At 45.7% G+C, this 288358-nt stretch overlaps 4 protein-coding genes and 1 pseudogene across 15 annotated transcripts; 3 read left to right on the top strand and 2 right to left on the bottom strand.

The window, feature by feature from the left end:
- Positions 1-46930: 46930 nt before the first annotated feature.
- On the top strand, positions 46931-47294 carry LOC115861019 (mitochondrial intermembrane space import and assembly protein 40 pseudogene; annotated as a pseudogene).
- An 18038-nt stretch (positions 47295-65332) lies between these two features.
- Positions 65333-147811, top strand: LANCL2 (LanC like glutathione S-transferase 2). Its single transcript, XM_030871300.3, has 11 exons — positions 65333-65796; positions 83504-83621; positions 101367-101574; positions 102453-102600; positions 103945-104091; positions 107052-107234; positions 117559-117735; positions 120712-120784; positions 123139-133963; positions 146483-146666; positions 147593-147811. The coding sequence occupies exons 1-9, from the start codon at positions 65608-65610 to the stop codon at positions 123252-123254; spliced, it is 1359 nt and encodes a 452-aa protein (XP_030727160.1). The 5' UTR covers positions 65333-65607; the 3' UTR covers positions 123255-133963; positions 146483-146666; positions 147593-147811.
- VOPP1 (VOPP1 WW domain binding protein) lies at positions 131044-223575 on the bottom strand. Of its 4 annotated transcripts, none has more exons than XR_009565176.1 (6): positions 223373-223575; positions 177879-177937; positions 152787-152864; positions 147674-147810; positions 137637-139075; positions 131044-131409 (listed from the first exon to the last, which is right to left on the bottom strand). XR_009565176.1 is itself a non-coding variant. In XM_030871305.2 (5 exons), the coding sequence occupies exons 1-5, from the start codon at positions 223424-223426 to the stop codon at positions 138885-138887; spliced, it is 519 nt and encodes a 172-aa protein (XP_030727165.1). In that variant the 5' UTR covers positions 223427-223575; the 3' UTR covers positions 136252-138884. The 4 variants fall into 4 exon arrangements, 2 of the variants coding, with proteins under 2 accessions (XP_030727165.1, XP_060160898.1); XR_009565175.1 differs by lacking the exon at positions 131044-131409 and adding an exon at positions 131969-132046; XM_030871305.2 differs by lacking the exon at positions 131044-131409 and having other exon boundaries at positions 136252-139075.
- Positions 223576-252482: 28907 nt separating this feature from the next.
- Positions 252483-254950, top strand: PGAM2 (phosphoglycerate mutase 2). Its single transcript, XM_030871299.2, has 3 exons — positions 252483-253019; positions 253125-253305; positions 254763-254950. Exons 1-3 carry the CDS (start codon positions 252606-252608, stop codon positions 254927-254929), a joined length of 762 nt encoding a protein of 253 aa, XP_030727159.1. The 5' UTR covers positions 252483-252605; the 3' UTR covers positions 254930-254950.
- An 836-nt stretch (positions 254951-255786) lies between these two features.
- Positions 255787-268127, bottom strand: DBNL (drebrin like). 9 transcript variants are annotated; one of them, XM_030871291.2, is made up of 13 exons: positions 267970-268127; positions 264384-264439; positions 262366-262478; positions 261680-261754; positions 260530-260676; positions 259659-259736; positions 259197-259348; positions 259041-259089; positions 258541-258634; positions 257845-257940; positions 257630-257766; positions 257300-257396; positions 255787-256818 (listed from the first exon to the last, which is right to left on the bottom strand). In XM_030871291.2, the coding sequence occupies exons 1-13, from the start codon at positions 268050-268052 to the stop codon at positions 256679-256681; spliced, it is 1317 nt and encodes a 438-aa protein (XP_030727151.1). In that variant the 5' UTR covers positions 268053-268127; the 3' UTR covers positions 255787-256678. The 9 variants fall into 9 exon arrangements, with proteins under 9 accessions (XP_030727151.1, XP_030727155.1, XP_060160894.1 ...); XM_030871295.2 differs by having other exon boundaries at positions 257630-257742; XM_060304911.1 differs by having other exon boundaries at positions 258541-258616.
- Positions 268128-288358: the final 20231 nt, after the last annotated feature.

The following is a 288358-nucleotide window of genomic DNA, read 5'->3' as shown; positions in this document are numbered from 1 at the left end:
CGCAACGAAGAGTAGCCCCCGCTCGCCGCAACTAGAGAAAGCCCGTGCGCAGCAACAAAGACCCAATGCAGCCAAAAATAAATAAATAAAATAAATTAATTTAAAAAATAATAACCACACAAATATTTTTGTGATCCTGTAACACAACCTCTTTTCTTCCATGTTCTTGCTTCCCAATCAGCTCTGACACCATGTGATCATCTCCACGGTGGTCCCACCCACGCCCCCCAGCAGGGGGCAGGAGCCCTATCTCTGACATCGTGTAGAATCTCCAGCCCAAGGTGATTATAAAAAGCATGCGGACTTCAGTCCTTTGCATTACTGTCTGTAGACTCTCTGAGGCAGTACACCCCATACAGTGTGTGCCGGGTGGGCTGTGTCCCTACCGCGTCCCCGTGCAACTACCTCTCTACCACCACCTCCAGCTGGGTCCGCAGTTTCTTTGCTGTGGACAAACTACCAGTGCTCAGAACCCCTAACTCAGCCCTGGTCCTGTTCACCAAACATTCCTGCTGACTCAGCTGTCTTTGAAAGTGCCCAGGGCAGATTCTGAACTCAGAGCCTCTCAGTTATGGAGAGAGGCGTACCACCTTGGCTCATTCAAGCGTTCAGTGCAGGTAGGCCTCTGGTTTCTTATGTGTCTCAAGTAAAATGAGAAATATTACTGCTCCCAACATAGACTAAACTTAGGCAAAATTTAGACTAAACCTCTGGCCGACAGAATAATAGCACCCCAAAGATGCTGCCCTAGTTTGCTAAGGCTGCCATACCACAGACTGGCACACGGAAATTATCTTGGATTGGGTGATTACACAACAGAATTTATTTTCTCACAGTTCCGGAGGCTGGAGGTCGAGATCAAGGTGTCAGCAGAGCAGGTTTCTCCTGAGGGCCCTCCCCCTGACTGCAGAGGCCATCTTTCCCCCTCTCTCCGCCCCAGATCTTTGCATCAGCTTCCCTCTGTGTGTATCTGTGTCCTGATCTCTTCCTCTTATGAGGGCATCAGTCAGATTGCATTAGGGCCACCCTAAAACCTTCATGTTAGCTTAATTAACAGTCACAGTCTGCGGTACTGTGGGTTAGGGCTTCAACATATGTGATTTGGAGGACACAGTTCGGCCTGTTACAGACATCCATGTCCAAATCCCCAGAAGCAGTGAGTGTCACCTTACATGGCAAAACGACTTTGCAGGTGTGGTTAAGTTAATTTAAGGATCTGGGGAGGAGGAGTGGTTCACTCTGAATCATGCAGGTGGCCTCACTGTACTCACAGGGTCCTTAGAAGGAGGCAGAAGGGTCAGGGTCAGAGAAGGGGATGTGACAACAGAAGCAAAATTCAAAGGGAGACAAGACAGACGTGCAGGGGTAGGCTCCACGGGCTCTGAAGACAGGAAGGGGCCGCGGGGATACAGGTGCCTCCAGAAACCAGAAAAATAGAGGACACGGATTCTCCCCCAGAGCCTCCAAAGGAGCACAGCCCTGCTGACACGTGGCTTTAGCTCAGGGAGACGTCCCACCTCCAGAACTGTGAGATAATAAGTCTGTGTTGTTTTGAGCCACTAAGTTTATAGGAATTTGTTACAGCAGCAAGAGGAAAACTAATATAACTTCCCAGTCTGGAAATATTTTGGAAACTGTGAAAATGAGGAAACAATCAGAAGGATTGTTGCAAAAAATAATGAAAAACTAGAGTTCAAGGGAAAATACCAAAGGAAATGAGGGAGGGGGAGAAAGGAGGAAAGAGAAATCAAGGAATGCGACAGCAGAGAGCATAGGATGCCTACAGTGGCAGCCCTGCAGAGGACACGTGCTGGCCTGGAGAAGATTATAATATGAAAGAATTTAAAACACAAAGCCCATAAAACCAGTTGTGGAACCTGAGCCTCTAGGGAAAGCAGCCAGCAGTGTATTCAGCAACTCTTTGCATCCATGACTCTGACCACGCCCCCACGGCCAACGCCCCCGGCTGAGCTGCCTTAGAAAGACCAGACCACGAAGCCCGTCAGCCCGACGTGGAAACGGCCCAGGGCGGGCACGCTTCAGAGAAGCCACAGACATAACAGGACCGGTTCTGAGACCACCCAGGTGAACAATCTGGGCACCCTCCGTGGAGGCGACAATAATAATAACAGCTACTTCTTAGAAGCCTATTACCATGTCCAAGCACTTGAGAGGCAGAATATACAAAGAGACAATGACCAGACCATGTATAAGCATAGAGCTCTGCCCCCCACCCGCTGCAGCCCGCACAGGGAACCGACCTCTCATCCACAGTCCTCCACGGGAACCAGCCCAGGAATCAGCCTGCTGTCTCCAGTGACAATGCAGAAAGTCAAACAGTAACCCCTGCAACATTCAGCCCCAAATGCCCAGGACCTGATGAACGAGCGACAGCACACTTTTGTCCCTACTTCCAACTTAGGACCAACCAGAGGAAGCCAAATATGTCCCTCTGACAAATCGCATAGGATGCCCCTGTCTAGTAGCCACCTCCAGCCAGGGCACGCCTGAAACCTTCTACTTCTTCCACTATAGAGCTTTCCCCTTCCTCTGCCTGCCTTTGAGTCTCTGACAAAATGTAAGGGAAGATGGTTCACTCTTTTGCTGCAGCCAGCTCTGCGTAAATAGCCTTTGCCTGTTTTCACGTGGATGGTCTTCATGTACACGCTTAGGAAACACTCACAGCCGCCCATGCAGCGATAACTTCCATGACGCTATGCAGCAGAAGCTAGACGTCACTCTCTGATTGGCACCTGAGGCTACATGCTCATCATCGGACACTTGGAGCCCAGAGAAGTTTGGCTTCTTTCCCCAAAGCCTACCACTAACCATGTTTGGGAAAGACTGAACTAGAGTTTCAGAAGCAAAGCCGTAATTTGGAAGCCAGAAAGATAAATAGTTGAATGCCAGAGAAGAAGGATTACACAGGGAAAACCAGAGAATGACCAACATGATGGTCAGACGTGTCTGGCCCTCATCGCAGGGGCACTTCCGTTTAGAAATTAACACGCTTCAAAATGTGCCCAAGCACTCCTGGAGGTTCCTCCAGGGTCTGTCGCGTGCTGTCCAGTGCAGTCCAGGCCACCATGTGCCCATGTTGCCCTGGGTCTCACGGACTCTGGAACCTGAGCGCTAACGCGGGGGCCTGCCTTCAGAATCCTGCGCTCTTGCGCCAGAGCTGAGACCACTGCCCCCGCAGGCCGGCCTGCCCACCAGACATCCGAGCCTGAGCCACACACCCGCCCGGGGAGACCAGCACGGCCCCTCGCTCCTGTCTCAGCGCACCTCCTCGAGCGTGTTTTGTCGCGGCATCACTGCCACCTCAGATGATTGACAGGAGAACATTTACTCCTTCCCCCCATGATTCTTAAAGATGATCACTCATTGCTACATTTCCATAATCACCTTGTTGAACTTGCAACAGTCTTAAAGTTATTTTCACAAACGCTATTCATGCATTACACGATTCCTCTTTTTTTTCTAACATCTGTATTGGAGTATAATTGCTTTACAATGGTGTGTTAGTTTCTGCTGTATAACAAAGTGAGTCAACTACACATAAACATATATCCCCATATCTCCTCCCTCTTGCGTCTCCCTCCCACCCTCCCTATCCCACCCCTCTAGGTGGTCACAAAGCACCGAGCTGATCTCCCTGTGCTATGCGGCTGCTTCCCACTAGCTATCTATTTTACATTTGGCAGTGTATATATGTCCATGCCTCTCTCTCACTTCGCCCCAGCTTACCTTTCTCCCTCCCCATGTCCTCAGGTCCATTCTCTATATCTGTGTCTTTATTCCTGTCCTGCCCCTAGGTTCATTTTGTTTTGCACAGCAAAGGAAACCATAAACAAAACAAAAAGACAACCCTCAGAATGGGAGAACATATTTGCAAATGAAGCAACTGACAAAGGATTCATCTCCAAAATTTACAAGCAGCTCATGCAGCTCAATATCAAAAAAGCAAACAACCCAATCCAAAAATGGGCAGAAGACCTAAATAGACATTTCTCCAAAGAAGATATACACTATCCCTCTTTTGGGGGGATGATGGACACTCAGGGGACCCTGGGTTTTCATCCAAAGAGCAAAAAATATTTAAAATCCAAAAATCCTCTCCTCGAGCTCCATGAAGCCAAGGACGAGATTTCAAACAAACCAAGTCACCCCAGCTGCCATCCACCTGGGCTCCCTTTGCTGGGTGGGCTGGAATCTGGGCAGGGGCTGGGGGACACGATGGGGGACATGTGAAAAGAAAAGGGTAAGTCGAGGAAGACTACCAGGAAATGCACTGGCAGAAGGCCAGCTCGGGGTAAGCACTCCAGGGTCACAGCCCACAAGCGCGGCCCTCTGGCGTGCGGGAGATGGGGTGTCCCTGAGCCTCGTCCTGTACGGCCCGTCGTTCAGGACGGAGCTGACCCATCCCCAAAGGCGGTGCGGACGCCAGGAGAAATACGATGAACGAAGGATGAGAAACAAAGCTGAGCTGTTTTCTGAATGGAGACCCTATGAGAACCAGGCGGAGGGGAGCAGAGCGGCCCCCTCCACCCCTGCCATCCTGAGTGCAACGGGGGTGACCCTGGCCCTCCTGTGTGGGTCAACGCACCCCGCCGTGCCTTTACCTCGGGGTGTGCAGTGGAGGTGTACTGACGCTGCCACACATGCTTTCTTACAGAAACTTCTGCACTCGATATACGTAATGCTGTCGGAGCCAAGAACAGAAGGTTGTAGCCTCACCCGTGACCAGGCTGGCCTATCACTGCCCCATCCCTCCAGATACTGCGAGGGGTTAAGGGGGAGATACGAGCCCAGCAAAACCAATCAGAATATTCAGGGAGATGGAAGAGGTCACTGAGAGACGAGAGCTGTTCTTTATCAAATTCGGAGCTGCAGGAATACTGTAACCGGGAGCCCCTGGAAGGCATCGTCCCTGCCACCTCACAGGTGCAACGCAGACCTGCAGACGAGAGGAAGTGGCCCCTGACAGCAGGGGCCAAGGACCAGCAGCCTGCCGTTGCTGTACTTGGGCTTCTGCCTCTCTTCTCAGCTAGAACAAAGGGAAACTGGCTGAGCCTATACCTGAAACTAGGACAGATACTGAGTGGCAGAGCCCCTGCCCCTCCCCAGTGCCCGCTGAACAGTGCGACCCGGGAGGGATCAGGGAGACAGACCCTTCAAGAAGCGCGGCTCCCACCAGAGCCGAGCCCAAGATGAGGCAGTGACCTTACAGTGTGTGAGGACAGCCAGGAGAGCAGAAATAAAGCCTGTTCTCCTCCAAAGGGGCCGCGGCCTCGGGCCCAGGCACGTCGCTCTGAGTAGCAGAACACACCCACTCTGGTGCAAAATCCCTGACCCTAGGGCGAGGCTGGTCCAGATGCCACTGAGTCAGAAACTCCTCCTCCAGGATGCAAACCACCAGGGACCACCTTCACTGGCTCTTTTTGTTTCCAGAGCTGGGACTGGGCAATCCCGGTAGAGCCACACTGAACGTGCCTGGCTGCAGCCTGGTTTGGGACCCTGGAAGGGACTCGCCAGGTCCAGGTGGGGCCCTTGGATTGCTCTGGACGGCACTGTGCCCCCTCAAGATTCATATGGTGAAGCCCTAATCCCTCATGTGGCTGTAGTCGAAATAGAGCCTTTCAGGAGGTGATGAAGGTTATATGAGGTCATAAGGGTGGAGCCCTAAGCCCATGGAACCAATGTCCTCGGCAAAGAGGAAGAGGCACCAGAGATCTCTGGGGAGCACACAGTGGGAAGGCAGCCGTCTGCGAGCCCGGAAAAGAGTCCTCGTCAGAAACCACATCCGCCAGCACCTAAATCTGGACCCTGCAGCCTCCGGAACTGGGGAGAGAGAACTTTCTGTTGTTAAGCCCCCAGCCTGTGGCATTTGCTTCGTTGCCCTGAGGCGACTTAGATGAGGACTGCAAAGATCTCTGGGTAGATACGCACCCACCCGACCCTGTGGTTTCCTGGACAAAACCTCAGTAATGCTGAGCTCCACGTACTGAAGGACAGGGCTGCTGCCTGGAGCTCCCCTGCCCCGATGACCAGCACGGCTGGGCCGTGGAGCCTACAGACCTGAAGGGTGGACTCTGGCCAGGAGCTCCGTTTCCTCACTGAGGAGGTCAGGGCTGCTGCATAACCTTGAAGAAAATGAGGGGTCAGGCAAAGTCCTGGCTCAGGGCTCAGTCAACTGGCCCCACGGTCTGGACGCTGAGCGGGCACAGAATGAAGCGGGCCTTCCAATTCCAGATGCTTCAGCTGCGTCCGAGGCCAGGTGGCAGGCGCCCCTACTGACGACTGGTCAGCAGAGCAGCCACCCTGCACAGTGTGCAAAACGGTCTCCCTGGGCTCCGAAGCCCTGTGGTGGCTGTGCCCACCTTCGCCCTGTGCTGAGCATGGACGAAGGCACCCGGCGGGCCAGCTCTCCCCCAGACGAGGGGAAGTGCTGGGGCCCGCGGACAGTGCCCAGCCGCTCCCCTCTCCTTGCCATCACAGCGGCTGCTTCTGAGCACCACGGGGCCGTCTGCCTTGGATACTCAGCACAGTTTTCCCACCCTGCAGCTCTCTCCCCAGGCCTTTAGAGCGGAGGAAATCCCCTGACTCAGCTCCACCCTCGCTGCACAGCACGGCCGTCCATCAGGGAGAGGGGCTGAGCGGCAGGTGAGATGCATCGCGCGGCCGGGCGTCTGCTGGCTCTTCCCCTTCACGATGTTACCCAAGATGGGGTCCGGCTGCTCGTCCCTCGAAAGCCAGTACTCAGGAGGCAAGGTTGGTGGAAACAAAGATTGCTTCGTTCCAGAGCCCCGCAGCTGGCGGGGAGGGCGGACTCGTGTCCAAAGGCCAACTCCCCCCACCAACTAACAGGAGAGTTTCAGGGGTGCACAGGCGGAGGGAGGGGGCTACACATGGAAACAGCACAGTCAGCTCTGACGGTCATCCTGAAACTGGTCCTGCGGTGCTCTGACCAGCGTCATCGTGACCGCTTTAAGTACATTTAGTCTTCAGTTCCAGGCTTGGTTTGCTCCCATTTCCTTGAGGCCGATTCTCAGAATTGCAGCAGCTTATGTCAGGGCTACAGCCTGGTCATCATGTAGTTCACTCCTTCCACCTGGTGGCGGTTTCAGTGTCTACGAGACAGCTCACAGCATATGGCTCAGAATATTTATCTGTAGCCCTTGAGGAGGAACTAAAGGTCTCTGACTTTGCTTAACAATTACACTATTATTATTTGGTCTCATTTGACTGTTTTCCTTTGTTTTTGCATGTTCCCACTTCTCTGATTAAACTTATTCTTTGACTAAAGCTTTTATACAGACAAAAGGCAGGCAGAGGACATGGTGGGGAAGGACCACAGGGTCCTTCAATTTCAATTTCAATTTCAATTCAATTTCAATTTCAATAACCATCCCGGGCAGGAGACCGGGGGCCTGCCTCGCCCAGTGATCCCAGCACATTTCTGGAATCCTTTTGCTCTCTCACTTCCCCGGGAGGTTATTTCACCATTTCTCCTGGCTGGAACACCCCACACCCCTCCCCGCCTCACTCTCCACCCACAGCATCCCCTTCTGCTTCCCTAAGGACGCAGAGGCAACGATCTCCCACAGCCTGTCTGCAAAACTGCCCGCACCGAGAACCACCAGCTCCCTGTGTCCTCCCCGTGGCAGCTGGTGAACTGACCTCGCTCCTTCTAAAGCAGCCCCTGTCCTCCGTTTGTGCTCAGGACCTCACCCCCTCATGTCAACTCAAGGACTTTTCTCCTATAGTTCTCTCCTCTCCCTCTGTCATCAGCAGTTTACCCTTGGCTCCTGGATGATCACCATAAACGTGCAACATGTTCTAGGATCTCCCACCTTTTAAAAACTTCTCTGTCTAGAACGCATGTTCCCCCTTGAGCTGCTGCTTCCCTCGGTGCCGGCCCCTTGCCCTCTACACGGAGCCTCTTCTCTCTTGCGTGTGCAGCTGCTCGCCCATCCCATGGCTTTAATGACACCAAGATGCTCATGATTATTAAATGTCTATTTCCGGCCCCAACATGTTCCCTGAGATCCAAACTCAAATATCTCAGCGCTTACTCAGATGTCTAGTAGGTGTCTCAAAATTAATACAATCAAAACAAAACTCTTCCCAACGCCCCTCAAAGCGCCCCTCAAACTTGCAGATGCCCATTTCAGCAAACGGCACGCACACTGCTCCCATTTTCAAATCAAAACCCCAGGAATCCTCACTAATTCCTCTTTCCCACATACTCTGGGATTCATCAGCGGGTCATACCCACTCCTTCATGAATCCCAAATCCAACCCCTCCCTACCAGGGCCTGCCAGCCCCAGGGGCCCAGCTTGGGGCCCCTCTCTAAGCTCTTGTGCTGACAGCCACCAGGCCATGGGCGCTGCAGCCCCTGGGGCAGGACAGGTGGTGAAAGATAAGCAGGGACAAGGGACATCCCCACCAGCTACCACACTCAGGACCAGGGCCACAGAAACGGTCATTACTTGCCCTAAATCACAAGACAGTAAGTAGAAGAGGCAGGATTTGAACCTAGGAAATCTGGCTCCAAAGTCTGGGCTCTAAAATACAGGCGAGGACTGGACATGCAGAGTGTCCGGCTCACCTAAAGAACTGCCCAGCTGGAGAGAGTTGGACATATTCAAACCCCACCCACGCATTCCCACGGATACAGGCCATCCATGGAGTGGGCGGTCACGAGGCCATTTTTTCGGTCTTCAAAAACACTCTCCTCCAGGGATGAGGGTCTAGTTAAAGGTCTGGGTCCATGAAAGTGGCCAGTTGGAGAAGTGGTGCAGCAGGGGTGAGGATAACGGGAGCATCCAGGGAAGGAGCGACGTACAAAGAGGCGGTTCCTGAACTAACACGGGGCTCCTTTCCTGGATTGCAGGGTCCTCCTTGTGGCCTGGCTTGGGGAACAAAATCTAACAGGGGCCCGCCTCTACCGGAAAAACTAAGTGCCGACACCGAACGGGCCATAGGTTCCCAGCGTGATCACAGGAATTGCTTCGGAAGACTGAAAATACAGATTTCTCGGCCTGAATGAAGCAAAACATCTCGGGTGGCATCTGAGAATCTTTACTTTTAGAAGCTTCTCAGATGAGCTCATCCAGGTTTGAGAACCACTGGTGCAGAGTGGAAGAAGGAAGAGGGGTTTGGGGCCTGGTGTGATGGCGAGCTTCCAGGCTGACCCCCAGCCACCCCCAATGTCTGGCGGGAGCTCCTCCCTGGGGCATCTCCTGCCATGCATAGGCCTAACCGGGGACAAGTGTCCTGCAACAGGGCAGTGCAAATGGTGCTGTGAGGTTTGAGGCCAGGTCATAGAAGACATCACGGCTTTTCCCCTCACCCTCTCAGGATTATTGATGTGACACATGATGTCACAGGGACACTCCAGCAACCCTACAGAGGAGCCCCCGTGGAGAGGAACCCAGGCCTCCTGACAACAGCAAGCACAGCCACGTGGGTGCACCGTCTTGGATGTGGATCCCCAGTGCCAGTCAAGGCTTCCTGACACAATGACTCTTCATGAGACAGGCTCCGAGTCAGAACCACCCAGCTAAGCTACTCCTGAACTCCTGATCCACAAAATAGTATGAAATAATACACGTTTATTGTTGTTTTAACCTGCTGAGTTTTAGAGTGACTTGTTAAGCAGAAAGAGAAAATTAATAAGCCTGGAATGATCAGGACATTTTGTGAAGGAAACTGGACTCTGGGGTCTGATAAGAGAAGAAGGGAAGGGCATTAGATTAAAGAGTAATCTAGGTCTGGAGTGATCTATTTCACTGGAAGTCAAATGGAGAAGAATAAACTTATCCCTTACCCCCGGGCCCAAATCATCGTGCTTTCCCATTGACAGTAACAGTACTCCTCCGGGATCTGGGGCGGGGCCTGGGGGGTGAGCTGGCATCACGATGCTCTGTGAGGAGCTGGCCTGGATCCTCACTGACGCCGTCCATGGGTCTCAAGCCGGGTTGCATGTTAAGATCACCTGAGGAGCTTTAAAAAATATTGACTCCTGGGCCATCTTCCCAAAGATTCTGATTTAACTGGTCTGGACTGTAGCCTGGGCATGGGTAACGTTAAAATCTTTCCAGGTGACTGATATGCAGCTCTGGCTGAGGACCACGGCTGTAGATAAAGAGCTTCAGCATCTTCCTAGAGCTGGACTAAATATACGTGCAGCAAGGGTGGGCAGGAAACTGTGCACCTTTGTTCTGATGCAGCCCAGTACACAGGGGCACTGGGACCATGCACACTAAAGTCAGGGTCTTCTGAAGGGCAATAATTATTTTTTAGTATGTTTGGGGGGGTTTTCTGTTTGGTTTTTTTTTGTGTTTTTGTTTGGTTGGTTTTTTGGTTTTGTTTTTTGTTCGTCTGCTGTTTTTACAAGCCGCTCAGCTTGCAGGATCTTAGTTCCCCGACCAGGGATTGAAGACGGGTCCTCGGCAGTGAAAGCGCAGAGTCCTAACCACTGAACCGCCCCGGAATTCCCATTAAGGGTAATAACTGAACAGCCAGTGAGGATTGCTGCTCTGGTTATCTATAGCTGTGCGGCATAAACCACAACAACCGCTGATTGTAATCATTGTGCTTGGTCTGGGATCGATGGAATTCATCTAGATGGTCCTTACTGAGCTCTCATGCAGTTACAGTCAGACAGTGGCTGGGCTGGGGTCCTCTCTAAGACTGCTTCACACCATGGTTGACACTGGCTATCAGCTGAGTCTCGTATAGGGCTGTTGGTAGAACAGCTACATGCAGGCTTCCCATGTGGCCTGGACCTCCTCACAGCATGGTGGCCAGTTCCAAAAGTAAGCTTCACAAAAGAAACCATCAGAAGCTACTGGACCTTTTCTAAGCCAGCCTTGGAAGTCATGCAGCATCACCACATCTTTTTTTCTTTTTTTTTTATTGAAGTGTATAGTTGATTGACAACGCTGTGCCAATCTCTGCCGTGCAGCAAAGTGACTCAGTTATACACATAGAGACACTGGTTTTTTTAATATTCTTTTCCACGTGGCTTATCACACGATATTGAATACAGTTCCCTGTGCTACACATTAGGACCCTGTTGTTTATCCATTCTAAACGTAATAGTTTGCATCTACCAACCCCAAACTCCCAGTCCATTCCTCTCCCTCCCCCCGCTCCCCCTTGGCAACCACCAGTCTGTTCTCTATGTCCATGATTCTGTTTCTGTTTTGTAGATAGGTTCATTTGTGCCGTATTTTAGATTCCACATGTAAGTGATATCATATGGTATTTGTCTTTTTCTTCCTGACTTACATCACTCAGTATGATAATCTCTAGTTTCATCCATGTTGCTGCAAATGGCATTATTTTGTTCCTTTTTATAGCTGAGTAGTATTCCATTGTATATATGTACCACATCTTCTTTATCCATTCATCTTTCAATGGACATTTAGGTTGTTTCCATGTCTTGGCTATTGTGAGTAATGCTGCTATGAATATAGGAGTGCATGTATCTTTTTGAATTATAGTTTTGTCTGGGTATATTCCCAGGAGTGGGATTGCTGGATCATATGGTAGTTCTATTTTTAGTTTTCTGAGGAACCTCCGTATTGTTTTCCATAGCGTCTGCACCAACTAACATTCCCACCAACAGTGTAGGAGGGTTCCCTTTTCTCCACACCCTCTCCAGCATTTGTTATCTGTAGACTTTTTAATGATGGCCATTCTGACCAGTGTGAGGTGATACCTCGTTGTAGTTTTGATTTGCATTTCTCTAATAATTAGTGATGTTGAGCACCTTTTCATGTGCCTACTGGCCATCTGTATGTCGGAAATGCCTATTAAGGTCTTCTGCCCATTTTTTGATTGGGTCGTTTGTTTTTTTGTTGCTGAATGGTATGAGCTGTTTATGTATTTTGGAGATTAAACCCTTGTCTATCTCATCGTTTGCAAATATTTTCTCCCATTCCATAGGTTGCTATTTTGTGGATTTTTTTTTTAATGATTTCCTTTGCTGCACAAAAGCTTGTAAGTTTGATTAGGTCCCATTCATTTATTTTTGTTTTTATTTCTATTGCCTTGGGAGACTGGCCTAAGAAAACATTGGTACAATTTATGTCAGAGAATGTTTTGCCTATGCTCTCCTATAGAAGTTTTATAGTGTCATGTCTTATGTTTAAGTTTTTAAGCCATTTTTAGTTTATTTTTGTGCACAGTGTGAGGGTGTGCTCTGACTTCACTGATTTACATGTAGCTGTCCAACTTTCCCAGCACCACTTGCTGAAGAGACCATCTTTTACCCATTTTACATTCTTGCCTCCTTTGTCAAAGATTAATTGACTGTAGGTGTGTGGGTTTATTTCTAGGCTCTCTATTCTGTTCCAGTGACTCATATGCCTGCTTTTGTACCAATACCACACTGTTTTGATTACTGTAGCTTTGTAGTATTGCGTGAAGTCTGGGAGAGTTATGCCTCCTGCTTTGTTTTTTTTCCTCAGGACTGCTCTAAAAATTCTGGGTCTTTTATAAGTTTTTGGATTATTTGTTCTGGTTCTGTAAAAAATGTCATGAGTAACTTGATAGGGATCACATTAAATCTGTAGATTGCTTTGGGTAATATTGCCATTTTAACAATATTAATTCTTCCAATCCAAGAGCATGGGATAGCTTTCCTTTTCTTTGAATCCTCTTTAATTTCCTTTAGAAATGTTTTACAGTTCTCAGTGTATAAGTCTTTCACCTCCTTGGTCAGGTTTATTCCTAGGTATTATTTTTGGGTGAGATTTTAAAAGGTTTTGTTTTTTTACATTCTTTTTCTGATATTTCATTGTTAAGTATAAAGGAATGCAACCAACTTCTGAATGTTAATCTTGTATCCTGATACTTTGCTGAATTCATTTACTTGGTCTAGTAGTTTTTGTGTGGAGTACTTAGGGTTTTCTATATATAGTATCATGTCATCTGCATATGGTGACAATTTTACCTCTTCCCTTCTGAATACCTCTTATTTCTTTTTCTTGTCTGATTGTTGTGGCTAGGACTTCCAATACTATGTTGAAGAGAAGTGAGAGTGGGGCAGCATCACCACATTTTATCATCAAGGTAGTCACAAAGGCACAAGATAAAGGTGCTACAGACTGAACTGTGTCCCTCCCAAAATCCATATGTTGAAGCCCTAACCCCCAATGATATTTGGAGATGGGGTCTTTGGGAGGTGATTTGGTTTATATGAGGTCATGAAGGTGGAGCCCCCATGGTGGGATTAGTGCCCTTGTAAGAGACGCCAGAGAGCTTGTCCCCTCTCTCTCTCTCTGGTTCTGCCATGTGAAGATACAGCAAGAAGAGGGCATCTGCAAGCCAGGAAGAAGACCCTAACCAGAACCAAACACACTGGCACCTCGACCTCAGACTTCCAGTCTCCAGAACTGTGAAAATAAATGCTGTTTAAGCTCCTGGTCTATGGTATTTTGTTATAGCAGCCTGAGCAGACTAAGACAAAAGACTCCACCTCTCGTCAGGAAGAGTGTTAAAGGACTTGCAAGCATATTTTAAAAGCACCTAAAATAGAATGGACATAAACAACACCTCTACGATACATCAAGCCTCATGCCGGTGAGTCTAAAGCTGAGAAGTTTCTGGGATTTTATAGATGATCAGCGGTAGAACTATTTTGTAATCCATAGATTTCCTGGAATTGCAGCTCCCAGACCCTTTCTAGCCGAAATGGGAGGAATGGAGGTTGACTTGGTGGTCTCACCAGGAAAGCAACACAGGAGATTCTCACTTATTTTAAAAATTCCAACACATGTGCTCTGCCTAGCACATGGGAGGTGAAGAATAAACACTTGATGAACGGATGAATTCGGTTCTCAATTATCACCTCAGTCACAGCCTTGAGAGCCCAACTGAAAGGCCCTGGGCTTGAATCATCTCCATCCTATGTCTGGCATTGGTCTGCCTGTTGGGAAACAGAAGACATTAAGTGGGGCTTCCCTGATGGCACAGTGGTTAAGAATCCGCCTGCCAATACAGGGGACGTGGGTTCAAGCCCTGGTCCGGGAAGATCCCACATGCCGCAGAGCAACTAAGCCAGCGCACCACAACTACTGAGCCTGCGCTCTAGAGCCCGCGAGCCACAACGACTGAAGCCCGTGTGCCACAACTACTGAAGCCCACAGGCCTAGAGCCCGTGCTCCACAACAAGAGTAGCCCCCGCTCTCTGCGACTAGAGAAAGCCTGCACACAACAACAAAGACCCAGCACAGCCAAAAATTAATTAATTAATTTTTTAAAAAAAGAGAACAGAAAACATTAAGTGTATGAGGTGTCCACCTGCCGCCCAGTGACAGAGATGGGAGCCAGCAGCAGAGGGCTGAGGCTGTTTATAAGTAGTTATTGGTATAGATTTCTGCTCCGAGGAGACAGCGTGGGAATCTGTGAGGGGGATTAGGCTGGGGCTGAGATGCTGGAATTCGTTTCAGATGTGGATGACAAGACACAGTGGGACTGGAACGCAGGCAAACTTTTCAAGGCTGCTACAGCCCTTCAGCTGCTGTGCCCTGGCTCTGTGACCAGACGTCAGATACTCGCTAGAGGTGCCGGCCCTGGGGACTCCTCCCCGGAGCTCCTCCAGCCCTCACAACAAGAGTACAATGTACGTGGAATTTCCACAGGCCACCCTGTTCTTGCGTCCATTAAACTGGTGTCACTTGGGAGGGCAGATGGGAGGACGTCCACGGGGTGGAGGGTGCAACCTCAGCTGTGGCTAGGGCAGCAGGACACAGCGCCCTAATGCTGCCATCAAGGTGTCAGCCAGAGGGATTTGCTAACTGGGTGAAGCATGACAAGGCCACAGGGAAGGTGACCTGAGATGAGGTGAGAGGGGATTCCCAAAGATCAGGAGGATGTCCCCACGAGGACCCTCAAGAGCAAAGAAGCAGCCCAAGTGATGACTGTTTCAAGGGGTTACTATATGCCTGGCAAGAAGCCAAAGCATGGGCCTGTCCAGGGCTGTGGCTTGGCTGTCAGATGTGCCCACACAGCCATTCATTAGACATCATATCCGTCAATCTCCCGGCAGCCTCTGAAGTGATGTCATCCCCACTCTGCATCTGAAGAAACTAAGTGTATTCCTCTCCTGTGCTGCTGTAAGAAACGACCACAAACTGAGCAAGGTGTTCTCTGCCAGCGTGGGCAGGGCCTGCTCCAGCTGAAGGCTTCAAGGAGGACCCTTCCAAGCCTCCGCCTGGCTCTTGGTGGCGCCTATGGTCCTTGGCATTCCCAGGCTGGTGGACGCACCTCGCCAGGCCCTGCCTGTCTCCCCTAACCCACCCCGCCCCACGCCCCGCCTCCTGCCGTGTCTCCTCTGGCTGCATCTCTCCTGACCCCCCTCCTCTTCTCAGAACACCTGCCATTGGGTTAGGGCCCATCTCATCCAGGAGGACCTCACCTTAGCTAACGACATCTGCAAAGACTTAATTTCCAAATAAGAACACATTCTCAGGCTCCGTTGAACATGGATTTCAACCCAGTGCACTGGGTTTTAAAGAGGTTTAAGGAATTGCCAAGTTTCCACAACCCATAAGAAGGCAGTTGGAACAAGGTTTGAACCCACAGAGCAAAGCCGCTTGCAGGCATCCCAGACGTGCCTTTGCAACAGAGGGGTTTCACCCTGTGAAGCCCCCGAGAAACACTCCCACCGCTGCCCTCACTTTTGGGCCATGAGGTGGAACTGAAAGACAAGTACTGTGCTGTCACTGTGAACCCCTGTGCCCGCACCCCTCAGGGAGCTGAGGGAAATTCTGCCCAGATGCCTGACCTCCCGACAATGTTCCCAGATGGCTGAGGGAGACCATACAACCTGACAGCCCTCACCCCACCCTCACCGGATCACTGGGTGTGGATCAGATCCCAAACTCTGCAGGAGGCCACAACCTCAAGAGTCCCACGCAGACTGCCGTGACCCCTGGTGGCCTGGAGGAGGGGCGCTGGAGGGAGAGTCAAAGCCTGGACCGGGGGGAGGAGGATGCTTACAACTCAGGGAGGGACCCCGGAATCCCAGAATCCCAGGGGAGGGCCTGGGTGTTCTTGAGCTGGGTGGGGGACTCTTAGCGATGGGTGGGCCCAGGATAAGAAACAATCCTTTCCTGGTCCAAAGACTCTGCACTGCACCGCAGTACGTCATCAGAAAACAGGAACTCAAAGCAGCACAGGGCTCAAGGGACACCTGCTCGTGCACTGGACACCATGGACCTTCCTTCCCGTGTGAGGGTGGGTTTGAGGGAAGGAATGACAGAGGCCCTCTCGATGACCAAAGCCCCCCTCCATCCCCCGCCAGGCCTCAGGCCACTCCCGGCCCATGCCTTACTGGTGCCACCGTGTGCCTGGTACCTCCACCAAGGCGCCAACCTGCACTGGGCTTCAGTCCCTTCAGTTCCAACAGGGAACAAGGACGACCTGACAGAATCGTAGCCAGGACAACGGGACAGCAACTGACAGTGTCGCCTGCAGCTCCCTTTCCGAAGAAAAGGAGTATTATTGACTTTTTTAATGTTCTAGATAGCCACCAAGCAGGTCAGAAGGGCTGGAGCTGGTTCCGCATGGCAGGACCCAGGGACCGGGCTTGGCTGAGCCAAGTGGGTGTCAGGAGCAGTGACTAGGGCCTCAGAGCCAGCTCAGGGCCCTGCCCGGTCCCCCAGCAGCACTGTGGCCTCAGCAGGATGCGTCCATCCACCGAGCGCTGGGCTGTGGTGGGACCCGGAGGAGAGCACGCCCAGCACCCAGGCAACCCTGACGTTCCCGGAGTCTCCACGGCCTCCCCAGAATCTGCCTCTCTCCTGGCCCTAGACTGTGCCACCACCTCCCATTTACTATGATCCGTGAAGTGCCGCAACTAAGACCTGACGCAGCCAAATAAATAAATAAATATATATTTTTAAAAAGCTGAAAGATTTTCCTCTGAATTCAGGAACAAGACAAGGATGCCCACTCTCACTACTTATATTTAACACAGCATTGGAGATCCTAGCCAGAGCAATAAGACAAGAAAAAGAAATAAAAGGCATCCAAATTGGAAGAGTAGAGGTAAAACTGTCATTATTTGCAGATGACATGATACTTTATATAAAAACCCTAAAGTTTCCACCCAAAAACAATTAGAATTAATAAACGAAATCAGCAAAGTTGCAGGGTACAAGATTAATATGCAGAAATTTGCTGCGTTTCTATACAATAACAATGAACTACCAAAAAGAGAAAGTAAAAAAAAAAAAAAAAAACCAGAAAGAATAAAATACCTAGGAATAAACTTAACCAAGGAGGTGAAAGACCTATACTCTGTAAACTGTCAAACACTGAGGAAGGAAACTGAACGTGATACAAAGAAATGGAAAGATATCCTGTGCTCTTGGAATGGAAAAATTAATATTGTTAAAATTACTACTGTGTACTACACAAAGCTATCTACAGATTTAACTCAGTCCCTACCAAAATATGACATTTTTCACAGAACTAAAATAAATAATCCTAAAATTTATATGAAACCATAAAAGACCCTGAATTTCCAAAGCAATCCTGAGGAAAAAAGAACAAATGATATGACCAATAAGGAGTTAATATCCAACATATAAAAATAGCTCTTACAACTCAACATCAAAAGAAAAAAAACTCAATTAAAAAATGGGGGGCTTCCCTGATGGCGCAGTGGTTGAGAGTCCGCCTGCCGATGCAGGGGACACGGGTTCATGCCCTGGTCTGGGAAAATCCAATGTGCCACGGAGCGGCTGGGCCCGTGAGCCATGGCCTCTGAGCCTGCACGTCCGGAGCCTGTGCTCCGCAACGGGAGAGGCCACAACAGTGAGAAGCCCGCGTACCGCAAAAAAAAAGGGCAAAAGAACTGAATAGGCATTTTTCCAAAGAGGGAAGGCTAATGGCCAACAGGCACATGAAAAGATATTCAACATTGCTAACCAACTGCAAATCAAATCCAGCAACATTTAAAAGGGATTATATACAATGATCCAGTGGAATTTGTCACAGCAATGCAAGGTTAGTTTAACATATGAAAATCATTCAATATAACAGATCATATTAATAGAAGGACAAAGTCCACATGATCATCTCAATCAATTCAGAAAAAGCATTAGACAAAATATAACACCCTTTCATGATAAAAAATATCCAACAAACTAGGAATAGATGGTACTTCTTCAACCTGATAACGACCATCTATGAAAAAAACAGTTAATATCACACTTAATGATGAAAGACCAGATGGTTTTCCCCTAAGATCAGGAACAAGACAAAGATGTCTGCTCTCACCACTTCCACTCAACATTGTGTTGGAGGTGCTAGGAGGGCAATTAGGAAAGAAAAAGAAATAAAAGTCATAGAGACTGGAAAGGGTAAAATCCCTATTTATAGATAACATAATCTTGTATATAGAAAACCCTAATAAATCCACTAAGAAACTATTAATAAATGAGTTCAACACATGTATTAGTCAGAGTTCTCAAGAGAAACAAGACCAGCTTGGGGGGGAGGGTGCAGAAGAGAGGAGAGGAGGAAGAGAGAGGACAGAACAAAGAGGAGAAAGATTGAGATTTATAAGAAACTGACTCACACGATTGTGGGGACTGGCAAGTCCAAAATCTGCAAGACAGGCCAGCAGGGAAGACTTAATGTTTCAGTTTTGAGCCAAGGCAATCTGGAAGCAGAATTCCTCCCCCCTTGAGAAACCTCAGTCTTTTTCTTTCAGGTGTTCAACTGACTCGATGAGGCAGTCCACATGATGGAGGGTAATACACTTTACTAAAAGTCTACTGATTTAAATATTAATAACATCTTAAAAATATCTTCACAGCAACATCCAGACTGGTGTTCGACCAAACAACTGAGTACCAAAACCTAGCCAAGTTGACACAAAAATTTAACCATCACAGCAAGGTTAATATACAAAAGCCCATTTCCATACACTGGCAATGGACATTCCAAAAATGAAATTCAGAAAACAATTCCATTTATAGTAGTACCAAAAAGAATAAAATATTTAAGAATAAATTTTTAAAAGTAGTACAAGAATCATACACTAAAAATTGTAAAACATTTTTAAAAGATATTAAAGATCTAAATAAGTAGAAAAATCCCCATGTACATGATTAGAAGACTCTAAGATGGCCACACTCCCCAAACTGATCTGCAGATTCAATGTCAACCCTATCAAATTCCTAGCTGGAAATTTTGATAAGCTGATTCTAAATTTATATGAAAACTCAAGGGATCAAAAATTATCCAAAATAAATCTTGAAAAAGAAAAACAAAGTTGGAATAGTTACATTTCCCAATTTCAAAACTTATACTATAAGTTTACAGAAATCAAGAGAGTGTGATACCAGCATAAGGATAGAAATATAAATCAATGGAATAGAATTAAGAGTCAGAAATGAACCTTTACATTTATGGCTGATTTTCAATAAGGGTGCCAAGATAAAATGGGAAACAATAGTCTTTCCAATAAATATTGCTGGGACAACTGGATATTCACATACAAAAGAATGAATTTGGACCCCCTATCTTACACCATACACAAAAATTAACTCTAAATGGATCATAAACATATATGTAAGAACAAAACTATAAAACTCTTAGAAGAAAATGACCCCGGGTTAGGCAACGGTTTCCTAGGTATGCCACCAAAAACGTGTGATGAAAAAAATATATAAATTACACTTCATCAAAATTAAACCTTTTGTGCCACAAATGATACCATCAAGAAAGTAAAAAGACAGCTCACAAAAAAAGGAGAAAATATCTGTAAATCGTGTTATCTAAGAAGGGACTCTGATTCAGAATATATGAAGAACTCTTACAACTCAAGTAAGAGTTGTAAGTAACCCAACCGAAAATGGACAAAGGGTTTGAACAGACAATTCTCCAAAGAATATATACAAGGCCACATGAAATGATGTTTAATATCATTTAGTCTTTAAGGAAATGCAAAACAAAACCACTTCACGCCTCCTAGGACAGCTGGAATCAAAAAAGATAGATAATAACAAATGTAGATGAAGATGTGGAGAAACTGAAACCCCCATACACTGCTACTGAGAAGACAAAATTGAGCAGCCACTTTGGAAAATGGCGTAACAGTTTCTCAAAGGCTAAACATAAAGTTACCATACAATCCAGCAATTCCACTCCTGTTATATACCCCAAAGAAATGAAAAGCATGTGTCCACACAAAGGCTTGCAGGTGAACGTTCACAGCTGCATTACTGATAACAGAGAAAAGGCAGAAACAACCCAAATTGTCTATAAACTGATGAATGTATGAATCATGTGTGTTAGATCCATACAGGGGAATATTATTTGTCAATGAAAAGGAATAAAAGTATTTATGTGCTACAACGCGGATAAATAAAAAGGAATAGTGTACTGACGTGCTACAACATGGATAAATCTTGAACACATAAAAGAAGGCAGGTGCAAACAACTACCTTATGCATAAGCCCATTTACACTGAATCTACAGAATAGGCAAATCTTCAGAGCCAGAAGAGAGATTAGTGAGTGGGGGGGGTGGAATTAGGAGTGACTACTAACGGGTAAAAGGTTTCTTTCGGGAGTGACAAAAATGCTCTATAATTAAACTGTGGTAATGGTTGCACAACTCTGTAAATAAACTAAAAACCACTGGATTGTACACTTTACAGGGAGGAATTTATGGTAAGGGAATAATATTTCAATAAAGCTGTTAAAAATTTAAGAGAAAAAAGATTCAGACAAGAAGGAGGAAAGAGAAAAAAAAGTAAAGAGAAGGAAGAAGTTATCTGTGTTGTCTTTCCAAAGTCATAAGGAAAGCTCTAAACACATCCTTGGAATGAGAGAGACCAACCTAAAATCGCAAGAGGGGTCACAAGTCCAAATGCCTTAGACATGTGTATCACGACTGCGGAACACCAAGCTTAGGAAACCAGAATATTTCATTAATCTTTTATTTGTTTATCTTTTATTTATTATACAGGCTGCTAGCAAACCTGTCTGACTTTTACCTTGAAGGGAGACGTTATTATACTAGACAGCAAACAAACCCTACTCTCTGCTCCACAAGGACACGAGTTCTCTATTTTCCAAGGCTATTCGCCATACAAGTGTTACCGAGCAAAGGCTCTCCGCCTGACACGCACAGGAGCCAATATCCTGGTACTGGCTTTTGAGAAAAGAAAGAGCTTTATTGCAAGGTCGACCAGCAAGGAGACAGGAGGCAAGGCTCAAATCTCTCTCCCAATCCAGGGTTGGGACAAAGGAGTTAGGGACAAAGGAGTTAGGGGAATTTCAAACTTGGAAGCTGATTGGCTAGTCTTGAATCTGGCCATATAAGCTACTCATGCTGCTGGAAGCCAGATTCTCCCCCCATTGAAGGACTTCTCACTTCATAAAAGGCTCTGGTGGCAGCATTTTTTTTTTTTTCGGTTCGCGGGCCTCTCACTGCTGTGGCCTCTCCCGTTGCGGAGCACTGGCTCCGGATGCGCAGGCTCAGTGGCCATGGCTCACGGGCCCAGCCGCTCTGCGGCACGTGGGATCTTCCCGGACCGGGGCACGAACCCGTGTCCCCTGCATCGGCAGGCGGACTCTCAACCACTGTGCCACCAGGGAAGCCCGTGGCAGCATTTTTATTCTTTGAGTTCCGTAGACTGAAGGTTCTTGGTTCCAGGATCATGCTGGAGACACGGGTTCCCATCTTGCATATGCACAAGGCTGTCATTCTCTAGTCCCTGGATAAATTCTCATTTGGGTACGTTTTCAGTCATCATCCCGACTCTTGCGTCTATGTTCCAGATTACTTACAGTTTTCCAAACACGTGGCTTTCGGAAATGAACACACTACTCCAGGTGTGGCTGACCAGCACAGAGTGAAACGGCCTATCACTTTCCTCTTCCCAACTTCTGGACTTCTATTAATGCAGTCTGAGCTCATTCCAGGGCTTCTGCTTTTTGTGGATTTTTTTGGCAGTCACTTCACAAACTGATGACTCACACTGAGATAACTTTTTAAGAAAGGCACGAAAAATCCAAAAGTCTATTTAATAGGAGATGCTGCAAAACTACATGGTCCACATTCTGCACTTGAGCAAGTGGGTATATGGATCAAGACCAGGACTTTTCCTAACTGCTACTTGTCACGATTCTTCTGAGTCCCGATTTCTGTTCCACAGCTCAGTGTAACATACAAGTGTGAGAACTGTGCCTTCTTTGAGTCATACTGCAGGATTGGCATGAGACATGATGCTTCCTTACAGCACCCTGGAGCAGGTGAGATCAAAGAGGAGCCAGGACCTGAGACAACCTTTATCGAGACAGTTAGAGGAGTAGACGGAGCCTCTGCAGAGAATGCTGTGCCTGGAGGGGCAAGCGAGGTATGGCCAGCCAAAGGATACGACCAACGTGGTCTTCAATCTGGCCACTGGTGCTAAGGTAGTGAAGACAGTGAAATCCTTTTCTGGGGGGTTACAATGGAAGGGGCTGAGAATCTGATGGGCAAAAAGCCATGGTCCAGGGCAGCTCTCCAAAGGGCTACAATTATTTGGAATGTGCAAAGAAAAGGCTTGGTCCCTGGAAGTAGATCTAGCAAGAACAGGACAAGAAGCACAATGGAAACCCAGTCCTAGCAAACAGGGCCTAAGGAGAGCTTCTGCTGGGCAAGGGCATGGGGGCAGGAATAGCACTTCCTGACCTGAGTCCAGGAGTGACAACCTGCTGATGGACCTGCCTGGACAGGACTGGTTTGGAGGCTGGGATGAAAGGGGGTGGTGCTGGGGATGAATCCAGCAGGAGACAGTTGCAAGTAACGGAAGAGGCAGAAACTGGGAAATGAGATATCTGTGCCATCGCTGAAGCCCCCAGTGAAAGCGCAGAAGAGGACTGGGCTAGATAGGGTCCTAACACCCACTTGCAGCCACACCACTCTCATCCTCTTCACTGTGAATTCCCCTTCTATGTAGTTTTCTCCACTTCTTTCTAAAATCTCACTTCATTGAGAGCAATTTCCCCTGTACTTTTTCCTGATGTTACTTGGCCCTTAAATAGGAAGATATGTCTTTAAATAATCAGGCATCAGGTATCAGTACTCAGCACTTACACCTAATTGCATTAGCATTTAACCTGCATTTTCCTCTTAACCAAAGGGATAATGTTTTTTAAAAAAAATTAGGGGCTTCCCTGGTGGCGCAGTGGTTGAGAATCTACCTGCCAATTCAGGGGTCACGGGTTCGAGCCCTGGTCTGGGAAGATCCCACATGCCACGGAGCAACTAGGCCCGTGAGCCACAACTACTGAGCCTGCGCGTCTGGAGCCTGTGCTCCGCAACAAGAGAGGCCGCGACAGTGAAAGGCCCGCGCACCGCAATGAAGAGTGGCCCCCGCTCACCGCAACTAGAGAAAGCCCTCGCGCAGAAACGAAGACCCAACACAGCCAAAAACAAATAAATAAATAAATAAATTTATATTAAAAAAAATTCTCTTCACAAGGAAAAAATCTTTAAAAACAAAAATTATATGCCTTGCTAAATTTCAGTAGCAACGTCGACCACTTTGCCAATCTCTCAATTTTATAACTGGATCAAAAAAGGAAATGAAGCTACTTCAGTATAGTTTTTAATTGAACCTACTGCCAAATTCTAGTCACCTCTTGCTTGTGCAAGTATAGACAAGCAATTCATTTGCTAACCTATTCTACAAGACTATAGTCTATAGAATGTAGGATGTACCTTCTTTCCCTTGGAGAAAATGGAAGCACCTCTTCATCTTTGTTCTTCTTACATACTCCAAATACCTGTGATGTGAGTTCAGCTGCTCTGAAGTTCCTTTGGCTCAGACCTATAGAACAAGCAGATAATCTCTCAGTAGAGCTCACCAACCAGCAGACCTTGGACATATCCAGACCACAGCTGTATTTGATTCACTCAAACAGGTTTTAAAAACTATGAATTAGTTGCCAATGTTGAACATTGAAGACATCACATAAAATCAGGATTCCTGACCTCTCTTGAAAATTTGGAAGCTATGACACCCCTGGGCCCTCATTTCCACATGGTACATCAGGTGTCTTGGGGTAGCACGTGTTTCTAGTTTGCCTCTCCACCTGGCCCACCTGCTCCTCCATATTGGCTTGCTGGCCCCTTCTGGTGTGGCGTTTGTGATCCCTGATTTAGAGTTTCAACATTCACCCTGGACTCGGTTTCCCCCTTCCAGTTACAACCTTCCTATCTGAGGTTAACACTCCCCAGATGAATACTAAGATGCAAAATTTGAGTTGAGAGCAACGGCAAATACCAACATAGCACCTGCCAGGCACCACAGACACTGCACTATTAGTTCATGTCACACTCAAAACAACCCTGTGTGAAAAGTGCTATCATCCCCACCCGCCCTTACAGGTGGAGACACTGAGGCTCAGAGCTCTTAGTCAACGGCCATGTATACATCTTCTGCTCAACTAACCCTTACACTCCGGATGTTTTCTGCTCTGAACCTAATATTCAGACTGGTTTTTTTTCTTGACCTCAACGTTTTGGGCTTAGCCTCAGCGTATCTGGGGGTTAGGGTGCTAGCCCTCCAGACACTATTCGTCCAGCTCTGTGATACTTCAGTCTCCCTTCTCTCATGTTCTGTGTTTGCCCACTTCTAAACTGGAGCTCATCTGAGTATGACTCCCGCCATGTCTTCTTGGCTCAGGAAACAGGAATCTGTTAAACAAATGAAGTCATTGTTTTGGATACACCACTAAGAATGCTTAACAATAAAACTGTCTGATAGAACTGTGTGTAAATGGCCTGGGAAAATGAAGCGTGGATGAGCATGGTAATTATTCCTTATGAGTCAGGGAAGTTTTAAATTTACTTTCTGAAGTCAGAAGGTCAGAGGGTTAGAGGATTGCAGTCACCACTGCAATCTGGTGAGTAAGTGGTTTCAGCACTTTTCACTTGTCATTGTAAATAAACCTGAAACTGAAGGGAAGTGAAGAAACACGTTTCAGAAGAGCATGGTGTCTTTGACCTGAATTACTAGGGCAGGAACTGCACACAGACGCCTAAAACCTCACCCAGTAAAGCAGGAGAGCATTTAGATTCAAGGACATTCACGCAGTCAGTAATTCATCAGGTATGTATTAAGTGCCTACTGTGTGCCGGAAACTGTGCTAGGTGGGCACCAACAGTTTCATCCAATCGTTAATATTCTTTTGTGGGCCTACTACGTGCAAGCACCACATTAGGCTCTGGGATGTAGCCCAAACTTTGGAGCTTATGTATTAGCAGAAGAGCCAGACTTTCAACAACCAATTACACAAAGTAGTTAATTATAAGTGCTGCAAAAAGAAAACGCAGTATGCTCCCCAACTTAGGTGTTCCCGAACATCTAGTTCCCGACAACTAGTCTGGGAAGTAAGGAAAACCCCCCTGGTGAGGTAAGGTTTGAGCTGAAACCTGCAGGAGTTGGAAGAATAGTGAAGTGAAGTGAGAGAAAAGGGAATAGAAAGTGCGAAGGACCTAAGGAGCGAAGGAGCCCTTGACTTCAAGGGACTGAAAAAGGCCAGTAGCAGCACACGTGGAGCACAAGAAGTGAGAGGAGAGGCACGGAGTGGGACCAGTGACCTGGGCAAAGATCACACCAGCTACAGCTGGTGGACCATGTTAAGAATTTTGAGATTTATCCTAAAAGCACTGGAAAACCAGTAGAATTTTAAGCAGGATGGTGATAGGATCAAATTAGCATTCCTAAAGTTCAGCATGCCATTATGTGAGGGAAGGTCAGAGGCGGGGAAGAGCAGGTGCCGTGGGTCAGTGATCAGGCTAACTCAGTGGGCAGGCAAGGAGTGCAGGGTTAGGGACTTCCCTGGTGGCTCAGTGGTTAAGCATCCGCCTGCCAATGCAGGAGACACGGGTTTGATCCATGGTCCAGGAAGATCCCACATGCCATGGAGCAACTAAGCCCACGCGCCACAACTACTGAGCCTGCACTCTAGAGCCCATGAGCCACAACTACTGAGCCCGTGCACCACAACTACTGAGCTTGCGCTCTAGAGCCCAGGAGCCACAACTACTGAGCTCATGCGCCACAATGACTGAGCCTGTGCTCTAGAGCCTGAGCTCGGCGACAAGAGAAGCCACCTTAATGAGAAGCCCACACACCGCAATGAAGAGTAGCCCCCGCTCACTGCAACTAGAGAAAGCCTGCGTACCACAACAAAGACCCAACGCAGCCAAAAATAAATAAATAAATTAATTAATTAAAAAAAAAAAGAAGTGCAGGGTTCGTGCTGAGTTTCTCAGCAGCAGCACCACTGGCATTCTACACTAGATGCTTCTTTGCTGTGGGGCTGTCCTGTGCATTGCAGGATGTTTAGCAGCAACCCCGGCCTCCATCCACTAGATGCCAGTAGCACCCTCCCTTAGTCATGACAATCAAAAATGTCCCAACATTGTCAAATGTCCCTTGGGGAGGAAAGTCACACACAGTTGAGAACCACTGGTTTAGACTAAAGTGGTGACAAGGGAGGTGAAGAAATGTGGAGAGATTCAAGATGTACCTTGAAGCTGAATCAAAAGTAATTATTGATGGATGCATTAAAAAGAATAAAATACCTGGGAATAAACCTACCCAAGGGGGTAAAAGACCTGTACTCGGAAAACTACAAGACACTGATGAAAGAAATTAAAGATGACACAAACAGATGGAAAGATATACTGTGCTCCTGGATTGGAAGAATCAGTGTTGTTAAAATGACCATACTACTCAATGCAATCTATGGATTAAATGCGATCCCTATCAAATTACCAATGACATTTTTCACAGAACTAGAAAAAATCATTCTAAAATTTGTATGGAACCACAAAGGACCCCGAAGAGCCAAAACAATCTTGAGAAAGAAGAACAGAGCTGAAGGAATCACGCGTCCTGACTTCAGACTATACTATAAAGCTAAAGTAAACAAAACAGTATGGTACTGGCACCAAAAAAAGACACATAGATCAATGGAACAGAATAGAGAGCCCAGAAATAAACCCACACACCTATGGTCAATTAATCTATAACAAAGGCAAGAATATACAATGGAAAAAAGTCTTCAACAAGTAGTGCTGGGAAAACTGGACAGCTACATTAAAAAAAAAATGAGATTAGAACATTCCCTCACACCATATACAAAAATAAGCTCAAAATGTATTAAAGACCTAAATGTAAGACCTGAAACCATAGAACACCTAGAACAGAACGTGAGCAGAAAACTCTTTGACATAAATCGTAGCAATATTTTTTGCATCTGTATCCAAAGGCAAAAGAAATAAAAGCAAAAATAAACAAATGGGACCTAATTAAACTTAAAAGCTTCTGCCCAGCAAAGGAAACCATCAACAAAATGAAAAGACAACGTATGAAATAGGAGAAAATGTTTGCAAATGATATGACCAACAAGAGGTTAATATCCAACATATATAAACAGTTCATACAATTCAGTATCAATAAAAAAAAAACAAACAATTAAAAGATGGCAGAAGACCTAAACACATTTTTCCAAAGAAGACATACAGATGGCTAACAGGAACATGGAAAGATGCTCAACATCCCTAATTATTAGAGAAATGTAAATCAAAACCTCAATGAGATATCACCTCACACCCATCAGAGTGGCTATCATCGAAAAGAACACAAATAAAAAATATTGGTGAGGATGTGGAGAAAAGGGAATCCTCATTCATTGTTGGTGGAAAAGTAAATTCCAGCCACTGGGGAAAAAAGTATGGAGGTCTCTCAAAAAACTTAAAATAGAACTACCATATGACCCAGAAACCCAGAAATTCCACTAGGGTATATATCCAAAAAACCCAAACTACTAATTAGAAATGATATACGCACCCCAATGTTCATAGCAGCATTATTTACAATTGCCAAGATATGAAAGCAACCTAAGTGTCTATCAACAAATGAATGGATGTGGTATATATACCACATCACATATATATATATATATATACACACACACATACACACACACACACATACACAACGTACATGTTGCCATCTGCAGCAACTTGGATGGAACTGGAGGGCATTATGCTAAGTGAAATAAGTCAGAGAAAGACAAATACTGTATGATATCATGTATACTGGAATCTAAAAAGTACAAAAAGCTAGTGAATATAACAAAAAGGAAGCAGTCACAGATATAGAGAACAAACTAGTGGTTAACAGTAGGGGGAGGGAAGGGGGAAGGGGCAATATAGGAGTAGAGGATTAAGAGATACAGATTATTATGTATAAAATAAGCTACAAGGATATACTGAACCACATGGGCAATACAGCCAATATTTTATAACTATAGAGTGTAACCTTTAAAAATTGTACACCTGGGGCTTCCCTGGTGGCACAGTGGTTGAGAGTCCGCCTGTCGATGCAGGGAACACGGGTTCGTGCCCCAGTCCGGGAAGATCCCGCATGCCGCGGAGCAGCTGGGCCCCTGAGCCATGGCCGCTGAGCCTGCACGTCCGGAGCCTGTGCTCCGCAACGGGAGAGGCCACAACAGTGAGAGGCCCGTGTACCGCAAAAAAAACAAACAAACAAAAAAATTGTACACCTGTAACTTACATAATATTGTACATCAACTATACTTCAATAAAAATAATAAGTAATAATTAAAAAGTAAGAACTAGAAAAAAAGAAATTAATGATGGGTTTGAAAATGGACAGAGCACGGGGTCAGGGATGACTCTAACTTAAGCTACCAGTCGACGGCATGGCACCCACTGATAGAAAATATGCAGACCAGGTTTGAAGGAAAAGAGAAAGGGTTCCATTTGGGGTATGTGGAATGTACAGTGCCTCTTAAGACCTGCAAGGAATGCAAAGAAAAACAAACAAACAAAAAGTGCCTGTCTTCCAGGAGTTTAGAATCTAGAGAGACTGACAAATACGTTAATGAGTGTGGTGCACCGGGTCAAACACTGTTAGCTGTGCTCACGTGAGTGGCCGGTAGTGAGGCACACACAGACGCAACCAGATGTAACTGGAGAGGGAGGCCAAGGGTGGCTTCTTAAAGAAAAGAACCTCAGGGTGGCTCTTTTTATTTATTTATTTTTTTTTTTTGGCGGTATGCAGGCCTCTTACCGTTGTGGCCTCTCCCGCTGCGGAGCACAGGCTCCAGACGCGCAGGCGGAGCGGCATACGGGATCCTCCCAAACCGGGGCACGAACCCGTGACCTCTGCATCAGCAGGCGGACTCTCAACCACTGCGCCACCAGGGAAGCCCCAGGGAAGCCCCTCAGGGTGGCTTTTAAAGGCTGGGTTTAAAGAAACTGTTTAGAGACAGAGAAGGGAAGAGGAAAGCAAATGTGAACAATCTGTGCAGCAGCGAGCAGCCTAATGAACTCAGACAAGGTGCAGAGCAGCTGAAATGAGGGCCTCTGCTAAGACAGTGAAACTTATACGGGGTGAGTCTGAGGGGTCTCCTGAGGTCCATTCCTCAAGACTTCAGACCGACTGGCCGTAGGGGCGAGAGGATGGGCTGCTCGAGCATGACCTCCAGCTGGCGCAGCAGGTACCACCACCAGGACATGTGCAATATGGGACCAACTCCCCTTGACAGAGACTTCAGGGTGAGAACTAGATTTCGTGGGAGATATTTGTGTGAGTTTAGGAAAGGCGAGTTTGAGGTGTGGGAGGGAGACAGGCAAGCGGCAGCAGCCTCTAGCGCACTGACCCCAGGCTCCTAGACCCCTGGCCTGTTTCAGAGCGAAGTCGGGCCCCAGCAGTGGTCCTTCCAACAATCGTCCTCCCCCACCACTCCCCACGCCTCCCCCCGGGTTCTGAGCCGGGTGCTGCCTACATCTCACCATGTCCACCGCTGCCCTGGTACACCTCGGACTTCCAGTCTCCATGTGTAAGCAGCCAGGGTCCGGGCGGGGAGGCGGAGGGTCTGCGCGACGCCGAAACTGGGAGCGGGTGCGCTTCGGACGCCAGCGCCGGGGCTTCCCCTGGAGCCGCTTCCGGCCGGCGCCGCGGGGCGGGGCTGCACCCGGAAGGATGCTGAGCCTCTACCTTGCCGCTCACGCAGCCCGCCCGGGCCTCGTCTTCCGTGAACATTTAGTGCAGGTTTCCGGCACTTCCGCTGAGCTGAACTGCAAGCTCCATGGCGCCGACCCCGTTCCGTGAGGCCCTGGGAACTCCTTACGCTGCAGACATTGCTCGGGGCGTTTCAAGGGATGAAATAAATTGGTAAAATGCGGCAAGCTGGCAACGTGTATGAAATGGGGATGAAAATAGGTCAATTTGAAAACTTATTTTAAAAATTTCTAAGAAGAAAAATGCTTCCCCCATTATGAACCAAGACTGTACCTCATCCCTTTTCATCAATCCAAAAAATACCGCTATGGCTCGTCCACTGTCTCTTCTGTCACTTGGTCACAACTGAATTGAAAAGTGAAAAAGCTAAAACGTTGTGCATGGAGTAGGGTTGCCAGGTAAGATACAGAACATTCAGTTAAATTTAAATATCAGATAAACAGCCAAGTTTTTAGTATACTTATGTCCCAAATATTGCATAAGACACACACTAAAAAAAAACAAAAATAGGCATCGTCTATATAAAATTGAAATTCAGCTGGGCACCCTGTATTTTTATTACTAAATCTGACAGCTGTACTGTGGAGCGGTCTGAAATTGGACCTTCAGCCTCCTAAAAGAGGTATTTAAATGTGTTTATTCACTTGTCAGTAGGTCCCTCCTTGTTCCAGAAAGGATGGGACGTGCCTGAATAAAGTTGTGTCCTTCTAGGTGACTCTGTTGCCAGCTGTGGTCACTTACTCTTTATACTGAAGAGAAGGTCCTCCTCAGACGGCAGAGCAGGTCCCCCCCGGAGCAGTCAGAGACCCAGGCAGGTTCTGAGAGACCCTGACACCCTCCCTCGGCGCCTCCTGACTATCCTCTCGGCTCAGGGCATCTATTTTCCCATCGTAAAGCCGGCATTGAACCTACAGCAAACGTGATGAGAATCAAGGAGGTCTGTGTGCTGGTGCCACCTTCCTCCTCACCCCCTACTCTTTCATCCTGGGGGGAAGCAGAGCCTCTCACTCCCCCCACAGTGCTCCGGTTCATTCTGTTCCCTAAGGATGGGTTCCCAGCGAGTCAAGAGGAGTGTCCTTCAAGTGCCAGGGGTCCTTTCAGACCTGCTAGGTGTGCCATGGAACCAGCATTCTGAGCTGATTCTGTTTGGGTCAGAAGCGAAACCAGAGAGAGGGACACTCAGGCAGTGGCATCTTCTTAAGAGTTATGTGTCATGGTGACAGACACAAAGACCGTGAGGAAGACTGGAGAAGTCCGAAAACACCTGAGAGAGAGAGAGAGAGAGAGAGACCAGGAGTGGTGCTGTTTTAATGTCCTCGCTCTCCCAACCGGGCTGACCCTACCCCCAGGCTTAGCCTTTTCAAAACTAAGAGACTGGTTGAAACTCTGTGGTCAGAAGTGCCTTAGAAAAGCTACCTTTTCAGGCCTCAACTCTGTCTGGTTTTGCTGGGAAGGGAGAAAAGGCAGGGATGTGGACAGCAAGGCTGGCTGTCCCAAGGAAGAACAGGCACGGGCTGGTCTTCAGAGGCACACACCCACAGGGCCTGGTCTGAACTCCAGCCTAGAGCTCCATGGCAAGTCGCAGCTCTTAGGATGTCATCTTTAGTCACTCATTAGAAAAGTCTGAACAAATACACAAGTCACATGCCTGGCCTCCTCCAGATGATGGCTCAGAGCTCTTCAAGGCCATTATCACATGAATACTTTTTAAGATTCACAACAGTCATATTTGATAAGTGGGTGTAAATATTCCTTTTTATAAGAGAGACATGGGGGCACTAAGTTTACTTAAGATCAGACCAGAGAATAGTAATAAGACTGCTACATAAAAATGATTTTTTCTTTTTTAAAAATATTATTTAAAAGGTTAAACATATACAAAGTAGAGAGAATAATATAGTGAACACCCATGGACCCATTGCTCAACTACAACAATTATCAATTCATGGCCCATCTTATTTCAACATCCACTTTCCCCTCTCTCATATTATTTTAAAGCAAATCCTAATTATTTCATCTAGAAATGTTTAGTATGACTCTCTGAATGATCAGAACTCTTTTTTAAACATAGCCACATTACCAATCTCATACCTAAGAAAGAGTTAATTTTCCAGTAGCATCAAATATCCAGTCAACGTTTAAATGTCCATTGATCTCATAAAGGTCATAAATCTGTTTTTGGTTTATTTGAATTAATAGGATCCAAATAAGGTCTACACACTCGGATTGGTTGACATATCTCTTAAATCTGTAACTTCCCCTTCTACATTATTTTTTTCCCTGCAATTTGCTTGTTGAAGAAACCAAGTCATTTGTCCCGTGGAGTTTACCATAGTATGGATTTTTCTGATTGAATCCTGAGCTGTCGTTGAACCTATTTCTCTGCCTCTGTGTTTCCTACAAACTGGTAATGGGGGCTTGATCCACCTTTTTTTGGAAAACTTCTTCACAGGTGGTGCTGTCTACTTCCAGGAGGTTATCTCTCTTTCTCCATCTCTTTTTCTGTCTCTCTCTCTCTCTCTCTCTGAAGTTATCTGCCATTTACTATTTAAATATTCAGAGCCTAGTTCTTTTCATTCATCACTGGTTGTGAAAAGGTGACATTCTGATTCAGTCTTTCCTTCTTTTATCTGTTAGCTAAACTACATCCACAGAAAGAAACCACCCTCTTCTACTATCTGGTTACCCACGGGTATAGTTCATAGAGGAAAAGTAGGTCAACTGTTTGATTTCTTCCCTTATGTATCATTTTCAATGTACCACTTTTCAAAATAATGAGGTGATTCACTAGCGTTCTGCAGCTATAATCAGCGAAGTTTCTTTTGTGTTTGTGTCATGATGATCACAAATTAAGATATTGATAAATCATGAAATCAGAAGGTAATAGAAGATTTGAAAAATAATTAACAAGCTTACATCCATAATTGCAGAAAATATATTTTTAATCGAAATGTAATTCAGACATAAAATCCACCCTTATAAAGCATACATTTAGTAGCTTTTAGTATATTCGCAAAATCGTGCAAACATCACCATTATTTAATTCCAGAGCATTTTTATAACCTCTCCCAAAACACCCTATAATGACTAGTGGTCATTATCTACTCCTCCTTCCACCCAGCCCCTGGCAACTCCTAATCTACTTTCTGTCTCTATGTATCTGCCTGAAGATATATTCTTTACAATCACATTTGTAACGTTTAAGAAAAATTACTGTATGAAAAGTCAGAAAGCAAGTCTCAAGGAATGTCAAAGGACTGATAATATTCTTTGACTACTGTGCAAATAAATTAGAAATAAATAATGAAAAGATACCACATAACTGGAAGATCAACAACACACTTATTTGACTCAGGGGCCAAAGAGTCAATAAATCATGTCAATATTTACAGTACCTAGGAAATTACTTCCTCTGCAACTATTTAAACCTAAATTGAAAAGTATTAGATATCAACTTAAAGGTATGGAGAATTTTTCAAAATCCTTTTATGGAAGCGTGAAAGAAAGAAGGAGGTTAGAAAGGCAGGAAGTTCGCTGGTTTAGAGACCACTTAAGGTGCCTGCCAGCGGGGGTGGAGCCCTGCTGAGTGAGGTGGTGCTGACCTGGTGGGCGGGGTCATCAGCGAGAGGTGATGGGCCATTCCTGGCAGTTCAGAACAGACAACAGATGTGCTCTGACTACAGGAAACATCCCTTTAAGCCAGGCACTGCTCTGCCGGGAGTGAGAGTGCTTACTAAATTGGTCACTGGAGCATAGGTGCTTCCCCAGTATCTCCTTCACTTGAAATCCCCCGCAGTAAGGACATACATCCCCATAGCTTCTTCCGGTTACCACCCAGACAATTGCCAGTCACTTCTTCACAGGTTGTACGATGAATGAGAATCCCTCTCAAAAGTGAAACTACTTCCACTTTGCTGCACACCTGAAACTAACACAACATTGTTAATCAACTATACTCCAATAGAAAATAAAATTTATTAAAAGTCCAACTTCCAACAATCCTATATTTCTAATTTTATGCTAACTCATCACTCCAGTAGCTCCATAAGTGTGCCATGAAACTTACATTTTCACTTGCATTTCAAGTGGCCCTGGCATGCACCTGGTGGGCACATACAGCAACATGACTTGAGTGCCTTTTGTCAACCACCATGGATCAAAGCCACTCAGATGAACACACAGCAGTGGCGGGAAGCAGGACCACAGCAGGGGAATAAACAGATTGGTCAGCACTTGGGAAGATGAGGAAACAACACAGGGACCCGCACTGGCCACAGGGGCACATCTGACTCCGTGCCATCACATAGCGGCTAATGTGATATGAGGATTGTGTTAACTGTACTCTTCAGAATTCTAAAATAAAAAATACTTCTGAGGGAAACCGAGCCATGGTGCCTCAGCCTGCACGCGGTCGCTGAGTGGGCATGATGAGACGGCGCGGCCTGGAGACTCAGCTGCAGTGCTCAGGCATCAGGGTTTCACCGAGCCCAGCAGTGGTATGGGACTAGAGGGAGGCCTGGGGTTCCAGTAGTTACTGGTTTTGTTACCAAGAAGAGAAAGGTCCATTCCTCTTTGCTCTGTTGTCCTTTCTTAGACCTGCGGCCAAAGGAAAAAATGTAACTTGTGGAACTTGAAAGTTGCTTGAAAATTCAATATAAAATAGTAGTTAGTGGGGTTTCCTTCATCCAAAACCATCTTGCTAAAGCACATATCAGGGGACGGTCAGTGACTGAAGCCAGGGTATAAGGGTTCACAGATGGACAGCTAGGAAGCGGTTGGCTAAGGGCCCAACAGGACATCTGTTAGCCAGGAAAGTCAGACCTGAGAATAAAATATTTTAGAATATTATTTTCCTCTGGACTAGACTTACAAAGCATAACACAAGATGAAGAGGAAATGTTTCCAAGAGAAACAACCTGGAGTAGAGGGAGGCCTCGTTATCTTTGTACTCTTAGTAAGTCACCAAGCATGGAGTTCATAGAGGAGAATTCCCGATCCCCCCAGATCACAGAGAATGTCGCGTGATGTTAATTTTCATTATTTTATGCTAACTGTGCTACATAACGTTTCAATGTAAGTCTCAAAGTGCTGGCTAGAGTAGGCCGAGCCAGCAAGCAGATGCCCTCTGGGAGGACTCGTGCAAGAAGTCCGCTCCTGGCCGCTACCCTCTCCTCCGTTACTGCTCTCCTGCGGTTCCCTCCAGGGTAACGTGCATATGGGCATTTACGAAGGAAAGCTGTCATGTGGCATTGCACACAGACTTCAGGGTAAAATCATAGCTGTTTTAAATAAATTACAGCTACACATTTTCTTAATCAACCCAGGTTCTAAGCATTAATCATATAGATTAAGGCCCAATTAAGGCCCATCTACTTTCTTTCTTGAATAAGATAGCTGTTGTTTTAAAAATACATATAATAATAAATGCTAATCATCAGAAGTTTAAAAAATTAAGAATTCTAGTGTATCAAGATCCTACCACCAGTGATTACTGTAATATAACAATACATATACACATACGTGCGCACACACACATATACACACGTGCTGAAATCTTGGCATTCACGAGTTAATCATTTGCAGTTTTAGTGATTCACGAGTAACTCCAAGTTCAACAATGTACGAAAGTCACTTCGGTGTGTGAGAGCATGTCACTTTGGTGTTATCACTAAGCTAACGAGCTATCTTGCTGAAGTTCCTGCCTCGACTACCTGGATCTCTGGATGTCATAAATTAATGCATAAAAGAACCCGAATTCAATCCATTCAATAAATACATTTATTTGAAAGCCCTACTGATATCAATAGAGACGCATTCACACTAAGTGTATAAAGGAAGAGGGTGGGATTAATAAGCAGCAGCCTCATTGACATACGTGGAAAGAAAGGGACACACGTGTGGAACTCACAGGGAGTAGAGAAGAAAATTGGGAAACCAGAAACCATGGCTACTCTCTCTGCCCTGTCTTAGGGATTTACTTGCTTCTAGTTGGTTCTTTCTGTGCCTCTGTGTTCCCCTCCCCAGTTTTCTCTGCTTCCTCCTCTTGCAAATGCCTAAAAATGGCCACCTCACCCTCCAAGGATAAATGAATCTGTCTTATGATGCAGAGAAACTGTCACATTTTCAGTGTCTCAATTTCAGCATCCCTGGAGTGGAATCAGAATGGCACAGTTCATCTTTAACTGTCAGGCCAAGGCCTGCTAGTCCTTTGGAAGGACTGTCTTTTTTTTTTTTTTGCTTTGAAACCATATTTATATAATTCAGTAAAAGATAAAAAGCGGATGCATTCACCCATCAGTGTACTTATTTAACTGAGTGATTTCAATCTAGTGTGAATATGCTAAACTATTACTTCTCTTGGACATTTACAGTTTAACCCATTTATTCAGTATAAGTATAGATTGAAAAGTTTTATGTAAAGACATCTCAAGCATCAGTAACTTTTCCTGCAGATTGGGGGGAAGTGGTGGGTTGAGTAAGATAAAATTCAAACTCTGGCCTTAGAAGTGATCTGACATTGTCCTTGTACATGGCTGGATCCAGAGAGTCTATTTCAAATCTCTCTTGTGGGAGATGGAGCTGGTCTAGTCAGATGCTGGAGGCTTATTCCCACAGGTATTTAGAGGCTCAGGGGAACCAGGACTCTTCCCTGTCTTCCAGGCAGAGGGCAATTCAGCAAGTTTACATCTTCTATAGAAGGATGGTCTCCTTGAGTCCAATATCTATCCTGATCTCGTCAGCTGTCCTCCCTCTTATGAAGGGCAGCCTCCCTTGGAAGGGGCCATGGACATCTTTGGCGTACAGATGCTCAGACCACCAGAACTTAGCACGTAGTCTTTAATGTGACAGTGTGATCTCCTTCCTTCGTAGCTGTAAAACAGATGAAACTTTATTTGGGTCTTTGCTGTTGATTTTGTATTCAGGGAATGATTTATCTTCCCGAATATGAATTCTGACAATAATCTCTGAAAAATTAATGTTTGGCCTTGGGAGATTGGGTATATGGTGTGTGTGTATATGGGGTGTGTGTGTGTGTGTGTGTGTGTGTGTGTGTGTGTGTGTGTGTTTAAGCAAATCATCTTCTGTTGGAAGACTGGGAATAATGGAAAGGGTTTTACTCTAATGGGAAAACCTTCAAGGTCTTTGACTAAAGTGCTGAAGCCCAGGTGCTTTAGCAATGTTTTACTGACAGCTCCTCCTCTGCAACTTGATATTGGTATAGTTTGATTAAATCAGACTTTAGGAAGCATGCTAAAGTGGTTATTATACAATAAGAACGTACCAGTGGGATAGGAATGTACCGGTGGGTGAGGAAATAAATCCAACACCCAGAGCAGGTCACTTGGTCTGGGTTCCCCAAAATGCAGTTTCATAGGTGCAGCTAGTTTATTTGGAAAGAGGATCTCAGGAAGCAGATGCAAGAGAGTGGGCAGAGGCAGGGAAGGGAGAGAAGTCAGCAGAGGCTGTATTTTGAGCTGTACTTGTTGTAGGCGAGTAGAGCTTCATCCACCTGGGAGCCTCTGAAGAGCCTGGGGGAAAATGCCTCAGAAAGGCCTCACAGGAAGATGGGAACATCTGTCCATGGGTTTCCACCTTCCTGAGGCTTGGGTTGCCCCCAGGGGCATTAGCTCCACTGCTCCTGGGCAGGGGCTGAGTGTCCTCCTAGGCCTTCACAGCAAGCCCTGAGGCAGGGCGACTGAGAGCCACTGCTGGTTGTAACCTGGAGAGCCCAAGGCCTGCGGTGAGGGCTCCAAAAGCAATGGCTGGAGCTGGGGATGGAATTTCTCTAGAAGGTGGTGGAAGTTCCCACTGTAGAGGCGCCTGCAGGGAAGCTGAGTTCTCAGGACAGGGAGCTAGTCTGGGACCTGGGAAGTATCCTGAGAGCATCTCCCATGGAAAGTTTACCTATTACTTTGTTTTCTTTGTTTTCCCAAGAACTGTGGGACTAGTTGTATTTCCCAGAAGTGCTCAACCTTTCAATATTCTCTAGCTAGCATCAAACATCTGCATACAGTTGCCTAACTCCATCTGCGGTTAGTGTTTTCCCAGGTTTTCATTAACCATATGTATATATCTATCTGTATGTGTATATAAGTATGTAAATAAAACTTCTGGATGATTTGAAAGTAAGTTGCAGATGTTACGTCACTTCACTCCTAAATACTTCAACATTCTTAAGAGCGGCATTCTCCTGCATGACCACAATACCATTCTCATAGCTACAGAGATAATTCAATAATGTCATCTAAGAGAGAACTCATTTTCAGATTCCCCAACTGTCTCCAAGATGTCATCTAAAGTACTGACCCACCCCAGATCCAATCTGGTTCACACACCGAAGCCGTTAAATGTTAGTTTCTTTTAGTCTAAAACTTACCCCTTGTCTTTTCTTCCTTTTCATGATAATTGACTGTTTTTTTAAGAATCTGGGCCAGATTCTTAAATTAACCACATTCTGCATTTGTCTGATGGTTTCCTTGTGATGAGATTCAAGCCAAATTCTTTTGGTAAGAGTATAAATAGAAGATATTGAATATTTCTTATTGTATGTACCACGTCAGGAATTCCAAAATGTCAGGTTTTCTCACTGTCGGTGCTGTTAAATTAGATCACTTCGATAAGGAACCAACCAGTCTCTCAATTCTAAAACCACATCTTCCCCCATCTAATTAGTAATTAACCTATGTAATCTGTAAGTAATCTGTGGGATGAGGGTTTTTGTGTATAACATCCCGTTCCCACAACATTTTATCTCATCGTTTTATCATCTATCTAATGATCACTGATGAATCAGCAATTAATGATCACTCAGGGGTGCTGTTTAAAATTCTATCATTATTTCTAAATTTATTCGCCGGCAGTTGTAAATAAGAACTTGCCTTCTTCTGCCTTTTCTTTCTTTTTGCTTTTGAATTTTATATGGACTCATGCAATTTTTTACTGTTATGACTTATTATTGTCATTATTCTTTTTGACGAACTGACCCATTTTGGGGCAGTGGGAGCCTCTTCCAGACCGTGTGTTTGTTGGTTTTTTGGTTTTTTTGGTAAGTGTTGTTGAGGTATACAATAAATATAGGAAAGCAAATCCTGTGTCCTTTGACCCTGTTTATCCTTCACTGAATTCTTCCTTGATTTCTGGTAAAACAAGATGATATCCCAGGCTCACCTCAGACTCCCCCGGTCCCAGGCCTAGCTTCAGATATTTCTTCAAGTGTTCCTGGTTCCTTTTTGTAAGAAATGGGATTTAGAAAACAAGCTCTTGCAACTAGAGATTATCAGACTAAGTGAAGTAAGTCAGAAAGAGAAAGACAAATACCATACTATATCACTTAATGTGAAATCTAAAATATAACTCAAATGAACCTATCTATGAAACAGAAACAGAATCATGGATATAGAGAACAGACTGGCGGTTGCCAAGGGGGAGGGATGGCGTGGGAGGTTGGGATTAGCAGATGCAAGCTTTTATATACAGAATGGATAAACAACAAGGTCCTACTCTACAGCACAGAGAACTATATTCAATGTCCTATGATAAACCATAATGGAAAAAACTGTTTTAAAAATAATGTATATATTGTATAACTGAATCACTTTGCTGTACAGCAGTACTTAACACAATATTGTAAATTAACTATACTTCAATAAAAAAAAAAAACAAGATCTGATGTTTGTTGCTTTAGATCATTTTGGTATACAGACCCCCCAAAAAAAGGTAGTATTTTTAAATGTTGATAAGGGCTATAGAGAAAAAAATAAACAGGGAGGAGAAGGCAAAGATAGCAATTTCAAAAGGGAACAAAGGAATTAGGACATTAAGAAAAAATGGAAGAGTAGAGCATAAAGGGAGGTGCGCTCCCTCCCACACCCACCCTCCAGCCATTGAAGGCGACCAGCAGATGGGCAGGAAGAGGCTGGAGAAGTGAGGACAGCTGAGAGGATGGCTCAGGCGCAGACTCAAGACTGAGCACCCCACCCCACCCCCGCTTCTCGGCACGCCAGCCACGCCAGGACGTCAGGAGGAGTGATGAGTAGTGGTTGGGGGGCAAGCTGGCGGTTGGGTTACAGAATCATGGCCATTTTTTTAAGTAATTAATTTTTTATTGGGGTATAGTTGATTTACAGTGTTGTGGTAGTTTCTGCTGTACAGCAAAGCGAGTCAGTTATACAAACACCAATCTCCACTCTTGTTTAGATTCTATTCCCATATACGCCATCACAGAGTATTGAGTAGAGTTCCCTGTGCTATATGGTAGGTTCTTATTAGTTATCTATTTTATATATAGTAGTGTGTACAAGTCAGTCCCAATCTCCCAATTTATCCCTCACCCCCTGGTAACCATGAGTTTGTTTTCTACATCTGTAACTCTATTTCTGGTTTGTAGCTAAGTTCACTTGTACCTTTTTTTTTTTTTTTTTGCGGTACGCGGACCTGTCACTGCTGTGGCCTCTCCTGTTGCGGAGCACAGGCTCCGGACGCGCAGGCTCAGCGGCCATGGCTCACGGGTGCAGCCGCTCTGCGGCATGTGGGATCTTCCCAGACCGTGGCACGAACCCGTGTCCCCTGCATCAGCAGGAGGACTCTCAACCACTGTGCCACCAGGGAAGCCCCTGTACCCTTTTTATAGATTCCACATATAAGCGGTAACATATGGTATTTGTCTTTCTCTGTCTGACTTACTTCACTTAGTATGATAATGTGTAGGTCCATCGATGTTACTGCAAATGGCACTATTTCATTCTTCTTTATGGCTGAGTAATGTTCCGTTGTATATGTGTACCACATCTTTTTTATCCATTACTCTGTCGATGGACATTTAGGTTGCTTCCATATCCTGGCTATTGTAAATGGTGCTTCAGTGAACACTGTGGTGAATGTATCCTTTCAAATTATGGTTTTCTCAGGATATAAGCCCAGGGGTGCAATTGCTGGATCATATGATAGCTCTATTTTTAGTTTTCTAAGGAATCTCCATACTGTTCTCCATAGTTGCTGCACCAATTTACATTCCCACCAACAGTGGAGGAGGGTTCCCTTTTCTCCACACCCTCTTCAGCATTTATTGTTTGTAGACTTCTCCGATGGTGGCCATTCTAACTGGTATAAGGTGATACCTCACTGTAGTTTTGATTTGCATTTCTCTAATAATTAGTGATGCTGAGCATCTTTTCATATGCCTCTTGACCATCTCCATGGCTTCTTTGGAGAAATGTCTATTTAGGTCTTCCACCCTTTTTTTGTTTGGGTTGTTTGTTTTTTTTTGAAATTGAGCTGCATGAGCTGTTTGTATATTTGGGGGATTAATCCCTTGTCGGTCACTTCATTTGCAAATATTTTCTCCCATTCTGTGGGTTTTCTTTTTGTTTTGTTGATGGTTTCCTTGCTGTGCAAAAGCTTTTAAGTTTAATTAGGTCCCATTTGTTTATTTTTGTTTCTATTTTCATTACTCTAGGAGGTGGATTGAAAAAGATCTTGCTGTGGGCTTCCCTGGTGGCACAGTGGTTAAGAATCCGCCCGCCAATGCAGGGGACACGGGTTCAAGCCCTGGTCCGGGAAGATCCCACATGCCGCGGAGCAGCTAAGCCCGTGAGCCACAACTACTGAGCCTGTGCTCTAGAGCCCGCAAGCCACAACTACTGAGTCTGCGTGCCACAACTACTGAAGCCCGCACACCTAGAGCCCATGCTCCAAAACAAAAGAAGCCACCGCAGTGAGAAGTGTGTGCACCACAACAGAGAGTAGCCCCTGCTCGTTGCAACTGGAGAAAACCCAACACAACCAAAATAAATAAAATAAATAAAAATAAATAAGTTTTTTAAAAGCCTTATTAAAAAATAAAAATTTTTTTAAAAAAGCAAGGACTCTTTAAAAAAAAAAGAAAAGAAAAGATCTTGCTGCAATTTATGTCAAAAAATGTTCTATGTTTTCCTCTAGGAGTTTTATATTATCTGGCCTTACATTTAGGTCTTTAATCCATTTTGAGTTTATTTTTGTGTATGGTGTTAGAGAATGTTCTAATTTCATTCTTTTAGGTGTAGCTCTCCAGTTTTCCCAGCACCACTTGTTGAAGAAACTGTCTTTTCTCCATTGTATATCCTTGCCTCCTTTATCATAGATTAGGTGACCATAGGTATGTGGGTTTATCTCTGGATATTCTATCCTGTTCCATTGATCTATATTTCTGTTTTTGTGTCAGTAACATACTGGTTTGATGACTAGCTTTGTAGTATAGTCTGAAGTCAGGGAGCCTGATCCCTCCAGCTCCGTTTTTCTTTCTCAAGGCTGCTTTGGCTATTGGGGGTCTTTTGTGTCTCCATACAAATTGTAAAATTTTTGTTCTAATTCTGTGGAAAATGCTATTGGTAACTTGATAGGAACTGCACTGAATCTGTAGATTACTTTGGATTGTATAGTCATTTTGACAATATTGATTCTTCTGACCCAAGAACATGGTATATCTCTCCATCTGTTTGCGTCATCTTTGATTTCTTTCATCAGTATCTTATAATTTTCTGAGTATAGGTCTTTTGCCTCCTTAGGTAGGTTTATTCTTAGGTATTTTATTCTTTTCGATATGATGGTAAATGGGATTGTTTCCTTAATTTTTTTTTTGGTGGTACGCGGGCCTCTCACTGTTGTGGCCTCTCCCGTTGCGGAGCACAGGCTCCAGACGCGCAGGCTCAGCGGCCATGGCTCACGGGCCCAGACGCTCCGCGACATGTGGGATCTTCCCGGTCCGGGAAGTAACATTTTGAAGACAGACAATCATTTTGCATTCAGTCATTCATCCAGAATGTAGACCAATTGTTCACCAATATTTTATACCAAGTGGAGAAGGCTTTTGGCATAGCTATTTATTTCACTTTGAAAATGTTACACTCTTTAACCATTTTTTGAGGAAAAGTTTTAGGAATAAAGCTAATTTCAGATTTTCTTGAAATTTCCTGGGTCATTGCTTCTGTGAACAGGAGTCAGTTGTGGACTAAGTCACCCCATTTCAAATCCTCATAAGGAATCTACCCATTAATTTGACTGAGAAATCCAAGACCTAGAGCAATGGTCTCCTGATAGATCATATAATTTCCTCTGATGAAAACTAGGATGGTTTTACATTTAATTCACACCACAATGATTTTATTCAGTTGTTTACCTGCCCCCTTGAATGCCTAACTCATTAAGTTTGAGCTTTTCCTTGTTTTAAATGTGTTTAATTTTCCTCCTAATATTGCTTTAGCTACATTTCACAACTTTTTATGTGTGGTATTTTCATTACCATTCAATTCAAACTATTTTCTAATTTTCATTATGAATCTAGACCTATGAGATTTGGAGGCTATCTTTCCATTATTGATTTTTTTATTCTTTTCATTCTTTTTTTATTCTATTCATTTCATTTCATTTTATTCTTTTCATTTTCATATTCATTTCAGGTAATGAAATCTGTTTTATTCCAATTCTTTGAATCTCTTTAGCCTTGTTTTTGGAGATATATATACATACATATGTACGTACATATATATATGGAGAGAGAGAGAGTGAATAAACATAGAATATATATATATCTCTTCTATGTCAGTTTACTTCCTGGTCGCTTTACACTAAGAGTGGAGGACTGGAAGTCCAGCTTTGTGGGAAAGAATCTGACTCCTGGTCAGGCTCTGGGCTCATTTTTCTCTATCTTTTCCATGATGTGACCGAGGTTGTTTGGTGTGTGGCTCTGCTCATGTCCCTTTCTTTCGCTGTGAAAATGGAGGGCATGTTCTCCGTGTTCGCAAAGGCTCTTGCCCATGGACTGGGTGCAGTGCTGCTTGCCTTTCCAGCTCCTGTCTTCATACAACACCAGCCTGAGGATGCCTAACTGTCCTGTCATCTCAAAGAAGCCTCTAAGTCCTGTAGACACAAGTTTATCCAGGAGTCTTTGTTGTTTTCAAGCAAATGGGTAGATGTGGGCATATAGCTTGTTTTTACTGAAAGTGGATACCCTTGAGGCTGTGTTTTGCACAGTGAGCTTAGAGGTTCTCGATTACATGTGAGTTAACAGAAAAGTCACAACCTGCTGGAGACTTCACCTGGAGACAGGGGAGAACAGGGCCTAGAAAGGGGTTTAAAGGGGCAGAGGCACTCTAAACTAAAGCCACTTTATGAGAATTGTGCTGTTGAATGTAATGTTTGCACTGAATTTTATTTTTATGATTAAGTGAGCATTTTCTAATATCAACTTTAAACATTTTTCAGGGAAAAATAATACAGTAATGCGCTATGATGTATAACACTGGGTGTTTTTCTCCCCTTTTCTCTGTGTTTGAGCAAAACCAAAATTATTTCCCAAAGAAAATCTTTTGGAAAAATGAGTCAAGAAGCTTTAAAATTTCACATCGTTTGATCCACTGATTATACTTCTAGGAATAGTTATAGTGGAACAATCAGACATGCAGAGTTACAGATAGGAATATTTTCCAAGTGTTATTAATAATATGGAGAAATTGGATATAACTCAGAGTCCAAAAATAGGGGCCTCCTGAAGAAGTTAGGGTGTTTCCTTTAGGTGGAATATTACACAGCCACTAAGATCACATTTTGGCAGACTATAGCATAGTTTGAGGAAATGCTCATGATAAAATGTTTATGGGTAAAAGTCAGGGTCTATATCTATCTATCTATACATATATATATATAGGCATGTTTTTTAATAGATAATTAGAACATTGCCAGAAAAGGGAAGATAAGAATAGGCAGAAACCGAATTAGTAAAATGTTAGACCAATCATCAGGAATATTGCAGCCCTGAAATTCCTGGGCAAAACTGTACACACTTTCTCAAAGATTATTAAAGAAATAAATACAAAGTATCAGTTTTTCATCCAAATTATAATATCACCATCAGAAACAATCAGCACAAAATACCGGCAACAATTAATTCTACACACAGAAGAAACGTTTGTTAGAGACTTTGTAAAACTGACAGAAGAATCTTGTAAAATCCGCAAGTTTTGACTTAGTAGATATAAGCGACAGTAGGTAAACGCTAAATTTCTAGATTTTTGTCATGAGGAATCAATTCCTTTTAAAATGTGGTAAATAAACTTTACCATGACCAATTTTACTAAAAGTTTATTCCCAAACTGACTGAAAAGGGTTAGCTAGTTTTATTTTATTTTATTTGTAGACCCTAGAATGGCAGGACCCGTCCTCCACACCTTTGCTTTCCCTGGAGAGCTGGCAGGAGCTCAGAGAGGAACATTCACAGGGCAAACCTGAGGAGAATGGAGCTGGGGGAGCGGTCAGGGTGCCCCGCCTAGGCAGGAGCCCCATAGCACAGGATGAAGCCGAGGAAGCCCCACCTCCAAGGAACCACAAGGGCTTGGACAAGGGGCAAATGACGGTGACTAGTGTGACCTACAAACCAATGGGCTCTTCCTTAATGGTCTGGAAGGACCTGGATTCTTTGTGCTTCTCTAGTAGAAGGGACATCTGTGCTGGTTACACTCTATTCCTCCCCAGCTCTAACCCCTCAATCCATCCCCCCCGGCCTTCTGCTCTGGGCCTCAGGAGGCTGACCCTTATGGGCATGATTCCTTGTGCTCTCTCACCTTCTGGCTTCCTGAAGCATTTGGCCGGTGGAAGGGCACTGACTAAAGGTCAAAAACGGGGAGGAGAGAGAAGTCAGAATATGCTTTCCTGAGAACGCAACAGAAGTTGAGAGAACTAATCCAAGTATCTTCTGCAATGATTTTATGTACCTTGGGCCAAATCAGAGTGTTGAGTCAAGTGAGTCCTTCCAGGAAACCATGGAACTAGTGGATGATGACGGGGCATCACCCACTTGATTAGAGAGAAAGAACAGTCTTGGCATGAAAGAAGAATTGCAAATGACAAAAAAGCAAGTTTTGGGCTTCCCTGGTGGCGCGGTGGTTGAGAGTCCGCCTGCCGATGCAGGGGACACGGGTTCGTGCCCCAGTCTGGGAAGATCCCACATGCCGCGGAGCGGCTGGGCCCGTGAGCCATGGCCGCTGAGCCTGCGCATCCGGAGCCTGTGCTCTGCAACGGGAGACGCCACAACAGTGAGAGGCCCGCGTACCACAAAAAAAAAAAAAAAAAAAAAAAAGCAAGTTTTACCTGCCCAGTGTAACAACATAGATGAATGCAGGTAGAATGAGGGTTTATTATTCTCAATTACAAGTAAACTTTCAGGGATCAAGGAATATGAAGATAATTTGTTCCTCCAGTTACAACTATAGTTGGGGGTCCAACGAGACAAAAATATACAAGCTTATAAAAATATGGAAGTTACCAAAGATTGGAGCCAATCTTCTAGTATTCTTAGATACTTCTGGGTGGAAGAATATTGCCTGCACACTTTGCTTGGACCCATCTTTTGAGTATTCTTTTATCTGCGAAGATTGGGGCAGTGGTCCTTGAGACAACAGATCAAGTGGGATTTTTCCAGTTGCCCCAGAATTAGTGACTAAAGTCCAATTCCTAGGACAGAAATGTGCTGAGTATCCCCACTATAGTCAAGGTCATCTATAGCCTCCCCCCGTCCCGAACTAAAAAGGAGACCTGTAGCTTCCACCTGCCTCACCAGAGGAGGAGTGGGTGTGGGCAGGTCCCTGAGTTACCTTGTGATCCGGCCCAGCATTCATGATGAGAGGCTTCTCTCTTCTGCTTCTACAGAGAAGCAGGAAGTTCTTCTCCCCTACCTATCCCCACCCAGAGCCCAGAGAGGAAGGAGGTGCTAGAAGAATTATTTAGGGGAATTAGGAGTGCCTGAATAATAGATTGGCCTCTCTGGAGCAGAGAGGTCACGGCGTGAGGTCGGAGCGCCCAGCTGCACCATGGCCTACTGCCAGCAGGAAGGGAAGGATTGAATCATAGTTGTGACCAAAGAAGACCATGAATCTCGGAGCTGGTGGCCGATGACCCCAAAGATCCGTACGAGGAGCACGGACTGATCCTGCCCCACGGAGACATCAGCTGGAACTGCCCGTGCCTTGGGGGCGGCCTTTTTCCTGCTTCCACCGCCGCACAGAGGATGTCAAGGGGTCGGACTGCGTAGACCAGGTCCGGGCCATGCAGGAGTGCATGCAGAAGTACCCGGACCCCTATCCCCAGGAGAAGGAGGAGAAGCCAGCGGGTCGATTAAAGGAATCGGCTGCCTCTGAGGCCATGGCAACCAAAGAAGAGGAGGGGTCCAGCTGAGGAAGGCGCGGGGCGCTGGGCGCATGAATCTCTCCAAGAAATTGTCTTTCCCTCTGTTGTTCTGAGCGCTGTAATGTACAAACTACCTTACTGAACTGATCGGGGTCTTGGCCCCTTGACATATACACTGAAAAATGGGTTGCATGTATGTGTGTCTCACATAACCTATCAGCGAATGTAGCTGCCCCTTTGGAATTCTCTTTGAAATGATGTGCTGAATAATCTCAGCAAGCAAAAATCTTTATCTGGGGGTGTCTCTTGTGAGCGAGCTGATCTATTCTGATCCATTGTATCCCTTTTAGTAGATTTTATACCTACTTGGAAAGCGAAATAGAAACAAACATCTTCCTTTAAAAATGTTGGAGTAGGGCCATTCCTTGTAGAAGAGACGGGATGATCGGACCTTGAGGATATGATGAAGCACTCTGCTTCTTTGCTTTTTTTTTTTTTTTTTTTTTTTTGCGGTATGCGGACCTCTCACTGTCGCGGCCTCTCCCGTTGCGGAGCACAGGTTCCGGACGCGCAGGCTCAGCGGCCATGGCTCACGGGCCCAGCCGCTCCGCGGCATGCGGGATCCTCCCAGACCAGGGCACGAACCCGTGCCCCCTGCATCGGCAGGCGGACTCTCAACCACTTGCCACCAGGGAAGCCCTCTGCTTCTTTTCTGATATATTTTGGTTTCCAGTTTGCATTGAGCTCCAGGTTTTCTACGTTTGGAAAACAGAGCTTTGGACCCTCTGAGGGACTCCCTTTGTAAGTGAAGAGAAAGGCTGTTTTTTCCTGTTCTTTTTATTCCAAAAGCCCTGGTTTGGGGTCTCTGTTCACACTGGCTCTGTCTCAGCCTGTTCAGATGCAACGTTCTTGAGAGGTGGGGACCTAATCATTACCAAAGTAGCACCCGAGAGAGGAAACGGTGTCAATTAAAAGGAAAACCTGGGCTTCCCTGGTGGTGCAGAGGTTGAGAGTCCGCCTGCCGATGCAGGGGACACGGGTTCGAGCCCCGGTCTGGGAGGATCCCACATGCCACGGAGCAACTAGGGCCCGTGCGCCACAACTACTGAGCCTGCGCGTCTGGAGCCTGTGCTGCGCAACAAGAGAGGCCGCGATAGTGAGAGGCCCGCGCACCACGATGAAGAGTGGCCCCCGCTCACCACAACTAGAGAAAGCCCTCGCACAGAAACGAAGACCCAACACAGCCAAAAATAAATTAATTAATTCATCAATTAAAATAAAAAAAGAAAAACCTGATTTAAAAAAAGAAAAAAAAGATTGGCCTCTCTCTCCCCCGTAGATGCCCCCCATGCCAGCAAGATGAGAGGGACCCACTGCGGGATGTGCCAGAGAAGCAAAGGGAGTTACTCCTCCACCCAGCCCAGATCTCTGAAGCTCTTGGAGACATGAAGGGGGGATAAGGCATTCCAGTGTGGAGCTTAGATGCTGGGGGAGACAGGAGCCCTCGGGTCACCCAGGCACAGGACAAGAGATAGCAAGCCCTGCCCTGAACAGATGCTATAGACCTGGACTGTTGGTGCGGCTAACGGGACACACGGTTGCCCCCTTTTGAGGGAATACTCTGTGATAAAGGGTAGATCAGGGTGAAGCTGAACGCTGCCCCCTCCCAAATCAAACACACACACCATCTACACAGAGAAAGGCATAGCAGAGAAGCCACCAGCGTCAGATTGAAACAATCCAAGTCAAGGTAGGTCCAGAAGGGAAAGGGGATTAAGGAGCAGGTGCAGCCACACTCCCATCCCAGCCCTTGACCCACAGTCTCTATAGAGACGATGGTGGGGATGCACATCAGATGCCACTGGACCAGATTTCATTTAGCTTTTTAAAATAAATTTTTAAGTGAAATGCGCATATAGAAAGTGCTTTAATTATAATTAAATTATAATCAATTATTAAAATTAAATTATAAGATTACAGCTCAATGAACCATCACAAAGTTGAACGCAACCCTAGATGTAAAGACTGAACATCACTGAAGCCACAGGCACCCCTCATGCCCCTCGCTGTCAATGTCCCCTCCACACAGGCAACCACTGTCCTGACTTCTAACAACAGAGACGAGTTCTGACTGTTTTTAAACTTTACCTAAATGGAACTTATACAGTGGGTTGCCTTTTGACTCTGGCTCCCTTGGTTCAGTGTTATGTTTCTGAGATGCATCCAAGTTGTGTGTGAAGCCATTCATTTATTTTTATTGCTATATAGCATTCCATTGCATGGCGTATTCCTTTCCTGAGCTGCTGTAACAAATTACCACAAACACAGTGGCTTACAATAGAAATTCATTCTCTCATGTTTCTGGAGCCAGAAGTCCAAAGATAGTATCACTGAGCCTTAGTCAAGGTGTCAGCAGAGCTGCACTTTTTCTGTCTTATAAGAAAGATCCATCCCTTGCCTTTCCCAGCTTCTGGTGGCGGCCGGCATTCCTGGACTAGGGGCCACATCACTCAGTCTCTGCTTCCTGGGTCACACTACCTTCTCTTCTGTGTATGTGAAATCTCCTTCTGTTTCCCTCTTAATAAGGTTACATCTGATTGTATTGGTGGTGGTAACAATAAACTTTACATTAGTGAGATCCATGATAGCCAAACTATAACTTTTCTTTTGCATCTTTCCTTATTGATCTGGATGGGTTCTATTGGACTTTCTCACTATCTTTATCAACCTGGTGCTAGGAGGAGGGTGAATGTTATATTCAACAGGACCAAGTACAGATGGAACCAATCTTAGTTAATCAATTCTTTTTAAGAACTGAAGCCTCCACTGGTGATATGAATTCTGGGTAGATATAATTTACTAAAAATAATAAGAAAAGAACATAGAGAGATTTTTTGCCCAATCAGATAGAATTCCATGATATTCATATTGCCAGAGAAATAATACAGGACTAGAAGAAATAACCAAGATGAGTCACCCCTACCCTTGCCAATTCTTTCCCTGACAGATGGAGAGATAAAAGATCTAAAACTGTGTATATAGTAAGAATTAACAGTCTAAAATGTAGTCACTTGTAGGAATATTATATCAATGATCATTTGAAAAGAACACATCAAGCATTTTGCTTATGGGACCCCAACTGGCTTCCCCCAGAAGGAGCTTGGATTTGAGAAGCCACGCAAAGTATTTCCTCCCCCTCACTCCACCCTCCACCCTTCTTTTCTCTTTTTTTCCTTCTTGCTCTTTCCCCTTGCTCCCTCCTTCCTTCTCCTTCCTTCCTTCCTTCCTTTCTTCTTTCTTTCTCTTTCCCTTTCCTCCTTCCTTTCTTATTTCTTTCTTTTTCTTTCTTTCTTTCCAATAGAAAGTATTCTATTGTTCTATTTTATAGCCCTATATTTAAATTTCAGTCAAGATGTTACCCTAACCCTAGAAAGGAATATAAAGAAAAGTAAATGTGGGACCTCCCTGGTGGCGCAGTGGTTAAGAATCCACCTGCCAATGCAGGAGACACAGGTTCGAGCCCTAGTCCGGGAAGATCCCGCATGCTGCGGAGCAACTAAGCCTGTGTGCCACAACTACTGAGCCTGCGCTCTAGAGCCCACGTGCCACAACTACTGAAGGCCGTGCACCTAGAGCCTGTGCTCCGCAACAAAGAGAAACCACTGCAATGAGAAGCCTGTGCCCCTGCTCACTGCAACTAGAGAAAGCCCGCACGTAGAAAGGAAGACCCAACACAGCCAAAAGTAAAGGTAATTCTTAAGTCTCGTTATTTCCAAAGGTGTATTAGAATAAGAACCTTTAACATACCCATGTCAGTAAAGAAACTATAATCATGTCATTTTTTGTAAAGATGCTCTCTCTTCTAACCCAAGTTCTTCTCAGCAGGAGAGTTCCTCAATATAATCAGCAATAAAGAACGCTCTCTTCTTCCCTGGTCAAGTCTTCACAAGCACCCTGTGGTCAAGGTGCCACTCTCTGGACCGAGACCTACACAGATCCATGCTGATTCCCGGAGCTGAGCATGGAGAGCAATGGAGAAGGAGGGGACTGGAAGGGTCAGACAAAGTAAGAGATTCAGAGACAAAGCAGGGATGCGTGAAAGTAGAAAGAAGCCGGTGACTTTGGTACAGTGTGTAGTCCACACTTTCTCAGCAGCACCACAGGCAGACACATAAAGGCATGACTAGTAATTTCAGGGTTAGCAGAAAAGATATCATTTAGTTCCAAGACTTCAACTCATAGTTTCTTTGGGATTCTCTAGCGCTTCATATCCTCCTTTTCCCTGACAGTGTCCCTGGGCTCCTAGACATGGCCCCAGCACAGCACAGCTCTACAGAACTATGTGTATTCTAAGATGTGCTCCTACGGATGTCTCAGGCACAATACAGTGTGAGTGGCGCCGCCCAAAGCTGGGCAGTGCCGTGTACTGTCACATGATCACCTTGTTACTGAACTCAAGTTCAGCTGCTTGCCACTCAAAAGCCAATAGTCGAGAGGCATGTGTCAATAGGAAGGAAAGGTGCTTTAATCAGAAAAGCTGGCAATCTGGGGAGAAGGTGGACTCACGTCCCAAGGCCAACTCCAAAGATTCTGCTCAGCCATTATAATGTTTGAAGGGACAGAATGAGGGGAAGAATCTCAGTGAATCATCGAGGCAGGAGGTTGGGTTCTGCATCCTTCTCCATTGTGTGCAGACTGGCTGACTCTCTCTTCATATGTTATCTTGTCTGCGTGATCTGCCTGCAGGATTACTAAGAGGGTCTCTTGAGGGTAGAGAGCTAGTCATTCTTTACTTAACTCTTCATTCTTACTTCTTATCTAGGAAAAGAATCAACAGGTTAATTAGGTTCTTTCAAGGTTAGAAGGGAACAGAAATGGGAAAACAGGAAAGGGGCAAAAGAGCTGCTTTCAACTTTGGTGAATAGCCAGTGGCCGTTAATATCTTATTATTTGTTACTCATAAAAACAAACAGAAACAACTAAACCTCTCATAATGATGTGATAAAATAAGTTCTGATAGTTCATACAGTGGGATACTATGCAGCCAATAAAATCATGTTATAGGAGATATTTAAGGACAGAGGTAAACATTCATGATTTATTGCTAAAGAAAAACATAAAATATATACAGGAGTTCTGGCTTCTATAATGGGGGAACGATTTCACCAAACTATCTGCAGGAGGTCAAATCCTCCCGCAGATAACACTGATAAAACCTGAAAAAAAAAAAAAAAGAGTTAGGGGCTTCCCTGGTGGCGCAGTGGTTGAGAGTCCGCCTGCTGATGCAGGGGACGCGGGTTCGTGCCCCAGTCCAGGAAGATCCCACTTGCTGCGGAGTGGCTGGGCCCGTGAGCCATGGCCGCTGAGCCTGCACGTCCGGAACCTGTGCTCCGCAACGGGAGAGGCCACAACGGTGAGAGGCCTGCATACCGCAAAAAATAATAATAATAATAATAAAGAGTTAAAAAGACAACAGTGTGGTCCATCAACAGAGGAATGGATAAAGAGGATATGGAACATATATACAATGGAATATTACTCAGCCATAAAAAAAGAACAAAATAATGCCATTTGCAGCAATATGGATGGACCTAGAGATTGTCATACTGAGTGAAGTAAGTCAGACACAGAAAGACAAATATCATGTGGTATCACTTATATATGGAATCTAAAAAAAAGGGGGAAAATGAACTTATTTACAAAACAGAAGTAGAGTCACGGATGTAGAAAACAAACTATGGTTACCAGGGGATAAGGGTGGGGAGGGATGAACTGGGAGACTGGGATTGATATATACACACTACTATATATAAAATAGATAACTAATCAGAACCTGCTGTATAGCATGGGAACGCTACTCGATACTCTGTAATGGCTTATATGGGGAAAGAATCTAAAAAAAAATAAAGAGTGGATACATGTATATGTATAACTGATCCACTTTGCTATACACCTGAAACGAACGCACATTGTAAATCAACTATACTCCAATAAAAATTTTAAAAAAGGCCACAGTGTGTATATACTTGAGCATGACCAAAAGCAGGCAGAAACTGGAGTGGAGTCAGTCCTTGAAAGTCAGGGAGCCTAGTGCGCAAGATTTGTGATTATGCAGCTGTTGGCCTGAAGCAACCTGGAGAGCTCCCCAGGCCATAGGCTGCTCAAGGCGGCTTGAAGTGTCAGGTGACAAAATTTGGGGCCGGCAGAGCAGATGGAAAGTTTGGGAAGAAATCTTGGAAGGGAAGGAGACACAGAGTGGCTAAACCCCAAAATCTGACTATAAACTCTGCCCAGATTCTTGGCTGACCTGCTAAACTACACATGCATGGGGATGTTACCAAACCAAACTTGGGTCTGCTCAGCCTTGCCCAGTAAAGCCAGTCTCCTGACACGGGGTTATGGTGAAGGAAAGTGCAGCCTTTATTGTAAGGTGCCACACACGTAGTAGTCCGGGACAGCTAGAGCTCAAAAACCCCGAGCTCCCCAATGGGTTTCAGTAAAGCACTTTTAAAAGCCAGGTGAGGAAGGGGTCACAGGGTAAGTGATCAGCTCGTGCACAATTCTCTGATTGGTTCATGGTGAGGTAACAGGGTGGTGTCACAGGGGTTCACATTATCAATCCTCAGGCTCTAGGAGACCTGGGGGCTATGTGCTCATGGTCATCTAATAATTAACGTCTTCCATTTGGTGGGTTTTTTCCACATCTGTAAAGCAACTCAGGAAATGTGCATCAGATACTATTATCTAGGTACTTCAGAGAGGAGCTAAAGCAGAGCATATGGGGGAGGGGTCTGTCCCGGGAAGGCCCCATAGGGTCGTGCTCCATCACAGGGAGACTTCAATGGTCCCAGCAAAAAGGAACAGCTGAAAACTAAAAGAACGGTTAGCTATTTCAGCTGCTGTCCACTGCAGGGGAAACAGTTTGAAGTTCTTTTTTATTCTATTAATTTCTTTAAAAGAAAGATGAACACTGTGTTTGGATGTTTATGACGTATATACATGACATATATCTATAATAACACAAATGATAGGACATGTAACTGAACTATATATCTTTTTTTGTTTGTTTGCTGTTGTTTTTATTTTATTGTGGACAAAACACTTAACATGAGATCTACCCTCTTAACAAATTTTAAAGTGCACCATAGATTACTGTAGAGTATCAGTACAATGTGGTACAACAGAGCTTATTCATCTTGGGTCACTGAAACTTTATACCCGTTTCTCTCTCCCCCCAGTCTCTGGTAGCCACCATTCTTCTTTTCAATTCTCTGTATTTGACTATTTTATTCAAGCTCCACTTTTAAATTGAGTTGGTTTTTTTTGTTTGGCTGGTTTTTGTTTGTTTGTTTGTTTTACTGTTGTGCTGTAGGAGTTCCTTGTACATTTTGTAGATTAACTCCTTATCAGATATATGGTTTGCAAATATTTTCTCCCAACCCTTAGGTTGCCTTTTCACTCTAGTGATTTTTTCCTTTGCTGTGCAGAAGCTTTTTAGTTCAATGTAGCCCTGTTTCTTTATTTTTGTTTTTGTTGTTTGTGCTTTTGGTGTCATATTTGTGAAATCACTGTCAAGATCAATGTCATGAAGCTTTTTCCCTATGTGTTCTCTGAGGAGTTTTACAGTTTGGGCTCTTATGTTTAAGTCTTAAATCCATTTTGAGTAGATTTTTGTGTATGGTATATCAATGAAAAAAAAGTTCCCTCCCGTATCAGTAAACAAAGGATCAAATCAAGCCATCACATTACAGCCCGCCCTGTGGTGAGCCCTAAGGGAACTCAGGGTAGAAACAGGATGCCCACCATCAAGTAGTCAGTCACTGCAGCCACCCCCTGAATTGCACCCTGAAGAGACTCAGGATGAGAAAGCACACGACACTGGCCCCAGATAGCTGAGGTGCAGAACAAAGGGATGATTTCAGTGAGCCCAGACTCTTGCATCTTCCCACACATAGAAAAGCACTAAATTCCTTAACTTGAGATGTCTGGTTTTCTTTCATTAACAGTAATCTTTTGATGTCCTGACTACCTGGTCTTTGTTGCAAAAACTCCTCTGTATCCCGGTTTTCCCCTTACCTCTTCGGAGCAGTCCCTCAGAACGATCTGAGAGGCTGTGTCCCGAGCTTAAATCCTCAGTTTTGTCCACCAAATAAAACATAATTCTCAACTTTTAGCTTGTGCATTTTTTTCAGTCAACAGGTTTATAAGGGTCCAATTTCATTCTTTTGGTTATAGATACCCAGTCTTCCCATCACCATTTCTGGAAGAGAAATTGTATATCCCTGTGTATTCTTTTTGTTTCTCATATTTTATTTTCTTTCTTTTTTCATTGAAGTATAGTTGATGTACAATATTTTATGAGTTGCAGGTGCACAATATAGTGATTCACAATTTTTAAAGGTTATACTCCATTTACGTTATTTAAAAATATTGGCTGTAGGGCTTCCCTGGTGGCGCAGTGGTTGAGAGTCCGCCTGCCGATGCAGGGGACATGGGTTTGTGCCCCGGTTCGGGAGGATCCCACGTGCCGTGGAGCGGCTGGGCCCGTGAGCCATGGCCGCTGAGCCTGCGCGTCCGCAGCCTGTGCTCCGCAATGGGAGAGGCCACAACAGTGAGAGGCCCGCGTACCGCAAAAAAAAAAAAAAAAAAAAAAAAAAAACTATTGGCTTTATTCCCCATGTTGTACTCTTGTGTATTTTTGACCCCCTTTTGAAGAAGAGTTGACCATGCAATTGACTGTGACAGTCACAGGGGTGAACATGGTGTTCCTTCTTCTCTACTAACATTATTTCTGAAGTTGGGGGAGGTGATGAAATAAAATTTACATTTTAAGGCAAGACAAGAAAATTTAAGCACACAATTCTCTCTGTTTGGGCCTCCTCCTTCCCCCTTTAAGGTGCAGTGTGTATCTGCGTTATACATTAACCAGACCTCCTCAAAAGTGGGAGCGCCTGCTCGATGGTAAAGATCAATTGTTTTCCTTTCTTCTGATGCTAGCAATGGAACGTCTTAAAAGGTTAGTGTTCTTTCCCAGGTCTGTAGGGGGTCATGGTGACCTGCTGCTCACTTTGACCATGATTACCTGGACTAGTGTGTCTTTGGTGAATTTTATGTAAAATATAAGTATGTCATTTTTATGTACGATCCTTTGTCTTGAAAATGTGTTTGACTGGGCCCTCAACTTCTAACAGGCGGAACAGTTCCCAGGTTATAATCCTCAATTTCAAAATTCTCAATTTTTCCTTCTTAGCTTGATGATGAATTGAGTTTTCATTGACAAATACATACAGGAGGGTGTATAAGTCCCAAGGCAAATAATGTTCTGCAGGACCATTATTTACACAATTTGAATCACCCCAAGTCAGTGTATCAGCCCCATTCTGAGGCCTAATCATTCTCCAGACCACTCTCCTAGAACCTGGGTCCAGCCAGGGGGACCCCAGGGGATCTCCCGAGGCACAAGTCCCAGAGCTTCTGGGGCATCTGGTTTGTACCCTGCAGGGATCGAGTGCTCTGAAGAAAAGAAATGGGAACGGACCCTTGTATGTCCTGCCAGGGCCTGGGGCACCCCACCCAGAAGGCATAGCCAGTCTTCAAGAATCCTGGGCAGAGGAAAGGAACTTGGAAGATTCCAAGGAAGGGCCTAGGGTGTATTATGCCATCTCTCTCCTCTTCTCTTTATCCTTCTCTTTCTTCCTCTGGTCACCGTACTAAGTCTTATGGGGACCATATCAGAGCACATTTGAGGGATGCCGTGTAATGTCACTCCCAAAGCCTTTTTTTGGCCAATAATCAATAATTAATCTGTGTCCCAGCATACAGCCTAGGTGTCTTGAGTTTCTCCACCTCACCTGGTGCAGGTGAGCACAGTCTTGCCACCCACCTGTGTTGGTGGAGAGTTGGATCATGGCACTCTTCTGCCTGGGTATCAGCTATCAGTGCCTCAACTGTTTTTTGTGTATAACAGCTTTATTGAGATATAATTCATACAGCATATAATTCACTCATTGGAAGTGTATGATTCAATGGTTTTAGTATATCACAGAGTTGTGCAATTGATTGTATCACCACAATCAATTTTAGACCGTTTTCATCACCACAAAAAAAAACCCTCCATATCTCCTAACCATCACTTCCTAATCCCCTCTCCCCTCAGCCCCAGGAAACCACTCATCTATTTTCTGTCTTTATAGATTAGCCTATTCTGGACAGTTTATATAGCACAAGATGTAGAGTGGGAGGGGGATCCTTCCATGCCATTATCTGCTAAGGAGATCGGGTAGCTAGCTAGTAAGCCAGCTCTTTCCTTATGAATGGGAGGGCTGTCCCAAATGAAGTCCAGTTTGCATTAAGAGAGGCCTATTTCTTTGCATGGAGAAGAGCTAAGGATATAATTAGCTAGATGGAGGCAGAGCAGCCACCTGAGTAGAAAAGATATCTTGTAGTACTCGTTACTGAAAAATCCTGTATTTTTTCCTGGAAAGAACTTATCTCTGCAACTGCTCTATGCACCAGGTAGGCCAGGTTCCCCTAGCTTATGAAGAACTTCTCATGAACAGTTGGAAGTCACAGTTCACTGGCTCATTACCTGCAAACACCCCGCCACCAAATATTTATGGGAATCTTTATAGTGCGTCTCCTCTGTTCTAGGGGGAGTCTGCTCCTCTGGCACTGCAACTGCTTCGCAGGGCACCATGCTGCCTTTGCCTCCCTCATGGGCTGTGCCTGGTCTGGAGGAAGGAAGGGGAAGTGCACAGTTATCCATGAAGCCCATTCTTCCTTCCAGTGTTTTGTAAAGCACTGTTATTAATCCAAATGCAGAGGCATAGCCACATAGCACAGGGATATCAGCTCGGTGCTTTGCGACCGCCTGGAGGGGTGGGATAGGGAGGGTGGGAGGGAGGGAGACGCAAGAGGGAAGAGATATGGGAACATATGTATATGTATAACTGATTCACTTTGTTATAAAGCAGAAACTAACACACCATTGTAAAGCAATTATACCCCAATAAAGATGTTAAAAAAATAATAAAAAAGATGCAGAGGCATGGGTCCTCCCAGTTTTGCTCAGAGAGCAATTCAAAGATATAGATATATAGATAGATTTGATTTGAAAACTCTTGTGGGAATAGAGATTATCCTTGTACTTGAGTGCCAGGAAGAAAAATTTAATCATTACAGCATAAGAAAAACTTGAAATCAGTTCTGTCAGTAGAGAATTCTATAGATCGTGATATAGAAGTATGTCTAATTCTTATTTTTAAAAAGTCAAATAACTGCATGTTTAGTAAACTGTTATATATGCAGGGTGCAGTTAGTAAGAACCATGTCTCAAATGCAGTCTAAATTACTTATAGTTTACCTGTTTTCAGTTTCAGTTAAATTATTAACGTGTCCCTTCATTTCATTTTTTACTTGAACCCCTGCAATGTAACATCTAGGCAATAAATTTTGGAACAGACGTACAGTTTGTATTTACAGGAAACGTAAAATTCTGTAGAACTGACGTAATATAAAACTACGTTGTATTGCTAAATTAGAAGTTCATTCCTCAGTATTGCTCATTTAAATGTACAAATAACATCCGTATGTAATAAATTCATCATTTCCTGTGGGAGGGCGGGAAATGATCACATTCTCTTTTCTGAGAACCAATCCGGGTTGAGCTGGGGATGAGCCCCTGCCCCGCATTGTTCTAAGAATCCCACCACATCTGCAACTGAGGCTTTGTTCCTGGGCCCTATGGTTGCACCTGGCCCTCAGAGGGTAAAGGAAGACACATTCCTTGCAAATAGACTGTGCGGGGGCTGACTGCATGCATGTCCCCAGACCTTCTCAGAGACGGCTGAGCTGAGTCAACCTTTCTGTCTCATACTTTGGGGCATTCCAGATGAGCTCCTGCTGAGAGCCTGTGGCCACTTCAGTGCTGTCTGCTCCTTCTTAGCCTTTTCTGCGATCTAACCAACTGCTGGGTTCACCCTTGCCTTCTTATCTATCTGTTAGTCTAGAACAACTTAAATCGTCCCACAGATTCCTGCAGAGATCTAGAAATCAAATTCGATATTTTGAGCAGTCATGATAGATTTTGATCTGATGTAGAAAGAGAGCATGAAATTGCCCATTTTGACTCAAAGATTTTCAAAGTTCGCCACGCCCTCCTCTGGTGAGAGCCGCTGAAGCATCCCCACGAGAGCACCCACGGGCACTGCCACAGAGGACCGGTGCTGAGAGCTGCCACAGGGACAGGAGCAGAGAAAGATGCCCTCCAATCCACCACCACTTCTTCCTGCAAATGCTTGCAAAACCCAACATTGGTTACAATCTAAATTGTTTCTGGTTTCTACAACTATCATGGACGCACTAACATCCAGCTTACTTTTTTTTTTTTTTCAGCTTACGTTTTAGATTTTGGCACAAGCTTTAAATCTATCGATACATCCGTGACTACACACGCAATTTGGGACAGGATCTCCTAACTCTCCTTTTACGTGTTGGATGATACCTAGCCTTTCTTTGATCATAATTTTCCAATCACAAATTGAGCTCCACAAAGCAAGAAATTATACAAATGACATCAAAATACATTAGTGTCGTGGGGAGACCTAGTAAAAAAGACTACAGGAAGTGGCAAACACGAGCAGGTGAGGGTGCAGCTCTTTGCAGTGCTTACCTGCACATTGTACGGCTTTGAATCATGTCCCCGAAGTGAAATGTGCCTGATGCAACGGCTGGCTGAAGGCAGTGGTTCTCAAATGTCCGGCCTCAGAATCCCTTTACATTTTACAATTTATTGAGGACCCAAAATAATTTCTGTATGGGCAATATCTATCAATACGTACCAAATTAGAAATTCAGACTGAAAACATTTTAATATTTATTCATTTGTCAATATATTAACGTAAACTACATGCTACAGATTAAATAAACATATTTTTATGAAAGATAACTATTTTCAAAACCAAAATAACAGATATGGGGATATATGTATAGCTGATTCACTGTTAAAAAGCAGAAACTAACACACCATGGTAAAGCAATTGTACTCCAATAAAGATGTTAAAAAAAATAACATGCATGAGAAAAGGGGCATTGTTTTATATTTTTGCGAATCTTTTCACCTGGCTGCTTCTCTACTTAATCCGCTATGACATCACGTATCATGTTGCCTCTGGAAAACCCCACGGTACACTCATGAGAGATGGTAGTTCACGAGTACTCCTCTCGCACATGACTCCAGCTGTCTGCACAGGCCCACTCGTGCTCTGTGTCCCGTGCACGTGTATGAGTGACATGTCTGACTACCAGAGCACCAGTTACCATTGCTGCTGGGACAGCTGCAGTTGGTTATCTAGTTTACAAAAGATTTTATGTTAAAGATCATTGCAGCCTTTCATATCCAGAAAAACAACCCTGATCTGTACTCCTGCTATTGTTGGAGGTCCAAAAGGTTTCCACTCTGTAACGGATTTCACACAAAACACAACAAAAATGAGACAGGCTGGGACCTGGGACCCTCTGCTGCAGGGCTGCCGTGCTTGCACCTGGACAATCGGCTCCTAGAGCAACAAGATACAAAGAAACTATATGGGACTAAAAATAACTGTGTGCACGTGCAGTTGGGGCAAATTCTGGACAAAAGATACAAAAGACCAAAAAAAGCCCAACTGCCACTTCTGAAGAGCTGGCAGCAAAAGCAGGGTGTCAGGAGCAAAAGCAGGGCACTGCACGTGCCCCCGCACTCAACACCACCTAAGGGGTGAGCAAACAACCTAAGCCGCCCCTCTGGCCCGACCCCTCCCTGGATACACCCCTGCCCTCACCCCATATAAGGAAACAGCTTGCACCTCAGAGCCCCCCACTTCCCAACCCCTCAGGAAGCAAGCAGGGAAACCTGTTACTTGTTCTCCCTCCTGCTGCAGCAGGGGCCCCGATAAAGCCTTGACCGGCCTCTAGTCAATTTCTATTGTCTGGGGAAGGCCACGAACCTTGGTCGGTATCAAAAAGACTGGAGACAACGTGGGACCTCTGATCACTAAGAGATAAGAAATCTAAATGAAGAGTTTTGATGCGCAAATCCATTTGTCATGATGTTACTTGATTGTCTAATTAGAATGACTACCCCTTCTGTCTAACGCACCTCCCTAGGTTCTAGATGTGGTATACTGTGAACTGCAGCGTTCATATCCACATTACTTACTTGTTGAACTGGCCTGGTGAACATTTGTTTAAATTTTAAAAAAAAGGAAAAGGGAGAAACCCACCTTATGGCCTGTGTGTTATTTTGGTCTTGTAAGGATCTGTTTCTTCACATTTAAAATAATGACATTAAGATATAATAGTTTATGTTAAAGTTAACATATCAAATTATTCTCAAAATCAAAACACCAAAAACTAGTGTTGGCTTCAGAGCCACCCTAAAGGGTCTCTGATCACACTTTGAGAACTGCCAGCTTAAGGGATCAAATTGGTCTTAAATCAGGGCTGTAGAGCATACACAGGTCCTGTATATGGACTGCAGCTGGAAGGAACCGTCTTATGTATCAACAGAGAAAGGGGGTAAAGCAAACCCCTCCCCTATACCCCTGGGCTTGTTTCTTTCCCCAACTAGCTAACAACTTGGACCCTGACGGATGGACAAAGTGTGGGGAAATCTCAGAGGGGAATGCAGTGAAAGACAAAGGGAGTTTGCTGGTCTGCCTGCTGGGACTTCCCCTTGTACCATCCAAAGGAAAAGCCTTCTTAATGAAAGCCTGGGCAGCTCTGGCAATGGGACCAGAGGACTCACTGGTAGCTGAGGAACATGGGCAAATCTAAAGCCTGTCAGATGACAAACGGAAGGATAAATATAATCAAAAGAAAAACACTTAATAAATCAAAAACAAACAAAGCCTCAGGCCTGCATGTGTCATCAACAAATGTTCCTTCCCCTGACCCCCTGCCAACAGGCATGCCATCTGGAAGTTTCTCAGCCATGCAGCCCTCTGCACTCCCTCAGGAAAACCTGCCGTGACAGGGAGAAGTCTCACTCCCTGGGCCCTTTCAGAGTTCCCAACCTTGAGTGGTGCCCTAGGTTTCAGCCAGGGAACACAGAGGCGCCCCTCTCCCAGTTAGATTCCTTTGAGAGAAAGCACAGGTCAATTGCAAATTGTCCTTACCACTCCTGGGATTTGTTTTGGATGGGCATTTAGCTAATCCTTGTACTGTCCATCTCACTTACATAGAAGGGTTGGGGAGGATGCCCTCCCTGTCTAAGAATTTGGTTTGGCCTAAAATAATTAAAATGTTGTAATTCAAGGCACTGGCCGAGTCTTTGTACTACTAAAGAGTGTACACCAGAGGAGGATGGTCCTGAGGTTTGAAAGGGAGAACGGATCCCCATACCTCCTGCATTAAGATGCTTCTTGGAGACAAGAAGGTGAGGAAAGGAGACAGTCACTTCTTGAAAAATAGTGTAATCAGTAAGTGAAATCTCCACTGAGGACAGGAACCTGCAGATCGGACAGCGTTTAGGAAAATTTGCCAATTCCTTAAACTGGGTTTAGCTATTTCGGTCTTTGAACATACCGGTTGTCCTTAGGACAAGTTTGTGTACTTGCCAACAGTTGTCCATGGTTATGCCCAAGATTTTAAGAAGAATGAGAAAACCTGCCTTTACCTGGCACCAGGTTGTGGACGCAATGTTGCCCTGCCATTTCAGTAAATGAGGAATGTTCTGACCATCAAGCCCTCAGCCAGTGCGGCCGTTCCCAATGGTGCACCCTGAGGGGATTCAGGATGAAGAAAAGCAGGATACTGGCCCCAGAGAGTTAAGATGCCAACCAATGGAATACCGTCAATGAGCCTAAAATCATTAATCTGCGATGTCTGGGGTTTGTGTGTGTGTGTGTGATTAGCAGTAATCTTTTCATATTCAACAACAGGGTTTGTTTTGTTTTGTTTTTTTCAGCAAACTCCTATATATGCTAGCTCCTCGGTTACCTCTTTGGAACAGTTCCTCAGAGCTATCTGAGGGGCTGCCATCCCAGGCTATAGCCCCCAGTAAGGCCACCGAATAAAACATAATTCTCAACTTTTAGGTTGTGCTTTTTTTTTTCAGTCAACAGGGGTAGAGAGAGATCAAAGGTCACCAGGCTTAACATAAAGCCAGCAGTGGAGGCTTCTGCTGCACCTACCTGCGGTGTTAGGGTCTACATAACGCAGGCTTTGGGAAACGTCCGCTGTGGGTTATTCTGTGTAGTAAAGTCCCTGAGGTGGGAGAAGGGTGGCTCCTAAGACAGGTCAGCCTCAGTGGTTAGGGTGTCACCGTGTGGACTTGGTTGTAACAAAGTAGCTTCAACCGAGGAGGTCAACGGAAGGCCCGGAGCAGCAATCTCGGTTCACGATAGTAAACAAAGAATTGCAAACTACGACGTTAAGCTTAAGCACAAAGCAAAGTTTATTTAAGCATAGGTACACTCTCAGAGAGGGAGAGAGAGAAAGAGAGAGAGAGCGGGCTGTTTCAGAGAAGTGAAGGAAGCCCAAAGCAAAGTTCATCGAAGCAAAGGTAGAGACAGAGAGAGAGAGAGAGAGAGAGAGAGAGAGAGAGAGAGGGAGGGAGGGAGGGAGGGAGGGAGGGAGGGAGGGAAGGAGAGAGAGAGAGAGCTGTTTCTGCGAATTGAAAGCAGCATTCCTGTACAGGCTTAAGAGTGCTTTTTTTTTTTTTTAATTTTTAAAATTTATTTATTTATTTAAGAGCGCTTTTAAGGAGCATTTTGCAGGGAGGCGGGGGTGAGCGACAGGGGATCATTATTTGATTGACAGTCCCGAGCTATGGAACAAGTTTACTGCTGTGCATGCTCTCACCCTTGAATCGCTAAGAAATGCCCACTGGGGGGGCAGGGGGGCAAAACCACCTGTAGATTTTATTATAATTATGGTATAATGAGTTCGGGTTCACTATAGGTTATATGCCTGTGTGGTCTGGGCATGGGCAGCCCAGGGAAGTCCCCCTCGTATCATTGTGCCTCTCTTTACCAGGATAAGTTGCTCACCACACGACCATAGTTTCGCCCGTTCTGGGGGGGTCAGGGGAGAGTCCCCAGAAGGCTGGGTGTTTGACTCGATTTTTCCTTGTCTTTCTCGCCACTGTCACCTCCTTGCTGCTAATGTCTGACTAACTACCTAACAAGGGGACTGAATTTCCTATATGGTAAAAGTATCAGAATTCAGGAGCAGTTAGAAAATGTCCTTGACTGAGGGTGGGAGAAAGATGGACCCCGGGACAAACGAATGAAGCAGAAGAGTGGAGCGGGCCCCTCAAGGCATCCCGTTATAGCAGTTCTGTTTCCTCTAAGGATATATATTTATGCTAACCCCTTTATAATGATTTTTTCCAACAGTGGAATTTCCCATGGTCATCCTATAGGTAGGGGTTGTTTCACATGTGCATCCTTGTACAGTTGGGGGAGACAACAGGACAGACAGGAGTGGGAAGCCAGGCCACAGAGGCAGGAGGATGGAGCCTTTCCAGTGCTTGGTATTGTTTTCCTCTATCATGTCACTTTTTGATATATTAATGTATACCTTGCTTGGTTTCAGAAAAGTACCCACATCATGCTAAGCTATGCTTACTTTTCTCACCCACTAACTTGGAATCCCGAGGGTAGAAACTATCTTTTGTCATCACCTAGTACCATCTGGCATTCAACGTTTAAATGGAAAAAAAAAAAAAGGAATAATATATTTCCCTCAAGGAGGAGAAATCATTACATTTATTTAGTTTCAAATAATTAAAGAAACAAGAAGAACAAAGAGAACCAATAAAGGCTGCTAACTATGTTGTGATTACATAAATGCAGATGTACTTGCTTGTGTCCTTTTATTATTATCCATGTTATGCTCCTGGGCAATTAAACTAATATTGGACGAGCCTGGGGGGGGTCGGTCAATGAAATATTTAGGTGATTAAGGATGCTTTCACATTACATGCTGCTGCCAAAGATACCCGTTTATTCAAAACAAAGGGACTTAAAACCTAAAAAGAAAAAAAAAGGCGGTGGCTCCTCCTCCAGACCCCCCTCCCCCCCGACGGCGGGATGACTGGGAGGGACAGCGCCCTCCCCGGAGACGCTGCCCTTGCGGCGCCGCTGGCCGGAGCCTACTCCTCGGAGGAGACCCCGCTACCGCGGCGCCCCGGTGACTGCGAACCGCCGCAGCCTCCCCGAGGGCACGTCTAGAGCCGGCCCGGGGCGGGGCGCCCGCCGCCTTCCTTAGGGCTTGCCTGAGACCCGCCCGCGGCCGGGCCCAAGCGCCTCGGAGGAGGCTTGTCCCCGCTCGCTCGCCGTACCGCGCGGCCCCGCGGAGGGCAGGGCGCGCGGCCGACATGGGCGAGACCATGTCCCGGAGGCTTAAGTTGCAGTTGGGCGGGGACGCGGATATGGAAGAGCGGGCGTTCCCCAACCCCTTCCCGGACTACGAGATCGCCGCCGCTGTGCCGGCCGAGGAGCCGCCACGTGCTCGCTCCCAGCTCACTCCCGACGAGCTCGGCCTCCCCTTCCACAGCGATGGGAAGGTGAGTCGGCGACCGGCGGCCGGATTCGGGCCGCGCCAGGCGTTGGGGGAGGGGAGCGCCGGCGGTGGTAGCGTCCACCCGCTGCCCCCTCGCCGCACGGAAGTCACCCACCCGCGCCGCGCGCTGCTCCTGGGTTAAGGCCCTGGGTTCCGCCGCTGGGCGGTCCGGGGCCGGCGAGCTCCCAGCGCGCGGGCGCTGAGCTGCGGTCCTTCCCGGGCGATGTGGCCCTGGAAGGCTGTGGAGCTCTGCGTTGTTAGCCGCTTTCCTCCTGGTAGTGCCTCCTGGCCCCTCGTGCCTTTGAAATACGCTCTTTCGGGGCTCTCGGAAGTGCGGGCCAGGTCTTCGGGGTCTGTTGAGGTGCAGATGTGTTTACCATCGAGGGCCCGCCCCCAGAGCTGTAAAGCGTACCCGCTGACCGCCTGTTGGCACTTTCCCTGGGGCCGAGGTTATCGTCAGCCCTGGCCTCCGGTCCCCTGCTCTTGGAATGTAGGGCTTGGGAACAGCAACCAAAAGGCCTTGTTTCTACACAGTAGTGTTACTGTAATGGGTCTGCTATGTGCGCCCAGGAGTCGGAAATGGAATACGTGTGAACAAGCTAACTCGGTAGGGGGAAGGTGGGCAGAAAGGAATACGTGAATATCGGCACAGCTGTTCTCGTTTTGGTAAAGCCGCGCGTTCACCGGTTAGGTTCCTGTGTTTCCACTGATCTCTGTTCCAACTCCCACTTTACCTCCCTGGCTCCCCATGTATTTTGTGTTTGAAAAGGCATTAGTTCGCCCCAATGAAGGCAATTTTGAAAGAGCTATTATTGGTCTGAACATGGAATCTTAGGCAAGTGACTTCTCTAAACTCGCTCTTCTTGTATGTAATTCAAATCTGGAGAACAATTCCTAACTCACAGGGATGTTAGTGATTGAATTAAAGTATATCAAATGGTCTGTCAAACTGCCTTACGTGGTACCTGGTAAGCCCCCCAATAAATGCATCCTCATTCTTCCCCTGGAAAAGTCAGTGCTCGTGGTTTAGAATTCATATGTCAGCACTGATTTTTTCTCTGGATTTCTTCTGTTTTCACATATATTTCTGTTTTGTTTGTGACTTGGTGTTTAAATCCTTTGTAGTAAAAATAAGTCTCTGGCAAACATTTGAAAAATCTGTCACTCATACATATTATCAGTTGCTGTCTCAATATTATCCTTAGAGTAAGGAGGCTACTGCAGTTTAAAGATAAGTGAAAGGAACCACTATTTGAGTCTCCCTGAGAACAGTAAAGAGGTGAGAACAGATGAGTTTCATTTTCTACCTCAGAGAAGGAGATAAACGCTGGTTCTGAAATTACATGTTTTTCTTTTTAACCTTTTATATCCAGTAAACGTAATGTTGACGTCAACTACACACCAAACGGGCTTATGTAAAAGAAAATTAAGCCACAAATAACTAATGGGGCTTGTGATATCTCCATGCAATTAAACAATTAAAATAAGTCAGGGTGGGGGACCCATGCCAGTGGTCGTTGTTATATGCTAAAGGAAAGGGGAAGAGTTTTTTCATGTTCTTGAACATGAAAATGAGAGCACATTAAAGGGAGAGAGGGATTTCTGATTTTGAAAGGTGGATATGAAATGGAGCAGGACCCTGTGGTCCGCACTGCGGCCCCCCGCCCATGTCCTCCGCCCACCTTTCGTCTGTAGAAAAACTGCAGGCAAAGAATAAGTTGAATTAGAGAAGTGAGAAAATGCAGAAGCAAAGGAAAGCAATCAAACAGGACAAAATAATAGTAGTTTAGTCATGAAGCAAAGTGAAGGACCTTTAGTTCCTCCTCAGGGGCTGTAGATAGTATTCTGGGCCGCGTCCTTTGAGCTGTTTTGTAGAGATGGAAAGCCCCCCCAGGTGGAAGAAGTGAACTACATGATGACCAGACTGTAGCCATGACATCACCTGCCACAATTCTGAGAACTGGCCTCAAAGAAATCGGAGCAAACCGACCCTGGAACTGAAAACTAAGTGTTCTTAACACAAGATGATGTTGATCAGACCACCACACGACCAATTTCAGGATGCCTGTCAGAGCTGCCTGTGCTGTTCTGCACGTAGCCCCCTGCTTCCACTTACACACCCCAGAAACTCGCCTTTAAAAGCTCCTACCCACTGGTCATCCTTGGGGGCGGGGGTTGTCAGCCTTTGGACACGAGTACCCCCTCCCCCCTCCCTTGGTTTGCCAGCCTCCAAAATAAAGCAAACTTTCATTTCCACCAGCCTTGCCTCTAGAGTATTGGTTTTAGAGCAGCAAGCAGCCAGACCCCACTTAAGGTAAGAGAATGCTTAGATTTAGGGAAGTCGTAAAATAAAATGAACATGAATTAAGTTCCCCTGCCTTCTGTATTGATAGATTGTGATTATTACGTCTTTAATTCTTAGAATATTAAGAATGTAATTAAAATAGAAGTTGTCAAACTATGCATTTGTTTTGATAGACATGAAGTTTCATGAAAATGAGGGTGTTATGAGTTGAATTGTGTCTCCCCAAAAGATGAAGTCCTGACCTGTGGAATGTCAGAATGTGACTCTTGCGAATAAGGTTATGTTAGATGTAATTAAAGTAAGGTCATGCTGGAGTAAGGTAGGCTCTTAATCCAATATAAACTAGTGTCCTTAGAAGAGAGGCAGAGACACACAGGGAGAGAGAAAATGGCCATGGAAAGATGGAGGCAGAGATTAGAGTGATGCATTTGTAAGCCAAGGAATGTCAGAGATTGCTAGCAAACACCAGAAACTAGAAGAGGCAAGGAAGGATTCTGCCCGGAGTCTCAGAGGGAACATGGCCCTGCCAACCCTTGATTTTGGACTTATGGCCTTGAGAACTGTGAGACTATAAACTTCTGTTGTTTTAAGCCACTCAATTTGTTTCGGCACCCTAGGAAATTAATACAGAGTGTAATTTGTAAATTAGGCATTGAGGAATAATTTTATCATGATGGTGTGTGCTGTTAGTGAGAAAAGATTACGTAAAGTCTACCAACACAGTAACTTTATTGCCAAGTATTCTTTAAGTCACTTATTTGATCCCGTTTAGGTTAGCTGTGTATATGTTGTGGTGTAATCGATCAGTAAAATTCACCTCCACTTCTAAAACCAGATCAAGTCTACTTCACTGAATTATGTTTCTGTAAGTAGGCTTTTGTAACATTTTGACGACATCGGTCCAGATACTATGAAAAGCAGTGAACCAGTGTAATAGCAGCTTTTTTTGTTTTTGTTTTTTAAATTTGGAAGGTATCTAAAGTCAGCACTGTTGGCTACTTCTCTAATAGCCTTTTCTTCCCTTCTTTTTGCTTGATTTCGTTGTGGCCGTGAACTTCAGGCGCTGAATCATGGTTGACGTACACCAGTGTTTCTCAGAGTGCTTCTCCGATCAGCAGCGCCAGGTTTATCTGCTGTATCGTCAAGGATACACTCAGGAGACAGAAACCACACAGTGATTTGGTAGGGAAAGTTTCATATAAAGAATTATTCCTAAGCATAAAGAGATTGGAGTAACGAGCGGTTGCCTCATAAGAAGTAAAGAGAACTCTAAAGGATAGAGGAATAGCCGACATAAGGAGCAGCCCCATTCCTGGGGCTAACAGGGCACTCAAGGGAGAAGCCACTGTTACTATCCATCTATTGCTATGTAAGAAATGATCCCCAAACTTAATAGTTTAATAAACATTTATTATCTCACATAGTTTCTGAGGGTCAGGAATCCAGTTGCTATAGCTTAAAGCCCAGTTGGCTCTTTGTGATTGGTTGTCCTTAGGTTTTGCTTTTGTAACCTTGAGGCATTTACAGGCTTAGGTTTTAGTTTGCTTGCAGAGGCTGCCAAGGCAGTAGAGCCACCTCAGCCTAATGGTCTTCTTGTTTAATTAATCTAACAATACCCCTTTTGGTCACGCTGTTATACGTGAGAGATTGGTCTCGAATGGTGTATAAGCGCCACCCTCGGTCACCATCAGAGTTAAGTTGCCCTTGTCTCATTGTGAAACTCACAGGTTGTGGTGTCAGGTCCATGGAAGAATTGTTTTTGCTGTTCATCTCTTTGTTCACTTGTTTCTGTTTCTCCAAGAGCAGTGAGACCACCTGATGTACTGCTGATGGCTGTGAACATGCGTTTAAGACGGTTGAGAGAATGTAGCCCACCAGGGAGACTGATGGCGACTATGAGGACGATAACACAGAGACTGAAGGCTAATCCTAAGCCAGGGCCCCCATGAACCAAACCAGTTGGTATCAAATAAATCAAAGAATATACCTGAAGGGATAGCATCCTGTTTCAGCCAAGTAGCTTATTTGCTAATTTCTTACGTTTGCTAAAATATCAGAGGGGTTGATCCAGGTACAGCAGGAAGTATTTGCTTTGGTGCACACTCCTTGTTTAGCCAGTAAGTGATCTAAGCAATTCTATTATCTAGAACCACCTTAGCAAGAAAGCCTAGTGACTCTTGTTGCGCAGCTGTGGCCTTGGCAGTAGATTCAGTGATAGTTGCCAGAGCTAAGGAGCATTATCTTCTTGTGCATTAGCAGAGAGAAAAAGCAAGTAGTGAAGTGGCAAAAGGAATGAAGGTTTTTATATTGGAGATGAAAATCTTGTTCTGGGATCTTGGGAGATGCCATCTGCTTCTGGGGAGGAACCTCCCTGGTCAGTTTCACTTCAGATCTGCACCTGGTGTGCAGTTCCAAGAGTCCGGAGGAGCCCTTTTTAGTTGAGGGATGTGGATCTAAGGTTCAGGGTCCTGAAATTTGGCTTCCATCTGGGTTTGAGGAGGGGCCTTTCAAGGAAGTTCAAGGGCAATCTTTGTTCTTAGTGATTCCAGATCAGAAAGGTGGGAGAAAACTGGAAATATTATAGACAGTTTGGAGAGTCATAGCCAGGTATTTGAAGAAGCTAGAAGAATTCAGGATCCAGTCCAGTTTACAGGTATATAGCAAACCTCAAAGACAACGAACAGGACTAAAATCTGATATGCACATGGTTGTGTTACAATTTTCTACTGAAACATAATTTTTTTTCTCTACAGTCACCCTCATTTCTATTAAAGATAATCAAAGTAAGGCTAATTTGTTTGCAAAATAAGTCGTCTCATTAAACTTGGCCTGTTTTAATGAGGGGACCTCCTGGGGGCTGTCAAGGGTCTCCTTCAATGTCCTCTTCTGACAGCGGAACTGTCAAAAGATAAACTGAGGCATATTACAAGTGTTAAGAGCTTAGTGAGCACAAACAGATTTGAATCAGGCAGCGCCAAGCTGGAAGTGGTTAGGAGCATTTTTCCGACGAGCCAGGGGAACAGTGAGGGGGTTGGGGCACGGAGCCTCCGAACAGTCGAATGTCCCCATAACTTAATTCTGCATAGGTCTTTCCTCTGTACTGAATTTCTTCCATATCTGTAGTTCCTTATCCGTGGATTCAACCAACTAGGGATTGTGTGGTACTGTAGTATTCACTGTTGAAAAAAATCCCCATGCGGGTGGACGCAGGCAGTTCAACAAACCTGTCTTCTTTAAGGGTCAGCTCTGTAGAAGAAGCGTGGAAGCAAAGCAAGGACATTCTTGATTGGCTGTAGCTTAAAGCCTAGCTGTCTGTGGTTGGTTGTCCTTGGTGTTTTGATTTCATAACCTTGAGGCATCTACGGGCTCAGGTTTTGGTTTGCTTACTACACTTCCAGGGCTTTGGAGCCACCTCGGTCCAGTGGCTTCTGCTAATGAATCCAACAGTGGGGCTTTGCCAGGCTAAGGGGGAGCGCTGTGTGAAGGGAAAGGCAGGGAGTGGAATCTGACTGCAGAGGAGGGAGCGTGAAGAACATTGGGTGGTAACGGGGCTGAAAAGGTAGATTGGAGCCAGTTCTAAAGGACTTGATGGGTCCTAAGGATTTTAAAACTTTTTCCATACAAAAATGAAGATAAAGAGAATTTTTACTTGGAATCTATAACTTGACATTATCTTGAGCTGTTGGAAATTCTTCATTTTATACTTTTTCACTTAATTTTCTGTATTTTTGCTTTTCACTTCAAAATTTGTTGAATGTCATAATATATCATGGAAGCATAAGGAAATAGCACTTTTCAGTTGCCCAGAAAATACATGGGGTTGGCCAAAAAGTTTGTTTGGGTTTTTTGGTAACATCTTACGGAAAAACCCAAACGCACTTTTTGGCCGACCCAATAATTTTTCTTTCGTTCAGATGAGCTAAAATGGGGGTGAGGGAGGGAATATACTCTACAGCCTTTCTCCTCAAAGTGAGATTTGTGGACCCAAAACATCAGCCTTTCCTGAATGCTTGTTAGAAGATGCGGCTTCACCCTACACCTAAAGAACCAGAACCTGCATTTAACCAAATTCCCAGGTCAGACAGTCCATATGCCCATTATATTGGAGGAGCACTGCTCTACATACAGCTTGTTGAATTTTCTTTTAATTTTAACCTCCAGCCAGTTTTCAGTTCCTGATATGGAAAGATATTGACATAAAAGCATAAGGGGAAGATTATGTAGGGGAGACTACAAAAATATTGCAAATCAGCATTTCCCATCTGTTGGGAATAACGTGGAGTATAGAGCAGGTGAGAACTTGGATAGACCTGGGTTTGACTCCTACTTTTCTGCCACTTATTAGCTATAGCCTTTGGGCAAGTAATGTGGGCAATGATAGTACCTTCCTAATAGATTATGACTATTTAATTAATGCATTTAAACACTTAGAACAATGCCCATTAACATAGGATAATAGCATTTATCTCATCAGCTTGTAGTAAACGGTTAAGTTGAAAAGGTAATTGAAGTTCTTAATATAATATATTGGTTGAAAGTTGATAATAATATAGTTGTAGAGTAACCCATTCCTCATTAGGTTGTTATGGTGTTTAAGTTAATACATGTAGAGCACTCAAAAGGGTGCCTAATACTGATACAATTAGTACCTTGTTACACATAATTACTAATATATAGGTAAGTAGTTTAAGAGTTCAGTTAATGATAGCTATATTAGCATTATTATGTATCCTGTTTTCTGTCACTATAGCATACAATGTGATAATGAAAAATTGCTTAAAGGTTTATATCTTTAGTGGATTATAAAAAAATATTGCATATCCTTTACTTTTTCCTTCTTAGAGAAATGCTTATTCTTGTGCCTTTTCCTTCTGAGGAAAATATAGGCAAACATGCAGTATTCATGTGGGTATGTTCTCAGATTTCTAAATTCCGTACCATACTTTCCTCACTCACATCTCTGCAGTGGGGACACTAACACGCCTGCTGATGGTGGGGAAGGTGAAAAAGGATTATTGGATGTTGGGAAGTCAGCTAAACTCTCTGCCCACAGTTCTGTCAACTCGTGCTCTTTTTATTGGGGCCTCAGCAAAATTGAAAATTGTTGTATATCATGACATGGACCTTCAGATTCGCATGCTTATGCTTGAACCCCCAGACAGGAGCTCTGAAGGTTTAATCCATGGTTAGTGAGGGCTGACTGATTCATTTTTGTTTCTCTTCCCCACTTGACTCTTAGAGACAGGAATTTTTTCTTACCTATGCTTGAATTATTATTATTATTTTAAAAACTATCTCCACACTTGATACTGAGCTAGGACAGAATAGATACTCAGTGAATGTTGAGTGAATAAGTGTACTGAAATAAAAAACTTTTTTTATTAGAATCATTTTTATATATTATTTAATAGCATCATTTTATCTTTAAAATCTCTTCTGTATCTAGAATGTTATATGAGTCATGACCTAGGTCCTCTAGACAATCTTCTAACCTAATATAAGACTATAATATACTTCATGGGTGTCCCAGGGGAGGCCTATATTCTGTAGGGTGGCCACCTAGGAGTCTGCTAGGGCCAGAATAGGTTTGAGCCAATTTTACTTGAATAGAATTGAATATAACAAACTGAGTTTCCTTTTCGGAAAATGTTTCTCTTCCCTAGATTTTAGCTAATACCGTGCAACAATTGTTTAATCAAAAATGAAACCTAGTTTTTCACCGAGAGCTTTCCAAAAATAAATATAATTTGACCACAAAGTCCTATTAACCTTATAATTGTGTATGCTTTGAGCCCTTATAATCAGTTTATTAATATACCATTACTAAGCAGCTGTCCTTGGTTCTTTATGGCAATTCCAAACTTCTTTTGTGGTTATGATATATATATCCCCTACAGAGTATACACAGCAGATTATCAGTTAATTTTTATGACACAAAATAAGTATATCAGAATTGGACAGATGTGTGTGTTTAGGATATGTAGTCTAGAATATTTTCTATTAATAGTGTTACTGAGTTTGAAACAAGAAAAACAGAAACAGACCTGATTATGTAAATATACACCTATTTTTAAAAGAATGAACTATTTTCAAACATCTAATCAAACAGCATTTCCTTGACACACATTCAGTATAGGTAATGATCCTTCTTCTGTTTATTGAAAATACTGCTAGTGAGGGTAGATGTTCCCCCACCATCTAATTCTTTTTTTTTTTTTTTTTTTTGCCTTACGCGGGCCTCTCACTGCTGTGTCCTCTCCCGTTGCGGAGCACAGGCTCCGGATGCTCAGGCTCAGCGGCCATGGCTCACGGGCCTAGCCGCTCCGCGGCATGTGGGATCTTCCCGGAGCAGGGCACGAACCCATGTCCCCTGCATCAGCAGGCGGACTCTCAACCACTGCGCCACCAGGGAAGCCCCACCATCTAATTCTTTACTGTCAAAACATACAACTTTTTTCCCCTTTTCTCCTTTAGTAATTCACTTTGAGGTAATGATTGGGGTACTTTTGCTTATGCATTTTTGTTTGAAAATAAAGTGTTAGAAAACCAAGCCCACCTACTTCATATGTGTAAACTGTCACAGAGCATCTTCCCCTGGGAGATCTGAGATTACAAAATATACTTTCCTCAACCTGTGCCCTGGATTAAAAAGATTTGTTAAAACCTTTCCTATGAAAGAATTACTTGCTGATGTATATATATGTGCCTGTGTATACATATACTTGTCATTACTGGTATCTATATATTTGCACATATTCTGGAGTGTATAATCTGTGTATCGCACATACACAAAATGTGGGTTAAAAAGCTATTTTTATTATCTTTAAAAATGTAGACAAGTCATTGTTAGCTTTAATTTCTTTGTCTATAACACGGGGATGATAATGTTGTTATAGGGTTATCAGGATTGAATTAGAGTGTCACAAGTGCCCACCTATGTGAGGAGTATAATAAATGATTTTATTCACAAGCTCTCCTGGTGCATTATTCAAACTCAGAAGTTTGGTTCACAAATACCTGTTCCAAGCATTACCTTTTGCTTTAGGAGTTATTTATTTGTGCATGTTAAACACCTATTTTGAGAGTTTCCACTCTCTATTTGAAGTTAAGATCATGAATTTTAAAGTTAATGATCAATCTCTTTTATGATTTCTGTATTTTTGTATTTTAGGGTTGTATTTCCTCAAACACAGCTTTCATTTAAAAAAATACAGAAAAACATGTAAGTATTAGAAATACCAACATCGTTTTGCTTTATAGCACTTTGGGGCATCCTTGTTTGGGAAAATTGCCTAGTATGTAGGAAAAGAATATTTTCTTTCTAATTGCAGTGCAATTACTAAAAATTAATCTTTGAGTCAGAGAAAAACCTCCCAAGTTCTTTAGCTACTCGTTCTGTTTCTGTGCTTTGTGGAAGATGTGTATTGTATTCATATGGTGTGATTGAGTGAAAGCTGTAGTAAGCCTTTAAAAATTTAAAGGTAAACTGTAAATAGAGAATCAAGCAAAAATTTTCACAACAAGGGCTCAGCATAGGGAGGCCCAGGAACTTTCGAATTAGACAGTCTAGCTACAGCCCCAAAAGCTCAGTCTCTTGTTGTCTCATGTGACCTTGGGCTGGCCTCAGGTTTCTCACCTAAAAAACAGAATCATTCAGTAATGTGAAGATGAATTGAAATGTCACATAGAGCACTTAGTGCTAGGCATATGGTAAAGTGCTCAGTAATTATTAATTATCTTTATAATAATACCATTATTAAATGAGATTAACCAGTTAAAATTTCTCCAAATAGAATTATAGCATAGTAAATTTTTTTCTTTGTTCTTGAGACTTTTGTTCCAACATCAACAAATTAGAAATCTCTTTGATGACAGAGAGTTAGAAAATTAGGAACTAGAAAAGATACCTTAAAGCGAAGGCAGAGAAATCACTTTCACAATGGAATTTTGTCAAGTATTAAAAGGAATTAGAGTGAGTAATCGTAAGCCTTAGAACTATACTCCAGTATCATTTATGAGGAATAAAGCATATGCTTTGGAATAAAGTTATCATGCCAGAGCTAAAACTGTACATGAATGTGTTAGGCCTGCATTCAGCTACAATAAACAGAAGACTCAACTTGGAAGTATCTTAGATTATTTTTCCTGTATAACAGGAAGTCTAGAAGTAGGCAACTCTTGGTGTTGATTCACTTCAGGATTTCTGCAGTTATGTTGGTCTTTCTCTCATTTTTTTGTGCTATAGTATAAGATGGCTGCTCTAGTCCCAGATTTCTTGTACAATTTTACAGTAGGACGAAGGGAGTTAAAAGAAGGGAGTACCAGCTATATCTTTCTCTTTTATCAAGAAAAATGAGAACCTTCCAAGAGCCCTTAGAAGACTTGCACTTACATCTCACTGGTTAGAACGGTGTCATATGGCTGCCCCTGGTCATAAGGCAGTCTGGGAAAGCAAGTAGCTCTTCTGGGGTTGGATGCATTGCTGCTGTGAATCTAATCAGGATTCTGATAAGGAAGGAGGGTGTCCTGCAATAAGTGTGGGCTAGGTACTACCTTATGGGTTCTGCCACACCAGGTAATGAAGTGGTAGTACTCTAGTTTTTTTCCTTCTCATGAAAACTATTCTGTATCTCTTTGATTAATGGTGGAAACCAAAGGTCAAGACACAGGAGGCTTACATTACTAACTTGGAGTCAAAAAGTTATTAAACAGTTGGATGGAGAATCAGACATCTATCCTCTTTGACACATAACAGCAGTACATGTTAATTTTTCTGATCCATGAAAACAGGATATCTTTCTATTTGTTTATCTCTTCACTTTCTTTCATCGGAGTCTTACAGTTTTCAGAGTACAGCTCTTTCACCTCTTTGGTAAAATGTATTCCTAAGTATTTTGTTGTTTTTGATGCTATTGTGATGAGACTGTTTTATTTCTTTTTCTGGATAGTTTGTTGTTAGTGTATAGAAACAACTGATTTCTATATTTATTGGTTAGTTCTATCAGTTTTTTGGTTGAGTCTTTAGGGTTTTCTGTATATAAGATCATATCGGTAAATATAAACGGTTTTACTTTTTCCTTTCCGATTTGGATGCCTTTTATTTCTTTTTCTTGCCTGATTGCTCTAGCCAGGATTTCCAGTACTGTGTTGAACAAGAGTGCTTACAGTGGCACCCTTGTCTTGGTCCTGATCGTAGGGGAGAAGCTTTCAGCCTTTCACCATTGAGTATGAAGTTAGCTATAGCCATATAGTAAGTATATGGCCTTTGTTATGTTAAGGTGTTCTCCTTCTATTCCCAATTTGCTGAGAGTTTTATCGTGAAAGGATGTTGTATTTTGTCAAATGCTTTTTCTGCATCTATTGAGGGGATCATATGATTTTTATCTCTTGTTCTATTAGTGTGATGTGTCACACTTATTGATTTGCATGTATTGAACCATCTTTGTATCCCAGGGAAAACTCCCACTTGATCATGGTGTAAGATCCTTTTAGTGTATTTTTGAATTCATTTTGCTAATATCTCGTTGAGAATTTTTGCATCCGTGTTCATCAGGGATATTGGTGTGTAGTTTTTGTTTCACATAGTGTCCTTATCTGGCTTTGGTATCAGGGTAATGCTGGTCTTGTATTTGGGAGTGTTCCCTCTTCAATTTTTTGAAAAAGTTTGAAAAAGGTTGGTGCTAATTATTCTTTAAATGTTTCATAGAATTCACCAGTGAAACCATCTTGTCTGGGGTTTTCTTTTTTGGGAGGTTTTGTATTATTGATTCACTCTCCTTATACATTATTAGTTTACTCATACTTTCTATTTATTCCTTTTTAAAGATATTTATTTATTTATTTGGCTGAGCTGGGTCTTAGTTGTGGCACGTGGGACCTTTAGTTGCAGCATGTGAACTCCTAGTTGCAGCATGAATGTGGGATCTAGTTCCTCGACCAGGGATCGAACCTGGGCCCCCTGCATTGGGAGCACAGAGTCTTAGCCACTGGACCACCAGGGACCACCACTGGACCACTATTTCTGATTTGGCCTTGGTTAGTTGTATGTTTCTAGGAAATTATCCATGTTTTCTAGGTTATCTGTTTTGTTCGCATATGGGTTAATCTGCATATAACTTACAGTCAGCCCTTCATATTCTCGAGTCTTCCACATCCCTGAATTCAACCAACCATGGACCATGTAGCACTGTAGTATTTACTACTGAAAAGTATCTGCATATAAGTGGACCTGTGCATTTCAGACCCGTGCTGTTCAAGGGTCAGCTGTATTTCTGTGGTATCACTTGTAATATCTCTTCTTCAGTTTCTGTTTTTATTTATTGAGTCTTCTCTTTTTCTTAGTTTAGCTAAAGGATTTGTCAGTTTTTTAAAAAAATCTTTTAAAGAAACAGCTCTTAGGGACTTCCCTGGTGTCTCAGTGGTTAAGACTCCATGCTCCCAATGCAGGGGCCCAGGTTCAATTCCTGGTTGGGGAACTAGATCCTGCATGCTGCAACTAAAAGAGCCCGCATGCCGCAACTAAAGATCCTGCATGCTGCAATGAAGATCCTGCATGCCACAACTAAGACCTGGTGCAGCCAAATAAATAAATGAATATTAAAAATAAATTAACTAATTAAAAACAGCTCTTAGTTTTGTTAATCTTTTCTATTATTTCTCTGGTTTCTATTTCATGTATTTTTGCTGTGATCTTTGTTATTTCCTTTTTTCTGCTAACTTTGAGCTTGGTTTATTCTTTTTCTAGTTCCTTGAGGTATAAAGCTAGATTATTTATTTATTTAAGATCTTTCTTTTTCCTTACTGTAGGTGTTTGTCACTATAAACTTCCCTCTTAGAACTGCTTTTGCAGCATCCTATAGTTTTGGTAATGTTGTGTTTCTATTTTCATTTGTTTCAAGATATTGTTTGATTTCCCTTTTGATTTCTTTGACTCATTGGTTGTCCGGGAGTATGGTGTTCAATTTCCTCATATATGTGGATTTTCCAGTTTCCTCGTTGTTGATTTCCATTTTTATACCAGTGTCAGTAAAGATACTTGGTATGATTTGAGTCTTCTGAATTTGGTTAAGACCTGTTCTGTGCCCTGTCATATGATCTATCCTTAAGAATATTCTGTGTGTACTTGAGAAGAATGTATATTCTGTTGTTGGATTGAACGTCTTATATATGTCCATTGGGTTCATTTGGTCTAACATATGGTTCAAGTCCAGTGTTTCCTTAGTGATTTTCTGACTGGATGACCTACCCATTGCTGACAGTGTGGTATCGAAGTCCTCTATTATTGTTGTATTGTTGTCTGTTTCTCCCTTTAGCTCTGGTATTATTTGCTTAATATATTTAGTTGCTCTGGTGTTGAGTGCATATGTATTTCCAATTGTTAATGTCTTCTTCAGAGGAGTTGACCCCTTTATCTTTATATAATGACCTTTGTTTCACGTGACTGTTTTTTACTTAAGGTCATTTTGTCTGGTATAAATACAGCTACCCCTGCTTTCTTTTGGTTTCCACTTTGTGGAATGTCTTTTTCCATCCTTTCACTTTGAGCTATGTGTGTTCTTAAAGCTGAAGTGAGTCTTTTGTAGGCAGCATACAGTTGGCTCTTGTTTTTTATTCATCCAGTCATTCTTTGCCTTTTGATTAGAAGTTCAATCTACTTATATTTAGAGTGATTATGGATATGTAAGGACTTACTAGTGCCATCTTTTTAATTGCTTTCTGGCTGTTCTGTAGTTTTCTTGTTCCTCTTTGACTCTTGCTGGATTCCTTTGTGAATTGGTGATTTCCCACCATTGTATGCTTCTGACTCCCTCGTCTTTATCTTTTGGGAGTCCACTCAAATTTTTTGCTTTGTGATTTTCATGAGATACATAAAACATTTTATAGCTATAACAGTCTATTTTACTCTGATAACAACTTAATTTTAATCTCATACGAAACATCTACCCTTTTACTCTTCCACCATTTATGGGTTTTTATGTCACAGTTTGCCTCTTTCCATATTGTATGTTCATCAGCAAATTATAGTAGCTGTAGTTACTTTTGATACTCTAGTTCTAATCTTTATACTAGTGTTAAGTGTTAACACACCATCATATTGCAGTGTTCTGAATTTGATTTTATATTTATCTTGATCAGTGTATTTTTTATGTTTCACATTACTAGTTAGCCTCCTCTCATTTCAGCTTGAAGAACTTCCTTCAGCATTCCTTGTTAGACAGATCTAGTGGTGATGAATTACCTCAGCCTTTGTCTGGGGAAGTCTTTATTTCTCCTTCATTCTGGAAGGGTAACTTTGCCACAGGGAGTTTTTTGGTTTTGTTTCTGTTTTTTTTAAATTTTTGGCCACGCCGCACGGCATGCAGGATCTTAGTTCCGCGATCAAGGATCGAACCCGTGCCCCCTGCAGTGGAAGCGCAGAGTCTTAACCACTGGACCGCCAGGGAAGTCCCCACATGCAGTCCCCAAATGGAGTATTTTTTATTTTTTTATTTTTTGTTTCATCACTTTGAGTATATCATCCCACGTTCTCCTGGCCTGTAAGATTTCTGCTGAGAAATTCACTGATGTCCCATTGGAGGTTCCTTTGTAGGTTACAGTCTTCTTTTTCGCTTGCTGTCTTTAGGTTTCTCTTTTTGTGTTTGATTTTTGATAGCTTTATTACATTGTGTTTTGGAGAAGGACAACTTGGGTTGAAGTAATGGCGTAATCTGTTTATTAACTTCATGAACTTGATGTGCATATCTCTTCCCAGGTTTGGAAAGTTCTCAGCCATTATTTCTTTAAATAAGTTTTCTGCCCCCTTTCTCCCTCACTTTTCCTTCTGGAACTCTAATGATTTGGCTGTTGGTTTTTTCAGGATGTCTCATAGATCATGTAGGCTTTCTTCACTCTTTTTTATTCTTTTTTCTCTTCAGACTGGGTTCTAAGTTCCTATCTATATTGTTGATTCTGTCTTCTATTTGATCTGCCTGCTTTTGATGCTCTCTATTGCATTTTTCATTTCATTCATTAAATTCTTAAGCTCCACAATTCTATTTGTTTATTTTTCAGTGATTTCTATTTCTTTGTTAAATTTCTCATTTTCGTCACATACTGTTTTTTTTATGTCATTGAATTGTTTTTCTGTGTTTTATAGCTCATTGAGTTTCCTTAAAACAGCTATTTTGAATTCTTCCTTGTGTGAATATTAGATTTTCACGTCTTTACGTTTGGTCACTGGAAGATTATTGTGATCTTTTGGTGACGTCATGTCTTCTTGATTTTTCATGTTCCTGGTAGAGTCCAAAATGGACCAGCGGGAGCTACATTCCTTTAATGCCCTGGGAATCTTATATGCTGCTATCTGACTTGCGCCCTCTCCCCAGGCCTGGACTCCCTCTGTAATGCTCTGGATGCATTATGAGAAGTGAGAGAAATAGGTCTCTTCATCGGAGTCCTGCACAGAGTTAGAAACCAGGCAGTCACTCAGCGGCTCTCCCTTTCCCCAGATGGAGAAATAACGGGCCATCTATTGAGCCATATGCTATACCTGAACATTAGGTGATGCCAGCAGAGACAAGCTGTTACTCTTACCCACTTGAGTGGACCCAAACTCCTTTTTTTCTTTTTCCTCCAATGGAGTGTTGGTACTTCTCCTCGGGAAATCTGGACTTCCACAAAGGCTATCTCATCCAAAGGCGACTGCCTATGTCACTGTTCTGCCTGCACTCCCAGACTGTAGCTGAGGGGCTGCAACCGATTCAGTCTCCTGTAGGTTTCACAGCCGGTACTGAAGTCTCTCTGCTTATTACCTAGTTCGCTAGTGGGCTAGCTTTGCCGTGGGTCCCTTGGTGTATGGTGCTGCATTCCACAACTCACACGAAGGCACTTCCGTTGGTGGATGGATGCCTAATTTTTGTTGTTAAAGGGGAAAACAAAAACAAGGGATGTGTTGTACTGCCATGATGTTGATATTACCCTGGTTTAGGTTTTCAATATTTATACTTATTAATTTTTTCCTGAATGTACACAAGAAGTTTCTGGATCAGAGATTTCTTATTTACTAGACAGAAAATAACCAGTGAGTGGTTCCCTCAGTCTCACGTCTTACCTCTTTGGCAGTGAAAGCCAGGTCAAATGTCCTACCTACACAAAGTCTGTATTGTAGGCAAAGAATGAAGAAAAACAAGTTTTCTGTGTTTTTATATAAGGGAAGGAGACAACTGTCTCTCCTTCCCTTTCTGAGAGAGTTTCATTGGAAATATCAAAGTCTTTGGAATATAAATAACTCTCTCTGTGAAAAGACAGGCCCGTTTGTCTTCAGTTCTATGACTGGGAAGGGTTTCCCTGCTGTAGCTTCTCATCCCCTTTGAAATGTAGACACAGCCCTCCGGGGTTAAGTAAAACCTCCCCGGGGCTTTTACAATGTATACTATTGTAACTTAGTTCCTAAGGTTGCTTTTAGTCCAGAATCCCAGATTTCAGTAAAATTTGGCCTGAAAACTCTAACTGTCCAGTAACATGAAAATATTTTCCCTGCAGTCCCACAGAGGGATGTTTCTTTATGATAAAATCTGTCAGGAAGATCTAGCATTCCTAGATTTGTCTATGCCAAATAACAGAACTACAAGTACACTAAAGAAAAAAAAAGAATTAAAGGGAGAAACAGACAATTTCACAGTCACAACTGGAGATTTTAATACACCTCAGCAATTGATGTAACAACTGGAGTCTTCAAAAATCATCAAAGGCAGAAAAATCTGGACAGCACTGTCAACTACATGTTTAAGAATACTGATAAATTTCCCTTGAGAAAGATCACCAGCAGTGAATAAGAATACCTGTTATCTTAGCTCCTGGCAGCCTTGGGAGTTAACATTTTTTAATTTTTTTATTATTTGTTAATCTGATAGGCAAACGACAGTATTTGTACTTACTTGCATTTCATTAATCGCTAAGTGATTGAACATTTTTGCGTATGCCTGTCATTTGATTTTTTTTCTTCTTATAAGGTACGTTGATAATTTTAAGTGTATTTCTATATTGTTATATAGTTTTATTTATAATATTTTATATTGCACATATTTCCCCTTGTCATTTTTTAAACCATCTCATGTTTTTTAACTTAAAGAAGTTAAAATGTTTGTGTAGTCAGATACATCTCTTTCCTCTTTTTTTGTTTTTTCCTTTGATTTCTTCAACTTATTTTTTGTGATTCTACAATACTTATGACTTAGAGTCCATATAGGGCATTCTCTTATTTTAAAACTTACCTTGTAAAACCAAGGTAGACTCCCTCCAACCAATGAAACATTGAAATGAGCCAGGTAATATAATTTCTGTCTGTTTTTACAACTTAGGCTGTTAGTTACTACAACATTGTCCTATTCTTGTGCAATTTAATTTTATGTCTTCTTTTGGTTCTCAGATTATTAATAATTTCACAAGGCGGATCCAGACCAAAATCAAAGACCTTCTACAGCAAATGGAAGAAGGGCTGAAGACAGCGGATCCACATGATTGCTCTGCGTATACTGGTTGGACAGGTAAGCCTCTGGGATGTAAGTAATTGATATGTTTTATTTTTGGATTATGATATGTAAGCCTTGGATCTGAATTCTTCTTCTTTTAAAAGTCAAAGGTTTATACCTTTTAAAAGAAGTCTTGAGCTATCTTCATTGATGAGATGCTTTGTAATTTTATTTCTAAAGAAATTCTTTCTGCCTGAAGTTTGAATGGCATATGAGTTTGTATGTCATATTTTTGTAACATTAATTATCTGACCTAATTTATGGCTGTTTTTGAAAATGCGTTAAGATCAGCTTTTTCGTCTGCTTTTGGGTCTTTGATCTTTGCAACAAGATATATTTGTGTGATTTCTCTGGCCCGATACGTATGAACGATTTAACCTACTTTTTGTACTCATTTACATCATTTGTACACATAAAGATTTTGATTTTGATTCTGATAATAATAATTAAACAAGCAACCAGTAATACATTTCACATCAAAAAACTTAATTTCAAAATGAATTTGCCTTAACTAATCTTTACATTCTTTTTGTTATTTTACCATGTAGCCATAATACTGTCGTAGCAATTTAGGGAATATAAAAGAAATGAGACAGACCTTGTTCTGAGAGATTAGACTGCAGTATGAGCATTGCTATCGTTACAGCCTTTTCTTGCTAAGTTTTTATAGTTTAGTCAGTGAACAGTATGGGCACAAGTGTACATGTTGGAGTCACCAAGAGCTGGCACTTGTCTTTGCAGTGCACGCTCAAACTTGATGGCCCTGATCTTTTTTATTATTTGTGTTTATATTTGTACTCATTTATGCGATGCTTTATTTATTATTTGCCTGTTATCAATACAGTAGTACATAGTAGCATTAGAATTGAATTTTTCAAACTTTTATACCCAGACAGACAACGAGCTAGTTCTCTTACAGAGCCAAAGAAACTTATCCTAAATGTAATTTTTAAAAAATATTTATTTATTTATTTGGCTGTGTTGGGTGTTAGTTGCAGCACGCGGGATCTTTGTTGCAGCATGCGGGATCTTTAGTTGCAGCATGTGAACTCTTAGTTGTGGCATGTGGGATCTAGTTCCCTGACCAGGGGTCGAACCTGGACTCCCTGCATTGGGAGCGCAGAGTCTTAGCCACCAGACCACCAGGGAAGTCCCCTAAATGTAAAAGTAAATAGTTTTGGCTAACTTGAAGTAAAATACAGAGAATAAGGTTATCTTGAAAGAAAAAACAGTTATTAGTAGCACAGTTTTCCTCCTATAAAGTCTTTTACTTAAAGCATTTCTTCTTGTTGAAAAGGGGTTTTAACTCCATGATTGTTAGGTCCCAAATTGGCTGTGCATCAGAATTATCCAGAGAGCTTTATAATAAACAAAGACTGTCAGCCTCCACCCCAGGACAGTTACATCAGGAACTCTGGGGGGAGGATTCTAAGAATCACTGTTTCTTAAAAATCCCCGGTTGTTGTCATTTTTTGGAATCACTGAGAGTCATCATGGAAATATTTGGTTTGAATGATTTCAAATAATATTTAGGACTTTGGGGTTCATGTAACTGTGTGGAATCCACTTACACCCCTACCTCCCTGTCTTTTCTCCTTAAACTGTACAATATAAGAACAAATGAAGCACCCCAAATTTATCCCTTTAGCAAAAAGTGAGAATGAGAATATACACAGATAATAAGGGGTGAAAAACAAATAGCATCCAGAATAACTATGGAAAGTCACAGTGGCAGAGCCGGCGAAGAAAGACAAAGGATCCAGGGCTGGCAAAATCTGTCCCACCATTCCCCACTTTCCCAGTTAACGAGTAGTTATTCCCAGAAGGAGTGAGACACACCCTGAGGGGGATCTTTTGAGGGCGTATCTAAGTGCAAAGTGGGCAAGTAATGCTGGACAAAGCAGAGAAAAAAGGTGTTTAGGGTATACAGGGAACAGGTTTTATTTTAGACTTTCTATAAAAGCGCTGTTCTGAAAAAGAGGGGATTAACTTACAAAGCAGAAGCTGCATTCCTGGTGGCACTGGCTAATGGTGTAGGTAAGGAGAGAAACAACAATGATAGGGGCCCTCCTCAAACAAGAAAGAATATGAGACTTAAAGGAAATCTGGCTACCAAAAGTCGTCATTTATTAACTAAACTGTTCATCACTTACTAAGAAGAGGATGCCTTTCAGATTACAACTACCCTAACCATTTTCCTCTTCCTGTTAATAGTTGATCCAGAAAAATTTATCTGTTTTGAATTTAAGAAAAAAAATCTACAATTATTTACATAATATTAGGAAAAAGAAAATCAGATTTTGTCAGCAGAAGAAAACACACCAGGAAAATTCTACTACAAGATGGAGAAAAAGGGCAGTACTTTCAACATTAATTTTGTAAGTTAATTATGCAATATAGTCACAATGCAGAAGTAAAGTAACTCAGAGAAGAGATGGCAAGACAGAAAGGTGATGTGAAATAAGAATTGACAGAACTAAGAAAAGAAATGAAAGGAAAAGGCAAAATCACTTCAGAAATGAGGACTAAATTGCAAGGAGTTGAAGAAAGAACTGGCACCGCAGAAAACACAGCAATACCATAAAAGGAAAAAAATCAAACTGGAGAAAAACTTCCAGTTTCTGGTCTGATGTGTAGGGAGTTTAGAAGTTACCACTTTGTCCTAAAAAGTTAAAAGCTGAACTAACTGAAAAATCAATAACTTTTCTAAGATTCGTCAGAGAAGTGGGGTTACATGACAAACAGCTGCACCAAAAATAGCAATAGACAAGGAGATTCAGAAAATCACAATTTACTGGAGCAGAGACCTACAAGGAGAGATCTCCACAGGAGCCAAAACTGTAATTGATTAATTGCTAGAAGCTCAGTGTGGGCCAATATGAGAGTTAAAAAAACTCTAGGAGGACCCAATCATAGGGAGGCACCCACACTTTTGTGAGGTTAACTTTGGAGTTATCCCAGGTCCTCAGTGTGAATATTGGAGAAAAATCCTCTCATGCCTCTGGTTGGGGGAGGGGAAAAGGAACCATTCTGAAATATGCTAGAGCATTCTGTTCTTAACAAGGCCAGCCTTCAGGAGAAACTGCTTTACCAGAGCCTCGCCTCCTGGAGTTTTATCAGAAACTAACCTACCTGTAGGAAGGGTAGTAGCCAACTCCAGCTCCCTCTAGCCATTCTGTCCAACCTAAGGGGAAGAAGACACAGAAGCGCTGGTGGAGTTCATGGTCCAGAGGCACATGTTCAACAAAACACTGAGACCTGGTCATAGGACCATAGAATGCTTCCACTGCCCCACTCCTTACTACTCCATTACTAGAGGACTATTTGTTGCAGTTTCTTTTACCCAGTACATTATGTCCGCCTTTCAATAAAAAAATTACAAGACATACTGAAAGGCAAAAACAAACCAGTTTGAGGAGACTAAACAAACATCGGAACCAGAATGAGATATGGCGGGAATGTTGGAATTGTCAAACCAGGAATTTTTAAATACTATGATGATATGCTAAGGATTTAATGAAAAAAGTAGACAACACGCAAGAACCCATGGATGATGAAAGCAGAGAGATGTAAATCCTAAGAAGGAATTGAACATAAATGCTAGAAATCAAATAAGCTATAACAAATGAAGAATTCCTTTGATGGGCTCATTTAGTAGATGAGACACAGCTAGGGAAAGAATCACTGAGCTTGAGGATATGGCAGTAGAAACTTCTAAAACTGAAAAAAAGCTGGAAAAAAACCCCCCAAAACCAGTATCCAAGAACTAGGGAACAATGACAAAAGGGTCAACACTTGTGAAATGGTAATACCAGAAGGAAAAGAAACAGAAAGAATCAGAAACAATATTTGAAGCAATAATGACCAGGAATTTTTCCAAATTAGTATACACTAAACCACAGGTCCAGGAAGCTCAGAGAATACCAAAGAGGATAAATGCCAAAAACAACAAAAAAACAAAAAACCTGCATCTAGGCATATAGTATCCAAACTTCATAAAACCAAAGATAAAAAATCTTGTGAGAGATACATGCTCCCCAGTGTTCATTGCAGCACTATTTACAATAGACAGGACATGGAAGCAACCTAAGTGTCCATTGACAGAGGAATGGATGAAGAGGATGTGGTGCATATATATGATGGAATATTACTCAGCCATAAAAAAGAATGAAATAATGCCTTTTGCAGCAACATGGATGGACCTAGAGATTGTCATACTGAGTGAAGTAATTCAGACAGAGAAAGACAAATATCTTATTGCTTATATGCGGAATCTAAAAAGAACGGGTACAAATGAACTTACTTAGAAAACAAATAGAATCATAGATGTAGAAAACAAATTTATGGTTACCAGAGGGGAAAGGGGGGAGGGAGGGATAAATTGGGAGATTGGGGTTGACATATACACACTACTATGTATAAAACAGATAACTAATAAGGATGTATTGTATAGCACAGGGAACTCTACTTAATACTTTGTAATGGCCTATATGGGAGAAGAATCTAAAAAAGAGTGGATATATGTATAACTGATTCACTTTGCTGTACAACTGAAACTAGCACAACGTTGTGAATCACCTATATTATAATAAAAATTTTTTTTAAATCTTGAAAGAACACAAAAAAACTGCCCTATTATAGAAAAGCAAGGATCAAAATTACACCAGACTTCTGTTCAGCAACAGTGTAAGCAAGATAAGAATGGAGTGAAATACTTAAAGTATTGAGAGTTTAAAAAAAAATTAAAAATCCTAGAATTTTGTACCCTGCAAAATTATCCTTAAAAGTGAAGGAGAAATAAAAGCTTTCTCAAACAAAAATTAAGGGAATTTGTTGCCATTAGACTTGATTTTCAAGAAATGGTAAGCCAAATCCTTCTGAGAAGGAAAATGGTATTGGTTAGATATTTGGATCTATGTTAAAAAAGGGAAGAACTTCAGAGTATGAATAAATGAAGGCGAAATAAAAACTTTTATTTTTCTTATTCTCAGATGATATAATGGATCAAAATGTGTGTTCAAAATAAAAGCAATAATGTGTTCAATTACATATGCTTAAGTATATGTTTATATGTATGCATATATATATATGTTTATATGTACATGTTATGTATAAGTAAAATGAATGACAGCAAGATATAAGAGGTAGGAGGAAGGAATTAGGAATATTTTATTATTATAAGATACTTGCTCTACCCATGAAATGGTACAGTAATATTTGAAAGTGGAGTGGGATTAAACAAGAAAAAAGTCACATCATATAAATATATGCAGAAAAAGCATTTGACAAAATCCAGTGGCTATTCATGATTAAAAATTCTCAGCAAACTGTGAATAGATGGGAACATCTTCAACTTGGTTAAGAACATCCACAAAAAAAGTACGTTGTATTTAATGGTAAAACACTCAGAGCTTTCCTGCTAAGATCAGCAACAAGGTAAGGATGTTCCCTCTCACCACTGCTCTCAGCATCATATTTGAAGTCCTAGCTAATGTAATGAGACAAGAAAAGGAAATAAAAAGTGTATAGATGGGGAAGGAAGAAATAAAACTACCTTTGCAGATCACATGCTGTTCTATGTAGAAAATCAGAAAGAATCAACAAAAAATAATCTCCTGGAACTAATAAACAGTGATAGCAGGGTTGCAGGTTATGAGGTAGATATACAAAAGTCAGTTGCTTCATTATATACCAGCAATAAATAAGTGAAATTTGAAGTAGAAAACACAATACTGTTTACATTAGCATCCCCCCAAAATACTTAGGTATAAGTCTAACAAAATATATGCAAAATCTATGTGAGGTAAACTACAAAACTCTTATGAAAGATATCAAAGGGGAACTAAAGAGAGATATTCCATATTCTTGGATAGGAAGACTCAATATTGTCAAGATGTCAATTCTTCCCAACTTGGATCTATAGATTCAATGCAGTGCCAATCAATATTCCAGCAGGTTATTTTGTGGATATCAGTAAACTGATTCTAAAGTTTGTATGGAGAAGAAAGAGACCCAGAATATCCCAATACTCAATATTGAAGGAAAAGAACAAAGTTGGAGACATGATGCTATCTGACTTTATAAGACTATAAGACTTATAAGCTACAATAACCAAACCAGTGTAGTACTGGTGAAAGAATAGAACAGAATAGAGAGCCCAGATATAGACCCACATAAATATAGCTACTGATATTTGACAAAGGAGCAAAGGCAATGCAGTGTAGTGAAGATGGTCATTTCAACAAATGGTCCTAGAGCAACTGGGCATCCACATGCAGCAAGTGAATCTAGATACCTTTCAAAAGAATTAGCTCAAAATGGACCATAGACCGAAACATAAAATTCAAGACTGTAAAAGTCCTAGAAGATAACACAGGAAAAAACATAGGTGGCCTTTGGTATGGCACTGACTTTTTAGATACACCACCAAAGATGTGATCTGTGAAAGAAATACAGGCGTACCTTGGGGATATTGTGCGTTCAGTTCCAGACTACCACAATAAAGCGAGTATCGCAGTAAAGTGAGTCATATGAATTTTCTGGTTTCTCAGTGCATATAAAAGTCATGTTTACAGTACATTGTGCAATAGTATCATGTCCAAAAAGAACAATGTACATATGTTAATTTAAAAATATTGCTAAAAAATGCTAACCATCATCTAAGCATTCAGTGAGTCAGTCTTTTTTGCTGGTTGAGGGTTTGAAATATTGTGAGAATTGCCAAAATGTGACACAGAGACACAAAGTGAGCAAATCCTATTGGAAAAATGACTCTGACAGACTTGCTCAATTCATAGTTGCCACAAAACTACAATCTGCCAAAAACACAACATCTGGGAAGTGCAGTAAAGTGAAGCACAGTGAAATGAGGTATCCCTGTAAATGATAATCTGGGCTTCTTTAAAATTAAAAACTACCTGCAAAAGAGAATGAGACAAGCCACTGACAAGGAAAAAATAATTGCAAAAGACATATCTGATAATGGATTTTAGCCAGCGTAAACAAAGAACTCTTAAAGCTCAACAATAAGAAATGAACAACCTTATTACAGAATAGGCAGAATGCATGAGCAGACACCTCACCAGAAAAGATATACAGATGGCAAGTAAGTGTATAAGAATATGTTCAACGTCTTATGTCATTACAGAATCGCCAAAATTCAAAACACTGACAGTACCAAATGCGGGTGACAACGTGGAACAACCAGAACTCTCATTTACCGCTGGTGGAAATGCAAGATAGACACACTGGAAGACAGTTCAGAAGTTTTTAACACAGCTAAACATACACTTACCATATGTGCCAGCAATTGTGCTCTTTTTTACCCAAATGAACTGAAAATTTAGGCCCACCAAAAAACCTGCACTTGAATGTTTATAGCAACTGTATTCATAATTGCCAAAAGTTTGAAGTAACCAAGATGTCCATCAGTGGGTGCATGAGTAAATAAATGGTGCATCCAAACAAGGAAACACTATACAGGCTTAAAAGGAAGTGTGCCACAAAAAGGCATGGAGCAACGTTAATGTATATTTCTGAGCTTCCCTGGTGGCGCAGTGGTTAAGAACCCGCCTGCCAGTGCAGGGGACACAGGTGCGAGCCCTGGTCCGGGAAGATCCCACATGCTGCGGAGCAACTAAGCCCATGTGCCACAACTACTGACCCTGTGCTCTAGAGCCCACGGTCCACAGCTGCTGAGCCTGCGTGCCACAACTACTGAAGCCTGCGTGCCTAGAGCCCATGCTCCACAACAAGAGAAGCTACCACAATGAGAAGCCCGTGCACTGCAACGAAGAGTAGCCTCCACTCACGGCAACTAGAGAAAGCCCACGCACAGCAACGAAGACCCAATGCAGCCAAAAAATTAATTAATTAAAATTTTAAATTGTATATTTCTAATTGAAAGAAGACATTCTGTAAAGGCTACATACTGTGTGATTCCAACTATATGATATTCTGGAGAATGTATAACTGTGAAGACAATAAAAATGGTTAGTGTTTTCAGTGAGCTAGAGGGTGAAGGACAGATGAATAGGTAGAGCACAGAGGATATTCAGGACAGTGAAACTGCTCTGGATCATTGTACAGTAGTGGATACATCTCATTATACATTTGTCCAGACCCACAGAATGTACAGCACCACGAGTGTACCGTAATAAAAACTATGGGCTTTTGGTGAAAATGATGTGTCAGTGTCAATTCATCGATTGTAATAAATGTACCACTGTGGTGTGGGATGTCAGTAGTTGAGGAGGAGGTATATGACGGAAATATCAACAGGGAGAAAATCACATTGGTATCAAACCTCTAAGTGGCCACATTCAGAAGTTCACCAGCAGGGGCTTCCCTGGTGGTCCAGTGGTTAAGTATCCATGCTCCCAATACAGGGGGCCTGGGTTCGATCCCTGGTCAGGGAACTAGATCCTGCATGCCGCAACTAAAATCCCATGTGCTGCAGCTAAGACCCGGCACAGCCAAATAAATAAATAAATATTTTTTAAAAAAGAAGTTAACTGGCATCCTACAAGATATTCAGGGAATGAAAATATGAAGATAAGATGTTAAATCCAGCTAGGTTACTGCCCTCCAGGCATATGAAATATAACAAAAAGTATAACAGTAACCTAGGAAATATTTTTATCAAGAGCATTCCAGAGGACTCTACTAATGTAGTAATTGACAAACAGTGGCTCGTGGGCCAAATCTGGGATACAGCCTGTTTGTTCACAGGCCTTGAACCCAGAAGCATTTTTATTTACATTCTTAAGAATTTTGAAATAAAAGAAAACCCAACAGAGACTAAATGTGGCCCTTGAAGCCTAACCTAAAGATGATTATCTGGCCTTTATGGAAAAAAAATTGCTGATTCCTGTATTAGAGGACTAGCCAAGATATGATTGAGAAAATGGGCATAATTTTATAGTGACATTAATTAGGAACAGAAGTTTGCAGATAGGGGATGAAGGGCACAAAAACATAAATGAAATCGGGAAGCCTTAAAACAGAGGAAATTTTAGGGACTTCCATGGTGGTCCAGTGGTTAAGAATCCTCCTTCCAATGCAGGGGACACAGGTTCAATCCCAGGTTGGGGAACTAAGATCCCACGTGTTGCAGGGTAACTAAGCCCATGTGCTGCAACTCCTGAGCCCGTGTGCTCTAGAGCTCGCACACCACAGCTAGAGAGCCCACACACAACGACTGCTGAGCCTGCGCACTCTGGAGCCCTCATGCCTCAAGTAGAGAGCCCGCGTGCTCTAGAGCCCTAGCGTCACAACTTAGAAGCCCGCGCACCACAACGAAAGTTTCCGCATGCCACAGTGAAGATCCCACATGCTGCAACTAAGACCCGACGCAGCCAAATAAATAAATAAATAGAGGAAATTTTAGAAATCACATGACTACTCTTCACTTTACAAAAATTTATTTCACAAGGTAACTTGAAATGGATAATTCTCTGTGAATACATAATCTACCAAACCTGACCCTAGAAGAGATAGGACATGTAAACAGACAAAATTCCAAATAAAATTTTGAGAATGTTGTCAAATATTTACCCAAAAATTTCACTGGGAAATTATAACAAACCTTTACTAAAGGACGGGAAATCCTTAGGAGTGACAACAGTAAAATGGTGGAATAGGAGTTTTCTACTGTCTTCCTCCCCAAAGAACACTGACTTCGATAATTATACACAGATGAGAGTACCTTTCTGGGATCCAAGAGTCCAGTGGAGGATTTACACAATACCATTGGGTGGGGGCGGGGGGGGGGGGACACAAAACAAAAACTGAGATTGGACACATTGAAAAGGGTAAGAGGAAAATTTTCACTTCACCTGTGTCACCCCATCCCCAAGGTGGCACAGCTTAGTGCCAAGAGACACATTCAGCCTGTGATTTCTCCTACAGGGGAAAGTGAGAACATGTGAATGAGTGCCCGGCTTCCCCAGCTATGTGGGAAGCTACATAGGATACCCACTTCTTTCCCATCCCTTTCAGAATACAGAGGAGATGTTCATGACCAAGGGGCAAGGAAGGGCTGAGAGCATAGCAACCAGGGCTCAGAATTCAACAAGGGATGCAGGTCCACTAGCCACTTTGAGGACTCCATCAGGAAGCCTGCCTGTGAGCCACTGGGGACACCTCACCAGTGGATCCCCCAGTTAGCCCATGGTTACCTCCAACGTTCTGCATTCCTCACCCACACACTGATCCACCCCATAACTGTGTGTGCCCTTGAGGGCAGTGTGTGCAAACCTTAGTGGACAGTGAGCATGGGCAGAAAGCTGGCCCAGCCCTGCAGAACTGGGAGAAGGCAGACACTTGAGCATCCCTCGCTGCCCTAGGGAAGCAGACGAGACCGGCAGCACTCAGCCTGGCTTTGTGGAATCAGGAGAAGGCATACAGTCTTAAGAATTCTCCCCTAACAGGGAACAAAAAGTGTGGAGCAGGCATATCCATAGAGAAGGCCTGAGAATGCCTGAGAATCTGTAGTAAGGCTGACAGAAGACATTTCATTCCTGAAGGCTGTCAGTAAAGACTGGAGGAGGCGACTGTGTCTTCAAATGCTAAGACAGCAACACAAGACTTCAAGGAAAATGAAAGATCAAGGAAATATAACAGCACTAATAATTTATAATTTTATAATAAAATAATTTGCCAGTAACCACCCCCAAAGAAATGGAGGTTTATGGTGTGCCTGATAAAGAATTCAAATTAGAGGACTTCCCTGGTGGTCCATTCGTTAAGAATCCGCCTTCCAATGCAGGGGACATATCAATGAAATTAGGAAAACCATACATAAACAAAACAAGCTTAAGAGAGAGAACCAAAAACGAAGTGTAGAGCTGAAGAATATAAATGAATGACATGAAAAGTGCAGTAGAGAGCAGCAGCAGAATGGATCAACAAGAAAAAAAATCTGTGAACTTGAAGGCAGGTCATTTGTAATTAACCATTCAGAGCAGAAAAAAGTAAAAAGAATGAATAAAAGTAAAGAAAGCCTACGTGAATTCAGGGACATAATCAAGTAAAGCAATTAATGCATTATAGGTGCCACAGAAGGAAAAACAGGGAGAAAGGGGCAGAAAGTTTATTTAAAGAAATAATGGCTGACGATTTTCCAAATCTGGGGAGAGAGTTAATGATGTTCATAATTTCCCATACAGACTCATCCCAAAGAGGACTTTACTGAGACACGTTATAATAAAACTGTCTAAAACCAAAGACAGAGAATTTGCAAAGCAGGAAACAAAAATCTACTTACATACAAGGGAACCCCAAGAAAGCTATCAGAAGAGTTCTCAGCAGAAACTACAGGCGAGGAGAAAGTGGGTTGATGTATTCTAGGTACTTAAAAAAAAGTGCCAACCAAAAATACTATATACCTGGCACGCTGTCCTTCAGAAATGAAGGAGAAATACTTTCACAAGCAAACAAAAGCTGAGGGAGTTCATCACAAGTAACCTGCCTCACAAGAAATGTTGAAATGAGTTCTTCAAGCTGAAACAAAAGGATGCTAATCAGTAACATGAAAATATAAAACATACTGTTACAAGCAAGTGTGTAGTCAAATCCAAATACTATAGTAATGTAATATGGTCATGTAGTGCTTAATTTTACTACAAAAGTTTTAGCAGAAGTATTAAAATTAACTATAGCTACAATAATAATTTTTTACTGGGTATACAACATAAAATATGTAAATTTGTGATGTCAGAAACATAAGATGTTGGGAGAGGGGAGGAGAGTTTTTGTACTAGCTTAAAATAGAACATTGTAAGATGTTTTATGTAAATCTCATAGTAACTACAAAGCAAAAACCTGTAGTAGATACACAAGCAGTTAAAAGAAAAAAAAAAAAGGAATTGAAGCATACCAATAGAGAAGATCATCAAATTGCAAGGGAAGACAGCTAGAGAGCAAGAAAGGAACTATGGAACAGCCAGAAAAATAATAAGACAGCATTAGTAAGTCCTTACATTATCAGTAAGTACTTTAAATCTAAATGGCTTAAATTCTCAAATCAAAGACAGAGTGGTTAAATGGATAAGAAAAACTATATGCTGCTTACAAGAGACTCATATCAGCTTTATGAACATAGGCTGAAAGTGAAGAGATGGGAAATTATATTCTATGCAACTCGAAACCAAAATAGAGCAGGAGTAGGTATACTTATGTCAGAACAAATAGACTTTAACTTCAAAAACTTTAACAAGAAGCAAAGAAGGTCATTATATAATGATAAAGGAGTCAGTTTATCAAGAGAATATAATTGTTGTAAATATATATGCACCTAAAAATATAGCGAATACTAACAGTTCTGAAGGGGAAAATATACAGCAATGCAACAGTAATAGGGGACTTCAAGATCCCTCTTCCAACATTGGACAGATCATCTGCATTATCAATAGGAAACATTAGAATTGAACTATGCGTTAGACCAAGTGGATCTAACAGACATAAACAGAATATTGCATTCAGTAGCAGCAGAACACATACTTCTCAAGTGCATACAGAACGTTCCTCAAGATGATCATGTGTTACAACTCAGAACAAGTCTCAATGAATTTAAGAAGATAGAAGTTATATCAGGTATCTTTTCCAGCCACAGTGGTAAGAAACTAGAAATCAGTAATAGTAGAAAAACTGGAAAAATCATAACTATGTGGATATTAAAACAGAAAGCTCCTGAACAACCAGTGGGTCAAAGAATAATCAAAGGAATAGCAAAAAATATCTTGAAACAAATGAAGATGAGAGCACAACATATTAAAACTTAACAGGATGTAGCAGAAGTAGTTCTAAGAGGGAAGTACCTTGCAGTAAGCAACTACATTAAGAGAAAAGAAAGGTCTCAAATAAAGAACCTAACTTTACACCTCAGGGAACTAGAAAAACAAGAACAAACTAAACCCAAAGATAGCAGAAAGGAGATAAGAAAGATCAGAGCAGAAATAAGTGAAATAGAAACCAGAAAGCAGTGGAAAAGATCAGTGAAACTAAGAGTTGGGTTTTCAGTAAATAAACAAAATAGGCAATTTACCAAGCCTAGCTGAGAAGACAAGAGAGAAGATCCAAGTAAATAAAATCTGAAGTAAAAGAGAAGACATTATACTTGATACCACAGAAATAGGAAGGATCATAAAACACTACAATGAACAATTATAAGCCAGCAAATTGGATAACCCAGAAGAAATGGATCAGCTCCTAGAAACATACAGCCTACCAAAACCGAATCATAAAGAATCAGAAAATGTAAACAGACCAATAATGAGTAAAGAGATGGAATCAGTAATCAAAAACCTCCCAACAAAAGCCTAGGACCTGATGATTTTACTGGTGAATTCTGTCAGACATTTAAAGAATTAATACCAGTCCCTCTCACACTGTTGCAAAAAAGCTGAAGGAAAGAAGAAAACTAAAGGTCAGTATCTCTGATGAACCACAGATACAGAAATCCTCAACAAAATACTAACAAACACAATTCAAGAGCACATTAAAAGAATATGCGTGATCAATGGGTTTTATCCCAGGGATGCTAGGATGTTTCAACATACACAAGTCAATAAATATGATACACAACATTTACAGAATGGAGGATAAACATCATGATCATCTCAGTAGATGCAGAAAAAGCATTTGATAATACTCAACATACTTTCATAATAAAAACTCTCAAATTTGGTACAGAAAGAATGTACCTCAACATCACAAAAGCAATATATGATAAGCCCACAGCTATCATCATACTCAAGGATACTCGTACTCAGCTAACAATACTCAGCGTTTCCTCTAAGATCTAGAACAAGACGAGGACACTCAGTCTTGCCACTTCCATTTAACATAGTACTGAAAATTCTAGGGGGGAGCAATTAAGGCCTGCCCCAAAATAAATAAATAAATAAAAGGCATCCAAATCAGAAGAAGTAAAGTTGCTTCTGCTTGCAGATGACATAATCTTATATGTAAAGAACCCTGAAGATCCACCAAAAAAATTTGTTAGAACTGATCAGTTCAGCAGAGTTGCAGTATATAAAATCAGTATGCAAAAATCAGTTTCTTCTGTACATTAACAACAAACTATTGAAGAAAGAAACTAAGAAAACAATTCTGTTTACAACAGCGTGAAAGAACAATACTTAGGAATAAATTTAATCAAAGAGGTAAAAGACCTGTATACTGAAAATTATAAGACATTGATGAAAGGAATTGAAGCAGCTGCAAATAAATGGAAAAATATTCTTTGTTCATGGATTGGAAACATTAATGTTGTTAAGATATCCATACTACCCAAAGTGATCTATATATTTAATACGGTCTTTATCAAAATTCTAATGGTATTTTTCAGAGGAATTGAAATCAGTCCTACAATTCATATAGAATTACAAAAGACCGAGAATAGCCAAAGCAATCTTGAGAAAGAAGAATAAAGCTGGTGGCATTACACTTCCTGATTTTAAAGTGTATTATAAAGGTATAGTAATCAAAGCAATATGTCACTGGCATAAAAACAGACACAGAGACCAATGGAACAGAATAGAGAGCCCAGGAGGAAATCCATGCATAAATGGTTCATTAATTCTTGACAAAGAAACCAAGAACACACAGTGGGGAAAATTGCCTCTTCAATAAATGCTGAAAACTGGATTGCCACGTGCAAAAGAATCAAACTGGATCCCTATCTTACACCGCTCTCAAAAATTAACTCAAAATGGATTAAAGACTTAAATATGTAAGGCCTGAAACCGTGAAACTCCTAGAAGAAAACAAAGGAAAAGCTCCTTGGGTCTTCGCAATGACTTTTTGGATATGACACCAACAGCACAGGCAATAAAATAAAAAAATAAGCAAGCGGGAGTAGGTCAAGCTAAAAAGTTCCTGCACTGCAAGGGAAACAGTTGAAATGAAAAGGCAGCTTTATAGAACAGGAGAAAATATTTGCAAGCCATATGTCTGCTAAGAGGTTAGTATCCAGAGTATATTGGGAACTTATATAACTCAATAGCAAAAAATAAATAATTAATTAAAATATGGGCAAAGGACCTGAGTGGACATTTTTCCAAAGAAGACATACATATGGCTGGCACATATATGAAAAAGTGTTCAACGTCACTAGTTATCAGCAAAGTGCAAATCAAAAACTGCAGATATCACGTCACACCTATTAGGAAGGCTTTTGTCAAAAAGACAAGAGAGAACAAGTGTTGGTGAGGGTGTGGAGAAGAGGGGACCCTAGTATATGGTGGGAACATAAATTGGTGCAGCCACTATGGAAAACAGTATGGAGGTTCCTCAAAAAACTAAAAATAGAACCATATGATCCAGCAGTCTCACTTCTGGGGAAGTCAGTATCTCAGAGAGACATCTGCACCCCCATGTTTATAGCAGCATTATTAACAATAGCCAAGATATGGGAACAACTAATATCCATCCATCCTTGAATGGATAAAGAAGTTGTGATCGATTGATCCATCTCTCTAACTATATCTAATGGAATGTTATGCTGTCTATGAATGGAATGTTCAGCCACAAGAAAAAGTGAAATCCTGTCATTTTTGACAATATGGATGGTCCTAGGGGGTATTATGCTAAGTGAAAAGCCTGACAGAGAAGGGCACAAACTGTATGATCTCACATACATATTAATTCTAAAACAAACAAACAAAATGTCAAACTCATGGAAACAATATAATGGTGATTACCAGGGGTTGTGTAGTAGAGGAAATGGGGAAATGGTGGTCAAAGGGCATAAGCCTTCACTTATAAGATATACCAGTTCTATAGATCTAATGTACAACCTGGGACTATATTGTATACTTGTAATTTGTATACTTGTAATCTGCTAAGAGAGTAGATTTTAAGCATTTTTATACATACACACAGTGTATTGTATACTTGTTATCTGCTAAGAGAGTAGATTTGAAGCATTCTCATACACACACACACACACACAAAATGATAACTGTGTGTGATGATGGATGTGTTAACCTGATTGTGGTAATATTTCCACATTGTATGTCAAATCATCCTGTTGTACACTTTAATATATACAGTTTTATTTGTCAATTATACCTCAATAAAACGGGAAAAAGAAACAATAAACTAATAAAAAGAGACAATTTTTTTTAAAGAACAGGAAATCTCAGTGCTCCTCTTACAGTGTTTTAGAGAATAGGAAAATAAGGAATACGTCCCATTGTTTTATGAAGCAAGGTTAATACTGGTACCAAAACTGATATAAAGATCTACAAAAAAAAAAAAAACACAGCTCAGTCTCACTAAGTATTAATTTTGATAGTTATGGTGCTGTTTTGGCTTATAAGAAAAGGTTCATATATTTTAGATTTTCATACTGAAGTATTCAGGGGCAGAATGTCATGATGACTTTTTTTTTTTTTGATACTTTACCCATCATCATTTACTTTAAAATACTTAAGCTTTGAATGTATACAACCATAGGTTTTTAGGTTCACAGGTTGACCAGATCATCATCCTATTTTTAGGGGTTTCTGAGTCAATCATGAAGTACTTGTAAACATTTTATAGTGATTATTATGTTTGAAATTTGTAGGTATTTAACTGCTAACTTGTTTTCTGTATGTTTATCATTTCAATTTGTTGAATACAGAAGACACTCGAGGTCATAAGCAATTCATATGGAGGGATTTTTTTCAGGGCTTACAAATATGCTTTTATATCTGTTTGACTTAATGTCTTTAAAAGAAAAAATGGATAATGACAAAAGAAGGACTTCTCAAAAAATATATGTAGGTGTTAAGAATTAATTTGAAAGGCAAGTAGGATACCCTGAATAGGAGAATTAAAGAAGAAGCTACCTGTTTAGAGAAATTTGAAAAGCAAAATGAAAAATATTAAAAGTGAGAGTAGGATATCAGACAAAGAACAGAATATTAGAGAACCTCAGTTCAAACATTAATAGATTTTTTTGCCTTTTCGCCATCATATCATTTCTTTAAGTATTTTTTCCTACGGTATACTTTATTAGGTATATATTTATACAGATTCCTTTATTACTTATCTGTCACATTGACTTCTTGAGCCCAGGAATAATAGCATGCTCCTTTTAGAAGTCATATAGGTCATCCTCCATAGATTTTCGGAAAAAGACCCCTCTCTGGTTCCCTTGAGTAAGCAGATCTGTTCTTTAATCTAAAATAGGAAGTTTGGATAGGTGATAAGCTATGTCTTCTGAATTCACTACCTTACTCTGCATCATGTAGCTGTTCTGTAAACGGTGAGTTGACTCACTGGTTGGTTGGTCACTAAAGAAAATTGAAAAATTGTGAGAAATAGATAAATTAGAAAGAAGATGGTATAAAACTCAGAAAAGCAATCATGTAATTTGGCATAAGATAGGAGGACATTATGATATGAGAAGTAAGAAGAAAAGGATCCAGATTAGCTTATAATACAAAGGAGAATAAGTACAACCTGGAAACGAATGAAAATTAAAGGGGAATGAGTGGGAAGTCTTGTATTTCCCTTATCTAGGAGGTAGTGAATCATTGTGTCAGAACAGTTAGCAACATTTTAACTTGTTTGCAATTTTTTCTACACTGGGTTCTTTTTTTTCCCCATTTTTAAGAAACATATCATATGTAATTTGTTTGAAGTTACTCCTTCAGAAACGTAGGCTTTATGTAGGTTTTTCACGTAATCATGAAATAATGTCCTGACAGTAAAAAGGAAAGACAATAATGCTTTTCTTTTGCGGGGGGGTGGTGGTGATTATTCCAGGCATAGCCCTTTTGTACCTGCAGTTGTATCGGGTCACATGTGACCAGACCTATCTGCTCAGATCCCTGGATTACGTAAAGAGAACACTTCGGAATCTGAATGGCCGGAGGGTCACTTTCCTCTGTGGAGATGCTGGGCCCTTGGCCGTTGGAGCTGTGGTATATCATAAACTCAGAAGTGATTACGAGTCCCAGGAATGCATCACAAAGTGAGTTTTTACAACTGGAAGTATTTTCTCCAAATTCTCAGTCTTGATGTAGAAACAAACTCAAAAAACGAAAAAGAATTTATCTTTTAATTCACCTGCTCTTGCAGACAGTTCTCTCCAATAAGCGAAGAGTTTGTAGTTTAATCTTGAGCGTAATGGTGGGATTGTATGCTACCTTTCTATCCAAGCATGCGTTTGCCTTAATTTGAGGGAAGAATAAACGTGTTCTTTCCTAAATAATTTTTGGTTGCCTTCAATGCATGAAAATTACCTTATATGCCTTAGATTCTCTATAATAACTCAGTTATTTTTAGGTTCAATTGTTAGGAAACAATTAGAGAATGTAAGCTTTTATGGTACCTTTTGGTTTATATTCTCTTTTGAAGCAGCAGAAATCAGAGCTCACGGCCATGGTCTGGTGGAGTGTCTGGCAGGTGCTGGTCGGTTAATGTTTGTTAAAGATGGGGTGACTCAAGCTAATTTTCAAGCATTGGCTACATTTTAGTAACATTTTTGTTAAAATTTGAAATCACTTTCTTGTAATTCTGGATTACAAAATTGAGTATCTTCTCGTATATGGTTTAGAGTATCTTCTCTTATATGCATAGATCCTGTACATTTTAGATATAAATGTAGAACTTTTGAACAGCAAGATGTTTTATCATTCGTGTTGATGATATCTGAGAGAGAAGTTTTTGTTTGGTTTTGTAGTGGGGAAGTTTTCGTTGTTTTCCCTCTTTTTTGGTATTTTTAAAAATTAGTTTTAAATTAAAAATAGCAACAGATGGTTCCTAAAGTGACAGGGTTCCTTGCAGTTTCAGGAAGAGGTATGCTAGACATTTTCTCTCTGGGAAAGCAGGATGTTTCTTGTTGGGTAGACTTTTGCAGCTCCAGAGAGCCATCGTCTGCCGAGATTCAGACCTTCCCGACGAGCTGCTTCAGGGCCGGGCAGGCTATCTGTACGCCTTACTCTACGTGAGCACGGAGATGGGGCCGGGCGCCGTGTGTGGGTCAGCTGTCAAAGAGGTACTGTGGGGTCCCGCCCCGGGGCGTCCTCTCCTATCTGCCACGCAGCCTGTCTGCTAGCAGAAACTTGCAGTAGTGGCTGGACTCTGCTTCTAGGTAGGAGTAACTTCCCAAGGCCACTCATAAAATTAATAAATTGCTCCTTTTTTCTCTTCCAGGGATGTTTTTAAAAAAACTTTAGGTCTGTATTAATTTAGCTGTCTTTACTAGAATCAAGCAGCAGCGTCAGGAAGATAGAATGTTTATTTCTCTTTCAAGAGGTATCAGAACTGGTAGGCAAACCAGGCGAATATGGCTAGGCACCAGCTTCTGTCTTGTTCTGCCTTATCCTAGGACCGTGCCCCTATGTGCACGACCACAGCTCGCTGAGCACCCCCAGCCCAGGGGGCGGTGAGGAAGTGGGAGATGAGCAGCTTCCTTTTTAAGCCTGAGAACTAGAAGTTGCCCACCTCACTTCTGCTCCCATCCCACTTCCAGAACTCAGTCAGATGACCGTGTCCAGCTGTTTGTATCTCTGAGGCCAGATGCCTTGCTAAAACTTGGGGCACTGTTACCAAAAGTGTGAGGGGAGAGAGGATATGAGGAAACAATACTGTCTTTGCTGCATAGTCATTCTAAAATCCTGCAACAGACCCCACTTCCTTAGCCTTTCATAAATAAAGCCAGTTCCTCCAGCCTTGGAAGATGTACAGTTATCCTTTAGTACCTGTTAGGGATTGGTTCCAGGACCCCCCTTGGATACTAGAACGCCGGGATGCTGAAGTCCCTTCTATAAAGTGGTATGTATTTGCATATAAACTGTGCACATCGTCTCATGTACTTTAAATCATCTCTAGATTACTTATAATACCTAACACCACGAAAATGCTATGTAAAAAGTTGCGCACGTGCAGCAAATTCAAGTTTTGCTTCTTGGAACTTTCTGGAATGTTTTTTTACCAGTATTTTTGATCTGAGGTTGGTGAATCCATGGGTGTGAAACCTGCAGCAAATATGGAGGGCCGACTGTACTTGCCAGTGTTTGGGGGAAAACATGAAGCTACAAAGCAACTAAGTCTAGGATAGTTTTTATTGGAAGTTTTTCCAGGTTCTAGTAAACTGTTCATGGAAAGACCTTTTGATCTCTTGGTTCTACTTCTTAATATCTTTTTCTACTCTGAGATTGTCTTCTGGTTTCTCTCTGCCTGTATTTATTTATAAAATAAAGATAACAGTGTTGGCTACTAACTGCTTAAAGATTTTTAGAATAAGTAATCTATATAAAGACATGTTGTTATTGTTAATTAGACTGAAACAGATTACATGTAAGTTTTTTAGACTCACGCTATCTCATTATGTCTGTAGGTAGTCGACGCTATTATTGAATCGGGCAAGGCTTTGTCAAGGGAAGAAAAGAAGGCTGAGCGCTGTCCCCTGTTGTATCAGTGGCACAGGAAGCAGTATGTTGGAGCCGCCCATGGCATGGCCGGAATCTACTACATGTTAATGCAGGTGAGTGATACTCTGAAATACTAGTGCAGTGACCGTATTATAAAATATTAGATCAAATCGGAAACGTGTACTGAAATTTTGCTACAAACCAAGCAGGCTGAAATGAAATAAGGATCCTGCTTTGAACCATGGATCCCCAAGCAGTGGCCTCCTGAGAGCACATTCCTTGTGCAGTTACGTGTTGGATTAGTTGTCTGTGGCCCACACTTTCTTTCTGTCCATGTCCTCCTGCTCTTTTAATAGGGGAAAACCTTCGGGGAGCAGAGAGGGCTTCCAGAATGCAGACTAGGGCAGAGACTTCATATTCAGATACCCCCAGCTTCCTATCAGTTGTGTTCAAATTTTAACTAGTTTATTGCTGTGGTTATGATTTTGTCTCTGAATCATCCCTGACATCTACTGAATTAAATACTGACTCTTGCGTCAGGCAGTCAAAGACCTCACCCCAAATATTGTTTCAACCTGCTTCCAGCCTTATGGCCTGTGGGTCCCTCTTCCGCTCTGTATGCAGCCTGCAGGCAGACCTCGGCGACGTTGCGGGTTCAGTTCCAGACTGCTGCAATAAAGCAAAACGTCGCAGTGAAGCAAGACTATGCTGTAGTCTGTTAAGCGTGCAATAGCATTGCCTTAAAAAAAAAAGTGTACTTACCTGAAATTAAAAATACTTTGTTGCTAAAAAATGCTTAACCATCATCTGAGCCTTCAGTGAGTTGTAATCTTTTTGCAATAGTAAGATCAAAGATCACAGATCACCATAACAAACATAACAGTGAAAAAGTTTGAAATATTGTGAGAATTACCAAAATGTTTCAGAGATACAAAATGAGCGAATGCTATTGGGAAAATGGTGCTGCAAGCCTTCAATTTTTAAAAACCGCAAGTGCAGCACAGTAAAGCAAAGAACAGTAAAACAAGGTCTGGCTGTGCCTCTTGTTTGTTTGTTTTTTCCCCCAATTAAGGCTTTATTTATTCTACTACACCCATAACAGAGTACTTTATAAATTTATTCAAAATTACAACGCTAGTAAGTCAAGGAGCATGGATTAGAATTTAGATCTTTTTAACTAAAAGCCCATGTATTCCTTTTTTAAATTTTCACTTACAAATTCCTGTTTTATTTTTACATTTTGCATCATGCTGCCCCTCAAGGGAAAACAGGAGATTCCTGTCTGCACAGGACTAGAACTTCCTTCTCTGGTGATTAGTAGGTGTCTTTGGTTGTCACTGTAGAAAGTAAAACACGTATGTATTCCAATTTGTGAATCTAGGTGCAGACATGTTTCCAAAATAATCAATTCCATGTCTCATTTTAAAATGGCAGTGTTGTTCTAGACAGTTGGTAGATTGTCCGTTTTTCTCTATTTTCCCAGAAAAAGGTTTAACAGTGGCTTTTGAACCCTGTTTTAAAAGTGATCATACCCTTAAGGGAAACATAATCATATGAGAATCACACCAATAAAAAATAATTTAGATTTAGGTGTTTAGTTTAATTTTGCTAGATACTGGGGGGTTCCTTGAGAGAATCACGAATCATAAAATTTATAGCTCATCTGCTTTTAAAGTGAAGAACGTGGAAACACTCTTTCATGAGGATCCTATTTAGAAACTGGTGTCAGCGTTCTCCTGGTGGATAGCAGCGGTGTGCCAGAGCTGGGCTCACGAGGCCAGCCGCACACGCCGCTCCCCAGCGATGCCAGCCTAGCTGTGCGGGGGCTCCATGTGTGGTTTCATCTGGACAGCTGTCAGAACGACATACACAAGAACTTTCAAAATATCACTTAAAGGGAACTCCGCTCTCACGATGAAGAATAAAAGCACAGTTCTCCTCTGGAAAATCAATTCAAAACCTCAAGGAAAACAGAAAACAGACACCCAGCTTCTCTGATGAGACTCGGAGACTTCTGGAGCCCTGTGCGACAAGTGGACTGAGAACGGACGAAGGAACGAAGGAACAGCAGGGGACCTGACGGGACAGGGCTGCCCACACAAGGTGCCTGAGGAGGAGGATGCCAGCAAGAAGCCAGCCAGGTGTCCTGCAGGCCCCTGCACTCGGGAGCTTACGGCGCCCTCGGTGTCGGCGCCACGCGTGTGTTCAGGTGGGAGTGAGGTCCGGGCTGTGGGGGAGCTTCTCTGGAAATCCTTGTGCGGCCCAGCTGGACCTGTGCAGTGAGATCACTGTGCAGGGTGAGGTGACTGCAGGAAACAGTACGTGGTCTGGAGCAGTCAGACCAGTTCTTCTGACTCCAGAAAAGCAGGTGGAGAGGAGAGTGGAAGTGGAGCACAGACCTGAAAGCGGGGCTTGGTGACTGTCCACACGGTCAGCGGGAGACCTCCCTGCTGCCACAGCCAGCCTTGCGCCAGCACCTTTCCCCGCCCCAGCCGGCAACACGGCCACCACCTCACCTGGGGGAGTGAAGTCTCTCTTCTGGAGAAACAGCTCAGATAAAAGATGTGTAGGTATAGGTATATGGAAGTCCCCATTAAAAAAGCTGGCTCGCTGTCTGTGGTGGTTACTTGTATGTGTTCACTTGGCTGGGCTGCCATTGCCCAGCTGTTTGGTCAAACATTATTCTGGGTGTGTCTGTGAGGGAGTTTGGGTGATACTTACATTTAAACAGGTGGACTTGTAGTAAAGCAGTTTGCTCTCCGCTTGTGGGTGGGCCTCATCCAGTCAGTTGCATTGTGGGTGGGCCTCATCCAGTCACTTGCCTCCCCCGAGCAAGAGGGAATTCCCCAGCCGATGGCCATCAGTTTCATGCACAGCATTGGAAAGGGTTGATGCAAAGGTCTGCCCAGGCCTTAAGTAACCAGAGAAGTGGATTAATTCTAATTTTGTGTTCCTCAGTATTCTGGGTAATTGATGCTTAACTATATTAGCCACAATGCAGAGGTTTAAAAAAAAAGAAAAAAAAAGCTTATGGAAACATAAATTAAATGTTTTATTTTTGTTTGTTTAAAAGCCAGCAGCAAAAGTGGACCAAGAAACCTTGACAGAAATGGTGAAACCTAGTATTGACTATATGCGCCACAAAAGATTCCGATCTGGGAATTATCCGTCATCCCTAAGCAATGAGACAGACCGACTGGTGCACTGGTGTCACGGGGCCCCCGGTGTCATCCACATGCTCATGCAGGCGTACAAGGTCAGTGCTGCAGGGCGTGTCCTTAGCACCCGATGTGCACAGACACAGTTTTCACCACCAAGTTTTCAGTTTGGTTTTGGTAGGCACATTTGCTTGCAAACTAAAAACACTTTAGAGTTAATGTTTTTACTAGTAAACAGAAAGTCTTTTTATTTCACTGTTCATCACCACTATAATCAGAGTTGTAAGTATATGTGTGTGTGTTTTAACAGGGATTATATTCATGTGTAAAAGAAAACCTAGATGACATAAGTGTGAATATCCAATAAGGCAGGAGGCAGTATGATAACCAAAATGCTTTTTATTTGCCTTCACATCATTTGATTTCCTTGCTTGAATAAGCCTTTATTGCCGGATGATGATGATTCAGGAGCTGTTAAATTTGAGTTTTAAATTATTATAAAATTATTTACAAAAGATCGATGTGGCATTCAAATTTTTACACGTATGAGGTATTATTGGAAATTAGGCAGTACCTTTACTGATGAATTGTAGTAGACTCTGTAGATCTATCTGGGCACAGTATTAAGAATACTGTTGATTTCTCCCCTGGACTTAGAATTATCATGTAAGTTGAAAGCAAACAATTCTTCTTTTGCAATTTTCTTTTTCTTTTAATGCGTCTTTGTTGGAGATTGTTGCTTATATACCAGCGTATACAAATGTAACCGCTGTGACTGATTAGTGTTTTGGCAAGGTCTCTTAGTTTTGCAGAAATAGGCTTACTGGAGCAGAATTCGTATGTCTACCTGAAAATTACAGAAGAACTGGTCCCTGAATCAATTTTATTTTCCTTTTGTCATTAACTATAATTATTTAGAAAAATTGTGGGGAATTAACCTTTCATGATTTAGGCTGATTTCTCAGAATTTTTTAGTCCTACAACAATAACACCAAAAATACTCACATAATATAGAAGTCAGGTACGAGCATTCAAGAAAATAACTCAGAAAGTTATGATGTTTGATGAGAGGAAAGCACAACAAAGTATACTTTTTGGAGATCTGAAGAACTTAATGGTTCATCTTCTTAACAATACCTCAGCTTTTAAATTAGAACAGACTTCTGTTCCAGTCATTGCCTCCCCTTTTCTAGAGCTTTAGAGGAAATGTAACTTCAGTGACATAGAGATAAGTCTGTGATATTATAAATATCCAACCATAGTATCTGAGCACAGTACTGACAGCATAAACAGGAATCCTTTGGTATTCAAAACAGACGTTTGACTGTTAAAAGCTGAAAGCTTCTATTTGTCAAACTCCTTTTCCCTTTTGCTTTAAAGAGGATCAGCTATAGGGTGGGCACTCCTGGTGGCTGGTAGGCTTGGCTTCTGGGGGTCTCCCCACTCCTGCTTTAGGAGCTGAGCTGTGGCCAGTCAGAAGTGGTCAGGAGCCAGGCCTCTCAGTGGGCCCTTGTCCTGGGCAGTTCCATTTCCATTAGCCATGCTGACCGTGGCCACCATCTGCTGCTTCCACCACTGCTGGTACCAAGGGAGCAGGCGCCACAGACCCCTGCCAGCAGCAGGGCCACCGCGTCCCAGCCCGGCTCCTGCCTGCAGGGCTTCCGCTCCAGAGACCACTGGGTGCCTGTCCCCGCCCCCACCCCCCACACACACTGATTCCAAAACAGAAGTTCCTCTTTTCTAGAAGCATGGACAATGTCAATAAGATCCCATACTTAGTCACTAAAACTTAATTTTGTCCATGTACTTCAGAATTCCCAAACACGAGGAAGGGGAGGAATAGCGGAATCTTCTGGGGCAGAAGGTGTCACTGGTAGTTTGAAGAAGCATAGATCATGTAGTTTTACAGTTGGGGGTGAAAATACGTCTTCAGGGTATAAGTTAGTGGAGTATGAAATTTGTACTTGGCCAGGACAGGGGGTGCCACAAAGCTAGAGAAACACAGCTCTAGACTCTATTTTCTCTCAAGTTATTGTTAACTCAGATTAAGAGGGTCATTGTCCATTGAAGCCATCTCTCAAAATGCGGAAATGTTTAAATTTTGTGTAATAACAAGCTTTCAGCAGTTTCTTACGCTGGCACATAAAGTTGTAAGTCCTCCAGGAGCACTTAGGAAGGCATAAGGTGTTCAAGTATTTTAAAAAAATATTAATATCTTTCACAAATAAAACTATAATTTGAGTCCAGATTCACACTAAATTTGTCTTCCCTTCCTATAGATGCTGATCACATTTCACGTAGGGTATACTCTTCTTGGTATGAACATGTATTTGCAGTTATGTAATATTGTAGATGGTCTTGGAAAAAATGTCAAGATTTTAAACAATATTTCTATGCTGTATTAGGAATTTTGTTACTTGCAAATGATTTCCTAACAATTACATTTGTGGACCTCGTAGCTGGACTCCATTTTGATGAATAGTTACGATCAGTTCTTAATTATCTGACAGTAAATTACAGGTTACGGTAACAAATCCTACCACCTTCTAACCACACATTTAGGCCCTGGGGCATTAGCAGTTTGTGTGGACTCAGCCACTAATAAACAAATGCTAGCATTGGTCAAATATAATTACATTTGGAAAAGTAAATATGTTGCCCAGGAAAACCAGGTAAGTCATACCAAAGTGATATCAAAGTAATCCTTTGATTCTGGGCCAGATGTGTGAAACAACCATACCTTCGCCTCCTGCACCCACAAGCCTGCTCTGAAATTCCCACAGTAGACCTGGGTTAGAATGCGTCCTCATGGTCGACTCTTCACTGTCCATCAGAAAATGTTTTCATATGAATTATTTTCCAAAAGCTCATTTGTAAGTTGATTATTTCTAACGTGGAATGTCTTTCTAGGTAGTGTATATCAGGATCACCTGGAGAGGTTATTTTCAAACTATATTTTCTTTCCTTCTTCCTCAAGATTCTGGTATCTTCCTAATATTAAGCATCATTTATAAACGTACCACAGTTTATGCCTTTGTTTTTCAGTTGTTTCTGGTTTTTTGCTATTGTGAATAAGCTATAGTGAACATTCTTGTACAGACCTTTTCGTAGGCATATGTTTGCATTTCTTTGGGGCTAATAACTAGGAGTAGAACTGCTTGATCAGAAGGTAGCTTTTTTAGTTTCATAAGACACTGCCAGGCCTTTTCTCAAAGGGCTGTACCGGTGTACATTCCATCTGCAGTGTAAACAGAGTTCCAGTCGCTCCGCATCTCCGCTAACACCTGGTGTTGAAAGTCATCTTGATTTTATTCCGGTGGGTGTTTCATTGTGGCTTTAATTTGTGCCTTCCTGATGGTTAATGATGTCGAGCAATTTTGCTTGTGCTCATGGGTTGTTTGTACAGTTGACCCTTGAACAACATGGGTTTGAACTGCGTGGGGCCACTTATACATGGATTTTTTCAGTAAATACAGTACTGTGGTACCACACGGTATGCACTGTGGTGAATACGGGGACGCAGAATGGCATACAGAGAGAGCCCATTGTAAAGTTACGCGAGGGTTTTCAACAAGGTGGGGGCCGGCACTCCAACCCCCATGTTGTTCAAGGGTCAACTGTGTATCTTTGTTGAGTGTCTGTTCATATCTTTTACCCACACTGTTTTATGTATTTATTGTTTTCCTTTTATTATGGAGTCATAAAAATTCTTACTATGTTCTGGTTGTAAGTCCTTTTGTCAGATACGTTTTGGAAATAATTTCTCCCAGTCTGTAGTTGGCCCGATCATGTTCTTTATGGCGTCTTCTAATGAATAGAGTTTTAAATTCTGGTGAAATCTGCCTTATCAGTGTGTTTTTTGTAATGGTAACTACTTTCTGTGTCTTGTCTGAGAAATTTTACTCACTCCCAGGTTATACAGATAGTATTCTCCTACATGCTTCATGGATTTAGATTTTACGTTGAGAACTGTCTCAAATTAAGTTTTGTATATTATGTGAAGTAAGGAGTGAAGAACTTTTTTTAACCATAGGAGTATCTGATTGTTCCCACATCATTTGATTTCCCCATTGATTGATTTGGTACCTGTAGAGGCACTAGTTCAAAAGTCAAATGACCTAGTAAGTGTAGGTTTATTTCTGGGCTCTCTGTTCTGTTTCTTTGGCTTCTTTATCTGTCACTGTGATACCATGCTGTTTGGATTACTTTAGCTTTACTCTAAGTTTTGACATCAGGTAATTTAAGACTTCAGCTTTGTTCTTCTTTTTCAAAATTGCTTTAAATATTCTAGATCCTTTGCATTCCTGTATAAGTTTTAGAAATCAGTTTGTCAGCAAAAGAGGCCTAGTGGGATTATGACTGAGATTGCATTCAGTCTGTAGAACAGTTTTGGTAGAATTGATACCAGTATTGAGTGTTCTTACGCACAAATATGGTATATCTCTCCACTTTTTACGTTTTCTTTCATTTATGTCAGCAGTGTTTTATAGTTTTTGATGTCTTTATATTTAAAGTGTGTGTCTTCATAGTTGGGCGTTGTCTAGCAATGCAGTCTAACAACCTCAGCCTTTAATTTGGAATGTTAAGTTCATATATAGTTAATGTAATTATTTATGTGGTTGGATTTAGCTCTGCCATTTTTCCATATGGTTTCTATTGGCTACATCTTGGAACTCTTTTTTCCTCCTGTGTTTTTTCTTTCTTGCCTTTTTAGGGAGGTAGGAGAGAGTAACTGAATATTTTCTGGAATTCCATTTTAATTTCTCTGTTGACTCTTTTAACTATATCTATTTGAACATTTTTTCAGTGGTTGCTCAATATACATCTTTAACATTGCAATATACATCCTTAACTTTTCACAGTCTGCTTAGAATTAACATTGTACATGCACTTCATATAAAATGTAAGGAGATAGTAAGTGCCTAGTTCTCTTGACAGCAGTTCTGTACATCTTTATTACATCTGTCAAGATGTATCAACAAATGTTATAAACCGCCAGTATAGTTTTATAATTTTTGCTTTTTAAATAGTCCTATATATTTTAAAGAAATTAAGACAAGCAAAGAAGATGGTCTTTGATATGTATTTGTATATTTCCTCTTTTCAGTGCTCTTCATTCCTTCTTGAAGGTCCCGATTTCTATCAAGTATCATTTCCTTCAGCCCAGAGAGCTTCCTTTAGCATTTCTTATAGTCCAGGTTTGGTGACAGCAGATTTATCACTTATCTTAAATTTGTCTTTATTTCACTTTCATTCATTCTTTTTTTTTTTTTTTTCTTAATGGAAAATAAAGGACAGTATATTTTAGTTGTAGTGTATGCATTTGGATCCCAACTCATTGCTAAACAGTCCCGTGCCTCCAGCCCTGCCTCGGGTGGTGAGCGCCATATGGGCACCATGTTCTGCCTGGAGCCACCCACTTGAATGCGCCAGTAGGAACTCCTTTGTCCTGGCTTTCATTGATTCAGCAGATTACTTAAAGGATGATCCATTGTCAAAGAGATGATTCTTGCAAGGAATGCATGTCTGCAAACAGCCTCTAGTTTGTAGATCGTTGTGGAATCTGTGATAACGAGGATTCTGTATCTTCCTCTAACTGAAGAGAATTTCTTGCAGTTCTGTGTGATGATGATGTGTGGTTCTTGACATCCGAATGAACTGATACAATTCTAACAGTAGAATTCCTACTGTTACATATTCCTGTGGCACTGGTGCAGTTTGTACCGAATTGCTTTGTAGTTTCCAAGGTGAGCTTGACATTTTGGGATTACTAGTACATCTGCTTTACATGTCAGGGAACTTTTCCTAATATAGGTGAAAATTTTGGTTACTTCCTGATTGTTCCTACAATGGTGATTTCCGTGGGCAAAATCTGAAACAGTCCCTCTGGGGTGGTGCTTCAATCTTCCTTCCACATCCTGTGGTGGTTAGTGAAGAATGCTATCCTTACTGTGACCATCTTGATCAATTCTGTGGACATTTCTTTATTATCCCAAAAACTGCAGAGAACAGGGGTTTTGTAATAACTGATCCAGAAATTCCCTTGCACTTTAGGAATGCCTAATAATAAGCAAAAGCAATGAAAGAGGTGAATATTACCCTGTACTTAAGAAAACTCAGTTCTGCTGCCCCATCAGATTGGCTACTAAGTCTAAATGGAAGATGTAAAAAAAAATTGAAGTGGAAAATTGTGAAGGATTCCTTCTCTCCAAGACCTACAGTGGAAATGCCTCTTAGGAATTAGTTTTTTAATTAACTACTAAAATATTGTAAGGTTAATCTCCTAATAAATTGAGTATTGTTACTGGAAGACGTCTTATAAATGAATCAGCTGAAACGTCACTTCTACTTATGAGAATAAAAAAAAAATGTTAAGTAGTGTTATTAACTTCCTGTCATGTTTGTTTCTTGGCAAGTCCAGACCCTCTTACCAATCCAGTTTCACTGAATATGAGCTCATTTTTCCTGTTTTGATATTTTCCTTGAAGGCTTTAATTTTAGTAGTTGAAATCTTTATCTTAAGATAAAGGAAATATTGGATAAAAAGATGAAAGCATTAAGAAGGAAGGGGAAAAAAACCTTCATTTCCTTGGAGCAGACATTGTTATTCACAGTGTTTATGAAGAAATGGTAAACACCATGGCAGTAAGACATAATGATTTGCATCCCAAAGGCTGTTGCATGTAGTCATGTATTAAGCCATAAAAGAAAAAAATCAACCCAGTTTTCCCTTGGAAAAGCTTAAGAGGCAGAGGGAGTAAGGTCAGAATCTTATAGCTCAATGGAAAATTACACCAGGTATTAAAAAATTCTGAATTCTGCTTCATACCATGCAATCCACAACAGGGTTATACCGAGGAGAGGTCTCGGTGACCAGGTCTGAGGAAGGGACAGGGTGTGTTCTAGTCCACCGTGGTGCAGAAGAGCTAGGTTCACTCTACAAAGGGTTAGGTGTGAAACAGTGTGTGGTCTCAGAGGGCTGTGGTACCACTGGCTCCTACTCTTCACTCTCTTATTTTATGTTTTTTATTGAAGTATAGTTGATTTACAGTGTTGCGTTGGTTTCAGGTGTACAGCAAAGTGATTCAGAGATATTATATATATCCTTTTTCAGATTCTTTTCCCTTATAGATTATTACAAGATATTGACTGTAGTTCCCTGTGCTATACAGCAGGACCTTGTTGTTTATCTATTTTATATATAGTAGTGTGTGTATGTTAATCCTAAACTCCTAATTTATCTCTCCCCACTTTCCCCTTTGGTAACCATAAGTTTGTTTTCTATGTCTGTGAGTCTGTGTCTGTTTCATAGGTAAGTTCATTTGTGTCATATTTTAGGTTCCACATATAAGTGATATCATGTGGCATTCGTCTTTCTCTTTCTAACTTACTTCACTTAGTGTGATAATCTCTAGGTCCATCCATGTTGCTGCAAGTGGCATTATTTTCTTATTTTTTACGGCTGAGTAGTATTCCATTGTATATATGTACCACATCTTCATCCATTCATCTGTCTATGGACATTTAGGTTACTTCTATGTCTTGGCTATTGTAAATTTCACCTTCATTCTTTGAAGATATTTTTGCCGAATATCTAGGCTGACAGTTTTTTTTTTTCCTTTCAGTTCTTTAAAGATACTGCTCCACTGTCTTCTGGCCTTCACTGTTTTTAGGATGTTAGTCATTCTTTATATTGTTCTCTTATAAGTAGTCTGTGTTTTCTCTGGAAGCTTTCGGGATTTCCTCTTTTTGGTTTTCAATATTTTTATCATGTACCCATGTGTATCTGTTTGTGTTTATCCTGCTTGAGAGCCTTTAAGCTTCTTGAACTTGTATGTCTTCCACTACATTTGGTAAACGTTAGGCCTTTACTTTCCAACAGGTCTCTGAGGCTTTTGTTTTTAATTTCTTTTCTTTTCTGTAATTCAGATTGTATAATTGCTATTTATTTAGCTTCATATTCACTAATGAGTTCTTCTCTAGTAAGCCTTACTCAGTAAGTTTTTAATTTCATCTATTGGTGTTTTTTCAGTTCCTGAATATCTATTTCTTTTTATAGTAATGTTTCTCTGAGATTTCCAAACCATTCATTGATGATGTATTTAGTTTCTTTTTCATCCTTAAAGATTTTTAATAACTGCCCCAAATGCTTGTCTCTGTTTTCAACATTTGGTCGTCTCAGCATCAGTTCATTTTCTAATGCGATCAGACAGACTCAGAGAAGTTAAGATGACTCACCCAAAGTTACTTGGTCAGTTGTCATGGAAGAGGGAGTCCAGCCATATCTTCCGACTCCAGATGTCTTACTTCTTCCTCTGCATCGCACTGTCTCTTCAAACTTTCTGTCATGACATTTCCCAGGGAAATTTATGATTTGAGAGAGGTAATGTGGATCAGTAGATAGATTTTCTGGCCAAGTTATAATGGCTACAATGTAGAGAAGATAAATCTGGGAGCTTCAGTGTTCATTAAATTTTTAAATGTCCTACTATTTATTTTTTTTAAAAGGAATATTTATTTATTTGTTTTTTTGTTTATTTATGGCTGCGTTGGGTCTTCGTTGCTGCACGTGGGCTTTCTCTAGTTGAAGCGAGCGGGGGCTACTCTTCGTTGTGGTGTGTGGGCTTCTCATTGCGGTGGCTTCTCATTGCAGAGCACGGGCTCTAGAGCGCAGGCTCAGTAGTTGTGGCACGTGGGCTCAGTAGTTGCGGCTCGTGGGCTCTAGAGCACAGGCTCAGTAGTTGTGGCTCGTGGGCTCTAGAGCGCAGGCTCAGTAGTTGTGGCTTGTGGGCTCAGTAGTTGCAGCTCATGGGCTCTAGAGTACAGGCTTAGTAGTTGTGGCACTCGGGCTTAGCTGCTCTGCGGCATGTGGGATCTTCCTGGGCCAGGGCTCGAACCCATGTCTCCTGCATTGGCAGGCGGATTGTTAACCACTGCGCCACCAGGGAAGCCCCTCAAGTGTCCCGCTATTCAGAGTAGCTCCTCACGTGGAGTATGAGTGTGTAACGGTAGTGGGCGTGGTGGGCGTGCTGCGGGCATGCGCCAGGGAAGGAAGGTAAAGCTCGCTGCGTGGGGTGCCTCTAGCAGCTTCAGTCTCAGCAGGGGGACAGGGACGACGGGAAAGAAGTCCGATTGATTTCACGTACCCCTGGGTGACCATCAGAAAGGAGCCAGTCAGGTTTTCTTTAGGACTGGCCTTACTCAGTGTGATTTTATGACAGAGCCTCCAAAACAGTCTCCTTTCACCTGTCAGCTTTGACCTAGTCTTTTTCAGGATGGGAGCAAGGTTCCTTTTAGAATTCATTTCAAGAGGCTTAAGATGCAAATGCGAGGATGACATGTTTGTGCCGGCATCATAACACAGAAAGGATGGTGGTCAGTGACAGCTCGGAAGTAGCACTCACCATGCGCCAGGCAGTGTTCTGAGAGCTTCTTGTGTGTTATTTCATTTTAATACAACAAGCCGCTGAGATGAAGAAAGGGTATCTTTATAGTACATTAAGACGTAAGAGGTGCCTTGTCCTCGGTCACAGTTAAAAGGTGACAGAGCTGAGGTTGACACTCAGGGGCCCCAGAGTCCACGTCTCAGCTGCGTTTATGACCGAGAGGCCTGCCCCTGCCCCTGGCGAGGCCCTGTGCCCGGAGCGGTGACTGCGGTGCGGATCTGCCTCCGTCCCCTGCTGGCCATGGCAGGCGCTGGTCGCAGTTCAGGCACTTGGGTTTTCCTGCACCTCAGAGCCTCCTCGGCGGGTGCCCAGGAGTCACCGCTCAGCAGTCACAAGGAGGGTTCCCTTTGCCGCCCCAAGGAGCTCTTCTCCAGTGACCTTTTGCCTCTAATCCGTGGTCCAAAACGCATTTGCACTAGAATGGAATGAGCTAATAAGCAGGGGAGACTGCTAATAACAGATTCAGAGGAGAGGACCAGGGAAAGAAAATAAATGAAATGAGAGGCGACAGAGGAGTGTCCAGGGGAATCTGGGGGAGCGAAAGCTTCCTCATGCTGGCGCACTTGCCTCCACTGAGCACGTTTGTCCCTCCGTCCCCATAAACCATTGCGTGGAGCTGGTGCCGCCTGGCGCTGGGGCTGAGGACGCTCTTTGCGGGGTTCCTTGTGACGGTTTATGACAGCTCGTCGGGTGCGTTGGATGTGTGGCTAACCTAGGATGTGGAATGTTCCTGACCTGCATGACGGGACAGTGCGGAATCCTCGACTGCCCTCTGCACGAGTAGGAGTGTCACAGCTGCAGCCTACAGGTCCCAGGAGGCACGGTACCTGGTGCAGTGCTGCTGCCTCTGGGCTTGGTTTACCCGTCATTTCAGGTTTCTGAACACCGTGCAGTTTCCTAAACAGAAAGGGGAACTATGTCGCTAACTCGTTGCATAAGACATCTGTTTAACACAGCTTTGTTTCTCATCGCCCAGGTGTTTAAGGAGGAGAAGTACTTGAAGGAGGCCATGGAGTGCAGCGATGTGATTTGGCAGCGAGGTCTGCTGCGGAAGGGCTATGGGATCTGCCATGGGACCGCTGGCAACGGCTACTCTTTCCTTTCCCTTTACCACCTCACGCGGGACAAGAAGTACCTCTACCGCGCTTGCAAGGTAAGGGCATCTCTATCCAAACTGCTTCTGAACCCTCCAGGGCACACACAGAGCCCAAATACAGCTCTCTCCTCCTTCAGACATGTTTTTCCCAACTCTGCGGTTTCTTCTGCAGAGCCTTGTCCCTGGCGGCCGTGTGCCTTGGCCGTACCATCTGTACAATTGCACTAAGGGGTGGAAATGCATTCTGGAGTCCCATGACCTGTTAGGATGCCCTCCTGTGCATTTATTTGCTTCATGACTTTGGGGCGCCCCTTCTTCAAGCCTCAGTTTCCTCATCTGTAAAAATACTACCCGCCTCCTAAATTTGTTCCAGGAAGAATCAGTTGAGGTAATGGGCAGGTCGTCGGTAGTTGCCCCTGCTTAAAATCCTCCAGTGGTTTCCCACTGCCCGTGAGCGGCACCCACAGCCCCGAAGTGGAGAGCCCCGTGCGCCTCGGCCCCTGCCTGCCTCTCCCCTGCCTTGCCCCCCGCTCTCCACGGGGCGCAGCGTTCCTGGGGCTTCCCCAAAATCTGCCTGGTGGAGGCGACCTGTGAGGTCTCCCCAGTGACAGAGCCACCAGGGCACTCACCGTGCGCTTCTGCTTGTTCCTGAGTGTGCCGCACCCTAGACCACGAGCTGCGTGATCTTCCTAGTCAACATCCCGACCCTACCCAGTACCTAGGGCAGTGCCGGCACCAAGGGCAGGCCTAATAAATACGCATCGGATGTGCGAAAATGGACGCACAAAACAAGACTCAGTAAATGTTTGCTGGCGTTTTCATTGCTGTGCACATTTCACAAAATAAAGTTACAGGAGCACAGAAGAAAGATTGGAAGAAAATGCACCAAAATGGCCAATGACCCTTGACAGATGGAGGCATTCGGGTGGCTTATTCTGTATATTTATTACTGTTCTGAAGCCTTTTCTCACACCAGATGGAACAGAGCCTTCCGACCTGGTGCCCCGAGACACGCACACGGTCGTAGTGCCCACACTCAGCAGAGGCCGCGCGGGGTATTGTGGGGATGCAGAGGCAGGTGCCTGACCTGGGCGTCGGGGGTGCCATGTAGGCTGAGACCCAGAGCAGAGCTGGAGCTTGAGCAGGCGGGTGGGAGCGGTGCCGCCAGCCGAGGAAGCTGGCGGGGTGAGCACCCTGGGGCCCGCAGCGTTCCCTTGGCCAGAGCAGAGCAGGGCAGGAGCTGGGGTCAGCGAGGCGAGGGGCAGTTCGGGTGGACGGCAGTCACAGTAGCAGATGGGTAAGAAAATATGGGGATTCGGGAAGGCTTCATGGGGGCTGAGGCACAGCTAGTTTTCTAAAGATGTGGAGCTTTTCAGGTGGGCCAGGAAGGCAGGGCATGGGGAGGCGAAGTGCACCCCAGTAGGAGAAGAGCCCCTGCAGAGCCACGGAGGCAGGCACGGCACAGTGCAGCCTGACCCCGAGCGCTCAGCACGGGAGGGTGCAAGGGCGAGGGGTGAAGTCAGAGGGGCCGAGGCCAAAGAAAGCTGGTCCTTCCCCTTAGTCAGTAGATCTGAGCCTTGGTTACACCTTAGAATCACTGGAGCTTTAAAAGAGTGCCTGGGGCTTCCCTGGTGGCACAGTGGTTGAGAGTCCGCCTGCTGATGTGGGGGACACGGGTTCGGGCCCCGGTCCGGGAAGATCCCACATGCCGCAGAGCGGCTGGGCCTGTGAGCCATGGCCGCTGAGCCTGCGCATCCGGAGCCTGTGCTCCGCAACGGGAGAGGCCACAACAGTGAGAGGCCCGCGTACTGCAAAAAAAAAAAAGAGTGCCTGGACCACACCCTGGGCCCGGTTCTGCGGGAGCCCAGGCCCCCGGGTACCAGCTCCTGGGTGGTTCTCATCTGCAGGCGGGGCTTCCCAAAGGTTTGTGATTCATGTCCAGACTCCTCTCAGAAGGATTGCCGTGGCCACGGTGGAATGGATGAGGTAGAGGTAAACAATTTGGGTTTCTCCAAATTGTTGTTTAATAATTAATGCAAGAAATGTTGAGTTATAAACCCAAGGGCATTGGCTGTGATACTGAAGAGGAGAGATTCAGAAACACTTAAGCTATTGACACAGCCGACTCACTTTGTTCTAAAGTAGAAAGTAACACACCAGCGTAAAGCAAGTATACTCCAATAAAGACGTTAAAAACTAAATAAGTTCCTCATGATAGACACTAAAAACAGATATGGAGCTGAGCCCACAGAATTCAGTGGGTTTTCTTAATGTGGAGAAGACAGAAATGTGTGAATGTCTCTCTGGTCTCTGACTAGGTGGTGGAGCATCAGACAAGCTAGAAGAGTGAGCAGATCTGGAGGGTAGAAGGTTTATTGTATATGTGCTGAATTTATGATTCTTTATGTACACATGACAAAAATAAGTTACCTTAAGCCAAAAAGGGAAATTTATTATAATGTTATAAAAATCCATTGAAGAGGTTTAAGAAGAAAGGGTCGGGGAGCTCAGAGGAAATTGCTGATAAAGCTAAGGGATGAGTTTTCAAGATGAGCAGGGTGGGCAGTGGGCAGTGGGTGGGCCGGCCGGGGAGCAGTGGGGAGAGGAGGGAGGGAGGGAGGGCTGCGTGTTCAGCAGAGGGGCTGGCGGTGAGCCCAGAGAGCGCAGCCAGGCGAGCGGTTTCAGAGCCAGTGTTTTAATCTGGACGGAGTGCCTGCAAGGGCAGGAGGCGGTGCTTAGAAAAGACCGGAGGTCGTTGGGCTGTGAGATTCCTTACTTCAGCCTTCCCAACAACCTTCCTAGGTAAATTCCCCCTACGGAGGAGGAAGCAGGCCTAGGCAGGTGACAGAGCTTGCCAGGTCTCACCTGCTCAGAAGAGGTGGTGCCGAGTCGCTCCGAGCTCACGCTCCTGACCACTCTGTTGCCTGGGAGTCTGCTTACTTTGATTCTGGGTGAATTCACTGCAGTGTCTTAGGCGTTCCATTTTCACCAAGTGAAATCCCCACTCTTAAAAAGAAATGTCTTTCTCCCTAGTTTGCAGAATGGTGCCTAGAATATGGAACACATGGTTGCCGCATTCCTGACAGACCCTATTCTCTCTTTGAAGGTAAGAGTGAGGGAAAGCTCCAGGTTTAAGTATCTGGGTGTGTGCATTTGGTTCTCCTGACTGTGCACACTCACAGTTGATCTTAATTAGTAATCGCTGCACAGCTGGTAAATACCGTGAGCAAAGTCGTTCATTGCTGAAAATTATATTGAGTCTCTTTACCTTGCCTGTTTTGTGTGTGCTCCTGTGAACTTCCTCCAAGTATTTTTAGATCTTTTGTGACCTGTATAGGCATAGACTGTCTGCTGCTCAGTAATGGAAGAAAATAACGTTTACTCCTGTGCATTTCATCGGTAATATTGTGCGTGTAGTATTGATCTATTCACAGCAAACTTGGTTAGTTACTTAAATGTATTTAATTAAGTCATGTAAAGAAGTGTAAATAATTAATATTAGTAATTTAAAAGTATTAGTAAATACAAGTATTAGTAGTTGGAAAAAATAATGAAAATATTGAAGACAGTTCTGAAAAACAAGAGCAATGAAAGAAACCAGCAAACACATTGCGAGTCTGCTCCAGGCACACACAGTACATAGAATATAATTCAGGAAAACAAAATGGAAGTCCTACAGAGACTCAGATATTCTTTGTTTAGTGTGTGTGTGTGTGTGTAATGGTAATTTGGAACATAAGCCACAGAAACCAGAGGGCAAACGTTAATGGTGTTACGATAAATGGATGGTGACTTTTTAATTACTTTAGAGCCACCTTTTATAGTAATTCCAAAATAAATTTCAGAAGGAATAAATGAATACTTTTTAAAAACTCAAAAATTAGATGGGTGTTGAATTTTGTCAGGTGCTTTTCTTGCATCAGTTGGTAAGATCATGTGGCTTTTCTTCTTCAGGCCCCTAGCACTGTGGATCACACTGGTTGATTTTCAAATATTAAGCCAACCTTGCATCTCTGGAATAAACCTTACTTGGCCATGGTGTACAGTTCTTTTTATGTATTGCAGAATTATATTTGCTAATATGTTGATGATTTTTGTGTCTATATTCATGAGGAATATTGGCCTGTAGTTTTCCTTTGTTATACTGTGTTTGTCTGGTTTTGCTATCTGGGTAATGCTGGCCTAATAAACTGTACTGAGGAGTACCTTCTCCTCTGTTTTCTGTAATAGATTGTATATTAATTGGTGGAAGAATTCTCATTTAAATGTTTGGTAGCATTCTTCAGCGAAACCTTCCTAGCCGAGAGATTTCTTTTCTGGGAGTTTGAAATTTACAAATTCAGTTTGTTTAATAGGTTACAAGGCTGTTCAAGTTATCTGTTTCATATTCAGTGAGTTTTAGTAGTTTGTATTTTCAAGATATTGCTCCAGTTCACCTGAGGGGTTAAATTTTTGTGCATAAAAAGCTCTGGTGGCAGTCCTTCGTTATCTTCTTGATGTCTGAACTGTCTGTCGTGCTAATGCCGTGTTCTATTTCAGCTACTGAGATTTTAATCATATAATAGATAAACGAGCAAAAATTAGAGCGTCTGTCATTATCTTTTGCAGAATAAGATCTTTTTAATATTCAAAGAAACCGTAATGAAAAAAATGTTTCTCAGAATAAAAATGTCGTCTTTTGGGTCATAAAAATGAGGTGTATTTGTATCAGATATAACACAGTTAATACCTGAACTCTAAATGGAGTTCATTCAGGTTCATAAATTCAAGTTGATAATGGCAAATTCAAAGCCCCAGCGGGTGAAAATCTTCGAATGTACCCTCCCGAGAGGCTGGGAAGCTCTTGCATTCTTCTGGGCCCCTGTGCCTCACAAGTGCCTGGCAGGAGGCGCTGACTAGGTTCTCGTTGGATGGGTGAGTGCCGGTGTGGAGGCCACTAGGCTGGAAGGGCCCACAGCGCCCAGGACCCTTTGTGGAGGAGCTCCCTCCCTCCAAGGGATCCTTCGGGTAGGCTGCTGAGTTACTGCAGTGATTGGCGGTGGGGACTTTGACCAAGCAAGTAAAGTTCATTTTAAAATAACATTTTTGAAACCCAAAGTGCAACCTTCCGTTTGGAATAAAAATGTAAAGGCTCTGAGAGGACGTTTATATGTTGGAATATCACAGTAGCAGCGCCCTTAACTTCTGTGTTAGCACTTCTGTGAAATCATCTTAAAGTGTCAAGATACAAGATTAAAGCTCAGAAACCAATTTTTAAAATTAAGATAATGAAGAAAACTGGTATTACCTGCTGGGTGCTGATGTGAAGACTTCCTTTTTGTGCGTGTGAAGTTATTTTCAAAGTCCTCCCCACCTTTTCCCACATCCTTACAGCCCCAGTAAAGGCAGCGATCAGAGGTCACTTGGTTCTGGACCCCACCACGCACCCTTTCTCACGAAGGACCGCGTTTTGCGTTGCAGGTATGGCTGGCACTGTTCACTTCCTCTCCGACATCCTGGCCCCAGAGGCATCACGGTTTCCAGCATTTGAACTCGGCTCTCCACAGAGGGATACAAAGGTGCAAAAAGACGACTGAGAGATCCAACTGGACCAGAAGCCACCGGGTTGCTTAATGCCTGACACGGAACCAAGTGTGAATCCTGAAAGAGGGAGAAAAAGGAGAAGCAGGCACCCTCCCAGACCCCCTGTGTCCGAGTGTGATGACAGACCATCCCGTCAGCGTTCTGTAACAGTGTCCCCTCACTGGTGTAAAATATGAATTCCTCGTGTCCAGTTCTCTGTAGTGTGTGCATGTCTCTTGGTGTTCGCTGTCTGTAGGTGTAGGTTCTAAACGGAAGCCCTTCTCTGTCCATGAGCCCGAGCTGGCTGTGCATGAGGGCACGCGGCAGCCTCTTCTCTGTACATAATATTTAAAGTGGGGTGTTTTCTGTACTGACAAACAGGAAATAGGCAGGTGGTGTCCGTCCTATGTAACAGAATATTCTCCGCAGTGATGTCCCAGTCGTAAGACTTTCCAGCATTTTCTGTGGGTACCTTTCAGATCAGCATGAGAGAAAGACCACTCCAGAAATGAAAAGAAATAGAACAGGTAGAGGGGGTTTGCTGGAGTAGGGGGTGGTGAGCCTTTCCACCAGGTAGTCGAATGCTCCCTCTTTGTGTTTTGTGCTCACCTCAGTGTTTTTAAGAAGCCAAAGGGGGTGCATTGCAGCTCTGCTGGGGCTCCCATTCTCAGGCTCTTCGTGTGAAGTTCCGGACCCTCCTCGCAATCCAAGGCAGCCCGTGCCCTGGGGGGTGGACTCATGACACCAGGGCCACTCGAGGGAACCGTGTTCGTGGCCACATTGTAAATCATGTAGCAGCGACTGAGGGCTGGCAAGTCTAGATTCAGTGTGTATTATTAAAGCAGGCTGCACCTCGGTTCTATCAACGTTATAACTTAGTGTTATAAGTGCAGTGGATACAATTCCAGATGCATAATAAGCAGAAAGATATTCATCTCTTCCATGTCCCTCCAATTAAACTTACTCCCAAACTTGGTAAGTTATCCAAGTACAAATTGGAATGAATTTAGTCCTTATTTTTGTCTACTGTTTGGTTGATAAAAGTCTCACCTTTGATGAAATGTATTAAGCATAAAGTACTAGTCTGCATTTATGCATATGGAAAGCAGTCTTCTAACCAAGAAAATTACGATTCTGTCTGACAACTTTTATTTTAAAACTGGGCATTACTTTGGGTTAGCATACTCTCAGTAATTATACCCTGTACATCTGTTTCTAGGAGAGTTTTGCTGTCATGGTGTGAGTGGTCTAGGACTGTACAGACTTCTCATGAGCTAAGCCAGTTCATAAAAGACTAGATAGGTCTCTCTGATGGTCTGGTCCTTATCTACAAGGGATTGTCAGATGTTTATCAGCCTCGTTTCCACTCCTTTCATAAAGGTGAAAGAGTGTCCATGTAGAAGACAGATCCTTCACACGTGTGTGATTCTGTGCAGTCCTCAGGGTCCCGCTGAGCCTTGGCGGTGGGGCTGACTCCCGAACACGTGCCCTTCGGTTTCTAAATGATGCCTCATGAGTCTCCGTCACGACTGTTCAGGTTAGGCTGATGACTTCCATGGGTATAAATCCTCACGGTTGTGTTTTAACCGTCTTCCCGGGCCTGCTCATGTGCGTCTCAGGCAGCCCGGTTCCCCGGGACCTGCAGGCGGGGACGTGAGTGAGCTGAGGGGCTGTTTGTCCGAAGAGCTCCCCTGGTGTCACAGCTCAACCCAGCTGCACTGCTGCCACCTCGGCCAAAGCTCAGGGCAGCCCCCGGGGCTTCGGCACAGAGTGTTACCCAAGCCGTCTCATTTCTCAGGGGAGGCCAGTGGGGCTGCACAGGATTCACCCCCCTCAGCAAGAGGGGGCAGCTCATGGAGGCCCTGGTCCTGGCCACGTGTCTCCTGACCGGAAGCAGTGAGGGTGACCCTTCGTGACACCTGGGCATCACGATGCCTTGTACGTTTGGCTTGTTTCTGCCTCACACACTGAGGGAAGATGGCGCGCTTGTGAGGTAAACGGAGGAGATTGTATTTGCAGGGTGTTTTTAGAAGCCAGCTGGATTGACCCCTCCCGCTTACCCACCAGATGTCAACAGAGACGCAGTCTGTGACTCCACAGTAACCCGCTTCCTGGGGCGCGACGCGGGCGGCTGCATGGTGCCGGGTCCAGCTCTCAGTCCCCAGAGGCAGCGGGACAGAGGAGTCCCAGAGCTGGTTTAGTGGTTCTGATGAGTGCGATTTCGGATCTCAGAGCAGCTCACGGCGATTTCTTACATTTCTGTATCCAAGATGTGTCTAAGTGTTTAAAATAATGTGTATGCACAATGCCATTTTAAAATATGAAAGAGAAAACGATGTCCACAGAAAGTGTGTGGGGTTCCCTGGTTCGGTACTTAGTAAAAACATGGTTTTGTTGTGACACTTGCGGGGTCTTCGTCTCTTCTCACCACTGCCTTTGAGAGCGACGGTTGGAAGCCTCGGCCACCGTTCTGGAGATGGCCTTCCTCACGGAAAATGTGGCCGTTGCTCACGTTATGGCGTGCTAGGTGCTTCACTAGAATGACGGCTTTCTCTCTCTATCCCAAGGGCCTCCGAGCCCTGGGCAGCACCAAGAGAAGCCTGTCTTGAGCCTGCCCGTGTGACAGGCCTTTACACTCACAGTCACCGTGAATGGCCCCAGCACGGCTGGGGTCACAGCGTGCATGGTGGTGGGCACTCTTCTCATCACTGTCTTACACATGAGAAAGCTGATGGCCTTGCCCAGGGTCACAGCTGGAATGAGGGACAGTCAGGCTTCCGACCCGACGGTTCTTGCCAGTGGCCATACTTCTGACTTGTACTCAGTACCTCTTCTCCTACGTGCCCAACGTGGAAGGTGAGAAATTGAAACCCCGGAGAGGCCCTGTCATCTGTGCCCCTGTCCTCCTGGGTCCCTTGAACCATTCCGTGCAATTCCATACTCTTAACTTCGTGAGGCAGTTCTCAACCGCTATCACTTCATTTGCTAAATTCACAAGAGCAGGACCCAGGCGTGAGGCCCAGGTCCCCCAAACGTGTTTACAGACTGTCTTTACTCCTTCCCAGTCTCTTTGCTAAGCTTCAAGGGCCCCTTCCTCTCAGGTCTCTGTTTTTCCACATCCTGTGTTCTGGAGGAGAGCCAGGTGTCCATTCCAACCAGACGGTCACCCCCAGCGCCTGTCAGCCTTCTGTCAAACTGGCCGGTGACCCGGAAGGCCGTGCTGCGTCATCGCTTCTCCTGATCAGAGGAAGGCCGCAGGCTCCTCCACGGCCCCTGCTCCCTGGGGTTGGGTCGCTGGGTGACGGAGGCTATGACGCGTCCAGTCGGCCTCACAACGCGCCCCTGCCCCCATTTCCGTCTCCAGTTTGCTCAAGTGCTCCACCCAGCATGCCAGGCCTTGTGCTCGGTGCTGAGAGGGACGGCGACAGCCACCCTCCTGCAGCTCGCCCGGCCCCGCGACGGACGCCTGCGGAAGGGCACAGCCCCGCTCAGGCTCAGGGCCGGCCCGCCTGTGTCAGGACCTCGGACAGCTCCTCCGCAGCGCGGGCGGGGCGGCGGGCCTCCGGGCGTGCACTTCTGCTAATGGCAGGAGGGCACCGCGGCGAAGTGTGACCGGTTCAGCCTTGTGGCGCCGTGACCTCTGGCGTGAGGCTGCGGCTGGCCCCAGTCGTCAGGGAGCCTGTGGAGTGGGCATCCAGCGCAGAGGCTGGAGCAGCCTGTGTGAATTTGGATCAGCTGTTTCCTACAGAGTCTCTCTCTGTAATCAGGGCCTTATTTGGACTAACCAACCTTATTTGGTTAGTGGGAGAATTAAAACGGAATAACAAACGGAGAAAGCATCTAGCATGCGGAAGTGCTCTGTGATGGGGGACTTGAAGGTGTGCATGTAGTGCTTGTGTGTGAAGAAACGGGCTCACTCTCCTGAGTAATGAAATGAAAACCCAGGTCTGTCCAGCTCCAAGATCCCAAGCCACGCCACCATCGCGCACCACTGCTCTGCCTAGCATCCCCGAGCTTTCGGCCATCGTGGGCGTGGGCGTGTGTGTGCCCAGCCGCACCAGGGTCCTTCAAGGGGAAGAGTCTGCCATAGGGGCAAGGAGGAACCAAGCCACAGTTTCAGGCTTACACAAAATCTAGAAGTTCAGAGAGGCTGGGTTCTCCGTCCTCCAGCCTGTTCTTTGTTTAATGCCCCTGGAGGTCTTCCCGCTTCTGTACCAGGTAGATCCTTGTGGCTTTCATAAGATCATCATCAGATGCAGTGCTGGTCACATGTTAACAGGGACCTTACGCCCTCTTTAAAGTATTGTTCATGAGAGAATAAAGCATGTAGCAAGCAGCATAATCACATACCCACCCACAATCATACAAATGTCTCCCACGGTCCCAAGAACTGAGGAAGCCAGCTTTTCAACCATTTCGTCAGAGAGGCCACAGGGAAGTTATCCAGCGCTTTATGCTTGGCTGCTGGGAACTAAAAGGGGGGTAATGAACAGGACGGTGCTGCCTCCAGAGGCTCTCCGGTAGCAAGAAGGACCATGCTCCCTGCAGCTGAACTGAAAGTCCTGAGAACTTGCCTGCCTGAAGGGTGTCATTGTTCTGCCCTGACACTTGAATCAGAGATTGTTTAGAGAATTCTGCACTGGAAGCCACTTTCCTCCTGAAATTTCGAGGCAGCATACTGACATCTAGCTTCCAGTGTTACCTCCGAGAACCTCAGAGCCACAGTGATTCTTGTTTCCTTGTGCTCAGATGTTGTGTTTTGATTGTGAGCACTTTGCAAATTGTACAGTTTTTTCTCTGTCACGATGATGAGCCTAGTCCTGGTTTTTTTTTTTAACATCTTTATTGGAGTATATTGCTTTACAATGGTGTGTTAGTTTCTGCTTTATAACAAAGTGAATCAGCTGTACGTATACATATATCCCCATATCTCCTCCCTCTCTCGTCTCCCTCCCACCCTCCCTATCCCACCCCTCTAGGTGGTCACAAAGCACCGAGCTGATCTCCCTGTGCTATGCGGCTGCTTCCCACTAGCTATCTATTTTACATTTGATAGTGTATATATGTCCATGCCACTCTCTGGCTTCGTCCCAGCTTACCCTTCCCCCTCCCCGTGTCCTCAAGTCCATTCTCTATGTCTGCATCTTTATTCCTGTCCTGCCCCTAGGTTCTTCAGAACTTTTTGGTTTTTTCTTAGATTCCATATATATATGTTAGTATACGGTATTTGTTTTTCTCTTTCTGACTTACTTCACTCTGTATGACAGGCTCTAGGTCCATCCACCTCACCACCAATAACTCAATTTCGTTTCTTTTTATGGCTGAGTAAGATTCCACTGTATATATGTGCCACATCTTCTTTATCCATTCATCTGTCGACGTAGTCCTGGGTCCTTGGTAGGCCCTTCCAATCTGGGAACTTGTGTGTTTCAATTGTAGGAAATTTTCTTGAATTATTTCTTAATGTTTTTTTCCCTTCCACCTTTTTGCTTTCCTTTCCAAGAGATTTCAACTTTATTTTCGAATCCTTCCATTGTGTGTTTAGTTCCAGGAGTTTTTCTTGTTCTCAGGGTCTCTTTTGTGTATATCCTCTTCTTGTTGCAATATTTTATCTCTTTGAGGATGTTAATTTATTCAACACATAGTCATGAAGGGCTTATTCAATGCCACACATTATTCTGGGCACTTGGAATCCATCAGTGATCAAAACAGTCAAAAAGTTTTATCTTGTAGAGTTTGTGTAGCAGCGAGAGACAAGCAATAAGGCTAAATAGACAAATGTTCTCCTATGTTATAAGGTAATAAATAATATGGAAAAAAGATAGAATAAAACAAAATAAGAGGGACTGATGGTGGAGAGAACACAAATTACTGTTTTAAACAGGATGGTCAGAGTAAGACTAGAGACGGTGACATTTGAGCCAAGACTTGAAGAAATTGAAGGAGTTGGCCAGATGAGTATCTGTGGAAAGAGCACCTGACAAAGGCCGTGCCCTGTTCAAGAGTGGAGTGAATGACCACACGGGGGAGGGGGCGGGGAGGAAGGAAGGCCCGGGCCTGGAAGGCCATTCGGAGGAGTTTGGCTTTTGCTCTGGGTGAAGTACAGAGCCACTGGAGGGTTTGAGCAAAGGAAGGACGTTATCTGATTTATGCGTCGAAGGGGACATCCTGAGAGAATGCCTGGTGGACGTAGGGAAACCAGAAGGCTGGTCCAGGAGAGAAATGATGTGGGCTTGGCGAGAATGGTCGGCCTCTTGCTGTGTCCTAGAGCCAGTAGGATTCCTGACGGCCAGTGCAGAGCACGAGAGAGCAGAGTTAGCCTTGGAAGGGGCGTCGCCAGCAGCTGAGATGTGGAAGAGGCCACTCGGGGCTCAGGGCATGTGGAGTCTGAGGTGACCGGGACGGCTGGAGTTTGGAGAGAAATCTGGGAGGGAACTGACACTTTGGAGTCATTTGCATGTTGATTATTTACAGCTATGAGCTGAGAGAGCTCACCCAGAAAGTGAGGGGAAAGGGAATAGGGAAGGAAGGAGCTAAGGCAGAGCCTTGGCCACGTAACACCAAGAATCGGGAGGAGTTTGCTCCAGCAAAGGAGGATGAGAAGAAGACCTCTACCTCATTGGGTAGAGGTCTGTTTTCCTGGAGGCCAGTGAGGAAATTTTACGTGTGCAGAGGAGTGACCAGCTGTTTCAGCCGATCCTGATAAGTGAGAGAAATGCTAGGAGTTGGCCATTGCATCCAGCAGCCTGGAGGTCCTTGGTGAATTGGTGAGCAGAACAGACAACGCTAAAAGGAGTTTGGTTGCAAAAGAGAGGAAAGAAATGGGGCCATAGTTGGTAAGAGAAATAAGATCAAGAAAAAACTTTTTTTTTTTTTTAAATAGCATGTTTGTAAACCAATGTGATCCAATGGGAGCTTTTAAAAAACATGATGTAGGGACTTCCCTGGTGGCTCAGTGGTTAAGAATCTGCCAGCCAATGCAGGGGACACAGGTTCAATCCCTGGTCCGGGAAGATCCCACATGCTGCAGTGCAACTAAGCCCGTGTGCCACAACTACTTAGCCTGCACTCTACAGCCCGTGAGCCACAACTACTGAGCCCGCATGCTGCAACCACTGAAACCTCTGTGCTCTAGGGCCTGTGCTCTGCAACAAGAGAGGCCACCGCAATGAGAAGCCCGCGCCCTGCAACAATGAGCAGCCCCCGCTCGCTGCAATCAGAGAAAAGCCCGCACGCAGCAATGAAGACCCAACGCAGCCAAAAATAAATTACTATTATAATAATGTGCTGCATAATCACAATACCAGTGTCACACCTGAGAAAACTAACAATGATTCTGTAATATTACGCTGCATCCAGGCCATGTCCGGTGCCCCGACCGAGTCAGGAGTGCTTTAAGTCTGTATTGTTGTTTTCCGTCGGGATCCAATCTAGGTTCCTGCTTTATATTTTGTTAATCTTTTCATAACCTAGGACACTCGCCTGCTTTTTTGTTTTGTTTTTAACGACATCAACTTTCTGAAGACACCAGGACTGTTGTCTCATAAATCTCCCCCGTGAGTTTGTCTGATTCTTTCCCCACGGAAACTGGTCCTGCCGTCTCCCACTTCCTGCAACTCGGAGGTTCAGTTTGGACTCTGGAGCTACACTGTCCAATATGGTAACCACTAGCCACCGGTGAGTATCTGAATGTAAATTAGTTTCATGAAGATTAAGTTAAATTTTAAAATCCAGTTCCTGCATCTCCCTAGCCTCATTTCTTTTTTTTTTTTTTAACATCTTTGTTGGACTATAATTGCTTTACAATGTTGTGTTAGTTTTCTGCTGTATAACAAGGTGAATCAACTATATGTATCCTAGCCTCATTTCAACTGCCCAATATCCACATTTAGCCCGTGGCTACTGTACTGGGCAGTGCAAGTATTTCCATCATCATAAAAATTTCTGTCGGATAACGCTGCTCCAGATGTGGTTATATCCTGGTTGGACATTTTTGGCAAGACTTTCTTAGGTGGTATTTTGTACTCAGTACTGCATCACATGCAGAGGCCTGGTTAGGAGTCCCAGGGTGTCCTGAGGGACTTGTAAACTGCACTAGGAATATCACACGCCCGCCACATCCTTCTCTGGTCGTCGGTCGGGATGCTACATCCTGTGATGGAAAGATTTCTAGGGAAAAGAAAATAAAATCAAAGAATATTAGAGCTGAGAGGGAAGTTTGATTATTTTATAAGCAGCTGAGGAAACTGAGGCCCATAGAGGTTCAAGACTTGCCCAAGGTCACTGATACTAGTTGGAAGCAGAGAATCACCTTCGACAAGCATCTTCGTACTCCTGGCCATGCATATATCAGAGTCGAAAATACCCTGTGGCAACTGAGATCACACTACTAAAAATAATCATAAAATATTTATCAGTGTCAGGTACTGTATTTAGTCCTTAAAAAAATTACTTCACATGATTCTCACAACCACCCCACAAGGAAGGTTACTACAGAAAATCTCTGATTAACAGGAATTTATTTTTTCAGGTAATAAGAAACCTAGAATTGGTTCAACCCTATGAAAGCTGGTATCTCTGTGATCATCTTGGCCTTTCCGTCATGGTCACAAGGTAGCTGCTGCAGCTCCAGATATCACATCAGTGTTGAAAGCAGGGTGAACCTGCATGTGGCAGTGCCAGCAACTCCAGTCTCATTTATGACAAAAGTGAAATCTTTCCCAGAGGCCCAGAGGAGACTTCTGTAGTATCTATCATTGGCCAAGACTGTGCCCGTTGCAAAGAAAATGTGTGGCTCTTCTGGCTTCTACAGAAGAAACAGGGAAGGGAATGGGGGTTGGATTAAACCAAACAACATGGAGGTGTTCCTGTCCTCACGGTTCAGTTGAGGAAGCTGATGCTCAGAGTGCAGAATCCCTCACCGGGGGCTAACCAGTGAGTTTCAGCGGCAGAGATGCTTTGACTCCAGAGCCCATGATGAGTACAGTGTGCTCACTGAAGAATGAAAATGAGGACTCAGGTTGCCAGGTCTGGGCTGGTTCAAACACTTCAAGAGGTAGGATGTGTGTGTCCTCAAAGAACAGGGGAGAGGCTGCCCCAGACCGTGACTCTGCCACCCGAATAATAAACTGAGGAAGGACATTCAGGAGAAGAGTGCCAGAGGTATTTGGGGGTGGACGGCTTAGAGAAGTTTTCCTTACTCCACTCGTAATATATATTTAAAGCTACATTTCATGTATCTATATACTTAATGCTATATATATTCAGTGCTACGTTTCTATATCATAAATATTTCATAAATATAGTTATTTAATATATGCTATATTTCATGTCTTCTCCCCAACCTTCTCTTTTCCATGAGAGCTTAGTCTTGCCAGCCTTGGTCTTGCCAACCACACACCTTTCGAGAAGGTGCTTCTCACAGTTGGTAAGAGATTCATGTAGTAAATGATACAAATTGAACAAAAATGGGGCTTCCGGCCCCTCCTCAAGTCGGTAGCTATGCATGGACCGTGGCTCATACGCAGTGCCTGCCAAGCCTGGTGGGACACGTCAGTACAATCTTCCTAATGGGAATATTTGCCGAAAGCCGGAAGAAAGGTACAGATGCTTCGAGCCAGCAATTTAAGTCTAAGGTTTTTTTTTTGTTGTTTTTTTTTTGTGGTACGCGGGCCTCTCACTGTTGTGGCCTCTCCCTTTGCGGAGCACAGGCTCCGGACGCGCAGGCTCAGCCGCTCCGTGGCATATGGGATCTTCCCAGACCGGGGCACGAACCCGTGTCCCCTGCATCGGCAGGCGGACTCTCAACCACTGCACCACCAGGGAAACCCAAGTCTAAGGTTTTATTCTGAGGAAATAAATGTGGATGAACCTTTAAAATGGTCACAAGCTCGCTCAGCACAGCATTGTCCATAATAGGGAAAAATTAGCAACAATTTTTGCAAAAAAAGCAAGTTGGAGAAATACATTAATACCGAAAAGTGAAACAAAACATATATGTGGTAAAATTAGGAAGAAAAGCAGGGGGTGGTAAACGTAAAGTGCAGGCGGTGGTAGGCGGCGCAGTGGAGCAGCTGCGCGGGGCGCCTCCGTCCTGTGTCCTGAGTGGCTTGCGTGTTCACGTGAGTACATCTGCTCTGCAGCATCCGCGGTTATGCCAGCAAACTGAGAGGCGTCCCAAGAAAGCCTGGTTTTCCACGGCAGCCACCGTCCTGGGGGTTTGTAGGCGATCTCGGCCCGCACAGTCATCCGGGACTAGGCGTCCACGGCCCGGGGGGTCCGGGCTGGCGCGGGAGGGAGCGCCTCGGGGCCCGGCGGGAGTTCAGGGCGACTCGGGTCCCCTGCGTCCTCACCCACCACCGGCCCGGCCCCTCGCCGCTCGCTCCCGAGCATCCGGCCGGCATCCACCATACGCCTTAGGCAAAAGTTACGCTCATTATTCTGGGTGTGTAGAATACTTTGCTGTTTAAAAATGAAAAACAAAATGGAGCGACCCCAAAATTAGATCGGAGTGTGTGGGTTAAATCACCTGCGGCGCAGCCGTGTGGTGGGGCGCTGTTTAATCGTTGCAGGGAAGAAGCAGGAGACTATTTAAATGCCAGGAAAAATGCTAGCGGAAAGCGGGCTGCGAAGGATCCCGCGGTGCACCTGTGTCGTCAGAACGAGGGACCTAGAAAGCGACGGAAACACGCCCAGCTGCAGTCTCGGGATGCTGGGGTCGCAGGTGATTTCTGTTTACCTTTTGCTTTGTGCTTTCCTGTACGGTCTTCATTTTAGATTAAAAATAAAGGCATGGGTTTGGTTTTGAGTAAAAAAATATCAGCAGGGACTCTGCCACGAAGGGCTAAGCAGGGTCTCCTCCTGGAGCCTCCCCGGGGCCGCCCCACCCGCTTCGCGCAGGTGCCGCGCCCCAACCTGGCTCGGGGCAGGGCGGGGCTGGGGCGGGGCCCGGGGCCCAGTCTCCGGTCCCCTCTCTGGGCGGGCGATCTGGGCGCAGAAGCCGCGGTCCCCGGTCCCGGGCTCATCGCGGGGTGTCGCGTGCGTCGCTGGCTGTCCAACTCGCACCACACCCTGGGCGCCTCCGTAGCCCCACTTTCCAGATGGGGAAACGGGGACACCAGGACGTCCCGTGCCCCCAGTCGTCAGGGCGACTCCGAGGCAGGGCGTCCGGAACGCCCGTCCATGTGCGCGTATGGTCCCTCGCGCGGCTCCACCGCGAGTTTTAAGCCAGGGCCCTCACCACAACACAGGGCGACGAGGACGGCATGGCGAGAGCAAGCGCAGAAGGTGGGCAGAGGGAGCCGGTCTCCAAGGTCAGTGCGCCCAGAGCGTCCTCCCCAGGCTCTGGGGGACTCGGCTGGCCGGGCACCGGCCTGAGCTAGGCGCGGACGTGCCTTCCCAGGTCTCCCCAGAACCGAACTACACGTGCCGGGCACTGGGGCCTTTGGGTACTTGAGGACGAGACAAACGTACCTTCCCCGCTCCGCCGCCTGGAGGGAGGGACCGGGCTTCGCATCTCCCCAGGGGAGCGCAGAGAAGGGGCGTGGAGAGCGGGACTGCCTGCCCGGGGACCTGGAGACAGGAGGCCTCCTGCCCACCAGACTCTGCCCTCGGTGGATCCTGTCACCTTCTTTCTGCCCCCCTCACCCCTCCACCCATCCAACTCCTGTACCTGCATCCTAGGGCCCAGTCCTAGACTCCAGTGAGAAAGGTCCTAGCTGCCTGTGAGTACACCTTGTCACCTCTGAGGGGAGAAACTCATTCAAGGGCACGAGTGGTTAGCAGGTTTTGGGGGATGAGGGCTCTGGCGAGAGGACACGACTTCTGCAATCCGTACCCGCATCTCTTCTGCACCCACACGGGGGCACGCTGCTGACTTCCTCCTGACCATGACAGGCGTGACGAAGCCAACTACTGCCTTTCCCTCCCTACCCTTGCTTGACAGCAACTCACCTTCTATTTCAGAAATTACAGTTTCTGATCTTGCACTCTTTTGCCTTGATAACTATTATGGACTTTTTGGAGTTCCGTGAAATTTGGGAGGGACAGACAAGAGTGAGTACTGTTTGCCATCTCCAGTCATGACCTTTGATGTGTAAATGACCTGCTCCCGTTTCACTGGGGGAAGCTGAGGACCAGCGGGTTGTCCAGTGAAGCATGTAAATCAGCTCTGCGTTCCCCACCAGCAGGCAGGCTGGCCTCTTCTACCTTGTTTCCTGTCCTGTTTTAATGTAGTAAATTATAAGACACTTCTTGATAAACATTATCTCAGTTGGTGATTCATCTAAAATACAGCCTAACTGTAGCAGCTATAGATCTGTGAGAGAAATAGTTTCTGACCAAATAGAGTTGGATTCTTTCTTTTTTTTAATAAATTTATTTATTTATTTTTGGCTGCACTGGGTCTTCGTTGTTGCGCGAGGGCTTTCTCTAGTTGCGGCGAGCGGGGGCTACTCTTCTTTGTGGTGCGCGGGCTTCTCATTGCAGTGGCTTCTCTTTATTGTGAAGCATGGGCTCTAGGTGCACAGGCTTCAGTAGTTGCAGCACGTGGGCTCAGTAGTTGTGGCACACGGGCTTAGTAGCTCCGCGGCATGTGGGATCTTCCCGGACCAGGGCTCGAACCCATGTACCCTGCATTGGCAGGCGGATTCTTAACCACTGAGCCACCAGGGAAGCCCTAGAGTTGGATTTTAAAATCAAGGCTCCCCTACCTATGCAAAGCACACTCAGGCCCCCAGATACTTAATATCAGTATTAGCTGTAAGTCCACATAATTAATGCTTCTGTCTTCCTATTCCGATAATTTTTTCCTTAGCTAGATATTTTAAATGTGTTGGTGAAACAAAAGTTCCTTATCTTCTTGGATAGCATCTAATTTCCAGTTCTCCTGAGACTGGGTGCGTTCCTCACGCACTCCACCCCACCCAGCTGAACTGAGAGCCCACTGTGCATCCTTCTTCAGAAACTTCGTCGCTCCCCTCTTTCCCACTCCCCAGCAAAAGAGTCAAAGCACACACCCAAATTTATTTTTATTTTGCATACATAGGAAACATGACCCTATCAAAAGAACAGAAAAGAGAAATAAGCCAAGTGTTACAAGAGGAAAAGCACGCACGGACCTGCTCCCAGCTCCTCCTGGCCACACCTGCTACGGAACTCTGTGGAACTTCACACACCAGTAGCTGGACCGGCTCCAGGCAGTGGGCACTGTCCACCGACAGCACGGGGGGAAACAGAATGGGCAGGAAATGTCACTGCGAGTGGAATTTCCACACACAGTGTCAGTGCCCACAGTAGTGGGTTCTCACCCCGGTTCAAGGGAAAACAAAATTTATCTCACACAAACATGAATATAAAATTGTTGAGTGCTACGTAAATCATTGTCTCAAGATCATTTGCTATCAAAAAGATAAACAAAATTTCGTCACGGACATTTGGGTGGCTACTCAGCTGCGCCCAGTCCAACGCCAGGGGCAGCTCTCGGCGCGCTTCCTCCTCAGAACAGTAAAGGGAGAAACTGGGCCTGAAAATGCAGAACGAATGACCTGGAGGAAGAGGACCTTCTGGACCCATGTAGTTGTCCTGGGTTGTAAACAGCAAATGTTGCGCTTTGTTGTCTCGTTCGAATCAAGGACTTGAGTGCGGGGAGGTACTGAAGTTGGGCCCAGGGGTTCGGAGGTCACACTCGGTGGTCAAAGACACCGGCAGCAGCATCCGTGTTCACAGACTGTTTCCAAGGGGTTCATCTGGCTCCAGGAGTGTCCTGTGGGATTCCCGGGGAGGCTCCCAGGTTCCCCACCCTTAGAAAAGGTAAGTCACTGTGGCCCCATCCTGATTCCTCACTCCTACACCACAGACGTGTCCCAGTAGAGCAGGGACACGGCAAGTAGGGCTAGGGAATGAAAACCCTCAGTATCTACTCGGTGAGATGTCCTGACGCTCAGGTTCAATGAGTGACAACTCCTCAAGAGGCTCTGTTGAGTTCATTTCAAAAATAAGCACTCTGGGCTTCCCTGGTGGCGCAGCGGTTGAGAGTCCGCCTGCCGATGCAGGGGACGGGGGCTCGTGCCCTGGTCCGGGAAGATCCCACATGCTGCGGAGCGGCTGGGCCCGTGAGCCGTGGCCGCTGAACCTGCGTGTCCGGAGCCTGTGCTCCGCAACGGGAGAGGCCGCAACAGTGAGAGGCCCGCGTACCGCAAAAAAAAAAAAAAAAAAAAAAAAAAAAAGCACTTCACCCCACCACTACATATACAGGGATCTACATGTCTCGGCTACGCGGCTTTGCCCTTCCTGTACGTGACCTGTCAGGGCTCACTCTGGGTTTAAATACGCGATCGTGGGCAGTACTCGCTACGCAGAGGAACAGGACCCCGGCCCCCTGACAACCCCAGGACTACCTGTGATCCCAGGGCCAGAGAGGTTTCTGAGCCAGGCTTTGCGTTTCCAACCAGATCTTCTTTATTCTAATTTTGATGAACTCATCATCAGTGAAATCTGTTCAGCCCTTTCTGAAGAGATCGCTCTGCAGTCCTGGGGTCTTGCGTTCCCGTCTCTTTCTTAGCAAGTTCCTCCTATTCGGAGCCCGGCGTACACCTGCTGAGGCCAACCAGCCAGGGCCCAGGCCTGCCCAACCCAGGCTCGAGCCACTGACTGCGCCCTGCCGGGACACCTCTCTCCAGAGGCTGACGTGGCTTCCCAGCCGGATGTGCCTGTCTGCTTTGAAAGCGTCCATCACAACGCACCGTCAGAGCTACCTCAGGGGAGGGCGCAGAGCTGCCTGGCCGTGATCCCAGGCCAGAGAGCTGCCGATGTCCAGGAAAGACTCCGAGTCTGACCTCAGGACAGGACTCCACGCCACCTTCCACAGGACACACTGAAAAGGGCTCGAACACTTTTTTCCCCAAGTCAGACCAAGAGCTCATCAAACGCAATGTCCGGTTGGAGGCAGGGGGCAATTTCCCATGAATTTAAATAACGTTCCTTAGTGACTTTCAGGTAACTATAGACAGCGGCTTGGCCTGACTCTGGATCCCCATCTCCTTGAGGTGCAAGCCGTGCCCAGGGCTCTCCCCGCCCTGGCTGTGCAGAGGGCAGCTCTGGTCTTCAGGAAGGGGATGGAGAAGCGAGGGCTCCGAGGCTGCGCTGCCCACGCCTGTTTCTCTGAGAGCCTTTGGAAGAGGAAGACTGATGGGCAAGGGGCTCACACAGCTGGCCCTGTGGTGCCTCATTTCGGACGGGCCACCTGCCGTGTGGGGGGCCTTCCGGGCGCCCTGGGCCCCTCCTCGCGTTCGCGCGTACTCACCTGCAAGCGCCCTGCCTCACCTTCTGCCGGGGTCTCTCCCCTGAGGGTCTGGGTGCGCCACCCTTGGGGGTCAACCCTCGGGACTGTCCACTCGGCCAGAGCACAGATGACATTGGAAACAGAAGCAACAGAGGAGACACGGGGTGAATTCAAATACTGGTCCTCCAAGGAAAGCTTGAAAGGAAGCTGTGCTTGCTTTGAAGATATCAGAAAGGAATTTGCCCTTAGTGGCTCAGAAGACCATTCCTGGAGGTGAACAGTGATGGGGCGCCAGGAAGGGCGGGCGACAGCCTCCCCCGGCCTCCCCGGCCAGTTGCACAGGCAGGTGCCAGGCCGCTCCCGGCTACTTGGCCTTCACCACCTGTTCATATGGGGGCGGTGGCGTGTTGCAGTAGGAAGGGGGCGGTGGGTAGGCCATGCTTCCCTGGGGTGAGTTGGGTTGGACCTGGAAAGCCATCGCCACAGGGTTCCCAGCGGGATTCACCCCTGGTCCTCCAGGGTCGGTGTAAAATGGCAGCCCCAGCTGCTGGGCTCCTGAAAGACAGGTAAGCAGATGTGAGCACAGCAGAAAAAACCCACAGCCCATCACAGCCAGGGCCCAGACACAGCAGGGCACCTGGGATCAGGTGACGAGCAAAGGGGACATGCCAGCCCCGGCCTCCCGGAGCTTCTCCTCTACTGGATGCAGCCAGCCAGAAAGCACCACAACCCAAGAGGGTGTCTAAGTGATGGAGGGACATTAGCGGGATCAGGCCGAGTGACACCAGGGCAGCCCTGCCAAGACCTCGGGGAGGTGCACCAAAAAATTACCAACGGAGAGGGCCGAGTGTCCCTTAGAGCCTAAACAGCCTGGGCGCGGAAAGGTGAGTCAACTCAGAGAGAACCGACAAGAGGACCCTGTGTTCCCGAATCTCGGCCAGAACCATCACCGGCACCTCCACGCACTTTCTGAGAACAGTTTGCTGAAGGATCAGCTCCACTCCCACCTGCTGGATTAACGTTTAATCAGGGCAGAGTACCTGTCATCCAGGTGAACCCAGTTCCCAGATAAGGCGACGACCTACGGGGCGGATGCCAGCGGGGTGGGCTGACATGTCTGTGGACTCTCTCCCTGCCCTGGATGCTGCAGGAGAAGGATGCTCTTGTCTCAGGGAGAGGCTGTAGGATGCAGGCTGAGCCCTGCTGCGGGCCAGGGTTCAGGGCACGGGGGGTCCAAGAGCATAGACGGTGACAAGAGGGAATATACTGGTCACCCTGCCCCAAATCTAGCCCTAACTCTCTCTCTCTCTTTTTTTTTTTTTTTTTTTTGCGGTACGCGGGCCTCTCACTGTTGTGGCCTCTCCCGTTGCGGAGCACAGGCTCCGGACGCGCAGGCTCAGCGGCCATGGCTCACGGGCCCAGCCGCTCCGCGGCACGTGGGATCTTCCCAGACTGGGGCACGAACCCGCGTCCCCTGCATTGGCAGGCGGACTCTCAACCACTGCGCCACTGGGGAAGCCCCCTAACTCTCATGTTAACAGTAGAAATACCTGAGCTGCTGCTTTGGAGCCTATACCTTAGATCTGCTTTTTCTGATCTTGTTGACAACATGACAGGATACTGACTAAACAATTAAAGAATCAAGAAGAGAAACTGTGGGCTCCGGGTTTTATGTGGGCTGGGCTAAGTTCACGAGTGAAATCAGGTGTATCTGAGTTAGACCTCATTCAACCCAGGAGACACTCGGGCACCAGAGAGGTCGTCGCTGTGTGTGTATCGTGTAGGGTCTTTTTTTTGTGCAAATCTTCCTCTGCCACAGTTTAACTGAATAAAGGTCAGATTCCCGGAAAGATGCCCACCAAGGTGTGCAGGATGTCTTGGAAATCTACAAGTGTGCTGAAGGAGAGAGTACAGGACAGAAACACCTGGCCAGAGAGGCACTCAAGGGTGTCGGGAGGACGGCCATCAGCCACAGGTGGCACCTTCATCAGCTCCTGCCTCGTCTCACACCTGTGTGGCCCAACAGATGGCACCTGCTTCTCCTGGTGCATCTTGCCTGCTGCCAGGAGACGGGCTCGTTTACAAGACATGTTTGTATACAAGCCCGTGACCAGCCAGGACCGTGCGCTTCTCAGGGGCAGAGATTATACTTTATTTATCTCTGAATCCCTTTATATTTTATACAAATAAAAAGTTAAAGATGAATAAAAAGAGGCTAGTGTAATAGTCCGGGAAAGACACAATGGAAGCCTCTGAATATGAGAGAAGAAATGGGGACAAGAGGACGAGAGAGGGGCCCAGGAGGTGTATCCAAGGACCCGGGACCAGCTCAGTGTGGAGTGCGTCGGGAGGAGGAGAGGCCTGCCTCGGAAAGGCCCGGCTCCTGGTGTTGATGAGGGGCCCGCCAGGCGAGAGAGGGGCAGAGGAAAAGGGCAGGGCCCGCGGGAGCCCAGGCAGCTCTGGGGCCTTCTTTGTGGAAGTGGCAGCACAGACGTGGCCTTGGCCGAAACCTCCCAGGAGGAGTGTGTAGAAGGGCCAGAGGATGGCTGGGGAGAGCAGCGCAGACAAGGCCAGCAGTCAGACGAGGAGAAACACAGGAGGCGTAGGCGGCAGCAAAGAATGAAAGGAGAATGCGAGGAAAGAGTGAAGCAGCGAGGCGGGAGCTGTGTCACCAGGCGGGGTTCAGGAGGGGACAGGGCAGCACCGCACCTTATCAGCCCACAGGACATTCGGGATTTCTGGCCAGCGGTTTCAGCACCATGGCTGGCACAGAAGCCCAGCTGCCGGGGCAAACAGCTGCTCCAGGGTAAGGGGTGAAGACCAGAGGGGAGGAGTGGTGGCTAAAGGGATGCATGACAAGGGCAGACGTGTTTTTTGGGTTTTTTTATTCTTTAAAAAACTGCTTTAAGGGAATTCCCTGGTGGCGCAGTGGTTAAGAATCCGCCTGCCAATGCAGGAGACACGGGTTCAATCCCTGGTCCAGGAGGATCCCACATGCTGCACAGCAACTAAGGCCGTGCACCACAACTACTGAGCCTGCCCTCTAGAGCCCGCGAGCCACAACAACTGAGCCTGTGCTCTAGAGCCCGCGAGCCACAACAACTGAGCCTGCGTGCCACAACTACTGAAGCGCACGTGCCTAGAGCCTGTGCTCCACAACAAGAGAAGCCACTGCAATGAGAAGCCCGTGCATTGCAACGAAGAGTAGCCCCGGCTCACCGCAACTAGAGAAAGCCTGCGCGCAGCAACAAAGACCCAACGCAGCCAAAACAAAACAAACAGAAAAAAACTGCTTTAAATTAAGGTACAGTTGATTTACAAGATTATATTAGTTTCAGGTGTACAACACAGTGATTCTAAATTTTTATAGATTATACTCCATTTAAAGTTATTACAAAATAATGGCTATATTTCCCTGGGCTGTACAATATATCCTTGTTTATTATTTTAGACATAGCAGTTTGTACCTCTTAACCTCCTACCCCTATCTTGCCCCTCCATCCTTCCCTCTCCCCACTGGTAACCACTAGTTTGCTCCCTATGTCTGTGAGTCTGCTTCTGTGTTGTTATATTCATTCGTTGTATTTTTTTAGATCCCACATGTAAGTGATAACAGACAGTATCTGTCTTTCTCTGTCTGACTTACTTCACTTAGCATAATACCCTCCAGGTCCATCCACATTGTTATACATGGCAAAAATTTATTCTTTTTTATGGCTGAGTAGTAGTCCATTGTGTGTGTGTGTGTGTGTGTGTGTGTGTGTGTGTGTAATGCAGTATATATATATATCCACACACACATATACACCAGGTCTTCTTATCCGTTCATCTGTTGATGGACACTTAGTTTACTTCCGTATTTTGGCTACTGTACATAGAGCTGCTAAGAATACTGGGTGGCATGTACTTTTCAAATCAGTGTTTTCATTTTCTTTGGACGTTTTATCCAGGAGTAGAACTGCAGGATCATTTTATTTCTATTAGTTCTATTTTTAGTTTTTTGAGGAACCTCCATGCTGTTTTCCATAGTGGCTGCACCAACTTATATTCCCACCAGCAGTGTACAGAGTTCCCTTTTCTCCACATCCTCGCTAACTTGTTGACGTTAGCCATTCTGACAGTGATATCTCGGTGTGACTCTGATTTGCATTTCCCTGGTGATCAGTGATGCTGAGCGTCCTTTCACGTGCCTATTGGCCATCTGGATATCTTCTCTGGAAATATGTCTATTCAGGTCTTCTGCCCATTTTTTAATCAGGTTGTTTGGTTTTTTTGTTGTTGAGTTGCATGAGTTCTTTATATATTTTGGATATTAACCCCTTATATATGATTTGCAAATATTTTCTCCCATTCAGAAGGTTCCCTTTTTGTTTTGACGATGGTTTCCTTCCCTGTTAAAAGCTTTTTAGTTTGATGTAGTCCCATTTGTTTATTTTTGCTTTTGTTTCCTTTGCCTTAGGAGACAGATCCAAAAACAATATTGCTAGGACTTATGTCAAAGAGTGTTCTGCTTTATGTTGTCTCCTAGGAGTTTTATGTTTCAGGGCTTACGTTTAGGTCTTTAATCCATTTTGAGTTTATTTTTGTATGTGGTATGAGAAAATATTCTAATTTCATTCTTTTACACGTAGCTGTCTAGTTTTCCCAGCACCACTTACTGAAGAGACTGTGTTTTCCCCACTGTATATTCTTACGGCAGAAGTATTTTTAAGGATGGGAAATGCTTGAGTGCGTTTATAGAGGTAGGGGCAGAAATACAGGAAAGAGAGAGGATTTCTACAGAGAATATAAGCTCAATGATGGCAGGGACCTTATAAGCCTGGTTCAACATTTGAACCCCACTGTCTAGCAAAGAGCCTGGTACACAGGAGGGCACCCAACATGTCCTGTCAATTGGGCAGAGAGAAGCAGCACACAGGGACCCACAGTTCCATGCGTGGGAAGAAGGACCCGGCGCTCACACAGGCAGCCTCTGTACTGCGTGCCACTGCGGGTTGGTGATTTGAGCAGACACATTCCCAAGTCCTCAAAGAAGAGATGCTCACAGACAGTAGCAAAATGGTGACAAAGAGCGGCACAGCCAACTGGCATGGGATTCAAAGTAGCCGGGACTGTAAGGGTACAGAAATGATGGCCAGGAGACAAGGGGACACCTGCACCATCTCCCTAACTTAGCGGGGGCGGAATGTGGGAGAAGAGAACTTGCCCTTCAATTCTGAAGGCTTACGGTAGATGGTTTAGTTAGAGAAAGAAAAGACAGAGCGTCTGTGAAGAAGCTGGAGTTAGAGGAAGACTGTTTCTCCAGGAGATAGAGAGGAAAGGACCAGGAGAAGTGGGCAAAACGGCTGCAGCCACACCGCTCTCCCCGCTGTTCCCTCACCTGCATTGCATCTCTACCCTATGCGGAGGGCGCGGTGGGGACAGCAAGGGTATCGGCCTTGCATCCACTTTCCTGAAGACACGGAGGCTCAGCGAGACAAAACGTGCCAAGGTCACACAGCTGCCACATGGAGGCGCTGGAATTTGCACCCAGTAGTGTACTGGCAAGCCCAGGCTGTTGCCACTGTGGCGTGTGTCTCACAACGGGGTGAGGAAATGGGGGAAGAAGTTCCGGCTAAAGAGGGACGGGCAAAACCAGAGAAGGCTGGTGACGTGAGGGACCGACATTCTGGGCGCCATCCGAGGACTAAGGGCTTGGCTGGGGGCTGTCACGGCCCAGGCTCCCCGGGCTCCACCACCCGCCCCGGGCTGCGCTCTTAAGCCGGCCACAGCCTCCTTCTCCGGAGACTTGAAGTTATTCCACCCCTTGCAGCCATCGTCTCTTCCTCCTTGAGAGTCTCTGTGCGATTTGAGAGGGAGCCCTAGATTCAGCAGAGATGCGTCGACTGACAAGCGCCCCAACCGAGCAGACACACTGTTTAATTCCGTTTCCCAAGATTTTTGTATTTACGATCATTAAACATGATCCAATATAATTTTACTTTGGTTATACTAGTTCTACAAGTTATACTAGCTTTACAAAACAAATTAGGTAATTTCCATAACTTTCTATACTTGTAGTAATTCATAAGCATTGACATGAACTGTTTCTTAAAAGTTTCAAAGATACCATATGAATTTGGAGCCATTCTGAGAGCTAACTCTTTGAAAACATCCTCAAACTCTTGCTTGCTTTGTGGACCACTGAAATTTTCAATATTCTAATGAATCTTTGGTAATGTACACTTTCCTATCTTACCAAAATTTTCCATTTCAGGAGTACTTCTTTGTAATTTTTAATCTCTGGATATGTAATGTTTCAATTTATGATTTTACTTCTTCTTTATCCAGCTTTACTAATTAGATTTATCAGGGATGGGATTGGCAATGTCATTTACTTTATTTAAAATTTACTTTATTGAAGTACAGTTGATATACAACGTTGTGTTAATTTCTGCTGTACAGCAAAGTGACATATATATATATATTCTTTTTTATATTCTTTTCCATTATGGTTTATTACAGGATATTGAATATAGTTCCCTGTGCTATACAGCAGGATCTTGTTGTTTATCCATTCTATACATAATAGTTTGCATCTGGAAATCCCAAACGCCCACTCCATCCCTCTCCCACCCCTTTCCCCCTTGGAAACCACAAGTCTGTTCTTTATGGCTGTGAGCCTGTTTCTGTTTTGTAGAGAAGTTCACTTGTGTCATATTTTAGAGTCTACATGTAAGTGATATCATATGGTATTTGTCTTTCTCTTTCTGACTTACTTCACTTAATATGATAAGTCCATCCATGTTGCTGCAAATGGCATCATTTCATTCTTTTTATGGCTGAGTAATATTCCTTTGTGTATATATACCACATCTTCCTTAGCCATTTATCTGTCGATGGACATTAGGTTGCTTCCATGTCTTGCCTATTGCAAATACTGCTGCTGTGAACATAGGGGTGCATGTATCTTTTCCAATTAAAGTTTTTTCTGGACCTATATTAGCAATATCATTTACTTTTATTGCCTTTCACCAAGCACTAACTTTTAGATCTGCAAATCGATTTTTCTTTTTCCTGTAATTAATTTTTATTTTTTATTATGTACTTCTTACTGCTTTCTGTGAGTTTATTAATTTCTGAACCTCTTTCAAGGAGAGGTCAGCTAATTCACTTTCTTATTTTAAACTTGTAACAAAGAATAAGGCTATGAATTTACCTTTAAATGTCAGTTCACTTACATTGCATATGTTTTGTATTAATTTTTCATTGATACGTCATTCACTGAGCCTGCGCGTCTGGAGCCTGTGCTCCGCAACAGGAGAGGCCACAACAGCGAGAGGCCCACGTACTGCAAAAAAAAAAAAAGAAAGAAAGAAAAGAGGCCGCTGTGTGCAGGCAGCTCCGCTCCCGGGCCCCAGCCCAGGCCTGACGCTGTGGGCCAAGCACACACGGCATCTTGCATCTGTGGCCACACAGGCCACTAAAAATCCGTGTCATGAAGACAGAAGGAAAAGGAAATTCATTAGTCTTTTACCCATGTCTCTCATCTACTGTCTGCTTCTTGAAAAAAAAAAAAAATCAAAGGACTGACAACTCAGACTAAGCCAGATAAAATCTAGGTTTGGCCTCCCATTTTAACTGAAAATTTTCACTTTGCCCTATGCTGGAGCATAGATTTGAAGCTGTTCAAATCTTTCCAAATATGAAAGAATAAAAATCCACTTATGCATGAAAAGTGGTACTAACCCTGAGAGAAAGTTTAAGCTACAGCAACCTCAGAACTGTTGTGGAAAACACATATTCAGATTTTTAGCAACGTTTTAAAAAATAATAAAAGAAAACCCGGCGGAGTGTTTGGTGGAATAAAACTATAAAACACAGACCAGCACATGCCCATCTCTGCATCTCTGTGTCTAAAGGGCAGATGAGAGAGAGCCCTTCCCACGCTCAATCCCCCAACTTCTTTCTTTTCTCTTTGAGGTGTGACTGACATACAGAAAGGTGAACATATGTAACGTCTACAACTTGATGAGTTTCGAAATACATATACACCGTGAAGCCGTCACCACAGTATATGCCATAAACCTGTCCATCACCTCCAAGCATTTCCTGCTGCCCTCTGAATTTGTGATGACACAACATAAGACCTCCACTCAGCAAAGGCGTGAGTATACGACACAGCGTTACTAACTATAGGTCCCACGCTGTCCAGCAGATCTTAGGACTTATCTTACAGAACCGGAACTCTGTAAAAACTGGAACAGAACTCTAGATGTCCGACTGTCTCCCTGTGGCGTGTGATGAATAGAGGGAACCCACCCACACTCTGGAGGTGGGAAGCCTGACGGGGCAGGTGGCACGCAGGGGAGCCACGCAGCCACTGGCCCACCACACGGGCCCAAAGACAGGAGCTCAAGGAGCAGTGCCTCCCCAGCCCTGCAGAGTCCCTGGCGCCCCCTGCCCCCAAAGGGAAGGGAAACATCTCACATGTAATTTCAAAACAAGGAACGGGCTCCTGTCCCGAGGGAAACTTGAATTCACCCACCACAGTATGTCTGAGGTTTAGGTAGTTAAAGCAGCGTTTTATAAGAATTAGGAAACCACGAATTCTTTTTGACCCTGGGGTACCACTCTGGGTAATGTTCCCTAAATAGGCCAAATGTAACTTGTGCAGACATGTCTATAGCAGCACAATTAATAAGTACTCACAATACTCATAAACGCACAGCAAACGCTTATTGAATGAACGAATGAAAAGCAAAACAAAAGAAAACAAATGATCAGCAAGGACAGACTATCTAAGCAAATCACCGTTTAGTAACACGATTAATATTTAGTCCAGAAGCATTAAGAATATCATGGACAGTACAGTTTCTACATAAAAATTTACACATGAAATAATTTTTAGGAAAAAAGAGCAAATAATGTGCTGCATAAACATGCATAAAAGATGCACCAATAATTAGGTAAGAATAAGAGGTGACAGACATACAACACAGCAGACATTGCACTTATTACCAGCACAGATGCACAGTAAGGTTGATCATCAGAACTTAAATGAATAAGCATGGCCTGAATTTTTTCTTCCAGCATATTCCGTGGCAGAGAACATGCTTACAGAGAACATGTAAACTGAAAGGAGGAGAGACAAGGACAGAGGGCTTGGCTGACCTGGAGTGGGGTTCGGGGGCTGCCTGGTGTAGGACACGTTGAACGCCGGCTCCTCGATCAGCGGCGGGGGGTACATGCGCCTCCGGATGAAGAAGCCGGCTCCACAGCAGAAGAGCACGCCCATCATCAGGAGGAACCTGGGCGAGAGCACAGGGTGAGGCCCCAGGCAGAGGCCCGGGCAGACGGCAGGCCTCCCTGGCTGGTCCTCCCCGACCACCTTCCCCCGGGACAGGCCCGGTGGAGCACACCAGGGAGACAGCTGGCTTGCAGAGCTCTGGGTGCCCCTGGATGGAGGCCACTCGTGCTGAGAAGCTCTCGAAGTGAGCTTTCTGCTTCAAAAGCTCCAAATGGCTGTTGGCTTCAAAGGGCTGGTGCAATTACCTTCCTGACCTCAACTCGATATTTTAGTCAAAACGGGAGATGCCTTTTCAATCCAGTTTGAACACTACTGCTGGTCTTCACTGTCTATTTCCCTCATTTTTCTTTACTGTCAAAGCAAGAAGAGTAAGCACGTGATCCTTTCTAGCAGTTTTCTCTCCGTTATTATATGAACATCCATAAAAAAAATTTTTTTAAGTGCCCTTCCTAGAGCACTTATTAATTATAGAGAAACTATAGGAATAGAGAAAACACTCACAATCAATAAACAGGCTGTTTTTAAATCTCTAGGTTCTAAGTATGGCTGAACCTTCTACCATGACCCTACAGTCTAATGGACACAGAGCGGACGGCTAAGGATCGGACCTTTGTCCAAATCATCTAAGAATTCTCAGATGTATCACTGGCATTCAATAAATAATGAATGACTCTTCCCACCTCACATTTGCACTACACCTGTTTTTCTAGAAACAGGGGGAGTCATTCTGAGAAGGGCCGAGTTGTCTGTTCCACACAGACATAACTGAGAAACTTGCCCATCTCTAAACTGATATGACGATGGGACTCACAGAACCTTCCAGAACCTCACTCAACACGCACGCACACTCTTGTGAAGGATGCACACACAGCAGAGCTGGCCATGTCATGGTCTAAAGGCACCTGTCCACACACAAATGAAATTTAAGAAAAGAGGAGACAATAAAGCCTTCAAGAATAATTAACATAATGTTAAGGGTTAAATTAAGTCCATTAGTCAGTCAGTAAGCGTTTACCGGACAACCCTGGAGCACTGAACACGAACAAAGATCAGGGGCACCAGACAGGAAATGATTCAGGAAAAGGACTGAAATTGTGGCTTTCTGATCTCTCGTCTAATTCAGTATTCATTCAACAAAAATTCTGTTAAACACCTGCCATGCTCCCAGCACCAGTCTGTGCATTCCAGGGCGTAAGACAGGTGGGGTCTCCCCCTCACTGAACTTGAGTTCTCATAGAGGAGGGGGACAGTAAACAACAAATTAACAAAAGTGTTTATTTACAGCTCTGATAGCGCTAAGAAAAGCAAGGATACAACATAGGTTCGGGGTGGGAGCGGCGGGTAAAACATGCATAACACACAATTGTGTTCATCATTTCAAGGGTACAGTTCAATGCAACAAGAGGGTTAACAAGGGCATCTGTCAGAGCGAGGAAGCTTCTTTTCCTTCAGAGCGACATCTGAGCTGAGTCTGAATGATGGAAAGAAAGAGACAAATTGAAGGGAAGGGAAGGAGCTTCCTTTCTGGGTGGAAAGAACAGCACAGGTGCTCCCACAGGAAAAGCTGGGTGGGTGAGAGACCCAGAGAGGACAGCTGTGAGCTGCAGATGGGGAGGGGGTCAGAGGGGCGCGGTCTTGGGGAGCTAGAGGAATCCAAGGTGTGCAAAACAAGGCCCTCTCCGAAGTCAGATGCTGGAAGCCCAAGGGGACAGCTTCATCTGGACGCCATGATAATCTTACGTTCAACCCCGGGTCCAACTCTAAACACCTGGGCAGAAAGGTAAGGCACAGGGAGGCTAAATGCACGTGAGGGTTTCCCTTCTCAGTAACGCTACTGCTCGCTCCCAAGGGACCAGGCTCTCTGGATCAGAAATGCAGAAGCCATACGAGGTCTCGGTCTCTTCCACGAGACAAGCCAAAATGTCGGTCACACCGTCAAATGGAATACATATTTTTTCCTAGACACATAAAAGTGATACACACCTCACACCGTGGGCTGCTGGCGAGCACACAGGTGCAAGCTAATAAGAACAAAGTCACGTGGCAGGAGACCAACTCCCGGCTTGGCGGGCAATCATCAGACTCAGTCCTTACTGAAGCAGTAGTGTGAGAGAAAATAACAAGGGTGCAGGGGAATGAGCTTCTGGTAGCAGCGAGAGGAAGCAGGGTGGCCGTGAGGGAAGGCGTGCCACGGTGTGAAAGCAGCTCTTGGAAGTGCTGTGAGTTACAGGACGATTGTTTCCTAGACATTCTCTTCCACTGCTGAGCGGGTCTGGGGAGCTTCCCTGGGATCAAGAGAGGAAGTATGTGCCTTTTCTGTCATCAAAAGTAATCTGGTTTCTTCAATTCAATTTGTTTTTCCAGTCCCTTCCTGCCTCCCCGCCGCAGCACTTGGAACAGCAGTTCTCAGCTCCCAGTGCAGGCCCCAGGCAGCAGCAGAGCCCCTGCAGATCCAGGGCCGGCCTGCCCCAGCCCCCAGCCCCGCGGCAGCCCTGGCAGCAGGGCTGCACTCACCTGCCAGGCTGCACTCTGTTGCAGTGCGCTCTCCAACTCTACACCTTTTCTGATCCTGGGGCTTTCATTTGACTATCCTGGTTAAAGATTACTTAAGATTTTAGAGCTGGCAGGGACTTCTGAAAGCATCCTCCTCCAAAACCTCTTGTGTTATGGTAAGGAGCCCAAATTCCTCCAGAGTCAAGTGGGACCAGCTTGGAGAGCCGCCCTCCTTCCGCGCGATGCCCAGCTCCATCCTGCCAACCTCCTGCCCGCCCTGCAAACCTGCCCCCACACCAGCTGCCCATCACCCCCTCACCAGGGGCATGCCTACGTCCCTGCCTGTGCAATGTGCTGGGCCCTTTGCAGGGAAGGCCCTCCCTGAGTGCAGTGTGCTGGGCCCTTCGCAGGGAAGGCCCTCCCTGAGTGCGATGTGCTGGGCCCTTTGCAGGGAAGGCCCTCCCTGAGTGCAGTGTGCTGGGCCCTTCGCAGGGAAGGCCCCTCTCTGAGGCCCGGTCAGAAGCTGTGCAGCTCTCCCCAACGTCTGTGGCATCAGAGGCTGCACGCTTCGTTTCCAGAACACTGGTTTAAAACTCTCCATGTGTCTAGACATCTGTCTGTTTCAGGAGCCCGGCTGCCGTGGGGCCTTCCCCATACCAGATACATAACTGAGAGAAGGAACCCATGGAGCGGAAACCCTGTGTCCTCTGACTTCAGCTGGGGCACCTCAGGCTTGCATCTCAAGGTGCTCTCTGGCTGTATCCCCAGTTTAGAAGCTGCTATCTGGTATCAGAATCTCAACTCAAAGAACTCAACCAAACCTTCTGGTATCTGGCACCCCGACCTTGGAGACCTGCCCTCCTTCCACGGCTCTCATGAGGTGCCTCTGTGTAGGGACCCACTGGCTCGCCGAGGTGCCCTGACCCTGACAAGTGACGCCGGCCGACAGCTCAGAAGCACCGGCTACCAGCTCAGGAAACGAACGCTTCCAGGGAAGGTCGACAGAAGCTGCTCTAGCAGCCAGGCCCTCAGAGCTCTCCTGGACTTTCCATTTTTCCTTCTTTCTAATCACGTGATGTCTAAACTTTGACACGTTTTCTCATTTTTTAGGAGCATTTCCACAATCTCATCATCATTCGCCTGGTGTTTCAGGCCAACCAGAAGCACGGCTGATCCCTTTCGGGACCCTCGACCACAAGGCCCCGGGGAGGCAAGTTCTGAGGGGGCGCGTGTGTGAAGCCAGGCAAAGCTCTGAAATGCCCCCTCCCCCGGCCCTCCTCACCCCAGCTTTGGCACCAGTCCCTTCCACCTTGATAGGTACACAGAGGTGTTCACATGTGGAAAATCTCAGGGTAAAAAAGTTCTCCTTCTACTATAGAGTTTGAGGCACTAGCAACTAGGAGGTGGGGAGGAGCCAACACCAGCGTGGCACTGTTCAGGGCCCGACGTGACAGGTGAGTCCAGCCCCCAAATGGCCAAAGGCCCATCAAGGAGGTGGTGATGGTGAGAACGAGAAGAGGGTCTCCTATTAAAGAAAACGTGGCAGGTGGAGTACCCACTTCCTGCTGACTTCCCTAATCAAACATTAGGAACAGCCGTCAGGAGGCAAAGGCAAAAAATCTCACCAGAAATTCAGGTGTCTGCCGCCACATGCTCAGGAAAGGCCTTAAAGTCTTTAGACGTCAGGAATGTCAGAATCTGAAACCCATGAAGAAGCTTAAACCTTAAAGCTGGGTCCTAATCCCTCACGGGGTTTGCCTCGAAGACTGTACCTCTGCAGTGGTGCAGAGGAGAGCGCGGCAGGCACAGGAAATGCCCTTTTGGTTTTAGGCAAATCCTTTCCCACACATACTCTGCCATCTCTGTCATCTGAAGCCTACCTCTCATCTACAGAGTCAGATGAATCTTCAGGCAAACCTCCAAACAGGCATCCTCTGAGGGTGGCCACTCACGGGAGGTTCCTGTCAGCTTTACTCCCTCATTCTCTCCCAAGGTCCAATCTTACAGACTCCAGACAGCTCTTCCAACTTCCCCCGGTTGAGCTGGAAGATGGGCAAGGATGCGGGCTGTCTGTCTGGAACGTCAGGACTCAGCTGACACAATGCGAATACGGAAGATTTCCAGGCAGTGGAAACGTTATAACGAGATGGGCCGATTCTCTGATTAACACAACTGGCCTCAGCTCCCTTTCAGAAATCGGTGGAGGAGCCGCTGAAGGACCAGCTTCTGTACAGTCCAGCTTCCGAAAGAGTAAGTCTGCTTTCTGAGCCACAAGTCTGTGGAAATGGGGACGAGCTTTCTCCAAACTCCGTGAGCAGAAGTGCTTGACATGAAGCCAGCCCCAACGTACCTGCTTTCTTGAGGCCACCCAGAGACCACGTCCTCAGGGGAAGGTGACGTCACCTTGGCTGTGACAAACTGACCGGGCAGAGCCCTGGGGGAGGGCAGGGGGAGCAGCTGAGACCAGGAAGAGTCGTGACCTACCAAAAATACCAGAGCCTCTGGATGGAGAGGGCCCGCACACAGCACCTGGAACCACAGCAGTCCTCGTAGGGGCGGCATCTGCGGGAGAGAGGACACAGGCCGTCAGCACCCTGCGGAAGAAGGGCCAGACCAGTCGGGAGGTCCAGGCAGACTTCAGTGCAAAGGACAGAACTGCCACCACTGCACTTTAGGAAACTAGCGGAGCTGTGGTAGTCCAAACGGGTGGCCCAAACGGAAGGCGCTGAGAGGGACAGTGTCATGCAAAGCACCTGTCTGCTCCATATCCTGTGGGCAGAATCACAGTGGTTTCCTTCCAGGGAGGCCCCTGTAACTGGATGACCAAACACCTGCATGAAACCAGAGGGGAGCATCAGAGCGCTGTAGACCCTGCTCAGCGCTGACCCCCGTCAGAAGATGGGACTCTGTACCGACAAGGCCAGCGAGGTCAAGGGAAGAGGTTACGAAGTCAGACAAGTCAGGTGGTTGAGTCCTGGTCTTGCCACTTGCCAGCTGCAGGACTTCTAGCAAGTTATTCAACCGCTGTGAGCCTCAGTTTCCCCATAAGCAAAAGGGGTGGGTGGGCAGGAGCTCCTTACAGCGCTGTTTTAAGTCTGAAGGCCAGCATCCTCGTGTGAAGTGCTGACAAGGGCCAGGGCTGCTCACACCTGTCCTGCCCCCGCGATGCTGACACTCACAGCGCTCAGCACCCTCCCTCCCCCAGAAGATCCCTGAGAAAGGCCCTCGCCCTCCGAGGGCAGGTCCAGAGCAGGTCAGGGTCCAGGCTCCAAGCGGTTATTTTGGCCTCCTTCAATATTCCCACTCTTCTCCAGCCCCGCCTTCTTTATGAAAAGAGAGGAGCTGTGAAAACGTCTGCACTTTGGTTTTCACAGAGACACTTTCACTAAAGCAATATCAGTCCAAGGGGCAGTGGACTGGGTGTGTGCGAGGGTGGGCAAGGCTGTTTCTCAATCGTATTAAATGATCACAGAATTGTGATCTAGGTTCCTGGCAATTTTTTTCTTTTAAAAACAAAAAAGTAGTTGGGAGAAATGCACAATTTGATCCAAGACCTTGGACACAATTTGTAGGTAATTCCAGTACAAATTGACTTGTTTTATGTAGAAAAATATGTAGAAAATAGCTCCCTATAAAACATTAGTTAAGGGTTTCCCTGGTGGCGCAGTGGTTGAGAGTCCGCCTGCCGATGCAGGGGACGCGGGTTCGTGCCCCGGTCCGGGAAGATCCCACATGCCGCGGAGCAGCTAGGCCCGTGAGCCATGGCCGCTGACCCTGCGCGTCCGGAGCCTGTGCTCCGCAACGGGAGAGGCCACAGCAGTGAGAGGCCCGCGTACCGCAAAAAAAAAAAAAAAAAAAAAAATGAGGAAGGAAGGAAAGGAGGGAGGGAGAGGGAGAAAGAAGGAAAGGAAAAGGAAAAGAAAAGAGATGGAAGGCTTCTCTGGTGGCGCAGTGGTTAAGAATCTGTCTGCCAATTCAGGGGACACAGGTTCCAGCCCTGGTCCAGAAAAATCCCACATGCCGTGGAGCAACTAAGCCCACGCGCCACAACTACTGAACCTGCGCTCTAGAGCCCGCGCGCCTGGAGCCCGTGCTCCGCAACAAGAGAAGCCACGCACCGCAACGAAGAGCAGCCCCCGCTTGCCACAACTAGAGAGAGCCCGTGCACAGCAACGAAGACCCAATGCAGCCGAAAATAAATAAACTAAATAAATAAAAATTTAAAAGAACTTTTAAAAAGAAAGAGCTGGATGCGATACCCCTCTCCCTACAACCTGAGAATATGACTGCTACAGCATGCCTTCCATATTTTCATTCAAATCAATTATAAAATAGTGATGATGGAGCCAATGGTCAATTCCATTAAAGACCTTCCTTCCATGGTGGTATTTTACTAATCGTACTTTTATAGGTACAGCTATTACACCAGCCACAAATCTACCTAACTGGCCTGTTTGTTTAGACCAGACTTTCTATCTTATCAGCTGAAATACGGAGTGAGTTGCTATTAAATGTCTTCATGCAACTCGGGCACACTGTCAAGTCACAGATCTCCCCGTCTCACGGTCCCATCGAAAAAATGAGCCCAACCTCACAGGACGTTAACAGGCAAACCCAAATTAGTTCCAAATGATCACAAAAGGCCCCTTTAATAATCTGTTTTAGATGATTCTCCTGAAGCCTTCATGTAGGTTCCCTACCACCCTGCGCTGGGTGATGAGCCCACTCTTCATCTTTCGCACGTGCGCTGTTAAAATCTCACCCCAGCAGGCTGCTTGTTTCCTTAGTATACTGACATCCTGGGAATTCCCGCCTCTTCCCTCCTTAAACTAGGTCTCTGCGATCTTCGTGACATTTCGGGTTTCCCACTAATTCCCCGAAGCTCTCTTCCCGTTCAGATGGGTATCAATGTGTCACAGCCATCTCTTTCCAAATATTGAGTCTATCATCCTAAAATATACTGCTCACCACCAATTCTACCTTCCTATAACAAGCTTTTAAAATATTATTTAATGTTTCAATATTTATTTATTTTTAGCCTTATTATGGCCTAACATGGAGACCATCTCTCCAGCTTTTCCTTAAGGGCCCAAACCTGCCATGGGAAAGTTCTCCATTTGAACGAAGTAGCAGAACCCTCCACCTGTGGGCGTATAACAGGAAAGGAGGCAGCCCAGGAGGAACCTCTGCAGCTTCAGGTGGTCACTCTGTGATGAGCACTCTGGAAAGCAGTGGTTCTCGACCCTGGCTCACCTCCCAATTACTGGGCAGCTTTAAGACACGCCTCTGCCTGTGGGTTGGTAATCGCTCCTCAGGTGAGTCTAGGACACAGCCGGGACGGAGAACCACCCGCTTGTCGGTGTTTCCTCTCGGGGCACCCGGCAGGAACATAGCAGGGGAGGAGACGCTGTTTTGGCTTTCCTGATTGTTTTTTTTTTAAAAAACAGTTCTACTGAAGTATAATTGATATACAAACAACTGTACGTATTTAATAGGTACAATATGTTGAGTTTGGACCCACACAAATCCGTGACACCATCATCACACAAGAGGTAATAGACATATTCTCATAAGTTTCAATATTGAATATCTGTAAGAAAAAGTCATTTCAGAAGAACTTTCGGGCTTCCCTGGTGGTGCAGTGGTTAAGAATCCGCCTGCCAGTGCAGGGGACACGGGTTCAAGCCCTGGTCCGGGAAGATTCCACATGCCACGGAGCAACTAAGCCCATATGCCACAACTACCGAGCCTGCACTCTAGAGCCCGTGAGCCACATCTACTGAGCCCACGTGCCACAACTACTGAAGGCCATGCGCCTAGAGCCCTGCTCCGCAACAAGAGAAGCCACTGCAATGAGAAGCCCACGCACCACAACGAAGAGTAGCCCCCGCTCACCACAACTAGAGAAAGCCCGCGCGCAGCCACAAAGACCCAACGCAGCCAAAAATAAATATATTAAATAAATAAAAATTTTTTAAAAAAAGAACTTTCATCTCTCCAATCACAGGTTTTAGACCTTATACGTGTCTGGCTGTCAAGTCAAAAACTTCACAGATCTGAGGATGAACTGACGGTTCTTTCTGTCAATCTCAGCTGACAATTCATATGTCAGAATATTTTCCTTCCAGTCTGACTTGATCTCCCTGACAGGCGGGGATGTGCCCGTCTGTGGAAACAGATGGTTAGAGTTTGATGACCTTTTAACACTCCATGGCAAAGTCACACATCTATGGGCTCTAAAGAAGGGACCACAGTGGCTCTGATGAGACCCGATCTTGAGCCTTTGGGGGTTGGGAGGACAGGTGCCCTGGGAGTCATTCCTCCAGAGACACATCTTTTACCAGAAAACATCTCAAACTGGAATAAACCAAAATTGCTTGTACTTAGGGTGGCTTATGGGATTTACACAGGGAAATTCCACTCTACTTCTTCCACGGAGGAAGTATTGTAAGTGCTTATTATAAGCCCTAAAATTAACAGACCGAATGGGTTAGAAAGTGCTCATTTCCTCGCCATTTTAACCCTTGAACAGCCGCTGCCTCCAAGCCCAGCTGCCCCCGGAGCTGAGTAAGCGGACAAGGAAAGATGGCCTAGACGCTTTCCCATGACTGCTGACCTTGGCCAGCTCCAGATTTTGAAACTCTGCCCTTGTGTTTCTGGGGTAGAGGTTTCTCCTCTTCCTCCTTTCAGTAAACTGCTGATCATTCAATATCAGTTCTATTCAACTCTAACCTGGAAAACAAGAAACTTATCCTTCTATAGCTTGGGTTGATTAACCCTCAGGTTAAAAAATAAATGCTGGTCAGTGAGGCAATACTGAACGTGAAAAACAGAAGTCCTCCTGTGATCTTATAGAATTGAAACCTGATACTAGGTTGCATTTCACTGAAATAACACAAGTAAGGCAAATATAAATGGCATGATGAGTGTGGCCATGAGCTCTGGAAAGCAGACAGACTCCAGTCCCCATTAGCTCAAAAGTCTAGAAACCTGGATTCAGGCTGACACCCGGCTGACTTTCTCAGCTTGACTTTTACTTGAGTTGGTTTCACTTTCCTTACCTGCTCAGAACTCTCAAATCTACATTCTGTCCGTGGACCCTCCGGAGCTGCAGAAGCAAAGCCCCACTGCCTGGATGCTCTGCAAGAACTTCAACTCACCGCCCCCCTCTCCCCCTTCTGCGAGACCCCTCGCTGAACCCGTTCTCTGCACCCTCTCTCACTGTCTGCCAAGCAGAGACCACTCTTCAGCCCCACACTGATGCTTCTGAGATACACTGGAGCCCACCGACCGGTCTCTCAGCCCATCTTCACTGAAAGAGACCCTCCACGCTGTGCCCTTACTACACAGCAACCTCCTTAGCTCCAGCCTCCACCTCCCAGCCCAGTGCTGTGCCAGCAGCCTTCTGAGAGGCCAAGCTGGTGCTCTTGCCTTGCTTTGTGCAGAAGGAAGTCTCAGCTCCTCAGAAGGACATTCAAGGCCCCTCTCCCTCCTTATTCATCTCAGCCCCTGCCGTAGGCAGGGCAGCCTACACTCCAGCCTTGTGCTGCCCCAAATACACTCTCACTAGAGCCTCTGAAACTGCTCGTCAGCCGTCAAAGATCAGCTCTGTGAGGTCTTTCTCAGCACCATCCCCTCGTCCTCCCCGCCAGGCCAGGATCCTCCCTTTGCTGGGTCTCCAGCTCTGACCACGTACAATATTTGTTCACCGTTAAAGGCATCTATAGATCCGCCACCAGACCATGAGCTCAAGAGCAATCCTATCTCATTCCTCTATGTATAGCCCAGGTGCCTACCATGGTTCCCGGCACATCATATGTGTCTGCCTTCAGCGGAAGTGATGTCGCAGCAGAAAGAGACTCCCTGGGATGAGACAACACATAACTAACAAAAACCCAGAGTACAAAGCGTCCTCTGATTATGGTGTTACACCCAGTGGTGCTGAGGATGGTCGAAAGCAGCCGCTCTCACACCCTGATGGCCGATTATATCATGACAACGTTTGGGAGACTAACAGCATTTATTAAAATATGAAACAAGCATAACCTTTGCTTCAGCAATTCTATTTCTGCAAATCCATTTCACGACAAAATAAGTTCTAGTACGTGTAGGAAGATGTTTAGTGAGTACGGGGGCATATCAGAATCCTTTCTCCAAACTCCGGGGACCAGATATGTGGAGACTGAGAACTGTCTGGATTCATGAATCATAAGATAGGTAACCACGTGCTACATAACACTACCAGCAGAAATCTGCACTGAAATACACAAAACGTCTGTTAAAGTTCTCAAACAAGAAGGCCGTTAGCCTGAGGGGGCTCTGACAGTTGTGTTGCCTTTGGAAGCAAACTGAAACCTAAGGCAGAGTGGATTCCCGTGAATGCCTCATGTTGGGAAGGAAACCAATGACCAACTGCCAACAGGACTTTCCCAGACTAGGCAAGCTCTTAAACTGTAGCCAATCAAATCACTTCCTTGTTTGATTCTCTATAAACACCTCGCCCCTGGCTTCTGGAGGTGGAATGCTCATCACTGCCCAATGTGAATTGATGTTTCCTCAGATAAACTCCTGAAAACTTTAATATGCCTCAGTAGCACATCCTACTAAATGGAATTCTAAAAAGAATTTTAAAAGCCTCGTGTTGTCCAAATCCATTCCTGCTACCAAGTATTAAAAAATTTGTTTATGGTCACTGTCTCAAATTCTGGAATAACAGGTAAGGATATGCAGACCTTCAGTAGTAAAAACAAAACAAAAGTGGCACTACCTGAATGTACAATGCTTATAATGGAATGTGTAAAAGAACTATGGTACCTCCCCAGGGAACGCTCTGTCATTAAGAAAAACAATGAGGTTGCTTTGTATACTGATTTAGAAGAAGATTTATAATCTATAGTTAAGGGGAAAAAATCCAGTTACAGAATATATAGAGAAACATGACATTTTAGAGGCTGTCTTAGTCTGTTCCGGCTGCTATAACAAAATACCACCGGCTTACAAACAACATAAATTTACTTCTCACAGTTCTGGGGGCTGGGAGGTCCAAGATCAAGCTGATGGTCGTGTTTTGGTGAGGGCCCCCTTCCGGTTCACAGCCTGTGTCCTCACATGGTGGATGGCGCAAGGGAGCCCTCTGGAGGCTCTTATACAAGAGCACGAATCCCATTTACAAAAGCTCCACCCTCAGGACCTCAGCTCCTCCCAAAGTCCTTACTTCCTAATACTATCACCTTTGGGGGTTAGGACTCCACATGTGAATTTGCGGGGGACACAAATATTCAGACCACAACAGGAGTCTAGCGATCCGAAAGGGGGATGACGGTGAAACCTTTCTCCCTGTTCTAAGGACACGAAAATGCCCCCAACTTACACCAGCAGTCTTCAATGAGAAGCCCAACAACAAGGAGTGAGGGAGAAGAAAAATTCTTCTTTTCGGTATCTGTCCCCAGACCAGACACCTCCCCCTCCCCAGGCTGCTTCCAAAGGCTGTGCTCAGCTGCTTCACCAGCTGAAGCCCCCCCTCCCCTGCCCCACCCTGCACACACCTCAGGCTCCCCAAGCTGCTGGGGAGCTGGGCACAGAGGGCGCAGGGCACCGGGCCCAGGTCACAACACAGCCTGCTACTGCTCGGGGGGACCTTGTGTCGCAGGGCCCCTGAACTGACCTTGGCACCAACCTCCTAGCTGGGTGCAGGCTCTGCAAAGCCTGAATCTGGGATCTTGATCTGACACCTGCAAACACTTCACCCATTCACACCATTAATTATTCACAGCTGAGGAATGAACCCAGAAAGAAAGACACGATAAACCAGGGTAATGGGAGTACTTTGAAAGAAGCTTCAACACTCCAATGGGAAACTTGGGCACAGGGCCTGAGAATGGCCTGGTCGAAACCGATAGCCAGAGGAGGGCAGTGCTGGAAGGAACGGCCCTTCCTAGAGCTGCAGGAGGTGGGCCTGAGGCCCGCCCCTGTGTCTCTACTCCCAGGGTTGGTACACGCTCACTCCCTCCCCCGTAGCGGTGGTGTGCACATAACAGGTACTCAACAAAGCACACACGTCAGGGTCATCAGTGCATGACCCTGATGTGTGTCCTCACTGTTTCATGCATCCTATCTTCCTTTTATATGTCTGACCAAAGTGCTTTCCAACCATCTGTTCCCTTTCACTCTCTCCCTTGAGCTGGGCAGTTGGGGATTCCCTCAAGTCTCAGTGGAGATGATTAAGACAAGCGTCCCCACATTCTCTTCTTCAGTGGTACTTAAGAGCTGAACCAGAAACTAGAATAAGTGTGCAAACACAACACCCAGGACCCAAATGCCCTGCAGCTCTGTTCCATCCACGTGGCGGCCAGAGGTGTGACCCAGTCAGACAGTAAGGCCCCTGAAGACACTGTGGGCCCAGGTGGGTGCTGTCAATTACTTCATTTGTAAAACTAGGTAGGGAGGGTCTTAAGGTTTCCTTAGTATTCCAGGAGACTATAGGTAAATCAAGGACCCCCTTTGGGTCCTTTCCCACTGGCCAGCTCTACAGGGCGCCACTGGTTCATCTTGTTTTTAAATCACTGGTGTCTAGTTAAGAAGACCCAACCCATTTCTAACCTACCCTCAATTTTCTGGAAGGAATTACCAGATCCAATTCTATTCCTAAAGAACAGGAAACATGCACGTCTAAATCACCAGCTTTCTCTGGCTTGTTTAAAATCCAATGAAAACAGTCATGGTTTAAGTAAGCATCCATGTACCTGACTCCCACGAAGGCCCAGTTCAGCACCTAATAAGACATCTCAGGAACCTCCCAGTCTGGAGCAGGGAGTGGTCCCAGGCTCCCAGATCCATTCCACCATCTGACTGTGTGATTAACATCTCCTCCCCACTGTTGTGTCAATACTAAGACCTGCAGAAGAAAGATGACTCACTGCTTAGAAAGGAAATGTTAGGTGATTGCTTTGTACTTGGCAAGCAGGTTGGACCCTTAATGCGCTAAAAACCGTCTCATATCTGTACCCTTGTCTCTGCTACAACACATAAGCCTGCTTGGTCGTTCATTGTTTGTTCTCTATGCTCTAAATGATTCTGCACAGCCAGCCAGAGGGTGTCATAGAATTAAGCAGTATAAGACCTTGGAGATTATATAGCCCAGGAAGTTGGGGCCCAGAAAGGTTAGGAGACTTGATCGAGATCACAGAGCAACCTAATGGCAGAGCAGGGCTAGAGGTCTCTTGACATTAGGCCCCTAAAACAATTTCCATCACTGAAGAATGACAGTGAGTCACTCTTTCCTTCCCCAACCCTGCTCCAGGCCACCACGTGTGAGTTACTAAACGAGTACCGAGTGCTTTCCATGTGCCTGACAGTGTGTCAGCACAGAAGACAGAACTCGTGCCCTCAACGAACCCCCAGTCTAGGGAGGAAACAATGGATGTTTTATTTCAGCAACAGTAAGTCCGAGGATGGAGCATGGTACCAAAGGACGAGAAGGACACAGGTCCCTCAGCTGAAACGGAGGGAAAAGAAGGGAGGGGAGGAGAGAGGGGCCACTCTCAAAAGCTCTCGGAAGAGTATGCATGTAGCGTGCTCAGAAAAGTCCACTGCGTGCCGTAAGCACTCAATGAATGTCAGCTGTTATTATTCTTAGTCTTTGTATTACGATTAATTCCCGGACAATTTCCTCGCCGCCGTGGAGCGCTCCGCCTCAGCTACAGTCTGGGAAAAGTCAGGGACACGCTCTGCTCCGTCTTGGTCTGAGGGAGACGCGGAAGCATGGGTGGCTCCCGGTGAGTGCTGGCGGGTGCGCCAGGGCACTGACGTCCTTCCACCACCGTGAACTTCAGAGAAGGCCCTGAGGTCCCTGGGCCCCATACTTGGAGACTCACACGAGTCCAAGCGGCCGACACAGACCCAGCACCCTCCGCCTTCCACCTGGTTCTGCCTCCCACCTCTGCCCTTGGACACTCACATCCTTCCGCGGACGGCGGCTGTGGGCAAGCGAGCCTCGGGGCTACAGATCTCAGCAGAAAGCGTGACATTTCTCATCGACAGGCAGACACTGTTCCTGATCTGAGAGGCCCCCTCTGCCCACAAGGGGGTCGACTGTGGCCGTGGTGGTCCACCAGGGCCCCTCTGGACACTGGAGACAAGCGGAAGGGCCCTCCCAGAGTCACCAGGATTGTACCCCACAGTGAGGCAGGTTCGCCCAGCCCTCCTGCCTCTCTCTGGGGCAGCAGTGCCCACATCTAAAGTCAGGGGCCCCATCTGGTCACCTCTGGACACAGACCCACTGACCCTCTCCAAGCCACCAGGAAACTGCAAATATCAGTGATGATTATAGACGCTAAGGACGCGCAGGGCAGTATCTACCGTCTCAGAAACCGAATGTGGTAGTGACCATGACCACAGCCACGGGACCCCAAGAACCAAGGCGTAGAGGCCAAGGGGTCTGCTGGTGAGAGCAGCTGGAGCAGAGCCAGCCCCGTGCCCCGTGCCTGCCCTCCTGCACACGCAGGAGCGGAGCCCGGGGTGCACCTCCCAGCAGGACAGGCGCTCCCGCCAGCCACCAGGGCATCGAAGTGCTCCAGGATGTGACACTGCACTGGGACTCTTCCCTGACAACTGCCACCTTGGTCTGCAGTGCCCTCTGGACTCTGAACACACAGGAAGGAAGCCAGGCCCTGCAGACGTGTGCAGCCCTGCACGCAGTGGCAAGGGCTCCTCAGCAGGCCCGTCCCCATCTGCTCACCTCACCCGCCCCTGCAGCAGACAGAGGGGCTGAATGAGCAAGTCCTTGGCCCAAGAACAACTCAAGTCGAGAATGAAAGCAAAGGGACGGGACTGGTGAGGCCACGTGACCTCCCTGCTATTTTTAAATCACACTGTTGCTAAGAGGATGTATCTAGTAAGCCCAGAACCAAAGCACAAAAAACGTACATTTTAGGACTTCCCTGGTGGTGCAGGTTAAGAATCTGCCTGCCAATGCAGGGGACACGGGTTCGAGCCCTGGTCCGGGAAAATCCCACATGCTGCAGAACAACTAAGCCTGTGTGCCACAACTACTGAGCCTGTGCTCTAAAGCCCACGAGCCACAACTACTGAGCCCACGAGCCACAACTACTGAAGCCTGCACTCTACAGCCCGCAAGCCACAACTACTGAAGCCTGCACTCTAGAACCCATGAGCCACAACTACTGAGCCCACGAGCCACAACTACTGAAACCTGCACTCTACAGCCCGTGAGCCACAACTACTGAGCCCATGAGCCACAACTACTGAGCCCCCATGCTTCAACTACTGAAGTCTGCGCGCCTAGAGCCCGTGCCCTGCAACAAGGGAAGCCACTGCAATGAGAAGCCCACGCACTGCAAGGAAGAGTAGCCCCCACTCGCCGCAACTAGAGAAAGCCCGTGCGCAGCAACGAAGACCCAACACAGCCAAAAAAAAAAGAAAAGGTACATTTCAATTAAAAGCTTTTGAAAGCTCAGACTGTAGATAGGAAAGAAAGGTAGTGAAGGACAGATGGAAAGAAAAAAATCATAGGAAAGAGGGTTGAAACATGTGTTGCTTCTCTGTTCAGATTCCAAAGGGACTTTTTCTTCAAAAATGAGAATACCTTTTGCTCGTACATATACATACTCCATAAATGAAAAAATTAAAGAAATCAAAAACCTTGATGAAGGCAGAGGGCAGACAGAGATATAGTTTGGATCAACAAACCAATCAGGGGAGAGTCATTTTACACGTCCAGGTAGCTACAGTGGAAACCTAATTATCTTTTTAAAAAAATTAGCCTCTAGTAGCTTGATGACTACAATGCTAGAATGAAATTCAGGAACATGAAGACAGACAAAGGAAGCAGAAGGAGTGTCTACTTCTGGGACTTCTGGTGAGTCAAATGAAATTAGATTTCAAAAGCAAGAGTAAAATCTGTAAAACAAGTGTGTGACCTGCATGTTCTCTCCCCAGTGTGCTCCGTGGTAAGTTATAAGCACAAAACAGAGGTGTTGTTTGTAACATGTTTTTCCACAGGGGGGAACCCTCAAACAGAATAAAAATGCCATCTTGAGTCAACATATCTTTCAGGAATTATCTATCTAGGAGAATCTTACACAAAGCACTTTGCCCAGAAGAAATGGAAGGCAGAATATACCAGGAATATATTTGTTAAATGAGATCTGTCATAACTCATGATTTTTCAATTTAATGTTAAAGGTGCTTCAAAATATTAACTGGTCGGTCACACATTATTGTGTCCCAGCTCCCTGGGGCACAGTACCACCCCTGACCTGCACCACCGGACCCCAACAGCCGGCATGTGGCAGACACTCAACAGGCATCGGGGGATTGAACGAAGGAGGTGTAGCATCCGGCTCCTCGAGCAGTAAGCACGTGGCACCGGACGTGTGTCCAGAGGCAGGTCTGGTGTGCCATGCAGACCACAGTGCTGGACCTTGATGCCCAGGCCCCCAGCAAGGGCAAGCCTGAGCTGTAAGCGAGTCTCCTTTACCTGCACCACCATCTGTGCCACGTCCACAGAAACCACGATGGGGTTGGCTTCCGGGAACGACACACAGGCGCAAGTGCTTCTAGCCTAGGTTGTGATCGGTCTGTGGCTGGTATCTAGCCTGCAGCAAATCGATCCTTGAGCGACGAAAGCTGGGACAGAGTAGAATACATCTAAGTCACTGCTCCTGACTCCCCTTGGATATAAGCACTCCATTGCCCCAGCTTGATGGAAAGCCGGGAGATGAGCTTTCACATGCTAAATGGAGCAGACGGTAAAAAGCAGCTCTTCTGCCAGCAGCACACTGAGCCCGTGGGTGTGTCAGGACATCAACACGCCTCAAGGGTGGAGGCAAGTGGCAAGGTCGGTTTGTGTAAGAACCAACCTTGTGTGCATACACAGCACAGATGCAAGCTACACTTGGGTGTGTATGCATCTGCATATGATTTCAGTGCTGGCCATGCACAGGCCCCGAACTACAATGCCACCGCGCTGTTCACTTCAAAATGGTTCATTCTATTATGTAAATTTCACCTGTTCTTTTTTTTTTTTTTTAATTGAACTATAGTTGATTTACAATGTTGTGTTTCAGGTGTACAGCAAAGTGATTGTTATGCATATATGTGTGTGTGTATATATGTGTATATATATATACACAATACACACACACACACATATATACACATATATATAAATATATATATATTCTTTTTCAGAATCTTTTCCCTTATAGGTTATTGTAAAATATTGAGTAGAGTTGCCTGTGCTATAAAGTAGGTCCCTGTTGTTTATCTAGTTTATATATAGCAGTGTGTGTATGATAGTCCCAAACTCCTAATTTATCCCTCCCCCTACCTTCCCCCTTTGATAACCATAAGTTTGTTTTCTAAGTCTGTGGGTCTATTTCTGTTTTGTATATAAGTTCATTTGTATCTTTTTTTTTATATTCCACATATAAGTGGTAATCATATGATAGTTGTCTTTCTCTGTCTGGCTTACTTCACTTAGTAGTATGATAATCTCCAGGTCCATCCATGTTGCCACAAATGGCATAATTTCATTCTTTTTTATGGCTGAGTAATATTCCATTATATATGTGGTGTATATATATATATATATATACCACATCTCCTTTATCCATTCCTCCGTTGATGGACATTTAGGTTGGTTCCATGTCTTAGCTATTGTAAGTAATGCTGCAACGAACATTGGGGTGCGTGTGTCTTTTAAATTAGAGTTTTCATCTTTTCTGGGTATATGCCCAGAAGTAGGATTGCAGGATAACGTTGTAGTTTTATTTTTAGTTTTTAAAGAACCTCCATACTGTTCTCCACAGTGGCTGCACCAATTTACATTATCAGCAACAGTGTAGGAGGTTCCCTTTTCTCCACACCCTCTCTAGCATTTGTTGTTTGTAGATTTTCTGATGATGCCCATTCTAACTGGTGTGAGGTGATAATTCATTGTAGTTTTGATTTGCATTTCTCTAATAATTAGTGATGTTGAGCAGCTTTTCATGTGCTTCTTGGCCATCTGTATGTCCTCTTTGGAGAAATGCCTATTTAGGTCTTCTGCCCATGTTTTGATTGGGTTGTTTGTTTTTTTAATATTGAGCATCATGAGCTGTTTATATATTTTGGAGATTAATCCTTTGTCCGTTGATTTGTTTGCAAATATTTTTTCCCATTCTGAGGGTTGTCTTTTTGTCTTCCTTGTAGTTTCCTTTGCTTTGCAAAAGCTTTTAAAGTTTCATTAGGTCCCATTTGTTTATTTTTGTTTTTATTTCCATTACTCTAGGAGGTGGATCGAAAAAGATCCTGCTATGATTTATGTCAAAGAGTGTTCTTCCTATGTTTTCCTCTAAGAGTTTCATAGTGTCCGGTCTTACATTTAGGTCTCTAATCCATTTTGAGTTTATTTTTGTGTATGGTGTTGGGGAGTGTTCTAATTTCATTCTTTTACACGTAGCTGTCCAGTTTTCCCAGCACCACTTATTGAAGAGACTGTCTTTTCTCCATTGTATATCCTTGCCTCCTTTGTATAGACTAGTTGACCATAGGTGTGTGGGTTTATCTCTGGGCTTTCTATCCTGTTCCATTGATCTATATTTCTGTTTTTGTGCCAGTACCATATTGTCTTGATTGCTGTAGCTTTGTAGTATAGTCTGAAGTCAGGGAGTCTGATTCCTCCAACTCCATTTTTTCCCCTCAAGACTGATTTGGCTATTCGGGGTCTTTTGTGTCTCCATACAAATTTTAAGATTTTTTTGTTCTAGTTCTATAAAAAAAAAAACGCCATTGGTAATTTGATAGGGATTGCATTGAATCTGTAGATTGCTTCGGGTAGTAGAGTCATTTTAACAATGTTGAGTCTTCCAATCCAAGAACATGGGATATCTCTCCATCTGTTGGTATCATCTTTAATTTCTTTCAACAGTGTCTTATAGTTTTCTGCATACAGGTCTTTTGTCTTCCTAGGTAGGTTTATTCCTAGATATTTTATTCTTTTTGTTGCAATGGTAAATGGGAGTGTTTCCTTAATTTCTCTTTTAGATTTTCATCATTAGTGTTTAGGAATGCAAAAGATTTCTGTGCATTAATTTTGTATCCTGCAACTTTACCAAATTCATTGATTAGCTCTAGTAATTTTCTGGTGGCATCTTTAGGATTCTCTATGTATAGTATCATGTCATCTGCAAACAGTGACAGTTTTACTTCTTCTTTTCCAATTTGGATTCCTTTTATTTCTTTTTCTTCTCTGATTGCTGTGACTAGGACTTCCAAAACTATGTTGAATAATAGTGGCGAGAGTGGACATCCTTGTCTTGTTCCTGATCTTAGAGGAAATGCTTTCAGTTTTTCACCATTGAGAATGATGTTTGCTATGGGTTTGTCATACAGGGCCTTTATTATGTTGAGGTAGGTTTCCTCTATGCCCACTTTCTGGAGAGTTTTTATCATAAATGGGTGTTGAATTTTGTCAAAAGCTTTTTCTGCATCTATTGAGATGATCATATGGTTTTTCTTCTTCAATTTGTTAATATGGTGTATCACATTGATTGATTTGCATGTATTGAAGAATCCTTGCATGCCTGGGATTAATCCCACTTGATCATGGTGTATGATCCTTTTAATGTGTTGTTGGATTTTGTTTGCTAATATTTTGTTGAGGATTTTTGCATCTATATTCATCAGTGATATTGGTCTGTAATTTTCTTTTTTAGTAGTATCTTGGTCTGGTTTTGGTTTTAGGGTGGTGGTGGCCTCATGGAATGAGTTTGGGAGTGTTCCTTCCTCTGCAATTTTTTGGAAGAGTTTGAGAAGGATGGGTGTTAGCTCTTCTCTAAATGTTTGATAGAACTCACCTGTGAAGCCATCTGATCCTGGATTTTAGTTTGTTGGAAGATTTTTAATCACAGTTTGAATTTCATTACTTGTGATTGGTCTGTTCATATTTTCTATTTCTTCCTGGTTCAGTCTTGGAAGGTTATACCTTTCTAAGAATTTGTCCATTTCTTCCAGGTTGTACATTTTATTGGCATAGAGTTGTTTGTAGTAATCTCTTATAATCCTTTGTATTTCTGCAGTGTCAGTTGTGATTTCTCCTTTTTCATTTGTAATTTTATTGATTTGAGTCCTCTCCCTCTTGATGAGTCTGGCTAATGGTTTATCTATTTTGTTTATCTTCTCAAAGAACCAGCTTTTAGTTTTATTGATCTTTGCCATTGTTTTCTTTGTTTCTAATTCATTTATTTCTGCTCTGATCTTTATGATTTTTTTCCTTCTACTAACTTTGGGTTTTATTTGTTCTTCTTTCTCCAGTTCCTTTAGGTGTAATGTTAGATTGTTTATTTGAGATTTTTCTTGTTTCTTGAGGTAGGCTTGTATAGCTACAAACTTCCCTCTTAGAACTGCTTTTGCTGCATCCCATAGGTTTTGGATCGTTGTGTTTTCATTGTCATTTGTCTCTAGGTATTTTTTTATTTCCTCTTTGATTTCTTCAGTGATCTCTTGGTTATTTAGTAACGTATTGTTTAGCTTCCATGTGTTTGTGCTTTTTACGTTTTTTTCCCTGTAACTGATTTCTAATCTCATAGCGTTGTGATCACAAAAGATGCTTGATATGATTTCAATTTTCTTAAATTTACTGAGGCTTGATTCGTGACCCAAGATGTGATCTATCCTGGAGAATGTTCCATGTGCACTTGAGAAGAAAGTGTAATCTGCGGTTTTTGGATGGAATGTCCTATAACTAACAATTAAATCTGTCCGGTTTATTGTGTCATTTAAAGTGTGTGTCTCCTTATTAATTTTCTGTTTGGATGATCTGTCCATTGGTGTAAGTGAGGTGTTAAAGTCCCCCACTATTATTGTGTTACTGTCAATTTCCTCTTTTAGAGCTGTTAGCAGTTGCCTTATATATTGAGGTGCTCCTATGTTGGGTGTATATATATTTCTAATTGTTATATCTTCTTCTTGGATTGATCCCTTGATCATTATGTAGTGTCCTTCCTTGTCTCTTGTAACATTCTTTATTTTAAAGTCTATTTTATCTGATATAAGTATTGCTACTCCAGCTTTCTTTTGATATCCATTTGCATGGAATATCTTTTTCCATCTCCTCACTTTCAGTCTGAATGTGTCCCTAGCTCTGAAGTGGGTCTCTTGTAGACAGCATATATATGGGTCTTGTTTTTGTATCCATTCAGCAAGCCTGTGTCTTTTGGTTGGAGCATTTAATCCATTCACATTTAAGGTAATTATCAATATGTATGTTCCTATTACGATTTTCTTAACTGTTGTGGGTTTGTTTTTGTAGGTCCTTTTCTTCTCTTGTGTTTCCCACTTAGAGAAGTTCCTTTAGCATTTGTTGTAGAGCTGGTTTGGTGGTGCTGAATTCTCTCAGCTTTTGCTTGTCTGTAAAGCTTTTGATTTCTCCATTGAATCTGAATGAGATCCTTGCTGGGTAGAGTAACCTTTGTTGTAGGTTCTTCCCTTTCATCACTTTAAGTATATCATGCCACTCCCTCTGGCTTGTAGAGTTTCTGCTGAGTAATCAGCTGTTAACCTTATGGGAGTTCCCTTGTATGTTATTTGTCATTTTTCCCTTGTTGCTTTCAATAATTTTTCTTTGTCTTTAATTTTTGCCAATTTGATTACTATGTGTCTCAGCGTGTTTCTCCTTGGGTTCATCCTGTATGGGACTCTGTACTTCCTGGACTTGGGTGGCTATTTCCTTTCCCATGTTAGGGAAGTTTTCGACTATAATCTCTTCAAATATTTTCTCGGGTCCTTTCTCTCTCTCTCTTCTCCTTTTGGGACCCCTATAATGTGAATGTTGTTGCGTTTAATGTTGTCCCAGAGGTCTCTTAGGCTGTCTTTATTTCTTTTCATTCTTTTTTCTTTATTCTGCTCTGCAGCAGTGAAGTCCACCATTCTGTCTTCCAGGTCACTTATGCGTTCTTCTGCCTCAGTTATTCTGCTATTCCTTCTAGTGTAGTTTTCATTTCAGTTATTGTGTTGTTCATCTCTGTTTGTTTGTTCTTTAATTCATCTAGGTCTTTGTTAAACAGTTCTTCCATCTTCTCGATCTTTGCCTCCATTCTTTTTCCAAGGTCCTGGATCACTTTCACTATCATTATTCTGAATTCTTTTTCTGGAAGGTTGCCTATCTTTACTTCATTTCATTGTTTTTCTGGGGTTTTATCTTGTTCCTTCATCTGGTACATAGCCCTCTGCCTTTTCATCTTGTCTATCTTTCTGTGAATGTGTTTTTTGTTCCACAGGCTGCAGGATTGTAGTTCTTCTTGCTTCTGCTGTCTGCCCTGTGGTGGATGAGGCTATCTAAGAGGCTTGCACAAGTTACCTGATGGGAGGGACTGGTGGTGGGTACAGCTGGCTGTTGCTTTGGTGGGCAGAGCTAAGTAAAACTTTAATGCACTTGTCTGCTGATGGGTGGGGCTGGCTTCCCTCCCTGTTGGTTTTTTGGCCTGAGGCAACCCAACACTGGAGCCTACCTGGGCTCTTTGGTGGGGCTAATGGTGGAATCTGGGAGGGCTCATGCCAAGGAGTACTTCCCAGAACTTCTGCTGCCAGTGTCCTTGTCCTCACGGTGACACACAGCCACACCCTGCCTCTGCAGGAGACCCTCCAACACTAGCAGGTAGGTCTGGTTCAGTCTCCTATGGGGTCACTGCTCCTTCCCCTGGGTCCCGATGCACACACTACTTTGTGTGTGCCCTCCAAGAGTGGAGTCTCTGTTTCCCCCAGTCCTGTCGAAATCTTGCAATCAAATCCCGCTAGCCTTCAAAGTCTGATTCTCTAGGAATTCCTCCTCCCATTGCCAGGCCCCGAGGTTGGGAAGCCTGACGTGGGGCTCAGAACCTTCACTCCAGTGGGTAGACTTCTGTGGTATAAGTGTTCTCCAGTTTGTGAGTCACCCACCCAGCAGTTATGGGATTTGATTTTATTGTGATTGCGCCCCTCCTACTGGTGTCTCATTGTGGCTACTCCTTTGTCTTTGGATGTGGGGTATCCTTTTTGCTGAGTTCCAGTGTCTTCCTGTCGATGATTGTTCAGCAGTTAGTTGTAATTCTGGTGTTGCTACAAGAGGGAGTGAGAGCACGTCCTTTTACTCTGCCATCTTGAACCCAGTGTATGATCCTTCTAATGTACTGTTGGATTAAGTTTGCTTGTATTTTGTCAAGGATTTTTGCACCTATGTTCATCAGTGATATTGGCCTGTAATTTTCTTTTTTCGTGGTAAGTTTCATCTCAGTTTTGTAAAAAAGTAATAGAGCAAATATTTGACCCCTGATCTTCTGGCCCCCAGAACACTTAAAGATCTATTTAAGGACAAGGTTCCAGAATATGGGAAATGAAATCAGGGCAAAACAAGCTGGTAGTAAACAAACTGCAAACGTGAAGACAAGCATCAAGTGCCACGTACTATGCCACACACTGAGGCCAAGCAGATGCACACATCAAGGCCCAATCTCAGAAGCCCTCAGTGGACACACAACACTGTGTGAAGACCCTCTAAGATGCTATATCAGAGCCAACTAGGAAGGAGAAACTTAGGACCCTGCCCGGCAGAGAACATGGAAATGCCTGAGAGGAACCAGCAGAGCCAATGCTGACCAGTGGTGGTGACTGGATGGAAAAGCATCCACTCAAATCCACTTAACATTCAGGGATGTCCCCTGTGTGCCAGGCACTGTCCTAGCATGGAGAGTTCATTTAAAAGTTGTAGGCCCTAATAGGGACATGAAAAGAAGCTCAACATTGCTAATTATTAGAGAAATGCAAATCAAAACTACAATGAGGTACCAACTTACACCAGTCAGAATGGCCATCATCAGAAAGTGTACAAACAATAAATGCTGGAGAGGGTGTGGAGAAAAGGGAACCCTCCTCCACTGTTGGTGGGAATGTAAATTGGTGCAGCCACTATGGAGAACAGTATGGAGGTTCCTTAAAAAACTAAAAATAACCGTATGATCCTGCAATCCCACTCCTGGGCATATATCCGGAAAAGACAAAAGCTCTATTTCAAACATGCACCCCAGTGTTCATTGCAGCAGTATGTACAGTAGCTAAGACATGGAAGCAACCTAAATGTCTATCACCAGATGAATGGATAAGGAAGATGTGGTACATATATACAATGGATTATTTCTCAGCCATAAAAAGAATGAAATAATGCCATTTGCAGCAACATGAATGGACCTAGAGATTATCATACTAAGCAAAATAAGTCAGAAAGAGAAAGACAAATACCATATATCATTTATATGTGGAATCTAAAATACAACACAAATGAACACATCTACAAAACAGAAACAGACATAGAGAACAGACTTGTGGTTGCCAAGGGGAGGGGTGGGGGAGGAAAGGGTTGGGAGTTTGGGATTAGCAGATGCTGTAATACACAGGATAGGTAAACAACAAGGTCCTACCATATAGCACAGGGAACTACATTCAATATCTTGTGATAAACCATAATGGAAAAGAATATGAAAAGGAATATATATATGTATAACTGAATCACTTTGCTGTACAGCAGAAATTAACACAACATTGTAAATCAACTATACTTCAACAAAAATTTTTTAAAAAGAATGAAATAATGCCATTTGCAGCAACATGGGTGGACCTAGAGATTATCATACTAAGCTGAAGTAAACCAGACAAAGAAAGACATATATCACATGATATCACTTATATGTGGAATCTAAAAAACTATACAAATGAACATACATAAGTTCATTAATACAAAACAGAAATATACTCACAGACATAGAGAACAAACTTATGGCTACCAAAGGGGGAAGGGGGGAAGGATAAATTAGGAGTTTGGGATTAACAGGCACAACTACTAGATAAAATAGATAAACAGCAAGGACCTACTGTTGTACAGGGAACTACATTCAATATCTTGTAATAACCTATAATGGAAAAGAATCTGATAAGAATATATATTCTTTATATATATATATATATATATATATATAAATATAAATAACTGAGTCACTTTGCTATACACCTGAAACTAACACAACATTGTAAATAAACTTTACTTCAATTAAAAAAAAAAGACAAATAAGAAAATTTTTAAAATAAAGCTGTGGGCCTTGCCTTCATGGGACTCACAATAAAGAAGATAAAACCAGCCAAGTATCATAGAAACCTGTTTACAGTTGGCTAAGGATTTGAACTTTGTTCCTGACGTTTTTAAGTAGGAGAGTGACACAAAATTTTCAGTAATTTAGAAAGAAGTGAGAACTTGATGGGAGAAGAGAATGAAAGGAGATCCATTATAAAGTCATCTAGAGCATCACTGGAATTCCTATCAAAATTCCAATGGCATTTTTACAGAAATAGAAAAAACAATCCTAAAATTTGTATGGAATCACAAAAGACCTTGAATAGCCAAAGCAACCCTGAAAAGAACTAAGCTGGAGGTATCACACTCCCTGACTTCAGATTATACAACAAAGCTACAGTAATAAAACAGTTTGGTACTGACATGAATATAGACAATGGAACAGAATAAAAAGCCCAGAAATAAACCCTAGCATAAAAGGTCAACTAATATTTAACACAAGAGCCAAAAGCATCCAATGGGGAAAGATAGTCTCTTTAACAAATAGCTCTGGGAAAACTGAAGAAACACATGGAGAAAAATGAAATTGAACCCCTATCTTACACCACTCACAAAAATTAACTTGAAATGGATCTAAAACTCCTAGAAGAAACTGTAGGGAAGAAACTGAAACTCCTCAACACTGGTCTTGGCAATGACTTTGGACATGACACCAAAAGCACAAACAACAAAAACACAAAAAACAAAAGGGACTACATCAAACTAAAACACTTCTGTTCAGCAGAAGAAACACTCAACAAAATGAAAAGGCAGTCTACTGAATGGAAGAAAATATTTGCAAACCATATATCAGATAAGGGATTAATATCTAAAACATACAAGGAACTCATATAACTCAACAGCAAAAAACCCAAATAATCCAATTAAAAAATGGGCAGAGGGGGGCTTCCCTGGTGGCGCAGTGGTTGAGAGTCCACCTGCCGATGCAGGGGACATGGGTTCGTGCCCCAGTCCGGGAGGATCCCACATGCCGCGGAGCGGCTGGGCCCGTGAGCCATGGCTGCTGGGCCTGGGCGTCTGCAGCCTGTGCTCTGCAACGGGAGAGGCCACAACAGTAAGAGGCCTGCATACCGCAAAAAAAAAAAAAAAAAAAAAAAATGGGCAGAGGAACTGAACAGATCATTTTCCAAAGAAGACACAGAGATAGCCAACAGGTACATGAAAAGTGCTCAATCATCATGAATCAACAGGGAAATGCAAACCAAAACCACACAGAGGTATCACCTCACACCTGTTAGAATGGCTATCATCAAAAAGACAAGATAAGTGTTGGTGTGGAAAAAATGTGAACCCTGTGCACTGTTGGTAGGAATGTAAATTGGTACAGCCACTATGGAGAACAGCAAAAAATTAAAAATAGAGCTGCCAATTCTACTTCTGGGTGTATATGCAAAGGAAGTGGAAACAAGATCTCAAAGAGGTATCTGCAATCTTATGGTTCATTGTAGCATCATTCACAATAGCCAAGACATGGAAACAACCTGTCTGTCGATGGATGAATGGATAAAGACGATCTGGTACATATATACACAATGGAATTTTATTCAGTCCTGAGAAAGAGGGAAATCCTGCCATTTGCAACAACATAGATGGACTTTGAGGGCATTATGCTAAGCGAAATAAGACAGAGAAAGATAAATCATTATGATCTCACTTACATGTGGAATCTAAAACACAGAACTCTTAGAAAAAGAAGGTAGGACTTCCCTGGTGGCACAGTGGTTAAGAATCCACCTGCCGGGCTTCCCTGGTGGCACAGTGGTTGGGAGTCTGCCTGCCGATGCAGGGGACACAGGTTCGTGCCCCGGTCCGGGAGGATCCCACATGCCGCAGAGCGGCTGGGCCCGTGAGCCATGGCCGCTGAGTCTGAGCGTCCAGAGCCTGTGCTCCACAACGGGAGAGGCCACAACAGTGAGAAGCCTGCGTACCACAAAAAAAAAAAAAAAAAAAAAAAAGAATCCACCTGCCAATGCAGGGGACACGGGTTCAAGCCCTGGTCCAGGAAGATCCCACATGCCGCGGAACAACTAAGCCTGTGCGCCACAACTACTGAGCCTGTGCTCTAGAGCCCGCGAGCTACAACTACTGAGCCTGAGTGCCACAACTACTGAAGCCCGTGTGCCTAGAGCCCGTGCTCCGCAAGGAGAAGCCCGTGCATCGCAATGAAGAGCAGCCCCTGCTCGCCACAGCTAGAGAAAGCCCGTGCGCAGCAACGAAGACCCAATGCAGCCAAAAATAAATAAATAAATTTATTAAAAAGAAAAAGAGGGTAGAATGGTGGTTACCAGGGACTGGGGCAGGGGGCGTGGAATGAGGAGACGTGTTAAGGAGTACAAACTTCCAGTTATAAGATAAATAAGTAGTTCTGGGGCTCTAATGCACAGCATGGTGATTATAGTTAACAATACTTTATTATATACTTTCAAGTTACTAAAAGAGTACATCTTAAATGTTCTCATCACCAAAAAAATGTAATTATGTGATGTGATGTAGGTGTTAGCTAACGCTATTGTGGTAATCATTTTGTAATATATAAGTGTATCAAATCATCACGTTATACACCTTAAACCTATACAATGTTATATGCCAATTATAGCTCAGTAACACTGGGCGGGGGGAGTTTATACAGTGCTTCAGATGAGCATTGACAGAGGTATGGACTCAGGTGGAGGCAGTGGGAACAGAGAGGAGAGGAATGGCTAGGGGATTAAGTGACATAAATTCATGTAAGGGACGTAAAACTGCCTAGCCTATATTAAGTGCTCAATGAATGTCACCTGTTGTTACTTTTATACTGAGCTTCAGTACTCTAAAAGCAGAGTGACTTTACTTTTTAATTTTTAGGACCCTTCCCCTCACTATCAGCAGAGAAGAGAGGTGAAAGGAATCCAAACCAGCAGGTCTGAGTGACAAAACAGGGCTTGTCTCTGTATTTTCTGTCAATGCAAAAACACTTTCAAAATATGTAGTGAATAAATAACGTATAAAGGAACAAACGAGCAAGTAAGTACAAGAACAGCAAGGACCTCTGACTACCAACCTCTGAAAAACCAGGAAATGGTTCATCAGCTGATCTACAAAAAAGCTGGAGAAAGAGCTCAAAGGAAGACACGGTTGATTCACACCTGCCACACCTGCGTAAGAAGTTGAATCAAGAACTAAAGCTTCCCAGGGAAAACCCACTGTACTAAGAACCAAGTTTTTCATCTCCCTTTTATCCCACAACCATTTTTCTTCAACCTGACGACTCTGTAATTAGAACCGAAGCCCTTTTGCTGCTGCTTTACCTTCCAAGTGGATTTTGTCTTTTTGCAGTTGCAGAGGATTTCTGCCAGGACTCCCACCACGTAGGGCAGTAAGGACTCCTGCTTGTTGATATGAAGCCAAGGCTGGAAAACTGCCCATTTCCCTGTGCTTCGTCCCCATTCACAGCCCAGCAACCTTCCCCACCTACACTGGTCTCTCTGAGATTAAAAACTCCCCAAGAATGCCAGGTAAGAAAAACATACATCTTAGCCAATTAAGAACTAATCCTCTTTGTGTAGTATTTCCTGTCCAATCTCCCTATATACTAGAAAAGAGAGTGTTTCTTCTATAACACAATTATATGCATTACTGAAATTTCTCATGTTTCACAAAATTCAATAGAAGAGTTTCTGGGAAAAATTAATTGGGCTCATTCCACTCAAAACTTACAGAACTTCAAAACACTATCAAAAATAATAATTAATAATCTAGAGAGTTAATCTGGCCACCTAGGCAGGTGGCTCAGCAGAGCTAGTGGCTAACACAGCAGATATTAAAAATACAGAAAAACAATAGGGAGAAAATATGGCAATGCTTTTAATAAGAGTAATATTGGCAGGTGCTGAGGGCACAGGAAGAGGCATAACCTGCCCTGAACCAAGAGCCATACAAGGCTGACTGCACCTGCCTGGGGAGGGGCCAGGCTGGGTGACCCTTGTGATCACTGTCGTCTCTCTCTCTCTCTCTCTCTCTCTCTCTCTCCCTCCCTCTCTCTCTCTCTCTCTCACAGTCACAGCAGCTGAGCTAAGTACTTTGTCCTGTCCTGCTCAAGTTCAAAATTCTTTCCCACTACCTTTCCTCCCTTTGCCTAGGAAGATTTGGATAAACCAGCATAACTCTGGCCTTGTTCAGACATTTTGCCCTTTGTGACCAATCATGTACAAGCTAACATGCCTCACAGAACAGAGCACCCAGAATTCCATGCTGTCCTCAGAGCAGCTGGTCTGGGTGGAGAGCATCCTTAGGGAGGTCGCCTGCTCATTGTGGGGTGGAGGCCTCGTGAGGCTGGGCATGCCCCATCCCATAACCAGTCCTGTGACCTATGAAAGAAATAATTCCCAGAGAAAGATGTGCCCACAGAATCAAACGAACAGATAAGTGCAAATACTTACATGTAATAGGTTGGATAGAGTCCTTCAAAATACCAGCAATGCTTTTTGGCCTCTGTGCACTGGAAATAGAAGGAAGAAAAGCTTTGTCAGTGAAAAGTAGTTTGCATATTGTTGAGAAGATCCCATGAAAAGAAACAAGGAAGGATGAGTGAATGCAGCTTAAAGCGTGAGAAGCAGGGGTTGGGGGGACGATGAACTAGAGGGAGATCCATCCCCAACATGACTTGTTATTTCTTCAAAATTTTTAAAAGAGAAGAAAACATAGGAAAACATCTATTTCCCTATAATTTTTCTAGCTTTTCATAGCTCTAAATACAAGGGGTGGGGGGACTTCCCTGGTGGTCCAGTGGCTAAGATTCTATGCTCCCAATGCACGGGGCCCGGGTTCGATCTCTGGTCGGGGAACTAGATCCCACATGCCACAAGTAAGAGTTCACACGCCGCAACTCAAGACCCAGCAGGCTGCAACGAAGATCCCGTGTGCCACAGCTAAGACCCAGCCCAGCCAAATAAATAAATAACTAAATGGGGATGAATAATTCATTAAAAATGCAGATTAAAAACAATCCATTCTTAAAAATTCACATGCTATGACACTTCAAATATCTAAAGAATGATAGAAGTAAATTATTACAAAGATTTCACCCAATTTTTGGTTTTGAAAGACATTTCCCAGAGTCTTAACATTTCTAGACCTTTATATTTCAGAATACAGCTGACCCTCGAACAACGCAGACGTTCGGGGCACCCACTGTCCACACAGTTGAAAATTCGCGTAGAACTTTGGTCAGCCCTCCGTCCCCACAGATCGTGTAGTGCTGTCGTATTTACCACGGAAAACAATTCAGGTATAAGTGGATCCATGCAGTTCAAACCTACGTTGTTCAAGGGTCCCCTGTCTTCCAAAAGCCATATTCAAGTCGTTGATTCCCCAGTGGGCACCCTCGTCTGCCAGACTCTGTGAGGCAGAACTGACCTGACACATCCGCAGGGGCCCTGCCCTTGATCATTCCCAGGGAGGAGAAAGACGGAAGAGGGGGACAAGGAGAGAGTTCCCTGTGTTTTCCAAGGAAGTGGATGCTGAACTTTCTGGAGGGGAGGGCAGGGCAGAGCAGGTGCGATGCCACCCTGAAGGCTTCAGTATCTCAAACACCTGACAAGTAAGAGGAAGCCAGTGGCACCAACTGCAAGTGAGCACTCCAAGCAGAAACGCTCTGACCTAGCTGAGCAAGGCTCTTCTAAAATTAATCCACTCATGCCATCACTTTAAAAATACACGACTTCCTACCTCCATGATCCATGTTCATCGGTCCCTACCAGCAGGAAAAGGCACAGTGAAAACAAAGCTTTCTTTGGGCAAGGCAGGGACGAACTGTCTTGTCCAGCGCCTACCCCTGCAGGAGTATGGTGATGTCCTCCTGCCTCAGTCTGCCTGACAGCTGTAGAAGTTCAGAAACAGACCCCAAATCTATTGCAGAATGCCAAGGGAGAAGTGAGTTCAAATGTTATGTGTTGGACTTCCCTGGTGGCGCAGTGGTTAAGAATCCGCCTGCCAATGCAGGGGACACGGGTTCTGAGCCCTGATCCGGGAAGATCCCACATGCCACGGAGCAACAAAGCCCGTGCGCCACAACTACTGAAGCCTGCATGCCTAGAGCCCGTGCTCTGCAACAAGAGAAGCCATGACAATGAGAAGCCCGTGCACCACAACAAAGAGTAGACCCCGCTCGCTGCAACTAGAGAAAGCCCGCGCGCAGCAATGAAGACCCAACACAGCCAAATAAATAAATAAATATATTAAAAAATTGTTATGTGTTATGCTGGCTAAATTAGATGAGTTATGAAAAGAGCATGAAACGTGGGATTTTAAAAATATATATATGCTTTAAGACACTCAGAAGCACATTCAGGCAACCTGAAGTGACCCAGTTTTATTAATGGAAAATGAGTTTAATTTAGACTAGGTTAGCTCTTGTCCAGTTCAAGAAATGAAGTTCAGACAGCTGAAGAAATCAATTTATTTTGGCAAGGAAGAGCAATTTCAGGTCTCTGCCCTAAATTACAACTCATTTCACTAGAGTCTTCTACGATAAACTGAGAAACTGGGTCTTATTTCCAGGTGGCATTTCCAACGTCTCTTCTTCATTCTCCATCACCGCTAGAGACAGACACACTTTCTTGGAATTTGACACTCAAGTTCCACACACAGTCAAGAAACGGTGCCCCTGATGCCAGTCCCGAAGCTCAGGACACCAGAGCCCAAGTCCAAAACCCCTCCCTTGGACTTCCCTGGTGGCGCAGTGGTTAAGAATCCGCCTGCCAATGCAGGGGACACGGGTTCTCAGCCCTGGTCCAGGAAGATCCCACATGCCGCAGAGCAACTAAGCCCATGCACCACAACTACTGAGCCTGCGCTCTAGAGCCTGCAAGCCACAACTACTGAGCCCACGCACCTGGAGCCCATTGCGCTGCAACTACTGAGCCCGCATGCCACAACTACTGAGCCCACGTGCCTAGTGCCCGTGCTCTGCAACAAGAGAAGCCGCCACAGTGAGAAGCCCGTGCACCGCAAGGAAGACAACGCAGCCAAAAATAAATAAATAAAAATTAAAAAAAAAACAAAACCTCCCTTCCTGCTGCCCTGGCCACCCCAAAAGGCATCTCAACGGAGACTCAGGGCAACGGGCCCAGATTTTTTTTTAACTCCACTCTCCCCGGCCCAAAGAGATTCCCTAAGTGCCATCACGGAGCTCCTACACAGGCCACCCCTTTGCCAGGAGTGACCACATGGAGGGAGCTGGGATTAACGCGCACACGAAACTTACAAGGACACCCTCTCCTCCTGGGCCCTCAGATGCCAAGGTCACTAGCTCCACCCACTCGCGCTCAGACCTCCCACAGTCTCTTCCCAGCGTTTGCTGGGGTATCCAGTAACTCCACTGGTGCTTGTTTGTTACTCTTTCTCAGTTCTTTGCTGATAACCTTTCACCATTTTTCACTAAGCCACTCAAGTAAGACCAATTTTTGAAGTATGAACCCCGTTTGTTCCTTTATTAGAGATTCTCTTAAGAAAATGTTGCGGCCATATTTCCTGAGAAGAGAAAAATCCCTTTTAAACTGAGCTGCTTGAAATTTGCTAATATCCAGGCAAGGTCTTCGCTACTTTTGGACGCTGGACTTTTTACAACAGCTTTCCTGTAAGGAATGTCGATACCGTAGCAACACGCACATATGGTACCTCACAAACGTTAACACATTATTATACCATTTTAGAGCTGGAGAATAGGAAGAACGCAAGTCACATTTCATGAATCAACTGAAAAACACTGAGTGAGGACTGGGGAGCTCTGATCCTTTCCATTGCTGAGTCTCTCCTCCAGTAAACGCTGGTTAACTGCACACCGGTGTCCAAGTCGGTTTGCACAGCATCCGAGAGGCCTCGTGCTAAACATGGAGATTAGGTTCCACAGGTAGGAAGTGCAGAGGGAGATTCCTGCTGGAAACCACCCAGGATGAAGAGCCAGTTCCTGCCAAGTGAAAGTCCACCAGCAGAGCCACAGTTAGCCTACCGATTGCAATTTCCAAATCAGCATAAACACCAGGATTCCGGGCAGAGCCAGACAGCTTGGAACTTTGCAGATGTGGTCAAAATGGGAGTTTGTAAAGGATGAGTGACGCGGGGCTTTCCAGAATACTGCCCAACAATGCTGGGCTGTCAGAGGCAACACCACAGGCAGGCAGATGGCAGCATGGGGAAAAGCAGACAGAAGCACTGTGCCAGGTTCCACGGCACAGGGGCCCGGATGAATCCACCCCACAGAGGAAGGATGGATTAAAGCCTAGAAAACTGGGTTCCAATCCTGACTGCCACTCACCAGCCACGTTGCCAGTTAGTCCGGATCTCAGCTTCCTTACTTCTGAAACAGGACAGATCGGTGCTTTGTGACCACCTAGAGGGGTGGGACAGGGCGGGTGGGAAGGAGACGCAAGAGGGAGGAGATATGGGGATATATGTATATGTACAGCTGATTCACTTTGTTATAAAGCAGAAACTAACACACCACTGTAAAGCAATTATACTCCAATAAAGATGTTATAAAAAAGTCAAAAATAAATAAAACAGGACAGACTCTCCTCCCTGCTGAATGTATAAGACGGCTTTATGAAGTAACTGAGACCGCACATATCTAAATGCCAGACCGGGGCATAGCTGACTAAATGCCACAGCCACCGTTAGCAACTCTAGCCCGAAATGCACACCCTGAAGCCAGCTTTCTCAATTCTCTAGAACAAATGACTTCCAAGGCTCATTTTTCCCGTGACCATCTATCATTTAAGCAGAAGCCATGCTTCCGAACCTCCTGAGAACAAAGATTCTAAATATGTAATACCTTACATTTTGGAAAACTCTGTGGTATGCAGTTTTCCAAAATCTCCCTAAAAACAATAAGCCCCTCTCCAAAAAGACTTTGAAAAGTAAATAAGGGGGGAAAAATCAATTTCAGGGTTTTACGTCTACCCCTAAAAGTAGCTCTATGCATTCTGCAAAGATACTACCGTGATTTCTCAAAAACTGACCCTCTACTGAAACAGAAAATACACTTGTTAGGAGGGGTCAGGTCGGCTACTTTCTGTCACTGACTGGGCGCCCACAATAGCCAAGATGCTCTACCACGTTCCGGGCAAACGGCAGGCCTTCAAAGAGCTCGTGATGTGTCTAGTGGAAGCACTGATAGCACAAGCATCTATTTCCTGAAGAGAGTGTAAAGAGTAGCGACATACAATTTACAAACTATTAACAAAGCAGAATCTGTGGAATTGTGAGAGAACATCTAGTGTCAGGAGAAATCCAAGTGAGGGAATGTAAGCTTTAAACTGGAAAGGCTTGTAAGACATCTGTACTCAGGAAAGAATCCCAGTGGCCTGTTATTGAAGGACTAGGATATCTATAAATGTAGTTAAGCCCTCCTAAATATAGTTATCCATAGTTAGCCAAGATCTAAATAAGCCCCAAAGAACAAATCCTTGCTAATCCCAAATAATAATCGTCATGCTGACATAAATTATTCTACATCTATCTCTACTGCCTATAGGAAGAACCAGGATGCCACCATTTAATAAAATAGTACATCCTTTTTCTATTCCAAGCTCAAAGAATAGCTGTACCACAATTCTGATCGACTCTGAGAGAAGTGAATCCACCTGTGACTTTGGGACACGTGGTAGTCAAGAGCAAAGTCGAAGGGATTCAAAGCACGGAGGATTTTATCTAAATCCTACCCTTCTTCCTTCTGTTCAGTGGCAGTTTAGGTGGGATCTTTAAATGAATAGCAAACTGGCAAACGAGGGCTTCACTAACAGAACTAATCCCACCCACACCTGGAAAGTAAGGATCCTTATTTTACTTATTGTGGTAATAACTTTAGCCAGTCTGTCCGTGGGCCAGTAAGCCCACAATCTGCTCTGCCCCAAGAGAAATCAGCCCGACGACTCTCTCCGCGCTGTGCTGGGACAAGGTGCTGCTTTCACATTGGTCAAAAGCTGAACTCAGATGCGCCTTGAGATCCGGCTGCGTTCAGTTCAGCCCAGTTAGCATGGGCTCCACACTCTGCAGTCTGAAAGAGGGAGCCTCCCGGACGCTGGTGGGTTTTGTGCTCAGGACCAGGGACAGAGGCACGAGGCGTGGAGAGGCCTTGAAGTCTGATCAAGAATTTATGGAGGGAGTGACAGTTAATTATCTCAAGGTCTCCGAATTTCAAATAATAAATAGGAATGATCATGCTTTAAATTCCTGTACTGGAATTTAAATCAATTCCCTAAGTGTTTATTACTTAATCCTTGGGTTTCTGGACATTCATTTTTTTCAGGAGCACATTTCCAAGGAACCTTGGTTTTTTTGTGTTTGTTTTGTTGTTGCTGCTGTCTTTAGAAATAAGAGTATGAGGCTGCTCATAAACATCATTTATTAAAGGAGAAAAAAGCAGAGAAACTCAAGAAAACAGAAATAAAGAATCTTCCAGTGTCTTACAGAAGAAACCACATCATAAATGGCCAGCAAATAACCAACAGAGAGGTAGCACTATCTACTAATATCCTGAAGATCTTAGGGTCATGGAGACTATAAGACATAAGTAGTCCCAGCTGCATAGCCCTGAGAAAATTCTGTGAACTCCCATAACTTACTCTAAATAAAGTCTCTGCTTTATCTGCTTTGGTTTTTCATAAAAGAATGGTAGGAGAGCAGATTTCCTCAAGTTCAATTAGATCACCAAAATTAAAAGGAAAATAGAGGAAAGCATTCAAATAGAATAAGACTAATGCCCTTAAACAATAAAGAGCTTATATAATCCAATAAGAAAGGATAAAAATCCCAATAGGAAAAAATAAAAGTGATAGAAATGAGAATTCTTCAAAGAAGAAACACAAAAGATCAATAAACCTATTTCAAAAGATGCAGTTCATTAGTAATCAAATAAATGTAAATTATAATAGTATGGATTTATATATCAAATTATTTAATGAAAAAGAAAAAGACCTAGTATCTACAGTTGATGAAGGCATGAAGGAAAATACATATCACATGATACTGTTGGAAGTATAATGTCTCAGGAGGACAATTTTTCAATATATGTCAAAGAACCTTTGAAATGTACATAACTTAAACAGGGTTATTAACATTTATCCCTTGTCCATCATTGGATGAATGGATAAAGAAGATGTGGCACATATATACAATGGAATATTACTCAGCCATAAAAAGAAACGAAATTGAGCTATTTGTAATGAGGTGGATAGACCTAGAGTCTGTCATACAGAGTGAAGTAAGTCAGAAAGAGAAAGACAAATACCGTATGCTAACACATATATATGGAATTTAAGAAAAAAGAATGTCATGAAGAACCTAGGGGTAAGACAGGAATAAAGACACAGACCTACTAGAGAAGGGACTTGAGGATATGGGGAGGGGGAAGGGTAAGCTGTGACAAAGCGAGAGAGAGGCATGGACATATATACACTACCAAACGTAAGGTAGATAGCTAGTGGGAAGCAGCCGCATAGCACAGGGAGATCAGCTCGGTGCTTTGTGACCGCCTGGAGGGGTGGGATAGGGAGGGTGAGAGGGAGGGAGACGCAAGAGGGAAGAGATATGGGGATATATGTATAACTGATTCACTTTGTTATAAAGCAGAAACTAACACACCATTGTAAAGCAATTATACTCCAATAAAGATGTTAAAAAAAAACCATTTATCCCAAGGAAATAATATTAACAATTGTGAAAAAATGTTATTAATAAAAATTGGAAATAACCAAAATTTTCAGAATATGGCTTTGGCTAACAATATTATAACACATCCAAAAGACATTGTAGAGAAGCATACAATAGCACGGGAATATTTTGCTAAGAAAAATAAAGTCAGTAAAATAGTATATCTAAGATAGTATATTTTTGTTATACATCATAGGAGAGAGAAAATAACATGAAAAGATATATTTCAAAATACTGATGATAAATGTCACTTTAAAAAGCAGATCATTTGCGGTCCAATACAGAATTCGAGAGTGGATATAAAGAGGTATTGAAATGAAGGAAATATAATTGGTTGACAAAAGTAAACGTTATCCAGGTAGGAATTAAATAAGAAGTAACAGATAAGCAAAGTTTGTTAAAAAGAATATACAAGGCCAGAGGGGGCTACTGAAACAAATACTCACGTAGTCAGTAATTAAAACCGTATTTATAAAAATTTTAACATCATGGAAAATGCTCATTTTATGCAGTCAGTCTTAAGCACATTACATATACTTGATTTTAACAATATAAAAATAAATATTAATGTATATTCATAGGAAAAAGAATGGGACTATATATAAGCTTAACTGTATAGTGTTATTTTTGGACAGTGTGATTTCTTTTGGGTTACTTTACAAATATCTCTCCGTTGAGTCTTAAGTTCCTCTAACAATAATCAGAAGCTGTTGTGGTAACAACAGGCACATAACCCTAAATTAGTGCAAAAGACAGGATCCCCTGAAGCACTCAAAACAGGCGTGCAGCGCTCCTGTTCACCTGAACACAAGAGTTCTGAAAACCACGTTATTTTGTTAACATAATCATCAATAGAAAGCGTAATTTATGAGACTGTCATGTCATCCAAGTTCTAGCTCAACGTGAGGTTTAACTTATACACCACTGCGTTGGAAAAGCCACACTCCTCCTGTGCTTCCCTCACACACAATGACCACACTCACAACACATCTGATGCCCGATGTGCGTGGGCTTCCCCCTCACCAAGCAATGCTCCGACACCAGCCGGGGGTCCTACACTTCAACTCCATCTGACACTACCTGGAGACAGCGTCAGAGCCCACAGGTCAAGGGCTCAGTCCTCCATGACTGCCCTACTCCCCTCCCCTCTCAGACGTCAATCGCAAGTCCAGGTTGTCACCTGTGCTTCTGACCAACCAGCTATAGATTGGAGGTTCCCACGACCCCCTCCTCGGGTTCCGTCAATTTGCTAGAGCAGCTCACAGAACTCATGGAAACATTTTACTCACTAGATCACTGGTTTATTGTAAAGGGATATAACTCAGGAGCAGCCAGATGGAAGCAACGCATAGGGCAAGGTCTGGGGGAAGGGCAGGGCACAGTCTCCATGCTCTCTGTGTACCGCTCTTCCCGAATCTCCACGTGGTCACCCTGGAAGCCTGTGAACCCCATCCTTTTGGGTTTTTATGGAGGCTTCATTACACAGGCATGATGCAATCATTGGCCACTGGTAAACAGATTCAATCTCCCGCTCTTGTCCGTTCCTCTGGAGATCTGGGGGTGGACTGAAAGTTCCAATCCTCTAATCACATGGCTGGTTCCCCTGGAAGCAGCCCCCATCCTTAGACTACCTACGGGCTTTCCAAAAGTCACTCCCTTAACCTAACAACAGACACCTTTACAGGGGTATATATTTCTCACTATAAGTCACAAAATCACAACCATAAAAGTCACTCATTTTCTTTCTTTTCTTTCTTTTGGGGGGACTCGAGCTGCACAGCTTGTGGGATCTTAGTTCCCTGACCAGGGATTGAACCCAGGCCCTCGGCAGTGAAAGCATGGAGTACTAGCCACTGGACCACCAGGGAGTTCCTAAAAGTCACCCATTTTCAATGCACAGCTTGCTGAGTTTTAGAAATTTACTCAGCTGTGCATTCAACACCACAGTCAAGTTTTAGAACATTTCCATCCCCCGTAAAAGTTCTCTCATTTCCTTCTGCAGTCAAGTCCAGCTCCCACTGCAGCCCAGGCAACACCAACCGATTCTCCATCTCTATAGCTCTGCCTTTTCTACAAGGTTCAATTAAATAAGAATCATACAACTTATAGTCTTTCATGTCTGCATATGTCCATCAACCTTGCATTTATCGGCAGTTCACTCCTTTTCAGTGCTAAATAGTATTCTCTTGAATGGATACACCACAATTTGTTTATCCATTCATTTGGGTTGTTTCCTCGTTTTGGCTACTATGAATAAGGCTGCTATGAACATTTACATGCAGGTCTTTGTGTGGACCTGTGTCTTCATTCCTTGGGTAGATACCTGGGAGTGGAATTGTTGGGTCAGGTGGCAACTCTACATTTAACTTTTTGAGGAACCTCCTGTTTTCCAAGCAGCCGCACTATTTTACATTCCCCCCAGCAATGTATGAGGGTCCAGTTTCTCCACATTAATCATCTGGTATTGTACTGGTATCCCACCGTGGTTTTAACCGGCATTTCCCTAACAACGAGGTAGAGCATCTTTTCACACCGGCTCAATTGTAAGGTAGCAGCCACCATTTATGGAGAACCTATTATCCTCCAGGGGCTTTTCATATGAAACCTCATGCAACAGCCTAACAACCCTGGGAATTAGGCAGCTTATGTACTTACAGAGGGGTAAACTATGGGAGAGGTGAATTAACTTGGCCAAGGTTAACACAAGAAGCAAGCAGAAAGTTGGGTTTGAATGAGGTCAGTCGGTTTCTAACGTCTGTGCACGTTCTCTGGCAGTATATAGATGCTGCCGTTTCCTGTGCCACAATGATGCATAATCTCATTCTTTGGGATGTCTGACACATCTCTCACAAGGAGTCAGAATGAGGTTTATTTTAGGCATCATTTCACTGTCTAGAAGAGAACTAAAATGACAATTGAAACCACATGGAAGAGCCCACCTCCATCTCCTTTAACGGGATATTAGGGATTATACTTCAGCTATGTCAACTACCAATTACTGTACCTCTGAGAGCAAAATCAAAACAAAGGTACTCAGAATGGCTGACCTGCCATGAACAACCACAAACCAAGGGGGCCCAAAGCCCGTCTTAGAGGCAAACCACAAAACAACCCCTCGTGCCCTTAGAAGAGAGTTCTCAGCTCCTAAAAATATTCAGAGGTGCAACTTTGGGGCACAAAACAACATGAAATGAATGCATGGGCTGCGGTCCAAAGGGTTTATGTGACAAATTTTCCAAATGCCCCAAAACATAATTCATTCAGAAACTGATGACTAGGAGATTTAATTAGAATGATCTGAAAGCAGTGGTAACAGATGGAAATAGCAGTGCCACTGTTATCTGCTGGCAACAAACGAATATAATCAACCTTGGTTATGGGCTCAATTCCAACAGAAGCACTACAGAAAGACCAGACCTTCAATACTCTCCCTAAGGGCCTAATCCAGGAAAGGCACCCCTTTCAACGGCACTGCCCGGAGCTCAAGAGCTGCAACGTGAAGAGGCCAACAGAGCAGCTCTGCAACCGCGGGCTGGGGGGCAGGGGACACGCTGCTTTAATGACCTCATGGGGAGTGAGTGAGAATGTGAGAAAGATACGTTGTTTCCAACCACATCACACAGTCCCCACAAATGGGATAACAGATATGTACTGGGCCTAAGTCTTTACCGGCAGACCCAAAACTTAACCACCAGACAGAGGAGAAAATAGCAACTTCTCAGCTTGTGTGGAGAGGAATGCCTAGAAAGACTGATTAGTAACAGCAGCAGCTTTGAGAGCAAAAATGCCAGAGTAGGTAAGGATTCCCTAACTTAGGTTGTGTACTGCCCTCCCTCCCTATTCGATTTATGTTTTGGAAGGAATGTGTGTCGGATTGTGTGATGACAGATAGGTTTCTAAAAGTCTGGATTCTAACTGTAAAGAGGACAAGAGAGTGACAAGAGCTGAGGTTTGACGTGGCTCCCCGTGGGCAGAGGCGACGTGACCTACCCCTCACCCTGGGGCAGGAACCTGCAGCCCTTTGCTTGTGCCCCGCAAGTCCCGTCCTGCAGCTTCGACTTACCGGGGGCATCCCCGTGCCGACTCCACAGCAGCCGCCACTCCTCCTTCAGGTCTCAGCTTAAACATGAAGTTCCTCCTAGATCTGAATCTACCCGGGAGGACTCTGCTGAACTGACCACCCCGGTGCCGTCTGAGCCCCATGCGTACATCTCCTGGACTCTCGTCTCTCCAGGAAATGCACAGCGAGCGCAGTGCTTGGCGTTACCTGCTGTCACCACCCTTGCCCCCCCTAAACGGGAGGGCAGGGACGCATCGGCATGACCTCACACTTGGCCCTTGCAGGTACACGGTGCATAATATCTGAGTTTAAAAAGTGAAAGGAAATATGCCCTGAAACAGTCCAGGGCACGTAGTCTGAATGACCTGCTGGCCCACATCTGACAGCGGCTACACGCAACTGATCTCGTGGGGACATCACCGTCTTGATGCTCTGTTTTGGGTGCCGCCTCACCTTTTCTCCTACTGAGGAAGTGGGCTGGGGTGGCCTGGGGGAAAACACCCACATGGAGGAGCAGAACTCGGGTCAAAAAGGAAAGCAATTCTTTAAGTATCGTAGACAGCCATGGCTCTCCGCCCAATGCAGCACATTTCTGGAAGAATGTCAGCAAACTTTTTATAGCTCTGTCTCCTAGCTTGTCAGCTATCATTTCTAATAGCTGTCACTGTGTCCTGCTTTTAAAAATCTGTGACGGAGATTGTTTTGTACAGCTGTTTTTTTTTTTTTTTTTTTCCTTAAGGGAACGGAGGATGGAGAGAGAAGAGGAAGACCGTCTGGTGGTAAAAAAGCAAATGCAAGCCGATGACAAATTCCACTGGTGGACTCAGCTTCAATTCTCATGCAATTTTCTCCTGTGCAGTCCTGGCAAGGACAAGGTCCTGCAACAGTTACCTGCAGGACGTGCCGATTCTACTCCCGGGGCGGGCAGCTGTTTGGGAAGCTGGGGCTGCCCACAGCCTCACGCCGCATCTCTGCCTCCGTCTGTCATTCAGAACCCGATGTTCAGTATTGCCCCCAACTGGCTTTCTGCTTCTGAGTTTGCTGTGCAGTTTCCCCAAGTCTGACCTCAAGTCCCCCACGTGTCTCCATTGTGGCCCTCTTGCGGGTGTCCTGAGCACAACACAGGCCAGAATGCAACGCGGTTCTCTACTGAGCCGGGGACCTCTCTCCACCTGCCACCTGGCACCTTGACCCCGTGCCTGCTGGAACCTCACGCTGGCATCCCAGCAGAGAGCCTCCACCACCTCTGGCCCCTCGGGCTCCTAGCTGGGAGCAGCAGCGCCGCCCAAGACAGCATTCCAGCCCGCCAGGGCCAGCTCCTCCCCACGCACCTGGTCAGCGAGCCTGGTCCGGGGCCGGGAGATGAAGAGCGAGCGCGTGTGGGCTTGCCCGTGGTAAAGGAGGGGATGCGGAAGACGAGGAGAGGCAGGTGGAGACCAGTGGGGACAGGAGAGCCCAGGGCCGCTCCTGCATCCTCAACAGCCCGCATGACCTCCTGCACCCTGGGAGGCCAGGCTCGGGGCGCTGCTGGCACTGCACCTGCCTCCCTCCCTTCTCACGAGACTTCACAAGGCTCAGGTGGCTACACAGGGCTCTGCAGAGGACAGCCCAGAGGGAAGAGAGCAAGCACACCCACTCCCTGCTTGCGGTTCTCCGGTGGATCCCCACTCATTGCACGTTTCTCTCTTTTCTTCTTTCCTGGAGGTCACAAAACCCTTCCTTCTGAATATAATTTGAGCCTAGACAGGACTGCATACATACGGAACAAGCAAAAGTGGTGGGGCTCAGAGAGCCTGGCCTGTACCGGTTTCCCCAGAAACCCTGAAAATGCCTCACTGACAGATTAAAATCCAGACAACCAGGGAAGGTCCTGGCCACGGCCCCCAGCCCGCTAGAGCTCCAGTCTCTGCCACTCCATGGCCACCTTCCATCCCCTGACATCCACCGCCTCTAGAGGGCGAGCTCCTGAAGACAAGTCTAGGTCTTCTTTATCTCCACCTGCAATGCTCTTCCCTGGAGCTCCCATGGTTTGGAGCCCGGCTCAGTGTCGCGTGGATGAAAATTTCCTGAACTTTCAGAAAAGGAGATGTTAGTTTTCTCCTTGGGGCTCTAAATTTTACTAAAATCATTAGCACAAAAAGTTTCATTTGCATTATCTTATTTGGTCCTAAAAGTGTTGTATGAATGGGCAGGCTGCTGAGGCTGGAGGCATGCTTAGCGTGGGGTGGGCCGTCTCATGCTGTGATGGCGGGGCGGGGGGGACCGTCCCTCTTACATCAGGGAGCACGTGGCGCCCACCCGGCAGCTGGTATGAGGCTGTCTCCAAGTGCCTGTGTGCTTTCCCCGTCAGGCCCACTCTTTCACACCCCTGCCCACCCACTGCTGGGGTGCTCTCCTCCCACAGACCAGGCGCCTCGGGAGTTTAGGGGTCCTGTCACATCCGCCCTGTGACTGCCAGTGTCTGGCCCAGGGCAGGGGTTCAGGAAACGCTTTTGTGGAAATGCTCACGTATCCTCCTCCTCTAGTGCCTGCTTAAAAGTTTTAATTTGAGGGCTTCCCTGGTGGCGCAGTGGTTGAGAGTCCGCCTGCCGATGCAGGGGACACAGGTTCGTGCCCCGGTCTGGGAAGATCCCACATGCCGCGGAGTGGCTGGGCCCGTGAGCCATGGCCGCTGAGCCTGCACGTCCGGAGCCTGTGCTCCGCAGCGGGAGATGCCACAGCAGTGAGAGGCCCATGTACCGGAAAAAACAAAACAAAACAAAACAAAAACACCAAAGGCAAATGTATTGAAAGAAAAAAATAGATAAATAAACGGGACTACAGCAAAATTTAAAACTGTTATGCTGGGACTTCCCTGGTGGTGCAGTGGTTGAGAGTCCGCCTGCCAATGCAGGGGACATGGGTTCAGTCTCTGGTCCGGGAAGATTCCACATGCCACGGAGCAACTAAGCCCGTGCGCCACAACTACTGAGCCTGTGCTCTAGAGCCCACAAGCCACAACTACTGAAGCCCGCGTGCCTAGAGCCCATGCTCCACAACAAGAGAAGCCACTGCAATGAGAAGCCCGCGCACCGCAACAAAGAGTAGCCCCCACTCGCCTCAACTAGAGAAAGCCCGTGCACGGCAATGAAGACACAAGGCAGCCAAAAAAAACAAAAAAAAACAACAACAAAAAAAACCTGTTATGCTGCAAACAACACCATCAAGAAAGTAAAAAGGCAACCCATAGAATGGGAGAAAATATTTGCCAGTCCTACAGCTGATAAGCAACTTCTATAAAGAAGTCTTAAAACTCATCAATAAAAAGACAACCCATGAATAAGGGACAAAGGAATGACTGTGGTAATACGTTTGCACAACTCTGTGAATGTTAAAAAACCACTGACTTGCACAACTCTGTGGATGTTAAAAACCACTGACTTGTACAACTCTGTGAGTGTTAAAAACCACTGACTTGCACAACTCTGAATGTTAAAAACCACTGACTTGCACAACTCTGTGAATGTTAAAAACCACTGACTTGTACAACTCTGTGAGTGTTAAAAAACACTGACTTGCACAACTCTGAATGTTAAAAACCACTGACTTGTTCACTTTAAATGGTGAATTGCATGTATGTGGATTATAACTCAATAAAATTGTTCTTCTTTAAATGGGCAATTATTTGAATAGGTATTTCTCCAAGGAAGAAATACAGATGGCCATTAAGCACACAAAAAGATGCTCAACATCATTAGTCATTAAGAAAATGCAAGTCAAAATCACAATGAGACACCACACTCACTAGGATGACTATGATAAAAAGGACACAATTAAAAGTGTTGACAAGGATGTGAGAAACTGGAGCCCTCGTACATTGATTCTGAGAATATAAAATGGTGCAGCCGCTTTGAAAAACGTTCTGGCTGGTTTTCAAAAGGCTAAACAGTTAGCATATGACCCAGCAATTTCATGCCCAGGTATGCACTCAACAGAGATTAAAACATACATCCACATAAAAACTTGTACACAAATGCCCAGAGCAGCATTATTCTTAAAAAAAAAAAGTGGAAACAACTCAAAAAGTACATCAACAGATGAATAAATACTTTGGCCTATTCCTGGGCAATAAAAAAGGAATGAAGTACTAATACGTGCTATAACAGGGAGGAAGTCAGTCACAGAAGACCCCATATTGTACGCTCCATTTACGTAACATGTCCGTAACGAGTAAATTTAGACAGACAGAAAGTAGATCAACAGTTGCTTAGGGCTGGGCACGGGGTGGGGCAGAATGGGGAGTGACTGCTAATGCACATGAGGTTTCTTTCAGGAGGTAAAAAATATTCTAAAATTAGATCATGGTGATGGTTGCATAAGCCTGTGAATATACTAGAATATATTGAACTGTACAATTTAAGCAGGCAAAGTGTATGGTATGTGAATTATATCTCAATTAAACTGCTTTAAAAAAATATAAGAGCAACCAGCATGTATTCGTTTGTGTTAATTTCTAAGATACATTTTTTTTAAATGACAGCTGAGCAAAATGGAAACAAGAGGAAAATATCAATATGATGAAACTGGAATGAACGACCTACACGAAATAACACAACGTTGGTGATCTGGGGCAGTATGGCTGGTGGATGAAGGAGGTGGGCGCCCAGCTTCCAGAGGCCAAGGCAGACAGAAACGTGATCAGCCAGAACATCCCGAGATCCATCAGATGGGAAAAAATTCAGAGGATCAGTCATCTTTCTGATATCGGAATGCTCTTCCCAAGGAGAACACAGTGTGATTGGCATGAAAGAGAGTTCAGGGTTCCAGGGAGGGCCTCCCCAGAGGGGAACTGCAACTGACAATGTCATCTGATGTGAAACTCTGGAAAATGCTGTTGAGGATTTCTACAGAGCCTGGTGGAGAGCTTGGGAGCTCAGCCACGCATTCTAAATAAACTAAGTTAATGAAAACATGAGGCCTCTTTGAACTCAAGGTAAAACGAAAAAGTTGTCCAATAAAAGAGGTAAAATGTTAGTATTCTACATGGCTCAACAGTCAGCGAAGTTTAAACAGTCATAATAATGAGGATCTGGGTAGGGATTTAGCCAAATATTGTATACAAACTGTGTCGTACGTGTACTGCTATAACCGAATACACTGAGAGGACAGAGGGAGAGAGACTGAATAGATAATGTCCAACACCGCTGAGTCTACAGCTAGAAGTATATGTGTATTATTTTTAAATCTGGAGGCAAATATTAAATGAACCAGCTAAAAAAGTTGAACGTCGTTGCCTTTCAGAAGCAGACCACCATAGCAGAGGCATAAGGGGGCTACTCTTCTTAGTTTTAAGCTCTGGCACTATTCAGCATTTCCACTGATATGCATATGTCACTTTCTTAAAAATAAAAAATAATAGGGCTTCCCTGGTGGCGCAGTGGTTGGGAGTCCGCCTGCCGATGCAGGGGACACGGGTTCGTGCCTCGGTCCGGGAAGATCCCACGTGCCGCGGAGCGGCTGGGCCCGTGAGCCATGGCCGCTGGGCCTGTGCGTCCGGAGCCTGTGCTCCGCAACGGGAGAGGCGGCAACAGTGAGAGGCCGGCGTACCGCAAAAATAATAATAAAAAAATAAAAATAAACCAGCTACATAGAGCAAACATCATTTATAGTCAGTATAAGCTGTGAACATGGCTTCTAGCAAAGAAGGTACCGGGTGAGACCAGGTGAGGAGCCCCTGGTGCTGTGGTGGAGGAGCTCGCCCACCCGCCAGCGCCTGGCCGGGGCCTCCCGCCAGCCCCAACACGGCCGACGCGCATGGGTGCGGTCCACACTGTGTCCTTTCCTGCTCCCACCTTCTGGCCCGGTGGGCATAGCTGACTTTACCCAGAGAGAAATGCAGGTATGATGACACCCTTGTGTGACTGGAAAAATAAAACAGACATGACTGCAGCTGGAGTCCCAGCTTGTGGGCCGCACCGGTTACACGTCCGACAGAGCTCGGGGTGGCTGTGCCCCTATTCTGCTTCCAAGGCCCCTGAGAAGCCCCCCACGTGGGTTTGTGTTAGCTGTACCCCCTTCCCAGGAGTGCCCCAGGTTGAGAATGGTTACACAGAGAGAACCTGGAAAGAAAAGGGAAAGGGAGGCAGGAAGCTAGGGTAACACTGAACTAAGCCTAAATTCAACATGGAATCCTGCAACAGGAAAAGACACAAGTGGGAAAACTAGTGAAATTCAAATAAAGCCAGAAGTTTAATTAATCGTAACATTATCAATGTAGGTTTGTTTTTTTTAAGCAAATATAGTGTGGCAATAGCGGATGTTAAATTAGCAGAAAATGGGTAAGGGGTATATAGGAACTCTACATTGGCTTTGCAACTTTGCTATAAATCTAAACTCTTTTCAAAGTTAAAAGCTGACTAAAAATATACATATTGTGCCAAAAACAAATAGACAACAACGTCCACAAAACCTCAACGAAGGTTCCTGGCTTTCAAGCGCAAAGAGCAGAGGCAGGCGGGATGGGGAAGGACTGGTCGGGGTGACCGTCCCTCAAGCCTCGCCCTGAGGCTTCATCCTGAGCGTGAGGGGAAGCCTCTGGGACACGGGCTGATGGGCAGGCCTCGGGGTACAGATGAGTGAACCCGCACCTGAGCACAGAAGTGAGCTTGGCGAGTCAGCTCTCCTGACCCACAGGACACCAAGTGTCCAGCGTGGCAGAACTGGGCCCTTCATAATCCCTGTGACCTGGATTTCAGCAGCCCCAGGTCAGTGGTAAGGACATGGGGGCAGCTGGCACGGCTCTAGGAAGCAGAGCGGGATGTTGGTGCGCTAGATATTTTTCCAATCCTCTCAGCTCATGCCTGCTAACATTCCTGTCAAACCCTGCCCCCCCCCCCGAGGCTGGGGAACAAGACACAAGAGACCCCAGGGATTCCACAAATAGAATCCCGCAGGAGGATGGTCATCCCGTCCCCCGGAGGCCCGAAGAGAACGAGGGGCGCCCAAGTGACCTCTGAGGCTCCTCCCAACTGTCATGCCACGTGGAGTACTGAGGCGGGGCATGTTGGCTAAGCTTAGAGTGAAGTCCTGTTCTGTGACATTTAAGTGCAGGGATCCGTAACTTATACTTAAGTCTCTGCATACCAGTAAATCCTGCCAGCTTCTTGGGAGTTACAGAACCACTTAATTCGAGAAACAGCAGGACAATTCCTTTACAGAGACCTCTGAACACCCAGAACTAAATGCACCAATCATGCAAGCCCTTACCGGAAGCTGAGCTCGGAACGGTCATCTCCAGCTAGCCACCCACGGATGCGTTTTGTTTGGCCCACAGCAGTTTTAAGATAAGGAAACTTTACAGAAAAAGCTAGATGTTCAGCTTTTTGGGACAAATCCAAGGCCCTGTCGACAATCACCTGGACCTTGAGTGGTACCTACCGTCTCCCTCCCCCTGCCCCCCGCCAACATGCCTTTCACATGACGAGACCGCGCTGGATCACCACCTTCCTTCCCATTACCTGGGATGAGATGAAGCTAGGAGTAAACGAAATATGAGGAAAAGCTGGCAAATGTTACGGGTTCTGCAACAGGTACTACAGGATAATGAAAAAACAGCATCTCCCAATAACCAACAAGATCAACAATCTCAGGAGGGAGAGAGGGGCGTCTTGTTTTATCACCATTTATGTCTCGGAACAGCCTGGAGTGACGACAGTGGGACTGGTCACATACAGGGCCTGGTGTCAGCACTGGAGGAGGGTCACGTGAGGTCCTGCATGGCAGGGAGAAGGCACATCTGAGAGGTTTCCCAGCCGACAACGGACAGTCCAGGCAGCGGGAGACCAGGTATTCCAAATGGACCCGAAATTACCTAAAGGCTTGATAAAGGAGACAGGACTAACTCATCATAAACCATTCCCAAGCATTACAAACACCCAGGCTCTTAAAGCAAAGGCCCATTTCTACAGACATCAGGGGACAAGAAGGTTAGCAAGGGGCCCAAGTCTTTTACCATCTGCCTTTCCCTCAGGGCAAGGGGCCCCCAGGTCAGGCATCCACAATCCACGGAACAGGAGCCTTGGTGATATGGCTTAATTTCTACCAAAACCCCAAATCTGTGACTCATCTGGACAAAAGCTGAGAAAGGCAGTGACCCTCAAACGTCATTTTTGCAACTGGGACAGAACCAGGGCCCCATGTTCTTAGAGACCTTCTCACTTTTCCCACCCTTTGAAACACTCTGCTCTACCTTCACATCCTCCCCAGGGGGACTGGTAGAGTCAGGGCTGCACGGGCAGACACTCTGCACTGAACACTTACCCTGAAGACAAAACAAAGAGAGGAAGCGTATGCTGACGCATGCAAGGCTGTATCGACTTCCTTTACCCCAAACGCTACATTCTAGACAGACACATACCCAACTGTATGAAGAAGACTTTGCCTGCTTTCCAGACAAGAGAATGTGGAACTATTCTCAAAGAAATCCCCCGGGCTTCCCTGGTGGCGCAGTGGTTGAGAGTCCGCCTGCCGATGCAGGGGACACGGGTTCGTGCCCCGGTCTGGGGGGATCCCGCATGCCGCGGAGCGGCTGGACCCGTGAGCCATGGCCACTGAGTCTGTGAGTCCGGAGCCTGTGCTCCACGGTGGAAGAGGCCGCGGCAGTGAGAGGCCCGCGTATAGAAATCCCATATATTTAAAAGCTTCCACTTCCATCCTTTCTGAAGGAAAAAATGGTGCTCTCAAATCAGGAAAAGGCTCATTTTCACCCACTCCCATCAGGGTGACTGCAGGGACTGACTGCCCTGACCAGGAAAACAGCCCCTGGGTCATCCACATCCAGACTGGCTGCTTTCCAGGATGCCCCCAGAGCCCAGGTCCCTGAGGACCACAGGGCGGGGGTCAAGGGGCCAGAACAGCCGAGCAGAATGAAGGAGGACACCGGAGAACACGGTGCTTGGGAGAGGGCACGGCATCAGTCCAAGGACTCCCGGCAGAATCCCACTTCCTATCACTGCGTAGCTCAGTCCAATCCAACACCAGCCGAGAGGCCAGTCTACCTGGCGTGAGAGTGGGACAAGAGGGTGGACTCTTGGTCCGCCTCCGAGAGGACACCAGCCAACACCCAGTGAACACACACACATGCTAGTGTCTTAAACCTCTGCGTCTTGTAACATGGGGAAAATGTATGTTTGTTCAAATAAGCAAACATATAATATTTGACCCTGTAGTCATATACACTGCGGGAGGGAGTATAAATTTGGCTTAAAAAGTAAACTTTCTGAAAGTCAGTCTGGTAAGACATATCAGATGCCTTTAAATCTGTCAATAGGGACTTCCCTGGCGGTCCTGTGGTTAAGACTTCACCTTCCAATGCAGGGGGTGCAGGTTCGATCTCTGGTCAGGGAGCTAAGAACCCACGTGCCTCGCAGCCAAAAAAACCAAAACATAAAACAGAAGCAATATTGTAACAAATTCAATAAAGACTTTAAAAATGGTCCACTTTGGGGTCGTTCCTGGTGGCCCAGTGGTTAAGAATCCGCCTGCCAATGCAGGGGACATGGGTTCGAGCCCTGGTCCGGGAAGATCCCACATGTCGCAGAGCAACTAAGCCCGTGCACCACAACTACTGTGCCTGGGCTCTAGAGCTTGTGAGCCACAACTACTGAGCCCACGTGCCACAGCTACTGAAGCCCACATGCCTAGAACCCGTGCTGCACAACAAGAGAAGCCACCACAGTGAGAAACACGCACGCTGCAAGGAAGAGCAGCCCCCGATCGCTGCAACTAGAGGAAGCCCATGCGCAGCAATGAAGACCCAACAAAGCCAAAAATAAATAAATAAATAAGTTTATTTTTTTAAATAAAAATGGTCCACTTCATTTATTTGTCTTGGGCTGCGTTGGGTCTTTGCTGCTGCACGTGGGCTTTCTCTAGTTGCGGTGAGCGGGGGCTACTGTTCGTCGCAGTGCGCAGGCTTCTCACTGCGTTGGCTCCTCTTGTTGCAGAGCACGGGCTCTAGAGTACGGGCTCAGTAGTTGTGGCGCACGGGCTTAGTTGTTCCACGGCATGTGGGATCTTCCCGGACCAGGGCTCGAACCCATGTCCCCTGCATTGGCAGGTGGATTCTTAACCACTGCGGCACCAGGGAAGCCCTCCACTTCATTCTTTAAAAAAAAATCTGTCAATGAGCTCTGGTCTGGTTATACCATTTCTAGAAACCTATCTTAAAAAAAAATCCAAAATGCACAAAGATGCTTATCTTAGGATTCTTAAAACACAGGAAAATAAGGAACGAGCTAAATATTCAACATCAGAAGAATGATGAGTCAATCAATAGCGACATCATGAAATATTATACAGCTACTACAATGTTTACAGGTAATTTAAAACGGAATGGAAGGGCTTCCCTGGTGGCACAGTGGCTAAGAATCCACCCGCCAATGCAGGGGACACGGGTTCATGCCCCGGTCCGGGAGGATCCCACATGCCGCGGAGCGGCTGGGCCCGTGAGCCATGGCCGCTGGGCCTGCGGGTCCGGAGCCTGTGCTCTGCAGCGGGAGAGGCCACAGCAGTGAGAGGCCTGCGTACCGCAAAAAAACAAAACAAAACAAAAAAAACGGAATGGGAGTGATCATGACAGGAGAATACAAAACTTTATACAGGTTATGACCACTGTATGAAGAATGCAAAGAAAATGGCTGGAAGGAAAACGTCATTCGACATTGACAGCTCCTGTCCTGGTGAATTATGAGACGTGGTTTTGTTTCTCTGTGTATTTCTCTAGTTTAAAATTATTCCATGATTAGAATGCGTTAGTTTCATTTTCATAATAAACATAGCAATGTTTTAACTATGAAGTTGGAAAGTCAGAGATTACACTGGCTTGAGGCATCAGGACAGGCTTCCCGGGGGAGGCTGTATTTGAAGTGAAAACAGAAAGACAAAGAGAGAGGGCGTTCCCAGGGCGGGGAACAGCGCCACCAGAAGCAAAGGGACAGGTTCTTCTGTGGAAACACTGATCAGTCCAGTTTGGTTGGCAAATTACCTACAAATTTCCTAGCGGGCTGAAACAGCACAAGACGTGTTCAGTGCCAAATCAGATTCTGAGCACACCTCATATCTCCAAGGTCAATTTTCCCATCCAAGCGAATGTCTAAAGTGCACAAAAATAAACGGAGAAGGGTCGTCTTATTCATTCCTCCAAAGGGAAGTCCTGAGTGGGAAGGGTCCATGAGGCAGAGAAAGAGGGCTTGGATTCCCTCTGGTACAGGAAGAAGGCAGACGGAAACACAGCAAAGGAGGGAATGGAAGCTGGAGCACACGGACAATACAAAGTGGGTGCTGAACTGATATAAAGGGCGGAGAGGTGGAGGGACGGCGCTGGAAGGCAAGTCAGAGACCAGCGACACAGGACCAAGGCCACGGTGGGACCCGCTGCCGTCGAGGCCCGGGCCTTCTGCTGGGTTTTAACATGCATTGCATGGGTAAGGCGGTCCATTAAAGGACTAGACGAGACGGACAAACACGATCGACCTTGGGATTTGGGAACAGCAAGGAGAGAAGTTAGGTGATTTCAAAAGCTCTGCACAAAATGCGTCTCCCCGCAAGAAGCTTAAGTTGCCTTCACAGGCTGTTCTCTCCACACTGTCTCTAGAAATGGGGTGGCAAGTATTTTCCTTCCCACCTTACACTGAACGGCTGCTCCTATCAGAAAGCATAAGACATTTTAAGGACATAAGGCACGGTCTACTAAATGTCTCTTACCTGGCAGACCTTCACACTCACACACCCCCGGCAAGAGTTCCCCTGGGTTACAAAGGAAGCCCAGGAAAGCTAAGCGACACACGCCCCAAACGAAATGCTAGAGGTCAGTTTAAAACTCAAGTCTGCCTGCCTCCAAAGTTGCCCTTTTTCTACCACATCACATCACCTCCCCAAACTGGGGGAGACCTCAGGTCATGGAGTCTGATCTACCAAGCAGCTGACAGAGATTCACTCATAGAAAAAAGTGATAAGGCAGCCGGTGGAGCCCTGTTCTCCCAGGAGAATGTCCAAGTGCCAACTGTGCTAAACTCAGAAAGTTGACAGAACGCTGTGAGGAAGAGACACAGGATTCCCTAGACTGTACCCTTGAACCCAGAGAAAAAAGTACACACAGCACTGGCTGCAAAGTGCTGATGAACGATGACATACTTTGGGAAAGACACGCGACCAAGACCTGCGCCTCGCGCTAGTCAAAGTCAGGGCGGAGCTCTCTGTCTGGGTGTCAGTGTTGCTACAGCAAAAAAGACAAACGCTTGACAACATAATTACAACTGCCAATCTTCCTACAAGGAATTAAACTTGGAAACCATTCAGGGAGCAACAGTACGCACAGGAGTTCACTGCATCTCATAACCTTATTCCCAGTGTGCATTACACCGCCAGGAGGTTATTGCTGGAAAGGAACCATCGTTCATCCGTCGTACCGGCTAATTTTCAATTTTCAATTCAAGATTTTTTTTTTTTTTCCACAAAAAGGAGAGGTTTGGGGGAAAGTTTTTTTTTTTTTTTTTGCGGTACGCGGGCCTCTCACTGTTGCGGACTCTCCCACTGCGGAGCACAGGCTCCGGAGGCGCAGGCTCAGCGGGCATGGCTCACGGGCCCAGCCGCTCCACACTATGTGGGATCTTCCTGGACCGGGGCACGAACCCACGTCCCCTGCATGGGCAGGCGGACTCTCAACCACTGCACCACCAGGGAAGCCCTGGGGGAAAGTTTTTAATGCCTCTAGTCCCTAGCAACTACAGTTCCACCACCTAGCATAATTTAATGGGGATATATTTTCATTTCCACTTTTGTACCACTTGGGAGGAAGAGTCAGGGCAGGGCTGGTGGCATTCTCACCAGTGAAAAATCTTTGTAGGAGGCCTGCTTTCAAAGTGAGGGAAATAGACGACTAGCCTGGGGAGCCAGAGGCTGTCTACCTATAACATAGACCCTAAAACAAGGTTCCTAGGCTTGGCTGTAAGTGCCAATTCATCTCCTGCCAGACAAACAATATTTAGATTACAGACCTAGGCCTCAAGATTTTGGTTTTGCTTTAAATATTTCCCGGAACAAAACCAATGAGACACACTGGGGCTCCCCTCAGCCCTAACAGACGCCCCCAGTCCCTATATCCCCAACCCCAGCAGCTCCATCCCTGCACACACCACAGCTGCTTAGGTCATTCATCACCACGTAAGAAGCCCTCCCAACCTCTGATTCCACTGGTATCACCGTGCTCCGTGTCCTACACACACACACACACACACACACACACACACACACACACACACTCACTCACACTCTTCCTAAGCCGCACAGCCAGGCATCGTTTCCTTCCAGACCCTGGAGCCTCACAGCAGGGCTGCTCCCAAGTCCGTCCTGGTCGGCACCACGGACGGCACACTGCACAACTCAGCAGGTACCATTCAGAAAGACTCTGCTCTGACAGGCATATCCTGGTTGCATCTTAGCAACGCTGCCCACCCTGTTCAAAATTTACAATCTTGGATCTCTTTCCCTCCAACCCGTTGTGATTTCCAGAAAGTGAACCCTCATCCAGAACTGTGATCACGGGTAAAGAGAGGCGAGGCAGAGAGAACGAGCCATTCAGAGGCCCTCCTCCCCCACTCACTGCTGACGAGACAGGCTCTAAAACTCGTACAGTGATCAGTTAATTCTCGTAAGATAAAAAAACACACTTAAAAATGTGTGACGTCTGCCGCCTCACTCTTAGACACAGCACCTGGTCAGGGCAAGGGCGTGGAGTCAGCAAGGCTTGGGACAGGATAGAAACACCACACATCACCTAAGGAACGGACGGGGCACCGATGGGCACTTTGAACTAAGCTAAGGGTAGGTGAAATTTTAGGTTCATTCATGGATTTCAAATAAGGAAGTGACAGCTTGGGTTAGGGTTTCAAGAGATCACACAGGCAGAAGGAAGAGGGCCGTCCACAGGGAGAACAGCCAGGACTGAGGCAGGCGTGCAGGACGGAGGCCTGAGAGAGGTGCATTCTAGAACCTTGGAGGAAGGGTCAACAGGACTGCGGAGAATGCAGAGGGGGCGGGGCTGGAGTGGTCCAGGCTTCTGGAGCAGCCTCCTGGCTGGGTGGCGCGGCCACTGACCAAGATGAAAACCAACGGGGGCCACTTGGAGAAAGGATGGGCTCTGTTTCAGATACAGGGTCTGAGAGATTTCTATTAGGCAACTGGATCGATAAGGGCTGTCACTGAGCAGGGAATTCTTGGGCTAGAAACACAAGATTCTGGAGACATTGGCGTAAATACTGTGATTGAAGATTTAGATGTGAATGAGATTCCTCGGGATCTTTCAGAGAACAGGAAGACGAGGAGGTGCTCAACCAAGCCTAGAAGACATGAGCATCGAAGGTGCAGACGAGAGGTCGGGACGGGGACGGTGAAAGAAGAGCCCCTGAGGAGGGGTGCTGCTGTGTGCTGGGAAGAAGAGCTTCATGAAGTGGTGCTGCTTCCAAGTTAGCCCGTTACACTGAAACATGCTTGTAAGCCAAAGGACGATCCACCTGAAACTTAAGGTACACAGAGAAATACACCTTTAAAAAGTCTTTTAAAAAAGTATCAGCCTGTCTGCAGACTTGGGAGAAGTCGCAAAAAAAAAGGGGAAGGAAAGCAGCGAAACGCGGGGCTGGGATAGAAGGTGAGGGTGCAGGGGATTGGGCAAGGCGGGGGCCCTGTGTCGACACCCCCCTCACCCGTCAGCACTGCTGCCCGCTCCCTTCTCCCTGGCTCAAACCCCAGCCCTTGAAGGACAACATGTATAACAGATGCTGACTTGCAACAACCACTAAACTTTAGTGCCTCAGTTTCCCCACACGGGAAAGCTGAAAAGAAAGCTCCTACCATCTTCTTTGACTGCACACGTGACCTTTAATAAATCACTTAACTTCTCAACCTTAGTTTGCACCCTGTAAAGTGGAGTGACGACATTTACAAGGTTCGCGTGGGGAACACAAGTAAGGCACACAACTAAAACGGTGCGCGGCACACTGGGCGCAGATGAGATCCGGCTCTTACGGGCGGGAGTGCCATCTTAGCCCAGTGTATTGTTCTAGGTGGCCCTTTCTCTAAGTGTCCAAGTAGCAAAAGCTAAGTATGGGCCCCTCATCTCCCTGCCCCATACCTCATTATTAAATACAGCAGTAGTGGCTAATTATTTTCACAGGAGTGGCATGCCTTTGCCTGAGAACATAAGTCTTTATGATGAGTTTTAAAAAGAAAACCAAATTTCACTCACATAATTTCTACTTAGCAAGGCCTTTCAAGGATTATAATCCCACTGATTTAAAGACTGCTTGGGACTTCCCCGGCAGTCCAGAGGTTAAGACTCCGTGCTTCCACTGCAGGGGGCACAGGTTCGATCCCTGGTGGGGGAACTAAGATCCCATATACTACGCAGCCAACAAAAAAAAAAGACCGCTTGCACTAGAATTCCTTCAATGAGCTCTACTAATGAAAATAAAGAGAGGAAATAAATATAAATTAATGAATAATGCCAAAGGGTTCGTAAACCAAAACCCACTCTTTTGTTTGTTTTCTTTTATATGTACTCTAAGATATTTTCCAACAGATTTTCCTAATAATTTCTACATGGCAATGCCACAATGGGTAGGTGTGCAGGGACCAAGCAGTCACATTTACAAATACAAGGCACTCGCCTAGCACCTCTGAAGCCTGCTTCTGCAGTCTTCCACTCCCACAGTGCCTGTCAAGCCCCCTTAAACCCTCCCTGACCCGTGGTGGCACAAAGCACTGGGCCGAACAGGCTGGGCCCCTGACTGCAGCCTACCTAGCAAGGTAGGGGCTCAGGGGCGCTGGTGGGGGGCAGGTCAGCAGGAGATGTGACTCAAATGCCACAAAGACAACCCAATGAGGCACTCTGGTTCCTGAGCTACCTTCCAGATCTTAAGCTTGTTCATATGTTTCTGGATTCCGTGAACCAAAATTCCCATATTCCCCATTTCCATATACTATTTACAATAAAGATATATCACTTAGGGTAACACGGCTGAATTTCTCAGACTCTGAGAATGAAAAAGTCCTAAACGTGAACCATCTAGCAGGAACTCCTTCCAGGGCAGCCCACACAGGACCCGCAGAGAAGAGAACATTATTATTATACGAACATAAACACCTGGGGCAGGGGAACCAACAGTATTTAAGAACACAAACTCTGAAGCCAGTCTGACGAGGTTGGAATCCTGGCTCTAGCTAGAAAACCTTGGACAAGTTTCTTAATCTCCTGCGCCTCACCTGGTTCACCTGCAAGATGGATATAATGCAGCACTAAACTCAGAGAAGGGTTGTAGAGATGAAACGTCAAGTGTTTAAAGCCGTGCTTAGCAGGGTATCAGCAAGATGTCTGAATAGAAGGTGCCCAGCTCACATCCCCCACGTTAAGAACAAACTGACATCCATCCACAGACCAAAGGGTCCTCATGGGAGCTTTGGGATCCAGGTACAAAGCTGCAAAACCCTGGTGGAGCCCAAGACCGAGAAGAGTCGCTGGGAGAAGGCAGGCTCCCTGACAGTGGCCCTGGATACAGACCGAAAGCAGCCCTGCCCCCATGGACTCGGCTGTGGCCCAGCTTGGCCACGGTCCTGCACAGAGCCATGCTGCCTAGGCACCAGGAGGTGCCACCCTGTCTATGCCCCTGTTAACAGGATCTCCAACCTCAGACCCGACCTGTGACCGGCCCCAGCCCCACTCTAAGATGGTTTAGAGTCACTCCTGCCGGCCCAGGGACCCAGCCATACCCACCTTTGCCCCTGGTAGCAGGACTGCTGACTTCAGTCCCAGCTGCAGACCCTCAAAGGGCCCTATGACTTGATTCCAGGCCCAATATGCCATGGTCCAGGGGCAATACCGCCCACCCAGGAAACCAGTGTGAGACACGCCTGTCCGAACCCCCACTGGCAGGTCTGCTGACCTCAGTTCTGATTGCAAATCCTGAAGCAGCCCTGTGACCCTATTCTAACCCCACTCTACCCTGGTCCCAGAGGCAGTGCCGCCTACCCAGAGACCTGGTGGGAGCACGCTTAGGGATACAGCAGATGCCACCCTCACCCATGACCCTGGTAACAGGCCTAGAAATGGCACCATGACCAGGCTGCTCAACCACAGCCCTGGAGGCAGGCCCATCACCCAGGTGATAGACAGGATTCAAACCACCTGCATCCCCAGTAACAAGCCCGCCAACGGTGAACACAACCGCAGACCTGGTGGCAGCCAAGTGACCAGGCTCTAGCCCTGCTCCAATGCAATCCCTGAGGCAGTCCCATCAGTCCGGGGACAGAGCAGCAGGTCTTTACCTACTAAAATCCAGCCTGTAAAGACAGGAAGAGGTGTTTGCTCCTTCAAATGCACAGACATCAACACAAGGCTACACGGATAACGATGAATCAGGCAAACATGCCCCACCACAGGAAACTGATAAAGCCCCAGTAACCAACCATAAAGAACTGGAAATCTGTGACTTGCCTCGCGAAGAATTCAAAATAATGGTCTTAAGGTAGCTCAATAAGCTATAAGAGAACACAGGTAGACAACTCAACAAAATCAGGATAACGATACACGGACAAGATGAGAATTTCAAAAAAGAGGAATCATAAAAAAAGACCCAAACAGAAATTCTGGAACTGAGGAACACAATGAATGAAATGAAAAATCCAACAGATTTCTTCAGCACTACCTGATCAAGAAGAAGAAAGAATCTGTGAACTCAAAAACAGGTCATTTGAAATTATCCAGTCGGCGGGGGGGAAGAATGAAACATAGAGAAGACAGCCAATGGGATTTATGGGACACCATCAAGCAACTCAACAGATGCACTATGGGACTCTGAAAAGGAGAAAAGAGAGAGAAAGGACCAGAAAGTTTAGTTAAAGGAATAATGGCTGAAACTTTCCCAAATCTTGAGAGGGGTATTATGCCCATCCAGGTTCCTGAAGCTCAAAGGTCCCCAAACAGGATCAACCCAAAGAATGTTACACAGAAACACATTATAATTAAATTATCAACAGTCAAAGACAAAGAGAAAATTTTAAAAGCAGCAAGAGAAAAAAGGATTTATGATATACAAAGGAACCCCTATAAGGCTATAAGTGGATTTCTCAGCAGAAAACTTACAAGCCAGGAGACAGTGGGAAAATATATTCAAAGTGATGAAAGAAAAAGATGACCAATGAAGAATACTATACCCAGCAAAGCTGCCCTTCAGAAATGAACAAGACAAAGACTTTCTCAGACAAACAAAATCACCACTAGATGATGGTGGTGAGTAGGGAATCATCACCACTAGACCTGTCTTACAAGAAACGCTAAAGGGCATTCTTCAAGAGGAAGAAAGGAACAAAGAAACTACAAAAAAGTCAGAAAATACTGGACAAAATGGCAAGAGTAAGTTCTTACCTGTCAATAATGACTTTAAATGTAAACAGATTAAATTACCCAATCAAGAAAACAAAGTGGCTAAATGAATGAGAATACAATATCCAACTATATGCTGCATGCAAGAGACTCAAGCTTTAAAAATACACATAGGCTTAAACGGATGGAAGAAGATATTCCATGCAAATGTTAACCAAAAGAGAGCAGGAGTGGCTACACAGTTGTCCCTCTTTTTTTTTTTTTGTGGTATGCGGGCCTCTCACTGCTGTGGCTTCTCCTGTTGCGGAGCACAGGCTCTGGACGCGCAGGCTCAGCGGCCATGGCTCACGGGCCCAGCTGCTCCGCGGCATGTGGGATCTTCCCGGACCGGGGCACGAACCCATGTCCCCTGCATCGGCAGGTGGACTCTCAACCACTGCGCCACCAGGGAAGCCCCAGTTGTCCTAAGTTGTCTTAACAACACTGTGCCAGTGTTGCACTATGCTAGTCCACTTTTACACAGATGTTTTTTGATAAATACGTACACAGTACTACACGATCCACAGTTGGTTGAATCTGTGAATGCAGAATCTTGAATGCAGAGGGCTCACTGTAACGTTACATGCAGTTGGCACCCCTAACCCCCATTGTTCAAGGGTAAACCATTCTTATATTAGACAAAATTGACCTTAAGTCAAAACTGTCAAAAGAGACAAAGAAGGTCATTACATAATGATAAAAGGTCAATTCAACAGGAAACTGTAAGTTATAAATATATATTTACCCACCATCAAAGCATCTAAATATATAAAGCAAATACTGACAGATCTGAAGGGAGAAATAGACAGAAACACAATAATAACAGGAGAGTTCAGTATCCCACTCTCAAAATGGATAAGTCACCCAAAGAGAATACCAGTAAGGAAACAGCAGAGCTGAACAACACTATAGACCAAATAGACCTAACAGACATATACAGAACTTTCCATCAACAACAGAAGAATACACACACTTCTCAAGTGCGCACAGAACATTCTGCAAGACAGATCACATCACAGTTCACAAAACAGGTTGTAAAAATTTCAAACAGATCAAAGCATTACCAGTTCAAAGCCTTAAATGTAAGACCTGAAACTGCAAAACACCCAGAAGAAAACACAGGGAAAAAGCTCCTTGACATGGGTCTTGGCAGTATGTTTTTGAATATGACACCAAAAGCAGAGGCAACAAAAGTAAAAATAAACAAGTAACTAAATATCTAACTAGATAACTTCTGCACAGCAAAGGAAACAACAAAATGAAAAGGCAACCTGCAGAGGGGTATAAAATACTTGTAAACCAAACCTGATAAGGGGTTAACATCTAAAATATACAAGAAACTCATACAACTCAGTAACAAAAAAATAAAACAAACAAACAAAACAATAAATAACCCAATAAAATTAGGCAACATACCTGAAAATACATTTTCCCAGAGAAGATATACAGATGGCCAACGGGTACTTGAAAAGCAGCTCAACATCACTAATTATCAGGGAAATGTAAATCAAAACCACAATGAGATATCACCTAACACCTGTTATAATGGCTATTATCAAAACCACAAGAGAACAAGTGTTGGCAAGGATGTGGAGCAAAGGGAACACTTGCACACTATTAATAGGAATGTAAACTGGTGCAGCCATTATGGAAAACAGCATGGAGACTCCTCAACAAATTAAGAATAGAGCTACCGTATGATTCAACAATCCCATTGCTGGGTACGACTCCAAAAGAAATAACATCACTATCTTGAAGAGATATCTGAACCCTCATGCTCACTGCAGCATTATTTGCAGTAGCTAAGATGAGGAAACAACCCTGGTGTTCAACAATGGATGAATAGATAAAGAAAACATTTATTTATATATATATATAAACATATTAAACATATTTATATATAATACATATTTACGTAAAATAAAATTTAATTTATTTATATATTCATTTAAATTTTACATATTTATATATATGTATTTATTTAAATAAAATAAAGTAAATAAATATACATGTATTTAAATAAAAGTAACTTATTTAAATAAATTTATTTATTTAGAAAATATAATGTTATATGTATAATGGAATACGATTCAGTCTTAAAAAAGAAGAATATACTGGGACTTCCCTGGCGGTCCAGTGGTTAAGACTTTGCCTTCCAATTCCAGGGGTACAGTTTGATCCCTGGTCAGAGAGCTAAGATCCCACACAATTTGCAGCCAAAAAACCAAAAAACATAAAACAGAAGCAATATTGTAACAAATTTAATAAAGACTTTAAAAATGATCCACATCCAAAAAAAAAAATCTTAAAAAAAAGAACATCCTGCCATTTAACAATATAGATGAACCTGGAGGACATTATGCTAAGTGAAATAAGACAACTCAAGACAAATACTACCTAATCTTACTTATATGTGGAATGTAAAAGAGTTAAACTCATAGAAGCAGAGAGTAGAATGGCAGTTGCCAAGAGCTGAGAGGATGGGGAAATGAAAAGGTGTTGGTCCAAGGGTACAGAGATGCAGTTATGCGGGATGCCTAAGTTCTGGAGATTTCAGGTACAGCACGGTGACTGTCATTAATAAAACTGTACTTGAACTTTTCTGAGAGAATTGATCTTAAGTGTTCTCACCACACATACACAAGGTGACGTGAGGTGTGAAGTGTTAATGAGCTTGAATGGGGTGATCATTTCACAATGTATACACATATCAAACCAGCACATTATACTCCTTAAATATATATAATTTTAATTTGTCAAGTATACCTCAGTAAAGCTGGAAAAAAGAGAAAAAGAAAATTGGAAAGTATCAAAAATTTTTTAAAAAAATAGTCTTTGGCACATAGTAAACACACAGTAAGTGCTAGTTATCACATCATCACCATCATCTCTTATAAATCAGAGAAAGTAAAGAATGTTGGAGAGTTTTAAAAATACTCTAAGATGTTTCAAAAAAGTAATTGGGCTTCCCTGGCGGCACAGTGGTTGAGAGTCCGCCTGCCGATGCAGGGGACGCGGGTTCTTGCCCCGGTCCGGGAAGATCCCACATGCCGCGGAGCGGCTGGGCCCGTGAGCCATGGCCGCTGAGCCTGCGCGTCCGGAGCCTGTGCTCCGCAACGGGAGAGGCCACAACAGTGAGAGGCCCGCGTACCGCAAAAAAAAAAAAAAAAAAAGTAATTAACGCCACATACTAGCAAGAAGGTCTCTATATGTGTTTATATCTGAATCACTGGATTGATTTTTTATTCGAAAATGCTGGTCCTTGAGGACCCATCTAACACCATCCTCCTCCAAACGAGTTTCCCATTGGGAAATATTGAGTCGGAGCGAGGGGAACCAAGTCATACTGCTAGGCCAGGACAGAACAAACACATCTATGTCCTAACAGAGATGCTGTGGAAGTTGATTTATTTGCATATCATGAAGGATTGTCGCGACCCACAATGCAACCACAAGGACAGAATCCTGTTACTCAGGGCTGAAAGCCTTCTAGTGGATACACAGTCTAATGAGTACTCCATAATTAGAGGCACACAAGAAAATCCTATTTTTTCACGTTTACTTTAAACTTCTCCCCAGAGAAATAAATGTAAGCTCATACAACAATGTGAATGTTTCACACCTGCTGACTTGTTTACATGTGCACGACTGCATGGAAGATGCCGCTTTCATCAGTGGGGGGACTCTGCCACCCTATAAAAGCTCTGCTGATACCAATTCCAACCATCTCTGCTCAGGAGACGGCTCTCCCAGGAGCCGTGATCTCCCTGTACAGAGGTAGCGTGACTGTGCACTGCACTGTGCAACCTCTTCCCTCCCGTGTTCACTCACATATCCGCCCGCACTCTCACCCCGGCCTCCTTGTAGCCAGAGACCCCACAGAGTAAGGACTTCAGACCATGGCCTAAAACACAGCAGGCTAAAGGGACACCACCAGACCCTGGCATCACGGGTGAAGCTGACCATCAAAGAAAGAGCTATTTTAGCGTCCTCAGACCTTTTCAGCAATAATAATGCAGACTTGCTAAAAACCAGAGGAGAAAGCAAAGGGAAGGTCAGAGTTCAAGGTCAGAGAGGAGGTAGCTTCACTGAAAAGCTTTAAATCACTTTAAGTTTCCTTCTGAAGACTCACCTGTATTAATTATATCTGTGCTCAAGGTACATAGACAACTTAGGTCAGGTGGATGTCAGGTGTTAGGTGGACAGATGATGATTTCAATGAGATCCTGAGTCAACTACCAAAAGAAGAACTAGACACACAACCAATTCTGATCACAAGGGAGGGATCCAGAAAAGGTCTCAATTCTAGTTGTGACAATCATCACTAAATAAACCTACCTCTACTCTCGGCAGCTGTACGAAATACGTCACCACCAGGTCATGCTGACACTTGGAAAGGGACCAGATGGTGGCCTAATGAAGAGGCTGACCCCTCTAGTCTTATGGGAGAAGTATGACTCCTGTCCAGGAGGAGGTCTCCAAGAACAGCCACTGCCCACAGAGCTGACCACATGGCAGCCGGACCAGCTGCCACAGTGATGGCCTCTCACACCCGGCTCCGCTGACCAAAGCCCAGGTGTCATGATTTTGAACACCAGCTCCTTTCCTGCAAGAAAGTGGTAAAAGCACGAAGTACATCAAGGAACCTGTGGTCTCAATTCCACATACTGTTAAAAATGCAATTTCTAGACCTTAACCCCCAGAGGCCCTCTTTCCTAAAACTGACCTGCCTGGGAACACAGGCTCTGGTGAAGATGCTGGTCAAGTGGCCATGCTAGTTCCCCTTTCACAACCACCCTTCATCTCTCTACAAAACAAGGTACACCTCCCACCCATTCCTACTCTTACAGGATGTGCTGGTCTAGAACTGAAAACTGTTCAGGGTGTCTTTCTAAGGCCATTGCAAATACTGGTATCAGCTCTGTCGAAGAGACATTACTCTGCCGCTTGTTAAAATGGTAAGGAAGACTTTATTCAAAACTGTGGCACCAGGGCTTCCCTGGTGGCGCAGCGGTTGGGAGTCCGCCTGCCGATGCAGGGGACGCAGGTTCGTGCCCCGGTCCGGGAAGATCCCATGTGCCGCGGAGCGGCTGGGCCGCTGAGCCTGCGCGTCCGGAGCCTGTGCTCCGCAATGGGAGGGGCCACGGCGGTGAGAGGCCCGCGTACCGCGCAAAAAAAGACTATGGCACCAGGGGAGAGTGTGATGAAGCTCAATCCCAAACTCAAAAAGGACAAGTGAGGATTTACAGCCAAGGAACAGAGTGAAGGAATCAAGGGACGGAAAATCACTAAGAGGACAGATCAAGGGGAGGGGCATTCTTGCTAAGTTGATTTAACAGAATTCTTGCTGAAGGCAGGTCAAAGTAATCGCATATCAAGGATAGGGGGACAATGTAGCAAGATCCTTGCTAAACGTGGGTCAGCGCAGACAGACGAAGAAGGCCAGGGAGAGGCCCAGTCAAGACAGCACAGAGGAACCTCACTGAAGTTCCGTCAAGGAGACTACCTTTGTCAACACACACTTTGCACCTCAGGCGCTCTCAAACTCTTTGCTTTAAATTAAATTGAAAAATGACCTGATCACAGTTTACTGTGAGGTTTGGGCCCATGACTCAGAAGAAGTTCAATATGAAACTTCTTCCATTTCTACCCGTGATACATGATCCAACTGAAAAAATAAAATCCTCCCCCACCCCACTCAGAAAATTATTGCCAGTAAACTTTTCTGTTTACTAATATTCAGTTGGTAATATATTTACAGTGTTTCCATCGAATGTGTAATAACTGTAATGATAACTCTGTTAGTAAATTTTTAATTTTTAATCGTTTATCTGAGGAAACGTTTTAAAAATTAACTCGATATATATTTTTGTGACCAAAAAGAGGATGGCAAAAACAGACTTTCAAGCATAGATTTCATTAAAGTTCTGTGTGGGAAGCAGAATGGAAGCAGATCAAAGAGAAAAGGAGGTGATGTAAAATTTCCAACTGTTAAAGATGAGCTTGTTTGCATATTTTTAAAGGAATGATAGTGCACAGCCTAAAAGTTGAGAATTATGTTTTATTCAGGAGATACACTGAGGACTTAAGCCCTGGAGACAGGCTCTCAGGTAGCTCTAAGGGACTATTCTGAAGAGGTCGGGGAGGAGCGAAGAGATAGATTTATAGAGAGAGATATCTGTATCTCTGTCTTTCTCTAAAAACAACAACAAAAACCTCCCAGGTAGTTGGAACATCAAAAGATTACTGTTAAAGAACACCAGGCATCTCAAGTTAATGAATTTAGCACTTTTCTATGTATGGGAAGATGCAAGAGTCTAGGCTCTTTGAAATCGTTCCTTTGAGCTGCATCTTAACTACTTAGGGCCGGTAACCTGTTTTTTTCTATCCTGAACCCCTCAGGGTGCACAGTCTGGGGAGGCTGCAGTGGCTGAGGGCTTGATGGCCGCAACAACCTTTGTTAACTGATGTGGCCGGTGACATCCTTCCTCTACAATAATCAGGATCAAATTGCTCCTGGTATTTAAATTCCACTGTATACACTGAGTGCTCTTCTAGTTCAATTTTAAATAGTTAATTTTCACAATACACAAGAGATCAAATCCAATAATCTCACTGGATCCAATTCATTCGTCATTTAAAATCTGTGATAAAAATATTGCAAGTCAACTCAAAAAATATTTGCAGGGGTATACAGTTTTTGAAAATTCCTTAAGAGAGTATACAAACAAAAGGTTTGACACTCTCTGAGCTAGAGAAAAACGGTCAGGAGGAAAGTGACAAGACATAAGTAAAAAAGAACAAAAGAAAGAAGCCAGGGTTCCGGAAAAAGAATCCTGAACTGCTTGGAATGTACCTTGAAGTCAGTAGAGAGCAGCTGAGGTTGCAGAGATTTTAACCAAGTGGGGAGACCCTGCAGCAGTGTGAGAACGATGCCCTGAGGCTGTGGGACTTGCCTCACACACCCCACCCCCTTCTCATCCGTTTGTTTTCTATACAACTAAGGAAACAAAGTACCACAACTAGGAACTTTCACAAACTCTCACAATCAAACTAACTCCCACACTCCCTGCCCCCCCCCCCCATAAGAGTTTAAGATCTGTCCCCACTCTCTCCAGGAAGCCATAGTTTGATTCTTTGGACAACACAGGCATAAATCACAAGATACCAAGAGACGGAGACCAGCCACAGAGCCAAAGGGTTTCACTCAACTTTACTCCCAGTTAGTTAAAAGTCAAGGTGTTACCTTTGTGGATGCTGCCTTCTGCTCCGCCATCCAAAAAGCATCAAAGGGGAAGAGCATTCTAGTTTGAACCCTTTTATTGCTTTACCCAGAGCAAAAATTGAGAGCCAAAGATGGTAGTAATCACAATCTTCCTTTCCCTTGTTTTGGACACTAATGACCAAGTTTCTTTTCAATCTAGTCACAGATATACTAAAAAGGGAAGAAAGCACAATTTTTAAATAAAAAGGTATTTTTGGAGCCCTCTCTCCATTTTGGCAGGGAACCTGGGCAAGGCACCTTGCTTAGAAACAACTGACAATGTTCACAATCTGTTGGTCCAAACTGTGCAGAGCTAAATTCCAAGTGGTGGCTTTTCCCCCAAGCTTCCCTCTACCCTGGGGCACTTCTCTTCTTACAGGTGACTCAGTGGAGTCAATGAGAGCCTAAGTAATTTACCCAAAAGACTCCCAGCCAATACACAAAGGGCTGAGATTCCACAAAACATCCCTATGTTGCCATCTGATATGGTCTGAATGTTCATGTCCCCTCAAAATTCACGCTGAAGTGCTAACGCCAATGCGGTGGGATTAAGAAGTAGGGGCACTTAGGGTGTGATTAGATCGCAAGGGTGGAGCCCTCGCGAGTGGGATAGATGCTTTTATGAAAGAGGCCCCACAGAGACTGCTTACCCTTCCACCATGGGAAGACACAGCCAGAGGCGCCAGCTTTGAACCAGGAAGAGGGCCCTCACCGAACTGGACCTTGCTGGTGCCTTGACTGACCTCCCAGCCTCCAGAAATTGTGCTGTTTATAAACTACCCGGTAGGTGGTATTTTGTATTTTGTTATAACAGCTCAAATGCACTAAGACACTATCTAAACAAGAAACTTAACTCCCATCAGGGGTCTTCTGTGCCTCAAGTACACAATCGATCAATTTCAAACCTGATTTATAAGATACTACTTCTTTGTTCTGGTCGGAGGATGTTGTGCTCTAATCAAGAGATTCGAAGTATGCAGCTACACTTCGTGAAAATATATATATTCATACTCATTGCCTCCCTGTATCCGCTGACCACTTGACTCCTTACCCCAACCAGCAAAGGTCACCGTGTCCTACTCACCGAACACAACGGCCGTGCATAAGGCTCTCAACTGCTCTGCAGCATGAGCGCAGATAACTCCCAAATTTAGATATCTGGCTAGACTCTTGGATCTTTCCTCACAGAGGGCAGATGATCAAACACTTCAAAACACTGCACGTTTAAATCTAAATTCTGACTTTTTAAAATTAAGGACATCAGTATTCTCCAAGTCAAAATCTCAACCAGGGACTTCCCTGGTGGCACGGTGGTTAAGAATCCATCTGCCAATGCAGCGGACACGGGGTCGAGCCCTTGTCCGGGAAGATCCCACGCGCCACGGAGCAACTAAGCCCGTGAGCCACAACTACTGAACCTGCGAGCCACAACTACTGAGCCCGCAAGCCACAACTACTGAGCCTGTGCGCCTAGAGGCCATGCTCCACAACAAAGAGAAGCCACCGCAAGGAGAAGCCCGCGTACCTCAATGAAGAGTAGCCCCCGCTCGCCGCAACTAGAGAAAGCCTGTGCACAGCAACGAAGACCGAACGCAGCCAAAAATTAATTAATTAACTTTAAAAAAATCTCAATCATCTACTTCAACCCAGATGTAAGTCTCCATCTTTGATTTGGCTCGATTTAACATTTTTTTTACTCCATTGGGCAAAGCTGACACGGTACGATAATCAAATCTGTATATGGCACAAAACCATAAAGGTACTGGATTTTAAAAGATAGCATTCAAACAGAGGTTGACAGGCTTAAGGAGATGAGATGAAGGAAGTAATGTAAAACAGAATTAATATGTAGTCCTCAATTTAGGTTTTATATATTATACTCAACACTCTACAACTGTTATGAGGATTTGTGGGTTACCACCAACAGATGTTAAAAACATCTGTGTCACTGCAAACTCAGTGTAAATCTCTTGGCTTCTCTGCATAATGCAAAGGTCCAAACAAGGGCTGTGACAGTGCCAGTGAGACCACATCTACAGAACAGAGTGTCCTTATTGTTCAAACAAGTCCCAATGGGGAAGAGATGGGAGGCAAGCCAAAGGCTGCATGACAAAATGCACCCAACACTGAACTCATTCCTTCTAAAACAGTGTACCAACACCGCAGCCCACTTAACACAGCAGCTCCATAATCAGCCTCCGGTGTCAGGATCACAGGCAAGTACGACACAAATACCACACAGATGGACGGCAAAGTGACCCTGCAGATCTTGCAAAGATACATGAAGTCTATGGAAGAGACAAAAGGCTCTGGCAGGTACCCGTTAATAATGACCCAACAGATGCCCCAAACAGAATGATATGAATAAAAAAGACCAAGAGAAGCTAGAGGTGGACGTACGGCGGGGTTTGATCACTCGAGCAAATAATTCTGGGAAAAAAAGAAAAGTCCCTTACTATGATCATGCCACTAACTTTCAAGGTCAAGTGAAGACTATGCTATTATGCATCACAGACTTTTATCAGAGAAATTAATCTCCCCCGCCCAAATTGATTCAATTCTAAAAATGGGTACTTGGGATGGAATTATCTTAGTTTTATTATCTGGGCTTTGTTTTTCCAAATTAAGCTGAAACTTTTTCCTCACTATTAACTATGAAATTTTGATCCCTGTTTTAAGTGGATTCACTTTGAGTGGCCTTTTTCTAGGACCATTTTTTTCAGACAGTGATGATTTCCTGACCACTGTTCATCCAGTTTGGCAGTTTTCAGAGGGCAGCTGTGAGGACGGTGAGATGATTCAAAACCACATCTTGTGAGAAATAACAGAAGGAAATGATGCCAGAAGAAGAACACGGGGTGGGGAACAGGGGGTGCGCGGAGACCAGCACAGCTGTGTTCAACTGAGGGACTGTCATTGTGAACATGTTTATTCTGAAAAGCCCAAGGGGTACAAAAGTAGAACCAGGTAGAAACAATGCGGACATTTCTACTCAGTATAACAGAAAACTTTAACAACTAAAATTGTCCAAAAAGCTGATGCCTTGCTTTGAGATAGTGAGTTTCCATCACCAGAGGTGTTCAAATAATGATTTAGCTCTAAGTCCTAACACACAAGGCCCCCTTCAGAGTCATAGCTGATCAGCTACCTTCCCCTCTCCTACTGTAGACCTAGTCAGCTCCCTCCTGCAGGGTCATTACCACTGTTCTTTGTACTCATTCAAATATTTACTGAGTCCTTGCTGTGTGCCAGGCACTGTTCCAGGAGCTGGGGATATTTCAGTGAACAAAATGGATCAAAACCTTTGCTCCTATAATGTGTAGATTGTGGAAGGGAAATTCCATCATGTTTTGAAGGTAAGAGATACAGAGAAAGGAGAGAATTGGTCAGAGCCAGAGTGCTGGGAGGAGAATTGGGTTGAGATTTTATATAGGGTGGTCAAGGTAGGCCTCATCAAAAGGGTGACATTTGAGGCCTCACTGAGCGGATAAATGGACGTTCTAAGAAAAGGACTTGCCATCCCATGGCTAGATAATCCAGTGGCCAAAAGCCTGATCCATGTGCTTCCAGAGTCACGGCCCCCTCGTTGGTCTTTATAGGTTTGCACAAGCCACAGGAAAGCAAGGGCCAGGGAGGGCCCCAAGTCAGGGCCCAGAGCCCCAGGCCCTCCTCACACACCCGGAGCCAGTTTCCCCCAGTTCAGAGTGGAGCCCTCGCCACCAGGCTCACGTATCACTGCCACCCCTCGTCCTCAGCACCCAGCCTCCGTGGAGCTTCCATAGATAACAAACTCCCCCACAGTCTTCTCTTTCACTCAAACTGCATGTTGCTCAGATTCTAAAAACTCTGAAGAGTGGGAAGGTGGCAGTAGTTTATTTCAGAAAATTGGCGTCCAAGGGCTGCCACATTCATCGCAATTCCAGGGTACAAAAAACATTTGGCATGAGACAAAAAACACCCTTAAACATGACTTGGTTCTAATTTCAAGACTCCTGGGCATCAAAATACAAAGGACTTTAGAAAAATACTCAGTAATCCCGTGAATTTCCCTAGTGTCAAAAGACGATGTTCCCCTTCCAATCCTCTCTCTCGAAGAGAAGACCACTCCTTTTTCTAGCCCCAGAAGGGATGTTCTTTGGCCGGAATAAGTTTGAACCACATGGCGGCCTCACTTCAAGGTTTCCAGCTTTGGGTTCCAGGGGAGGAACAGAAAGATACTGATGCCGGTCTCTTGAATAAAATAACCTAGTAGAGTTCTTTCCCCCACGGATGGATGCAGCAGAGCCCCCAACCCTGGCACAGGGGGATTTATACTAAATAGTGCATTACACATTTCTGGGATCATTTCAGGAAGGACAGAACGCGTAACAAATACTGCTCAGTATATTACAGACGTGTCAACAACCTGACCTCTAGAAAGAGACTGCTGTGACAATATCCAGAAAGCCACGTATTCTGACAAAAGCCCACGGGGGGCGCATATGCTCAGCACCTAATGACTCCTCGGGTTCTGCTAAGCCATACTCAGGCTTGGAACCGCTTTTCTTCTTCAGTTTCTATGCTGCGGCTGCCACCCAGCGCACTAGCGGACTAGTTCACCAGGGGTACTGGGAGACGGCTCAGCACCGTCACCGTTCCTGCAGCCACTGTTCACAGGGCCTCACACAGACCAGTGGACAGGAGGACAACACACAACTTTAGCATTTCATGACCCAAGAAGCGCCGCGGGATTCCCCTATTCTGTGGCCTCCCCATGGCCCACGTGCCAGGGATATCTATCCAGCTGGCACGGAGCAACTGGGGAGGAGGGAAGATGAAATAAGGGTCCCTGCCGGCTTCCCATGCGATTCACAGGCAAGTCCGGTTAACAGAAAGGAAAGGTCACTTCAGTGATGAGCGTCCCAGAAGCCTCCCCAGGGAAGGGATAATGCTGCCCCCCAGCCGGCTCCTACTAACAGCTCTGCCTGGGCTTTGGGGTGAGCACAGGCCAGGGCTTCCAGGACAGTCCTACTGATGCCTGCTGTGCGGGCACGACTGTTAACAGTCCCCAGCGTCACTCTCCAGTGTCACAGTTTGCATGCTAAATTATATGGTCCCCTAAATGGAGCTGAGTTCCTAGAGGGAATTTTGCTGGTTTTCGTGGGGCCATACCCATCCAAGACTACCACTGGCCTCGGGACAGACCGAGTACAGATTCTCTCCATGTCTCTGTGTCCAGCAGTGGGAGAGGCACAGGATGCGGCAGTCGGAGCCCCTCTGGCTGGGTTAGCATCTCAGGCCCTCACACGTCACAGCAGTGAGACTGTGGACAAGCTCTTTAACATCCCCATTTGACACAAAAATGGGACTAAAAGTAATTGCTAAGAAGATTAACGAGTTAATATTTGTCATGTGCTTAGAACACAGGGGAAGCACTCTGCTAAGTGAAAAACCAACACGCAGTCTAGCTGTCTAACAGGTAAGTGAACTTCTATAGGAGGATGTGAGGCAGGGGAGGAAAGCCCTTCTTAAACAACTTTTAGACACCCTCCATGCTCAAGGACTTCTCCCGAGCACACCACCCCCGCCCCAAGCCCGCCCCACACAACCCTGCGCGGTGCTGCCTAGGAACAGGATGCCAGAGGGCCAGGGCAGCATAAAGGCTGCCAGGTGGTTTATGGTCAACTACACGACAGCCACAGTGAAACCAGCTCAAGCAGAACAAAGACAGGTATTCCAGGTTGCAGCTGGCTGTCAGAAGCCTTCAAACATCTCCCCCCGTTGTCTTAGGCCCTCAAATTGAAGAGAGCTCTTTGCCTCATCACATACTCGGCAATGGAAATAGCACATTTATATATGTGATTCAGGACCTCAAAAGCATCAGAGGCGTACTGATAACAACCAATATTAGATGAAATTCAGAGCAACCCACTCAAGATGAAAAGATCTCAGATGTATAACTCACGTGTAAGATTCCATGTGATACATTAGAAAGAAATCTCCTTAATTCCTCAGAGAGACACCCCTCTACCACAAACAAAACAGGTGCTTGGGACAGTCGTGCAAAAGTGGGCTACACCACACCATCCCATGAAAACAAAAATTACCAATCATCTAGATATCTGACTTTGTGAAAGCATCAATTTACTCCTTTAAATTTTAGTGTATGGGCTTCCCTCGTGGCGCAGTGGTTGGGAGTCCACCTGCCGATGCAGGGGACATGGGTTCGTGCCCCGGTCCGGGAAGATCCCACATGCCGCGGAGCGGCTGGGCCCGTGAACCATGGCCGCTGAGCCTGCACGTCCGGAGCCTGTGCTCCGCAACGGGAGAGGCCACAACAGTGACAGGCCCGTGTACCGCAAAAAAAATTTTAGTGTTTGTCACAGTTCTGCTTAATATCATTTGAACCTTTCAGGCCTGATTTGAACTCTCTCTTAAGATGATAAATTCCTGAAGAACGTCGCGTCTCCCAGACTGTGCACCCAGAGGGGATTCAGGATGGAGAAAAACAGGATACTGGCCCCAGATAGCTGAGGTGCATATCAAAGGAATGATTTCAATATGCTCAAACTCTTGCAACTTCCCATACATAGAAAAGTGCTAAATTCATTAACCTGAGATGTCTGGTTTTCTTTAATAGTAATCTTTTGATGTTCCAACTACCTGGGGGTTTTTTGTTTGGTTTCTGTTTTTGTTTGGCAAAAACTCCTCTATAGGGGGCTTCCCTGGTGGCACAGTGGTTAAGAATTCCCCTGCCAACGCAGGGAACACAAGTTCGAGCCCTAGTCCGGGAAGATTCCACATGCTGCGGAACTACTAAGCCCGTGCGCCACAACCACTGAGCCTGAGCTCTAGAGCCCGCGAGCCACAACTACTGAGCCCGCACACCATAACTACTGAAGCCCGTGTGCCTAGAACCCATGCTCCGCAACAAAAGAAACCACTGCAGTGAGAAGCCGCGCACTGCAACGAAGAGCAGCCCCCACTCACCACAACTAGAGAAACCCCACGGGCAGCAACGAAGACCCAACGCAGCCAAAAATAAATAAATAATTTTATATTAAAAATACCTCCTCTGTATCCTGGCTCCTCCCTTAACCCTTCAGAGCAGTCCCTCCGAGTGATCTGAGAGGCTGTGTCCCAGGCTTAAGTATTTTGAAAAGAACTGAGTCCTTGAAGCAGTCTAGGCTACGTACAGGGCACAGCACCACACACACTAAAGACGTGCAGGAGGCAGAACCAACGAAATGCTAGGTAATTTCACCAAGTGCTGATTTAACAGTGGGGGGATCGCATGTGTAGGTACAGATGCATGCGTTTTTATGTGAATAGTGGTCTCAGATTCACGTCTCCATTATCTGTCTGGTGATCACCCAGGAGACGTGATACCTAAGGTCATAAAATTATGAATCAACAAAAAGGACGCAAGTGGAGGGCACTCCACAAAAACATGAACCACTCAGCCAGGGAGACAGAAGAACAAAAAGAGTAAGTCTTTGCTATGGCGGGGCCGGGGGCAAGAAACTTTTCCATCAACCTTCTTTTCAGGAGAGCTCAGACTCTCCCATTTTGTAACACTGATTTCCTTATACATGAAGAAAACCAAGGAGTCGTTTCCAGAGTTTTACTACCTAAAAGAGAAAACGTAAGAACCTCACCACTCATTTACTTTGACTTCATTAATTTAATAAAATTTCATTCAAAATAATGGAAGTGAGCAGGGAATAGAACAAACCTTAATCCAGACTGCACCCTAGGGCCCCACTAGCTCCCATTTTAAAGAACCCGCTTTAGCAAGAAGGGGGTGGTCGCCATACGAGGGCGCAACTTTCCGGCCGGGGGCAGCCGAGGTCCCCACGAGATTGCGGTCACCAGCAATTCCTCCGCCGTCGCTTCAACAAGTCCCCTGTCTCGGCTCCAAAAGACCACACCCACCCCGGCTCTTCGGGGGTTTTCTCTCGCTTCGGAAGACTGCGCTTCATCCTCACCGGCGGGGACATTTACTCCTGCTCAGTCCCGCCATCTCACTCGGGGACCCGTGACACCTCCCTCATCCACGTCTCCGCGCGGTCGCGCCCCGACCCGGCGGCGCCCCCTCCCCAGCCCCAAACCGCTGGTCGCCCTGACTCTGCGCCTGCGCCGCTTCAGGGACCACCCGCCCGCCAGCCCCACCAGACCCGGGCCCCCGGGGGAGGCGAGGGGAGGGGTCGGGCGCACAGCGCGCAAAGGGTTCTCCCGGGTGTTCCCCACGCGCGAGAATCGGTAACGCGGGGCGGGGGGACTGAGGGCCGTCGGAGGAGCGGGGAGGGCTGGGACGACCCCGTCACCAGGGCGCGGACGCCTTCCGCACGGGGGCTTGTGCGGGTCCGTGAGGCCGCGGCTCTCGGCCCTCAGCCTTCAGGGCTCCCGCACACGGTCTCCCGGGCGCCTCGGTGCCGTTACCGCTCAGCCCCGCCCGGCCCGGCCTTACCTCCACGAGCAGCCCGAGCAGCAGCGCCGCCGCACTCCCGGCCAGGCGTCCCATGGCTGCGCGTCCTCCTGGTCGCAGGCGCGGGCCAGCAGCACGTCCCCTACGAGGGGGCCAGCCGGCTGGCGGGCGGGATCCCGGCCCGGAGTCTCAGGGGTTCGGGCTGGCGGGCGGGGAGCCGGGCTGAGCCGCTAAGCCCTCGCCGCGCGCGCCCCCGGCTCGCGCGCCCCCGGCTCGCGCGCCCCCGGCTCAGCTACGGGGTGTCAGGGTCAGCCCCGCCGGAGTGCGCGCGCCAGGAGCTGGGAGATGAGTCGCGGAGGCTGGCGAATGGGAGGGGAGGGGCCAGCTGTTTCCCTCCCTCCTAGGAGACCGCCCAGTCACCCCTGAATAGACCTGGTAAGGTTTTTAAAAGAAGCAAAGTCTCCGCGGAGTGAGGCTCGTTCCAGAGGGAGATACATGAACCCGTTGTGTGCCTCCAGGTTCTTCACCGTCCCTCCCATCCCTGCACACCGTGGGGGCGGTGCACCCTCCCGACGTGTGACGGCAAGGACGGCCAAAGGATGAGGCAGACGGAGAATGGAAGAATCCCTGCGCTTCACCTCTCGCTTAGATGTGGTGCTTTCATGCCCGCATCCTCCTGTGCTGGCCCTGCCTGTACTCCCCGCACAATTGGCCCACATTGAAGCCCACCCCCCCGCTAGTAAGTTTGCGATGTCCTTGCCTCTGCTGAACTGACTTTCTTCCCCCCACTACCTCGTACCTACCATGGTTTTTTCACAACATGGCTCAGATTCCATCTCATTTATACAGTTATTCAACAAGCATTTACTGAACTTGTAAGTTGTACCAGACCCTGAGCTGGAGAGCCAGTACATAGAGGGGGGCAAGAAAACTCTGCCTGGTGTCCAAAGGGAGAGATAGTCACTTACACGAATAGGATGCAAAGTGCTGGGTGCGCACACCAGGAGGTACAGGATAATAAAGGACATGAACCTACCGGTGACTGGAGGTGAAGGGAGGGGTCAGGGAAATAGATGTTACCTAATGCATGTCCCAAAAGCTTTCCAGACTTCAACATATTTACTCATCTGATGACTCTAAAACATGCACCACCAGACCACACCTGTTGGAACCAGAACTTGCAAGTCAAGCAGAAAAGAGGCTTGGTGGCCTTCATTGTCATGGTAATACAGTATCAGACAAGACCACCAAGGGTCCTGCCTGGGATTTTAGTAACTTTGACTTACTATTTTATTTTATTTATTTATTTATATTTTTTTTGCGGTACGCGGGCCTCTCACTGTTGTGGCTTCTCCCATTTCGGAGCACAGGCCCCGGACACGCAGGCTCAGTGGCCATGGCTCACGGGCCCAGCCGTTCCGCGGCATGTGGGATCCTCCCGGACCGGGGCACGAACCCGTGTTCCCTGCATCGACAGGCGGACTCTCAACCACTGCACCACCAGGGAAGCCCTGACTTACTATTTTAAATGAGGGCATTTTATTACTCTTTTTTTTTTTTTTCTTTATTTTTGGCTGCATTGGGTCTTCGTTGCTGCGCGCGGGCTCTCCTCTAGTTGTGTCAAGCGGGGGCTTCTCTTCGTTGCAGTGCGCGTGCCTCTCATTGCAGTGGCCTCTCCCGTTGCGGAGCATGGGCTCCAGGCACACGGGCCTCAGCAGTTGTGGCACGTGGGCTCAGTAGTTGTGGCTTGCGGGCTCCAGAGCGCAGGCTCAGCAGTTGTGGCGCACGGGCCCAGCCGCTCCGCGGCATGTGGGATCCCCCTGGACCAGGGCCCGAACCCGCGTCCCCTGCACTGACAGGCGGACTCCCAACCACTGCGCCACCAGGGAAGCCCTTATTACTCTTTTAAGGGTAGAAGTTAACTTGTAGAAAACCAAACACAAGCTTTGTTGTGTAATAGAGATGCAAATTTTTTCCTCCAGTGGTGATGTAAATGATTTTATCTGGTAAAAATGCAAATGACCTCTGCCAGCTCAGAACATTAACCAGGTTTCTGCTTGATTTATCGATCTCATCCCAAGAGTTTCCTTTTCTGCTCTTTTTCGCTGGCTGTGTACACATAGTCAGTTGCCTGCATTCTCCTTTGAAGCAGCCTTGTCATCCTCTGGTTCCCTCATTAATGGGTTGTTGACCTGAAACAAATAAGACTGCCAGTTATTTCTGCGGCAAAGATGGGTTTATTTGGGATCCTTAACACAAGTTTGTGTGCCCAAAGCACAGTGAGGCCAGACAAACTAAAACGTCGGAGTTTGGAACAGAGAAAGGTCTATTGCAAGGCCATGCAATGAGATGAGGTGACTCATTCCCTGAAAAGCCTTGAGCTCCCCGAGGGGTTTCGGCAAAGCATTGTTAAAGGCCAAGAGGGGGTGGGGGGTGGGGTCGCAGGGTAGATGATCAGCTTGTAAAGAATGCACGGCATAAACCAATTACAGTAAAGGATTGGCTTCTGGTGGGAATGGATGTTAGTGACACCTGAGGATTAGGAACAACAAGGTGTTAAAAAATAAGTTGTTTAGGGCTTCCCTGGTGGCGCAGTGGTTAAGAATCCGCTTGCCGATGCAGGGGATAGGGGACCGAGCCCTGGTCGGGGAAGATCCCACATGCCGCAGACTAACTAAGCCCGTGCGCCACAACTACTGAGCCTGCGCTCTAGAGCCCATGAGCCACAACTGCTGAGCCCACGTGCCACAACTACTGAAGCCCCCACGCCTAGAGCCCGTGCTCCACAATAAGAGAAGCCACCGCAATGAGAAGCCTGTGCACCGCAAGGAAGAGTAGCCCCTGCTCACGGCAACTAGAGAAAGCCCGCGCGCAGCAACGAAGACCCAACACAGCCAAATATAAATAAATTTTTTTAAGTTGTTTATTGCTTGGAGGTCCTGGACAGACCTCCACTCGTGGTCCTTAGATTTTCTTGCCAGTAAAATGGGGGTGTTACAAGGATTAGTGCAAGGGACTATGAGGTCTTGAGCCTTGTAATCTTCTATTATGGTCTTTACACCTTTAAGGGCTTCTTTACTTGTAGGACATTCGTTAAGAGGATTTGAGGGGTCAGCTGGAGATTTTGCCCATAAGGAGGGTGGTAGCTGACTCAACAGAGATGGGACAAATAAAAGATGTCAAAGGGTCATTTAATTCATGTGGCGTGTTACTTTGATGACCACTGTCAATTTCTAGAATCATTTTCCCCTTTGGGGAGAGATAAATTCCAGGAGAAAAGGGTGTGTCTCTCTCAAAGGGCCTAAATAAAGCGGAATAGGTTCAGAGACAGGAACCTCTTGAGGTTCATTAGAGATCCCTACTGTTTGAACAGTTGTAGTCCTCTGATACAGGGGCTGCTTTATAGTAGTGGGGCTGAGCTCTGAGAGTGTGGCTCTGGGGTCAATTCGTCCTGGAAGAGATTCATCCCCCATCTGGAGAAACGTTTCTCCCAGCCAATTAAGAGGGAGAATTGGGAAGAGCCCCGTCTACGGAGCCCCATCTTTGAGAATTGGGAGTACATTAGAAAGGCTGGTTAGAGGGCTGCAGGTACCTGAAGAGTTTGAATCTGTAACAATTTCTTTTCCAATGTCCTGGCTCTGTGCAATAACAGCAGCAACAAATAGGAAGGTTTTGGTTTTGTTTAGGGGCCTTCATTTGCTGGCGTTGAAGATTATGAATTTTAGCAGTCTTCCTTTGAGATGACTCATCTGGAGTGTGAGAGGGCTGGTTTGCCAGTCTAACCAAACCTGGAGTGGACATAGTTTCCCTTTCCATCCTGGTCCTTTGTACTAGAAGGGAAAGCTCCTGGTCTGGCCAATTAATAAGCATAGAGTTAAAAGCTACTCACTGGAGTCAACATCTGGAAGACCAGACTTTTCTTTCTTTCTTTCTTTTTTAATTCTTTTTCAAATTCTTTTCCCATTTAGGTTGTTATACAATATTGAGCAGAGTTCCCTGTGCTATACAGTAGGTCCTTGTTGGTTATCCATTTTAAATATAGCAGTGTGTACATGTCAATCCCAAACTCCCAATCTATCCCCCGTCCTTTCCCCCCTGGTAACCATAAGTTTGTTCTCTACAGACATTTCTTTAAAAACAACCTGAACTCAATTATAATATTCATGAACAGGTTCATCAGACTTTTGTGCACAAGACTGAATTTTGTTCCAACCAACAGACTTTGGAAAAGCCCTAGGCATTGCTCAGTGAAGTCATCTAGCGATTGCCTGAGCTTGATTGTATAATAGATTAGCCTATTGTAGCCAAGAGGGTTGGCCTCCCAGCTGTAACTCTAGAGATCTTTCAGGATTTTCCCAGTTAGTGGTTTTCATCCAGTGCTGGGCCTGCCCTTCGCCGACAAGCATATGAACAAGAATAAGTCAGTGAAACCAGGCTGATACATTTGAACGACTGTATTGAATTCCTCAGTAAATTTCTGAGGATCTGCATTACTCTGGGAAATTTTTGACTGGCTCACAGTTCAGCTGTAGTCCAGGGAGTGTAAGAAATTAAGAGTTTAGCCTTGGGGTCCTCAGAAGGCTTAATATTAAAGGGACAGATTCTGATAGTTTCAGAGGAGAAGAGAGTTTCAGAGAAAAGTAAAAGTTTGGTGAGAGAATTAGTGTGAGGTAGCTGAGGGTATAGAGGAGGCATAGGCAGCATAGAAGAGAAGGAGGAAGGTGGTGCTGAAGGTGGAGTCTGAGCACAGGGGTTGAGAGAGACAGGACAGCCCAGGACGCAAAACCTGAGAAAAAGAGACCAGGAAGAAAGGCCTGCAACTTCAGGAGCCCTTTGACCTTTCTTTAATCATTTGTTTGCCCCAGTTAATCTTAAAATCTTATTTTGAAGAGAGACCACTGATAACCTTGGGAAGACTCAAAATACCAATCAAAATAAGCATTCCACTCAGTTCTGGGAAACTCTGATCTATTGTAGTCCAGTTTAGTTTTAAGGAAATTAAGGTTGGAGATTTCAAAAGTTTCCCATAGTGGCCACTGATATTCTAAATTGCCTTTGGTCCCATCAGTCCATTTAGTTAGAAATGCACATGAAGAAGGGCCACGTTTTTTTTTTTTTCAAATAGTGTGTGCATAACTAAGATTCAGTTTCAAGCCAATTGGAACATAGAATCTGAATTTTAATAACTTTTTTTAAAAACATCTTTATTGGAGTATAATTGCTTTACAATGGTGTGTTAGTTTCTGCTTTATAACAAAGTGAATCAGCTCTACATATACATATATCCCCATATCCCCTCCCTCTTGCGTCTCCCTCCTACCCTCCCTATCCCACGCCTCTAGGCGGTCACAAAGCACCAAGCTGATCTCCCTGTGCTATGCGGCTGCTTCCCACTAGCTATCTATTTTACATTTGGTAGTGTATATATGTCCATGTCACTCTCTCACTTCGTCCCAGCTTACCCTTCCCCCTCCCCGTGTCCTCAAGTCCATTCTCTAGTCTGTGTCTTTATTCCTGTCCTGCCTCTAGGTTCTTCAGAACCATTTTTTTTAACTTTTAGATTCCATATATATGTGTAAGCATACGGTATTTGTTTTTCTCTTTCTGACTTACTTCACTCTGTATGACTCTAGGTCCATTCACCTCACTACAAATAACTCAATTTCATTTCTTTTTATGGCTGAGAAATATTCCATTGTATATATGTGCCACATCTTCTTTATCCATTCATCTGTCGATGGACACTTAGGTTGCTTCCATGTCCTGGCTATTGTAAATAGAGCTGTAATGAATATTGTGGTACATGACTCTTTTTTTTATGGTTTTCTCAGGGTATATACCCAGTAGTGAGATTGCTGGGTCGTATGGTAGTTCTATTTTTAGTTTTTTAAGGAACCTCCATACTGTTCTCCATAGTGGCTGTATCAATTTACATTCCCACCAACAGTGCAAGAGGGTTCCCTTTTCTCCACACCCTGTCCAGCATCTATTGTTTATAGATTTTTTGATGATGGCCATTCTGACTGGTGTGAGGTGATAGCTCAATGTAGTTTTGATTTGCATTTCTCTAATGATTAATGATGTTGAGCATTCTTTCATGTCTTTGTTGGCAATCTGTATGTCTTCTTTGGAGAAATGTCTATTTAGGTCTTCTCATTTTTTGGGTTGGGTTGTTTCTTTTTTTTGGTATTGAGCTTCATGAGCTCCTTGTAAATTTTGGAGATTAATCCTTTGTCAGTTGCTTCATTTGAAAATACTTTCTCCCATTCTGAGGGTTGTCTTTTCATCTTGTTTAAGTTTTCCTTTGCTGTGCAAAAGTTTTAAGTTTCATTAGGTCCCATTTGTTTATTTTTGTTTTTATTTCCATTTCTCTAGGAGGTGGTCAAAAGGATCTTGCTGTGATTTATGTCATAGAGTGTTCTGCCTATGTTTTCCTCTAAGAGTTTGATAGTTTCTGGCCTTACATTTAGGTCTTTAATCCATTTTGAGTTGATTTTTGTGTATGGTGTTAGGAAGTGTTCTAATTTCACTCTTTTACATGTAGCTGTCCAGTTTTCCCAGCACCACTTATTGAAGAGGCTGTCTTTTCTCCATTGTATATTCTTACCTCCTATATCAAAAATAAGGTGACCACATGTGTGGGGTTTATCTCTGGGCTTTCTGTCCTGTTCCATTGATCTATATTTCTATTTTTGTGCCAGTACCATACTGTCTTTTTTTTTAATGATATTTTATTTATTTATTTTATTTTTGGCTACTTTGGGTCTTCGTTGCAGCGCACAGGCTTTCTCTAGTTGCGGCGAGAGGGGGCTACTGTTCGTTGCGGAGCATGGGCTCCAGGCGTGCAGGCTCAGTAGTTGTGGCTCACGGGCTCAGTAGTTGTGGCTCATGGGCTCAGTAGTTGTGGCTCGCTGGCTCTAGAGCGCAGGCTCAGTAGTTGTGGCACACAGGCCCAGGTGCTCCACGGCATGTGGGATCCTCCCAGACCAGGGCTCGAACCCGTGTCCCCTGCATTGGCAGGTGGATTCCCAACCACTGTGCCAGCAGGGAAGCCCCATACTGTCTTGATTACTGTAGCTTTGTAGTATAGTCTGCATCCCAGAAGGCTAATTCCTCCAGCTCCGTTTTCCTTTCAAAGATTGCTTTGGCTATTCGGGGTCTTTTGTGTTTCCATACAAATTGTGAAATTTTTTGTTCTAGTTCTGTGAAAAATGCCATTGGTAGTTTGATAGGGATTGCATTGAATCTGTAGATTGCTTTGGGTAGTATAGTCATTTTAACAATGTTGATTCTTCCAATCCAAGAACATGGTATATCTCTTCATCTGTTTGTGTAATCTTTAATTTCTTTCATCAGTGTCTTATAGTTTTCTGCATACAGGTCTTTTGTTTCCTTAGGTAGGTTTATTCCTAGGTATTTATTCTTTTTGTTGCAATAGTGAATGGGAGTGTTTCCTTAATTTCTCTTTCAGATTTTTCATCATTAGTGTATAGGAAGGCAAGAGACTTCTGTGCATTAATTTTGTATCCTAATACTTTACCAAATTAATTGATTAGCTCTAGTAGTTTTCTGGTAGCATCTTTAGGATTCTCTATGTATAGTATCATGTCATCTGCAAACAGTGACAGCTTTACTTCTTCTTTTCTGATTTGGGTGCCTTTTATTATTTCTTTTTCTTCTCTGCTGTTGCTAAAACTTACAAAACTATGTTGAATAATAGTGGGGAGAGTGGACAACCCTGTCTTGTTCCTGATCTTAGAGGAAATGGTTTCAGTTTTTCACCATTGAGAACGATGTTGGCTGTGGGTTTGCCATATATGGCCTTTATTATGTTGAGGTAAGTTCCCTCTTTGCCTACTTTCTGGAGGGTTTTTATCATAAATGGGTGTTGAATTTTGTTGAAAGCTTTTTCTGCATCTATTGAGATGATCGTATGGTTTTCCTCCATCAGTGTGTTAGGGTGCTTTATCACATTGATTGATTCGCATGTATTGAAGAATCCTTGCATTCCTGAGATAAACCCCACTTGATCATGGTACATGATCCTTTTAATGTGCTGTTGGATTCTGTTTGCTAGTAGTTTGTTGAGGATTTTTGCATCTATGTTCATCAGAGATATTGGCCTGTAGTTTTCTTTTTTATGATCTTTCTCTGATTTTGGTGTTAGGGTGATGGTGGCCGCGTAGAATGAGTTTGGGAGTGTTCCTCCCTCTGCTATATTTTGGAAGAGTTTGAGAAGGATAGGTGTTATCTCTTCTCTAAATGTTTGATAGAATTCGCCTGTGAAGCCATCTGGTCCTGGGCTTTTGTTTGTTGCAAGATTTTTAATCACAGTCTCAATTTCAGTGCTTGTGATTGGTCTGTTCTTATTTTCTATTTCTTCCTGGTTCAGTCTTGGAAGGTTGTGCTTTTCTAAGTGTGTGTCCATTTCTTCCAGGTTGTCCATTTTATTGGCATAGAGTTGCTTGTAGTAATCTATCATGATCCTTTGTATTTCTGCAGTGTCAGTTGTTGCTTTTCCTTTTTCATTTCTAATTCCATTGATTTGAGTCTTCTGCCTTTTTTCTTGATGAGTCTGGCTAATGGTTTATCAATTTTGTTTATCTTCTCAAAGAACCAGCTTTTAGTTTTATTGATCTTTGCTATCATTTCCTTCATTTCTTTTTCATTTATTTCTGATCTGATCTTTATGATTTCTTTCCTTCTTCTAACTTTGGGGTTCTTTTGTTCTTCTTTCTCTAATTGCTTTAGGTGTAAGGTTAGGTTGTTTATTTGAGGTAGGATTGTATTGCTATAAACTTCTCTCTTAGAACTGCTTTTGCTGCATCCCATAGGTTTTGGGTTGTTGTGTTTTCATTGTCATTTGTTTCTAGGTATTTTTTGATTTCTTCAGTGATCTCTTGGCTATTTAGTAGTGTATTGTTTAGCCTCCACGTCTTTGTATTTTTTACAGATTTTTTTCCTCTAATTGATATCTAGTCTCATAGCATTGTGATCAGAAAAGATACTTGATACAATTTCAATTTTCTTAAATTTACCAAGGCTTAATTTGTGACCCAAGATATGATCTATCCTGGAGGATGTTCCATGAGCACTTGAGAAGAAAGTGTATTCTGTTGTTTTTGGATGGAATGTCCTATAAATAGCAATTAAGTCCATCTTGTTTAATGTATCATTTAAAGCTTGTGTTTCCTTATTTATTTTCATTTTGGATGATCTGTCCATTGGTGAAAGTGGGGTGTTAAAGTCCCCTACTATTAGTGTGATACTGTCAATTTCACTGTTTATGGCTGTTAGCATTTGCCTTATGTATTGAGGTGCTCCTATGTTGGGTGCATGAAGATTTACAATTGTTATATCTTCTTCTTGAGTTGATCCCTTGATCATTATGTAGTGTCCTTCTTTGTCTCTTGTAATACTCTTTATTTTAAAGTCTCTTTTGTGTCATATGAGAATTGCTACTCCAGTTTTGTTTTGGTTTCCATTTGCATGGAATATCTTTTTCCATCCCCTCACTTTCAGTCTGTATGTGTCCCTAGGTCTGAAGTGGGCCTCTTGTAGACAGCATATATACAGGTCTGCTTTTGTATCCATTCAGCCAGTCTATGTCTTTTGGTTGGAGCATTTAATCCACTTACATTTAAGGTAGTTATCAATATGTATGTTCCTATTACCATTTTCTTATTTGTTTCGGGTTTGTTATTGTAGGTCTCTTGTGTTTCCTGCCTAGAGAAGTTCCTTTAGCATTTGTCATAAAGCTGGTTGGGTGGTGCTGAATTCTGTTAGTTTTGCTTGTCTGTAACATTTTAAATTTCTCTGTCGAGTCTGAATGAGATCCTTGCTGGGTAGAGTAATCTTGGTTGTAGGTTTTTCCCTTTCATCACTTTAAGTATGTCCTGCCCCTCCCTTCTGGCTTGCAGAGTTTCTGCTGAAAGATCAGCTGTTAACCTTATGGGGATTCCCTTGTATGTTGTTGTTTTTCCCTTGCTGCTTTTAATATTTTTTCTTTGTGTTTAATTTTTGATAGTTTGATTAATATGTGTCTTGGAGTGTTTCTCCTTGGATTTATCCTGTATGGGACTCTATGCGCTTCCTGTACTTGATTAACTATTTCCTTTCCCATATTAGGGAAGTTTTCAACTATAACCTCTTCAAGTATTTTCTCAGTCCCTTTCTTTTTCTCTTCTTCTTCTGGGACCCCTATAATTTGAATGTTGGTGCATTTAATGTTGTCCCAAATGTCTCTGAGACTGTCATCAATTCTTTTCATTCTTTTTTCTTTATTCTTCTCTGCAGTAGTTATTTCCACTATTTTATCTTCCAGGTCACTTATCTGTTCTTCTGCCTCAGTTATTCTGCTATTGATTCCTTCTAGAGAATTTTTAATTTCATTTATTCTGTTGTTCATCATTGTTTGTTTGCTCTTTAGTTCTTCTAGGTCCCTGTTGCACGTTTCTTGTATTTTCTTCATTCTATTTCCAAGATTTTGGATCGTCTTTACTATCATTACTCTGAATTCTCTTTCAGGTAGACTGCCTGTTTCCTCTTCATTTGTTTGGTCTGGTGGGTTTTTTCCTTACTCCTTCATCTGCTGTGTTTCTGTGTCTTCTCATTTTGCTTAACTTACTGTATTTGGGGTCTCCTTTTCACAGGCCGCAGGTTTGTAGTTCCCGTTGTTTTTGGTGTCTGCCCCCAGTGGGTAAGGTTGGTTCAGTGGGTTGTGTAGGCTTCCAGGTGGAGGGGACTGGTGCCTGTGTTCTGGTGGATGAGCCTGGATGTTGTCTTTCTGGTGGGCAGGACTGCATCCGGTGGTGTGTTTTAGGGTGTCTGTGAACTTATTATGATTTTAAGCAGCCTCTTTGCTAATGGGTGGTGTTGTGTTCCTGTCTTTCTAGTTGTTTGGCATAAGGTGTCCATCACTGTAGCTTGCTGGTCATTGAGTGGAGCTGGGCTTAGCGTTGAGATGGAGATCTCTGGGAGAGCTTTTGCCGTTTGATATTACATGGAGCTGGGAGGTCTCCGGTGGACCAATGTCCTGGAATCAGCTCTCCCACCTCAGAGGCACAGCCTGACACCTGGCCAGAGCACCAAGACCCTGTCAGCCACACGGCTCGGAAGAAAAGCGAGAAAAAAATAAATAAATAAATTTTAAAATTTACTAAAATAAAAAAATTATTAAAAATCAAAAGAATTTTAAAATAAAAAGAAAGAAAGAAGAGAGCAACCAAACCAAACAACAAATCTGACAATGATAACAAGCACTAAAAACTTTACTAAAAAAAAAAAAAAGAAAGGGACAGACAGAACCCTAGGACAAATGGTGAAAGCAAAGCTATACAGACAAAATCACACACAGAAGCATACACATGCACCCTCACAAAAAGAGAAAAAGGAAATATATATATATAATAAAAAGGAAGAAAGCAACCAAATCAGTAAACAAATCTCCCAATGATAATAAACTCTAAATACTAAACAAAGATAAACATAAAACCAGAAACAAATTAGATGCAGAAAACAAACCCCAAGTCTACAGTTACTCCCAAAATCCACCTCCTCAATTTGGGATGATTCGTTGTCTATTCAGGTATTCCACAGATGCAGGTACATCAAGTTGATTGTGGAGCTTTAATCCGCTGCTCCTGTGGCTGCTGGGAGAGATTTCCCTTTCTCTTCCTTGTTTGCACAGCTCCTGGGGCTCAGCTTTGTATTTGGCCCCGCCTCTGTGTGTAGGTCGCCCTCTGGTGTCTGTTCTTCACCCAGACAGAAGGGGGTTAAAGGAGCTGCTGATTAGGGGGCTCTGGCTCACTCAGGCCGGGGGAAGGGAGGGGTACGGAATGCGGGGCGAGCCTGCAGCGGCAGAGGCTGGCGTGACGTTGCAACAGCCTGAGGTGCACTGTGTGTTCTCCCTGGGAAGTTGTCCCTGGATCACGGGACACTGGCAGTGACAGGCTGCACAGGCTCTCGGGAGGGGAAGTGTGGATAGTGACCTGTGCTCGCACCCAGGATTGTTGGTGGCTGCAGCAGCAGCATTAGCATTTGATACCTGTCTCTGGTGTCCGCGCCGAGAGCCGCAGCTTGTGCCCGTCTCTGGAACTCGTTTAGGCTGTTCCCTGAATCCCCTCTACTTGCACACCCTGAAACAATGTTCTCTTGCCTTTTAGGCAGGTCCAGACTTTTCCCAGGACTCCCTCCTGGCTTGCTGTGGTACACTAGCCCCCTTCAGGCTGTGTTCACGTAGCCAACCCCAGTCCTCTCCCTGGGATCTGACCTCCGAAACCCGAGCCTCAGCTCCTAGCCCCCGCCTGCCCCCGCGGGTGAGGAGACAAGCCTCTCGGGCTGGTGAGTGCTGGTCAGCACTGATCCGCTGTGCGGGAATCTCTCTGCTTTGCCCTCTGCAACCCTGTTGCTGCGCTCTCCTCTGTGGCTCTGAAGCTTCCCCCCTGCTACCTCCTGTCTCTGCCAGTGAAGGGGCTTCCTAGTGTGTGGAAGCTTTTCCTCCTTCACAGCTCCCTCCCAGAGATGCAGGTCCTGTCCCTATTCTTTTGTCTCTGTTTTCTTTTTTCTTTTGCCCTACCCAGGTACGTGGGGAGTTTCTTGCCTTTTGGGAAGTCTGAGGTCTTCTGCCAGCATTCAGTAGGTGTTCTGTAGGAGTTGTTCCACATGTAGATGTATTTCTGATGTATTTGTGAGGAGGAGGGTGATCTCCATGTCTTACTCCTCTGCCATCTTGAAGGTCTCTCCGACATTTTGTTAATTGTTTTGAGGTTATTTTTCTAGTTCTTTGTTGTTCCTTCTTCTTTTACTCTCTTCACTTGATGATTATCTTTTGTGTTATGTTTCAATTTCTTTCTCTTTTTTGTGCTTATCTATTATAGATTTTTGGTTTGTGGTTATCATAAGATTTATACATATAGAAAAACAAAAAAGATATATATATATACATTATATTTATTATATATGTGATTATTTTTAGTTGCTGATCCCTTAAGTTCAAACGTAGTTCAACAATCTGCATTTTTACTCCATTCTCACCACGTTTACTGTTTCTGACATCATATTTTACATCTTTTTGTTTTGTGTATTCCTTAACTACTTATTCTTGATAAAGATGATCTGACCAGTTTTTTCTTTTAACTTTCCTACTAGTTTTGTAAGTGTCTGATCTACTACCTTTACTGTAAGTTTGCCTTTACAAATCAGATTTTTCCTTTTGTAATTTTCATATTTCTTGTTGTAATCTTTTCTGTTTAGCGAAGTCTCTTTAACATATCTTGTAAAGCTCCGGACGCTCCGGATGCACAGGCCCAGCGGCCATGGCTCACAGGCCCAGCTGCTCCGTGGCACGTGGGATCCTCCCAGACTGGGGCATGAACCCACGTCCCCTGCATCAGCAGGTGGACTCTCAACCACTGCGCCACCAGGGAATCCCCAATAATTACTTTAAATGTCAATGGACTAAATGCTCTGATCAAAAGACATAGAGTGGCAGACTAGATTAAAAAAACAAGAACCTACAATATGCTGCCTACAAGAGACTCTCTTCAGGGCAAAAGACACATGCACAGATTGAAAATGAGGGGATGGAAAAAGATATTTCATGCAAATGGAAACGACAAGAAAGTGGGGGTAGAAATACTCATGTCAGACAAAATAGACTTTGAAAGAGAATCCATAAAGAAAGACAAATGAGGACATTATATAATGATAAAGTGATAAAGACAAAAAGAGGATATTACACTTGTTAACATATGGGCACCCAATATAGAAATATTTAAATGTATAAAACAAATACTAACCGACAGAAAGGGAGAAATGGACAACTGTACAGTAATAGTAAGAGACTTTAACACTCCAGTAGCATCAATGGATAAATCTTCCAGACAGAAAATCAATAAGGCAACAAAGTCCTAAATGACACTATAGACCAGTTGGACCTAATTGATATCTACAGGACACCACAAACAAATACACATTTTTTTCAAGTGCACATAAAAAATTCTCTAGGATAAACCACATATGAGGTCACAAATCAAGCCTCAACAAATTTAAGAAGATGGAAATCATATCAAGCATCATTTCTGACCACAATGGTATGAAACTAGAAATCAACCACCACTGAAAGAAAAACAGGGAAAGAACAAACACATGGAGCCTAAATAATATGCTACTAGAAAAAACAATGGGTCAGTGATGAAATCAAAAAGGAAATCAGAAAATACCTCAAGACAAATGAAAATGAAAACATAACCTTACAAAATCTGTGGGATGCAGCAAAAGCAGTTCTAAGAGGGTAGTTCATACAGGCCTTCCCCAAGAAACAAGAAAAATCTCAAATAAACAACCTAACCAACCCCCTAAAAGAAAATACCTACCATCTACCACCTAGAAAAATAAGAAAAAACACAAAAGCCAAAGCCAAAAGGGAAGAAATAACACAGGTCAGGAAATAAATAGAGACCAAAAGACGATAGAAAAGATTACTAAAACTAAGACCTTGTTTTTTGAAAAGATAAACAAAATTGACAAACCTCTGGCCAGGCTCACCAAGGAGAAAAGAGAGAGGACCAACTAAACAAAATAAGAAATGAACAAGGATAAATAGCAACTGATACCATGCAATACACAAAAAAATCGTAAGAGAATACTATGAACAGTTATATGACAGCAAATTGGACAACCTAGAAAAAATGGACAAGTTTCTAGAAACATACAGCCTGCCAAAACTGAGTCAAGAAGAAACATAATTTGAATGTCCCAATCACTAGAAGTGAAATGGAATCTGTAATTAAAACAAACAAATAAAACAAACAAACAAAAACTCCCTGCAAACAAAAGTCCAGGATGAAATGGTTTTACTGGGGAATTCTACAAAACATATAAAGAAAAGCTTATACCTATCTTTCTCAAACTATTGCAAAAGATTCAAGAAGAGGGGGCTTCCCTGGTGGCGCAGTGGTTGAGAGTCCGCCTGCCGATGCAGGGGACGTGGGTTCGTGCCCCAGTCCGGGAAGATCCCACATGCCGCGGAGCGCCTGGGCCCATGAGCCATGGCCGCTGGGCCTGCGTGTCCGGAGCCTGTGCTCCGCGACAGGAGAGGCCACAACAGTGAGAGGTCCCCGTACCGCAAAAAAAAAAAAAAAAAAAAGATTCAAGAAGAGGGAACACTCCCAAATTCATTCTATGAAGCCACCATCACCCTGATACCAAGATCAGATAAAGACATTACCAAAAAAAAAAAAAATTACAGGCAAATATCTTTGATGAATATAGATGCAAAAATCCTCACCAAAATATTAGCAAACAAAACAAAATACATAAAAAGGATCATACTCCATGTTCAAGTTGGATTCATTCAAGGTTTGCAAAGATGGTTCAATATACAGAAATCAATCATTATGATACAGTAACAAAAGAAAAGACAAAACCCACATGATTATCTCAACAGATGCAGAGAAAGCACTTGACAAGATTAAACATCCATTCATGATAAAAACTCTCACCAAAGTGGGTATAGAGGGAACGTATCTCAACATAATAAAAGCCATTTATGAAAACCCACAGCCAACATAATACTCAAGGATGAAAAGCTGAAAGCCTTCCCATTAAAATCTGAAAGAAGACAAGGATGCTCACTGTCACCAGTTCTATTAAACATAGTATTGGAAGTCCTGGCCACAGCAACCAGACAAGAAAAAGGAATAAAATGTATACAAATTGGAAGGGAAGAGGTAAAACTGCAACTATTTGCAGATGACATGATACTCCATATAGAGAACCCTAAAGTCTCCACACAAAAACCATTAGAAAAATGAATTCATCAAGGTAGCAAGGTATAAGATAAATATGCAGAAATCTGTTGCATTTCTTTACACTAACAATGAAATATCAGAAAGAGAAAGCAAAAAAAAAAAAAAACCCATTAAAATTCATGTCCAAGGGCTTCCCTGGTGGTGAAGTAGTTGAGAATCCATCCGCCTGCCAATGCAGGGGATACAGGTTCGAGCCCTCATCCAGGAAGGTCCCACATGCCACGGAGCAACTAAGCCCATGTGCCACAACTACTGAGCCTGCACTCTATAGAGCCTGAGAGCCACAACTACTGAAGCCCATGCACCTAGAGTCCGTGTGCTGCAATGAGAAGCCTGTGCACTGCCACTAAGAGCAGCCCCCACTCACCACAACTAAAGAAAGCCCACACGCAGCAATGAAGACCCAATACAGCCAAAAATAAATTAGAAAAAGAAAAGGAACAACAGCAACAAAAAATCGTGTCCAAAAAGAAAAATACCTAGGAATAAACTTAACCAAGGAGGTGAAAAAACTATAAACCTAAGACTTTAAAACATTGATAAGGAGACCGTTCAAAGAAATGGAAAAATATCCCATGCTCTTGGATGGGAAGAATATTGGTAAAATGGCAGCACTACCCAAAGTACCCATGACATTTTTCACAGAAATAGAACAAATCATCCTAAAATTTATCTGGAACCACAAAAGACTCAGAATTGTCAAAGCAATCCTGAGGAAAAAGAATAAAGCTGGAGGCATAACCATTCCAGACTTCAGACTATACTTTAAAGCTCTAGTAATCAAAACATTGTGTTACTAGCACAAACACAGACACATAGATCAATGGAACAGAATAGAGAGCCCAGAAAGAAACCCACACACCTTTGGTCAATTAATCTATAACAAAGGAGGCAAGAATATACAATGAAAAAAAGACACCAACAAGTGGCACTAGGAAAGCTGGACAGCTACATGTAAATCAATTAAATTCAAACACTCCCTTATACCATACACAAGAATAAACTCAAAATGGTTTAAAGGCCTAAATATAAGACATGACACCAACAAATTCCTAGACAAAAACATGTGTAAAACTTTCTCTGACATAAATTGTAGCAATATTTTCTTAGATCAGTCTCCCAAGTCAAAAGAAATAAAAGGAAAAATAAACAAATGGGACTACATCAAACTTAAAAGCTTTTGCACAGCAATGGAAACCATCAACAAAATGAAAAGACAACCTACGGAATGGGAGAAAATATTTGCAAATGATGTGACTGACAAGGGAGTTAATATCCAAAATACACAAACAGCTAATACAATTCAATATCAAAAACAAAAACAAAACTCAAGAAATGGGCAGAAGACCCAAACAGACATGTCTCCAAAGAAGACATATAGATGGCCAACAGGCACATCACTAATTATTAGAGAAAAGCAAATCAAAACCATAGTGAGGTATCATCTCACATCTGTCAGAATGGTTATCTTTAAAAATCTACAATAATAAATGCTGGAGGGTACAGAGAAAAGGGAGCCCTCCTACACTGTTGCTGGCAATGTAAACTGGTGCAGCCACTATGGAAAACAGTATGGAGGTTCCTTTAAAAACTAAAAATAGGGCTACCATATGATCCAGCAATCCCAGTCCTGGGCATATATCTGGAGAAAACCATAATTCAAAAAGATACATGCACCCCAATGTTCATTGCAGCACTATTGACAATAGCCAGGACATGGAAGCAACCTGAATGTCAACAACAGATGAATGGATAAAGAAGATGTGGTACATATATACAATGGAATATTACTTATCCATAAAAAAGAACAAAATAATGCCATTTGCAGCAACACGGATGGGCCCAGAGATTGTCACACTGAGTGAAGTCAGTCAGAGAAAGACAAATATCGTACAATATCTCTTATATGTGGAATCTAAAGAAAGGGTACAAATGAACTTATCTACAAAACAGAAACAGAGTTACAAATGTAGAAAACAAACTTATGATTACTGGTCAGGGGGGAAGGGGGAAGAGGGATAAATTAGGAGATTGGGATTGACGTGTACACACTACTGTATATAAAATAGATAACTAGGGAGATTGGATCGAGATGGCGGAGGAGTAGGAAGTGGAGCTCACCTTCTCCCCACAGATACATCAGAAATACACCTACATGTTGAAAAACTCTCACAGAACATCTACTGAACGATGGCAGAAGGCCTCAGACTTCCAAAAGGGCAAGAAAATCTCTACATACCTGGGTAGGGCAAAAGAAAAAAAAGAGAGAAAGGAATCCAGACAGGATCTGCATCTCTGGGAGGGAGCTGTGAAAGAGGAGAGGTCTCTGCACACTGGGAAGTCCCCTCACTGGCAGGGACAGAGGGGGAGCTTCAGAGCCTCGGAGGAGAGTGCAGCAACAGGTGTGCTGAGGGCAAAGTGGAGAGAGACCTTCACAGAGGGTTGGTGCTGACCAGCCCTCCCTAGCCTGAGACACCCATCTGCTCGGGCGGGGCAGGTGGGGGCTGGGTACTGAGGTTCAGGTTTTGGAGGTCAGACCCCAGAGAGAGGATTGGGATTGGCTGCGTGAAGACAGCCTGAGGGGGGTAGGTTGTAGTGTGCCACAACTGAGGGAGTCCAGAAAAAGCCTGGGCCTGCCAGAGAGGCAAGGCGCCATTGTTGGGGGGTGCACAAGGAGAGGGGCGGGCTGCCATAGGAGCTTCTTTCTCCAAGCTCACAGGCAGCAGGGCATCACCTACACGAGCTCCAGGGGCAGGCACAGACTGCTGCCGCTGCCACCGCCGAGGGTCCTGTGAGCAGGTGTAGGTCACTGCCCCACCTCCGTGGGGGCCGGGGCCAACTTCCCTGGGGGCACATGACCCACTGCCACTGCTGCTGTGGAGGGACCCACGACCTGGAGCCAACCGCTGCCCCTGCCTTCCTGGGAGCCTGCAGGAGCTGAGCAGCTGTGCACCTACACACCCCCTATCAAGGGGATAACAGCCAGCACACACTGACGAAAGAGATGGCAAGCGTCCAAACCAAAAGCAGCCCTCACACCAAAAAATATTAAACCCACACAAGCTACACAGGGACACACCCACTTATAAATAGCCCTCCAAGACTACAGTAGATAATTGTTTCTCCTAAACTCACAGACTAAGAGAAATAAAAGCAAAATGAAGCAGAGAAACCACCCTCAATTAAAAGAAAACTCCTCTGAAGGAACAATGAAACAGACCTCTTCAGTCTAATAGACACCAAGTTCAAAAAGGAGTTCAAATAAAAATACTGAAGGAATTAAGAAAGGCTATCAATAGAAATGCAGATTACTGTAAAAAGGAACTAGAAACTACGAGGCGCCAAGAAACCTTAGAAAATTCATTTGGTGAGACGATAGCTGAGCTCAAGGCAATGAACAGCAGAACGAATAATACAGAAGAAAGAATAAGTGACCTGGAAGATAGACTAATGGAAATTACCCAATCAAAACAGCAGACAGAAAGCCCAATTTTTTTAAAAAATGACAGCAATATAAGATACCTGTGGGATAATATAAAGTGGGCCAATCTATGCATAATAGGGATTCCAAAAGGAGAAGAAAGAGAAAAGGGGATGTAAATGTATTTGAAAAATTATGGCTAAAAATGTCCCCAAACTTAAAGAAGGAAACAGATATACAGATATAGGAAGCATAGAGGGTTCCAAAGAAGATGAACCCAAACAGACCTACACCAAGACATATTATAATAAAAATGGCCAAAGGTAAAGATAGAGAGAGGATTCTAAAGGTAACGAGAAAAACAAAGAGTTCTTTACAAGGGAACCCTCATAAAGCTATCAGATGATTTCTCTACAGAAACACTGCAGGCCAGAAGGTAGTGGCAAAATATATTAAAAATCTTGAAAGAGAAAAATCTTCAACCTAGAATACTCTACTCACCAAGATTATCATTTAGAATAGGAGGAGAAATAAAGAATTTCTCAGACAAGCAAAAACTTCAAGAATACAGCAATACTAAACCTATCCTAAAAGAAATATTGAAAGGTCATCTCTAGATAGAAAAGAAGCAGAAGAAACAGGAAGGAGGAAATCACAATTGGAAAGTAAATCACTTAAATTAGCCAGTATACAGATCAAAAAGAAAAAGAAAAAAACCTATTTGTGAAAGCAATGATAAACACAAGGAACAGCAAAAGGATAAACATGAAGATGTAAAAAGGGACATCAAAATCATAAAATGTGGGGAAGGAGGGTAAGAAAATGCAAATTCTTTTTCTTTTTTCTTCCTTTTTTTTAGAATGTGTTTGAGTCTATATGGCTATCAGTCTAAAGCAAGCAGATATAGGAAGGGGTTAACATACTGAAAAACAGGGCAACCACAAATCAAAAACATACAATAGATCTACAAAAACCTAAAAGAAGAGAACACAAGCATAAAATAAAAGGGAATCATCAAACCACAAAAAAGAAAAAGAAAGAAGAAACAAAGAATCAACTGGAAAACAAGGTTTGAAAAGTCAATTAATACATATGTATCAATAAATACCTTAAATATCAAAGGACTGGATGCTCCAACTGAAAGACATAGAGTGGCAGACTGGATAAAAAAACAAGAGCCTACAATATGCTGCCTACAAGAGACCCACCTTAGGGCAAAGGACACACATAGATTGAAAGTGAGGGGATTGGGAAAGATATTTCATGTAAATGGAAATGACAAGAAAGTAGGAGTTGCAATACTCATATCAGACAAAATAGACTTAAAGCAAAGGCTATCAAGAAAGATAAAGAAGGAGACTATATAATGATAAAAGGATCAAAACAAGAAGAGGATTTTACACTCATCATCATATATGCACCTAATATAGAAGCACCCAAATACATAAAACAAATACTAACAGACATAAAGGGAGAAACTGATGGTAATACAATAACAGTAGGAGACTTTAACACCCCACTCACATCAATGGACAGATCTTCCAGACAGAGAATCAGTAAGACAACAGAGGTCCTAACTGATACAACAGAACAGTTAGACTTAATTGATCATTTTAATTAATTTATTTTTTTGCTGTGTTGGATCTTTGTTTCTGTGCGAGGGCTTTCTCTAGTTGTGGCAAGTGGGAGCCACTCTTCATTGCGGTGCGCAGGCCTCTCACTGTCGCAGCCTCTCTTGTTGCGGAGCACAGGCTCCAGATGCGCAGGCTCAGTAGTTGTGGCTCATGGGCCTAGTTGCTCTGTGGCATGTGGGATCCTCCCAGACCAGGGCTCGAACCCATGTCTCCTGCATTAGCAGGCAGATTCTCAACCACTGAACCACCAGGGAAGCCCCTAATTGATCATTTTAGATAGTGATATTTTCAGTCACTATTTTTGTAGTGACTTTTGGACATTACATCCAAAAAAACCAGAATATGTATTATTTTCAAGTGCACACGGAACATTCTCTAGGACTGACCACATCCTAGGGCACAAAACTAACCTCAACAAATTTAAGAGTATAGAAATATTTCAAGCATCTTCTCTGACCACAATGTCATGAAACCAGAAATCAACCACAGGAAAAGAAATGAAAAAAAAAGATTACATGGAGACTAAATAACATGCTACTAAAAAACCAATGGGTCAATGAGGAAATCAAAAAGGAAATTAAAAAATACCCTGAGACAAATGACAATGAAAACACAACCACACAAAATCTATGGAATGCGGCAAAAAAGCAGTTCTTAGAGGGAGGTTCATAGAGATACAGGCCTTCATAAAACAAACAAACAAACAAAAAAAAAAGAAAAGAAAAATCTCAAGTAAACAACCTAACCTACCACCTGAAAGAATTAGAAGAATAAGGACAAACAAAACCTAAAATCAGCAAAAGGAAGGAAATAATAAAGATCAGGGAGGAAATAAATAAAATAGAGATTAAAAAACAATAGAAAAAAATCAACAAAACCAAGAGCTGGTTCTTTGAAAGGGTAAACAAGATTGACAAACCTCTGGCCAGGCTCACCAAGAAGAAAGAGAGAGAACCCAAATAAACATAATAAGAAATGAAAAAGAAATCTCAACAGATATCATAGAAATACAAAAAAAAATAAGAGAATACTATGAACAATTATATGTCAACAAATTTGACAGCCTAGAAGAAATGGATAACTTTCTAGAAACATACACTAAAATTGAATCAAGAAGAAATAGATAATTTGAACAGATCCGTCACTAGAAATGAAATAGAATCTGTAATTTAAAAAAACTTCCTACAAACAAAAGTCCAGGACCAGATGGCTTCACAAGAGAATTCTACCAAACATACAAAGAAGAACTTATACCGATTCTTCTCAAATTCTTCCAAAGGACTGAAGAGGAAGGAACATTCTCAAAGACATTCTATGAAGCCACCATCACCCTGATACCCAAACCAGACAAAGATACCACCAAAAAAGAAAATTACAGGCCAATATCTTTGATGAATATAGAGGCAAAAATTCTCAACAAAATATTAGCAAACTGAAGCCAACCACACATAAAAAAGGTCATACACTACGACCAAGTGGGATTCATGCCAGGTTCACAAGGATGGTTCAACATACACAAATCAACCAATGTAATACACCACATTAACAAAAGAAAAGTCAAAAAACACACGATCATCTCAATAGATGCAGAAAAAGCATTTGACAAAATTCAACATCCATTCATGATAAAAAAAAAAAACTCTTACCAAAGTGGGAATAGAGAGAACATATTTCGACATAATAAAAGCCATTTATGACAAACTCACAGCCAATATAATATTCAAGAGTGAAAAGCTGAAAGACTTCCCACGAAAATCTGGAACAAGACAAGTATGCCCACTTTCACCACTTCTCTTCAACATAGTAGTGGAAGTCCTAGCCACAGCAATCAGACAAAAAAAAAAAAAGAAAAAGAAATAAAAGGTATTCAAATTGGAAGGGAAGAGGTAAAACTGTCACTATATGCAGATGACATGATACTATATATAGAAAACCCTAAGGACTCCACACAAAAATTACTAGATCTAATAAATGAATTCAGCAAAGTAGCAGGATATAAAATGAACATTCAGAAATCAGTTGCATTCCTTTACACTAACAATGAAATATCAGAAAGGGAATGTAAAAAAAACAAACAATACCTTTTAAAATCGCACCAAGAAAATAAAATATCTAGAAATAAACCTGAGCAAGGAGGTGAAACACTTATATACTGAGAACTATAAAACATTAATAAAGGAAATAAACGAGGATTCAAAAAAATGGAAAGATATCCCACACTCTTGGATTGGAAGAATTAATATCGTTAAAATGGCAATAAAACACACAGCAATCTACAGATTTAACGTGATCCCTATCAAATTACCCATGATATTTTTCACAGAACTAGAACAAATAATCCAAAAATGTACATGGAACCATAAAAGACCCAGAACTGCTAGAGCAATCCTGAGGAAAAAAACAAAGCAGGAGGTATAACTTTCCCAGACTTCAGACAATACTACAAAGCTACAGTAATCAAAACAGTGTGATATTGGTAAAAAACAGGCATATGGATCAATGGAACACAATAGAGAGCCCAGAAGTAAACCCACACACCAATTAATCTTCGACAAAGGAGGCAAGAATATAAAATGGGAAAAAGACAGTATCTTCAGCAAGTGGTGCTGGGAAAGTTGGACAGCTGCATGTAAATCAGTGAAGTTAGAACACACCCTCACACCATGCACAAAAATAAACTCAAAATGGCTTAAAGACTTAAACATAAGACACCATAAAACTCCAAGAAAAGAGCACAGGCAAAACATTCTCTGATATAAATCATGTTTTCTTAGGTCAGTCTCCCAAGGCAATGGAAATAAAAACAAAAATAAACAAACAGGATCTAATCAAACTTACAAGTTTTTGCACAGCAAAGGAAACCATAAAAAAATGAAAGGCAACCCAAGGAATGGGAGAAAATATTTGCAAATGATGAGATAGACAAGGGCTTAATCTCCAAAATATACAAACAGCTCATGCAACTCAACAACAAAAAAACCCCAAACAACCCAATCAAAAAATGGGCAGAAGACCTTAATAGACATTTCTCCAAAGAAGCCCCAGTAGGCACATGAAAAGATGCTCAACATCACTAATTACTAGAGAAATGCAAATCAAAACTACAATGAGGTATCACCTCAGACTGGTCAGAATGGCCATCATTAAAAAGTCTACAAATAACAAATGCTGGAAAGGGTGTGGAGAAAAGGGAACCCTCCTACACTGTTGGTGGGAATGTAAATTGATGCAGCCACTATGGAAAACAGTATGGAGGTTCCTCGGAAAACTAAAAATAGAATTACCATATGATCCAGCAATCCCACTCCTGGGAATATACCTAGACAAACCTACAATTCAAGAAGATACATGCACCCCTATATTCATAGCAGCACTATTCACATAACCAAAACATGCAAACAACTTAAATGTCCATCAATAGATAAATGGATAAAGAAGATGTGGTGTGTATATATATATACACATATATATATATGTATATATATACACACACACACATATATATATATATATATATATATATAAAACGGAATACTACTCAGCCATAAAAAAAGAACAAAATAGTGCCATTTGCAGCAATGTGGATGCAACTAGAGATTATCATACTAAGTGAAGTAAGTCAGAAAGAGAAAGACAAATACCATATGATATCACTTCTATGTTGAATCTAAGATATGGCACAAATGAACCTATCTACAAAACACAGACTCATATACATAGAGAACAGACTTGTGGTCGCCAAGGGGGAGAGGGGGAGGGAGAGGGTTGGACTGGGAGTTTGGGGTTGGTAGATGCAAACTATTACATTTAGAATGGATAAACAACAAGGTCCTAATGTATAGCACAGGAAACTATATTCAATATTCTGTGATAAACCATAATGGAAAAGACTATTAAAAAATGTATACATGTGTATAACTGAGTCACTTTGCTGCACAGCAGAGATTGGCACAGCACTGTAAATCAACTATACTTCAATAAATAAAATAAAATAGATAACTAAGGGGGACCTACTGTATAGTACAGGGAATTCTGCACTCTGTAATGGCCTATATGGGAAAAGAATCTAAGAAAGAGTGGCTATATGTATAACTCATTCACTGTGCTGTACACCTGAAACTAACACAACATTGTAAATCAATTATACTCCAATAAAAAATTTTTAAAAATCACTTAAAATTATATATGTATGAGACGTAGAATGTCATTATATAAAGGTAAAAGGGTCAATCCAACAAGAGTAATTTCAAATATTTAAAAATATTTTTGCACCTGCCATAGGGGCACCTAAATATATAAAGCAAACATTAACAGACATAAAGGGAAAAGTAGACAGAAATACAGTAATAGTAGGGGACTTCAATATCCCACTTTCAACAATGGATAGATCATACAGACAGAAAATAAGGAAACAGTGGATTAAAACTACACATTACATCAGATTGACTTAACAGACATATACAGAACATTTCATCCATCAACAGAATACACATTCTTCTCAGGCACACATGGAATATTCTACAGGATGGATAATATCAACAAAGCAAGTCTTATAAATTTAAGAAGACAAATTATATCAAGCATCTTTTCTGACACAGTGGTGTAAAACTAGAAATCAATTACAAGAAACCTGGAAAATTCACAAACCTGTGGAGATTAAACAACATACTCCTGAACAATCAATGAGTCAAAAAAGAAGTCAAAAGAGAAACCCAGATACATCTTAAGATAAATGAAAATGGAAATACAACATACCAAAACATATGGAATGCAGCAAAAGCAGTTCTAAGAAGGAAGCTCATAGCAATATACACCTACATTAAGAAAAATAAAGGGCTCAAATAAACAATCTAACCTTACACCTGAAGGAACTAGAAAAGCCCAAAGTTAGCAGAAGGACAGAAGTAACAACGATCAGAGCAGAAATAAATGAAGCAGAGACTAAAAGGACAACAGAAAATATCAACGAAACTAAGAGCTGGTTCTTTGAAAAAAGAAACAAAATAGACAAACCTTTAGCTACTCTTATCAATTCAAGAGAGAGGACTCAAACAAAATAATAAATGAAAGGGGATACATTACAACTGATAAAACACAAAGATCATAAGAAACTACTATGCCAACAAATTCAACAATCTAGAAGAAATCTAGAACTGTCAGAACTAGTAAACAAATTCAATGGAGTTTTGGAATATAAAATTAATACACAAATATCAGTCTGTTTCTATACACTAACAACTAGGAGAAATTAAAAAAACAATCCTATTTACAATTGCATCAAAAGAATTAAACAACTAGAAATAAATTTAACTAAGGTGGTAAAAGATCTGTACACCAAAAACTAAGACATTGATGAAAAATTTGAAGATGACACCAATAAATGTAAAAATATTCCATCCTCATGGATTGGAAGAATTGACATGGTTAAAATGTCCATACTACCAAAAGCAATCTATAGATTCAATGTAGTCCCTATCAAAATTCCAATGGCATTTTTCTCAAAAAAGTAAAAAACAAAACAAAACACTAAAATTTGTATGGAACCACAAAAGACCATGAATAGCTAAGGCAATTTTGAAAAAGAGGAACAAAGCTGGAGACATCACAGTTCTTTGTAACTATATTACAAAGCTATAGTGCTCAAACAGTATGATATTGGCATAAAACCCACACATAGACCAAAGGACAGAAATGGAGAACCCAGAAATAAGCCCACCCACATGTGGTCAATTAATTTACAACAAAAGAGCCAAGAGTATACAATAGGGAAAGGACATTCAATAAATGGTTTTGGGAGAACCGGACAGGCACATGCAAAATTGTCCTAGGTATTTTGAACATTATTTTGAGAGTCTGTTTAAATTCTAAGGAGAATGTAGATCGTATTGTTTTGGCAGGTAATCAGGTCACCAGTGGGTCAGCCTGGGTCAGAGCCCACAAGTACGGGGAGCCCAGGAATTCACCTGTAACTGCACTGCATCACTCACCTAATCTCCCTCCTCTTCATGCCTGACCTGATACTTGACAGCTCCCTGGGGCCTGCTTTCCAAGACTTCCAGCCAGAAACCTGGGGCCTTAGTTTCCCCCCCTTGCCGCACAGTTCCTGCAGCTGCATCCCATCCTCAGCTGCAGGAGGGAGGAGAGAGAAAGCAGCGGGTGTTTGCCATACACTCTTGTGGCCTCACCTCCTCTGGTTAGAGGGTAGCTCTTCTCTCAAGGTTTCAGGTGCCTGCCTGGCTAACACTGCCACCTCTACGTTACTGTCCAGGAGCTGTGGTGGGTAAGAAGGGGAAAAAGGGAAGGGGCCTGTAGGAACTTTGTTTCTGTTCCTTGGACCAGAGGGATTCTCTGGAGCCCTTTCTGTCCACACTGGGGGCACTTCTAGGTTTCAAGCTGGGCAATCCTGGGAGATAAAAATGGTAAACTCACCATGGAACTTGGAATCTGATCCGCTTCATCGGCCTGCTACTGACTTTTCAGTTCTCTGAGATCTGCTTTCTGCCTTTGTCCAGGATTTATAGCTGTGGTCATGCGAAGAGACCAGTGGAGGGTGCTCGCTCCACCCTCCCAGGACAGTCCTGTTGAAACAGCAGCCCTCCTGCCCGCTTGTTTGCTTCTCCATGGACCTCATCGCTGCCTACCATGCCACACATCACATGTTGTCCATCTCCCATGACTGGGATGGAGACCCCCATGAGCAGGGCCTTGCTTGCCCAGTGCTTCAACAGCGCTGGCACACCAGACATGCCCAACAAACACTTTTTGAATGAGTAAGAGTCAGGCTGGAGCAAGCCAAGGCTTACAAGCTGTGTCTAGTCCTCTCAGGCTTTAACTCTCCTCTGCGGTCCCCGGCTTTCTCAACAGCCATCAGACAGGCAGGAAGGCATGTCCCATCCCCCGCTTTGGCTGGCAGTACGGCCCCAGTGGCCCCCCAGCCTAGCAGCTCCTCACCACGCCACCTGCACCCAGCCCAGGCCAAGCAGCCTTGTTCTCACCTAACCCAAAGCCACCATCCCTACCAGGGCCTTTGGCCTCCGATCCTGCCTCCACAGCGGCAAGTGATTTTAAAACATAACCATGCTTCAGACTCTCCAGTGATTCCCATTCGTCAGGACACAAGGCCCAGCCCCTCTATGCTTCTCTGCCACACACCTGTTTGCTGTTCTATGAGGATTGGTTCTTTGCTGGTGCACCTGCAACTTGGCATCTTGACCCCGCCGCTCTGCTTCGTTTCTTCACAGCCCAGATCGCAGTAGCCCTTGTCCCCCAAAACCTGAATGCAGAAGTCCTGGGCCTGCACCCAACTCTACACTGCCCCTAGTCCCAACCTTGGCCTACCTCTGGGCGCTCCTGATGAGCTGGGCACAGATCTAATAACTAGTACCTCTGATTCTGGGGCTCCTTGGGGACATGAATCCTGGATTTTTCTTTTTCTTTTCAAAGGTGGTTTCAGCTGGGAGGAGTGAGCCTGGCTGGGGTGAAGGTAACTAGAGTGGGAGAGTGTGGCACATGTGGATAAGAACTTGACAAAGGCATGCGAAAGCAGAAAACCTTCTGTTCTTCTCTGGCCCAAGCAGCCAGGCCCCCAGCTACCCCTGGCTGTCCTGGAAACCCAGCTCTGCCCAGCTCAGCCCTTGCCCTACACTGCTGCCACCTCCCACAAGGCCAGACCTCTCCCCAGGGCTACGCTCCTCACCAGCTCCCCCGCTCTGCCCACAGCAACCTTTCCTCCTCCCGTGTGGAGATGACGGCACAGCTCCTCCCAGGTGTGCGCACATGCAACATAGACGTGAGCGCGAGGCACACGGACGTGTACATGCAGTAGGACGTGCGCAGCATATGCACGCGCACCTAGGCACGCACGTGTGGGTGGGCGGACACACGTGCATACTCACACCCTTGGCTCCCTCTGATACCAGGCTAGTGTACTTCCCGAGACGCGGGCTTGTCTCCGGTTGCGCTGAGTGACTCGGAGGAAGCAGTCAGGATTTTCCCGTGCCCCTGCCCGACAGCGGCAACCCCCGAGAGCAGGCGGCAGGCTGACAGGGCTCGGGACCCCGACCTCAGGGGGAGTCTTTCCTGGGCCAGTCCTCCTGTTCCCGCTAGCCCCCTTCTCAGGCTTGCTGGAGGCTGGGACTTCTGCCCTTGATGCCCAGCCCTGCTCGGCAGCCCCGCCCAGCCTGGGCTCTGGGCACGTGGGGACTGGTAGCTGATGAGGCCCTTTTTCCAGTCCGGCGCTCGGCCTGCCTTCCACCCAGCTCTGCTGCCGGCCACCTGCTGCCGCCCATCAGGCCTGGAATGCTGACTGGCAGTCGGCTGGGGCGGGGGCTGGGGATCGTTATAAAGCTGGGGACGCCTGGGGGTCACCTGTCCGTGTCTGCAGCCCGCGAGTGCCCTCCGCCGCCACCATGCCCACCCACCGCCTCGTGATGGTTCGGCACGGTGAGAGCACCTGGAATCAGGAGAACCGCTTCTGCGGCTGGTTCGACGCGGAGCTGAGCGAGAAGGGGGCTGAGGAGGCCAAGAGGGGGGCCCATGCCATCAAGGACGTGAAGATGGAATTTGACATCTGCTACACGTCGGTGCTGAAGAGGGCCATACACACCCTCTGGACCATCCTGGACACAACGGACCAGATGTGGCTGCCTGTGGTGCGCACCTGGCGCCTCAATGAGCGGCACTACGGGGGTCTCACTGGCCTCAACAAGGCGGAGACGGCCGCCAAGCACGGGGAGGAGCAGGTGAAGATCTGGAGGCGCTCCTTTGACATACCTCCACCCCCCATGGATGAGAAGCACCCCTACTACAACTCCATCAGCAAGGTGAGCGGCTGGGGTGCGGGGCTGGAGGGGAGGTCTGGGGACAGGGGCCCAGGCTGGGGGGCGGGGGGCTGTCTGGGGAGTGAACAGCAGCACGGATGCCCCCAGGCACGTCGCTATGCAGGCCTGAAGCCGGGGGAGCTGCCCACGCACGAGAGCCTCAAGGACACCATCGCCCGGGCTCTGCCCTTCTGGAATGATGAGATCGTCCCCCAGATCAAGGCTGGCAAGAGGGTGCTCATCGCAGCCCACGGGAACAGTCTGCGGGGCATCGTCAAGCACCTGGAAGGTGAGGCCCATCCTCACACAGGGTGTGGGCAGAGGCGGGTGGGGTGACACGTCCCCTTGAACCAGTGAGCCCCCAGCTGCTCATTTCGTAAACGTGTTGGCTGCCTCGCCGAGGCGGCTTCACAGACATCCGCACCCCGGGCAGGGCCTCCAAACTGTGAACTAGACTGGGTGGGGCGAGAAACCACTTGAAAAAACAGCTCTGTAAGAACGAACCGTCCACTGCCGTGTGTACTGGGACACTGTGTAACGTATCCTTCTGAAGATTCTGGGTGAAAACGTGTGCGCCACTGACCCAGGGCCCAGGCCCTGCACAGGGGTCCACAGCTGGCCCGGCTTCCCCAACACAAGCCTCAGGGGAGAGGAGGGAAGGCCCAGGGGTGGCATCTTGCCCAAGGACACCCACCCCTGAAGAGGCAGGGCCATGTGGCTCTAAATCCCAGCTTGCTGAGTGACCCTGGTCAAGTCACTTCACTGGCAGCTGCTGGATATGGGACTGAGGGTGGGGCCCTGCCCACACCCCTGCCCACACCCCTGCCCACCCACTCAGAGCAAAAGACTAGTCAAAAGACAGGTGGCAGGGTGTGGAGAATGCCAGAGACCATAGGTTGGTAGCTTGGCTTCCACTAAAAGGGAAGGAGCCCCTCCCAGCATGACAGGCTTCCCCCAAGGAAGCCCCCGTCGGCCTTTCTGAGGACTTCCCGAGGCTGAGTCCACACAGACGCCTCACGGCGGGTGCTGAGCCTCGCAGATGGAAAGACCACCTGCCCTCCCTCCCTTCTGGGGGCTCCCTGCAGCCTGGTCCAGGAGAAACGAATGCACCAAGGCAAACGTGACCGGGGTCTCCCACTGCCCAGAGCATGTTCCCTTAAGGCCTCCCTGCACCAGCGGGCTGGGCGGGATGACAGCGATACCAAAGGTCGAGCTGCTATTCCAGGCCAGGTCTTCGGGAGGCCAGCAGGGTTGGGTCGGGTTTCCACAGAGAACTCTCTTCACCTGGCAGGGCCTTGCATCCACCTCGGCCACAGGCAGCGCTTCTCACCGTCCCTATCGCACCCCCCTTCTCAGGAGCAGCCCTGCTCCGCTGCTTAGGACGTCCAGAAACTAGAACTCTCTGGAAGCCAAGTGGTTAAGGTCTTTCCTGATCCCAAACACCCACCAGTCTGACCAGAGCTCACATTGGGCCAAGGGGGCCGATGGCGTCACCCCAGATGAGGCCAGCTCGGGCCGGAGCAAGGTCCTCGGTTCACCACAGCTATTTCTGTAGGCTGCTGTCTCAGGGCTGCCTTGACCTTCTCGAGGAGCATTTCTGCGGCCTTGCTGTTGGGGTGGGAGGGCTGCTGCCTGGCCAACAGCCCTGTGGCCTGTAAAGGTCACGAAGCCTGCTAAATGCAAGAGCAGGTGGCTGCCTGGCAGACAGGCTGGGAGGGGCTCAGGACGCTTGTTCCTCCGGTCCAGGGATGTCGGACCAGGCCATCATGGAGCTGAACCTGCCCACGGGGATCCCCATCGTGTATGAGCTGGACCAGGCACTGAAGCCCACCAAGCCCATGCGGTTCCTGGGCGACGAGGAGACCGTGCGCAAAGCCATGGAAGCTGTGGCTGCCCAGGGCAAGGCCAAGTGAAGGGTGGGCTCTGGCAATAAAGGCACGTCCTCTCACTGCCTCAGGCCAGTGTGGCCCCAGGACGCCCACCCCCCAGTGCTCACTCAGGGCTGGTTCCGTGGGCCTGGAGCCCCGGATCCCCGCTGCCTGCCCAAGCCTCCCCCACTGGGTGTGGGGACCCTGGGAACACAGAGGCCAAGAGCCTCCCTATCCCCGGCTATCGAGTGGCTCCTGACAAGCCCCTACGATGACCCGCAAAGCAGAAGAGCCACTTGGCAAGCCTGCTGTAAATCCGAGTGTCCAGGGTCACTTAGGGAGAGTCCAAGTGACCCAGCCCTCCCCATGGCGAGCGAGGACTGTGGCCAACACGCCACTTCCTTCACATTGGTTGTCCTCTACTGTCCTGGTTGCCCCAGGGTGGGAAGGGCAAGGTGGTACCCTGAGCCCTGACCCACGGGGGTCCCCTTGTCCCGGGACAGACAAGCCCACAGGTGGCCTCAAAGCTGGCAATACCTGATTCAAGGGGCTTTCGTAGCTGGGGTGGGCCCTGGAGGCTGTCCTAAGAAATCAGGACACGGTGAGGCCTGCCTGCAGCTCAGCCTAAGACAGGAAACGCCATCTGCAGCCAGGTGGGGAGGGGGCACTGGGATTGGCCACCACCTGGGCCGACAGCCCCCTCGGCGCATCCTCTGCCCCAAGCTGCTTCCACCTGGCACCTCCCAAAGCGTAAGAGCTTAATTCCCCAGACGCTCTGTGGGTGCAGGTGCCTCACTCCAGGCACACGTGCACACTGGCTGTCCTGCGTGGGAGGAGGCTCCCCAAGCAGGGGTCGGGGGGCCCTCGGCCCCTCCCCGAGAACTGAAACGCAGGAGGCTGACTTGCAGTCACACATTGACCTTTATGCCTCCTCCAGGTGGCTAAGGGTTGGTCAGAGGTCTGAGGGTGCACACATGAGGGCCACAACAGGAGGGATGGGAGCTAGGGCCGGTGTAGGGCAATTCTTACTCCAGAAGCAGGCACGGATAGGCTGCGGCAGAAAGAAGGAAAGACAGTAGGAACAGGCCACCATGGTTACTTTCCCTAAACCCTATCAACTGAGGTGCACACCGGGGCCAGCAGACAAGAGTGAGCCATGTGGAAGGACACGCAGTGTCTGTTGATGTTTTCACCTCTTCCTTCACATACCTAGATGGGGGCTTGGTTGTCCCTATCTCCACTGCCCAGAGCCCAGGCAGAGGGACAGAGAAATGGGGAGCACAGAGCAGGTTCCAGAAAGACTGCTACCAAAATTGTCATGACCCACTCTGACTTTGGTCATAAACTCTAAGTTCACTGTTCCCAAGGGTCACTGAAGCTACAGACGCTGTCCCTTAAAGCCAAGAGGAAAAGGAAAAGAAGGCAAGTGCACAAGAAGACCTCTAGACGCCCCTGCTCAGACCCGCCCCCGCAGACTGGCAGTGCCGTACCCCTTGGGCAGAGGTCACTAAGAGGCTGGCCCTGAGCAGGCTTGGCTCAGTGTCTTCTGTTGGGGGTCAAGGACCAGGCTGGTTGGGAGGACTTGGGAAGCTGCTGGAAGCACGTCTGGAGATCACCAGGTTATTGCTGCATTTGGGGCAACAGAGGCCGAGCCACCCAAGCCAGAGGGAGCCCGAGGGCCTGCCCTCATCAGGGGGACCCCATTCCTAGAAAGGTGCCGTACACAGCCCTCACGCCGCGTCTGGGAGGGGAGGGGAAGCGCAGCCCCTGGCCTCGGCCAGCCGTCGGGGCCCTTTACTCAATTAGCTCCACGTAGTTGGCGGGAAACATGCCAAAGTGGCCGTCCGGCCCGTAGCCGCGCCACCAGCCTTCGTCGATCACCTCAATGCCCGTGATGAGGTTCTCGGGGTCGAAGGAGATCTCGGTCTCGTCGGCTGCAAAGAAGGCGAGCCCAGATGCGGTGCTGAGGGCCCTGGGCCAGCCGGCCCTCAGCCTGGGCTGACGCTGCTCCTGGGGCCACTCCCCCAGCACACACCTTCCTACGGGGCCCGGCCCTGGGCTCACTGTCCCAGCGAAAGGCTGGAGCACAGCACTTCCACACACCAGCCTGCTCCCTGAGGCCTCTACCCAGGGTCAGCAGGGGCACTGGCATCCAGGCCTGGCCCCTCTTCTCTAGTCGCACTTTCCGGCACTAGGACAAGGCGGGCAACTGGGATTCACACCAGTGGACAGCAAGTAGCTGCCCGCAGCATGTGGGGAGGCCTGAGCTGTGCAGGGCACCCACCCACTCTCCCTTCGCACCCTCCTGCCTTCCCTTCCGACACGCCCCGGGGCTCTCCCCTTGAGGGAGTCCGCAAATCCTGCCTCCTGATCTTGGGCCCTGTGGTTTGAGGTGGCAGGGCTGCAGCACGTTACCTGCCTGGTAGTCATACAGGGCCCGGGCACAGAGCCCTTTCCCACTCAGCCCCGGGTAGTGGTCAACGCGCTCAGAGCTGGTATCTTGCTGCTGCACCTGCCCACGGATGGGAAAGAAGAAGAGAAGTCTGGGATCGTGGTTACCCAGATTCAACCCTGCCTGTGACCACAGCTCACGGCAGACCTGGGGGGAGGGCACACGGGGCACGGGATGCTCCAAAATTAAACAAGGTAATTCACAGGTAGGGAGCCACGGCATGCGTACAGCCAAGGAGCGCGTTTCCGGGCACATGGGCCCTTCACACATCTGCCCTGCTGCAGAGAACCCACCATTGGAGGCTCCTCGTAGAGGGTCTCCTGCTCTGGGGGCTCCTCGTACACGGCCTCCTCTTCCGCCGGCACCAAGCACGGAGGGGCGCTGGGCACCGGCTCCTGGCGGGGATCTGCACGGGAGGACACGGCCCACTCTGACCCAGGGGAGGGTAGAGGACATGCCACGTCTCCCTCCCACCCCCAACTCCCCACAGGGCAGCCGAGAGCCTTGCCTGCCCTGGGCCTTGAGGTGGCGTGAACTGACTCTCTGCTGAGGGGGGTCTCCGGTTGGGTGAGCTGCTTCTGCAGGAAGGGGCTCCTCAGCTTGCCTGCAAACCAACGGTAAACATCGAAGACATCACACTGCTGGGAAGGGGGAAGAGCCGAGTCCTCTCTGCCCCTTCTGTGCCCTGTGTTGCCCGGAGGGTGGACCTGTTCTGGGACAGTGGCTGTCACACAGGGAGCGAACAGGGACATGCAGCAGCTGCAGGAATACCACCCGCTGTGCACACATCTCACACACACACACATCGCACACTCCAAGCAGCCCCTTGGGGGCCACGTGCAGTGCTGGAGAGCTGACCAGCAGTGCAGTCCGATATAGCCTTTGGGGGCCAGAGAGGTGACTGATGCAGGCCCGAGACCCAGCTAACAGCCCAACGTTGGGGGATTTACAGGGCCGAGGCTGGAGGGTGTCCACTCTAGAGCCACACACGGCCCCTCTTGTCCCACCACGTCAAGAGCAGGAAGGGGACACCCAGGTCCCCGGCTCCCGTGCAAGAAGCAACCCTCATGAGCACAGGCTCTCCTTACTCATCCCTTTCACCTTCTGATACATCTGTCACTAAGTCAGGGGGCCCTGCCCTGGGACCCCAGGCTCCCCTTCAGCCTTCCCCTGCCTCATAGCTGGGCGCAGAGCAAAGTCTCACCTGGCTGGGGGCTGGAGATGGGCGTGGTGGACACGGCCCTCTCCTTCTGCTTGAAAATCTCCCGTGGGTGTGCTGGCTGTGGACAGACAGGCTCCTGAAGGAGCGCGCACGGAGCCGGCAGTGAATGAGGATCCGGGAGCCATCGGCCTGCCTGGCTCCCTGCAGCTGTGCAGGGGGTCAGGAAGCAAAACACCAAAGCTGAGGGGCTCACAGGCCTCTTCCAGCATCAGGCGGAGGTCCATGCCGGGCTGAGCTTCTGCCCTTGGCTCTCCTCTCCACTGACGGCCCTGACACACCACGTGTCCCACGTTCTAATCTGCCCCAGCAGGCTGCAGGCCCCTCCCAGTAAGCGCCTCCCTCAGGCCTGCTGGGTGGGGTGTGTGCATCTGGAGGGACCCACACGGCCACCACGGCTCACAGCAGGCAGCCTGCGCACCTGTCCCAGACGAGCCTCAGCTGGTCGGGGACCCGCGCGCATCACTCTGGCCCTCAAGACTCACCTGCTCCTCTCCGCTCCTTGAAAGCACTTCCTGCTGCTCATACTTCCTGCTGGGAGGGGCAGAGGCAAAAGCTGCAGCCCGGCCTCAGCCCCCCCTCCCCTGCCCTGGGGGACAGCCCTCGGGAGGGGAGAGGAGGTGGGGGCAGCACCGCCGCACCTGTGGGGCCCGGGCTCGCCGCCCTGCTGCTGGTGGCGCTGCTCCCGGAGGGCGGCCTCACGCAGCTCCCGCTCTCGGCGCTCCTGCTCCAGCCGCCGCCGCTCCTCCTCCGCCCGCCGCTTCTCCTCCAGCTTGCGGTTCTCCTCCTCCTTCTGCGGGGAGAGGCGCAGGCGGCTGCCCCCTCGGCCTCGGCGCTGCCGGCGGCATGGACCCGCCCAGGCAGCCCGCACGGGCCGCGGTCAAGTGTGGGCTCTACAGCAACACTCGCTGCCTGGCCTTGTTCCCTAACACCTCTGACCCCTAGTTCAACCATCTGCGAATGGGTGCTACCAAGGACATCTGATCTAGGAGCTTATTGTAGGAAAAACCGAGACACAGCGAGTAAACCACTTCCTCCTGTCTGCTGCATACGGGACCAGACCGAATGCCAGCTCTCATCCTCATGCCCTGGGCGGCACTTACCTCTGCCTTGGCCCAGAAGCTGTCTTTGCCAACCCTTTTGATCTCAGACACGGCGTTGGTCTTCTGGTACACAGAGCCCTGAGGCGGACAGAGAATTCACTACAGGGTCGTCGACAGAGCAGAGCATGCAGGTAAGAACTGTTAGGATGGCACCCGGCAGGCGGAGTGGCGCCTGGCCCGGTGGCCCATAAGGAGACTGATACCAAGAGGGCCTGAAAGGCCCTGGAAACCACAAGTGGGGAAGCTCAACCCCAGACAACACTGGAGGAGTCTCTGGCTGCACCAGGCCCCTGTGGATGGAAGCCAAGGCAGGAAAGGCCCCTTGGCCTGCCTGAGATTCCTGGAGGCGGGGCAGTTCTGAGGCAGGCCTCTGGACAGGGGCCCTCAGACAGCTGACTGCCATGGCAGCGCCCACAGGGTCTCCAAGAACCCCAGCTCCCATCCCGCATCGGACCACAGGCCCACAGGCGTCCATCTGCCCACAACTCAGAGGGGCCTGCCCTGTCCACCACCAGAAGTTTCTCCAAAGCAACCACCATCCAGGGCGGCACAGGACACTCTGGGGCCACGGCCTGGAGGGTGGATGGAATTTCCCCGCAGAGAACCTCTGCGCACACACAAGAGGCTCTGGAACTACCAGGCAGGGTCAAAGGCCACGCCTCATGCCCACCAGCACGCACCTCACCAGCAGGCAGCTCTTGCTCCTGTCAGGCTCGGGGTCACCATCTGCACCTCAGTCCGGCTCCAGGACCGGAAGCCAGGCAGGGGGAGCCCAGCCCCCGAGGGAGAAAGCGCTGAGGGCGGGCCCAATCGGTCCACAGCTAGAACCGCGCGCTCCTGCCCGGCCACCTCAGGCCCACACAGCACTCACCACCGGGGCCTGGGGGCCCGTGTCATGGAAGCGGCTGCTCTCTCCGTGGAAGGTGTAGTTGGCCCCAGAGGCCCTGGCCACCTTCTGCATGATCCACTCGGGCTCCACGTCCTCCTCGGCCCTGGCGTTGACGGTCACGTGGGCCCCCTGCAGCAGGAGCGACACTTAATGAAGAAGCAGCATTGCAATCCCAGGAGAAGACAGGCCGCACACCTCGGCCTGCACAGCGCAACAGCTGCACCGCGCTCAGGGTCGGGAGACCCTGCCAGGAACCAAGGCACGCTCGTCCCGAGGCCTCAGAAAAACCAGCTGAGGGAAACCCATCGCTCTTGTCCCAGCCTGCGTGGGAGGCCCCTGCCCTCCACGGTGTGGCCTGTTCTGTGCCGCTGTAAGACAGCCCCGGCATTAAAGGGCTTCTTTCTAGTGAATGAAATCCAACCTTCAAAGTCATCTGGAAACAAACACATTTTCTACAAAAAGCAAGTTACTGATTTCTTCTTGAGAAGTTACAACTATGACCTTGTTGTTACTAAATACCAATAAGCTTGGGACCTCCTCTTTCAGCTCCTAGATGGAGAAACTGAGGTGTATCTGAAGAAGCGTTGGCAGAACCAGAAAACAAAGTCCTGAGCCTCCTTGCCAGTAACCAAAGAAATGCAAAGAGTAAGCTGACAAGTGAACAACAAACGCTTTTTGATACAAAATGCTTTTGAAGTTAAACAAGGTTCCATTATATGATGACTGAAATAAATACGTGCAGAAATGGACCAGAAAGAACGCGTTAAAGGGAACATGCACGTTGAGGTTGCGAGCAGAAGCAGCTTTCCTTCTCGTCCAAATCCTCCTAGTACTGCTAGAAGTTTGTACTTATAAAACAAATGCAGCCCAAGGCCGAGCCCCGCCCCAAGACCAGCTCCAGCAGGGCCTCCTCAAGGTCCTTCGTCCTTCCTTCCCGCTGAAGCCAGCTTGCAGGTGGTTCTGGCTACCTCCTGGGCAAGACGAGAGCAGCCTCTGGCTACGCCCTGAAGTCCAGACAGATCATCGGGACGTGAGGCACACTTCCGACTCTGGCTGTGATTCCCGCTCACTCACACCCTGGAACCTAGGGACCTGGTGAACTCTGTGAGGCCCTGTACAGAGCAGCCCTCACCTTCAGGAAGCTGGCCATGGTGCTGACGTGGTTGGCGCACGCTCCCTTCCGCACGTCATTCACACCCTCGCCGGTCTGCAACACAGCACACCCAGCATGACCCGCCAATTCCTCGGTGTGACCCAGGTCTCCCCGCAAAGCCACTGCCCACTCCAGGGACTCAGCAGTTTCCCTGTGTCCCGGGAAAAAGCAAACCACAACCCCAAAGCAGAGGACACGGTGAGCCCCCATACCTCCGAGTCAGGGAGGTTCCTGGAGCAGGACGGTCACCAGCGTCCACTGTGGGGCGTTGCCTTAGAATTCCCTAGTCCCCACCCAGGGGGCTCCACTTCACTAGAGCCCCTGTCCTATACTCCCAGTGCCCTCCCAGCCCTAATCCAGGCACTCTGTTCCCTCAGGATGACTACCCTGAAGGGGACAAGAACATGAGTGCCCTGTGATTGTGTGTAGTCCATTCACAGGAGTAGTTCTGGGCTGGAACAGTGAATTCTGCACTAGCAAGGCCCTAGGTATTCTTTGGGCCACACTGAATTAATCCACTATTCTGTTCATTCACCAGATTCAAGCTGTTCTAAAGTCAGGTCCTCTTCCACTCCACTCACAAAAGGCAAAGCACAAAGGAAGAAAAGGGAGTTTTTCCAGGTCACACCTAGGTGAGAACTCAGAAGCCCTCAAGTTCCACATACCCAGTTGATGAGGACAAACTTGGGCAGGCCGGAGTTTGGGTCCTTCACTCTGCAGAAGGCGTACATCACCTTCCCACTGTTGAGCTCCTCCACCATTTCCTCCAGGCCCCCCTCTGCAGCAGTCACAAGGAGAGTCAGGGGCAGGCCAGGCACCCCACGCCCACCCTGGCACCTAGTCCATCAGGAAAGGGAACCCCAGCTGCCTCTAAACCAGGGTTCTCAGCCCCATCTGCGTCTGAACCAGATTCCTAGGACTACCTGCACTAAGCTGACTTATGAGAACTGGATGGGACCCAGGATCTACATTTGTGAAAAGCACCTCAGCCCCGCTCACCACAACAAGAGAAGCCCCTAAGAGGCAATGAAGACAAAGGAAGGAAGGGAGGGAGGGAGGGAGGGAGGAAGGAAAGGCACCTCAGGTGATTTTTTAAGCCACACTAGTCTAAAAACCACTCCTGTAAACCCACACGTAATTCTGGAAGTAAAAATGTCATTTACGCTACAAACCAGGCAGGCACCAGACCTCCAAATGGAGGGGCTCTGCAACAATTTTACCATTGCCTGGACTCCACAAACCGCCCTGGAATAACAGGGCCTGATGTGAGTCACCCTGCCCTTACCCACGTCTGCTCAGACTCCAGGGCCACCCAGAGGGTCCCAAGCAGATGTTAACTCTCCGCCATATAGGGCCTCAGCTCTTAGACTCTCTGAGTGGGGATAAGGGAGTGATGGGGCATAGAAATGAACCACCCTATGCCGTTCTCCCCTGACACTCAGGCTGTGAGCCCCAGCATGTACTAGAGTTTTGGGTTCTCATCAGGTGTCCCAAACCTCCTCAGACCGTGAGAAGGACCTGGATCAGGTATTTTAGCTACAGGGCTCCAGGGAACCTGGGGCAGTCCTGAGGCCCTGCTCTGGGCTCTTACAGTAGAGCCTGTGAATACCACTGAGGATGGTGGTATGAAACTCAGCTGAGCTCTGCAATTCTCAGTCCCCTATGGCATCACACTGCACCTGAGACCACTGTCAGTGGCAGTCCTTCTAGAAAGAGGACCACTAAGGAGAGGCACTCGAAAGAGGGAGACGTTTTCTACCAACAAGTCACCAGAACCATTCATGGGGCAAGCAGAGAACATGCTGGTGAACATGCACTGAACAGTGAAGCCGTGTCACTCAGGTCAGGTGAGCTGGCCTTGGGAACGAGGAGTTAGGGGTATCAGGTGGGGGGCCTGCAGTTTCTACCCCTCTGCCCAGCACTGGCCAAGAGCCTGTTCTTCCCGAGGCACTTCCTATCATCCCGTATTTGAGTAGCACTTTTCCAGGTCACCCTGTCCCAGTGGACCAATGTGCACTGATGTGACCTCTCCTGGGTAAGGGTGTGCCCAGCAGGAAGAGGACAGAGGGAAGGATGTGTCCGCACCTTCTCCTCCACCACGAGCACCCAGCTCTGTGGGACTGTTACCCTCCCAGCTGCAGCCCAGGGCTAAGGATGCAGCACAGGCCCGGCCTTGGGCTGCCTGCAAGCTGGAGTGGGCTGGCCTATCTCCCATCTCAGCTCTTCCAACTACAACACAGACAGAGAGCAGCGCTGCCTCGCACCACCAGGCAGAGAAAGCCAAGGAGAAGGTATTTTCACTTAGAAACATCTGAAACCCAAAGCTGGCCAGGAGGAGCTGTGAGTGCCAGGGGGCCCACACTGCTCAGTGGGAGCCTCTGTCCTGCCTGGCTGGCTGCAGCCGGCCCGATCAGGGCACCAGGGAATTCCTGAACATTGAATGAAACTGACGTGGGGGAGGCTCACCCTTAGCCAGGGGAGGTGTCACTGTAGTCACGCCACACGCAGGGGACACCTGTGCACCCTGAGTGCCCTTCCTCCCGCTGTGGCGGCTGAAATGCCAGCAGAGATGGAGCAGTGACGTCACGACTCCCTCCCCTCCACGCGCCTCACCCTCCCTCCCGGGCTTCTGCCTCCTGATGGTCCATAAGAGCCCATCTGCTTCCTCACTTATCATACTCACCCCCAGTGCCAGCCACACGGATGTCATTGCTGTTGCCTTCATAGGTAAAGAGGGCCCTGAAACAAAACACAAACAGGCTCTACCACCATCTGCCCTCACTGTGCCCACCAAGGCTTCACGCTGCGCCCCAAAGAGCTCAGCCTGGCAGTAGCCCTGTAGGCTGACCCAGACCCCACTCTGAACTACAAGGCGGGACCTCAGTAGGCCGCTGGGCCTCCCAGAGCTGAGCCTTCTCAGCTGCAGCCGGCCTGTTGTGAGGACAAGCCTATGGAGACGGGGAGCATACATCCACTCGGAAGAAAACTAAGCTGTGAAGTTTTATGGCAACCTTCTACACGTTTACGTGTGAAACACCCACCTAGCTACCACGTGTGTGCATTTGAACAAACAAAAGATACCTGCATATTCCTGAAACCAAAGCACCCCAAGGAGAAGCAGGAAGGAGAAATACGAGCATTTCCAATGACCCTGTGTATACCTGTGGTCTTCCGGGAAGCCTCAAGGGTTGCTGGAGCAGGTCTGTCTGGCCTGAGGCCCTTCCAGCACACACAGGCTTTTATCGGTTGCATATGGCACCGGAAACCACAGGGGCCATGACTCAACACGCAGTCAGGCTCCTCACAAGACAGGCTCCCTGGCTGGGCACGTGCTGTATCTAGCAGAGCCTTAGGTCTCCACAGGTGACCCTGGGTCACACCGCCCTTCTCCTGTAAGCCTAATTATTCATAAGAACTCTGGTAAAGATGTGGCCTTATAAATTATGGTAAATTGTATTAAATCTGGGCCACGGAAGGTCCCTTGACCAGAACAAAGGTCACTCAAAGAGAACATTTTAGAAGAGGTGGCTTCTGTGCAGTCCACATGAAGCCCAGACATCTGCATGAACTCTGCAGCAGCCCAGCTCCAGGGAGTGCTGGCAGACCACAGGGTGAGGGTGCTAATCCATCAGACAGCAAGTCAAAGGCAAAACCCGGTCTGGGGTATCATCACCCCACGCTCCACGGCACAGGCCTGCTGAGGCGCGCCAGACAGAAGCTCCAGGGTCAACAGCCTGACAGGAACCATGTCAACGTCCACTCAGCTTCCCCAGGGCCTCACTAATGCCACTGGGCAGAGCTGCTTAAGCCTGAGAAAGTCAGAAGAAATTAGACCCAGGTCCAGAGATCTGGCTGGGAGGGAGGACAGACTGCCAGGAAAGAACCACTGCTTCCCAGCAGAGGAGAGAGTGCAGAAGGAGAGAAACACTCAGAAAAACAGGGAAAAGGAAGATTGGGTGGTGGCAGACATCCAGCCTCTGGTGGCCAGAGTCCTGACCAGCCTTCCTCCCGGAGGAAAGAAGCCCCTGGCTGCACAAGACAGGGGCCCCGGACAAGCAGCAAGAAACGGAGATGGCTGCTCAGCTTAGCTTTTCCAAGAAGGGATCCAGCAGCTAGCAAAGGCCACGCTCCGTGCCTGCCACCTACCCCTCTGACTTCATTCCCCTCCACCCTGGGCTCCAGCCTAAGCCACCTTCCTGAATGTTCCCGGTTCAGAGGCTCATACCACATTCAATCAAACAACCCTTCTTTCAAACCGACATGAAAAAAAAAATGGTGTGTTGGCTTGTGCAGGCACATAGCGCGCGCGCGCGCGCGCGCGCGCACACACACACACACACACACACACACACACACACACACACACACACACACACACACACACACACACACACCCCCCCCCCCCCCCCCCCCCCCAGATACTGTCAGATAGTGCAGTGGGAGCAGGAACTGAGCAAACATGCCACAAGCTAGGGGAAAAACCACCTGGGGGAACCAGGAGAAAGAGCCGTATGGAGAGTTGATGCTGTGGCTGCTCTCCAGCCCACCTGGCTCCAGGGCCTGGCCCGGGGCACCCACTCTGCATGAGAAACATGTTATGACCCGCCGAACTGGAGACCACCTGTTCTTGCTCTGATATCCTCTGCCACTTTTTCCACACCGCTCTCAGTACCCCTACATCAGGGACAGAGATGGGGACCACCCCACCCTTTCTGGTGAAGAGCAAAGGTGACAAGAAAACCAGTGAGGCTGTCTGGTGCATGCCTAAAGGCAGTCAACCAGGGAGATGGGAAAATGTACGGCAGCCAGGGAGACAGGAATCCAGAAAGGCCTCTCCAAAAAGGCAACATCAGAGCTGAGAAATGAAGTTTGGGGAGCCCCCTAGGATGATGTGGAAAGGCGCTCCATGCGGAGGAAGCAGAAAGAACAAGAGCTATGAGGAGAAAACTGCTTTGCAAGTTTAAGGAAAAGAAAGAAAGCTAGAGTGGTGGTAAACAGGTGTGACCACAGCACGGTAAACAGGAGGGGCAGTCAGGAGCCTGTCGGCCATGGCAAAGAGTCCAGGCTGTGTTTATGATGCAACAGGAAGCCACTGCAGAGCTTAAGCAGGGAAGTGACACGGATCTAGATATTTTTTCAGCTAGTGAATGGAGACCTGCCCACATCGACGTGGCCCCAGAGATTCTGCAGACCCAGGCAGCTGGTGTCCTGAAGCTCTTCCCTAAAAGGCTTGGGGGTAAAGGAATGGCAAGGCAACAATGCCCTCAGTGTCACAACAGTGCACTGTACAAAAGCCACTCTGTGCTGGGCACTAGGGAAAGTAGACACGAGAAAGCAGTAGCACCTGACAAGTGGAGAGAGCCACAGTAGCTCAGCCACGCCCAGCGGGCCCCTCCCTTGGCAATGGGAAAAGGCTCCCAACCCAAAAGCTGGTCACCTCACTCGATCGTACTCAGCATAGTTTTTGGAAGTACAAGTTCTCAAAACTGGTCAGTGAACACACTTTAAGCAAAAAGGAAGATAACAGAGAATTACCATGCAAAAAACAACCCTAGCTGCAGGACAGACAGCAGGCCCTATGTGTGGGCTGCCCAGGACTCTCCCAGAGACTTCAGATCCAGGCTTCCAGTACTATAAAGCCCCTAACACCGACAACCTAGGAAAGGATGTCACTGGGAGGTGGACGGAAGATGGGACCTTTTCCCAAACACATAACCAGCATCGTCCTTTCCTTCATCTCCCCATAGCTCAGGAATATGAAGTATATTCTTCTTGGAGAAAGGGAGGTTCTCGAATACACATTCACAGGGAACCAGGGACTTAAACCCCTCCACCTTCCTGCTTGACATCTCCAAAGCAAGGCTGCCAGACCACCCTCAGAGGGCCATCCCTGAACACAGAGTTTGGAAGAAGCCGGGCGTAGCTTCCGCTTTCTCAAGGAGGGCTGTGGAGGGCCCCTTTGTCCACGGAAGTCCCCGGGCAAGAAAGGAGAACCTGGCGAAGCCCTCAAGCACAGCCAGGTACAGGATGCATCAACGAGGCCCGTACGGCCGAGACCGGTGGCCAGCGGAGGGAAAGGGCTGGGGACTCACCGGACCCCCACGCCGGGTTTAACCTGCCCACGCACGGTGGGGCAAGGGGTGACAGGGTGGGGACCGCCACCCCCCCGGGGTGTGGCGCAGGTGCGGGGCAGACAGGGCTCCGCGCCCCCTGGCCCCAGCCCGCTCCCGGCCCGCCCCCGGCCCGCCCCTGGCCGCCTCGGCGCCCACCAGTCGGTCGGGGACTTCCCGTTGACCACTTGCTCGTAGGCCTCCTGCAGCGCCGGACCGTTCCGGCTCAGGTTCACAGCCATGGCCGACACTGCGGCGCCCGCGCCTCCGCCGCCGCTTCCGGGCCCGGGCAGCCCGACGCCCCGCCCGTCGGCCGGAAGCCCCGCCCCGACAGCCGGAAGCGGAAGCGGTGCAGGCGGGGCACGGGTGAGCGGGCGAGTGCTGGCTAGGCGAATAGAGGGCTGCTGGGGAGTTGGGGCCCGCGTGCGGGTCGCGGTCTGCAGACAGCTGGACGAGGGGGTGGAGGGAGGGCGCGGCCTTCTGCGCGTCCCCGTGCTCTGCCCCGCCGAGCCCGGGCGCGCCTTGTGGGTCCGGCGGAGGGACCCCACCCAGCCCCCTGTTCGCTGTACTCACGGAGCACCGTGCATTTTATTCTTAAACTCTTGTTGCAGTTAAAGCACTTGCTTGAGAATGCTGGATTCATGACAGGCACGGGATACCCCGATCCTCTGTGTGGACCCTCAAAAGAAATTTTATCTATGAATGAAGCAGGCATGAGTTAATGAGAAGAATAAAAATGAACACTAAGTGATGGTCACACTGCCACAAACCTAACTCGAAGTGCTGTCGTGTTTCTTTGACCTCACCTGAATTTTCTAGTGAGGTAGAGGATGCGGTGGCGGAGGAGAGATGAGAACCTGCCCCGTGCTGGTCCTGTTAACCCAACCAAACTTGGGTCCACTGGCCCCAGTGCAGTAAAGCCAATCTACTGACATGAAGTTGTGGTGAAGGAAAAGTGCAGCATTTATTGCAGGGCGCCAAAGCAAGGAGTCCTGGCAGCTAGCGCTCAAAAGATCTGAGCTCCCCACGCTGGCTTTCAGGGAAAGGTTTCTAAACATAGGGTGAGGCAAGGGGGCTGAGGGGTGTGTGATCAGCGCGTGGACATTCTTCTGATTGGTTGGTGGTGAGGTAACCGGTAATCAACATCGTCAACCTTCTGGTTCCAAGCAGTCTGGGTTGTGGGCGGCACGCAGTCAACTTCTTCCACCTAGTGGGGGCTTCAGTATCTGCAAAAAATAGCTCAAGGATATGGCTCCAAATAATATCTATAGCTTTGAGGAGGCAGTAAAGGGCCTTGACTTTGTTTAGTGGCTAAAATATTATTATTTTGTCTTGCTTGACTGTTTTCCTTTGTTTCTGCATTTTCTCACTTCTCTGATTAAATTTATTCGTTGGAACTTAGGGAAGGCCTAGAAGGCTAAAGTTTTTCTAAAGACAAGAGGCAGGCAGAGGACATGGTGGCAGGGGCGGGGTGTCTGCTCCGGGAAGGCCCCATAGGGTCCTGCTCCACCATGGGCCTGGTTCTTTCCAGGCCCTGGCTGACTGATGGAAGGGGTCCACCATGCCTCAACCTGCACCTGACTATGACTGACCTACCTGGAGGGAAACAGAGACACATGCCCCGCCCACAGCAGCTCAGAGCTTCCTTCTCTGCCCTAGAGAACTCCCCCACTTCCCTAAAATTCAGATCCACATTCCCATAGCCCCTTAGAATTCCATACTTTGGAATTCAGAGTCGTTCAGCTTTCAGAAAATATCGCATATACCCTTTATACTCTATAAACTCTACCACAGGAACCCAAGCAGAGTCTGGTAATCAAACGTGTTCATTTTTCTGCAGTGACGTCTGAAAAATCAGTCAAGCGGGTTATAGAAAGACTAAATAGCCTCATGGCAGTTCAGGTCAGATTTTGCTGCCAAATCAGTTACCAAAATCTTAAGGTGTTGGGGTCTGGACTGTGCATTTAAGGGCTTGTAAACCTTATTTGGGCACAAATACTTTTCATTTGTTATGTCCATTTTCATTGCTGTTCACATCACTGTTGCTTGTCTTACAGGCAGAAACTCTGACATCTCTCTGATGGACAGAGCAGTTACCTGGTCCCACCCTGGGGAAACCTTCGGTCCTGGCCAAATACTCCTCGCCTTCAGCAGCTCTGTCTGCGGCCCTGCTCAGTCCCCAACCACCCTGGATCTTCTGCAGTGTACAGGTCTCCTCGTTTCTCCACTTTGACTTCGCTAATGTGTTTGCCTCGGAAAAATGAACTCTAGTAACTGGAGGCCTCCCAGCTCTCCCGATTTCTAGTCTATTTTTTGTCTTCAGTAACATCTCTGCTGTCATGTTTTTCCTCAGACTTGACCTTCAGGTGACTTTCTGATCCGCCCCAGTCCCTTTGCCTCCATATTCCAGGGGAGTTCAACCCACAGACACTCGTATTGTTCTTGTTTCTTATTTTCTTTGGCTCCACGTGTCTTTGTTTTCTCTTCTTTCTCTGGGAATGTTCCTATTTAAACACGTCCTAGTTACCAGTTTCCTTCATCCACTTGGTTGCCAGTCCCCAGCCTGGGGGGCCCTGGATCCCTAAGGCCTACTAGGGAGCACTTTTCAACACTTCAGTCAACTGGGGGTGGCCCTACCTTGCCTGAATCAGGCTGTGCAGACCAAAGAGGCAGGTCTCTTTGTCCTGGCACTAGATCAGCTCAGTGTGGTGACCAGGTCCATCCATACTGATGAGGGAAGAGCAGGGAGACCCAGGCTCCACTGAAAGAAGGCTGAGGGGGTCCCTGGTGTGGGAAGGTGGGGACATTAGGATTCCACTTCCTGCTGTAGTGTGTGGTAGCCTATTTCAGCTTGACAGATCAGGGAAGGCCTCCCAGAGGTAACACAGGAGCAGAGACTGGATATGGGGCTGGGAGGGTGGGGGGCGCAGCTGTGGAAGATCTGGAGAGAAGTGTTCCAGGCAGAGGGAACAAGAGGTGCTGGAGCTCTGAGGTGGGAGCCCAGAGAAGAAGAGAGGGAAGGAAGCATGGGTGCGGGTTGGATCCTGTAGGACCCTGTGGGTCAGGGGGGAGGACTTTATTCTTAGGTGTGATGGAATCCCTGGAGGGCTTTAAACAGTGAGGATGTAACCTAGGGATGTTTTTATGTTTATTTATTTATTTAATGGCTGCTCCGGGTCTTAGTTGTGGCACGCGGGATCTTCATTGCCACATGTGGGATCTTTGTTGTGGCATGTGGGATCTTTCTTAGTTGTGGCATGTGGGTTCTTCGTTGCGGCATGCAGGATCTAGTTCCCTGACGAGAGATCGAATCCGGGCCCCCGCTGCACTGGGAGCATGGAGTCTTAACCACTGGACCACCAAGGAAGTCCCTGATCTAGGGATGTTTTTAAAATGTCCCTCTGGGGACTTCCCTGGTGGTGCAGTGGTTAAGAATCCACCTGCCAATGCAGGGGACACGGGTTTGATCCCTGGTCCGGGAAGATCCCATATGCCGCGGAGCAACTAAGCCCGTGCACCACAACTACTGAGCCTGTGCTCTAGAGCCCGTGCACCACAACTACTGAAGCCCGCGTGCCTAGAGCCCGTGCTCCGCAACAAAAGAAGCCACCACAATGAGAAGCCCGCGTACTGCAAAGAAGAGCAGCCCCCGCTTGCCGCAGTTAGAGAAAGCCCGTGCGCAGCAACCGAGACCCAACACAGCCATAAATAAATAAATAAATTTATTTAAAAAAAAATGTCCCTCTGGCTGCTGTGCGTAGATCCTGTCCACGCCCCTCTCCCTCCCACTCCTGCTTTTCCTGAGTTCCTATTTCCTTTTGGCCATCTCCCTCTTGTTGGTTTTTCCTTGGTTTGAGAATGTGAGATGTCTCCACAGGTCATTCCTAGGACTCTTCTCTCTTCTCCTTAGCAAATTGCTCTGTCATTCACACAAGCCTGTATACTCTTCTTGCATGTTGATAGACTCAGATCTTCTTTACTTCTTGATGCTCTCCTGGTGCGTTAGGATAACAGATCCAGGGCATGAGAGCAGGGCTCCAAATGGTCAGTGTCCTTCACACTCTGAGGGCAGCTGTGTCCTGAAGGCATCTGGGCCCAAGTGTGGAGGGACCATGCTGGTAAACGCCTTCCGGAGCCCACTGCCTAGAAGGAGTCAACAACGTTAAGAAAAAGAATTGCCACAGCGGTGTCCCCCAGGGTTTCCACCTATTCAAGCTGCTGTAACAAAACACCACAGACTGGGCGGCTTACAAACAACTGAAATTCATAGTTCTAGAGGCTGGAAGTCCAAGATCAGGGCACTGGTAGATCTGGTATCTGGTGAGAGCCCACTGCCTGGTTCATAGATGGCCGTCACGTGTCCTCACGTGGTGGAAGGGGCAAAGGAGCTCTCTGGGGGCGTCCTGTGTAAGCACCCTAATGCCATTCACGAGGGCTCCACCGTTAGGACCTAATCACCTCCCAAAGGCCCCACCTCCTAATGTCATTACCTTGGGGGTTAAGATTTCAACATAGGAGTTTTGAGGGGACACAATCATTCAGACCACAGCCATCAGTAGGAAAGGATAGGTGTTTATTCAAAGTCTTCCTCCACAGATGTGTCAATTAGCAAGAAAAGCATTTTCTTAAAAACCACCAGGATTACATCTCTCTGATCCAGCCACACACGGCCACATTACTACAGAGTTAGAGAAATGAAATCGTTGCTTTTCCTGCCCTAAAAAGAAAATTTTTTTTTTTTTTTTGTGGTACACGGGCCTCTCACTGTTGTGGCCTCTCCTGCTGCGGAGCACAGGCTCCGGACGCGCAGGCTCAGCGGCCATGGCTCACGGGCCCAGCCGCTCCGCGGCATGTGGGATCTTCCCGGAGCAGGGCACGAACCCATGTCCCCTGCATCGGCAGGTGGACTCTCAACCACTGCGCCACCAGGGAAGCCCCTTTGCCGACATTTTAAACCCAAAGATATCAACAGGTTCTGTGAGTCCCTCCTGTTTCAGGATGAAGGCATCCTGAGCCTGCATGCTGGACATACATACATATATATTGTGGCTACACCACGCGGCATACAGGATCTTAGTTCCCACACCAGGGACTGAACCCGTGGCCCCTGCAGTGGAAGTGCAGAGTCCTAACCCCTGGACCGCCAGGGAATTCCCACTGCTGGACATTTGACACGGAACTTTCAACTTTCCTCAGAAGCCTTAAATCCCTTGCTTCTGCCACCCTCAACTTCATGGCCCATGCCTCCATCCGCATCCTTGTTTCTGGAGCTGTTGGATCATTTTGCCCATTGAGCACTGCTGACCTTCTTTCTTGTGCCCTAGCCAGGCCATTATTGCTCCCGAGAGCAAACTCTGAGGCCAGGCTGGGCCCAAGCCTAACAGCACGTCTTTCTTCACGTGGATAGAGGGCTAGATAGATGCAGCTTTGTGCCTGTGTCCTTGCCCCTAACAGGTCCCTGGTCCAGCGACGGTGCTCGTTTCCCTGGGGGTCTAGGGTGTGAAATGGTCTTACACACCAGCTTATATGAAGTGTACCATCCACTTAGTCTGAACATTTGTATTCATCCTGCCACTCCTCTGCCTTCAGTGATTCTCCGAAAAGGTCAGCCCTGTGATTCCATTTACCCTAGTGTCCTGGTGACCCCTGTGGCTGCCAGAAGGTAACAGGGCCCCAGTTTGGGAAGGGCCATGTGCGGAAGTGTCCCCAGGTGCTGAGTCAGCTCCCAGAATATGCTGGAACCCAGCCTCTGTTGAAGGGCTCCCTTTGCCTGCAGGACCCTCTCCCCCGTCCATCCATTAGACCTGACCCTAGTCCCACCTCCTTCCTCAGGCCTGTGGTCTTCCCTCCCCCGCCTGTGACTAGGCCCTTGAGCTGTTGCGGTGATAGGGGTGGGCAGCAGGGGTGAGAGGCAGGCTCCAACGGGGCAGTTCTGTCATTACCTCCCAAAGAGAGGTAGCCAAGCCCCTGCACCCCGAGGGAAGCTCTGTGGTAGGGAGCTGGATACACCAAGTGGGCCTCTCTGAAGGGTGAGAATTGGGAGTCTGGGAGAAGTGGGGTGGAGATGGGATAAGAAGGAGACTTTTTTTTAAGGAAAGTCAAGAAGCCACTATTTGGTCTGATAGGGGGTTTGCAGATTTTCTATAGCTTTTTGGGTTCGTTTTTAATAAAATCTCTGTGGGAACAGAATAGAAACCCTGGTGGTGGTCATGAGGAGGCCAGCAGACGGGCCGGGGGACAACACCAGACCTGAGGGGTGAGCGTTGCCTGCCTGCGTGGCACCAGGCTGCTGGCTTGCGGGTGCTGGCGAGATAGGCTGGGACCTGGGACTCGGGACCCTTTCCTGGAGTGCTTGCACCTGGACAAACGCCTCCTCTCCTCAAGCAACAGAATACAAAGAAACTCAAAGGGACTAAAACATAACTGCACGCGTGCGCGGGTGGGGTCCGTTATGAGCAGTAAGATACAAAAAGGCCAAAACCCACTTGCCATTTCTGAGGTGCGCGGAGCAAAAGCGGGGGGCTGCACGTGATCCCCGCACACGGCACCGGCAAGGGGGTGCGCAGATCGCCGAAGCCACCCCTCCACGCCCACTCCGGCTGGGGGAGCAAGCAAGCGCACCTGTTACTTGTTCTCACCCCCCCTGCTGCCGCTCAAGTCCCAGTAAAGCCTTGCCGGAATCTCTTGTCTGGTCTCTCATCAATTTCTAGTGATTAAATAGTCCAAGGACCCAGGTTGGTAACCCTGGGAAGCCATCCTCCGTTTCTCAGAGGACCAGCTTTCACGGCTAGATCTAATCCTCATCCAATCCTCAGCCAGTGCTGCCAGGGAGGAAGCATGTGTCGCAGCGAGAAGAGCTGGAGGAACAGAGGCACAGGAGGGATGGGCGGGCGAGGGCGGGAGGGATGGGTGGCCTATGTTGCTCTCAAGCTTTCTCTGCCTCTGCCAGGACAGGCCTCGGGCCAGGAGTGCTGCAGACCAGTCCCATAAGCACCTCTCTGGAACCCCAGGAGACTGTCTCCTGAATTTCAGAGACAGAAACCGGCCCGTCCTTGAGCACCTGCAGTCGGGTGGTGTGGGACCCCACGGTGCTGACACACAGCTCAGCTGTGAGCTGCCAGGCCGTTGGACATTGCTGTTCTGGTGTTTTCATCCCTTGTCGGGAGACTGACCCTGTGCCGTGTTCTTGGAACTCCTGAGTCTTCCCATAGCCTGACAAAGGATCAAGATCTCAGCACCGTCCTGCAAACTGAGACACTTCTGGCCAGAGCTAAGTCATTTGTTCATGTTGGATCGGTTGCTTAAGATCATGCATCTCCATGATATCTCTGGTCCACAGAGAAGAAAATGTATTGCTCCCGCCGTTAGCTTTTCACAGCTGCTGTCCAGTGACTGACCTGGGACTCGCCTTGGAAACATGATATGTGTACCTGTGGCTTACACGGGAGCTGCCTGCACCACAGTGCATTTTAAAATAAGCTTTTCGACCTAAGATGCCTGTCCTTCAGACTGACCTGAACCCTGGAAGCCATGAAAAGCAAGTTTCCCATGGGAACAGAGTCCAGGGACTTTGCCAGGGACAGGCCTGTGGAGCGTCACTGTGGTGGCCTGTCCAAGGGCTCTGGCAGGTACAGAGCGCGACTCAAGTTAGTGAAGAGTGAATGGTAATTTATACTGGGGATCCCAAAGGGATAATTTTACTTTTTCTACTGCAGATCTCCAACAGGGAGAGCAGGCTTGGGGAAATTTTGACTGGACTGAGAAAATTCATCAGCTTGTTGCGAGTCATAAGCCATTACACTGGAAAGGCTGAAACGTGACAGCAACTTGGGCCTGGAGGTCTCTCCTCTGAGCCTCTGACTTGTCTCTGAAACGCGAATCTACCTTCCCGTGCTTTGTTACGCGTGGTTCAAGGAGCACTGTGACCCCTGTCTGAAGTGGCAGAGCCGTGTGATGACAGCGTTCCCAGGGGACACCTAACGTTTATCATTTTGTTTAGGTAAAGACCGAAGGGGTAGCAAAGACACGAAAATTAAAAGGGCCACCCTCACCACAGTAACAGGCAGGGAACGGGGCCCACGGAACACAGGAAGCAGCCTTGTTGTGGTAACAGAGGATCCTCAGTGGGGATCCCCATAAGGTAGATGCAGACCAGGCTCAGACTGCTGCTTGCTTTGCTAAGGAAGCGGTGGTAACTAATCCCGGCACTCTCACTGGGAAGCAAGAGCAATGAAGCTGTGCTACAACTTGGCACCTTCTGGAGCAGATGAGCCTCCCGGGCTCACCTATCGTTTGCTGATCCCCAGCTGCAAGGTCTGTAGGCTTCCTTCCAAACTCCACAGGCCTGGCCATCTGGTTGCAGCATTTTAGTGTTTCTCCACCCCCTGGTCCTACTCACCCAGACATTATTTTCATAGGGCTGTTCAGGGAGTGGACCAGCTTTGAAACGCCCTTAGGAAAGACCAGGCCAAATTTGACATTAGAGGTTTGAAGTCCCTCAGTTTTCCTCCCTCTCTTTGGAGGTTTAATTAGACTAACCCCTTTCCTACCCTTCTCCTCACTAACGTAATCTCAAACCTTTGAACTCTGAAGGCAAGTCTTAAAATGTGTTGCATCAGAAACGTAAGAGAGGAGGCCAGTTACCCGACAGCTACCTGTTACAAGTTTCCGTATCTTCTCTTCTGCCTGGAAAAGAAAAAGAGACTTCAATGTCAGTTGTCATTTAGGGTTATGAGTGAATTACATTTTTATTTACATTTAACGGTCCCCCTCTCTCCCTGTGTCTGGTCAGTGACTGGCTCACACTTGGACTTCATGGAGGCTCTGAACGGGAGGAGGTAGGGGTGATGAAAAACCTCATCGGGTAGAAAAGCATAACCCAAATCTTTCCAGGTTTCATAATTTTGCTCTTGCTTCTACAAGGACAGTCATCTCTCATGGCGTGTTATGTGCTTTATACCCCTTTATATCTTCTATTTACCGCTGCTCGGCGTGAGGGGAGAGGGCCAGCGTGTGGCACTGCCGAGGAAGGCTGGTGGGAGCTGTGGGGTAAGGCCTCCACTTCCCAGTGACACTGTTCCCAAGTCCCAGGAACTCCTGGGATGAGTGGAGACTCCTCGGGATGTGGTTTGCAGCAGACGGGATGTGAGGGAAGCCTGCCCGCTCCGCCCTGGGCACCCGAGCTGGCACTGAATTCTAAAAGGCCAAGAGCACGTGGTAAGGGGCCACGCTGAGGCCCCCTGTGTATCCCCTCCGTGAGCGATGCCGCCTGAGTGAGGCCGGGCAGGGGAGGCGCACAGGTCCCCCCAAGAGGTGAGCAGTGGGTCGGGGTGGCGGGACAGATTCCAATGTAGCCAGGAAGGCTGCAGATCATAACAGTGACCACTGATCTGGCACGATGGCTGAGAGTGGTACCAACATGCTGTGGTTGGAGAAAGTGGGCAAGCAGCGTCTGTTTGCAGAGGACATGATGCTCTGTGAGTGGCTCGGCCAGCACCTCAGCTCAGCTTCTCTTGGGCAATGTCTCCCGTAAAACCTCTGAGGCACTTACACAGCATATTTCTGTGTCCACTCTCGCTAGTCTGTTGTACCTGGAAGAAAAAAGCAGAGGGGGTGACACCCTCGTGCATAACGGTCACTTCCTTTCAATGCGGAGCAGAGAACAGAACTGATACGGGGGCAATGCTGCCGCTTCCAGTCAAATACCGAGGACTGATGGACGAATGCAATAAAGGCTGCCCGGAGCGGGAACGTGTCATTCACGGCCGTAAACCCCTAGCCTGGTGAGTCCTGAGGGTTCTTCGCAACTGTCTGCTGGGGAAGATTTCATAGTGCAAAGAACCTCCTCCCTCCGTCTCTCCCGTCCTACAACATGGATGCATGTGGATGAGGAAGAGATACACAGAGGTCAGCGTGGAACAGCCCTGGCTGTCCAGCATGTGGGCTCCAGGAATCTGGCCACCAGTGTGTGAGTCAGTGCCACTCTTGGCAGCATGGAGCAGGTCTGGTGCCCACTGAGAGTATGTGCGTTTATCCTCATTACTGTAATGAAATCCGGTGCCATGACACTGTAAGAGAGATTTGTAATCAGAGGAGGCAATGAAAACAACCACTCTGGGTATATCTAAAATATATCACAGTAAGTGTTGAAATAACTTACTGCCCTGCACGGTCCTGGATGAGCTGGGCTCCCTCCCCAAAGCTGAACAGGATACAGGAGGGGGCACCCGGAGGAGTAGACCCCCAACCCATTTCCTGCTGGGTACTTGAGCTAGACACGGGGACTGACACCACCTGCCCCAAAGTAGTGTGCTCTGAGGGGCAACAAGAAGGACGGTGGCAAGGACTCGGAAGTCTCCTTGAAAAATGGAGCTCTTAGGCTGGGTGGCGCATACGTGGGCATCCGTTATATTATTATCTACAATATTTTACATGCCTGAAATAGTTTATAATAAAATAGTGGGGGTTTTGCCTGTTTTTTTTTTAAAAAACAACTTACTTCACAATATGAGGAGAGGAAGCTGTGTGTATGGGAGGCTTATCATCTATTACCAAATGATTTCTTCCAGGACGGGTCAAACTTCCAAAGCGTCTCAGGCACTAAGTATCTGCCTTACCTCCCAAAATCTCCTAGAAAGAAGATCACACAGTCTTGCCAGACCCCCCTCAGAGTCAGAAAATTCTTGCCAAAACGTCAGTCTACTTTATCTTGTTCTCCTGTGGAAAGGAGATTTTAAAAAGACAGAAACACCCTCTTCTCTTGTAGGAGATAGGACTTTTTAGCACACACCTCTCCAACTCACAGGGCTTACTTCAGTCTTTTAATAATAGGCGCTGTTTTCTCTTTGTCCTTGGGCAGGGAGTCAGGAATCCTGAAAATGCCCAAGAGACATACAGGACTACATCCTGTTTATTTTAAGAAAGATTAGCAGCAGCTTATACTCTCATGAAGGAGGTAAGATGGAAGGTTCCTACCTTACAAGACACAGCAGCATCTCTCAACAGGGAAAGGGGCGAGGGAGTACATTCAAGATCGTGAAACACGCTTTGCAACCAAACCCCTTGGAATAACAGTCATACTCAAGAGAGTTATTTTAGCATCTGCCCGCCTCTGCCCAGCACACCCCGGTCTCCCCTGCTAAAAGCTGGCAAGGTCTCAGGGATCCTAACCACATTTAACCATGATTTAAAATACGGAGCCACCAGATGGCCTCTGGTGGCAATGCCCAGGAAGAGCTGCGGCTGAGAAGCCCGATGGGGCCTCTTCCCACGGCTTCGATACAACGTGCACACACGGGGTAAGGGGTCTGATTCCAACTGAACCATCAAGGTCAACCTCGGGGCAGTACGACATATCACAAACCCTGAGATCGGGGGCCCTGAGACAGACTCAAGACTTTTGCGCATGTCTTGCTAAAACGCAAAGCCTTAGTTCACCCTGAGGAAACATCACACAAACAGAGGGACAGAGGGACCTCCGACAATATAACTGATCAATGCCTCGCAAGAGCATCAAGGTCATGAAAGACCAGGGGAAACGGGGGCCCTGCTACAGACCGTGGAGATGCAGGAGACAAGCCAATAAATGCAGTGCAGGATCCTAGAACACAAGGGTGACAGCAGTGAAAAATGGTAAAAAAGTAAGGCCGTCAGTTTAGTTCAGAGTATCATGGCCAACACTGACTTCCCGGATTTGATACTTGTACTACCGTAACGTAAGATGTTGACTTAGGGAAAGCTGGACAGGGATATATGGAAACTCTGTACTGTTTTTGCAACTTTTCTCTAAGTCTAAAATTAATTCAAAATAAAAAGTTAAAAAGAAAATAGGCTGACACATCTGGGTTCAAGTCCCACCCTCCACTATGAGCCATGCCATTTTCAGGAAATGACGTGCCCATTCAAAGCCTCAGTTTTCTCATTCACAACCAGAATCGACAATTTTTTTTTAAAAAAAAAGAATGAAAATATATATTGGTGTATGAAAAAAAATCCTGGAGGAGTGTATACAGGGCTGTCAGTTGCGATCTCCTCTGGGGATAGGTTTATAAGGAGACTGATTTCCATCTGTATGTTAGTGAGTTCTCCAAATGTTCTAATTTTAAAATAACCAATTTTTATCGATTTTCCAATCAGAAAAATAAAAATATGTTAAAAGTGACGTGAATCACGTACACGTCACTGCCGTGTGACCACATCTGGCCTGCCGCCTCTCCTGTTGGCTCCATCTTGGAATCCTCCAGAATCTGCCTCTTCTGCCTGCCCTCGTGCCACCTGCCCTGCCTTCACAACCAGCCCGGCCCCCATTCCGCCTCTCTGCACCACAGCAAGCCACAGACCCCATGCCATGGGCCACCCCTCTGGCATCCTCCCCGCCCCCAAACACAGGCTTGTCCCCCAGTTCCCTGTGGGCCCTCCCATGCTCAGGGCGATCCCCCTGCCATCCGCCCTCACTGTCATGTCCCACTTTCCTGCTCTGTGCTTCTCCTCTGCGTGGCCCAGCTCTCATACTAAATGTCTCCCACACAGGACTGTGAGTCTCATGAGGGCAGGACTCCTCTGGGTGCGGGAAGGAGGTGACTTGCCAGGGCCTCAGACCAGGGTCTCTCCACCTGCAGACATTGAGGGCCGTCCTATGCAATCCAGGGTGCTGAGTGGCATTCCTGGCCTCCACCCACTAGATACTAGAAGCACCTGTCCTCTCCCCACCTCCCACCTCAGGCTTTAACTACCACAAATATCCCAGGACATTGCCCAATGTCCCTGGGACAGGGGCTGAGAAGCCCTGTCCTAGACTGAAAGGGACTGCAGAGAAGGGAACTGGAGCCTGAGACACGTCCCAACTCAGCCACCCTACAAGCAGCACCCCTGTCACCACACCGGCCCTTGCTCACAAGAGGAATGGATTCTGGAAGTCCCGCGTTTAACTCCTGGGAGGCCGTACCCATTGTGGTGGATGAGGGCCCTTGGGAGGAGTCCCAGGTGCAGCTTTCTGTACCAGTGACTTTATCACACGCTGTCCCTGTCCCGTCCTTACCTTTGGGGGCTTGAAAGGATAATCTGTAGGAAAGTGGATGGTCAGGAAGAAAACACCTCCTTGGTAAGGACTGTCATTCTGGAGGAGGAGACACCGAAGCGGGTTAGTGCGTTTGTGAGCGCGTACAGCACAACAAGCAAAGCGAGGGGTGCGCCCGGCAGCTGCTACCTACCGGGCCCACGATGGTGGCCTGCCGGTGGGACAGTGCAAGACAAGAGAGAGACGGGAAACTGAGACTCCCTGACGAACACGTCTCTCCACCAAAGAGGAGCTGCTCTGCTCAGAGGTTGCCGTTCACGCAAGCCTGCCCTCACTTCTGACACCAAACGCCCCTGCAGGGGGTTCTGTAATTTGACTAGACTCCAGACTCATGAATGGCTGTTGTACTCACAGCTCCAGTTTATCACAGAGGAGAGCTCACGGGGACAGTCCAGGAGGGGTCCAAATGCAGAGCTTCCACTGTCCTCCTCCTTGGAGTCCTGGCACTGACGTGTGACAGCACACACACCACTGCCCGCAGGGATGCTCACCCCCGGCTCAGCGTGCAGAGCTTTTACTGGGGCTCCATCACGGAAGCAGGATGGATTAATGGACCACCCACGTGGCTGATCTGAGTCTCCAGCTCCTCTGGCAATGACCCAAAGCCTCCACCTTAAACCACGTGGCTGGTCTAGCTAGTGAGGCCAGCCCTCACCCTAACTCACATTGTTGGTATGGGTCAAAGCCTTTGGGTAAACAGACAGTCCCATCAGGCAGGACGTTTTAGAGATCGCTTCCCAGAGGCTCAGGACAGAGGCCAGCTCTTTTAAGAACAAAATTAAATTCCTCACTACCCAGGTGCCAGTAAATTACAACTCAGTCTTCTCTTTGCATAGAATTAAGCCTTAGGTAGGCTTTAGCCACTTTCCACATTACTTTTATAAATCTTTCTCCTTAGTTCTTCCCAGTTCACTCTGAAGTCCTCTCCAAAGGGTCTCTTTTAGGAGCCAATCAATGCCCGTGGCCCTGGGGCTTCAATGCGGCCACCCTCCATCTGTGTCCTCTCACACATCCCCCAAGCGGTGCCCTGTGCTCCAGGGACTAGGTGACAGAACCAAGAGCAAGAACAAGGGGGGCTTCCCCTGTGCTTCCCTCCCAGGTCCCCACCTTAGGTGGTCAGGCCAGGCTCCCTCCTTAGTGGGTTAGAGTCTTCTCTTGCGGCACATCCTGCCTGCTGCCCTCTCTGGAGTCTCAGGCTACTTTCATTGCTGGACCCACCCCTAGGGAAGCTCCTGTACACTCAGCAGGGCTGAGCTCCTGTACACTCAGCAGGGCTGGGCTAGAGTGGGCCAGTGACTCATCTTCAAAGCTCCCAGGACAGTCTTTGTGGAAAGCACCTATCTGCCCACCCGAGTGGGCTGCTGAGAGCATCTGAGGGGGTCTGTTATTCTCTAGGGAATTCTGTCTTATGGCTCCATGACGGGTGTGGAAGTATTAGCCCAAGGTTTCAGACCTGGTCCTGTACTGGGTTTCCTGCCACCTGTTCAAATGTCTCACAGACTCTACCCTTGACAGCAGGATAGGAAACTGCCAAGGCATGAGAGGGGGTGCAAGTGAAAGGACCAAAGGAGAGGTTTCCCAACCCCTAGAGGTAGCCAAAGACAGAGCAGCCCTTGACCTTTTCTAAACGTTTCAAGAAATGCTACTGAAGAGAACACCTTTCCCTACAATAAGGCTGCCTGAGCTAATGCAAGTGTCACGTCTTTTTCTTTTGACTGCCTTTATTCCAACTCATGCTAGTCATTAGTTGGTAGGTACACTTTTGCCTAAGCATAATATAGAATAGAATTGCTTATGAAATAAGTGTTTTTGATAATTAACATACTAGAGAATAGGAGCCCATGGGGAGGAGGAGCTAATACGCGTGGCTCCTTCTAGCAAACAGGTTGGGACACTCTGGTCCCATCATTCACTTTAACCCCTGAGGTCTGCTGAGGGGCTGAGCAGGGCTTGGGGGCACAGTCAGAAGAGAAGGACCCAAAAGAGAGAGGAAGAGAAAGGAAATTGCAGAGGGATGCTGGCAAGGGGCTACTTGCCCACAGGGCAGGCGTGAAATGGCCCCCAAAGGTAAGCTAGTTTCCAAGGCTGTACAAACCTCATCAGAACTCAGCTACTGAGTACAGAGGGTGGCTAGCCTCTCGGATGAGGATAGCCACCTTCCAGCACAGGGCGGCAGGGAAGGGTGAGAGTGCGTGTGGTGCAGAGAAGCAACGAGGGGCACCTTTAGAAAGCTGAGGCTGCATCAGTACCAGTCCAATCTTACCAGTGACCCTAGTTTACATTATCTTAAGCAACAGGTAAGAGGGGGAAATACGTTAGCAAGATGTGGGACGCTTGGAAGGACAACACAGGTCGGGTAACAATCACGTGAAGCCACCCTTGTTCATTAACTCTGCACATGCAGTGGGAATCATTTCTGTTTTGCTCTAAAAAAATTATTTAAACTCTCGCATAAAGCTTTTGGAATCTGCCATTTTCAGTGGCTCTGTCTGCCCACCTTCAGCTCCTCTAAGCCTCAGCCCGCAGGACATGCAGGAACACACACACATGACACCACTTCCTCTTTTATTCCAGCTCTGTGAAATTTTTCTTTCCTGTATTTTAACAGGATAAAAAAGTTTTAAAACATACAGCATCAAATATGTCATTTTAGCCATTTTTAAGTGTACAAGTCAGTGGCATTAAGTGCATTCACAATGTTGTGCAAACCACCATTATTCATTTCTAAAACTTTTTCATCACTTCAAACAAATTCTGTACCACGAAAGAATTCCCCATTTCTACCTCCCCTCAGCTTCTAGAAACCTCTACTCTGCCTTCTGTCTCTATGAATTTGCCTTGTCTAGTTAGTTCATGTAAATGCAATCATCCAATATCTGCCCTTTTCTTTCTGGCTTATTTCACACGGCATGTTTTCAAGGTGTACCCACGTTGGAGCATGTGTCAGAACTTCATCCCTTTTTAAGGCTAAATAACATGCTATTGTATATATATATACCACACTGTGCTTATTCATTTATCTGTTGATGGGCACTTGGGCACCTCTGGGGGATTGTAAATAATGGTGCAATGAACACTGGTGTACAAGTTCTGTTTGAGTCCGTGTTTTTAATTCTTCAGTGTCCTTGAAGGGCCCATCACCCTTCTTTTACGCAGTCTTTCCCTTCCCGGCCTATTTTTCCTTCAGCTGTAGCTACTGCAGCCTTACAGTAAAGGATGAGGGTGTCCCAGAGCCTAAGACGCTCAGAAAGTGGAGGTGAAGTGGGAGAGCAGAGTACAGATTTGGGAAGCCCAAGTGTTGGGCAGCTTGGCCTACGGCCAGTCGGCTATAGAGGGCGGCAGAGGGCTGGCTAGCGCTGCTCCTTCAGTCTCCCCTGGGGAAGAGCAGAAGTGGGAGAAAAGAACTGCCCCTCCCCTTCGCAGAGGCCAGGAGCCAGCACCCCCCTCCCCTCACCAACCCCCAGAGCTCTGCCCCCTCGTGCAACAGCAGCAGGACCTCCATCATTAGCTTCATGACCATTTTTATACCAACATCCCAAGTTGTAGTTGGTCAGAGGCACCTTCCAGAAGCCAATGTGCCTCAGGATAAGATGGCTTTCTTGTGCCCCAGTGGAGGGAGATGGTGATTTCTGGCAGCATCTTGACCAGGCGGGCTATGGACTCAAGGCGTCTAGTGAAAAAGCAATTCACAACCAAATGAAGGGAAAACGATAGGTTTTCTCAAACAAGCAAACAAACAAACAAAACGCGAGGGGCTGATAAATTTGGGGGTCTTGATTGCAAGGCTCCTGGGATCTGGAGCCCTGAAAGGTACTTACAGTCATCTCCCACAGGTCCTGCAGAGCACTGGGCAGGAGGATCCCTCTGCAAGTCGGTTCATTCCTGAAACACAAGACAGTGAGCTCAGAGCTGGTGTGTGACCTGGGGATGCTGCTCTACACCCCACACCTCTTGGCCAGAAGTGCATTCTCCTAGTGGGAGGGGCTCCCGCACCTCAGGAGGGTGTTGGCCTGGCTAAGGAAAACAAGTGATCTGCAATACCCTTGAAAACACGGGTCTACTCATGGCTGTGAAGATACGTGGGAAGAAGGTATTATCATTTCCATTTAATAAGTTAGAAAATTGAGATGTAAAGAGGTTCAATTACTTACCCAAGGTCATAGAGCTGGAAGAGGGCAGGGCTCCATCACCCACTCAGGTGGAGAAGGACAGGGGCTGGGTTTTAGCTCTGGACTCCTGAGTGGAAGCACTGAGCCAAGCGGAAGTGCCCAGTTAAGGACAGGGCTCCTGTATTTCAGTCTCTCTACCTCCCCGACTGCCCTACACACCTCTGGTTGTATGGGAGTCCTAGGACTCCAAGTGGGAGATGAAGCACACGCCAATCATTCTAGCACAGCTATCCCATGTACCAATGGGGGAGACAGGAATTACATCATAACTAGATTCCCTTAACGGGATACCAACTTGTAGACACAATCCCCAAAAGTTATCCCGGCCCGGCATGAGCCTCAAGGCCTAAGAGTCTGGGCAGTGACTCAAGCTCTAGCTTGCACGTACTAGGATGTTTCCTAATACTCCGCACTCTCCCCAGATTCCAGATCTGGGTAAACTTCTTGGGGTTTCTGGAGAGGTTCTGAAGAGAAGGAAGGAGGCACAAGTAATGGTCCATCCGGTGGCAGGGAAACTCCTCAGGGGACGGCAAACCCCAGGGTCTGGGGCACGCACGTGAAGTTTAAACCCGGATGATCACATTCTTCCTTACCTGAACTATGCCTGAAACCGAGCTCATCCACAAACGCCCTCCTGATCCCACTGTCATCTCTGGGCATGCTGATCATTCTAGTAACCCCCACCCCTCTGGCCATCCGGTACTTATCCCACATATGCACAAATGTAATCGGCCACGGTGGGAATAACTGTATCACAGAAGCCAGAAAGTGTTACAAATCAGGGCCATGTTTCATCCCACAGGGTTGTTGTTTTGTTTTGTTTTGTTCTGCGGTACGCGGGCCTCTCACTGCTGTGGCCTCTCCCGTTGCAGAGCACAGGCTCCGGACGTGCAGGCTCAGCGGCCATGGCTCACGGGCCCAGCTGCTCCGCGGCATGTGGGATCTTCCCGGACCGGGGCATGAACCCGTGTCCCCCGCATTGGCAGGCGGACCCTCAACCACTGCGCCACCAGGGAAGCCCCAGAGGGCTGGTTTTTAAACCCCTACCAGTATACCACGGGTCAGTTCTTAGCTCCTATCTAGTGTATCTAAATAGGTTGCACTTGGTAATCACTCAGTTCTCAGCACTGCTAGTTGTCACGATGGAAATGAGCTTGGGGAAAAACTAAGGTCATGTGAGGGACCAGAGGACGTGCTCAAAAATGCAGTATGGCTCCAGGAACCTCAGAACGGTTTCTTTCCTGCTTCCCTCTGCTTTGTGTCCTCCACACCTCCACTACGACTCTGTAGGGGATTGTTTATACCCTCTGCACTAAGGCAAATCCCAGAGAGAACAGATGAGCAGTCAGGGGCAGGAAAAGCTAGCAGTTTTTCCTGGCCAATGCCCCCCAACTCAGCAGGTTTCTCCACAGCTGCAGGCATTCGCACGGGCTGTTCCCTGTCCCTAAAGCGCATATACCTCATAAACGGTGTGGCGAATGGTTACTAAGAGTTGATGATTCCTGAAGGCCCAGAAGTGGGGCTCAACTGACAGGTTCCAACTAGCACCAAGGAGTTTCAAATGCTAACTGGCATTTCAAGGAAGAACAGTGTGATTTGAAAGAAACTAGTTCACTAATATATCGCATTCCTGTGTCTTCCCAATAGAGGCTAGAAGACCCAGGTCTGAGTCCCAGCTCTGTCACTGGGAAAATAACTTTGACCTCTTTGGGCCTCAGTATAATTATCTGTTCAGTTGTAATTATAACACGTGCCTGCCAACCGGCCAGCACTAATGTTTGGCTATAATTTTGTAATGTGTATAACCGTACACAAGCATACCCAGTAAAGAGTCTAGGCTGACAGTTCACAGAGGATGCAGTCATTAGTATTACACAAAGAAGAATGAGGAATGGATAGAGATATCTAGTACTGGAAGAATACAGAAGAAACTAACACTGATGACACCCTGGGAGAAAAACTGGATGGCTGGGGACAGGAGTGGATGGGAGACTTTCCCCTGTAGACCCTTTTGTATTTTCTGAATTTTGAATCATGGAAATTGATTACCTATTCAATAAACACATAAATAATATATTTTATAAATTGTAAAGGACTAGGCAGGTTAAAATTGTGTAATAATTATTGTTATAAATAACATTGATGATAAAAGTGAGTCCTGAAAAGGGAAAAGAAGGTTAAAGCATAGCAGATTACCAGAGGAAAATAGTTAAGCAAACCATTATACTTTAAATAGTTACACACTCAATTCTGTTACTGTGTTTCACTGAATCCAAGATCTCATTCAATGTACGACCATCTTATATAAAACTAAGAAAGAAAACACACTGGCAATTAAACTAAGACCAAATGCATTTTTTTTCTATTCTTAATTGGATAGTCTTTTATTGTTGAGTTGTAAGAATTTTTACATATTCTGGATACATGTCCCTTTTCAGATATTTGACAAACAAATATCTTCCTTCATTCTGTGGGCTGTGTTCTTGCTATCTTCAAAAAAAATCTTTTTAATTGAAGTATAGTTGATTTACAATGTTGTGTTAGTTTTGGGTTACACCAGTGATTCACCTACACATATATATATTTTTTCTTTTTCAGATTCTTTTTCATTATATGTTATTACAAGATATTGAATATAGTTCCCTGTGCTACACAGTAGGTCCTTATTGTTTATTTTATAGTATGTATCTGTTAAACCCAAACTCCTAATTTATCGCCCCCCAACCCCTTCCCCTTTGGTTACCGTAAGTTTGTTTTCTATGTCTATGAATCTATTTCTGTTTGGTAAACAAGTTCATTTGTCTCGTTTTTTAAAAATTCCACACACAAGTGATATCATTATGATATTCTTTACACTTAAAACTTTTATTTTAAAACTCAGCTTTAAGCTCACTTGGGCACATGCTTTTGTTTTTCACTCACTCATGCATACCACACACACCAAAAAGGAAAAACAAGTGAAATAAATAAATTGGTTCTTCCCGTTTAGAGTCCAATACTAACCCTGGGTCACGGATGTCCTCACCATCATCCTGTGCCTTCCAGGCAATGATGATGTGGCAATTCTTCAACAGTCCTCCACTATACTGTTTCTGGAGTTTTCTTCCAAGCCACTGATACCCATTCCGCAAAGGCCCACAATACACAATCTCTTTGCACAAACCTCGGTGAGTAAAGGGGACCCAGCCTCACCGACCTGAGGGTAGGTGGAACCTTCCTTTCTGTGGTCTATGAAGCATCTGGCTAGCTTGGCGTGGAAACAAAGAACTGCAGTCCTTTCTCCAGCAACATTTATTCCATTGAT

Source organism: Globicephala melas, chromosome 9, assembly GCF_963455315.2.
Source record: "Globicephala melas chromosome 9, mGloMel1.2, whole genome shotgun sequence".
In the NCBI taxonomy this organism is placed as follows: domain Eukaryota; kingdom Metazoa; phylum Chordata; class Mammalia; order Artiodactyla; family Delphinidae; genus Globicephala; species Globicephala melas.
This window is presented reverse-complemented; position numbering and strand designations above follow the sequence as displayed.

Bases quoted from the DNA above. Each gene is read 5' to 3' on its own strand.
- LANCL2 (XM_030871300.3), top strand. From the start codon at position 65,608: ATGGGCGAGACCATGTCCCGGAGGCTTAAGTTGCAGTTGGGCGGGGAC. The intron at 83,622-101,366 runs GTAAGCCTCTGG...TGATTATTCCAG, and splicing joins TGCGTATACTGGTTGGACAG to GCATAGCCCTTTTGTACCTG. The intron at 107,235-117,558 runs GTCAGTGCTGCA...CTCATCGCCCAG, and splicing joins TGCTCATGCAGGCGTACAAG to GTGTTTAAGGAGGAGAAGTA.
- VOPP1 (XM_030871305.2), bottom strand. From the start codon at position 223,426: ATGGGACGCCTGGCCGGGAGTGCGGCGGCGCTGCTGCTCGGGCTGCTC. The intron at 177,938-223,372 runs GTAAGGCCGGGC...TTCTATTTCCAG, and splicing joins TGCTCGGGCTGCTCGTGGAG to TGCACAGAGGCCAAAAAGCA. The intron at 139,076-147,673 runs GTCAGCCAAGCC...CCTGTCTTTCAG, and splicing joins GCCCCCGAACCCCACTCCAG to GAGCCCAGCAGCTGGGGCTG.
- PGAM2 (XM_030871299.2), top strand. From the start codon at position 252,606: ATGCCCACCCACCGCCTCGTGATGGTTCGGCACGGTGAGAGCACCTGG. The intron at 253,020-253,124 runs GTGAGCGGCTGG...GGATGCCCCCAG, and splicing joins ACTACAACTCCATCAGCAAG to GCACGTCGCTATGCAGGCCT. The intron at 253,306-254,762 runs GTGAGGCCCATC...CCTCCGGTCCAG, and splicing joins CATCGTCAAGCACCTGGAAG to GGATGTCGGACCAGGCCATC.
- DBNL (XM_030871291.2), bottom strand. From the start codon at position 268,052: ATGGCTGTGAACCTGAGCCGGAACGGTCCGGCGCTGCAGGAGGCCTAC. The intron at 258,635-259,040 runs GTGAGTCTTGAG...GCGCTCCTTCAG, and splicing joins CAAGGAGCGGAGAGGAGCAG to GAGCCTGTCTGTCCACAGCC. The intron at 257,397-257,629 runs GTGGGTTCTCTG...ATCCGTGGGCAG, and splicing joins TCTACGAGGAGCCTCCAATG to GTGCAGCAGCAAGATACCAG.